Source organism: Podarcis vaucheri (genome assembly GCF_965113315.1).
Source record: "Podarcis vaucheri genome assembly, chromosome: 12".
In the NCBI taxonomy this organism is placed as follows: Eukaryota; Metazoa; Chordata; class Lepidosauria; order Squamata; family Lacertidae; genus Podarcis; species Podarcis vaucheri.
Window position 1 is genome coordinate 34,650,604 of NC_138750.1, and position 243,958 is coordinate 34,894,561.

General features: G+C 43.8%; 1 protein-coding gene and 1 long non-coding RNA gene across 5 annotated transcripts; both read right to left on the reverse strand.

Moving 5' to 3' along the window:
* Positions 1 to 10,076: 10,076 nt before the first annotated feature.
* Positions 10,077 to 188,835, reverse strand: NXPH1 (neurexophilin 1). Of its 4 annotated transcripts, none has more exons than XM_082193997.1 (3): positions 187,664 to 188,835; positions 186,716 to 186,877; positions 10,077 to 16,277 (listed from the first exon to the last, which is right to left on the reverse strand). In XM_082193997.1, exons 2-3 carry the CDS (start codon positions 186,767 to 186,769, stop codon positions 15,516 to 15,518), a joined length of 816 nt encoding a protein of 271 aa, XP_082050123.1. In that variant the 5' UTR covers positions 186,770 to 186,877; positions 187,664 to 188,835; the 3' UTR covers positions 10,077 to 15,515. The 4 variants fall into 4 exon arrangements, with proteins under 4 accessions (XP_082050123.1, XP_082050124.1, XP_082050125.1 ...); XM_082193998.1 differs by having other exon boundaries at positions 187,660 to 188,835; XM_082193999.1 differs by lacking the exon at positions 187,664 to 188,835 and adding an exon at positions 187,294 to 187,488.
* LOC309515840 lies at positions 49,740 to 88,526 on the reverse strand. The gene is made up of 3 exons (XR_014212697.1): positions 88,491 to 88,526; positions 82,875 to 82,945; positions 49,740 to 49,910 (listed from the first exon to the last, which is right to left on the reverse strand). It is a non-coding gene; the product is annotated as an uncharacterized lncRNA (long non-coding RNA).
* Positions 188,836 to 243,958: the final 55,123 nt, after the last annotated feature.

The following is a 243,958-nucleotide window of genomic DNA, read 5'->3' on the forward strand; positions in this document are numbered from 1 at the left end:
AAGTGTTGGTGCTGACCTTTAAAGCCCTAAACCAGGGGTCAGCAACCTAAGGCCCATGGGTCACAAGCGGCCCATGGGGGTCATTTAACCGGCCCATGGACCCCTGCCGTCTGCTCAGGGACCCCCACAGCCCTCTCGGTTGGCTCCCGTGTACCGCACTAAACCAGCATGGAGCAGAGCAGGGACCACCTTCTGTGACGTTGGCCGGCTTCCCATTGGCTGCAGGAAGCTCCTGCAGCCAATGGGAAGCTGTGCATGCCTCTTTTGAGCCAGAAGGTGCGCCAGAAATAGCACTCCAGCCCACCGTGGTGTCTGCAGGACCGTGAACCGGCCCAAGCCACAAAAACTTTGCTGACCCCTGTCCTAAACGGCCTCAACCCAGTATACCTGAAGGAGCATTTCCACCAACATCATTCTGCCAAGACTGAGCCTGGGACTTTCTGCATGTAAAATATGTACTGCTACTGAACTATATCCCTTCCCTCCACCGTCTCACAGTGCATGGCTGATTGGATGTCATAGTAGATTTTGCTAACAGAGGTCTCATCCTCTCTGCCTGCTGAAGGATTTGTTTAGCAGCTCAGAAATCATAGAGGTGGATTTGGGAGACCTTAGAATTACAATTCTAAAATCAATGAGCTGCTGTTGTCAAATTAAGTGCCACACAGGGGATATTGTGATGTGGGAGAACTTGGAAAAAGGTCATCCTTACATGCATGTTGTGGTGGTCCAGCCTTGGGTTGGTTGTACCATATGCTTTCCCCTGAATGTATGAATTGGATCTATGTCGACCTGCCTGGGAAACATTTCTTCAGTAAGTTGAAAATGGGCAGTTACTGTTCTGATTTATTTTATATTTCTCCTGTTCAGTTCCTTTAAAAAAAATGGCATAAGAGAAGTGTGTTTCAACCAACAGGCAACATTAGCCACATGTTCATTCCAGGATCAAACAGATCTCATCCTTGTTAAATTCATCATTTTCCATTAGACAAGCAATTGTGACTGGTAGAGGTAATAGTTACAGTGTGTTACACAATTAACACAGTGTGAAATGAACTGCAATGTGTTTTGTAAAGATGATTTTCAGTGCAAAGAGAAAAGCTGGAAGCCAAAAAAAGAAAAAAAAAGGAAAGGAAAAGGAGAGGAAGGACTACCGTCATAAGTAATCTGTAGGGAAGCTAGCAACACTTTTATCAATGGGCAGTATATTCCTTTGCTGACAGTCTGTTCTGATCCTATTAAAAACAGAGACATTGTCAAATACACAATAAGCAAGCTCCTGGCTTGATTAGGCTTACCCCCCCCCCCCAAAAAAAAAGAAATCATTTCATTTTGTTTAAAATCATTGCAGTTGTCTAGACAAACCCACGGGATGGGTGAATTTGTAGCTATTATGTTGATTTCGACTCCCCAAGCACATCTAGAAATTTAGCAGCGGTGGTTGCAGAAGGATGGAGAAGGGAATAGACGAGATGTTTAATCTCAGTCGAGTGAAGGCTGAAAATAAGAATGACAGCTTCGCAAAAATCTCAGCAAAATCATGAGCGAGCAGTTTACTGCGTTTTCTACATGATATGTGCCAAATTGCCCAAGTATAACTCAAGCACGCAGTGAACCATAACTGTCCAGCAGTTCATAGATATAGGAGTTGCTTATCCATTCATGCAGCTTCTGTCTGTCATCGTAAATAAAGATAGCATGTCTGATAGCAGGTATATGATTTTTCTCTCTCTCTCTCAAAGTATAGTATAGCATATTTGAGTACTCTTGTGCTAAAGCAGATGTGTTAGGATAGGGCAGGAAATGGCATACACTTCACTTTCTATATCCCTTCATAGCCTAGAAAATGTATTTGAAGTCACCAGATGGCGCTATTTGAGACCACACTGGTCTGTTGCACTAAATGACTAAATAAGTTGTTGAAATGAATGTGTATTGTCAGCTGCAAGGTTGCTCTTATTAATTGCTAAGCACATCACCAATATCTCTCAAATGAAAAAAAAACATACAGCTTGCATCAGCAGCTTAATTCATACCGAAGGTCTGGATTTGGGTTTCGTTCCTAAGAATGATATTGAAATCAGATGCATTTGATTAAAAATAAATGCTATTATTATTATTTATTCAATTTCTATACCACCCTTCATCCAAAGATCACAGGGCAGTTTACAATATAACAACACAAAAATGCATACCATAATAACAATCAAAATAACACCCACAGTTTAAAAGGCCATACAGTGGTACCTTGGCTTACAGATGCTTCAGGTTACAGACTCTGCTAACTCAGGAATAGTACCTTAGGTTAAGAACTTTGCTTCAGGATGAGAACAGAAATTGTACTCTGGAGGCAGCGGGAGGCCCCATTAGCTAAAGTGATGCTTCAGGTTAAGAACTGTTTCAGGTTAAGAACGGACCTCTGGAATGAATTAAGTTCTTAACCCGAGGTACCACTGTAGATTGTTTAATTAGCCAAAGGCCTGAAAGAAGAGGAATGGGGTTTTTTTTGCTGACGCCTGAATAGGGGACAAAGGCACCAGGCAAGCCTGGCTGGGGAGAGCATTCCACAAGTAGGGAGCCACCACAGAAAAGGCCCACTTTGGTGTTGCCACCCTCCAGACCTCTCACGGAGGAGGCACACTAATAAGGGTTCTGTGAACCACCTTCAGATCTTACGATGAAGGGCAGTATATAAATCAATACAATACAGTGGTACCTCGGGTTACATACGCTTCAGGTTACAGACTCCGCTAACTCAGAAATATTACATCAGGTTAAGAACTTTGCTTCAGGATGAGAACAGAAATCGTGCTCTGGCGGCGTGGCGGCAGCAGGAGGCCCCATTAGCTAAAGTGGTACCTCAGGTTAAAAACAGTTTCAGGTTAAGAGCGGACCTCCAGAACGAATTAAGTGCTTAACCCAAGGTACCACTGTACAATACAATATAATAGGCCTTAGAATATGATTGCAGGGTTGAAGTCAGTTCATATGCATATCAGGGTGTGTTTTTCAGCCGGAACTCGCCGGAACTCAGTTCAGACACCTCTCAGGTGGGCACTATTGCCATTATAAGAAAACAAGGGAGGTGTTCATAGTGAGTTCTGGCACCTCTTTTTCTAGAAAATGGCACTGGAGAGAATAAATAAATATCTAGTTCACTTAAAAGGAGCAGTGAAGTGTCTTGTAAGTTGGGCTTTTGTCAGAAAGTTGGACCCCTATCAGCTCAACAAAGACCAAGCTGTCCAATCCATACCAGAGAGCAAATGCAGTGAAAAAGTTCATAGGCACAGGTGCTTCAGACATGAGCCAAACCACAGGCTATTGAAGGAAACCAAAGTAAAACAAAAAACAAGCTAAGTGATAACTAGTGTCACCAACCAAACAACTGCACATAGGAAATGCCTCCAAACAGCAAGATGTCCGATAGGTAAGTCATGGTATTGGTTACCTTTGTGGTCTTGAAACATTGTATTGTTAAAGTTCACTTAATTATCACCTCTTGAGCAGTGCCAGATTTATGTATGTATTTATGATTTATGTATAGGTTAAGTAGGCTGAAGCCTAGGGCCTCTAAATCTAGGGGGGTTCACCAGCCCTCCCGCTCCCCAGCGGGCCGTCTCCCCTCTCCCAAAATTGCAAACCCAAGACTTCATGCGAGGGCAGGATAAACTTGGGCCTCTAAATCTAGGGGGCCTCACCAGCCCTCCCGCTCCCCAGTGGGCAGTCTCTCCTCTCCCAAAATTGCAAACCCAAGACTTCATGCAAGGGCAGGGCAACTCAGGCCTCTAAATCTAGGGGGCTTCACCAGCCTGCCCTCTCCCCAGTGCTGTTGCAAGGAATCATACAACAAAAAGCAAACTAAAGATGCTTTTGTAGTTCATCAAAACTATCCAGCAATATCAAGTTATAGGAAAACTGGTGCTATTAACAGTAATCCCTCTAGTTGGTTAACTGGTTCGGCAACTTCCATTCACATGACGTGTGATGCTAATCATTTTCCCCAAGAGTTAAATGATAACTAATCAGAGGCAGCTACAGTTGCAATGGCAACAAAATATCTGTGAAAGGAATAGGAGCAGGTTTGCTCAAATGTGTTGCAGGTAGAAATACTGTTTGTAATGAAGTGAGAGCAGTAGTTTACTTGCTCGAAATAACAAATAAGAAAGTTTTGAGAATTTAAATTCTAGATTAAAATTGATTACTAGAGTGCTGGTATTGAATAGTAGAGTGCCTGGTATCTGGTAGGCAATCTCATCCTTTAGTTCCACACTGTGACTGCAGACCAAAGCACTAGTCAGGAGAGCTACGAGATTCAGGTGAGGGTCAGATGCCTTGTCAATCCCAGCAGGTAAATAAGAGGACGACCCGGCCTGCCCAGGCCTCCAGCCTGCCCTGCCCGTGATCTACGCATTGGATTGACCTTTGCTGAGCTTTTTGGGGGGAGGGAGAGCCAAAGATAAGGATCACACGATCAACCAGGGACGCCCCACGATCAACATACCTGCTCTAGACAAAGAATAGGGAATCTGTGGCTCTCTAGCTGTTGCTCCAGCTCCCATCATACCTGACCATGGGCTATGCTGGCTGAGGCTGATGGGAGCTGGAGTCCAGCATCTTGAGGGCCACAGGTTCCCCATCTCTGGTCTAGACCCACATGTGGTGAATGGATTCAGCCTCCCAAATCTAACGCATAATCAGCCCTCTGTGAGTTGGATGAGGGTTCTCCTTAGCTGGATTCTGAAAAGTGAGACACAGAAACCTCCTTTCAACACAATAATTAATGTTGTGAAGAAACAGCATCTTGTACTGTATTGCATACCATATTGGAGGCCAAAAGAGCCTGTGGAACAAGATAGGTTAGATCAGAGATGAGGAACTCCTTTGAACACCTTCCGTGCAACTTTCTAGTGGGGGTGGTTGTCATGTCCCAGTGGTGGGTGGGGGCCAGAGTCAAGAGTGGACAGAGCAGCAGGTGTAAATATTACCTTTGCACAATAGGCTAGGTGCTACTACACACATCTCTCTCTATCTCCTGTCCAGGTAAGCGAATGAAATTATCAAAGGACACATTCTTGCCAAGAAAAAGTATTCAAGGAGGGTGTGAAGTGTAACCACTTCACAGGGGTGGGGCATAGGAGAGTCCTGAAGGTCAATGAGAGAGGAGTGGAGGGCTGCATGCCTGAGGTTCCCAACTCTTTGATTAGAGGTTTAGCTTACTTGAAAAACATCAGGATAGCAAGTAAATCACACACCTATTAGGGCCAGCCTGCCAATGAGGTGGGTTAAGCAGCTGCCTTGGACCGTAGACGCTGAAGAGGTGTTGCCCCCATGGGTGCCCTGCCTACACCACTGTTCTTATGCCTCTGCTTGCATCCTCCTGTGGCTGCTTTTCATAACAAAAAGTCGGGAGCCTCTTACACATGTCTGCTGTAAGTTTATCTACTACTTAAACAGCTTGCCTTCCTGGGGGCAGAGCAAGAAAGAGAGAGATGGGGTTGTATGCAATGCTGCATTTGTGCAAGGATCATTCCCTGCCCCGTGCACGCCCAGCCCAGAAAAAAACTTCTGGAAGGAAGTATGTGGGGTGCAGACTGCAGTGAGAAAATGGGCAGAGGCTGTGTGCGATAGCAGGAAATCTCACAGTAATAAACACTTGGGCAAAGCTTTTGAATTTATATTCAGTGGGTTCGCATTTTCCTTTTGGAAGTAAATCATTATTTCTCTTTTAATGATCATCACACGGAGAAGGATTTTGCTAAGGGACTTGGGTGACAAAACAGCTTTTCAGCCGTATATTCTATTTCTGTCTTTCTAACATAGATCTCTATCTCTCATAAATATGAACAAAAAGGTGCTATTTGGAATGCCAAGGCAAGTATGTTCATAATAAACAATCATCTATTTGAAGAAAGGTATCTAGGGGAAAGAGTTTCACAGTGCAGCAATAAATATGTATAATTTTTTTTGTTCTTAGGACCAGCTGTAAAGCGTGCATATTATTTAAAGCCTCATGACCTGATATATTAGCCACCATCTCTGTGTATGTCTCCAGCATATTCCCACAGTCCCACGTGTGAATTTCGCATATCAGGTGCACCAAAGTGCGTTCCATGAGGGACAACAAGGTACATAAACAATATTCTATAATTTGAAAGAATAATGATAGAGTAAAAAGGGTTTATTTTTAAATGGTTGCATTTATTCCCTGTTTTGGCTCATCCAAAGCTCATTGCAATGAAACAGCTCATGAGCATTTAAAGAAAGGTAGCATATTTTTACTTAATAGCAGTCACAAACCCAAGGATGTTACAGCTGTACATTCTGTATCTATTGAATGACAGTTCACTTATTTGACATTTCCCACCACTACTATGTCTATTGGATAAGAGCTATCCCACTGATCCATTAATGCATAACATTGCCAGGAGATGTTGGAAATGCAGTGTTGCCATTGATGAAAAGATGGAGCACCAGTCAATCATGGGTGTAGAGGGGATGCAGGCTTGGCAACAAACCAGCCCCTGGGCTCTCTGCATTGCTACCATCTTTCCTAAGTACCTGTCTTATTAAATCTTTCTGGGACAAGCCATTCTGCTTTATCCGGGGAGGGTGGGTACACATTTAGGCTGCAATCCCATGCACACCTAGAAATAAAGCCCATTGAATTCAGTGGGAGATAGGTCTGAGCAGACATGCATCTAGGATTATTACACTGTTGATGTATCTGACTTTTTTGCCTAGATAACTCATAGACATATCACAGGTATGTTTCTTGCCAACATGCCCACAAACAAAGACTCACAACACAGAATAGGGAGAAAATGTTATATATATATTAAATATATAACGCAGAGGATCTGAAAAATAAATTCAATCAATAAAGTCAATCAAATTATAGTCCAGGCAGGAATTTCGCTATAGCAAGAGGAAAGATTCCTCCCCCCACCCCCAGGTCATATCTAAAGGCAGCTTCATAACAAAGGATTGAGAACAACTCTCTCCTTGCTTTGCATATGTGACTTGACAAGCACAATGTGACCCTGCCAGTCTGGGATTCACACAATCATGTGTGCCAAGCCTGAGACCCACCCCCGGAACCCCTCAAGCCAAGTTGGACTGGCAAACCCAAAGAGTGCCCTTAACTCAATAATGCCTCAGGTGTATTATTATTATTATTATCATCATCATCATCATCATCATCATCATCATTAAAATTTATATACTGCCCTTCATCCAAAGATCACAGGGCAGGTTACAATATAAAAACACAAAGATACATACCATAATAGCAAACAAAAACAATACCCTCTCTCCCCAAATTTAAAAGGCCATAGATTGTTTAATTAGCCAAAGGCCTGGGAGAAGAGGAATGTTTTTGCCTAAAGATTGATAATGAGAGTGCCAGGCAAGCCTTCCTGGAGAGAGCATTCCACAAGCGAGGTACCACTACAGAAAAGGGTTGTTCTTGCGTTGCCGCCCTCCAGTCCTCTCATGGAAGAGGCACACAGAGAAGGGCCTCAGATGAGGATCATGGGGTCTGAGTTTGGTTCATATGGGGAGAGATGGTCCTTGAGGTATGGCGCCGTCCAGATGTTGTTGGTTCTAACCCCCATCAGCCTGCATAACAGCAAGGATGATGGGAGCTGGCAATGCCTTAAAGGAAAATATTATGAAAATGATCTACAGGTGGTACATGACCCCAGTCAAGCTAGCAAAAATCTATCATTTGCCTGACAATAAGTGTTGGAAGTGTAAAGAAACTGAAGGTACTTTCTACCACCTTTGGTGGACGTGCCCGAAGATTAAGGCTTTCTGGGAAATGATCTATAATGAAATAAAAAAGGTACTTAAATGTACTTTCCCTAAGAAACCAGAGGCCTTTCTTTTGGGCATCGTTGGCCAATTGGTGTCGAGGAAAGACAGAACTTTTTTTATGTATGCTACTACAGCAGCAAGAATACTCATCGCAAAGCATTGGAAGACCCAAGATTTACCCACTCTGGAAGAATGGCAGATGAAGGTGATAGACTATATGGGACTGGCTGAAATGACCGGCAGAATCCGTGATCAGGGGAAAGAGACGGCGGATGAGGATTGGAAAAAATTTAAAACTTATCTCAAGAAATACTACAAAATTGATGAATGTTAAAATGTTGAGGTTTTTGTAAGAAAAGGAGATTACAGCGACAAAAGATTAAGTAAAAGAAAAGAACAAATAAGGGATAAATTTGATAAAATTAAGTTTAGGATTTGCTGAAATAATTCCGGAAATTGGGATGTAGAAAGGGGAGGTTTGGGGGAGTCAGAGAAGTGAGGTTTATGAAAAAAGGAGAGGAAATTATACATGTTTGTTTGTTTGTTTGTTTGTATTGTTTATAAAAAATTTGTAAAACCAATAAAAAATATCATAAAAAACAAAAACTGGAGGGTGCCTTGTTGGCTACCTGTGATCTAACCATTGAGTGCAGGGATGGGGAACCTATGGCCCTCCAAATGTTCCTGAACCACAATGACCAGCTGATGTAGTGGTTGTTAAATCAGTTTTGGGGGCTGCTACTCAAGATCTGTATGTTCCAGCTGTGTGATTCATTGAAAGTTACCAGAGTCTTGCTGCCACTCATAAACAATCCAAGTGTGGGAGGGCGTGGTAATGTCTGGCTCAATGTGTGGTTTATGGCTTCCTTGTTCTTCACTTGGTTAGAGTGTGTTTTTGACAAGCTACCATGCTGAGAAGGGTTGCCTGTATATGTGTAACCTCTTCTGTTTTCTCTGCTTTCCCATTCTTCAGGAAGAAACTCTGTCTTGCAATACCTTGTAAAGTTACATGAGCACTGATACTGGTGCAGCATGGATTGATAGATCAATCTATTTTAAAAAATTCAGGTTAAATATAAATCTATGACACACACAAAACAACTATAAACTTTAAAAACAGTATCATTTTAGATTTGTTTTATGTAAGTCATAGATTTTTTTAAACCCATTGGCTACCTTGACTCTTTTCTTTCTTTCTTATTTTATTTTTATTTTTGGAATACATGAAGCACTGGCTAGTGGACATATTCTCTTGCTTGTTCTGGATTACTTCTTGGTGGCCATGTTCAAAGTCCATTGCTTGCAATGAATCTATGGAACTTGTTAGCTACCCCAGATATAGCAAACCATAGTGATTTCAACGCACTAAACAACCGTAGCAGGAAAGCAGTAACTGCCTCTGAAGGAAGCAGCAATTCAACAGGTTTACCAGTAGTTCTATACAGGTACACATGTTGCTGAAAAATGTGGTTTGAGAAGAATGACTTGATAAATGCTCAAATGAGGTCGAACACACCAGAAAATGGAATATGTTTATGTTATGTGAGGGTGACAGATTCTGTAAATCCATTGATATTTTTGTCACAAGAACTAGCATAGCTGTCAAGTGTCCCTTATTTGAAGGGACAGTCCCTTATTCCAGTGCCATGTCCCGCTGCTGTCCCTTATTGATGGATGTCCCTTAAATGATGTCCCTTAAATTTCAAAGGAAGCAGCTCCTCTCCCTCCCTCCCTCCCTGCCGGCCAGGGAGGACGGAGGCTCCAACTGTGTTGCTTGGCTGTGTTGCTCACCCAATAAGAAGTCTAAGAACGACTGGGGGGTGGAGCTTGCATGCCTTGTATGTGGCTAGTTAATGCAAGCTGAGGGGTTTTTTGAATGCTGGACGCCATTTTGTTGCACGTGCTGCTGCAAACTTTGCAGTGCAAAGCCAGGCCGGGGAGCCATCTTAAGTTGAGGCTGCATAGGCCTTGTGGTGCATGTGATTCAGATTCTATTCAGTTGAATCTCTGGTTACAAAGTTGGTTGGACAGTGTTCTCAAAGCTACCCTGCATGAGTTTGACCAGATTGCAGGAGGACAGGAAGACTGGAGTGCCTGGAACAGGTGAGGCTGCAGGTCCCTTATTTTGGCTGCTGATCCCTTATTTTCAAGGCTGCTGGTCCCTTATTTTCAAATCTGTAAGTTGATAGCTATGAACTAGATCCTTTGCATGTTGATTACTTATTTTAAAAAATGGAACAGAAGTAACAAGTCTTCTGCAAAACATTGTTTTATTTATTCCGGAAAGACAAGCAATGTTCACATATCAGTTGCCTTCATATTATACAAGGAATTGTGAGTATAACTGAGTAGATTTATGTCTATGGTGTGTTCAAGATTCAAATCCTCTATACTTCTTTCTCTTCCGCACTGTAATTCTGCTGGTATGTAAGCTATCTGGAAAAAAGCTCATAGTATTTTTCATTTGCTGTAATGAGCATTAGGCTATAGTGGTAACATGGGCCTCTGGTTATGACTATATAACACAAGTCTACATACTCAAAAAGATACAGAGGCTCATGCCATCAGTTACAATAAACACTCAAGAAAATATTTAGCACATAACACATGGCAATATTATGAACCCAACGGAGAACTTTAATTCTGTGACATGGTGAGATAATACAAATAACATCATGGGAAAGAAAGAACACACCTAAGAAATGACGGTAGCTATATGTTGTATCAGTCCTCTACTTCTATTTGCTTTTAACAAACACAATATTTGGAACAAGGAAGTCTACCCAAATCCATGGATTTCTAGTCATGGCTCTAAAGTATTACAAATCATAAACTTCTTAAGGCTATGCTGAAAAACAAGCATGCTAGATTGTGTTAGGATTTACGTGAAATATTTGGTAAGGTCTCCTGCACTTGTTCAATGATCTAAACAGAAGCTCTAGTACAAAGTAAGTCCTGTTGAACTTAGTACACAACTTACTTTCAAGGAAACGTGATTAGGACTGGGCTGCAAGAAGAATGGAAAATCAAAGCAAAGGGTTAGTGTTGATGATCATTCCAATACAGACACCCATCTTTTTTATTCTCTTTCAGAAATACAATTTGGAACAATACGAAGCAAGTCTAGAGAGATATGAAAAGGTATTCGTGTCACAAATTAGAAAATGTTAAGGTTGCATGATTGTTGACAAAGTGAAGATTGGCCAATACTTGGAGCGTCAAGATGATATTTTGGTCCATTCTAGTTCTGTTGCTGTATGAGTCTAAGACCAATATAAATGCAGGGATTTTGCTTCTGTATATTTAACTTGAAAAGCATCCAGAATCAGAGTTCACAAGAGAGAGGACTTTACAGTGGGCTCTTGAATGCAAAAAGCGTCTATCCTCAATCCATCATTTTATTCAGAACTCATAAAATCTCCTGTCCAATTTAGTCTTACTGCAGACTTCAGATTTGCGGTTCTGATGACCAAACGGCTATGCAAAAGTCTAAGCAAGGGAAACTATATTTTAAAATAACTCAAACTGCAGCAAGGAACCAGACAAGCAAAATGAAAAATAAATATACATGATTTTAAAAACTTATTAGTACACCGCTCTTGCTAATTGAATTCCAACACAGCGCAAGACAATTGCTACAAAAATAACATCAACAAGCAGATTATTATGTCCAGAAAAATATGATTTGTCTAATCATGCAAATGCATTTGGAAGGCGAAATAATGAGCACATTTGATTCACAGATAGCGTATCCCCTGCCTGAATTACTGCCCTCTGAGATACAAGCCTCTTTAGTCAGATTATTTTTTAAAAAAATCCATAGAACCAGATCCAGATATGTCTTGGGTGTGAGTGGCGTCTATTTTGCTTGGTCTGGAATCTACCAGTCTCAGAATGTAGCATAGGAATAAAACAGGGAGGAAGCTAAAATCTATTTCCATGATTGGCCTTGGTTTGGCTACTAAAATCATTTTTAAAACCTCACTTTATAATTTTTATAGTACTGATGTTGTGAAAGTATTTCAAGCTTTGTGAGGAAATGTTGGAAACAAGATTCCAATAAATATCCAAATGACCTGGAATTTCACTTTTTGATATGTGGGCACAGTTTCATATCTGGGTTAAAACTAGAGGCACACATCTCTCTTATGCACATATACATATACGGTACATATGTGTGTGTGCACACTCAAACAGCTCTTAAAACAATGGGTTTCTGTTTGCAATAGCATGATCTCTCAATTCATACTATCTCCTAGGGCTGTTGCTCTCTTCTCTGCCTAGCCAGTCAAAGTCTATGGATGACTGTGCTTCAGAGCAATAGAAGTACTTATGGGATTCCAACTCAACTTCTATCAGGGAAGCCCTCCTTCTGGATGATGTCATGGGCCATATATTGTCAGGGTGCGGGTGAATAACTGTTCCATAGCATTGTCTATGAATACATCAGTTGTTGGCATCCGTCTGTCTAGAGAGACAATGGAAAGGTGTGCCATCAGAAGTAAATTTTGAGTACTTGCAGCTCAATGCTGATGTCAACTGGCTGCTAATGCCTTGACTTTTCAAGGCACACTTTGCCACCCAAGTTTGGACTTAACGTGCATCTGTCCATAAGAGCCCTCCATCCCTCCCACTGATATTAGAAAATGAAGATCTTTTCCAAGCCCCAACATGAATGAGCAGGACCTGTTGTATTCTAGTTTCAGTTTTAATACATTTCCTCCCCAGAGTTCAAAGCTATCTGGCTGTATGTGTCAGCGCATGTGTCAGTGTGTGTGTTTGGGCTACAAATTATACTGTTGTGGAACCCTGTTGTTGTTTCTTGTTCTTCAATAAGTCAGTATAAATCTGAGAATGAATAAACTGCACAAACTATGCACGGGTGGTTCCCTCCCCCCAAAAAAACTCCATTTATTGCTATCAGCTGCAGGCCATTTTATGCACGATAAAGCTAGGCTCCTTGTCACCAGTAGAGCACAGGTTTGATCCCTGGTAGCGTCATCAGTTAAATGGATCTCAAGTTAATAGGACTGGAGGAAATGGTGGCCTTAGAAAATGGCCACCAGTTTGAGGACATTATTCCTGAACTAGATGAACCAAGAATCTTCTCAGGGTGATGCATACATGTCTAAATTCCATCTTAAGTAAGCATGAAAGTGGTGGACTTGGGCTCCTGATACCTACATTCAAATCAGCTGTGAAGCTCATGGGGAGACTTTGGGCAATCCATCACCCCTCAATCTGGTTGCTGTAAATATAAAAGTGGGCAACCATGATATCAGTGCAAGCTCCTACAAAGAAGCATGAAAAACAAATGTGATAAGTAGATGGGAATGTGTGTGCGCACATGTATTGCTCAACTACCCTCATCATAGAACCACATTTTATTTTTATTTCATGTAGTGTGTTGTTGTCTGTCCAAAGTCACATGTACTGTGTGGCTCTCCACTAACATATCAACAGTATGGAGCCACTTCCAGGGGGTTCCATGTTCAAAGGGCTTCCCTGACACTGATTGCATGTGAGAATCAGGGCAACTTGGATCTTTTAGTGTCATGGGCCATATGTCAGAAACTACCAGATGGGCCTGTTTCTGGACACCGATATAAAGAGCAGCATGGACAATGTGAGAGCATTCCCTACATGCATTCTTCACATGAAGCTTCAGGGGGTGTGTGGTTTTTTTCCTTAGTAAAGCTAAAGGTATCCCTGACCATTAGATCCAGTCGTGGATCACTCTGAGGTTGCGGCACTCATCTTGCTTTACTGGCCGAGGGAGCCAGCTTACAGCTTTCGGGTTATGTGGCCAGCATGACTAAGCCGCTTCTGGCGAACCAGAGCAGCGCATGGAAATGCCGTTTACCTTCCCACAGGAGCAGTACCTATTTATCTACTTGTACTTTGATGTGCTTTTGAACTGCTAGGTGGGCAGGAGCAGGGACCGAGCAATGGGAGCTCACCCCGTTGGGGGGATTCGAACCACCGACCTTCTGATCGGCAAGCCCTAGATATTGGAGGTGCATCAAACCTCCAGGGAGAAGCAGTGGAAGGAGGAAAGAAAAGACAGGAGACTCACAGATCTACCCATGCTGCCCTTTAAAATCCCATCTCCTCTACTTTATTGGAAACTGGTAATAACCTTACTCTCTGATGCACAGGTCTACCACCACCACATTAACCTGCCCATCAGGTTCCCATCTAACCTATTCATGGGGTTCTAGCTAACTTGTTCATGGAGTTGTTCTGTTGATAAGTAAGATAGGAATTGTACACTTCTTTCTGCATTGAAAAGTGGTCGCCATTACATATGATAAAGAATCTGGTCTGGATGGAGCAACTTTTGCGACTGAAGGTGCCACCACCATCCATGTATCTTCTGCCTGTCAGCACTATTGTCAACCACCATCTACAGAGTGCATATTGAAACTCGAATTCAAGTGTTTTATTTTTTTTATGTACATTTCAATTGTTTTCACCTGGAAACAAAAGATCTAAATACAGACAGATTGTAAATGTTGTAAGTTGTATAGCTTTCAACAATACTTTAGCTGAATAAATGCTTTGTACATAATTCTGTCATCTTAAATGGAGTTTACAGCTACATTGATAAAATGAATTCCTCATTTCCTTGTTTTTAACCAATAACAAGCAGAGAGACAATTACAAGTTAATATTAATAAGCAGCTCAAATAACACAGGTTAAACTATGTACAATACAAACCATTCATACAAATGAAGACTAGGATATTGTTTGTTTGTTTGTTTGTTTGTTTGTTTGTTACAATATTGTGTTATAAAGATAAGATGGACACTTACAACTTACATGTTACCTATCAGGCATTCTCCTTCCTATATGGCAATTGGAGAGTATCTCAGTTGAGTGATGACCACCAAACTACAAAATCGTAACTTTCTGTTCACATGTAAATTCCAAATGTTTGCTCATCTTTATTAGTTCAACAGGCTCCCTTTACCAAAAAAGGCCCACCTAACACCACCTTGAATGTGCCCACTGGGTGCTGAAGAAAAGTCAATATACTTTGTTGTGTTCATATAAAGAGGAATACTGAGCTCTAAACACACACATTTCCCACCCAACCCCTGTTTTAACAAGCATTTTACTCCTACAATATTATTTACCAGTACAGCTACTCCAAGTGATAGGATGTATGAATGGGGATTATTGATTATCATGTATTCAGGACCGTAAAAGAAGATTTCCATAACAGTCTGTGGAAAAACAAAAACAAAACATCCTCTGTCTAGTTAATCCTTTTTGCTCGATGATAGGTTATCCTGAAACATCATATATCAGACAATGAATGCCCTCTTAACAGGAATCTTGATAGATCTGCAAGCCGCAAAGAGGGAGAAAGAGAAAGACAAAGAGAGAGAGAGAAATTGTGTGTGGTATCATTTAAAATCCACAGTGATTTACAACTGGACTGATATACATGGAACTGACTGGGCAGAAATGACATTAGACTGGTTTCCGCTAAGATATTTGCAGCCAGTTGACATCAGCAGCAGTGTGTAGACACATTCCAGGCAAGAGATGTGGCCTTCTTCTTTGAGGTAACAGCCCTGTCGTGTGACCTCTTTCATATTTCCCCCCATATTTTTGTTTAAAATTAGCGTTATTTTATTTGTGTATTTATTTATTTACTCCACAGGATCCAGTCTCAGAGGTGCAGCCCACTTCAACCTGAAGGGAAGTAAGGCGTGTCACTGTGGTAGTTGTAATCGGGACACACCTTCTGTACTAGTTTATAATCTGTACTATAAAAGGAAATGTAAATACAGATTACTTTAAACGGTTTGGAGCAGAGCCAGGAGACGTGACTTTGAGTCTGCTCCTGATAACATGTTTTTGAAGGGTCGTAGTTGCAGAGGGTGTTCTTGGTGGCTTTGTCGACCTTCTCGTACTCAATGCGGCAGTTAAAGGACTTGGAATCTTTGGCATCAATCACTGTCTGTTGTGCCAAGTCAAACTCCACAATTTTAGTCGGGGGCACCAAGCTCACAGATACATTCCCTTGGCCAGTGGAATTATGCCTGAAGTAAACGCTAAACGTCCCATTGCCATGATCCACTATTTTCCCAGTTATCAACAGGTTTAACTTGACTGTCTTGATGTTGGAATGAAAATCGCCCCAGCCAAACATTTTCTTAAACTTCCCAGTCTTGACAATGGGCCGTCTCTTTGCTCTGGGGCGAGGCTCTTGAAGGTCTGTGGAGTTCCTCAGCCATTCCCAGAGATCTTGCTCGGAATATGTTTCTGGGGCATCATACCGCAGGCTCAAATCCGTATCGTTCTCTTTGCCATGGAAAGTCTGTGATAGCAGCCGGCTGATGGATAAGTCTTTGCTACTCTCTGTCCATATGTGCTTTAGCGTGGATTTGGAACCACCTGATTTTAGAAGTTCTGATTTTCCACCACTGGTTAGATTTGCGCATGTGACCTGAAAGTAAGATAAAGGAAAATATACGTTTAGGTAGGGATATGTGTTTAAGTGCTATGTAGGTCTCAAAAAAGAATGCAATGCATTTTCCCCTTTATGCATTTCTTCTACGTGGGATACATTCACACACACTACTGGTCATTCCAAATCCATCTTGAGAAAGCTTGCAGCTTTCTTTTCTTCAGGCCAATCACCCTCTTTAAAACGCTTTAGCAAAGCCTTCACCTGACTTCCCTCAATTCACCCCACAACTCATTGGCCCAGTTTAGACAGTATTGTAATCCGCTGCTTAGATCACAGGTAACTCAAAGGCGTGGCGAGAATTGTGTTCCACCTGAAGGATCACCTGTGATATAAACCATAATACAGAACCCTTAGCTTATCATCTGAATTGGGTGTTTGTCAAGTCCTTGACCTCACCTTGCCTATGAAAGGTAGATTGAAATCCTTTGGGTAGGGATTAAGGCTGTGTGTTCTCTGTTCTGTGCTGATTCTGGCACAGTATCCATGCTAAATAAAGGTTGTCATATAGTCTGTATTAGCAGAATTTATAAATAAATTTGTTATTTGTAAAGGTTTTCCTCTTTCCCCCCCCCCTTCTAACTTAGGTCCAGAAAAAAAACCATGCTTGCCACAATAACATCTGAAAGGGGAAGCAAATTGACACCTGAACCCACAAGAAGAAGAAAATTATTTTATTCAGGTCATGAAAGATGAGGTGAAGTACAGTCCTCATACCAAGACAATTCATTCACAGCATCACAGCTCAACTGTTACTTCCAAACATTTCACAGTGGCTCAGTATAATATTAATCATTGTTTCTAGGAATCAGAAACCGATGCTACAGAGTGAGCCTGTACATTCAAAGGACCTGGGGAATTGGGAAGGTGTCATCGTTGGAGTTTTGAGTTGCCATCCCCTCCTGTTATCTTAAGGACAAAAGAACATATGATTCAGGCCATCCAAGGATGAGGGAGAAATTCCATTCAGTTCACATTTAAAGATAAACCTACCTAATTTGCACTTCCCCAAAGAATATGTGAACCGAAACATAGCCAGCCTTCAAACCACAGCCCTTCTTTGAATTTTGCAGTGCAGCTCTCCAGCCAAATAAGGCACAGAAAAATGCATATCCAGGTGTAAAGTTTGCCTTAAAATGCATATATTATTTTTGTAAAATAACACACAAAAATATTATGGGAAATTGCATATAAAAAATAATTTTCATGAGGACTTTAAAAAAGACAAGTCAGAAACTTGCTGTCCCCTCTTGCACTTCCCTACAATAAGCATGCAGAGACACACTGCCTATAAAGCGTTGTTGTTGTTGTTGTTGTTTTATATCACACCCATCTGGCTGGGTTGTCCCAGTCACTCTGGATAGCTTCCAACACATATAAACATAATAAAGCATAAAACATTAAAAACTCCCCAATACATCATAGTAAAACAGTAACGGTAAAGGACCCCTGGATGGTTAAGTCCAGTCAAAGGCGACTATGGGGTTGTGGCACTCATCTCGATTCAGTCTGAGGGAGCCGGCATTTGTCCACAGACAGCTTTCCAGGTCATGTGGCCAGCATGACTAAACTGCTTCTGGCACAATGGAACACCATGATGGAAACCAGAGCGCACAGAAACCCCATTTTCCTTCCGGCCGCAGTGGTACCTATTTATCTACTTGAACTGGTATGCTTTCGAACTGCATGAGCTGATACAGAGCAACGGGAGCTCACCCTATCATGGGGATTCAAACTGCCATCCTTCCAATCAGCAAGCCCAAGAGGCTCAGTGGTTTAGACCACAGCGCCACCTGCGTCATAGTCATCATTACTAGTAGACATTGATCAGAACATAAGAAGAGCCGTGCTGAATCCAAACACAGCTCCTTCTAGTCTAGCGCGTTGATCTGGCAGTGGGCCGCCAGATGCCCTTGGGAAGCCCACAAGCAAAGCCTGAGCACAATGGCACTTACTTGCCACTCTAACCAACTTCTCTCCACTAAAAGAAAAGGGGGGGAACCTGAAGATTCCTACTCTATGCAAATGCCAAGGCATTTTGGAAGCAGACAGGGAGCTCTTTCCCTTTTCTAGCATCCCCCAGTTTTTTAGCTGGCTGCTTCACTGAGAATTGCTTTACATCAGATTCCTCTTTCCCAAAGGGATACTCTGCTGTGTGGACTCCCTCAAAATCTGTAATCCTTAAAATAAAATAAAGAAACACCTACAACCGTCCTTACTAAATCTCCTTCCCAGCTGCTGAAGAGCGCAGGAAGATGGGAAGAGACAAATTTGGGTATGTTTGCCCCTGGGATGATTTAGCCAATTTCCTCTTCTTTTGAATTGCAGGGAAGATAAATACCGCCTAGCATTTGATAGCTGGTTTGTATCTGTGTTTGAGATCAGCACAGTGAGCGAGGAGAGAGGCTGTAATGAAATGCACTGATGGTGCACCAGTTAATGAAGCAGCAATGAAGATGTCACGGAGAGAGGGGAGAAGACTTAGAATATAATTCTTAAGCGGCATATTGGGAGCAAGAGCAAATTAGGAGAAAGGTGGCTTAAAAAGGGGAGAAAATATGCCAATCATGCTTGAATTTGTCAGCAGAATATGAACCTGGGCAGTTAACTAGCCTCTGTTCCCTATCCCATTCCCAGCAATTGTAAGGAGGGGGGGACCAGGGATTTCTGCTAGCCAGTGAATTCTGGGTCTCCCCCCCCCCCGCCCCCAGAACATATTTGGTCTTTTGTCTTCAATCTCATTTCTAAGCCATCTGTTTGAATGCGTTGTGCACCGCAGGATTAAGCAACAAAGTCTCCTCTGTTCTAGGATGGAGTCCTAGCAAGCTAATTTTAACACTGGCTCATTTTACGCTTTGTGCAAACAAGCTCCCAGTTATAAGATGAAGATTTTGAAAATGCTCTGACTGCAACTACACTTTCAGGTGGTATGCAATGGATCCCGCTGCAAAAAAAGCAGACCTTTTTCTCTCGCAACGTTCAGCAATGTCAAAAGTGTGATGAGTTAGGGTTATATTGTTTTTAATTTGGATTAATTTGGATTCCCCAGAGTGGCTGGGGAAACCCAGCCAGATGGGCGGGGTACAAATAATAAATTATTATTATTATTATTATTATTATTATTATTATTATTATTATTATTATTGTGTCATCACTAGAGGAAAGGTTAGTGAGAGGGGGATTAGGGGGTCCATGTCTCTTTTGAGGCTAGCTTGACCAGTTCAGCTGCATTGGGTGCTGTGCTGCAGGGGGGGGGCTCAAAAATGCTGTAGAACAGAGGGCAAGAAGCAGGGGACATGCCAAATTCTAGCATCACACAGGGCACTGCTGAAATTGAAGAGCCCCATGTCTGTCACTAGTCTCTTTTTATTTTTCTTCTTATATTTCATAATGTGGCATTTTAAAAAAAATGACTCTGCTGGTGAGTTTGCACCATGCTGACCTCACCACCGCCTCTTTCCTCCTCCTCTGCCTTCAAGTGAGCACCAGCAGGGAAACTGGTGAGTGGCAGAGCTCCACCACATCCTCTGCTACTGCTTGGACTGTGATAATGCCTCTAACCTTTGCATAACTGCAGTGTAGCCTACTATACCAACATAAGAATCATGTCCATTACACTTGCTGTGTACACCTCTGGACTTGTCCATCACTACCTCCTCCTCCTCCTCCTCCTCCTCTTCTTCTTCTTCTTCTTCTTCTTCTTCTTCTCCAGCTTAGATCAGGCAGTACTCCTACCTGCTGGATTTCAAGTGCTCGACAAGAGACTTTTCTATTTCAGCAGACATTCACTAAGCCTGTCTACGGAATGCTGTTTTCACCTGTGCTTTTTGTTTGTTTTGAAAACGTCTTATCATTTTGATGGCTGGATCATTGTGTCGATCATTGTGTAAAGCACTTTGCAACCATCTTGTGGTGGAAAAAAAATGGCAAGGGCATTGTGATTTGCCCATGATACAGCAGGCTGTGTGTGAGTCCCCCCCGAAGGCTGCCATTATTCACCTGGTGAGCCTCTATGAATGATTCAGGATCAGGGTGGCAGCCAGTTTCAAAAGCATTTCCAAAAATAATTACTGAAACCAAGGTGATCTAGCAGCTCTTTCACTTGTTGACCTATGTTTCGTCAATAATGAAATATCGCTGCTCAATAGTCTGTTTTTCTGACCAGTGTTTCGACTGAGGCATAATTTGCCCAAGGGCATATTAAGAAGACAGAGTATATTTTCATGATTAGGGAATTGATCTGTCTGCCTCGTTTCCTTCAGCTTGAAGAGAACACCCCTGTCACCTGCTTTTAAAGGCTGGGGACATTTCTGCAGTGACACTTGACTTCATTAGATGTGTTTTTCATGAGTATTAGTCTCTTCCCAGAGACCCCTGAGGGGGAAGCTCAGTCATTCATTTATGTCAAAGCCCATGAGGTGTTTTATACTCAAAGACATCCATCATGTATACGAACTAGTGCCTACTAAAACTTCACAGGCTGAAAATTAGATTGGTTTGAAGGAAATCCAGAAAGGCCCAGAATGCGTCTTGATTTCCTGCAGCCTTTCCAGGTTACTATAGAGCTGTATCATTACCGCATTGGTTTGAGTCAGAATCCAAAAAGAAGAGAGCTGTCTCTTGCCAGCACATGCAGAGGAGCTTTTGTCTTCTTACATCAGAACAGAAGCTCCTCTGGCTAGATTGTTACATGACAAAGGTGTACTGAAGGATGGTGGGGAACTGGCAGACAAAAGCCAAATGAATGCTTCCCACTGCTCTTCACAGCAGATGATTCTGGAACAAGATCTACATCTAAAACATTGTTTCAAGGAGCACATTTTAAAAGCTCAAAACAAATAGGATCTGCAGCATAATGTTACAGCATGAAGTGCTCTTGGTCACGCCATTTCATCCCCTGCTTCAGTTTTTTTATAAAAATAATTCCCCGCTCCCAAACAGCATCCTGTTTGCACTGAACATTTCCAGATCTCATTAAGCTGTTTCTTGGAGATCCTTCTTCCCTGTCTGGTTAGAATTTTTCTCCCCAAAAGTAAAGTAAAGTAAAGTAGATTTTATTGTGCAGTTGTACCTTGGAAGTTGAATAGAGTCCGTTCAACTTCCAAAATGTTCAGAAACCAAAGTGTGGCTTCTGATTGGCTGCAAGAAGCTCCTGCAGCCAATCAGAAGCTGCAGAAGCCCTGTCAGACATTCGGCTTCCAAAAATAGTTTGCAAACCGGAGCAGTCACTTCCAGGTTTGCGGTGTTCGGGAGCCAAACGTTTGAGAACTAAGCTGTTCGAAAACCAAGGTATGACTGTACTAGCCAAAAAACATGACAAAGCCGTACAAATATGATTAAAAGAAAACACACAAACACATAGCCTCTGTATAAGCCATCAGAACCATATATTGCAAGGGAGACTAAATGGGGCACCCCCACGACTACATACAGTACAATGTATTTCTATCTGGACCTCCAAATCTCCCTTACAATTCACTGGAATTTTCTGCCCTCTTTCTGACCTTTCTTGCCACCGGCACAAAGAGGACCACATTATGGTTTGTTGCACTTCTGCAAACCTTCATTTCCCCCTCAAGGCTGCTGACTCCTCCCTCTTGTGCTGCTGTTTTAGCTGCGGAAGGAACAGTCCCAAACACTGAACATAGAGACAATGATGATAACCACAAATTTGACAAATATTAAAGCACCAGGCTACATAGAAATCACTTCCAGAGTTCCTAAAGAACTGAAATTGTTGAAGTGCTAAAATCCACCACAGAACCATACAGGAGTTCTGGAAGTCATATAGCAAATGTTAATGCATCATGTAATTGACTACGATGGGATGTACTAAAGGAGACATCCCCAAACTCGGCCTTCCAGATGTTTTGGGACTACAGCTCCCATCATCCCTAGCTAACAGGACCAGCGGTGAGGGATGATGGGAATTGTAGTCCCAAAACATCTGGAGGGCCAAGTTTGGGCGTGCAGATCAGGAGGTCTTTTAAAAGAATTTGAAAAATCCCTAGAAGATAGGTTTATCCTCAACCCTGTATACCTGACAAAGCATCTCCACCCCAGTCATCCAACCCAGACACTGAGATCCAGCTCCGAGGGCTGTCTAGCGGTTCCTTCAATGCAAGAAGTGAGGTTACAAGGAACCAGGCAGAAGGCCTTCTCAGTAGTCATACCCTCCCTGTAGAACGCCTTCCCATCAGATATCAAGGAGATAAATAACTATACAACCTTCAGAAGACATCTGAAGGTAGTTTTTAATGTTTTATTATATTTTTGTATGTGCAAGAATCCTCCCCGAGTGGTTGGGGCAACCCAGTCAGATGGGGGGGGGCGGTTTACAAATCTTCTGCAGGCCCCATTTGTCCACATCTATTAGCCATGACAAGATAAACAGGGACTCTGCATTCCTATGCTGCATATATACTTTTAATCGGATATCCTACTGGGCGAAGACTATTACCTTCATAGGAACCAACTCGTAGGAGCCAAAGTCCCTTCACCCCCCATAAAATATTTGAGGGGGCCAGCTCCCACCCCCATGTTAATGGGCATTGCTATTCAAATTGTGTGTGTGTGTGTCGCACCACATGATTGATTATGTGGGGCGGGACTTATCTGGCCCCTCCACCCAATATTTTATTCAAGTTGGCACCCCCAATTAGCTTTATGTGATGTGGCACATGATGTGGGCATGTCCAGGGATATATTCTTTTTTGGTCTAAAGCTATTATCCATGTCAGTTTTGCATTTATGAAATCATTAATATTTGCAGCTGTTCTTGTACTTTTAAATTATATTCCTGTAGTGTGATGATTAACAGCAGGACAACGAAAGTGGATTTTGCATGCATTTATGGTTGCTAAGAGACTTTGGGCCTGGAACGAACAATACCCATCATCTATTACACAATGGTCTGAGGACCTCATAGTCCTGGCTACATTTGAACATATTTCAAACACATTAAATCTGTGTGGATACCTATCTGGACATTTAGAGGGCTTGTATTTATTAATCTTTTGCTTTTTTGTAATTGTTTTTATTAAAGATTTTATTGGGTTACAAAAGGACATGCATCGTTTCTATTTTCAGGTCATAAAAGTCTTTTCTACAGATCAGTTATATTTGATGTGAGGCTTTAATGTTGTATACAGGGCTTATATTAATTTATAGGTTTAATTTAAGGAAGCGGGTGGCGCTGTGGGTAAAAGCCTCAGCGCCTAGGGCTTGCCGATCGAAAGGTCGGCGGTTCGAATCCCCGCGGCGGGGTGCGCTCCCGCTGCTCGGTCCCAGCGCCTGCCAACCTAGCAGTTCGAAAGCACCCCCGGGTGCAAGTAGATAAATAGGTACCGCTTACCAGCGGGAAGGTAAACGGCGTTCCGTGTGCTGCGCTTGCTCGCCAGATGCAGCTTTGTCACGCTGGCCACGTGACCCGGAAGTGTCTCCGGACAGCGCTGGCCCCCGGCCTCTTGAGTGAGATGGGCGCACAAACCCCAGAGTCTGTCAAGACTGGCCCATTCGGGCAGGGGTACCTTTACCTTTACCTTTTAGGTTTAATTTAAGATTTGTGTGCTAGTGCTCCTTATGTTCTTATTGTGGACTGATGTTGGATTTTCTTATTATTATTACAGTACTATTATTTATAACTATTTTTATTTTATATTATTGACTTTAATTCTTTTCTCTTCTCTCTTTTCCCCTCTTCATTAAACTATTATGCGTATACAGTGGTACCTTGGTTCCCAAACAGCTTAGTTGTCAAACATATCGGCTCCCAAATGCCGCAGACATGGAAGTAAGTGTTCCAGATTTCAAACGTTTTTCAGAAGCCGAACACCCAACATGGCTTCCACGGCTTCTGACTGAGTGCAGGAAGGTCCTGCAGGCAATCGAAAGCCGCACCTTGGTTTTCGAATGGTTTTGGGAGTCGAACAGACTCCTGGAATGGATTAAGTTTGAGAGCCAAGGTACCACAAGAGAGAGAGAGAGAGAGAGAGAGAGAGAGAGAGAGAGAGAAACAATGCAAGATTAGATGGTCTTTGGTTTCATCTAAGAAGGCAGTAAGACGCAGGTGGTGCTGTGAGTTAAACCACAGAGCCTAGGACTTGCCAATCAGAAGGTCAGGGGTCCCTTTACCTTTACCTTTAAGAAGGCAGTCCTTCTAGGGTCACCAGCATAGAACCCATGCATGTGATCATAGATGTCTTTCCTTGTGCCCACAAAGTCCCCTCTCCGACCCTTCTCTGCACTGAAATTAGTCTTGTTGTAGCCAATATGAGAGTTTGCAATCTGTGCTTATGGGGTGTGTGTGTGTGTGTGTGTATTTGTGTGCCTGTTGCTCACAACAGTTTTCCTGGTTTGCAAATGGGCCCACAAACCCAATAAGGTTGGTGTGGGAACTGCGTTGCAGTTCTTCTGAAAGCTCCTTTCTTATTTTATTTCTTCTTTTTCTGTTAGTCGAGTCTATTATAATAGCTTGTCAGATAACAGAGTTACAGCATGCCTGATATGTCAAAGCATCTCACTTTACTTTCAACTTAGCGCACATTACACCATTAGGGTACCAGATAGGATGTGATCCAAATACTAAATGAGTTACGAGACTCAGAAGAGATATCCCAGAAGTGCTTTCTTGCAATGTTTAGCCTTCGAATTCTGGCAAGTGCACAGTCAGAACATGCCATAAATGGCAGCGATGCAAGCAAATTTATAAAGATTTGGAGGAGGATTGAAATGTTAACTGTATGAAATATCCGATTAACTCTTGCCCTCTGCTTCACATTTTTAGAATGAATTTAAACTAAACTCCTGAAGCCCAGTGCCAATGTCGTCATTACACATCCCACCCACCCCCCACACACCCCGCCTTTGGTAGATGATTATGACTTTTGAAAAAATCGCAGCAGTTCCATTCTGCAGGGGATTAAAGTTTCCTGGAATAAATTAGAGTGGGTTAAAAATGTCCAACAGAGTTTTAAGGCCTCTGCATAATATAGGCATCACAGAGTTCTCTTCGCGATGAAATGAAACTCTAGCTAGGTAAATAACATTTGTCAAGGAACTGGTGTCCTGATTCTACACTCCTGTAAGCCCTCTTTTATTAATATTGCCTGTGCCATTTCCCGCGTATGTGCAGAAAAGAATATTAAATAATTCTAGAATTTGCCTGAAAGGCCACTGAGCAACATTTTAATCAAAATCTGCACTGCGTTCCACTTTACATATGCCACTGGTTTAAGATGCCCTTTTTCATATGAGCCGCAACGTATGTTATAATATAGACCTAGTCAAAAATAGTCATTCTGCTCAGAGTAAGAGACAACACACTGATGTTTTCTTTTAAAATATATGCTAAATTGTGACTACAATATTATGAGTGATGGGTTTTAGGTTTGGTTTCATTGCAACAAGAACACATAAGGCCCAAGGATGCCAAATTGAGGCAAAATGAAACCAGAAATCCGTGTGCTGTTGTGTAGCTTTTATTTGTTTTTTTGAAGATTTATACTCAGTTTTTACTTATTAAATAAACTCAGAAACAGCTTATATAGTAAGTCTACCCGACTCTCTTCCAGGCTGTAGTTAGACCCAAAGGAATGCATCACATGATGGTTCCAGAGAGGCAGAGGGCTTGCTCTTATTCACCTCTTTGGTTTTAATTAATTTTTCTATTGACATTTTTATTTCATAAAATTTATAGACTGCTTGATTGTAGAAAAATAATAATACCAAAGTGGTTTACAAAGAGCTAAAACCACATTATCGGGGGAAATTGCAATACATTGAAACATACAATAAGTTAAAATACTGAAACAGATTAAAATTTACACCAGCTTTTGTAAGCATCTGGGTAAGCTGGACTGAACAAGGATAGGAGGAGATGGATAAGGAAAAGAAGGCAACAAAATGCACACTGTTTGGCTGACTATATAAAACTCATCTGTTCACCCAAGCTTTTCATGGCATGTGATCCAGCTGTGTTGAGGCATTATGAACACAGTAACATAGGAAGCTGCCTTTTACAGAGTTAATCCATTGGTCCATGCAGCTCAGCATTGTCTACACTGATCCCCTGATTTGTGGTGTATTTTGTACTTGTTTTATGAACATAATTTCATTTGTCGATTTTATTTATTCACCGCTTTGGCAATTACACACACACACACACACACACACACACACACACACACACCGGTACAGCTACATATCACTTGAAGTAATCAAAATGTTCTGGGTTTGTTTTGCAACAATTTTGTCAGGTGATCTACCATGATCTTAGATTACTGAGGGCTCAAACAGTGATTTGCCTAAGGCTGTTCACTGGGTTCATGAAGCTAAACTGAGATGTGAAATGGAGGCTTTCAGCTTATAGCTCAAGCTCTTAACCAGGAAAGGCAAGACATGCAAATCAATCAGTACCATATTTTTTTCGTGTATAAGACGAGGTCTGGCTCGCATCCTGCAGCCCCTGCCAACTCGACCACCAGACCGAGAGCACCCGCTGCCAAGAGCTACCTTGACTATCTCTACTTGCACTTTTTCTCTCCCCCTCAAACCCCCACCCCGTCCCCGTGCTCTGCCTCAGCATCCTGCTTAGGAGCCTCCTGCCCATTGCTTACATGGAAAGGCGGTGGCAGCAGCCACTGAGGGGAAACAGCTTCTGCACCTTTCTGCCCCCACCATTTATTGTCCAGATTTTCACTTCTGTTTTAGGATTTTGTTTGCTTAGTTTTTGATTTTTAAAAAATAGGGGTTGTCCCTATACATGGGGCATCTTATACATGGAAAAATACAGTAACCAGGGCCGGATTCAGGTTTGATGAGGCCCTAAGCTACTGAAGGTAATGGGGCCCTATATGTCCAGCTGTCCTTTGTCAACAACAAATTGTTGTGTTGAATATATGCTATATGGTAATTAAGAACAGATTAACTTTGAGAACCAAGTACCACTGTATATAGAAATGAGCAAACCAGTGGTATTTTAGGGAGCAGGCTAACAGGCAGGGCCCATTACTTACATCATAGAAGCCTACACAACACAAAACACTGTTGCTGTATATAGGTTTTATTTTGTTTTTTATCTTATATTTTGGAAATGTACATCCAGTTGTTGTTTTTTCTTTAATTCTTTTTGGGGCCCTAAGCTATAGCTTGTTTAGCTTATACGTAAATCCAGCACTGACTGTAACCATGGATGAGCAAGCAGGTATAAGTGCCAGTTACTATACTTACTCCTACTAACTGAAATTTCTGAGATATGCTTTCTTTCCTATACATCCGGGATGAGGAAACTTTTTAACCTGGTGTGCTGAGGTCGTTATCGCCACAAGCACCATGAGCCAAATTTGACAGGTGGGAGGGCCCACTGATCTGTCAATCACCTGACGTCATGATGACATCATTATGATGCCAGGTGACAACAGTGCCTTTAAAGAGTGTTTCCAAGCAGTTTCTGTTGAATAGGTTCCAAGTGGTTTCTACTGAATGTGCTCTATTTCAATAGAAACATCTTGGAAATGCACTTCAAAGTGAAGGACATGCATTTACCTTCTATGAATTGATTTTAAATAATGGGTATAATTAGATGGTGGTCCATGGAACCTGAAACTCATTTGGTTCTGGTTGTTGTACAGAATCCTAGATCTCTTGTTCCTTTGCTTCCCTTTTTTTCTTTTTCTTTTCTTTTTTGGAAAATTTTTAAAAAGTGACTTTGCTTACAAGATGGCTGAGGGCATTGAAAAATGTGGCACTTGTGAGACTCCAGCCAGCCCACCATTTCAGTCTGCCCAGAGGCATCTAGTCATATCAGTGAGCATATGCAAAATGTACGCAGATCTGGGTCATGCGGCTGTGCCTTGAGTCAAGAAAGGAAGGAAGGAAGGAAGGAAGGAAGGAAGGAAGGAAGGAAGGAAGGAAGGAAGGTTTTGATAAATCCATCACACTTACACACTAAACACCTGAAGAAAACCCGTGCACCCAGATCCTGCTTACGTTCAACAAGAAGGGCATCGCAGTTATGTGCCGACTGCTTTTACACAACATGCAATATTCTTTTTACAGCAGTACCTTACCTAATTAACAGTGAGAATTAATAGTCATCAGAATTAATCAAATTCAGTATGAAAGTGCTTGGCTCAGGAGAGCTCTGGTTCAATTGCTAGTGCCATCAGTGAGATCATTAATTTAAACTAGATGAATAGAAGGGCCTTGGGGCATTGACACAGGAGTTGAGGGAGGCTGTTCAAATATTCAGATCCATTTTGGGCTGCATGCAGAGTTGTCAAGTTCTATCTGCAAAAGTCCGTAGATGCTGATTTGCAGTTTTAGGACTGGGAATCCCCACTTCCTTTGGAAATATTAAACAGCCCAGATGCACACCCATTATCTTGAGGTTAGTGGTTCTGCCCGACGCTATAACACCTAAAGGTGGGGACATCTTTCAACCAGTTCCCCACAGTTCATCCTGTGCAGTCCAGAAGACACAGTGCAACAGAGAGAGGGACAAAGGAAGAATTCAATTCAGTTCATATTTAAAGGCAAGGCTACCTAATTGGCACTTTCTGAAACAAGACACAAACTGAAACACACACATCCTTCCACATTTGCACTTCTCCAATTTTTGCAATGAGGTTCGCCAGCCAAGTAATGTGTACAAAGAAACATATACTAGGTTAACCTGTGAGGGAAAAAAATATGTTTATTAGTGAAAATAGTATGCAAGAAAAAATGAACGTACTAGGGGAAATTGCACACCAAATGTGTTTATTAGGAGAAATTCACACGAAAGTGCTGATGAACTTTCACGAGGACTTCTTAAAAATGCAAACTGATGTTGAAATGTGGAGAACTGACCTGAAGAGTGGAGAATGACAAATTTGCCATATCCCACCTGCTGCTGTTGTTGGAATCTATCTGTCTTGAGAGAAAATGGAGTGTGCCTCCGAGTGAAGTGTTAGCAACACCATACTGACCTCCCTGGGGTGCAAGCCTAGGCAGTGTGTATGGAGGTCCTGGGCCGCTCAGATGACAAGACCCCACTCTCAGCCTTGCTGATGTGGTCCAGAGGAAAGCTAAGCAATACATATGGCACCAAGATGCTGCATAGGCAGGTGATTTTCAAAAACTGGTACTTTATTGTAGTGATCTGTGCTTCACTCATCGTTCTGCTCCTACCACCCACATTCATGTTACCAGCCCTCAGTGATTTGTCTGTGTCTCCTTCAAGAACGAAAGCAAACTGTAATGCAAATAGGAAGAAGAGCTAAGATGTGAGTTCCTGGCTCAGCAACATAAATTTACATGCCTCAAATGAGCCATGGTGACCTTTTCTGGAAAGGGGAGGGAACATTGCTGCAAACAGCAAGAAACCCCCACCCCAGGTGTGCGGGCCCTTTGATCCTCAAGATGTTGCTGGACTCCAATTCCCATCATCCCTGGACAGTGTCCATGCTTGCTGGGGCTGATGGGGCTTGTAGTTTGGTCACATCGGGGGTGGGGGAAAGGTTCCCCATACCTGTCATGCAGGATTGTGGTTCAAGAAAAGGTATATTCACTCCTCGTTCTCAGAATAGCATTTAATATCACTATGTAGAATAGTCCCACCTCAGTATCAAACCACCTCTCGAGTGTTAGTTATCTGAAAAATAGTTTATTTTTTAGTTGTTCTGGATATAGACCTGTTTTGAGCTTCATTCTGGTTCAGAGTCTTCATGACACTTTTTCCAAGCCAGCATACATCTCTCTCTCTCTCTCTCTCTCTCTCTCTCTCTCTCTCTCTCTCTCTGTGTGTGTGTGTGTGTATCTCACAAGCAAGTTTATGCTCAGTGGCCATGCAACAACACGAATAGGAAAATTAACCTTCGCCAACCAACTTAATTTGTTTGGCCGTACCAAATACTGATAGAAAAGATAACTAAGAGAGGAAGTCATAAAACCACATTATAATGCAATAGAGAATAGCGCTCTGCAGTAATGTACTTGCTAATAACATCCAATATGTTCATACATTTAACAACATTAAAATGTAAATGTTAAACAATTTGTGAGAGGAAAGCTGTTTTTCATCGCTCTTGGAAATGCATTCTGCTGGCCCTGTTCTCTTTTCATCAACTAGGGTAAATCCATCCATCCATCTATTTATCTATATGTCTAAAAGACCCCCTTGGTTTTCATCTTGCCTATAAAGAAAGTAAAGAATCGTGAAAAAATGCAATTAACAATCAAACTTTACTATCCCCTTCACAGTCTTTCTGGGCTTCAGTTACACCCAATCTAACCCAATTAATCTTTCATGTTGAAAGGATAATATATAATAGATAATGACTGGAATTCATAGCATGGTTACACACAGCAAAAGCCTACCCAAATCAATGGGGCTTACGCTCATGCATGTGTGTTGGATGGAACATTCTCCCTCCCAAACCATACATCTCTATAAAACCTTCAAAACTGAATAATTAATTACCAACCACACAGTTTATCCTCTGAATTTGCAAGTATGATAAATCAGTCCAGATTCAGAGAAGAGGAGAAGACGATGCCTCACACTGGCCCAATATTATCAGCAGTGTTTGAAAAAAAAATCTAAATAACACTATGCTACTATAGTAAGAAAACTCTTGATTCTTAAAGTCTGAGGCCATTGGGGGCATCAGAAAAGAGAGGATTGTTTCAGCCCACATTCCAGTTGTCCCCTTCAATGGCACCCATTTGCTTACCATTAAAGGCTGTGGGGAAAATAAAATGTATTGACAGGGATCAGTGAATGCAAAATTTGTCCCTGGATGTTTCCTTATTGGGCTTCAGTGGGTTGGGGTTTTCAAATGCATCTCTCTTAACAGGGACAAAGAACACTAGCGGATGAAGGGTTGTGCAGAAAATATCTAAAATATATAAATAAATGTTTTATAGACTCATAGTCCTGTATAGTTGGAAGGGACCCCAAGGGTCATCTTCTTGTTGTTTAGTCATTTAGTCATGTCCGACTCTTCGTGACCCCATGAACCAGAGCACGCCAGGCCCTCCTGTCTTCCACTGCCTCCCGCAGTTTGGTCAAACTCATGCTGGTAGCTTTGAGAACACTGTCCAACCATCTCATCCTCTGCTGTCCCCTTCTCCTTGTACCCTCAATCTTTCCCAACATCAGGGTCTTTTCCAGGGAGTCTTCTCTTGAGGTGGCCAAAGTATTGGAGCCTCAGCTTCAGGATCTGCCCTTCCAGTGTCATCTTAGGTTACATTGTTTCAGATTATTTTAATGGGGGGGGGTAGTCTTCTTAGCATAAATTGTAAGCAACCAGACAATTGTAAATGAGCTTATTTTTTAAAAAAATAAGCAGCCAACATGGTGGTCCCTCCTGATGTTTTTAGACTCCAACTCACATCACCATCGTCCTTGCTAGCTGGGGCTGATAGGAACTGGAGTCCAACAACACCCAGCTGAGGAAAGCTGGGCAAGATACTTCTCCAAACATCAAGTTTTGTAATGCATCTCCAGGACAAAGTTTAAAATCAGGCATGTGCTTGTGGGTGGATGGAAATGGCTGTGCCACAACTGCGTTTTACCTGTGAATTTACTGCCTGAGATTACATTTCTGCAATGTAACCCAAAGAACCTTTATGGTGTAATTATGGCTCAGATTGCAGCACTGGTCACAAGAGGGGTGGCACTGCTATTTGGAGCACTGCCTCATTAGGAAAGATTTGTAAATGCAGCTCCTTGATTTCAGTGGAGTGACTTTAGCTACGGAGTGCTAAAACAAAAAAGCAGAAATTCAGCAAATGGGCTCAGAATCTCTAGCCAATACCCATTGATACTGAAATATATTGTTATTACCTCCCTAATTCCCACTAGCACGAGAATTGTTCGTTCTAGGATTCTCAATCTGTTATAAGGAATTTAAAAGCCAATGAAAGAAAGAGGGAGCTTCTCTTACTGTTGACAGGGAAAGACAAAAATGCCCAATAACCTGATCTTATGAGCTATTAAGCTGAAGTACAGATTCATAGGACACAGTATATGAATACACTTTCCTCTAATCAAGTTAAAGAAAATATATAATGGCCCACACTGAGACAAGGCAACATTAAACTACGGTATATACACCACAGTGGTAGTGATGCAAAAACAGACTTGTAAATTGGCATGAATAAAACAATAAAGAAAGGAATAGTCAGTGTGGTGCCATCTAGATGATGTTGGACTGTAGTGCTGGCCATGAGCCATACTGACTGGGGCTGATGGGCACATCTGGAGGGTATCATGTTGGACAAGTCTGCCCTACCTCCATTGTCAGAGGCAGTTTGCTTTTTATTGCCATTTGCTGGGAATCACAAGTGGGGAGAGTGCTGTTGCTCTCAAGTCCTGCTTTGGGCTTCCCATGGGCAACTGGTTGGTTGACCACTGTGCAAACAGGCTTCTGGACTAGCTAGGGCATTGGCCTGAGCCAGCAGGTTCTTCTTGTGTTCTTGCAGCCATTTTTAAGTGCGGCTCTGGTCTTCAGGACCAGAGATACTCCATACTGAGGCAGCCTGGAGGTTTCCATAGAAATCATAGGATTGTAGAGATGGAAGGATCATTCTAGTCCAACTCTCTGCAATGCAGGAATATGCACTTGTCCCAGATGGGGATCAAACCTGCAACCTTGACATTATCAGCACCATGCTCTAACCAGCTGAGCCACCCGGGCCATGCTGCTTCTGTACTTGTAAAAGCTATTTATTGCCTTTCCAAAAGTTCAAAACAGGCCACCCAGCTACCGGCTACCTGTGACCTGGAGTGACTGCTGTACAGAGCTTCTTGGTGCCACATGCTTTGAATACAAGACTGTAAGTCTGTAAATCTCAGGAAGAATTGCAGGTAAAAACATGACTATCCCCAGTTTTCCCTAATAACAATGTTTTTTTTTTTCCTTTTCCTAGCTGGTTTTCAGTGTATACTAACTCAAGCAATCACTGGGCACAACTGAAGGGGACAGTATCTTATAGTCATTGAAATCTGAATTAACTTACCACTATGGAGGCAATTAATGGTGAATATGCTTGAATGGGTTATATGGGCATAGTGATGTTACAAGAACATATTACAAGCCTGCTGGATCAGGCCAATGGCCTATCTAGTCCAGCATCCTGTTCTCACAGTGGCCATGTCTGTGGGAAACCAACAATGTCACATATTGGTGGGTATTATTTTATTGTAGGGATGAGGAACAAGTGACCCTTCTTCACCTGTTGTTGGACTCCAACTCCCATCCATGCTAACTAGTATTGCCAATGGTCAGGGTTGGTGGGCCTGAAAATCTAGAGGGCCATTGATGAGCTACTCCTGCGGTAGAGCAATAATATGGTACAGCCCACATATTTCCCATGAGTCATGGCAATAGGTGTGTAATAAGGGGAACAAGTGTCCAAAGGATAAAACAAACTGCCCAGGAGCCAGTTTTTGCATGGAAATCTCCAAAGCTCCCAATCATAAGAACACTTGGCATTTAGAAACTTGTATTCAATTCATCAAGTTCATGATGAAACTTAAAATAGTCATAAAAATTCTGCTTTGATCAACCGTGCAGGGAATAGTTCCAGTATTAAAAATAGAAAGTATGAATCATACAAGTTGGGCATTCAAATGGAGTGAGGCTGTTAATGCAAACCCTGCAAAGTCATCCTTCCCCCAACCAAAAAAAATAAAATAGAAAATTAGGTAAATTGAATAAGGTATAAGGAAAAATGAGACATGACAGGAGAAGGCTGTGAAGCTTCTCAGCACAAGTCTAACATTGGCAAAGTCGTGTGTTTTTAAAAAGGAAAGGGTGGTAGCTTTTTTGTAGACCTGCATGACACCTTCTGGAAAGGAAGCTTTTTTATACGTGAAAGGAACAGATGTTTTGGCAGATAGCATAGAAAGAATCCCGTCAGAGACTATAAACAATAAACTGAGCTTGAAGGGAATAAAAAAAGAAAGTGGAGAAAAATGTGAGGTATAAAACAAAAGCACTAAAATGATACAGATAAGGCCAAAATGGGGGGGGGGGGACATTGTTTTTTAGAAGTACTCAATAGAGGAAGGAAGGAAGGAAGGAAGGAAGGAAGGAAGGAAGGAAGGAAGGAAGGAAGGAAAAGTTTTATATGAAAGGAGAAATATTTTAAGATTTACCTCATCACATTTCACGGCAAGGTGAGGTAAGGTTGGAAGATTTATTTGACGACTGCAGATGCAGCTACTAATATGTAGCCAATATTAAAGAACAGCTAGTTTTTGAATATTTGTTCTTCAAAAAGAAAAGGTTGTATCTAGCATACATTTAAAAAACTATTATACAACTTTAAGCAGTCATAGAATCCTGGCACTTTCCCTCTCATGCTCTCCAGAGATTATTATTTACAGATATACTGCCTCTGATACCAGTATATAACCATCATGACTAGTAGCCATTGATAGTCTTATCCTTCATGAATTTGGGTACCCCCATCTTAAAGCCATCCATGCTGGTAGCCATCACTGTATCTTGTGGAAGTGAATTCCATAGTGGGAAATGTGTGCTGTGTGAGGAAGTATGCTGTGTGAAGGAGAACATGGGTGGGTAAGTAGGCATGCTCTTCTTCTTCTTTCTAAGCATAAATGCCAGATCAGGGAAAGGTATTGTCTAACATACCCCAAAGTGGATAATGGCTGGTCCCATAATATTGACCAGTGCCAGTGATCTGACTGCATAGCATAGCAAAATCTCTTCACCACATGGAAATTTAAGTGAGATTTGTAGAAGAAGTTGGTTCTATTTTGGAAACAAGTCCCTCCCCTCAAATTTGTGTGAAGACTTCTGTTTTGTTTGGTCGAACCCACTAGATGTCTCTTGCTAAGAGACAAAAAAAAACCAGAGCTTACATAGAAGAAGAAAAGAATTGGGAACCCAAAGCTCAAACCTTTAATAACCTCAGATTTTAATTTTAAAATAGGTCACTCATATAGGAGAAAAAAGAGGTTTTGGGAAACATATGCCTTACATACATACACACAAATGAAATAAAGCCTGTCCCCATTTATTTTGTGTGGATGTTAGATTATTTCTTCCCATGTCATTTCAAAGCTTTGTTCTGGTCTAATCTGAATACATGAAATCACGACAGTCAAGATTCCTCAGCCTTGACAGCTGGTGAGATCAATTTTGCAAATCAAGACTCATTTCCTAAATACGCAATGTAAACACGCACCCACATGAACCCTGTAATGCCTCATATGTAAAGTCACTAGAGAGGAGATGGGCAGTAACCCAAGAGAGGATGCAAAGCCACTGGAGGAGAAGGGGGCAGAGACTGGAGAAGGAAGTGCAAGTGGAGGGGTGGGGGTGGGGGTATGTATGAACAATGTCTTAGTGCAATGTTTCTATATGTTAACTGTATTTTTGTAATATTTGTTGTTCTTTACAGTGGTACCTCTACTTACTTTCACCTCTGGTTACATATCCTTTGGGATACATACGTGGCAAACCCGGAGGTATTTTTCCAGGTTTCACCGCACGTGCATGCACAGAAGCGGTCCCTCCGGTTGTGGAAACCTCAGGATCCGACCGGAGCTCTGGAACAGATGATACTACTACTACTACTAATAATAATAATAATAATAATAATAATAATAATAATAATAAACCTTTATTGTCACTACACCACCTGTGTGCAGTGAAACCAGAGTCCGCAACCGGAGGTACCCCTGTATTTCTGTACACCACTTAGAGAGGGATTTTATATATTAAGCAGTATAGAAATTATTCAGGATTGCAAATCGCATTCTCATTTGCACATGTTTGTTTTTCAGCTTGCGAGGGGCACTGTTTACAAGAAAAGTGATCTGGCAGAGGGGCAGAGCAAGTCAGTCCCATCCCCCTGCCATGAGATTTACTCACACGAGTAAACTCAGGGCTCAACCACACTTTCATTAGACATCTATTTTGATTGTTTTTTGTATCAATTAATTCCCTCCGGGTCTGGGAGCTTATCTTGTTGTTCTGCAACAGTCTCTTGCAAAAATCTGATCTTGCCCATTGACATGTGTGCCACCTTGCCCCCATGATTGAGGGGGACCTGGGACTATGCACTGTCAGCAAGCCATGTGCGCACACCCCACAGCATGCTGACCTCACTCACACACACTATGGGGCATGCTGATGAGTTGTGTGGATACTGCTTGTAAACATGACACAAGCATGCCCCATGGCACACACAGCCAGTGGGGAACTTGGGGGGGGGGGTCAGCCCTTTCATAGGAAATATTGGGGGCCTGGCCCCTCACCCCCTTACTCAGTGCCTATGCCCACCAAATCGGATCTTATCAAATGAGCGGGAAATCTGAAGAGTTTCAATTCTTGGACTGAGAAGAATTAATTGGTGCACAATATGATCAAAATACAGGTCAAGAAGAAGTGTAGATGAGCTCAACATGTCCAAATTGGGCTGTTGTGGCATGAACATCCTGTGTTAAAATAAATAAATATCAAGATCCCTAGATACGACTTCTCTCATAGCCTTACTACATTTACTTGCACAATTCAGGACTCTTTCCCCTATCTATATAAGTAATTTGGGGGCTGATTATGTAAGCTACCTCCCTCAACAGTGCTGGCCTTCTATTTCTTATTCTTGGTTTATCATTTAAATGCCAGTCAAGGCAGCACAGAATGTTATAACACAAGTACTTGTGTATTTGGAATAAAGTAAAAAATCTAATTAAGTGATCACCTAATAATAAGGATGTTGTTATGAACTGAGGCCCTCAATTACTTGGGTCCCCCCCTTCCTCACTAGACGCCCAACACACCGTAAATCTATACAAGATTAAGAAATAGAATAGAAAAGTCTCCGAAACTACTTATTGCTATCTGCAGATAAATGCTTGAGTTTCTTTGCCAATATCACATCATTGAGAAAGGGTCATTTTTCACTTGGACAGAGTAACAGGAAAGCTGAAAAACACATTTAAGAAGGAGACTAAGAGAAAAATTACATTTAGAAAAGTGTAGAGCGGAGGTTGGGGGAGCCACTTGCAAATAAACAACACCATAACACTAGACAAGGAAACAACAAGGATGTTCTGGTTAGCAAATTGCCTGTACAAAGTAGTACGCATTCTGGCATTCCATATTTCTCATCAGTGCCTTTATGTCAGCTTTTTTTTTTGTTGACAAATCTAAACAAGGCCTTCCCACCCGCTAGCTGTGCAAATTGAGATCTGCAAATTAAATGGTATTCTTTCTTCTTTGTACATCAGCCAACACCTACAATATTATTTCTGGCATGAAAACATTGCTGGTTATGCTGATGATGGAACAAGAGTCAAAGCAGAATGCATCTTGTCATGTTATGCATATTATTAACTGGCTGGTATTGAATGGTGAATACTTTTCCATTGTTGTTTTGGTTAACAGACAACAGATATTCAAGACAAAAGCCATGCAAGTTCTAGATCTAAAGCAGCCTAAGCCAACCTGGTGCCCTCTAACTGTTTTGGACTACAATCCCTATAAGTGCCACCCAGCCAAAACATCTGAAGGCAGCCAATTTGGTGATGGCTGATCTAGAATTCCAGCTGTAGCATTGCTTTTAAGCTCATAGAAGTGGTCAAATTACCCTAGCATACATACCCATGGGGCAATGTATTCTGATAAGTGGTAAAAAGAATTTGTCACGTGCTGAAGTGTGCATGATGTGCTGGTCATCTGAATAGGCTCTCTGACAACACCCAACCTGATTTCTTTTCTTTTGGAGGTGAAATTCAAAGAATATTCTTCTAGGGGCACAAAATTGCAAAAAGCACATACGGACTGCTAAAGTAGAGTAGGTACTCTGACTTTTGGAAGATCTGAAAATTATAAAACAATGGGAAACATTATTCATTAAGGAGTGAAACTCACACTGCTATGGGTGGACCAAATAGACAAGGACTATTTCCCAGCCAACTCATGTACCTCAAAATTGTCTGGTTTTGCTTTGGCAATATTTCAGAGTGGAGTAAACTTCAAGTAGGGGAGAGTGAAGGCCATCTTCTTTTACCCAGGAAACTCTGTTCTGAGGGGCTTTTCCTTGTCATCATTTCTCTGCTCCCAATCACACGCACACATATCCTTGTCGTTTTTAACTCACCCCTGATTTGCAAAGGTGGGTTTGCCCTTGAAGATATGCATTTGGAGTGCCATGGACAAAAGGAGAGGGAAGAAGGGAATTTGGAGAAGTGGCCAGTGAATTAAGGAATACCACCTCCACACACATTCACCTCTTTTCCATTGTAAACCACCCACTCCAATTCAGATTTTCCTTAAAAATCCAGTGCTGGGGCACTGTTACAAGTGCAGACAGTGCATTTGGCTACTGAGTGGGAAAAGGTTTCATGACTTCCTTATATCACTGGCTGTAGTCTAACAAATATTTGGGAGGTTGCATATTCTACACACACCCCAACCTGGATATAATAGATTCCCACCCAATCTGGAAGCTCATTTCGTAATCTAGTCCATCTCACCAGGTTCTTCTGAGGTACAAAAGGATGCATTGGAGGACCACCTTATTTGTCATGATGAGCTCCTTGGAAGAATAGTGAGCCATAAATGCAGGGCCAGCCCACCCATGAGGCAAGGTGAGAAGACCGCCTCAGGTAGAAGGATCCACAGGGGCAGCAGGATCCTGCTGTAGGTCTTTATTCCCCCTTGTAACTGAAGTAGATCTTCACTCACCCCTTCTTTCCTGTTGGAAATGGGGGTGCTATTTTGTGGTTTGCCTCAGGTGCCAAAATGTATTGGGCCAGCCCTGTATAAATTAGCAGAGCAGCCCTAAGTGGGGTTGCAAGGGGGGAGGAGCAACATGGCAGATCTACCACCACTTCCCAAATCCTGCTGGCTTGTGTCAAAAGCAGTGCAGAATGTTCTGTCATTTTTTTCACTAGGTCAACTCAAGACTGGCATAACTGAGAGACTCAGTGGCTGGGCTAGGGTCTTGTTTGGTTTCTTATTCGTATCCTGTCTTCTGCATAGTTCCTTCAACGTATTTATATAGCATGGGATCTTCCTCTTGCTTGTTGGGGTTGCTGTTGTTCTGGCACTTTCTGGTTCCAGACAGTCCTTCCAAAATCTCAGGTAAGAATAGGGGAGAACATTTGATTTAGTTCTCATTTAAAGGTGAACCTACCAATTTCACACTTTCCAAAGCATCACACAAACTGTAACCCCACCACCCTTCAAAAATTCACACTTCTCTGAAGTTTGCAATGCAGCTCTCCAGCCTAGTAATGTGTATAAAAATGCATATATTGGAATAAAGTGTCCATCAAAATGCATATCTTAGTGAAAATAACATATAAAAATGCATCTTATCTGGGAAACTTACTTTGCAAAAATGTGTCTAATAGGAAAAACTGCATACAAACATGTGTCTTTTGGTAGAAATTTGTATTAAAATGCTGGTGAATATTCACGAGCATTTTTGGGGGGAAATGGAAGCTAATGTAGAAATGTGGAGAACTGAACTTAAGATTGGCAAAATGAGAAGCCAAAATTGAGAGAGTCACCAATTCCAAATCTAAAATAACACTACAGTTGTTTAGTGACAAAAAGTTTGCTCTATCCTGGGTATCAGTATTGTTTCCAGTATATAGTGTTTGCTTTGTAAGAATTATTGAACTATGTATATTTTATAAGGATGCCCTCCTCTGCAATTAAGTTTAATATAGTGTATGTTTAAAAGTGACATAGACAAATGCCTAGTTTCTCAAGTTGAAGGGTTTGGTGTGTTTTTTACGGTATATATGCAACAGTTGAATAATGTCCTCTGACTGGTATTCAATACTTGTGCTGATGTCTTTCCCCGACTGCTTGCTCCCTTTATTGCTGTTAAGCATTCTGAGGAGAGATGAGGGTTACACAAAGCTCCAGCTTCTCCTCAAGATCCTAATTAGTGTTTTTCAGGCAGTTTAGCCAGTAAGGCATTACTCAGATTTGAAGAACTAGAAGAAGAAGAATTCATTGCTTCTACAGTAGCTGTAAATTAACTGGATAAGCAATTTGCTCGTCTGAATTTCTGAGATTGTACAAAGCATCTGTGGGTTAAAATGTTCTCTTGCTCGCTCACTCTCCCAGGCCTCACTCTATGATTTATTACCATTCGTCTGCAGATCAGAACATGTGCTCATTCATCACATGTTACTAGAGCAAATGTGCACAATACCTTGGCTGATTTTTTTTGCACAATTCCCCTAATCAGTTTCCTGGGACTAGAGCCATATGATGACACAGAATTTGCCCCCAACAAGGATTCCACTATAAAGGCAAGACGACTTCCTCCACTCTCTGCCCTAAAACTTAGCCCAAGTTTTGCAATGTATGTATTTGCCCAAATACAAGCCATCTGCCCACATCAAATCTTTTTGTGTTCAGAAAAATTCCCTACACATGGTTTTATAAGATGGCATAGATCTGGACTGAGGAAGAGGAGCGGGAAGCCATGTCTGTACAGCAAAAGAGGTCATAAGCAGCCAATAATGTGCATATTTAAAATCACTGCTGTCCAAGGATGCATGGTAGCATATGTCCATCAGGCTGACCTGCTTAAGTTGTCATATTTCTGCATGTGTATATACTGCATATATTCATCAGGAAAAGGACTAGTCCATTGATCTCATTGGTAGAGCATCTGTTTTGCATGCAGAAGGTCCCAGGTTCAATCCCTGCTACCTCCAAGTAAGCCTGGGAGAAACTCCTGCCTGGCAACCCTGGAGAGCCGCTGCCAGTCTGTGTGGACAATGCTGAGCTAGATGGGTCATTGGTTTGACTCGGTCAAAGTAGGCTTCCTGTGCATGAGAGGGGCAAGGCATCCGCCAAGGTGTCTGGTGGGAATGGGGATCACTGAGGAGGTTGGGTGTATCTGCAGAGCGGTGGGTAGGTGTTGGGGGGGCTGATTTTAAGTATGTTGGGGGGCCAGGTCGTGTCCCAATTTGCATCACTGGGATGTTGGCAGGTATGTGATTGATCGCTCTTCAAATGGTAGTAAATAATGATAAATGCCTTCCTTCAAGCACTGGTTTGAAACTCATCCTTAGTTTCTCTTTACATTCTTCTAATAAAATCTGTGGTTGTATGCTTTGCTGGGAGATTTTTGTGACTACATTGCTGCCTGTTACTGTGTAGCCTGGGTTTGAGCCATTGCGGATTCCTGAATTATCTGACCAGGGCGGGGTGGTTCTTCTTAAAATCAGATTACCACAACAGCAGCAGCACAGATTTTTGTGTTAAAAGATTTACCCTTTAAAGACTATGTGCACAGAGTTCTATGTTAATTATGCCTGTGTCTTCCACACAACCAGCTTTTAATTTGCTTTCTTCTACCAATTATAATATTAAAGAAATCTCCCTTTATGAATCCATGCTGACCTTAATTAAATCATGGCTCCTTGCAAGAGCCTGATGATTAGCACTCACGATCACTTACTTACTGCAGAAATGAGGCATATAAAACCTAATTCCCAGACCTTTTCTCATTCCCTTAAATACTTTATACAGATTTTTAAAAATACCTTCTCACCCTCTTACCCCACAATCCATCTACCACACCCCAATGGTTCTGCATATCTCTTATCTTTTCTTCCCACTTCAGAATTCCGGGATAGATTCCATCTGGCCCTGGAGCTTTGTTAATCTTCAGACAATCTAATATCCTGATCATCTGTTCTGGCATGATCCTGATTTCCCTCAGTATTTCTTCTTCCTCTCAAGGGAAATTTCTGTCTGTTTCCAGCATCTGTCCCGCATCTTCTTTTGTGAACATTGAGGTAAATCATTAGATTAATGTCTAGAGCGCCTGTCAATAAATTACTGTAGTATCCTCCTTTATGGACTACTTGTTGCTATGGTGTTTGGAGTCCCCTTTTCAGCATTGCTTAATTTCAGCCTGATCCAAAATTCAGGGAGGCTGATGCTTTTGGTTTTAAGCCTGCTTGGTCTCTTGGACATCAGTTGATCTAAATGGATTTCATTTCAAGAACTTAGTTATGAATAAGGTTGCCCGGGTCCTCCAAGAAGTGACTACAGAGAATTTCTAGTCCACCTGCAATTCATGACACCTTAAAAAGAACTCATTCATTCCCCAAGTGTGGATTCTCATGTAGCCAAAACAGCACCATTAATACATGGTGCATTATTCCAGCAAGGTTTGAGTGTCCGGCTAGGACCTGGAAGACCAGGTTTCTAGTCCTCACTTGACCATGAAGCTCACTGGGTTGCCTTGGACCGACCATCATCTCTCAGCCTAACCCAAATTAAGGGGGGAGAACTATGTTCAGCACGACACCTTGAGCTTCTTAGAGCTTTTCAAGCAAAACTTGAAAAGAGACTACAGGTATAAAGATACAACCGTTCAGGTGTTCTCCATGCATAGAACTTACCTGTGAAGAAGAGGGCCACTGGATCAAGCAGCTGTTCCTACACACACACACCCAAGTCCTGATTTAGTGCAAAAAGCACATTTGGGAACAGTGTGAATGTAAGAGGGGGCACACAGGGGGAGAGTATTTTCAACAGGAAACCAACTCAGGGCCCCAATCCAGATCAAGTGTGAATTGGGTCCCCAAACAGCTGCTTTTTCTTTAAAAGAGATTATAGGGTGAAGCATTTTTCAAAACAATGTGCTGACCCTAATGTGTTAACTTGGTCATAACAACAGCAAAATTCAAAATTTTAAAGAATTAAGAACCAAGAACATATAACGAGCCTGCTGGTTCAGGCCAATCATCCATCTAGTCCAACAAGCAGGATACGAGCAAAAGTACCGTATTGGCTCAAATATAAGCTACACCCAAATATAAGCCACACCTTTAAAAAAAAATGGGGGGGGAGAGAGAATACCCGAATAGAAGCCGCTCCCTTAAAATTCCACCCATTCCATTTTACCATATGTCTGTTTCAGCAGCGATATCGTAAAAGCCAATTTTTGTAAGGTAGTGAATTTAAGCGGCACTTTAACTTTTCACGGTAGGAATTTGGAGGGGGGAAAGTGTGGCTTATATTCAGGCCAATACGGTACTTTCATGACTGATCCCCCTTTTAAGCCCTCATAGCTTCTCTGTTTAAAATTGGGGTTCTATTCTATGCCAGTTTCCTTTATACATAGCCCAACAGTTCCTTGTAGTGCAGCTTTTTAGTTGTGAAGATTTTATGTTTGCAAGACATACAGTGGTACCTCAGGTTACATACGCTTCGGGTTACAGACTCCGCTAACCCAGAAATATTACCTCGGGTTAAGAACTTTGCTTCAGGATGAGAACAGAAATCGTGCTCCAGTAGCGCGGCGGCAGCAGGAAGCCCCATTAGCTAAAGTGGTGCTTCAGGTTAAGAACAGTTTCAGGTTAAGACCGGACCTCCGGAACGAATTAAGTACTTAACCTGAGGTACCACTGCAGTATAAATCTTGCAGATGATATTGTTTTGAGTAGGGGCACTATGTCCTGATTCTCTCTACTTTAATCACTTCTATCAGTTTCAATGTGTTTCATCTCAGTATCAATTTCAATCTCTCCCCTGACACACAGACTTGCTCTTTCACCTGCAGCAGTGTTCGGACTTGGCAGGAAATGACCTCCCGGGCTGGCATGAAGGATAATTTAAACCACCGGAGAAAATCGAGGCAACAACAGCTGATATTAAGATATTGTGAGGATGCATTCTAATACTTATTCGCTTTGAGTAGAGGTGGGAAATAAAAAAAAAATATGAAAGCATATTAAGGGGGAGGGAATGAACCTAAATAGCTGATACACATTTCTGGAGACCAAATCCAAAAGTTACGGTCCATTTACATGTGGCTTTTGAAGGATTTGCTCATGCGAGTTGAGGGATGGGGAGGGAAAGTTCAGAATGTGCTGTCCTATAAAGCGCAACCTTTCACGGTTCATCTCTGCCATGTTTCTACATGAACAAGTGGCCATATCTGTCTCCTCCAGCCACGGGTGTGTCATCACAAAACAAGGTGGACTGTGACAGAAGGGGACGCGACCCTGTTCCAGAACACAAAATGCACACATCGGTGGCCTTCATTTTCAGAGAGGGAGACGTAAAAACAGAAGCCATAAAATGTCAAGCCGCTTGAAGAGTGCTTTAACTTCCAATAAAAGCCCATAAGCTGTATGAGTTTTATTCAGGGCTTTATCATGACTTTTAAAAACGTAAGCAAGAAGGAAATTCAGCCAAGGATACTACTAGCTATAAGGCACAATAGCAGAGCAAACTTAAAACATCCAATAAATAAACGGAGACTGCTTCATAATAGAGACACCGGTCTCATGCCTCCCTACCAATCTAAATTTTATTCCCATTCTAAATGTTATATGAAGTAACCACAGTGCCTTAAACGAACATTGGAACAAGTTATGGGTCCCATTTTTAAAGATTAGGTTTTGCTCTGTTATCAATTTTTCACTAAGGCCCCGGATATCCATTTTACTGTGGTATCGTGTTTCCCTTTGCTGTAGCATCTACTGTGCTGCATTTGTCGTAGAACGTTTTTGACGCAGAAAAGGCTTATGGCTTATTTCAGAAGGGGTCCCATGGCTGGGAGAGGCACGGAATTCTCTTCAGCAGCTTGTAGCAGCTGCTGGAGAGCAGGCAAGGAGGAAGAGAGGTTCCTGCCAATGAGGCCCAGCCTTACTTGACACGCCACCTCGGATGGGCAGGCAGCGGGCAGGACCACCCTGGGTACAAAGAAAAGGGAAGCAGAGAAGACCTCAAGGGGTCTTCTTTTTTGGATGCTTTGTGCGTCCATGTCTAATCTTGCTCATTTCTAAAATTTATTTATTGGTGTGTATTTCCATTATTATTATTATTATTATTATTATTATTATTATTATTTCAACTTATACATCACCATATACCTGGAGGTCTCAGGGTGGTTCACAACAAGACCACAACATATAAAATCAAACCAAAAGTAGTAACCCAATACAGTGGTACCTCGGGTTACAGACGCTCCAGGTTACAGACACTTCAGGTTACAGACTCCGTTAACCCAGAAATAGTACCTCGGGTTAAGAACTTTGCTTCAGGATGAGAACAGAAGTGGTGCGGCGGTGTCGCGGCAGCAGTGGGAGGCCCCATTAGCTAAAGTGGTACTTCAGGTTAAGAACAGTTTCAGGTTAAGAACGGACCTCCGGAATGAATTAAGTTCTTAACCAGGGTACCACTGTAACCGTCCCTGCAAAAAGCCACATTCTAAAAGGGTGTTGGATGTCAATAAGATCAACCAAAGGCCTGGTTGAAAAGGAACATTTTTGCTTGGTGCCTAAAGGTACATAATGAAGGTGCCAGGTGAACTTTCTAGGGGAGAGCATTCCACAGATGGGGAGCCACTGCAGAGAAGGCCTGTTCTCATGTTGCCACCCTCCAGACCTCTCGAGGAGGCGGCACACGAAGAAGGGCCTCAGAAGATGATCCCAGGGTCTGGGTAGGTTCATATGGAAAGAGGTGGTCCTTGAGGTATTGCAGTCCTGAGCCGTTGAAGGTTTTATAGGTCAAAACCATCACTTTGAATTGGGCCCAGAAACTAATTAGTAGCCAGTGCAGCTGGACCAAGATCGGTTTGATATGCTCAAACCGTCTTGCTCCAGTGAGCAACCTGGCCTCTGGATTCTGCACTGCCAAAGAGCAAAATAAAATAAAATCGGGATTAAGGGGTTTTATCAGAACAGTGGAGGGCAGGTGTTTCGTGGTAGTGGCACTCACCCTTCTTTTGATATGAAATGCTCTACAGGGAGGACAAAAGTGGGGGGGTGTTGAGGAGGGCCAGTTGGGTGACGAGTGAGAAATGTCCCTATTTTCATCTGAGGAATATGCTTCATAGCTTTGGCTGCAATTAGGCAGCCTTTGGTTTCATTCCCTTCTATATGAGTCTACAGATTCAGGAACAGCCTATGCAGTCCAACAGAAAGAGGACTGGGCTTTGAACACAGGCAACTGTATTTGAAAATCCCTGAACAATAATAAATTCAATTCCTTAAGCAAGGTGCCATCTCAGATCCTAAAATGAGGTTATGAATAATGCACTTTAAGAGGGCAGTTATGGCGATTACTGATTTCAGGAGAGCAAATCATTTTTAATACTAAATACTACCAAAGTGGTAAACAGTTACTAAAATCATTGGTGGTGCCTGAGATGGATAATGCTGTGTATTGCTGTACCACTGGGGAGAGGTTTGCATTTATCTATGATGATATGCTTTGTTACAGTTGTTTATGTCACTTCCCCTGGGGCAGACCTCATTGAAGTATTTCTGTGAATTACTGTCTGACTTGATTTCCTATTGTACTTTATTACAATAGCTTTCTTGCAATCGCTGATGGGCGAAGGGGAATATTCATGTGGGCGGTGTTAATTGTCATTTGTCTGTATGCATTTCTGATTTAATTAAACTTACCTATTTGTATCAGCGTTGCATCTCCTTTCTTCCTTTCAATGGCTATTTCATGTCCCTTTCTGTATCTAATAATTATCGCCCGAGGCAGTGGTGAGATCAAGTTAGACTGAGCCCCTTTGTTATTTCCACTTGCAGTTTGCTGAATCATATCATTATTTTAAAATCAGCAGATGAGGCAGCTGATACCAACAGGATAAATGTGGTTGACTGCTTTTCCCCCTTGATGTACGTTCAGCTTTAAAGGTGAACCAAAGCTGCAAATCACTGCCCTAAATATAAATGGATTTGGTTTTCAGTTCTGAGTACTACAGTTCAAAGAAAATGCTACCTAAGATAGAGCTAGCATAATAACTCACTTACCATCTGGATTAGTTTATATTTTACATTTGTATCCCACTTTTCCTCCAAGGAGTCTAAAGTGGTTCTCCCTGTTCCCTTTTTGTCCTCACAACAACCCTGTTAGGTAGTTTAGGCTAAGAGACAACGACTGGGTCAGGATCACCTAGTGAGGTTTGTGATTGACTGTGGATTTGAATCCGGATCTCCCAGGTCCCTGTCCATCACTCTCTTTCCCTAGATCTCAACCCTGGGCTGGATACCAAGATTGCTGAGAAGGCACAATCTCAATACTCCTTTTCTACCCCTGTTGCCAATGGATGGCCCAATATGGATGCAACATTCTTACATTTGTATATCTGCTGCTCCTAGGTACAGATCAATGGATTCTGGGTTTTTATCTGAGATATTGACCACAGAGGCATCCCATTGTGCATCCCATTCAAATTGGGAAGTAATTATAGTTCATTTTTTGAAGTCCGAGCAATGATGATTTTGAAAGCTTCCCAACTAGACGGCATGTTTGTGAATGTCTTTGGAATCTCCTGTGAGGTGAAACTACCAGGTTTTATTTGGTAAATGAGTGCTGGTAAGGTTTTAAATGGATTAAAGGGATAAAGGAGACTCTTAACGCTAGCTGCTGTTTAGAAAGTCAATATCTACTACCCATAATAGTTACCACACAATGGTATCTGAGAACACAGCTGTTTCTTATTTATCCCAAAAAGAAGAGACAGCTGCAGTATCCTGGAAACTGCTGTGTGACAAGCACAAGCGCAAATCATTATCACACTCACCAGTGATAACTATGCCACAATCATACCCAATTATTTCCCATCCTCTTGTGGCTTCACATACACAACAGTTTGTGAGGGAATTGATAACACAGACAGTATAGCTCTAATGCTATTAGACTCCTGTCATGAATGCTTACCTGAGAAGGTAACAATTAATGCACACAAGGGCAGTGTTGACATGACTAAAGGTACCCACAAATCAAATATCTTTCCATAGCAAGAAAATACATTGCTGGTCTTTCTAAGCGCCAGCAATGTTATTCTACTAGTGGTACTATTGATTTGAGAAAAGCTGGATTTGTTGCATGGCATCCCATTATCCTATCAAAGAAATAAACACAATCCAGGGTTCGTCGGTTATAAATATGTAATAGTCTCATCTTCTTTTCAACACTCCATGGAAGTGTCAGAGCAGAAAGGCAGCCTATATGTGGCTCCTTCCGACTGTATTGCGCAAGATTTCAAGGGTGGTTCAATACTACATGCTGTCATGAAGATCATGTCAAGCTTTGAGGAATTACATATAATCCTCTGAAATGCTTTCATTTCTAAGGAGCAAGATTTCATTGAGCAGACTTGGATTTTACCCCTGACTAGGAATAGATGGTTAAGACTACAGGGAGGGGTGAGTGTGGAAAAATTGCTTTGTTTTGCTGTTCCACTGAACAAAGCCTCTTTCAAGACAACAAGTTCCCATTAGTGGAGGGACACCATTGGATACAACACCCCCAAATCCATATTTATTATTTAAACCATTTGTACGCTACCCTTCATCCCATAGATTCCAGGGGAATGAACAGAAAGCATCAATAATAACTTGTGCATACCATATGTAAATCCAGAGGGTTTTTTGAGCAGAAACTCAAGGGAACTGAGTTCCCTTACCTTTTTAAAATCAAATAACTGATTTTTTGGTTGGGCCTAGAACACCCAACGTTTAAGCCAAAAAATCACCTATATCAGTAATCAATAAAGTTGTGGCCATTTCTAATCCAGATCATTGTCTGCTTGAGTTTATTATTCACATCTTACATTTAGCCACTGCCTGGCAGGAAAGCAGTGTGACTGGTCATGCAACAAACAAACAAAATTTGTGGTGCGCTTCCCCATCTTATTTTGCAGAAAAAAGCACTGAATAAATTTGTGTGCTGTCATTTGGGAAGGAGATTCTAACTAAGCTAATATAACACATAATTAATATCTTGGTTTTCCCAGTCAAGCTGATGAGAAAGGCTACACTCGCCCTTAAGAAGCGTTGATCCACCAGAGATTGGAAGTTGGCAAAGTGAGATTTCCTTATCTTCATTTCTTTACCACATTTATATCCCATCTTTCCTCCAAGGAGCTCAAGGTGGCATACATGGTTCTTTTCCTACTCAAGGTGCCCAGTGAGTTTCATGGCAGAGTGTGGATTTGAACCCTGGTCTCCCAGCTCCTAGTTCTAACTACTACATCACACTGACTCTCTAAACCAAAACCGCCACCTCTTTTCTATTAGCACAAAAGCACCCAACTGCACTTTAACCCAGTAGATCAGGGGTAGCCTATGTGGTGGCCTCAATATTTTGTTGGACCCCACCTCCCATCCCTCTGACCATTGGCTATGCTGGCTGTGGTTGATGGGAGCTGGAGTCCAGCAACATTTGGTGGGCATATTGGCTACTGCTGCAGTAGATGCTGCCAACTATTGGGTTTGGTTGGTGTTGTTTTGTCTATAACTATGGATATATTCCCAGTAATATAACTCTATATTGATGTGATCTGGTATACCAAATGTTGCCCTTGGGTGCTATGGTAAGGAAAAGGGTAAGGATTTTCTGAAGAACTGAAGGTTTGTCAAAATAGCCAACAGAGGATTTCTATTTGCCCAAGATACCTGCCACACATGGTTCTTTATCAATCATTTCAATCAGGGTTTGCTTGTTTCCTTGATTTTCAGGTACCCTTGTACTCCGAGGATAAGAAAATTGCCTTGGATATTCATTCTTGGCTAGCTTCTGAATTTATTTTCCCTGGCAAGATTCATCGTCTCAATTCACAGATGCTGCATCACTGTAAATCAATTGCAAATAGGCTCCTGTCACTTTTTTGGGTGGAGAACAGCCACATTTACTGTGTGCAGCTCTTGCAGTAAACACAGGGTCACTCTCTTAATGCCGAGGAGTCATCCACTGTTTACAAAAATACAAACTATCTCAGCAGACATCTGCAAAAGCATCTCGACTGAGAGCCTAATAAAACTTGCTCTCCAGCTGCATTAGAGTTCAAACTTGAGAATGGCACAAGCTGGTGGTTAAAGGTGAACTGGAGCTGAAATGAAAAGACTGGGAATATATGCAAAACACTTTGAAAAGGCAGGCCATGATACAACTCATACAGCACAGAGCTGTCTTTCATTGAGGATGGGGGGGGGAGCAGTTTTGCTTTTCCAGTAGACATAATGCTTCTCTGAGTGACACAGCTGACATTCCCAGACCCTTAACATAATCCCCTTGTCATATCTGTTGTTTCAGTTTGCCTTTTAAAAGAAGGCATAAAAGCTATTATTGGCACTAGCATGCGTTTGATGTGTGTCTTCCTTCCTCACACTATCTTTACGCAATTTTTAAAAATTATATCCCATCCCTTCTCCAAAGAGCTCAGAGTGACAATCTAGCCTGCCTCCCTGAACCTGGTGTCTCTCCCGCTCTCCCCCAGATTACAATTCTCATCAGCCCAGTTATCATGCTCAATGGAATGGGATGGTGGAAGCTGTTGTCCAAGCACCAAGCTGGAGAAGCCTGAGCAAGCTTCAGAAAACCCTGGTGAGGTAGACTAAATGGAATGAAAACAGCTTTTCCAAAGCCACCTAACCAGATTTATGGCCTAGCAGTACCTAGAATCCTGGGTTGAGATCCAGCATTCTTAAGACTATACCCACAATGATTCTCCAATCCAAACATCAACAGTTTTCCAGCTCTCCTAACCACTGGAACAAATGTGGGAGAGAAATACTATCTAGCAAATTGCCACCATTTTAGCAATTGCCTTTGTAAATCTTCATATTAACACATCCCAACTGGAGCTTCTTTTACAACACAATCTGGGGGGGGGGCTGAATGTGGCTCCTGATCTCACTTTATATGGCCCCTGATGTCTCCTGAAGCTGCCCTGTTCTTCCATCCCATCAACATGCCTTCCTTCCTGTCCATTTCTTCTCCTTCCTTCCTTCTCAGGATTTCTATATGTACACCACATTAAAATCAGAAAGCAAAGCAATTGCTTTTATTTATTTTCCTGGACAGTAGCTGGTTTGTGGTACTCCATCAAACTCAGTGGGGTTTACTTCTAAGTAGACCTGCCTAGGACTGGGAAATCTACTCTGAGGTAGCCATTGTAAAAATGGAAGCCAGGTAGCCTATTGTATGTGGCCCTGCCTACCTACATGCTGCCCCCATTACCTTCATGGAATTCTGGCCTTCAACAGGAAAAATGGTTTGCTTTTCTTCCAATATTCTCAATACAGGACCAAAAGGAGATGTACTAAGTCAGACCATTGATCCATCTAGCTTAGTATTGTCTGCACAGACTGGCAGCAACTGTCTAGAGTTTCGGGTAAGATTTTCTCTTAGTCTTATCTGAAGTTGGCAGAAGCTGAACCTGAGACATTTACATGCTGAACTGGTACTCTATGTCAATGAGCCCTTCTCCATCGGGAAAAGGATAATATAATGCCCCACAATAAAGAATTAAGCTGTTTTGGAAAAAGTCTGGCTAATAATAGCCAAAAAAAAAAAAGCCACCCTCATGCATATATTGTCATCATCAAAACAAAGCAAAGCAGGCATTGTTCATTAATATTCACAGGGAAGCGTCTTCAATAAACCAGTGTCACACTGTGCAGTATCACCAAACAGCTGTGCTTTCTTTCAGATAACTTGACTTCTGTCCTTGCCTAGCTGTTGATGGTGTTATTCTAGGATGAGCTGGCCAATGGGAAACAGGTCATAAATGTGCCCCTGCCAGCCACCAGCAGAGTGTCGCAATGCTTACGGCCTGACACAGTGCACAGAGCACAGGGGTAAGAAAAGCACCAGGGCTACATTTATTTCATTGGTTTCAATAAGGCCATGCATGCATTTAACTACTCTAGTCAACAGTTCCTATTCCAGGAAATCTCTTTATATACATATGTTGCCTCACTTATAGAGCTCGGTTCTTTACTGCCACTCCTTATGTCTAGACATTTCCTACCCTGGTGTGTGTGTGTTTGTGCACATCCAGACTGCAAACAACTTTTTAAACATGGAAAAGAGGGTTTTTTACAACCACTTCTGACATAATGTGGGGTTCTTGAATTGCTTGCCCTCTGACTTGTTTTTCCATTGATAGGAACTCCCTAGAGTATGTGTCCAGGGTCTAAGAGCATATGATGTAGTCATAAATACCCAGGAACATAAGAAAAGCCTGTTGGATCAGGCCAATGGCCCATCTAGTCCAGAATCCTATACTCACAGTGGCCAAACAGATGTCTCTGGGAAACCTCTAAGCAGCAGCCGGGCACAAGAGTATTCTCCCTTCTTGCAATTTCCAGCAAATGGTATACAGTGCCTCTGAACCTGGAGGTAGGAAATAACCATTCATCTCGCAATGGATCTGGTTGGGCTTGTTATAGACTCACTGCAGCGCAAACACATTCAAGAACATCTATCACTATCTGGAAGACCAGTTACAGGTTGCTGTTGTTGTGAAGCAAGGGAAATCTTTCGAAAGTGTGGGAACACACAAAAGACCATTTTCGCCAAGGTCTCTCCAATGTTTCCCTGGTACGAAAACATGGGCACCAGTTGACTAGGACAGTTGGAAGGCATGGGATTATCACCTGGACACTGCCGTAACAGCAACAATCATCGTCATCATCACTCCATGCACAGATTATCCAGTGTGTGTCTCTAAATTAGGACTATTACCAGCACCATTCACAAGCCGCTCAAAACAGTATAGTGCCCTTGATAAACAAATGGTCGTTTACGGTTGAATCCTATGAGCTGTGTGTCATCAGAGCAGAGCAGGAGGGCAGTTGTCCATACAGCCCATTATCACAGATTGACATACACAGTGTCATAGCTGGCAGGATGGTGCGGCTGCCAATGTCTCCATACACCTCTCTGCCCTTCCCTGCAGAGGTGAATTTTGCTAGTCAAGCAGAGCTTTGCACAACAATTAGTTTTCTTCTTTCCTTGTAAACTCTTACATATGGTTCCATAGCTTTTGGAAATTTCCAGTGAGACTGCAAGGGGCCACTGAGAGGGAATAAAATGCCAGGTGGGGCGGGGGGAGGTGTGTGTCTTGAGGCAGGTGGGCACCATCCTCTCAAGGTCATATCTGCCCTTGGGTCTCCTGGCTTATTTGCTCACACAAGGCCCTGCTATCCAGACGCTTGTCATGTGGAAAATCTGCTTATCCAAACACCCGGAATTGGTACCCAAAGCTTGATGTGCACACATCACAGATTCAGATATCTGGTCAGCTGGATCTGCGCGTAACACTGTAAACAAATGAGATTGGACTAGGTGACTCTCAGGGTCCTTTCCAACTCTACAATTCTGTGATTCTGTGAATCGCCATACTGAAAAAAGAGTAAAGAAATTTGGGGGCTGTGGAAGGTGTGCCCCGTCACATGTTGATGGGTTATAGGTCCCATCATCTCTGTCCACATTGGCTATGGTTGATAGGAGGGGGGAGTCCAGCCTAATCTAGACAGCTGCAGGTTCACCTTCCTTGCTATATAATATCCACTTCAGGTACTAAATGCTTCAGTGCCTCTATGGAAAACAAACACCGATTCGAACAACCTGAAGCAGATCCACACTTCTGTCAGGCTCAGTTGCTGCAATTCTGGTGTTTAAAAGGAAACAAGGCCAGGGAAAGAAATCATTATTGAGAATAGTTGAGAACAAGGGGGGAATTATAGTACATTTTACAGAGGGAAGGAGACAGAGAGGTTGGGGCTGTAGCAGCCAAGCAACACTAATGAGACCTATTTGGTGAAATAAGTAGGCATTGTGCCAGCTGTGAAAGGATAGGCTTTGCCAATCCTTGCATAGCATAGCTTCATTCCAAAAGTCAGCAGAAAGGGGGTTTAAAAGTCTGAATTATTTGGGGTGACCTTATTTCACTATGGAGAATCATACACACACACACACACACACACACACACACACACACACACACGTTCCTAAATATCCTCAGAATTACAGAATTCTATTAAATGCCACAATGCTGGGTATTTAAAAACTCCTTCATCCTAGATCAGAGATGGGAATCCTGTGACCTTCCAGGCATTCTGGGACTACAACCCCCATCAGCTGTAACAAAGGTGGCTAAAGACCATGGAATGTGGGAGTTGTAGTCCAGCAACAACTGGAGGGCCACAGCTTCCCCATCCCTGTCACAAAAAGCTGAAAATAATTGATTGAATAAGAAGTTTTAGAATTCTACCAGAATTCCCTCATACAGCACATTTTCTCTTTCTTTCTTTCTTTCTTTCCTTTCTTCTCATTATTCAGCCAAAGGAGATATTGAGCTTTGGAAAACAAAAGGAAGGAAGTCTGGAAAGGAATTTAGCTCAGTCGCTATTTCTGCCTCTGACTTCACTTAAGCACAATACAGTGGTACCTTGGTTTAAGATCAGCTTTGTTTATGGACAACTTGGACTAGGAACGCTGCAAACCCGGAAGTAGGTGTTTTGGTTTGTGAACTTTGCCTTGGAAGCAGAATGTGTTCCACTTCCTGTTGGGTGTAAATTGAGTCCCCTGCTGCTATGGGAAAGCACACCTTGGTTTAAGAACGCTTTGGTTTAAGAATGGACTTCCGGAACTGATTAAGTTCGTAAACCAAGGTACCACTGTACTTCTTTTTCTTTTTCTTTTTTTGCCGAAGTTTCTACTAAGCAATGGAAGCTACTAAGCAATGGAATATCACAAAGGAAAAAAATATATACACATTTTTAATATTAAGTGGATGCGGCACCTAGCACACATTTGGGACTCACAATTTAACCTAGTGCCAGCAACACAAGACAGATCATAATCCTGATAATGGCTCAACAATCTACAAGAGATGCAGAACTACTTATATTTTGTGTTATGAAGCTTCCCCAGAAAACTGCTGACAATGTCAGAGGTTTCAAAGCCCCATTCCTCATTCTCTGCAACATTTTGAGTTTTATGCAGATGTTTTGTTGCCTCGGGGGATCTGCTTTAGAGGTTTTATAGCAGAATGCATTAACTAATCATGCTCAGATTCCTTAGAGAGGAACAGAGAATAGGTATTTCAAGCTTAAAATGATTTTGCACACTTTAAGGGGGCTCCTGAAATCATCTTTTGTCTGTGGAGGCCCAGATGGTCTCTGTGACAAATAGCGCCTACCACTAGCTTCAGCAAGCATGTCAACTGCGTCCTTTTCTCACCCAGGATAATATTGGCCACTGTGACACATGTGTTGGTAACCTCATGCCTGGACTATTCCAATACACTTTGCATTGGACTTCCATTGCAGCTGGTCCAGAGGTTGCAGCTGGTGCAGAATGTCTGGCTGACGAGTGGTGCTCCTTATCAGGCACATATTGTGCCAGTACTGAGGAATCTGCTCTGGCTACCTATTGGCCACCAAGACAGTTTTAAGGTTCTGCTAATACCAAGCCCTAAATAACTTTAGACCAGGTTATCTAAAAAACAAAACAAAAAATCTTCTTCCTCCTTGCCCAATAAGGGCATTATGATCAGCAAATGGAACCTGCTTAGTCTTGCCATGGCCCAATTATAATCTGCTTGTGGAGGCAGGCTTTTTCACTACTGTAGTTGTGGAATGCCTTCCCTGCTGAAAGACAAGGGGCTCCATCACTATCTGCTTTCCACCAGCTCCTGAAGACACACCTATTTAAAGCAAACTTTCCCCTGAATCAGAACTTCTGATTTTATCGTTTTAACTGTGCTCTTTTTTTATGTGTGTGTGTTTTAACTAGCTTGTTCTGTGTTTTAATAAAGGGTGCTTTAATGCTGAAACTGTTATGGCGCATTTTAATTATGTATGGATTTATCGTTGGAAACCACTTAGAAGCCTTTTTGGCAATATGTAAACAATAAAAAGGGGGATTGCTAAGAAGTGCCATTGCACAGCAGCCATTACTTTATGTGCATAGAATTCAGTGCTACTGCTGGAATCAGTTATATGAAGGCTGAAATTTTAATTTAAACACATTGAGTACGTTTTCCAAGATTAGTTTTGGGATGGGTGTAACACATGAATCCTATTCCTCTGCCCTGGGTATTCATCAATAACCTGACTCAGTGTCCATTTACAGCCAATGGAAGACTCCCACTATTCTTTAGAGGGCTTTAGTCCATGCCCACATTAACTACAAACTGAAATTCCTGCTTTACAGGGGGGAGGCAGAGAGGCAAAGGCAGAGAATAGGTAGAAAACCTTCCTAATTTAAATAGCCCCAGCCTTTGTATACTCGATTACATGTCAGGCAGATGGAAATGTCAGTACAATGGTTATTGAAATTAAGACAGAGAGCTACTCCTTATATCACAAAACAAAACAAAACCAAGCCCACACACTATTTATTCTGACACCTAGGAATCTGCTCTAAATAAACAGCTCCTGTGCCAATTTGTTTCAATGAGTTTTGAGTTTCTGCTCCCTCTGTACGCAGCAGCGTGGAGTTGATGAGAATTTTGACATTAAGCTGTTTGTACACCTGCTGTAGCTGAAATGAAAACATTAATTGACTTTCATAATTAAAAATTGCTTCCAGGGTTGTTGGCCAAATACTAACTTGAAGCAGAGAGTGCTACTTAAGAAGGAAAGGGGAGAGAGCATCATTTTAGTGTAATCGCTTGTGTGTTCGCAGTCCTGTTTACCGTGGTGGATGTGAGCAATGGGGGTGCTCACATTTTACATGCAAGAGGAACAGAGGTGAAATTCAGTTCAGTTCGCATTTATAAATGACCCTGCAAAATTTGTGCTTTCCAAGACAAAATTTGAACCGAGAACACAGCCGTCCTTTGAAATTCAAGCTTCTCCAAATTTTGCAATGCAATTCTCCAGCCAAGTCATTCATATAAAAATAAATATATTAAAGTATATATGCATATAAAGTTGTACCTCGGCTCTCAAACACCTTGGGAGTCGAACGTTCCGGCTCCCGAATGTTCAAAAACTGGAAGTGAGTGTCCTGGTTTTCAAATGTTCTTTGAATGTCTAATGGGGCTTCCCTTCCACGGCTTCCAATTGGCTGCAGGAATTTCCTGCAGCCGATCAGAAGCCGTGCATTGCAAGTCAAACATTTCAGAAGTCGAATGGACTTCCGGAACGGATTCTGTTTGACTTCCGAGGTACGACTGTATTAGTGAAAATAGCATGGGGAAAATGCATTATGTTAGGAACAGAAGAGCCAGCTAGACCAGGCCAACCTGATACCAGGGAAAACCTCTCCTCTGCTGTGGCTTTCTGCAAGTGGCATTCAGGGGTATTTACTTCCTCTGACGTGGAAGGGCCACATTCAGCCACAGGTCTGAGATTTCACAGATCTGGCACAGAAGTACATAAGAGGAAACATCAAAGGAAGTTTCATCATATTCTAATAGTAGGTTGCACAATGAATGTGTGAAAGCGTAAAAGGATTGTTTTGTTGTGTATATTTTTTCTTTTAAATTGAGCCATGTTAGGTCATCCCTAACTCCCCAGGCAATCAGCGGAAACTATTTTTATCCCTTCAATGCAAGAGAGTGATATGAATATTCAAATATGATCTAATTAATTTTCCAAAAAAACAAATGTCTTTCTGCCAGCACATGGATTATCACAAATATATCCTTCAGAAATACAGAACAAAACAGAAGCCAAACTTTAGAGTTCAAAAACAAAGGCTGAATAACAATTATATCAAACAGTTCACAGTCTTCTCCAGCTATAAAAGCAAAAATGTCTTTAATCTTTCACAAATTACTACTGCCTTTTTCAAAAACATTATCTTATAGCTATTTGGAGAAGCCTATAGGCTTTATCCTTTTAAAGGCATTTTCTGTAAGTTCCCATAAAGATTTTCTCCTTTTCATTCCATTTTTTTTTTGTTTACAAATATATGCATATTGGTTGGCTGAACACCTGCAAATAAATTAATCTGTGGAAAATCATACATCACTAAACTCCTAAATACATATTCTATATTTGTTGCAGCAGATGCAAGATTTTCCCCCACTGGATTCAAATTCAGATAATGATAACTACACGATATCCATTTCCAAACTGCAACCCCTTGTGCCTTTACTCACAAATAAAATTTTGATGCATAAATGGGCATGTGCTGTGAAACAGTGTTGCCCATGATGGCTCCGTCTAAAACAGGGGTTGTCAACCTGGTCCCTACTGACCACTAGTGGGCGTTTCAGGATTCTAGGTGGGTGGTAGGGGGTTCTACGGCACAAGCTGAATTCTCCTTCCATCAAGCACTGGTGGGCAGTAAGGAAATTTTACCATCAAGAAAGATTCATTAGTAGGCAGTAGGTATAAGAAGGTTGACTACCCCTGATCTAAAAGAAGAAGCAATCTACAGATCCCTGCTGAATAGTATGCCAAGGATACAATGCACATGCAACTTCTTAGCAAAGTGAAGAGTGTTGTGATGGGGGACTTAGATACAAGAGATGAGCCTGTCTTCACATGCAAGGCTAGTTCGTAACTCACTGAGGGTTTGAGACCCATCAGCTACCCTCACCAGGTTTAGTCAAAGGCATTTCCTGGGGTGTGGCTGCTGTCACGTGCTGACTGAGTGCCTGGGGGTGGGGACCAAAGCTGGACAAGCTACCCGAGAAAGTGCACAACATGTCTTCCACCAGTAGTAAGTTCCTTCCCCTAACACCCTATATACACCAGAACACAAGTAGGAGTTTGCTATTATCTTCATGTCTTGCTTGTGGGCTTCTCATAGGTTGGTCTCTGTGAAAGCAGAATACTGGACCAGATGAGTCTTTGGCCTGATCTTTAAGGGCTATTCTTGAAATCTAATGAACGCTAACAAAGAAGACTGTGTGTTCCAATGAAGCAAATACTAAGTGCAACAAAGTTTCTAAAGTCATCAATGACAAAAAAAAAAAAATCTTTAGCGATGACTTCAAGGGGCACTTTGTTGCTGCAGTGGTGCCAAATTTCTGCCCGAGGTGTATCATTCAGATTGTGTTTACTTTTGGAGGTTATTATTGGTAAAATGTTGCAACAATGCAGTTTCACTGTCATCTCTGCAAAGGCAATTTGGAAAGAGGACAATAATTCAATATACTGTCCTCATCCAAGGAAGCTACGTTCAACAAAGGAGGTGCAGCAGTGATTGAAGAATGAACACAGCCAGGTGTGAAGGAGGTTCTTATGAAATTTATAACCCCAAGAACTATTATTCCAGAAAGATCTGGTGGATCATAAATAAAAGCAGCAAGCAAAATAGTCACCTCAACATACAGTCAAAAGTAATAAAAGAGACTGTAAACACAACACTTAAAGCACCAGGAAGATAGAGAAGTGCACTCCATACACTCAGCCTCTGCAGTACTTAAAATGTATTAATCAGGGTTGTTATCATTGATTTAGAAGGAAAAATTGATAACACGGAATTCATAAATCTAGCCGTAGCGTGACAGATACACTGCTTATTTAAACTAGATTAAAATGAATACCTATTCTATTGAAGATTGCTTGATTACACTAGTAAATTAATCTTGTTTTATTTATTGACATACGTATTGGTTTCATGCATAATTTCTTCCTATTGAATCCCACTGTTTATGCATAATGTCAGCATCAATACAAATAAGCCATGTTACAACAATATTATTATACTTCTGCTGCTCCAGAAGTCACTATGACCCTAATGGAGAGAATACACATTTCTGAATTAATACATAGCATATTTGCTTTCAGCCATTGGCTTTTCACTGAATGTAAGATCTTTCATCCATGTTTACTTTTAGCCAGGACTTTATGGTCTCAGACAATGTGTAGCGTGCAAACTTCAATTAATACTTCAATACTCCAGGAGTATAAGGCATATGGGAGCAGTATTGGGGGTGATAGTTATAAGAGTCCAATGACATTCTGAGGGTCACATGCCTGTTGTATATATTGCGAATCTTGAAAATTACCGTATTTTTCGCTCTATAAGACACACCAGACCACAAGACGCACCTAGTTTTGGGAGGAGGAAAACAAGAAAAAAAAATCTGAATCTCAGAAGCCAGAACAGCAAGAGGGATCGCTGTGCAGTGAAAGCAGCAATCCCTCTTGCTGTTCTGGCTTCTGGGATAGCTGCACAGCCTGCATTCGCTCCATAAGACGGACACACATTTCCCCTTACTTCTTAGGAGGGAAAAAGTGAGTCTTATAGAGCAAAAAATACGGTAATTCTTTGAAATCTGTGGTAGCAAAGCAAAAACAAAAATGAAAAAGGCCTTATCCTTAAATTGGCTTTGACCCATCAAATATGACAGAAAGCCAACAGCACTGTCTCCAAAAGTGATATAAGGGACCCATCCAATTAAAAGACATGTCTGTCTGGACTTCACTAGAACTCCCATATAATTAGAAGTGGTTGTCAAAATTCAAAATGTTAATCCCCTTTCAGTGACATTTTGTTATATGTGGCAACAACCCATTCTTATTCTGTGTTACTCAAAAGTCTAAATGCCTTCCTAATTTCCTACTCAAAGAATATATCGACATAAAGTCAAATGCAGAGAACCTATGGGTTCTGCTCAGCTGTCCTACTCAGAGCAGATCCATTGAAATGAACGAGTCCAACTTAGTCATGTCTATGAATGTATCTGGGTCTACTCTGAGCAGGGCTAGCACTGGATAGCTATGGAGCCTCATGGCTCCTTCCAACTCTACAAATCTATGATTCTATGATTCTGCCTATATAAGCACTTAGGTGCACTTTTGGTTATGATCTGACTATTTCTCAATGGCAAATAAATCATTTATAATTCTTTATTCAATGAGTAGCATAATACCCCATTTCAGTGCATGTATGGCTGAAAGAGACAGACCCCAATGTCTGGAGAGAGAGAAAATTCAGCTCAGTAACATACAGTTCTCAAGTGATTCAGTATTCACTAGTGGTTCACTCCCGAACCATTCTTGAATGTCAGAAAAGGGCCACCAACATCAAAATGAAAGCTGGTTAGCTCAGTGGGTTTGGGCTGTGGTGCTGACAACACCAAGGTTGCAGGTTCGATCCAGCTGTATATCACTGCATTTCAGGGGGTTGGACTAGATGTCCCCCAGGGTCTCTTCCAACTCCATGATTCGATGAGGTCATCCTTATAGCCTGCCTTCCCAAAATGCTCTGAATGTCTTTTGCCTAAAGGGAGTCCTTAGCAGCAGTCACACAGATAAAACAATTCCAAGTGCAGAGCAACAATAAAGTTTAACATATTCTATTTAGAGTGCTATATTGGCCAGTAATAAATAATGAGGGGAGACATTACTGAAAACAAAATATAACAAGAAGCCTCTTGCAGGCAGAGAAACCACATTTGAAGTATATTAGACCTGGACCCCTTTGATGCAGTCAGAGGAATTGGGAGCTCACAATGCTGCCTTATATTGTGCCGGACCATTGCTCCATCCAGCTCAGTATTGTCTACACTGACTATGGGCATTTTCCAGGGTTTCAGGCATGAGACACTCCCAGCCCTACATGGAGATGCCAATGGGATTGAACATGGGAACTTTTGCATGCAAGGAAGAAGTTCTGCCACTGAATTATGGCCCTTCCTCAAATTGTTTTTTCCTAGCATTCCTCCACCTGGTTTATGAACTCCTTTCTTCCCTTTGTGCTTTAATACCATTGGTCCATCTACCTCACTATTGTCTACAATGACTCACTGCACACCTCCAACTTACGTTTATTTATTTATTTTTTAAAGTAATATTTATTAGAGTTTCAAATAATACAAAAGAACAAAAGAAAAACAAAAAAGAAAACACAAAGAAAATTCAACCTTTAAAGTCTCATTTTCAATAACTTCTTTCCACGACTTCCCCTCACCTCCCCTTCTTGTATTCCAAATCCAAATATTATTTATCCAACAAGTTCTTATCTCTAATTCTTTAACCTTAATTTGTTATTATATTTATTTATATAAAATTTTAACCCTTAATTCATTATTATATTTAGTTCAATTTATATGTCAACTTTTAATTTATATACCTTAATCATTTATAAAAAAGCTTTTTCTAAGGTTGACCCTATTTCCCTTCCACGAATTCCCCATTCTTATAGTAATAACAACATAAAAATTAACACAAAGTAAAAAACATCAGGCCCCCTTTGGATTTCCAAACCCCACCCTTCTCTCCCCAGTTTCAATCCCAAACCATAGTCCATTAATCCATCTGTTTAGCCTGGTGACCTCACGTCCGAGGCTTTTGCATCTCTCTCAGTCCCTTTCTGCCGGCTTCTTTGAGGGTCCCTTGTGTTTAACACCCAATCTCGAAGGGGCGCTCTCTCTATAATATCCATATTCCTTCCAGCCAGGCCTCCTTGTTTAAAGGTGGAGCTCAAGTTCTGTTTCTTAAGTCCAAATACCCCAAAAGCTCCAGCTTCCACCTTAATCAGATTTATAACCATCTTGGCAGGCCTCCGACTCTCGTTTACCTTCTGTGACATTTCGGCCGCCCCTCCTTTCTGCTCCTCCTGTTCAACAAATGTCTCTTCCTCCTCTTCAGTCTCTGGTTTCTTTTCTTGTCCAGCTGCCTGTTTTTTGAACATCAAGTCCTTTTCCAACTCAGTAGATATATTTGCTGTTGACTTCAGTTTTGTAGGACTTGTAGACAAAACATGGCCTTGCTCGTACATCTCTCGCAGCTTTCCCATGAGAAAGACGACCTCATCCAGATCAGCCAATATTTTCCGACCTATTTCCATTCTTGTAATGTCCGTGAATCCCCTCTAGAGGGATTCTGGTTACTTAATATTCCTTTCACTTCCAGTCCAAAAGTCAAATTAATTTGTATCAATCTTTCTTTATCTTCAATACCTTGTAACGATATAACCGGCTAAACCAAAACTTTCAGTTTTTTCCGACTTTGACAGCTAATTTGACAGCTGTCAAAATCTTCTGTAACTCCTCAGCAGGCTCCTTTCGCGGGTTGCTCCCGGTCTCGGGAAGAGTGGCACTTAATAATAAATAAATAAACTCTTATCCTCCAGCACAGTAACTTAAACTTTTAAATCCGTGGAATTAATAACTTTATCCAAACAGGAAAAAAATGACTCTTCTCTCAACTTTAGTTGACAAATCCTTGCTTTAAAATGTTTACAATGGGGGCAGACGGACTTCCTCTTTGCACCTCCCCCGCTCGTACCAAATCCACAAAAAAGGGATAATTTTAGTCCAATTTCCAGATTGATCACGGATTGTTGTTCTTGATTTTGAGTCCAAATTTAAAGGAAGAAGTCAGCGCTCTCCGACGAATGGCATACGGCTTCGCTCGGCAGGGGAAGCAGCAGACTCACAGCACCGCGCCGCTCCCCGTCCCCCGTTCCGTAGCCTTTAAAAAGGCTCCTTCGCAGGTCGGGAGGGCGCTAACGGTGCCCGCCTAGTCACCATGTCCACGGGCATCCGCGCCCGTGGTTTTTAAGGGTCCCCGCGTCGCCGGCGCGGCAAAACCCGGGCCCTGTCGAGCAGACTCCCTCCGGAGCTCGGAGGGAATCCGCCATTCGGCGATGGTGCCAACCCGGAAGTCTTCCACACCTCCAACTTACGTTTAAAGCACTTTAATATCACCTTGAAATAATAACAATAATAACAATAATAACAATAATAACAATAATAATAATAATAATAATAATAATAATAATAATAATAATATATTTATACCTCACCCATATGGCTGGGTTTCCCCAGCCGTTCTGGGCGGCTCTCAACAGAATATTAATAATAATAATAATAATAATAATAATAATAATAATAAGAAGAAGAAGAAGAAGAAGAAGAAGAAGAAGAAGAAGAAGCGATAAAACATCAAACATTAAAAACTTCCCTAAACAGGGCTGCCCAGATGTCTTCTAAAAGTCAGATAGTTGTTTATTTACTTGACATCTGATGGGAGAGCATTCCACAGGGTGGGCACCACTACCGAGAAGGCCCTCTGCCTGGTTCCCTGTAACCTTAATTCTCACAGTGAGGGAACTGCCAGAAGGCCCTCGGTGCTGGACCTCAGTGTCCGGGCTGAACAATGGGGTGGAGAAGCTACTTCAGGTATGCTGGGTCAAGGCAGTTTAGGGCTTTAAAGGTCAGCACCAACACTTTGAATTGTGCTCGGAATGGTACTGGGAGCCAATGTAGGTCTTTTCAGACCAATGTCATGTCTTCCCCCAAAGAATCCTGGGAACTATACTTTGTTAAGGATGCTGAGAGCTGTTAAGAGATACCTATTCCACACACATGGCTACAGTTCCTAGAGTAGTTTTACAATCAATCCCACTTCCCAGGGAATACTGGGAACTGTGGCTCCTTGAGGGGAGTAGGAGTGAAGATCCTTCACCCTGGGGGGGAAATAAGTCTATTTTAGGACACAAGAAATGGGAAAGATTAGCATACCGATCACAACCTAGTCATTTGTTTAGAAGCATAGGATGCTGCCTTATACTGAGTTAGACCAAATAGGTTTGACCAATTGGGTTTGACCAATTGGTACTGTCTACACCAGGGTTTCCCAAAGTTGGGTTTCTAGCTGTTTTTGGACTACAGTTCCCATCATCCCTGACCACTGGTCCTGTGAGCTAGGCTTGATGGGAGTTGTAATCCAAAAACACCTGGAAACCCAAGTTTGGGAAACCTTAGTCCACACTGACCAACAGCAGCTCTCCAGGGTTTCAGACAGAGTCTTTTCCAGCCATACCTGGTGATGCCAAGGCTTGAACCTGGGACCTTCTGCATGGAAAGAAGATGCTTTACCACTGAGGTATGGCCCTTCCCCGCTTTCTTGTGAAGGGACCACAAGAACGCATTTAAGAATCCGCTGATGCTGCCAACATTCCATGTGCTGCCTGATAATCTTCAGCACAATGGCAGCGATAAACTTAGAAGCGACCCTCCAGCATGGAGACAAAAAAACGTACACAAACAGCATGCACTTCACCACAGCTGCGCATGGAAGAGATTAAAGCTGCAATCAGGCTAAATGCTGCAAAAGGCACCTGCAATTATTGCTCTATACAAGATTAAGCCGGCATTTATTTTAGGCCCAACTTTACATACAGGCATTCAGAATTCCGATTCAAATTAGTAACACATTGGAGAGCAGTGTGCATGTGTTGTTGTTTTTTTAAAAAAACCAAGTGAAAATAACTAACAGATTTCTTAGGAAAGTCAAAATGGTAATAACAGGCAGTGCTGCCAAAATCAGAAGACACTTCATGCTGTTTTCACTTAACATCAACCTAATGGGAATTAGCACCTCCTCTGCAGACCTTCCGTGAAGCCCTGAGAGAAGGGAGCATCTAAAGGGCCTGAATATTCATGGGCCGAAATAGGGTGTATGCATGAGCATAAATAGGATATATGCATTTTATTAAAAGGTACTTCTTAACTGGGGACACGGGTGGAGCTGTGGGTTAAACCACGGACCCTAGGACTTGCCGATCAGAAGGTCGGCGGTTCGAATCCCCCCGGCGGGGTGAGCTCCCTTTGCTCGGTCCCTGCTCCTGCCAACCTAGCAGTTCAAAAGCACGTCAAAGTGCAAGTAGATAAATAGGTACCGCTCCGGCAGGAAGGTAAACGACGTTTCCGTGCGCTGCTCTGGTTTGCCAGAAGCGGCTTAGTCATGCTGGCTACATGACCCGGAAGCTGTATGCCGGCTCCCTCAGCCAGTAAAGCGAGATGAGCGCCGCAACCCCAGAGTTGGCCATGACTGGACCTAATGGTCAGGGGTCCCTTTACCTTTACCTTACTTCTTAACTGAAAGCACAGGACCTTAAATCTTGGGAGTGCTCAGATCCTGGCCCCATACACCTCCCACAGGACTGAAGCTCTGTTCACACCTTCAAAATGTATAGACTTAAACATGTTGGAAGGGGGTGGATATGACATCAGTTGTCCTAGTCTCCAATCTCCTGTATCCAGCAAAGGGTTTGAAAGGAGCCCCATGGACTAGATTTCCTGCTTTGGCAGGGGATGGGGTGGACTTAGATGACTTCTCCCATCTCTGTCATTCTATGTTTTCACAACTGTACAGGTGTATGTGCTGTACCCACCAATGGGAGATCATACACAGTATTTGCAGAGTTCTTGAATGTGCAAAAGATGAGGGGATAGGGAGGGTTATCTGGTACCTTATTCATATATTCAACCTTTAAGTCGGGGATGGGGAAACTGCTACTTTTCAGATGCTGCTGGACCATAATTCCCATCCTCCCATTCACCATACTGGATGAGGCTGGTGGAAGATGGAGTGCAACAACATCTGGAAGACCACCGGTTCTCCAACCCTGCTATAGTCTCCATGTAAGGCCAAATTCTCATTTTCATCTCAACAAAACCAATAGACACTATCTCTCTGTTGTTTCATGCTACAAAGAAATCCTGCAAGATCAGAACTGCTCCTGATGCAGTCAACACACCCTCTCACCAGGTGCTTTCCAACAAAACGCTTCCCCTATCAGCAATAGTATGATTGTAGTATGATACCAAGTGTCATCTCACAGAAATCTCCTTCCTATTTTAGCCTAAAGATGGGGGAGGAGTTTGCTTGGTCTTCTTTGGTTCTCGATGAACTGGCCTGATCAAATGTTCTCAAACTTGCTTGCAGATCAGAGCACAGCTCCAGGTCAGATTGCAGACTTCTCTGAATTTTGCAATGCATTTTTGCTGTACATTTTACATAAAAGTTGCATACAAGATCCATATTTTATTGAGGAATGCATTGAAATGTGTATATTCTATATACAATTTTGCATAAAACATGACCAATGGGACACAGCTGGATGAAACAGCTTGCAATGGCACAGGACAGACCTATGATTTCCTGCAAGCAAGACCAAACAGGGGACAGAATTTGTTATTCAGCCCATCCCCAGCTTATGGGAGAGCACAGTAGAAAATGGGAAGAGGCCAAGGGGAGGGATGGAGAGACCTGTCAATTTAGGGTCGCCAGGACAAGAGCAACCCAGACCCTGAGATTACAAAGCCCAAACCTGAGACCTAGAGGTGGCCCTTGGTGATGTGATGTCATGGGATGTACCCCTTGGTGATGTCCTTAGGCATATACTTCAAGTATTAACTACAGTTGCTGAGAGCATGTCATTCAAATAAAAATCACGTCTTACAAATTTGCAAATATGTCTCTGGTTGGGAATTAGGATAAAAACCTTAGCTAAAATGGTTGTCTCTATACTTGTGAACTGCTCTTGTCAACCAGTGTTAATTATGCTGCATTTAATTTCTAACCAGCAGTGGCGTAGCGTGGGGGGTGCAGGGGGGGCCGGCCGCACCGGGCGCAACATCTGGGGGGGCACGCTTGCACTCGCAGCTCTCTGCCCCCTGCTAAAATCCATGGGTTAGGGGGCGCAAATTACTTGCCTTGCCCCGGGTGCTGACAACCCACGCTACGCCACTGCTAACCAGTGCTTTTTTCTGGGGGGAACTTAGGGGTACGCATACCCCTAAAACATTTTGTGAATCTTTGTACTTTTGTCCATTTACTGTATTTATTTTTCCCAATTTGAACTATAAAATGGTGGTTTTCTTGAGTCAAAATGAGAGTACCCCAAACATTTTTAAAGAAAAAAAGCACTGCTTTTAACCACCTCCACCCCCGGCCCGAGAGTCTATGCAACAATTTGCAACCAGCCCCTAATGGGTTGGAGCTTGCAAGCTGTGTGTTTAGAATTTTCTTGTTTTCCAAGCCTTCTATCTGCCACGGGGGGGGGGGGGCAAACCTGGAGACTCCAGCTTAGCCCTGGAGGTCTTGCAACCCTATGCATGTTATGCATAAAATAGAGTGTCTACTTATTATTCCAACAACCTTCAGAGGTAGGTAAGGCAAAGAGACCTCAAATTGCACCCAGAGCAGGGATTTGAACCCAGCACTCTAAACACTGTACTACACCGGTTCTACATATGATGTTAAGAGGGATGGTTCTGTACTAATAGAATAATTCATTCTATGTGATGCACAGAAATGTGCAATAAAAGCAAGCTTAAAATACAAAAAAAGCCATTGGCAAGTTAGTTATTTACTTATGATCAGCTGCTCATGTCAAATTCATGAAAGAATATCCTAGATGTACATTCATCCTTCTTCTTCCCCCCCCCCTCTTTTTTCTGGCAGTAGAGAATGGGGCTGGCTTACGTCATCTCCAACAAACGGGCTAATGAAGGAAAGAAAAGCTACACAGGCACCATGTTTCTGAACACTGCAGGTGATTGTAAGTCCCAGGAATCTTGGCAAGATGAATGGTGCATCTGGGCAATCACTGGGAGCCTATGGAATATGTGATTCATTCACTGAGTGTCCTTGCATTTTGTAAAGCCAAATTAAAAGGGAAATGGTGAGGCACAGCACAGAGATCAAGTAGCTAGGAAATACACGTGCCCCGCTGTTCATAGCTCCGCGCTGTTGGATGGATTTATTTGAAATATAAAGCTTTGGATGCTTGGAGGAAAATAACTGAACAGTTGCATCTTTAGTTTATGGCTCACTTGCCTATGAACTCTGCAAAAAAAATGGGGTTTTTGATCCTGGTCATGTCAGTCAGTAGCACCGGGAAACATTGAGGATTGGATTTTATTTTAGGGCTGCAGACATCTAATTGCTTCTTTTAATCATTTTTTTAAAAATGTCAAGCAGAAAGATGCCCCAGTTAATTAAGCAGCAGATTATTGTTTTTTAAGAAATGTTCTTATAAAAAAACAAAACTGCAGGTGAAAGTTTATGACATAAGATTCATTACCTCCTGGGTGAGAAAGGAGAATCTCTTCTTTTAGATTAGCAGGATTAGGTCTGCTGCAACTCAGAGGCATGCATTTTCAGACAGACAGCTGCATCCACTTCAGCTAAGCACTTCAAAGCCTGTTCCCTTAGGTGCCTCTTTGTGATGGGATTGGGGCACAACAGTTATATCCTATATGGGTCCATTCAGAAGTAACTTCCACTGAGTTCAGTGGCACTTAAAGGTAAAGGTAAAGGGACCCCCTGACCATTAGGTCCAGTCGTGGCCGACTCTGGGGTTGCGGCGCTCATCTCGCTTTATTGGACGAGGGAGCCGGCGTACAGCTTCCGGGTCATGTGGCCAGCATGACTAAGCCACTTCTGGCGAACCAGAGCAGCGCACGGAAATGCCATTTACCTTCCTGCCAGAGTGGTACCTATTTATTTACTTGCACTTTGACGTGCTTTTGAACTGCTAGGTTGGCAGGAGCAGGGACCGAGCAACAGGAGCTCACCGTATCACGGGGATTCGAACCACCGACCTTCTGATCGGCAAGTCCTAGGCTCTGTGGTTTAACCCACAGTGCCACCTGTGTCCCTCAGTGGCACTTATAGGGAAGCAAATAGGTTGCCATCTTATACAGTGGTACCTTGGATCCCAAACTCCTTGGAACTCAGACATTTTGGCTCCCAAACGCCGTAAACCCAGAAGTGAGTGTTCCAGTTCTTTTGGAACCCGAATATCCAATGGGGCTTCCGTGGCTTCTGATTGGCTGCAGGAGCTTCCTGCAGCCAATCGGAAGCTGAAATTTGGTTTTGGAAGTCGAACGGACTTCTGGAAGGAATTCCATTAGACTTCTAAGGTACGACTATATACACTTTTCTGGGATTAACCCCAGATGAACACAATGGAGTTTGCTTCTGAGTAGATATACATATGATAAACTTTAAAGAGGTTCCTTCTTCTTTGTAATGTATGGTGCAGCCCTTAATCCTTGCTGGTGGTTCTTCCCCATATTTCAAAGACAAGAAACAGTCCTGCCATACCCCTATGTCTCCAGTATTTATCACCAGGCTGTTTCTGGTCCTTAATGATTTGAAACCTCATACATATTTAAGTTTCTGTGTTTTATTTTCAAAGCATTTCAGATTGCCTCTAATTGACTCCACAGGCCATTTTTAAATGAAAAATTTCTCAGTTATTACATTATTTCCTATGAACACACACATATCCACAGAGATTTTTTTTAAGATAAGATTTCTCCCCTCTACAAGTGATAATGTGATACTGCTTTTATATAGACAACATGAAAGAAGCATGCTGAAGAATAAATCACCTGGAGTTAACACTGTTTGGGGGATGATGCTTAATAAGAAATGGTTGTGCTTAGCCCCAGGTTGTGCATGTTTTAAGAAAATGCTTCCAAGCATTTAAAATCACATGGCTTTTTCTAAATGATTTCCCATTCCCATTCCTCTGTTTCGATTCCGCTATTGCCATAGAGCAGAAATCAGAATGCCTGTTGTTAAATGTGACTAAGAGTCTGTAGATACTGACTATACCTTCAAAGCCCATTCAAAATACATTTCCCATCCCCTCTAAGAATTCTGGGCACTGTAGTTTGTTATGGGATGCTGAGAATTGTTGCCTATGCCCTGGTAAACTCTAGGTTAGATTACTGCAATGCTAAATACACGGGACTACTTCCGAATACAGTTCCGAAACTTCAGCTGGTGCAGAATTCAGTGGCCAGGTTGCTCACCAGGGCACAATGGTTTAAACCAGAGCTTTCCAAACTGTGTCACGACACATTTGTGTGTCGGCTGCAGTGTGTAGGTGTGTCGCGCGAACACTCCCCGCCCTCCTCCTGAAAAGAGGTTAGTATAGTATAACCTCCGGTTTGCTAGGAAAACAGAATTACCGTACTGACCCGAATATAAGCTGCACCCGAATATAAACCGCACTTTAAAAATTGGGGGGGGGGAGAAAAAAATACCCGAATATAAGCCACTCCATTCTTCACTGCTCCTGGTTGCATACTGGATGGGGAGGGAGGGGAGCTGCACTGCGTTACTGTTGGCCTTTCCCCTTCCTTGCTCTCTCTCCCTTGGTGGAGAGGTTGGCAGATGACGCATGGGGCAGGCACTGCTTTCCCGTACTCCTGGCGCTGTTTGCCCCGCACTCTTGGCTGCATACCTTAAGGTCGCAGATATAAGCCGCACTTTAACTTTTCACGGTCAGAATTTGGGGGGAAAGTGAGGCTTCTATTCAGGCCAATACGGTACTATGTCACGAAATGATGCATGTCTAAAAAGTGTGTCACCAACATGAAAGCTCTGGTGTAAACATATAACACCAATCCTGGATCGACTGCACTGGCTGTCATTTGGTTTCGAGGCCCAATTCAAAGTACTGGTTTTGATCTATAAAGCCTTCAGTGGCTCACGACTGTAATACTTCAAGGCCTGTGTTCATCATCTGAGGCCCTTCTTCATGTGTCCCGTCCACAAGAGGTCTGGAGGGTTGCAACACAAGAATTGCCCTTTTTTGTGGTGGCTCATCATTGTGGAATGCTCTCCCTAGCAAGGCTCACCTGGCGCCAAGCCATGGTGACTACATTCTGCCTCCACTGTCGGATAAATGAATAAACTAGCTAGGCTTTTGGCCTGATTCAACAGGGCTCTTTTTGCATTCCTCTGTTAATTTGAGGCACAGCTACATTTTGGACATGACTGGGAGTTTGCAAACTTCTTCAAAGTTGCAATAGTAATCACAGGTCTTTTTATGGCTGTGTGCCATTGGCTAGTTCAAGGTTATCCCTTTTTATTTTTATTTATGTATTTAAAGCAAGGGCATTATGCCTTCAAAGATGATAACGCAGCATTGTGCCAAGGAATTTACATGCCCCAAAGCCAGGATATTAAAAGTTATAATGGTCTCCATTGTACTCCCAATGCGCTGCATACTTATAGACTTAAAAGTAATCACCCAAGGCATAGGAAATTTTGCGCATGTGAAAGGCGAAAGTGACTTTGCATGTTAAATCTCAGCGCGGACTTTCTCTTGGAATTCGTGCATTTTGTGGTGTCTTTTCATTTCATTTGTATGAGTGTAGCAGAATAGCAGAAACGCATTACGCACTTGGAACCTGATACCGGCATATTCTTATGGAAAAGAACACCAGAGCAGAAACTAAGCTGCTCTTCATTCACCCTTTACTGTGATAAAGAGTCGCGAAAGAAAGGAACAACCATCAACACTTTCCAGCTTTTGTGGCAACTTTTCAATACCAGTCTCGCAGGTCTCTTTAGATTTCATAGTCATGCTCAAATCTGGATCAATTTACTAAGGCTGAGAAAACAAGTCTGGGTTTTTTGTTTTTGTTTTTGTTTTTTTAAAAAATGTGATACATCCAGAACCTGGCACATTAAAAAACCTCAAAAGATTGCCAAGTCTGGCATTTTGCCTGCACTGCCGAGGGCTCTGGAGGAGTGATGTACACTAAAAATAGTTACAAACACACAAAAATTGTCTTCAGAGTGTTGTTGGTGCGTGTTTCAATCACTTATCACTATCTTTAAAAGACTATTCACCTGCCAGACAAGAAAAACTTCTTCCCATATGATTATCATAATAGATTGAAAGTTGTAGGGGCTACATGTAATTAGATGGGGGGGGAGGTATCCAAATATACCCAAAGGAATAGATTCTAAAAGCTTTTTAAAAATATATACCTATGTAAGATCTCAGCATATATCTGTATACAAGATATCAGTTGTAGGAATCATAGAAACATGGAACTGTAGAATTAGAAGGGACCCCAAAAAAGATCTAGTCCAACCCCCTGAAGTGCAGGAATCACTGCTAAAAAAAATAACCCTGGACTACATTGGCCCTTGTAATTGGCAGGCAGGGTGGTGCTGTGGGTTAAACCACGGAGCCTAGGACTTGCCGATCAGAAGGTCAGTGGTTCGAATCCCCACAATGGGGTGAGCTCCCATTGCTCGGTCCCTGCTCCTGCCAACCTAGCAGTTTGAAAGCATGTCAAAGTGCAAGTAGATAAATAGGTACTGATCCAGCGGGAAGGTAAACGGCGTTTCCGTGCGCTGCTCTGGTTCACCAGAAGCGGCTTAAATCATGATGGCCACATGACCCGAAAGCTGTACGCCAGCTCCCTCAGCCAATAAAGCGAGATGAGGCCGCAACCCTAGAGTCGGCCACGACTGGACCTAATGGTCAGGGGTCCCTTTACCTTTACCTTAGGAACCCTCTAGAATGACAAGCATAGTGGACACACTAGATCTACATCTCCTGGCTGCATCAAAGCAGAGATAGGGCCAACATTTTGTGGTCCAGGAAGCAAGTGACCACTGTCTGTGGCAAGGAGGCGAACAGGAGGGAGAGAGTAAGAGAAAAGACTTCAATCTTCTCACCACCTAAGCTTTGATCTTCCTACAGCTACCACTCCCTCCTGCTAGCTCCTCTCCCCATCAGGCAAGCCAGCCCCAGCAGCTGAGAGCACCAGTGGTCCAGTGACACAGGGCCAACGCTGGTACAATATTTTTAACTGATCAGGTCTGTATCACTGATACCTGGGTGGATGAGCAGGGTGGAGCTGGTCTTGCCCTGTTGTGCCCATCTGGGTACTTGGTGCAGCATCAGGGCAGACAAGAGTCAAGCAGGAGGAGCTGCTGTAGTCTATAGAAGTTCCACCTCTCTCCAGGTTCTCTCTCCAACAGGGTTGGATGGGATATAGAGTGTGTGTTCCTGGCAATGGGCAGTCAGGACCAATTAGGATTCTGCTGGTTTACCGCCCGCCTCACTGCCCAGCAGTCTCCCTGCCTGAGCTGACAGAGCTGGTCTCAGAGGCAGTGTTCAGTTCTCCCAGACTGCTGGTTTTGGGGGACTTGAACATCCTTGCTGAGGTGACTGGCTCTGGGGTGGCTCAAATTTTCATGATGAGTAAAGGTAAAGGTAAAGGGACCCCTGTCCATTAGGTCCAGTCGTGGCCGACTCTGGGGTCGCGGCGCTCATCTCGCTTTACTGGCCGAGGGAGCCAGCATACAGCTTCCAGGTCATGTGGCCAGCATGACTAAGTTGCTTCTGGTGAACCAGAGCAGTGCACGGAAATGCCGTTTACCTTCCCGCCGGAGCGGTACCTATTTATTTACATGTACTTTTGACATGCTTTTGAACTGCTAAGTTGGCAGGAGCAGGGACTGAGCAACGGGAGCTCACCCCATCGTGAGGATTTGAACTGCTGACCTTCTGATCAGTAAGTCCTAGGCTCTGTGGTTTAACCCACAGCGCCACCCGCATCCCATGATGAGTAGATTCCATTTAATACTTCTGTAGTACATAGGTGTTATGAATTTGTCTTCCCTTCCCACCCCCCACCCCCAAATAATAGTGGAACTGAGACTCAACTACAGAAGGGCATAACCATTGCCAAACACTGATTGTGCTGCTTCTCATGTTTCTTCCCCGAAACTTTGTGGCTAATTGCTTTAATCCATTTATGGCAAAGGCTGAGATTTGGGACTTTTTAGCCTCCCCGTTCCATTGACAGCTCCTTATACACCAGAGAAAGCTGCCTGGGAAAGCTGGGAGGTCTTCCAGAATAACATTCCATGTGATGCAATGGACTGCTGCCAAAAGGGAAGAGACACACATACAAACACATTGGCTGTGTTCGGACATCTAGATAAAGCATGATTTATCATTATGAGAATGAGCCTAGCATCACCCAGGCTCCATCCTCTTCTTCTGCCATGTCCTCAAGGAGGAGTTTGGAAGCTGCTGCTGCTGCTTTTATTAACTGCAGCTCGCCTTATCACCAGAACCTGGCCAAGAGTGGTTAATCTTCACTATGGCTTATGTGGAACAAGCCAACTTCAAGATGCAGGTTATAAAGCTGGGTTGATTCAGTCAAGCCATGGCAAAGGTTAACCACGATTGAGAGTTTGAACATAACACAAAACTGTGGATACTTAAAACTGGATGCTCTAGTAACCTGGGGTATCCCCCTCACAGGCACACTGAAGGGAGAAGGGGGAGAAAGAATTCTGCCACACAGGGGAAGACTAGGCTCGTTCCACCATGGCAAACCATAGTTTCTTGTGCTACCCAAACACAACCTTTGTTTGTGCACACAGGTGTCTCACAACCACTAAAACACTTCCATTTTTTCCCCTTTAAAACTGCCTTCAGTTAGACAACACTTCAGCCCAACAAGTTTGTGGATTTGCCCATTATCAGAGCATTCACATAATAACACTTAGCATCACACAAATCAATACATGTGATTTCAGTTTTCCTGCACTATGGATGCTGTTGGTGGCGGCTCTTGCTTCTCTTTCCTCAAGGGTTATTTTATAATATGACCAGGAAACCGGTGTGCCTCATTATAATGGAGGTTGCTGGCTGCTCTCGCTCTCTCCTCTTTCTTTCCTGGCAGTTGTAATTGTGCAGGACTATTATTGGTCTATTTCTCCTGGGATTGGCAGGGTGTGTAATCATCACAGGCTGACTTCCAGAAGCTTAGCCATTTTTTTCAATTTTTTTGTGAGCCATATGTGAAAAAAATCTTTGTAGGTACTGGAAGAAATTTTGGAAGCACAAAAATGTGACACCATTCCTACACTCAGGAATTTGAGGGCAGCAAATTGCCTATTTCTCAACTGAATGGCTAGGAAGATAAGCGAAGGGGTTAGTTTCAGTCTCTGAGATGAGGTCGTCCGCTTATCAGGTTGTGCCACTCCAGTGGCAGGGAGCTGGCTGTTTTCAAAATCACACCCCTGCCTGAGACCTAATTTTCCCATGGAGGTAAGAAGTTGTGGACTGTAGTGTCATTCTAACATGAGTTTTCCTGTTCAAGCAAATACAGTGGTACCTTGGGTTACATACTCTTCAGGTTACATATGCTTCAGGTTACAGACTCCGCTAACCCAAAAATAGTGCTTCAGGTTAAAAACTTTGCTTCAGGATGAGAACAGAAATCGTGCTCCGGCAGCGCGGCAGCAGCGGGAGGCCCCATTAGCTAAAGTGGTGCTTCAGGTTAAGAACAGTTTCAGGTTAAGAACGGACCTTGGGAACGAATTAAGTACTTAACCCGAGGTACCACTGTATCTCCTAACATGAAACCACGAGTCCTTCTCAGTGGAAACTGCTCCACAAGGGTAACTATGGCACTGTCCCACCATAGGAACATAGAAAGCTGCCTTATTGTGAGTCAGACTCTGGGTCCATCTAGCTTTGTATTGTCTACACTGACTGGCAGGAGCTCTGCAGGGTTTAAGGGAGCAGTTTTCCCCAATCCTATCTGGAGATGGCAGGGATCGAACCTGGGACCTCCTGCCTGCAAATCAGATGTTCTGCCACTGAGCTACAACCCTTCCCCGACCTCAGTCTGCCCTCAGCCATCCTCCACTTGCTTGCCTTCTTACTTACAAGCAACCAAGGAGGCAGCACTGCCTATCATCTTCCTCCTCCATAGTCCCAGTGTTGCCCTTGTAGAACTCAGCAGAGAGGAAGATAGCAGCAAAAGCAGAATTAGTTGACTCTGCCTGCCATTGGCTCTGGTGCCACTTACTGTTGACCTCACCACCTTCTGCCATACCAGTCGCAATGGGTACCATCCACCACTGGTCCTTCACATACAAAAACAAGACCATGGGGCTTCTGTACCCAGACGCTCTTGGCTTCCAGTACCAGATTTTTAGTTTAGTTTATTTTAAAAATTGTTTATGGACTTCTGGCGCAGCCGCCATGGCGAACTGCCGATCCCATGGTAGCGGATGCCAGCCGTGCGGTTAATCAAGGATAATTTGGGAGTCATTATCCTTGCAAGCTCCACCTCCCCCAGTCAGGAGGGGAGAGCTTTCTCTCACGGATTGTTCGATAGCTGCTTCTTGTTCCGATGGAATGCGGGGCAGGGACGCAGAGGGCATAGCACTGCACGTATTGGAAACTCCTCAATGCAGTAGCCATGAGCGGAGATATCTCTGTTTATTTTAAGATGTATAATAATAATAATAATAATAATAATAATAATAATAATAATAATTTATTATTTATACCCCGCCCATCTGGCTGGGTTTCCCCAGCCACTCTGGGCGCCTTCCAAAAGAATATTAAAATGCTGTGATACATCAAACATTAAAAGCTTCCCTAAAAAGGGCTGCCTTCAGATGTCTTCTAAAAGTCTGGTAGTTGTTGTTCTCTTTGACATCTGGTGGGAGGGCGTTCCACAGGGAGGGCGCCACTACCGAGAAGGCCCTCTGCCTGGTTCCCTGTAACTTGGCATCTCGCAGTGAGGGAACCGCCAGAAGGCCCTCGGTGCTGGACCTCAGTGTCCAGGTAGAACGATGGAGGTGGAGACGCTCCTTCAGGTATACTGGACCGAGGCCGTTTAGGGCTTTAAAGGTCAGCACCAACACTTTGAATTGTGCTCGGAAATGTACTGGGAGCCAATGTAGGTCTTTCAAGACCGGTGTTATATGGTCCCGGCGGCCGCCCCCAGTCACCAGTCTAGCTGCCGCATTCTGGATTAGTTGTAGTTTCCGAGTCACCTTCAAAGGTAGCCCCACGTAGAGCGCATTGCAGTAGTCCAAGCGGGAGATAACCAGAGCATGCACCACTCTGGCGAGGCAGTCCGCGGGCAGATACGGTCTCAGCCTATGTACCAGATGGAGCTGGTAAACAGCTGCCCTGGACACGGATTTAACCTGTGCCTCCATGGACAGCTGTGAGTCCAAAATGACTCCCAGGCTGCGCACCTGGTCCTTCAGGGGCACAGTTACCCCATTCAGGACCAGGGAATCCTCCACACCTGCCCGCCTCCTGTCCCCCAGAAACAGTACTTCTGTCTTGATGTATCTGAATTTGGACTTAAGAAACAGACGTGTTTGGGAAGAAGGAGAACGATAACCTGCAAAATGAATCAGCCACTGAGTGCCAAGGTTTTGATTTGAAGAGGACTCTGGTCATCATACTTGGAATGCTACGTAAGTGAAGGGAGCCTTTGTTCTCTTTATACATTATTTTTGCTGTGCTAGGAATCGGCAAACCTTCACTGAAAAGAACCAATTAATAATGGAAGGAAATTACTAATGGATTACAACTATATATGGAATACAAGAGGGATTCAACAAAAACTTATAATTTTCTTTGCGGAGTGCTTGAAAGAATAGACTGTGTGAAATACTGTAATGATTTGTTAACATTGCCAACTAAAGAGAGCTCTAGTTCTGATTTATGATGGTTTTGGTGAGACACCAGCTCATTAGAAGAAATAAGAATATAAACACTGAAAGTAAGCCAGAAGTTGCGGCCGGACTTCTTTCTGCTTTTGGTTTCAGAGAGGCAAAATGGAGCTGTGACACACCTAGAAATGAGCTTTCGAAGGAGGGGCAATGTTGAAGAAAATTGACTGATTACAACATGAAGGAAATGAAGAAGGTAAACAAATATTTCACATAGCTACAGGATATAAAGTCCCTCTGCAAATTAATGGATTTGGATTTATTAAATGCAATAGAAAGTCATCATATCAGTGGCTGCTAGAACAAAGGATTAAGATCGGAATTGTGGAACTTGGATTAATTAAGAAAATTGGCGCAAGATCAAGGAATAACATCAACTCCTGATAGCCGGAACACGGGAAGTCATCCAAAAATGTTTAATTCGGAATTGTTTAATTGGCTCTTTTGATTGTATTGTGATTTGGCATTGTATTAAGGTGGCCTCCATTGGATTGTTATTAATGAAAAAATAATTAAAAATAATTAAAAAATAAAATAAATCATTTATGAATTGCTGTCTATGAAACATCTCAAAGTGATTTAACAAATAAAAACAGAAGAATATAAGAAGAGTCCTGCTGTTTCAGGCCAATGCCCCATCTAGTCCAGGATCCTGCTCTTAAAGTGGCCAATAAATCAACACGGGGATGTGGGTAGCACTGCGGTCTAAACAACTGAACCTCTTGGGCTTCCCAATCAGAAGGTCAGCGGTTTGAATCCCCACAACAGAGTGAGCTCCCATTGCTCTGTCCCAGCTCCTGCCAACCTAGCAGTTCGAAAGCACACCAGTGCAAATAGATAAATAGGTAGCGCTGAGGCAGAAAGGTAAATGGCATTTCTGTGTGCTCTGGTTTTCGTCACGGTGTTCTGTTGTGCCAGAAGCGGTTTAGTCATGCTGGCCACATGACCCAGAAAGCTGTCTGTGGACAAATGCCGACTCCCTTGACCTGAAAGCGAGATGAGCACCACAACCCCACAGTCACCTTTGACTGGACTTAACCATCCAGGGGTCCTTTACCTTTATATTATCAAGCACAACCTCAGAAAACAGTGAATGCTACAGAACAGAAAAATCCAAGCTCAGAGCACCCTCATCAAATGCTCCAAAGGCTTTGGAGAACACCAGGTGATGGAATCCAAACCATGTTGCAGCCATCTATGCCTCCAGGGCATAGAAATTCCAGCCACAACAGAGAGGGCCATGTTCCACATCACCACACAGGGAGCTACACCCACAGTGGGGCAATACACCTCCACTAACCTCAAGGCCTGGGTCAATGATATGAGGAGAGGTATTCCACCAAGTATCTAGGTCCCAAGTTGTTGAAGGCTTTGTATGTTAGACTTAACACCTTAAACCTATAGGCAGCCTGTGCAGATCCCACAGAAGAGGTTTGGAATCCATTGGTCTAAAAGATCATCGGGAGTAGCAAGGGTGTCATAGCTTTCAGAACCCAAGACCTACATTAAGCAGCACAGCAGATTGCATGAAATGTTCTCTTTTAAAAGCGCATCTTTGTGGCAGCTACATGTCAGGTGTTTGCTTTTGTAAACCGTGAACACAGGTCCAGAGTTTGTGCCTTGCTGAATGGTTCCTTCCATTTATCTTTGATCTCTTATGAGAAAGAAGAGCACGTGAACTCGCTTCATGTTGAGCTTTAGAAGTGGGATAAAACAAGAGTACCATAACAAAGGAGCAACGGAATTGTTTAGCTTCGTGGGGAATTCATCAGAACAATGACATTCATTTACAAAAGCATTAACCTTAGCAAAGATCTGCAAGAGGGAGGTGGGGGGAAGGAAGGGCTAGTGGTGTCAGTTTGCATGCCTTATGTTATGTATTAGATAATGCATTAAGTGCCTGATCCAGCATGAAATATCCATGGCTTTCTGGTAGAGGCGAGCCCAGGGATGCTGGTTCCACAGCAGGCTGGCGGATGATTTCATAGGAAAGGTCACACTGCTTCAGAAAACAAATGGCAAAAATACTTCAAGTGAGACTTGTTTCATTTGGCTCTCTGCCTCCCATTTCCTGCTCCCCCTGGTTTTAAGACATTCTTCTCCCCTCCCTCAACACACACACACACATTAGGTCCATGTGAGTTACAACTGGCCTAAGGCATCCTATTATCTCTGTCCTTCCAATCACTGTCTATTTCCTTCTTTTCTTCATTCCCCTGGATTTTGTACTACTCTCTGACAACTCTGCACTTGCCACTATCTCAATCATTATCAGCCCAGACCCAGCTGAAATCCGATTACCCAGGTTTTTATTTTTTTACTTTTTGGAGGGCACAAAATGCTTTTGTAATGAAAGGAGTATTAAGGAGCACAAGGATGTCTAAATTAAGGAAACCTCCATCCGCCTTATGCATGGTTACGTGGGAGTAAACATCACTGAATTCAAAGGGGGACTTGCTTCCAAGTGATGGGGTCTAGCCACCTTTCCCAAGCTGGCATCTTCTAGAAGTTGAACATCTCTGGGGTCTTCTTTTTTTTTCTTTTTTCTTTTTTGCATTTCTTGGGAATGCAGGGCTTCAATATATTGTTGCATTATACTAAGCCATTAGCAAATTGAATGGCCAGTTCAAATACCAAGTGACAGAACTATTTACACTGGTAAATGTTCTGGCCACATGCAAACTGTAGAAAGTTTTGAGATACTGTGGGCATATAATGCCATGAAAATGACAATTAGGGTGTGTTTTAGAAAATCATTCTTTGTGGTTCACTTTCTGTGACTAGTTATCTGGAAAGGGACCAGTGAGAAAATGCCTCAGACATGTAGCACATCAAACAGGAACCTGTGAATGCACAGCAGCACACACTATTCCTTCTAACACCAACTGCTAATAGTGACAAGTTACAGCATTGCTATTATTATTATTATTATTATTATTATTATTATTATTATTATTATTATTTCTTTGTATTCTGCACTTTGGTCCATAAAGCAGCAAACGACATGTTAAAATACAACCAGAGAACACAAATCAAATACAATGCATCAAGTTTATAATCAAATCAGCGGGCTCAAACAGCAGGATCAGCAGAGATACACAACATTCACCCACTAAAATCAGACACAAACCACAACTATTGACTCCTACTGCTACCACACAGCATTAGGCATCATAATTTGCCTGCATCAGATATTGCATTTTCTAGATAGGATCTCTAAAGCAAAGCCAAGCCAAACAACTGCTTCTTCAAATATGCCCTGTGTAGCATTATGGTAGGGTGTAATTAGACCTCCAGTTCTGTATTTAAAATAATAAGCATATAGATATGTATTATTTGCCAAGGAGCTCTAGCACATGCTTTGCACACAGAAGGTCCCAGTTTCAATTCTCAACATCTCCAGAAAGGACTAGGAAAGACTACCAGCCAGTGTAGACAATACTGAACTAAATGTACCAATGGTCATAGCATAAGTCACCTCTATTCAAATGTACATACATACATAATATGGGCTGTGCCCCTGATCACTTTGCTCAGCAACCCCACCTACTCCCCCATCCTCACCTGCCCCTCACCAGGGACATCTTACCCATAGAGGCTAGTAGCACAGGGCGCCAAGTTCTGGAGGGCGCCAGGGAAGAGGCAGAGGCTGGAAGCAGCGCCTCCCGGCATCAGCTCACCACCCTCTCCGGCCTCCACCATGCCACGCCAAAGCAGCGCCACGCCCAGAGCCTCCATCTGCCATGGCCACCGCGGCATGAAGCAGCCAGCTAAGCCGGGAGGTACAGTGTCCAGCTTCCACCTCTTCGCCTCCAGCCACTGCCCGCCTCCTCCAGCCCTGCCAGGAGTGCTGTCCTCCCTAAAAAAAACTCTGGGAAAAGGGGGGTGCCAGAGGGAGCTTTGTACCACAGCGCCCAATATGCTTAAGACGGCCCTGCCCTCACCCCCTGCCAACCTCTGATTCCCTCCCCTTAGACCTCACCCAGCTGCCAGCTCCCTTCCCTTGGACCTCACCAACAACCCTCGACTCTCATCAACCCCCTCCCCCTTTACCTTGGACCAGCCACCACTGAGAGAAGCCCAAGAAAAGACTTTCATTCTCTCCTTTGCTCACCCATTTTGCCAGCAGCAACTGCGATATGAAGGGTAGAAAGACTTTCCCTCCATTTCCACCCAGGTGGCAGTCCCATCTGTCAGCAACCACACAAGCTGTAACGTCATGACATACTTACACAAATATAGGATAGTAAGATACATATACAGGTGAGTCACATAATACAGAGTGGCTGGGGAAACCCAGTCAGATAGGTGGGTTGTTATTATTATTATTATTATTATTATTATTATTATTATTATTATTATTACAGTGGTGCCTCGCAAGACGAAAAGAATCCGTTTTGTGATTCTCTTCGTCTAGCGGTTTTTTCGTCTTGCGAAGCAAGCCCATTGACGGATTACTGGATTACTGGATTAGCGCTATTAGCGGCTTTTAGTGGCTTTTAGCGGCTTATCTGCTGATCGGATCAGCTGATAAGCGGCTTAGCGGCTTAGAAAAGGGGGGAGGGGGGAAAACCAGCAGGAACTCGCAAGACATTGGCGTCTTGCGAAGCAAGCCCATAGGAAATTTGTTTTGCGAAGCACCTCCAAAATGGAAAACTCTTTCGTCTAGCGAGTTTTCCGTCTTGCGAGGCATTCGTCTTGCGGGGCAACACTGTATTAGGCTTTAGTTCTGAAGATTGTGGGTATATGAGCAAATTGCATTTAGCCAAAATTACCTTTTTCCTGACTGGGGAGGGGAGGGGAAAGCGTTTCCACTGGCTAACCTCAATCTTCCACATGTGAGTGACTTGAAGGAGGTGGGAGGCAGGCAGAGAGAGACACAGGCAGAAGAAAAAGGCTGAAATGGAGCTGCAGCCAAGTGCATAAAATTGAATTCACACAAGTAAAATGTGTTGATGATGTGACTTGACTGTATTTGTAGCTTCCATACATACATACTGAGAAACAACAGCAGAGCAACTAATGAGAAAACCTCCTGCATGAAAATGGGTTTCAGTACAAACTATCAATGCTCCCAGTGGGATGCAGATTAAGGAAATAAAACCCTTTGAGCCTTTGCGTATGTGAACTGATACGTAAGCTGCAAACCCACACACCAGAGATAGCCAACGTGGTGCCCTCCAAATATTGCTGAACAACTACTCTCATTGACCCCAGCCAGAATGGCCAATAACCTGGGATGGTGGGAGTTGTGGTCTAGCAACATCAGGGGTGTGTCATCCTGGCTCCCTGTGCTACTGTCCTCAGAGTAAGCTTCCTGTGCTATTGTCCTCAGAGTAGGTCCCCATGGAGCTTACTTTGGGGCAGACATGTATAAAGCACCAGCTCTATTATAAACAACCCTATACCAAGGCAATGAACAAGGAGGCAAGCTAATCATGTTCACAAGAATGAGCCATTTTTAATTATATATTTTTAACAGGCAGAATATGGGCAGTTGCATTCAGGTCCACTCTTGCAGGAGCCTCCTGCTTATTTGAAGGGCATGATAGGAACTTTATGAATCTGCAGAATAATAATGAAAATCTCATTTCCTGCACTCCGTGCAAGGTAGATGTTCTGTAAGAACCACCCACCTTCCTCACAGCCACCTCCTCCTATTTCAAAAGTTAGCAAAGATCAACATGGTGATAAGTTTAAAGATAATGAACTTTATGTTGCAGTTATTAGATTCATCCAGGAACTGGATCTCACAATAAAACCAGGAGTTGGTGGCACAATATTCGCTGGTATATAATTAATCCTTACATAGTAATTGAAGACTGGATAACACATGGCAGCTGTAAGTGTACTCATCAGTAAATATGGTGTGCAGTTATTCATGTATCGAATAGCAGGGCTATTCATTTATTAAGCTTTTCACCAATAATATAGTTAAATTTAGATAGAATTGAATATCACTGACCTCTCCATATAAATGCCCTTATGAGCTATTGAAGCAAGTGAAAGCTAACTTCTTATCTAATAAACATTATTATTTTACTCCTTGGCTCGGTTCAGACAAGGAAGCTTCACTACGGGATGTGGGGATGAGGGACTAACATTACTTCCATCTCATGCCATGGACCCAATCCAGCTCTTTTACACAAATGTGATGAACAGCTATGGCTTGTGACCCACTGGGACACTGAAAATTAAAAAGCATGATTTGAAGTAGGGATGTGCACATCTGTGCTATAAGATCCCACATTTTACCTCAAGGCTGTTCCCAACAAAAATGCATTCATTTTACACCAGCGTTCTCCTCCAAAATAAGGTATCTGATCTCATTTTGCATGTGCTGTTTGTTTGATAACTTACAGCATAATTATAGCCCACCCTTCCTCTAAATGCAGTATTCAGTTTGAAAACAAGGTGGTAAAATATATGTTTTCTAGAGTCTGAGGTTTTACAAACATTTACCACATAATTTGGATGACATCCGTGCAAAAGGGAACTTCGCTACTGAGCTTACCTCCCTTTACAAATAACTGGTGTGTGAGTTCCAATTTGGATTGGTACCACAGTGGGGATGAGGGACTAACATTACTTCCATCTCATGCCATGGACCCAATCCAGCTCTTTTACACAAATGTCCCATGCTAGCAATTTAAAGAAAACCTATGTGCTGAAGACATAAAGTATGTTGGGTTCAGAATCCTCTTCTGTTGGGTTCAGTCACTGGAACCAAAGAGCAGTGTCCTATCTGCTAGGAAAGGGTCAATCTATCAGTCCTGATTTCTCTCTGTTTCTCATTTTATTGAACTTCAGTTCTCCACATTTTACTGAACTTCAGTTCTCCACATTTCCATATCTGTTTGCAATTTTTTTTTATTTTAAAAAATCCCAATAATTCATCAACATTTAATGTGGATTTATCCAAATATACATGTTTTTGTAAAGCATTTCTGCCTACTATAATGCATTTTTGTCATTTCCCCAATAATATTCATTTTATATAATATTCATTATATGGCATGTTGGCACACATTTGCTTGGATGCAGAATCGCATTGCAAAATTCAGGGGAGCGTGAATTTCAAAGGGTGGCTGTGTATTGTTTTGGGAAGTTCAAAGCAGGTAGGTTTGCCTTTTAATGCAAATGGGGTTGAATTTCTTCTCTCTCCCTACCTAGGGCCACTTTCCCCTGCACCATTTCACCAGCTTTGTGGCCTTTATGAGAGTTACCAAAACATCAGAATAGACTGAAACCCCAAACACACACACACACAGAGAGAGAGAGAGAGAGAGAGAGAGAGAGAGAGACTGCAGAGCTCACAGAAACAAAATTTCCAAAGCTAGCAATCCTGGTCTTATGTCCTAGGGTGGGGGAAAAGTGTCAGTTTCTAAATATTGACTATAGCTAAAAAACCATTGAAGGGGAAACGATTATCAACAGAATGGATAAAAGCTATTTTTTCTGCCTTGTCTTAAGTAAGAGGTTGGGGAAGAAGGGAAATCTTTCTAACTGATTTTGTGCAGTTCAATATTTATTCATCTTCATTGATGTCTCTATCAATGCTGCTCCGTTCAAAAGTCAAAATTACAATATATGCAGATGAAGATATGAAAGCAAAGCTTTCCCACCATCCTTTCCACTTTTGGTAGTAGGAGAGATTTCTTTTTTCCATTTCCAGATAGCCGACAATTATTAAAATGATAGGTGAGAAAATACATAAGTTTAGCACACAGAACAGCCCTTGCACTGGCAGACAGAGAATGTTAAGCCAGGCCAGTGAAATAATAATTTATTATTTATACCCTGCCCATCTGGTTTCCCCAGCCACTCTGGGCAGCCTTCCTGTTCCCTAAACAGGGCTGCCCTCAGATGTCTTCTAAAAGTCAGATAGTTGTTTATTTCCTTGACATCTGATGGGAGGGCGTTCCCGGGCTGGGCGCCACTACTGAGAAAGCCCTCTGCCTGGTTCCCTGCTACTTCACTTCTCGCAGTAAGGGAACCGCCAGAAGGCCCTTGGCGCTGGATCTCAGGCTGAATGATGGAGGTGGAGACACTCCTTCAGGTATACTGAGCCAAGGACATTTAGGGCAATTTTTTTACTGTAAACAGTGACTGATTGGTTGGATGAAGGACCAAATGGTCCTTTAAATATCTCATAAGGCTCCTGCCTCTCAAAACTAGTTATCTATGTCACTATTGTCTACTGTCACAACACCTACAATGAATAACTCAGGTCAATGGGGTTTTTGATTCAATGACCGATGCTGAGTTTTGCATTTTTGTCCCCTTCCGTAATTTGGGGTGATGGGAGGTCCTGGCATGAAAGGGGGAAATCTGCCATCCCACAAAGATAACCATTGCATAGGATCTATATAACCAGCCAGCCACCTTGTCCAGGTGCTTGATTGAAATTGAACAGGGTTGGAATGTGCTTAAAGCAAATTTCTGCCACAACAATCCAAATGTCTTTTCAACCTTCTGGTTGCATCTCAGCCTTTTTCTGGGTATCATCTCTAGTCTCACAAGTCTCAGTGGCTCGTGTTGAAATCCTGTCTCCTGTCGTCTCAATACAGGCTCCTTCCCCTACATGTTTGTCTAAAGGATATCCTTCAGAAGGGAAGGCAAAAGCAATATGACAGCAACCTTCAATGAGTTTGCTGCGGTGAATCAAAACAAAACCATTCCAATCTATACAGAGCATCCTCCACCCCCACCCAGTTTACAGCAAAAAAAAAGCAGGTGTTTTCTTTATCTTTAATTCTGATATTTACTGTTCCCACCTGGTTGGTTGTATGACTTCGCTATTTATCTACAAAATCAGATAGCTTCCGGATGATAGAATGCTACACTCCATTTTTGTACACAAAGAGAAATGCCTTTGGTTCTGCATCAAGCTTTTCTGTCTTTTGGAGAACTATATATAAAGGACTCCCCACTTAGTTTTCCAACAATACAACTATGTTTCCCAGTTACTTGAACAAAGCATAATGTGCCCTCAAACTTATTCTAAGTGCCAGAAGCAGAAGAAAGAGACTGGATGCATATCTCCACCAATCCATAGTTCTTGAGGAACCCAGCAGACATTTTTAAAGTGTATTGTAACAATCGCTTCTCACAACATCCTCACCTCTCTGTTTGAAGTTCTCTTTTTGTACTTTGAGATGTTTGCATTTGAATGTTTTATTGATTTCTCACCTACCTCTGATATATATATATATATAATACATTTCAGACCTTGAAAGCATGAAAAGAAAGGGGCCATAACAGTAAGTGATCAAATAATAAGCACAAAACAAATAATGCTGTTTATCTACAGAATCAGATGGCTTCTGTATGACGGTACAGTACACCACTGGAAATAATGGTGAGTGACATGCAAACACATCCCTGGAAATGGACCAGTGAGGAGAGGAAGGTTATCTTCATGGGGTTGAAAGAAAGCTGTTGTTGTAGCATATTCTTCAGAAGGTGTAAGACAGGTTTCCCCAAGCTGCTGCACACCAGATACTGTGGACTAGGACTCCCAACATAAGGAATGTCAGAAGCTGCCTTATACAAAGTCAGACCATTGGTCCATCTAATTCAGTGTTGCTTACATTGACTGGGAACAGCTCTCTAGGATTTCAGGCGGCCCTTCCTGGAGATGCTGAGAATTGAACCACGAACAGAGAAGATGCTCTACCACTGAGATACTGCTAATACTAACAGTTGACCCAGCTGTTGTTGTTTAGTCGTTTGGTCGTGTCCGACTCTTCGTGACCCCATGGACCAGAGCACACCAGGCACTCCTGTCTTCCATTGCCTCCCGCAGTTTGGTCAAACTCATGTTCGTAGCTTCGAGAACACTGTCCAACCATCTCGTCCTCTGTCGTCCCCTTCTCCTTGTGCCCTCCATCTTTCCCAACATCAGGGTCTTTTCCAGGGAGTCTTCTCTTCTCATGAAGTGGCCAAAGTATTGGAGTCTCAGCTTCATGATCTGTCCTTCCAGTCAGCACTCAGGGCTGATTTCCTTAAGAATGGATAGGTTTGATCTTCTTGCAGTCCATGGGACTCTCAAGAGTCTCCTCCAGCACCATAATTCAAAAGCATCAATTCTTCGGCGATCAGCCTTCTTTATGGTCCAGCTTTCACTTCCATACATCACTACTGGGAAAACCATAGCTTTTACTGTACGGACCAGCTAGCTAGGGCTAAAAGGAGTTGTGGTCCAAAACATCTGAAAGGCACCAGGTTGCAGTAGGCGAGAGTAAAAGAACCGTAAAGTTTATTTATTTAGCATTATTATTTAAATTTGCATGCTGATTTCCACATGCATATGCTCAAATCGTATATACACAAATAGATCTGCTTCTGAATTAAAGTAGGGATAGGTGACAAATCCAGACTATAATTACCTGAGACATGCCTCTCAAATGACTGGTGGATTCCTCTATTGCAGGGGGTTGGACTAGATGGCAGTTGGTGTCATTTCCAACTCTACAATTCTATGATTCTATAGTTAATATCTCACCTTTCCATAGGAGCTCACATTTCTGTGGCTGCTGTGGCACAGCTCTCTTGGAAAAGCTATGGCCCTCCAGATATTCCTGGATGTCAACTCCTATCATGCTTGACCAGGCATGGCCAAACGTGGCCCTCCAGATGTTTTGGGACTACAACTCCCATCATCCCTAGCTAACAGGACCAGTGGTCAGGGATGATGGGAATTGTAGTCCCAAAACATCTGGAGGGCCAAGTTTGGCCACACCTGTGCTTGACCATTGGCCATGTGGTCAAGAGGTGATGGGAGCAACCACTAGAGGGCACTAGCTTCCCCAATGCTGGAGAAGTAAGACTGTTGTCTCTCCTTGTTGTCCTTCTGCCAGCAGGTGAAGTCTGTTTTATTCTCACACGCTTTGGAGAACTGACTGGTTTTTTGGGGGGGGGGGGTTAGGAATTGCATCTTAATACTGCTGTGCTGTTTCTACTATCTGTAGTTTAATAATTTGCTTTTATATTGTTTTAATTCCATTATAGTTTAATTAACTATTCTTTTCTATACATTTTCAGCTTTATGTTTTATCCACGTTCTTCTTCTTGTGTAAGCCACCTTGAGTCCTGGTCTGGGGAAAGGGCATGGTGGTAATAATAATAATAATAATAATAATAATAATAATAATAATAATATAAAGGTAAAGGTAAAGGACCCCTGGATGGTTAAGTCCAGTCAAAGGTGACTATGGGGTTGCGGTGCTCATCTCACTTTCAGGCCGAGGAAGCTGTCGTTTGTCCACAGACAGTTTTCTGGGTCATGTGACCAGCATGACTAAACCACTACTGGCACACGGAGGACCGTGACGAGTGCCAGAGCGCACGGAAACGCTGTTTACCTTCCCGCTACAGCAGTACCCATTTATCTTCTTGCACTGGCATGCTTTCGAACTGCTAGGTTGGCAGGAGCTGGGACAGAGCAACGGGAGCTCACTCTGTCACGGGGATTCGAACCGCCGACCTTCCGTTCAGCAAGCCCAGGATGCTCAGTGGTTTAGACCACAGCACCAGTGCAGCAATGAATAAGCAGAGTATTATCTCTAGGAAAAGGACAGGTCTTTCACACGCATGCATGCAAGTGGCTGAAGGGGGCAATTGTGGGTTTCTTGCTCAAGGTTCTGCCCAAACCTAAGGCCAATCTGACACTGAAGTTCACCCCAAAGTTTCCACCACGTGAAAGTCCAAGCCCTTCCTTTCCTGACCTAAACCGCTTCCAAATGAAACAGAACTCCTGGCTCTCCACAAACTTATTTCAGCTTCAGTGCCTAGCCTTAATGAAAAGGAAACTGTTCTCCCTTTCACAGAGCTGTACCAGAAGGATACAGCAGGGGCACTGTTTTGATGTGATCGGCCATTTTATTTGACTCTCCATAGCTTCTCTCTGTGCTGTGTATCTCTCTTCCACTCACACATCTGTGGAAGCTCCTCATTTCTCCATGACTGCCCTACACACAAGCAGCCTCTTTGCCACTGCTGCGAGTTGGATTGTTGCCTTTATTTATTCGGTTCCTTTTTCTTTCTGAAGTATTGAAAAATGACTGCATGGGGTTGTCTTTTGTCCCGCTGTGATTGCTGCCTTTTTATAATTGCAGGACCCTGTTCCTCCTGAGCTAATTCCAAGCGCAGTTTAAACATTAATAGGCCCAGATTTCCCTCTTCTTCCTAAAACAAGAGTTTGGGTTCTTTTCTCCAAAAATGTTAGATAGTTAAAACAAATCCTGAAATCGAAGCCCAGGCAAAGTTGGTTAATATATCATTATGGGATTATTACAGCAATCAGAGCTTAGCTGATGCAACAATACAATAAGCTGTTCCTTGAAAATTGTAACTCTGTTCTATAACCTGAACAGCTGCAAAGTTTCCTTAGTTCAAGAAAAGTTTCTCTAATAATAATAATAATAATAATAATAATAATACAATTTCCTGCTATATCGATGCAAAAGTGAGTTCTGTTATTATCAATGGGATCTGGTCATGTGAGTAACTATAAGACAATTTTGAGGAGAACTGGAGATGGGATTTATAGATTATATAGCAAAATGCTATTTTTTTGTATTGTGCTTGATGTTATGCACGTTTTGAGACCCATGTCTCAGAAATGTTTATCTTTCACCTCAATATCTGATTTGTTCTGCTAATGCCATTTGAAACCAGGTGGGAGAAAATTATATTCTGTACAGGGTTTCAACTGATTCCTTTCATTTGGTAACAGTCCTGCTTGGAAACCTCAGTGTGTGAACCATGTTGGGCCTCTATAATTAGATACTAACTATTGGCTTTTGCTGGGATAAATGCATAGGGACACAATTTATGAAATAGTGAGTGGTATTACAGTTGGACTTGGGATTAAGACCTCCTGTAGAGCTCCACAAATCATTATTCCTTCTCCAGTTTACTGAGGTTTCATTCTTCTGCAAATCATGGGATTTACGCAAAACAGATTTAGTGCTCATAGACAATGGCAGTTTCAAATAGTTGTATTTTCAAGAGACGAAACAGGCTAAATCTTGCAGCTTCATTCTCCTTGTGAGCAGTGTTTAAAGTACTGCATGGGACAAGTCAAAAAGTTGATATAGCCAACATACTTTTTTTTATTAGCCTTCTAAAGTGAGAGAGAGAGTGAGAGATACACACACACACACACACACACACACTTCTTGTACATCATAGGAAAATCCACTGGCATTGGCATTCAGCCCACAACCTGGAATAACTTCGCAATAATCCAGCTCCATTTTGAAATGTTCTTCATTAATACAGATATTAATTGCTTGATCCAGACATCACATCAAACTATGGTTTGTGCCATCCATAGTTTAGAACCCACTAGGGCTATACCAAATTGACTTGCATTTGGCCTCATTGGATGGCCCTGAGCACTAGAACTATGAGCATGGAAGAACAGCTCTTTCTCCACTTTCTTCACACCTTGCCTTATCTTCTACAACTCAACGCTGTCGTGTCCCCCCTTGCTCACCATTTCTCTAAACTGAAAAGCCCCAAATGTTGCAACCAGGGCTTTTTTTCAGCCAGAACTTGCTGGAACTCAGTTCTGGCACCTCTCTGGTAGGTGCCATTTCCATTCTAAGAGAACAAAGGAGGTGTTTGTGGTGAGTTCCAGCACCCTTTTTTCCTAGAAAAATAGCACTGGTTGCAACCCTTCTTTGCATACGGGAGTTGTTCCAACCCCTTGATCAGAAGTGGCTGGGGAAGAACTACTATGCTAGCTTCCCAGCAGGTGAGTCACCGTTGCTAACCAGGAGGGAGAGGGGAACTGTGAAGGTGCCAAGAAGGTTGGTGAGGGGTAAATGCACCACTGGAACCAATCCAGTGTTCCTGCCAATGCGTTAGCACCATGTCAACCCTTATTGGACTACAATTTGTATCCCACAGAATTCAGATAACACAGTAAAATACAAGAGATAAAAGTAGCAATAAAATACAATTTTAAAAACCAGGATGTCTATGGGCCACCTCAATGAAGCTCATGGACCACTGGTGGTCGAAGGACTACAGCAACCCCTGTTTTAGGTAGTCTGGCCCTCGAGTGATTAAGGCTTTGTACACCAGCTTGAATTTAGCCTAGTAGCTAAATGGCAGCCAGTCCAATTCTTCAGCAGGGGTGTAACATGATTCTGCCCTAGGCACTGAGCACTAGCTGCAGGTTCCAGGCCAACTGAAAGGGCAGCCACACAGAGATTGGGGAAGTTATCAGCACATGGATGACAGTGGTCAGGCTGTCCTGGTCCAGAGAGAGCTATCACAGTCTCATTAGCCAAAGCTAGTAAGGTACTTTGCTGATTTGGAACTCCATCTGCCTACAGAACTTGATCCACTAAGTTCTGTGAGTCTCCACCTCTGAAAGCAGTTTTGTGAACAAGCACCAGCCAGCAAAAGGAATAGCTGACCCAGCTCAACGTTGCACGCTCATTTTGTAAGCATAGAGAAAATCTTGGTCAAATCTCTCGGCTGCCACGTGAACTTAGCTGGAATTTTGAAGCAATTAGATTTCATTTCCTCTAAGTTAGTTCAACACATTTTAAATGGTAAGTCGAAAAGTGCCACTTGAACTTAATGAGACCACATTTTGATAAGAGACTCTAGCGGGATAAGGAATCATCACAGTAATGCAAGCCAAGGTTTTGATTCCTGATTCATTAGGCAACACAGATAGGCTCGTTCCCAAAACAGAGTACAAATGCCAAGACTTTTATGCTCCTCTGGAGAATTTTATCTGTGAACTACTTCTGCTCAAGAAATCTGCCTTTGAAGCGGTAGAACAATTCTGAGTTTCCCTCCTCTGCTGTCAGACACTTTCACCATCCCTGTCTTTTCCCACAGGGGCTCCATGTCCCTTTGCAAATCCGTCTCCCAGTTGGCAGCCGATGGGCTGATACAAAGCCTTAATCTCCTGCCACTTTTTTCTTCAGCATATGCTCTTCTGCCAACTGGCAGTCAAAGAACAAAAAAAGCAAATCTTCCAGATGGTTTCCAGTGCTAACTACCCAATCGTAGCCCACCAAACTTCCTCTTAAGACATTTCTTCCAAGCATTATTCTAAGTTAGACCTTTGGCCCATAAACTGAGTTCAGTATTGCCTATACCATGCATAGGCAAACGTGGCCCTCCAGATGTTTTGGGACTACAGTTCCCATCATCCCTGACCACTGGTCCTGTTAGCTAGGGATAATAGGAGTTGTAGTCCCAAAACATCTGGAGGGCAGAGTTTGCCTCTGCCTGGTCTATACTGACTGTTGGTGGTTCCTCTGGGTTCCAGACAAGCCTTTTCTAATCCTACCAGGGCAGATGCCAAGGATTGATTGTATTTGAAAATACTGTATTTGAAGCAGAAGGAAAGTCTGTCTTAAGACCTTAGCAGGCAATACGTGTGTTCTACCAGTAAGTTGTTCTTCAGACTATCCCCACAAACTGGTAGAAATTAGAACAAATTAGATTCCTTCTGTTTCTTACTCCCACTTCTTGCCCATGTTAAGTCTGTTCTCTAGATCAGCCCCCCCCAAAAAAAAAAACTGGTGTTTGCTTTGCAGATGTATCCAGCAACAGGTTATTGGCATAATAATAGCGCAATAGTGGTATGTTTCTACTGGGCCATCTGCCCTTCACTTCACTTTATTATTTGTTGTTTGACGTTTCCTCAGTGTGACCACATTATTGATGTCGGCTGGGGTGCTGTTGCAGTACAGTGCAGCAAAGGACAGACAGACAAAAACAACAACCCTGGAACATTTGCAGTATGAAAAATTACAGGATTCTAGCAGGATGTTACAGGATGTGCATTGCTTAGACATGAAGCAGGATGTCCACCCTGACATTTTAGGAGGTACAAACCATATTGAATTGAATTGAACCTAATATTTCGGTCACAGACCAGTTCTAGCTCACATACAATATCAAGGAAGTCATAAAACACGATAGGGATACATTTGAATTTGCAATTAGCTATAACAGGGACACTACAGATATAGCAACAGTTAAAAATATATAAATTAAAACTTAATCACTAACATATAACCTCAAATTATCATTGAAAAGTGGGGTCATGTATAAACAGCCATGATACCATCACGAGCACAAATAATCATGAAACCACAATGAGAATAATATATTGAGGGGCCCCACATTTTGTTTGAAAAGCCACATGGCTATCATTGTTTTGTTTTGTTTTGTTTTACCAGGATGCATTAATTCTTAAACAGAGACAATGAAACTGACACTTACTACCTCCAGGCAAATTCCAGGGCATCTCAGGGAAGTAAAACAACACAACACAAAGCCGTGCCTGCTGCCCTGGATCAGTTTTTTGCCTGAAAAAGCGCATGCCCCCCGCTTTTAACCCCAATACATTAACAAGGGCTGGGCTAAAACTAAAATAAAAGGCACGCCAATGGCAAAACTCAACATACTAGTTGAAATATTGTTGTCATCATTGTCGTCCCAGGTTCTTTTTGTGTACAAAAATACAACTGTAAATGGTAAGTGACTGAAATTTGGGGGCAGAGGCTGTGTTCAACCCATACATTTAAATCACATTTAAATCGCACAACCCCAAGAATGCTGGGAATTGTAGTTTGTTAAGGGTACAGGAAAGTATAGCTCAGTGAGGGGTAAACTACAGTTCCCAGGATTCTTGGGGGTATGTACATTAAATGCATGGTGCACATACAGCCACCATCTTGCCATATCTTGTAGGTCTACGTCTGTGCAAATGAAATGTGCACTCTGGGTTGATTTTACCCCACTTGAAAAAAGGTTTAAGTGTGTGTGTGTGTGTGTGTGTGTGTGTGTGTGTGTGTTTCTGGAGAAACTTAGCAGAGTTGCTCACTATTTATTTATTTCATGAGGGCAGCATTACATGAGAAAGAGATTTCTCCAGCCATGGGGAAAAATATAGCCGCTGACATTTCCCAATCTCATATTTCAAGATGGGCAGATTCTGATAAAAGACAAATACCACCAATTTAAGAATAGGAGCTAGTTGCAGGCATTGAGAGACACCTTTGCTTTTTCTCTGCTTCATCTCTGCAGCAAAGCCAGACGTCAGTTCCCAAGATAGGAAATGGGAGTTTGGAACTATAATCATACAATTAACATTTTAACACAGATACAATAAACTACAATCTACTTCTCTGGTTCCCCTCATTTTCTCTTTTTGTAACTATAGATTGGATTTCTTTTCATGTTTAATGAACAAACATGAACTGCAAATACAAAAGAAGTAAGAAAACACTTTTCCTGGCTGAATACGATCAGACGTAAAAACTAACAAGGAAGAGAAACCATAAAAAGCATTGCTATCTTTTATTTTACATGCCACTAGGAATACAGATAATTTCATCAATAATGCTGGTAAAAAGTACCAAACTGAAAAGTTTCAAAGTATTTCGTGATACACTGAACTTTCTGACATCTTGGTTCCACCCCTGGGGTAGAACAAAAACCACCCATGATATCATAGGGACATAAGAGCCGTGCAGGATCCGGCCAATGACCCATCTGGTGCAACATCCTGTTCTCACAGGGGCCAACCAGATGCCCATAGGAAGCAAGCAAACAGGGCCTGAACACAACAGAACTCTCCCCACTTGCAGTTCACAGAAACTGACATTCAGAAGTGCACTGCCTCTGACAATGGAGGTCAAACCTAGCCCCCTTTGGGGCACTTTTTAAAGCCTTGCCCATTCACTGAAGCATTTGCTGGTCTTGTTATCAGCCAGTTTTTAGTGATGACTTTTATTGACTTGTTTTTGCTACTTGTTATTCATGCACTTTGGTTTTTAATGGGTTGTAATTTGGGGTTATAATTTATTTTTGTTCCGATATTTCCTTGTACAACCCCCTGAGGGGTTTATTTGTTTGTTTGTTTCAGCAAGCAGCATATGAACGTGTTTAAATTAATATAACAACAATAACAACTTTCTGAATACAAATAACTTGAGAAAATAACGTTGCTTTTGTTCTTATGCCCTGTCCATTCAACACCCACATCACTTCTGGAGGCAACAGTACCCAGAATGCAGCCTTTGGTTCATAACTTAATGGACAGGTGCATTATGTTGTCATTGTTGTTGCTGCTGCTGCTGTTTATACCCCACCCCAATCTGGGCAGCTTCCAAATAATTAAGAAACCATCAGACATTTAAAAACTTCCCTATACAGTGGTACCTCGGGTTAAGAACTTAATTCATTCTGGAGGTCCATTCTTAACCTGGAATTGTTCTTAACCTGAGGTACCACTTTAGCTAATGGGGCCTCCCGCTGCCGCTGCGCCACCGCCACGTGATTTCTGTTCTCATCCTGAAGCAAAGTTCTTAACCCGAGGTACTATTTCTGGGTTAGCGGAGTCTGTAACCTGAAGCGTCTGTAACCCGGGGTACCACTGTACAGGGCTGCCTTCAGATGTCTTCTGAAAGTCAGAGTGTTGCTTATTTCCTTGACATTTGACAGGAGGGCATTGCACAAGGTGGGCGCCACTAACCAGAAGACCGTCTGCCTGGTTCCACATTGATACAGTTGCGTGAATGATACCATTACTACACCAGCATCCTCATCCTCCCTAGAAACCAAGCTAAAATACAGATGTAGCTATAGCTCCGTAACCATTTTGATCACAAATGTGCTCTTTAGGATCTGCCGTTAACTTATCCAGCCTAGTAACTGAACATGGCTTCACAACCCTGCTCCTTCCTTGGAATAGTGCAGCTGTGGGAATACAGGGCGATTTGCCTGAACCACACGCAAGATCCCCATGTGCAAGCATTCTTAGTTCTGCATGTTATTGGGCTACAGCAAAGTGGTCACCATGCCACATCAGTAACATTGGCTTTGGGCCTTACTAGACGCCGAGGGCACAAACTGCCGTAGGAACAGGAACTCAGCAAGGGACCATTTGTGGTTAAATTATACAGAAAGCCATAGAGGTACTCATGCTTAATACCTGATCACAGCATCAGCTAATGAAGCCTGTGTCATCAACATTATTGTCATTAAATTGCATCAAAGACTCCTAACCTTTCTGTGCAGTCTTTTGGGGTAAAACCAGAGAGTGTGCAAAACAGGGCTTTTATCCACAGGAAGCACAAAAGAAAGGCAACTTTTCTTCCATCAGTATAATTAGCCCTGGCGAATTGACTCTTCACATCAGCTCCCTTGGCTAGAAGTGAACCTGTGTGAGAACTTGATATAATCATGTTAAGTGCTGCCAGTTTGCTTTGCTGCCTGGGATTAGATGAGGGGGTGGGGAATAGTATCTAAAATGTTGGTATATGTTCCTGCTTGCATATGAATGAAATCATTGCATCTCTGAAATGCTTGATATGTACCATTGGTTGTGCTGTAACTGTGAAAATAATCAATAATATAGAACTGTGAGAGGGGGAGGGTGTGCCTGCACATGCATTTTACAAAATAGACCTTTAATTAACCTATTGATTGGGGGGAACTATATTTCACTTTCACAGTGCCTCATCCATAAATTCTCAGTGCATTAGTGTTTGCAAGCATGTAAGCCATTCTACAGCTTACAGTTATAATACAAAGCAACAGGTATAATAGAAGAAGAAGAGTTTGGATTTGATATCCCGCTTTATCACTGCCCGAAGGAGTCTCAAAGCGGCTAACATTCTCCTTTTCCCTTCCTCCCCCACAACAAACACTCTGTGAGGTGAGTGAGGCTGAGAGACTTCAGAGAAGTGTGACTAGCCCAAGGTCACCCAGCAGCTGCATGTGGAGGAGCGGGGACACGAACCCAGTTCACCAGATTACGAGACTAACACTCTTAACCACTACACCACACTGGCACACTGGAAAGATCTTGCACATTTGTAGTCAGTTCTAGAGGCCACTGGGAGTGAGGATATTTAATAGATATTCTTGATGTTGCCCACTCAACTCTTGTGTGCACTAAATAAACCACTTGGAGGGGTGTGTCGTTGTTGTTTTTACAATCAAGCAGTGTATAATTTTTATGAAATAAATAGAATGAAATGAAAAGCCATCCGAAACATTTCTACCTTGCCTTTTAGGCCAGGGACACCCACAACGGTGCTTACAAGAAAAATAGTACTAAAAACAGAATTTTTAATTGTCAAGAAAACGTAACTGAGTTGAACAGGACCGGTGTCTTGGTGGGTGGTTTAACTCAAGCGTCTAATCATCATGACTAATCCATGATTAGGGCTATTGTCAGCACCAATTCACTTCAGCTTCTGGAAGCCATGGATCTCTGAGAAGAAAGGGTAGGTGCCTACTGACCACCCATCTCCTTTCAAGGGTGAGAAATAATTGAGCAAACCATCAGGATCAATAAGAAAAGAGGCGGAATGTTTAAATGATTCCTGCTCCTTTGAAATTTAATGCTATGGATTTTCATTGCAAATCTTAACTTTATGCACAGTGCTTTGCATGATTCAGTTCTATCCATCAAGTTGTTATCAGGTTAAAATGTTGGTCTTCCCTACTCAATGAGTTGATTTATCTTCTCAGTGGGTGCCCTACTTCACAGAACAAACAGTTTGCATTGTAGCTTCAGAACATTTGACTTCCTCTATGAGGATTTGTCCAATCCTCTTTTAAAAAATTCCAAGTTGGTGGCCATCACTGCCTCCTGTTGATAGTGAGATCCATAGTTTAACTATGTGCTGCATGAAGAAGTTATTTTATGCAGCAAACTAAGGAATAAGAAAACAGAAACTGTGAAAAAATGCCTTCAACATTGGAAACCCTAGCTTTAGCACATGTACTCAAGATGTATGTTGGGCATAGAAGATGTGTTGAAAAAAAGCAGCTAATTGATGTGAAGTAGGGTGAGCAGGGCTGTGACTCATTATTTTTAATGTGAAAAAGCATTGCTACATCAATATATTTATTGCACATTCAATTAAATTTATGTTTACACTTCACAAACATTGTCTCTCAGCACAGATGTCCCGTGTTGAAAACATGGCACTTTGGAAATTCAATAACCTCGTGCACAAAATGTCAACATATGCTGAAGAAATATGTCTCAGGTCCAAATATAGCAGGCTTCCATCATAGCATTCCAAACAGTGTTGAAGGCAACTGGCATCTCAGGTAGTAATTATAATGATTTCCCCATCAGAGAAAATGAAGAGGGGAGATACAGCCACTTTTCCATATGAAAATCTACAGCAATCTGATAAAATACCACCAAAGGAAATTCCCTATGGCAATGTGAAAGAACCTTTCTGGAGGGGTATCATTGTATTGTTAAAAGCTGACTGATGGGGCCATCTGCCCCTTCCCCTCTCTTTTACTTTAGGGACATAGAAGGTTGTCTTATACTGAGTCAAGCCATTGATTCATCTAGTTCATTATTGCCTACACTGACCAGCAGCTGCTCCCCCAGCACTACTTGGAGATGGCAGGGGATGCTCCACCACTGAGCTACAACTCTTTCTACCATACTTTGCTTGGCCACCTACCATTTCAGTTTATCTGGCGAGATCCATGCATGCACAACAGATTGTAAAATCTATGGTGCAACCAGCCAACAGCCTTCTTATTCATTGTCTTTCATAAAGATGCTCCATGGGTGCAAAAATGTTCACCGTCAGAATAAGTGTACTGCTAAGTGGCTTTAACTTAGCCCTGCATTGGGTACAACATTACATTATGTGTTTCCTCATCACCTGGCAACACCAGCCATTGATAACACAATGGAGCAGGGAAGCACATGATCGTTAAGGGAAATTATTCAAGGTGAGGTTGCTGGTTTTGATGACAGCTGTGCATAATTAATACAGCACATAGTTTCCCCTGCCCCTCTCCTCAGACACTGGCAGACAGCAGCCTTTCCACAGAATATCAGGAAATGAATCTTTTTGCTCCCTACTGAAAGGGTATCTTTGTCAGGATAGAAACTCCTGTTTCTGCTTTGCAATAGCAAAATCCTTCCTCCTTTCAAATCAGACATTTGCATAGATTGTGGCATGCTGACACTTCTCTAAAGTGGCTATCTGGTTCTCCAGAGTCTCAGCTTTTGTTTATTTTATTTTATTTTATTTTATTTTTTCAAAGCAAATTTGTAGCTGTCACGGCTGCAGATTGAACTCAAAAAATGTGAACTGAGTGTGATTGATACAGAGATGTCTCTTGGATGCTGCGTTCATTCGTCTCCACGAGGTGTTCTCAAATGGCCAGTAATTTAGATGTCAGCCAGTTAATGATACCCTTCCTCCTTTAACAAAGAAGCGAGCCAGTCATAAATCTAGAGAACTGAGGAAAGTGACTTCTCCCTTTGGTGCTATTGGTCCGTGAGATTTGGAAGGGATCACCGTCGCTGCACCTCCTCCCCATCTCCACCTGCCAAAAAAACCGAGTAAGAGCTATCCTCAAAATACATGCTATCCAAGGTCATATTTCAACCGGGTTGTACCATGTAGAAAATAAAGAACAAGAATTTATTTAACGTTTGAACACTCTTCCCAAAGCAGGAACTTAATATTGTTACACAATTCCATTCCATCCCATGTCCCACTGCCCCAAGTGAAGAGACATCCCAGGGGCAGACTCTTCCCTGGATTTGGTCTCTTTGGGAAAGGGTGGAGAATTACAGTATTTTCTAATAATTGGATTTATTTGCAAACATGCAATGTGAGCATACATAGCTTAACACTGCTACAGAGAGCAAATCCCTTGCCCTGGAAAAGAAGCCTAGGCAACTCCAAAAATGTCCTTTGTCTTCCAGAACTAAAATTTTGTTCACTTTCTCTTTCTTTTTCTCTCTGTCTCCGACTGTCATTTCACACATAGACCAAAACTGCATTATACTTCACACTGGGTGGAAAGGGAGAGATCTCTTCGCAAAAAAATGGCTCTCGCCTTCCCAAGGTGTCACCAGATATGTTCTGGTCGTTGACCGCCATTTACTTGTAATTTCCCTAATCAAACAAATGGACTTTACAGGAACATAAGACACTGCCTTATCCCAAGTCAGACCATAGAGCCATCTAGCTCAGCACCACCTAAACTGCCTGGCAATGATTTCCAGGGTTTCAAGAAGCATTTTTTCCCATTTGGGACCTTCTACATGCAAAACAATGGGCTCTTTCACTGAGCTATATTCCTTCCTCCAACTCCAGTATTTCCAAGTTCTAACCCCTTTTCCTCTCCAGAAATACATGAATGTTAGTATACAGGACGGAGCCCTGGAAAGTCCTTCGATGGGACCACATAGCCCTTATTTATTTCATGAGTCTCTGATATCCTATATACTGGAGTAGCCAAGGTGTTCACCTCCAGATATTGCTTAACTACGATTCTCATCATCCCTGACCATTGGCTAGGTTGGCTGCGGCTGATAGTCCAAAAACATCTGGAGGGCACCAGCTTGGAGAACACTGAAGCAGACTTTTTTTAAAAAAAGATATTTTTATTAGTTTTACAAAAAAATTTAAGACAGTACTAACATATAGAAAGACATACAAACATGTATAATTTCATAAACAAATTTTCATAAACTTCGTTCCTCAGACTTCCCCATACCTCCCCTTTCTGCATCCCAATGCCCAATGTTTTTCAGCAACTTCTAATGATTCTGTCAAAAGAATGTCTTACTAGCATTTCTTGTTAAATCTGTTATTATCTCGCTGTAACCCTTTCATTCTAAAAACCTTGACATCTTAACCTTCATTAAGTTTGTAATAGTCCTTAAGATAAATTTTAAATTTCTTCCATTCTTCTTCTGCCGTCTCTTTCCCCTGATCACGGATTCTGCCAGTCATCTCCACCAGTGTCATATAGTCCATCACTTTCATCTGCCATTCTTCCAGAGTGGGTAGATCTTGTGTCTTCCAATACTTTGCGATGAGTATTCTTGCTGCTGTCGTAGCATACATAAAGAGATTCCTATCTTTCTTTGACACCAATTGGCCGGCAATGCCCAAGAGAAAGGCCTCTGGTTTCTGAAGCAGACTACCAAGATTTCTGCACAAGCCCACTCAGCTCCTTCATACCCCTATCATATCAGATGCTGTGATTTGACATTGATATGTGCAATTTCAAGATATAATATTATTATTATGCCCAGAAATTCCACATAAAATTCTAGTACATATTTTAAAAAATACTGTTATAAGCACTTTCAGTCCAAGGGGCAAAACGCACATTATACTTTTCCAGCTTATTATACGGAGTGTTTAGATTACATGTTGTCTCCTCTTGCCTAAACCCTGTTACTCAATGCCTTCAGATTTCACATCATATTTTACAGATCCCCGACACTCTCCTTTCTCTAGTCAAAGAGCAATTTCTGCCTTGTGCTTTATTGCTTACAGACTGACTATTGTAGTATTGACATCAGCAGCAGATGTCTTTGTCTGGCTTGAGTACTCTTCACCACCTGTCAATGCATCGCCGTAACACCGTCAAGTTCTGAGGTCCTGGTTTTTAAAAATCCTCTGGCACACTGACAGTTTTCCAAGCCAGAAGCTAGAGTCATAAGAGTTTAATCCTTTCTGCAGAGAGTTCTCCCTACCCAAAGATTCTTTAGTCAGTGTTTTTGCTGTTTCGAAACCTGTGTTTATGCATGTATTCCATCAAGGAGTATGAAGACGAGCAGCAAAGTCAGTCCTCAGGGAATGTGCAGGCGACCTTGGAACGGACAGCTCACGGAAGAACCCCGACCAAACCCAAGAGGAGGCGTGTAGTGGTGATAGGGGATTCCCTACTGAGGGGAACAGAAGCAGTGATCTGTGGGCCTGACAAGATGTCTCGGGAAGTGTGCTGTCTCCCCGGGGCTAAGATCCAAGATGTAACTGAACGACTGCAAGGAATCATAAAACCCACTGACGAATACCCCTTCCTCTTGGTTCATGTGGGAACCAATGACACTGCAAGCAATAGCCTCCAGAAGATCAAAAGAGACTACGAGGCTCTCGGCAGGAAATTGAAGCAACTAAATGCACAAATTGTCATCTCATCTGTCCTCCCAGTTGAACGACATGGACCAGGGAGAGAGGGGAAAATAGTGGAAGTGAACAGCTGGCTCCGCAAATGGTGTAAACAGGAACGGTTTGGATTCTTAGATCACGGACTGCAGTTTCTTGAAGATGGACTTCTGGCAAGTGATGGGCTGCACCTCACAACGGTTGGGAGAAATGTTTTTGCCAAAAATCTCGAAACCTCATCAGGAGGGCTTTAAACTGACTAATGTGGGGGAGGGAGACAGTGCTCCTGAAGGTAGGAGTCTATCAATTAATGAAGATGATCATCCAAATGTCATAGACCAAATGGAGCAAACAGCACGCGGACCTAGTGGTGGGAGGAAAAAATCCTTAAATAAGAGACACGGGGGAATGATTAATGGACTTCAATGTCTGTACACTAATGCGCAAAGCATGGGAAATAAACAAGATGAGCTTGAGCTCTTGGTACAGCAAACTAAATATGACATAATAGGCATCACTGAAACCTGGTGGGATAAGTCCCACGATTGGAATGTAATAATGGGGGGATACAATCTATTTCAGAGAAACAGACCAGACAAGAAAGGAGGAGGAGTGGCGTTATATGTCAGGGATGTGTATACCTGTGAAGAGATCCAAGATTTAGATCCTCAAAGCCAAAGTGAGAGCATTTGGGTCAAAATTAAGGGAGAGAAGAATAACAGAGACCTCATTGTGGGAGTTTACTATAGATCCCCAAGCCAAACGGAGGACATAGATGATGCCTTCCTGGAACAGATGGCCAAGCATGCAAAAGGAAGGGAGATAGTAGTAATGGGGGACTTCAATTACCCGGATATTTGTTGGACGTCAAACTCAGCCAAGAGCATAAGGTCAAACAGATTCCTCACTGGCCTTGCAGACAACTTCATTGTCCAGAAAGTGGGAGAAGCAACAAGAGGAACAGCCATTTTAGATCTGGTCCTAACCAATGTTGATGACCTGGTTAGTGGGATAGAAGTGGAAGGATCATTAGGCGCGAGTGATCATGCTCTTCTGAAGTTTACTATACAGCGGAAAGGAGCAGCCAAGCATACTAGGACTCAATTTCTTGACTTTAAGAAAGCCGACTTCATAAAACTTAGGGAAGTGCTGGGTGAGATCCCATGGACAACAATACTAAAAGGAAAGGGAGTTCATGATGGCTGGGAGTTTGTTAAGAGGGAGATACTAAAAGCACAACGTCAGGCAATACCAATGAGACGGAAACATGGAAGGTGCCTAAAGAAGCCAGGGTGGCTATCTAAAGAACTTTTAACTGAATTAAGATTAAAAAAGGATGTGTACAAAAAATGGAAAAGGGGGGAAACCACCAAAGAGCCAGCACGTGTAGACACAAAGTCAGAAAAGCTAAAGCACAGAATGAACTCAGGCTTGCTAGAGAGGTTAAAAGCAACAAAAAAGGCTTTTATGGGTATGTTCGTAGCAAAAGGAAGAACAAAGAAACAATGGGGTCACTCAGAGGAGAAGATGGTGAAATGCAAACAGGGGACACAGAAAGGGCTGAACTACTCAATGCCTTCTTTGCCTCAGTCTTCTCCGATAAAGAAAACAATGCCCGACCTGAAGAATTTGGAGCAAATGATTCAGCAAAGGAAACACAGCCCAGAATAACTAAGGAGATAGTACAAGAATATTTGGCTAGTTTAGATGTATTCAAGTCTCCAGGGCCAGATGAACTGCATCCAAGAGTATTAAAAGAACTGGCAGATGTGATCTCAGAACCACTGGCAGTCATCTTTGAGAATTCCTGGAGAACAGGCGAAGTCCCAGCAGACTGGAGGAGGGCAAATGTTGTCCCTATTTTCAAAAAGGGGAAAAGAGAGGACCCAAATAATTACCGCCCAGTCAGTCTGACATCAATAGCAGGGAAGATTCTGGAGCAGATCATTAAGCAAACAGTCTGTGAGCACCTAGAAAGGAATGCTGTGATCACCAATAGTCAGCATGGATTTCTGAAAAATAAGTCATGTCAGACTAACCTGATCTCGTTTTTTGACAGAATTACAAGCCTGGTAGATGAAGGGAACGCAGTGGATGTAGCCTACCTTGATTTCAGCAAGGCATTTGACAAGGTGCCCCATGATATTCTTGTAAAGAAGCTGGTAAAATGCGGTCTTGACTATGCTACCACTCAGTGGATTTGTAACTGGCTGACTGCCCGAACCCAAAGGGTGCTCATCAATGGTTCCTCTTCATCCTGGAGAAGAGTGACTAGTGGGGTGCCACAGGGTTCTGTCTTGGGCCCGGTCTTATTCAACATCTTTATCAACGACTTGGATGATGGACTCAAGGGCATCCTGATCAAATTTGCAGATGACACCAAACTGGGAGGGGTGGCTAACACCCCAGAGGACAGGATCACACTTCAAAACGACCTTGACAGATTAGAGAACTGGGCAAAAATAAACAAGATGAATTTTAACAGGGAGAAATGTAAAGTATTGCACTTGGGCAAAAAAAATGAGAGGCACAAATACAAGATGGGTGACACCTGGCTTGAGAGCGGTACATGTGAAAAGGATCTAGGAGTCTTGGTTGACCACAAACTTGACATGAGCCAACAGTGTGACGCGGCAGCTAAAAAAGCCAATGCAATTCTGGGCTGCATCAATAGGAGTATAGCATCTAGATCAAGGGAAGTAATAGTGCCACTGTATTCTGCTCTGGTCAGACCACACCTGGAGTACTGTGTCCAGTTCTGGGCACCACAATTCAAGAAGGACACTGACAAACTGGAACGTGTCCAGAGGAGGGCAACCAAAATGGTCAAAGGCCTGGAAACGATGCCTTATGAGGAACGGCTAAGGGAGCTGGGCATGTTTAGCCTGGAGAAGAGGAGGTTAAGGGGTGATATGATAGCCATGTTCAAATATATAAAAGGATGTCACATGGAGGAGGGAGAAAGGTTGTTTTCTGCTGCTCCGGAGAAGCGGACACGGAGCAATGGATCCAAACTACAAGAAAGAAGATTCCACCTAAACATTAGGAAGAACTTCCTGACAGTGAGAGCTGTTCGACAGTGGAATTTGCTGCCAAGGAGTGTGGTGGAGTCTCCTACTTTGGAGGTCTTTAAGCAGAGGCTTGACAACCATATGTCAGGAGTGCTCTGATGGTGTTTCCTGCTTGGCAGGGGGTTGGACTCGATGGCCCTTGTGGTCTCTTCCAACTCTATGATTCTATGATTCTATGATTCTATGATTCTAAGGGCTTGTGCCCAAGGGAAAGTTCCTGGGAACTTCAGTTTGTAAAGGCTGCTGTGATGGGCAAACTACATTCTTAGTATGCTTTGGTGACAGCCACATGTATGATTAGTACATTTTAATCTTAATATTTCAACCACCACTCTACACCAACTCTATGATGCCAATTATATCAGTCTAGGTTGGAGGAAAATGAGCTGCGAATAACACACCACATGTATTTTTCCTTCCTCCTCCTCCTTTCCTTATGTAACCCCGAACAAAATGTCTATTTAGAATTAGAGAAACTCAGTGAACACTTCCTCCCTGCTCACTGTACCAGCAGATCGGACTGGTGCTGGGCTTAAAAACGCAAATCGTGGTGGGTTTTCTTTTTTCCTATTTGCTCAGGGTTTCATTACTACTTAGAGGCTGATCCAGCCATGAGGAAACCACCTCCAGATTTCTTATTGTGGATAAAGCTCACCAGCTGCTTTCCGATAGCGCTGCCTCAAAAGGATCCAGGGAAATGAGCTTTCAAGCCAAATGTATGTTGCAATCTGCTTGCTGGGCTTTGTTAACTTAATATCAGCTTAGTCATCTCAGTACAGTACATTCAAATGTGCGAGGTGGGCAAATCTAAGACCAATATCTTCAGTAAGGAAAGCTTTGCCAGCTGCTCTGGGCAAGGTTGACCCAAAACATTTAGAGGCAAGGGCGCCAACCCCCACCCCAATTTTCAAGGAGGGGCCCGGGGCCCCTCAATATTCTACGGCAAATGCCACACGCACAATGTGCTCACCTCACTCAGTGGTAGAGTGTCTGCTTTACAGAGGGTCCCAGATTCAATTGCTAGCAGCTCTAGGTAAGTCTGGCAATGCCCCCTGGTGAGTCACTGTTGTTGTAAACCAGTGCTGCATTCACATGTCTGTTTATTCCATTTCCCTGTTAATTTCTGCATTACAGTGGTACCTCAGGTTAAGTACTTAATTCATTCCGACGGTCCGTTCTTAACCTGAAACTGTTCTTAACCTGAAGCACCACTTTAGCTAATGGAGCATCCTGCTGCTGCCGCGCCGCTGGAGCACAATTTCTGTTCTCATCCTGAAGCAAAGTTCTTAACCCGAGGTACTATTTCTGGGTTAGCGGAGTCTGTAACCTGAAGCGTATGTAACCTGAAGCGTATGTAACCTGAGGTACCACTGTATATTGAGCTTTCACATGACTTAAAACCATTGCTGGAAAACTAATGGAATATAGCACATGTTTAGTGCTCATTTCTGTGCTACTTGATTCTGAGGGGGGTGTCTGTTTGCAGCCCACTTAACCCAGAAAATCGCAGGAATAAAGTGACAAGATTTGATTTTAAGCATGACTTAGGAGGATATCATCCCATGTGTGTAATTTTATAAACACCATCATGTCCCTTTAGACATTTTTTCCCCAAACAACAACAAAAAGAAGACCCCAAAGCTTTAGCTTTTCTCCTTTGATCATGTTGATAACCCTTTCCTGTATTCATATAAGCAGACACTTCTGAAATCATATGTTGTGAGTATCTTTTTAGCTTCCCATCTCCATTCTTTGCATAACTGAAATAAATGCCCTCCTGTGTGTTAGGTTTCATCCTATCGAAAACATACTTTATTGCCACTGCAATTATAGGGCTTGTTCTTGTAATAAGTCTGAAGGCTCTTGCCTGCCATTGAGGTTAATAAAGGCCAAAGGCTATCAGCCCCTCTTGCCTCTTTCTGATGTGTGATGAACAGTTCAGGAGGCCTCGTTCATTTTGCTTGTGGATGGAACTAGTTTTTTGAGGCATGTAATAAAGCAGAATTATACAATAGTCCCTAGATCTACAGAGACATTTCCAAAATCTCCTTTTTTATCTTCTGCAGGTAGTAATTGTCACCCCCTTCATGGATCACTGCCTTGCCGTGGCGAAGGGGCTTGAAGAACTCAGGGAAGCTATGAACTACGCCGAGCAGGGCACACAAGATGAACAGGTCATAGTGGAGAGTTTTGACCAAACGTGATCCACCTGGAGTAGGAATCGGCAAGCCACTCCAGTATCCCTGCCAAGAAAACTCCATGGACAAAGACAACAGGCATATAAAAGTTATGACACTGGAAGATGAGCCCCTCAGGTCGGAAGGTGTCCAACATGCTACTGGGGAAGAGCGGAGGACAAGTACAAGTAGATCCAGAGCTGATGAAGCGGCTGGGCCAAAGCCGAAAGGACGCTCAGTTGTGGATATGCATGGAAGCGAAAGGAAAGTCCAATGCTGTAAAGAAAAATATTGCATAGGAACCTGGAATGTAAGAACCATGAACCTGGGTAAGTTGGATGTGGTCAAAAATGAGATGGCAAGAATAAATATTGACATCCTGGGCATCAGTGAGCTAAAATGGACGGGAATGGGCGAATTCAGTTCGGATGACTACCATATCTACTACTGTGGGCAAGAAACCCGTAAGAGAAATGGAGTGGCCCTCATAGTCAACAAAAGAGTGGCGAAAGCTGTACTGGGATGCAGTCTCAAAAATGATAGAATGATCTCGATACGAATCCAAGGCAGACCTTTTAACATCACAGTAATCCAAGTTTATGCACCAACTACTGGTGCTGAAGAAACTGAAATTGACCAGTTCTATGAAGACTTACAAAACCTTATCGAAGTGACACCAAAGAAGGATGTTCTGCTCATTATAGGGGATTGGAATGCTAAAGTAGGGAATCAAGAGATAAAAGGAACAACTGGCAAGTTTGGCCTTGGAGATCAAAACGAAGCAGGGCAAAGGCTAATAGAGTTCTGTCAAGAGAACAAGCTGGTCATCACAAACACGCTTTTCCAACAACACAAGAGACGACTCTACACATGGACATCCCCAGATGGGCAACATCGAAATCAGATTGATTATATTCTCTGCAGCCAAAGATGGAGAAGCTCTATACAGTCAGCAAAAACAAGACCTGGAGCTGACTGTGGCTCAGATCATCAGCTCCTTATAGCAAAATTCAAGCTTAAACTGAAGAAAGTAGGAAAAACCACTGGACAGGTAAGATACAATCTAAACCAAATCCCTTATGAATACACAGTGGAAGTGAGGAACAGGTTTAAGGATTTAGATTTGCTGGACAGAGTGCCTGAAGAACTATGGATGGAGGCTCGCAACATTATACAGGAGGCAGCAACTAAAACCATCCCAATGAAAAAGAAATGCAAGAAAGCAAAGTGGCTGTCCAACGAGGCCTTACAAATAGTGGAGGAGAGAAGGCAAGCAAAATGCGAGGGAGATAGTGAAAGATACAGGAAATTGAATGCAGATTTCCAAAGAACAGCAAGGAGAGACAAGAAGGCCTTCTTAAACGAGCAATGCAAAGAAATAGAGGAAAGCAACAGAATGGGATGAACCAGAGATCTGTTCAAGAAAATCGGAAATATGAAAGGAACATTTCGTACAAAGATTACCATAATAAAGGACAAAAGTGGTAAAGATCTAACTGAAGCAGAAGACATCAAGAAGAGGTGGCAAGAATACACAGAGGAATTATACCAGAAAGATATGGATGTCTCATACACCCCAGGTAGTGTGGTTGCTGACCTTGAGCCAGACATCCTGGAGAGTGAAGTCAAATGGGCCTTAGAAAGCACTGCAAATAACAAGGCCAGTGGAAGTGATGGTATTCCAGCTGAACTGTTTAAAATTTTAAAAGATGATGCTGTTAAGGTGCTACACTCAATATGCCAGCAAGTTTGGAAAACTCAGCAGTGGCCAGAGGATTGGAGAAGATCAGTCTACATTCCAATCCCAAAGAAAGGCAGTGCCAAAGAATGCTCCAACTACCGCACAATTTCACTCATTTCACATGCTAGCAAGGTTATGCTTAAAATTCTACAAGGAAGGCTCAAGCAGTATGTGGACCGAGAACTCCCAGAAGTGCAAGCTGGATTTAGAAGAGGCAGAGGAACCAGAGACCAAATTGCAAACATGCGCTGGATTATGGAGAAAGCCAGAGAGTTCCAGAAAGACATCTACTTCTGCTTCATTGACTATGCAAAAGCCTTTGACTGTGTTGACCACAGCAAACTATGGCAAGTTCTTAAAGAAATGGGAGTGCCTGATCACCTCATCTGTCTCCTGCGAAATCTCTATGTGGGACAAGAAGCTACAGTTAGAACTGGATATGGAACAACTGATTGGTTCCAAATTGGGAAAGGAGTACGGCAAGGCTGTATATTGTCTCCCTGCTTATTTAACTTATATGCAGAATTCATCATGCGAAAGGCTGGGCTGGATGAATCCCAAGCCGGAATTAAGATTGCCGGAAGAAATATCAACAACCTCAGATATGCAGATGACACAACCTTGATGGCAGAAAGTGAAGAGGAATTAAAGAACCTTTTAATGAGGGTGAAAGAGGAGAGCGCAAAATATGGTCTGAAGCTCAACATCAAAAAAACGAAGATCATGGCCACTGGGCCCATCACCTCCTGGCAAATAAATGGGGAAGAAATGGAGGCAGTGAGAGATTTTACTTTCTTGGGCTCCATGATCAGTGCAGATGGTGACAGCAGTCACGAAATTAAAAGACGCCTGCTCCTTGGGAGAAAGGCGATGGCAAACCTAGACAACATCTTAAAAAGCAGAGACATCACCTTGCCAACAAAGGTCCGTATAGTAAAAGCCATGGTTTTCCCAGTAGTGATGTATGGAAGTGAGAGCTGGACCATAAAGAAGGCTGATTGCCGAAGAATTGATGCTTTTGAATTATGGTGCTGGAGGAGACTCTTGAGAGTCCCATGGACTGCAAGAAGATCAAACCTCTCCATTCTGAAGGAAATCAGCCCTGAGTGCTCACTGGAAGGACAGATCGTGAAGCTGAGGCTCCAATACTTTGGCCACCTCATGAGAAGAGAGGACTCCCTGGAAAAGACCCTGATGTTGGGAAAGATGGAGGGCACAAGGAGAAGGGGACGACAGAGAATGAGATGGTTGGATGGTGTTCTTGAATCTACTAGCATGAGTTTGATCAAACTGCGGGAGGCAGTGGAGGACAGAAGTGCCTGGCGTGCTCTGGTCCATGGGGTCACGAAGAGTCGGACACGACTAAACGACTAAACAACAACAACAACAATTGTCACCTGTAAGCAGATGGAACATCTTGAGATTCTCAATGTGCCTGACAATTGGAGATCAGAATGTTTACCTGGTCCAGATCCATCCTTGACTTACAAAGTTCTTTTCCCATTCCCCCCACACAAACATTTCCTGATGTTGGTAGGATGAGAGTCTCATAAGACCATGATCTGGTGTCACTGCTGATACATTTACACCAAGTTTACCTCAATGGGAACTTTGGGTCAGTCACTGTCTGAGTCTAGCCCACCTAAGAAAATGATAATGTGCCAGCCCAATCCTGTCCTCCCCATTAATCATCAGGCTTCAACCAACCCCGGCAAAGACTGCTCCAGCAAATTATGTCACAGCTCCTACTGTGAAAAAAGCACTAGAGCTGCATTCTAATCCAGAATGTGGCAGCTAGAATGGTCACTGGGAGTGGCTGCCAAGACCATATAACACTGGTCCTGAAAGACCTTCATTGGCTCCCAGTACATTTCCGAGCACAATTCAAAGTGTTGGTGCTAACCTTGAAAGCCCTAAACAGCCTTGGCCCAGTATACCTGAAGGAGCGTCTCCACCCCCATCGTTCAGCCCGGACACTGAGGTCCAGCTCCGAGGGCCTTCTGGCAGTTCCCTCATTGCAAGAAGTGAGGTTACAGGGAACCAGGCAGAGGGGCTTTTCGGTAATGGCGCCCACCCTGTGGAACGCCCTCCCATCAGATGTCAAGGAAATAAACAACTATCCGACTTTTAGAAGACATCTGAAGGCAGCCCTGTTTGGGGAAGTTTTTAATGCCTGATTTTTTATTGTGCCTTTAATTCTCTTGGGAGTTGCCCAGAGTGACTTGAGGAAACCCTGCCAGATGGGTGGGGTATAAATAATTTATGATGATGATGATGATGATGATGATGATGATGATGATGATGATTCTCCTCTCCACCTTCACCATGTGTTCCTGCTCCACTACACGACTGCTTTTAATACCCCCCTGGAGTAGAAAAGAAAGAACATCAATTGAGCTCTTTCATCCTTGGCTGGCAGCATTGATATTACCCATATCCAGAGGGGAACCATTTCTAGAGGGGTGGCTGGGTGAGTCAGCTGCAGCAAAACCAAAAAGAGAGAGAGAGAGTGCCTTGTGGCATCTTGAAGGCCAAAACATTTATCATAGCAGAAACCTTCATGAACTGGAGGTCACTTGCATCAGATGAACTGGTCTTGACTCTCGTTTCCACCATAAAGCTTCCACCATAAGAAGTGTCTGCCGCTTTTAAGGGTGCCACAAGGCTCTTTTGCTGTCTTTGATAGGACCGACCTGTTAAACAGAAGGCTCCCTGAAATGAAAACTTGGCTAGAATGGGAGGAGATCTGTTTTAGAGATTATTCCTTCCTTCAACTGAAAGCCATAAGAGATATACAAATGCAGCTGCTGTCAGTGCATGGATTGGGAGTCCGGTGGCACTGACTCAAATACTGCCTCAGTATCAGCTTGGTTTTCCTCATACTTCTGTAATTGGAAGGCTGCCACAATGCTCCCCCTAAGGCCATGTCTCTGTCATCTCCTTCGAAAGAAGTCATCCCAACACGGTCACTTTGGGATCCAGTTTGGCAGCTGTCAAACTATGGATATGACAGGCCGGTCTCATGCAGGGTTTGATTTCCTAAGCAGTGGCATTAGTGCCTGACCTCTTGTGTAGCCTCTGCCCTGGCTCAGGACCAGACTTCCAAAACATTCCCCTGCCTGTTGCAGGGTCAAACCCTGCATGGAATATATGGACATCCCTAGAAGCTCCAAACTCCTTTAAGTTAAAGGATGGGTTTCCTAGTTTTATATATAAACCAATGGAAACAAAGAACTGCATATGCAACAAGGGTTATTTTTAAAGCAAAAGGCACTGTAGGCTTGCCTTGCCTGAGAAGTACAGAGGCCCGTTTGATTATTTATCATAATAATAGACTGTGTCTAAAACAGAGCAAGTTAAACCAGAAATACAGAGGCTCCTGATGAATAATCAGATGAGATCTGAAACAGAGAAAGGGAGGAGAAAAGGCTTCTTTCTCCCACACTCTTCTTAAATAACATCCCTGCTAGTTGCAATTTTACTAAGTCAGTGTGGTATGGTAATGGGGGGGAGAGAGACAGTAGTTTAGTGGCAAATTTCGTACTGCACGGTCCATTTATGGAAGTCACATCCACCACCACACAGCTACACCGCTTCAGAGATTATATAGCCTTCTAAGGTTATACAATAATCATATAATTTAACACAACAGAAGGAGGAGGAGGAGGAAGAAGAAGAAGAAGAAGAGATGGAAATTAAGCCTTACGAGAAGTGGTTGAAGGAGCTGGGTATGTTTAGCCTGGAAAAGAGGAGACTGAGAGGAGTTATGGTAGCCATCTTCAAATATCTTAAGGGCTGTCACATAGAAGACATGCATTGCAACAATTAATGAATATCACTATGTGATATGTGCGGCCTTTTGACTAGATCTGCTATTTTCTATGCACATACAGTAGCTTCATTTGGAGTGACCCATTTTTTTCCATTGTACATAGAAGAACTTGTACACTGTTATCTTGAAACTGAAGCACGTTGTGTTTTCAGTGCTCCCAAATGCTTCGCTTTGGCACATATGGGAGCTAAAAAGCTCCCTTGCTGCAGAAACAATAACAGATCTTTGCCAACCCCACCACCATCCATGATCACTATATCACTGGTGGTGGGACTCTGTCACTATCTTTCAGCCTGACTTCAGAGAGTTGTTATGAGGATCAAGCTGGGAAAGAGGGAGCCGTTTTTATGAGCTGAGGCTTCTTGGAGGAAGGATGGCCTAGAGTGAAATAAATAAGAAGGTTCAGCGGGGGGGGGGGGGTGCGCAATATTGTCTCTTTAAGATTATTTGCTTAACAGGATTTATATACTGCTTAATCATCTGAAACCTCTAAGCAGTTTACATAAAACCAGGCATAAGCAAGCTCCGGCCTTCCAGATGTTTGGGACTACAATTCCCATCATCCCTAGCTAACAGGACCAGTGGTCAGGGATGATGGGAATTGTAGTCCCAAACATCTGGAAGGCCAGAGTTTGCCTATGCCTGCATAAAACAATATAAATTACTCAACTCATAAAAAATATGGATAAAGGCAAACATTAGACACAAGTTGACCTAAAGTTTACCAAAATATTAGTAAAATGAGCACTCTTTTAAAAATAGAGGTAATGAAATGAAATGAAATTACACGTTAAAATTACATGTCTGGATAGGTTTGCCTAAGCAAATAAGTTTTTAGCAGGTGTGCAAAACAATATACTGAAGGTTCCTGCCTCATTTTACTGGGCAGGGAGCTCCAGAAAGTTGGTGCTGCCACACGGAAGAATCCATTCATTGCAAGGGTGGCACAGACGCTACGTGGCACTTGCAAAAGTGCAAATTCTGCAGATGGAAGCAGCTGGATGAGGATATATGGGTCAAGGAGATTATCCAGAAAAGAAGCTGAATGCAAATTAGAGAGCTTGCAGCAAGTGTCATTTTTGTCCTGATTCCTTAATACAGATTTAAGGGGCCAAACACTCTTATTCCGAGTCACCTTTGATGCAACACACACACATCACATCACATGGCATAAGCATCAGTTTGTCTGCGATCTTTCCTCCCATGCATGCACTCTCGCTCTCCAAGCTGTGAGGCCAAAGCGACTGGGCTCTGGTTCATTTTGAACATGAATTCAGAAGACAAAGGCCGGTAGAATGGCAAACGATGTCACGCAACCTCAGTGCAGTGACACTGACAAGATAACTGCAGCGGGGTGAATTGTGTGATTCGAGGGCAGTAAACATACTTGGCTGACAGAATTTTAAAATACACATGAGCTGACAGGTGCTTGTTCAAAGAAAAAGCAAATGTCAGAAATTGCCCTCAGAGTCGCCAGAACAAGTCCTCCTTGAGACTCTTTGGGGCTTCTGGGAGATTTCTAATGATTTTCGCCTTTAGCATATTTTCATCTTGAAAGGCAGTCAAGCTGTCTTTTCCTTTATCCCTGAGGTAATTTTAGACCAATTTCCAAGTTATTTAAGACAATAAGTATAGGTATCACAGACGGCTTTATTGCTTATGCAAATCTACCCCTAATTTATACATACCAGCAAATTTTCATCTGACCCTAACAAGCTGCTATTTCTGAGGGCTGAAGAGTTTATAATACTCATTTCTGTAGCTTTGTTCCCAATTTTTATTATGCTGAATCTCCTCACCACACACATGCTGGGGGGAAATGTATACCACAGAAAGGTATCCTGTAGTAAGAATGGGAAAGGAGCAGATTGCATCGAATTTGCTTCACTTCTGGCTTCATAATGATGGAATTCACACACAGATTCCTTTGGACTCAGAGGTGTGTGTTTTTTTTTCATTTTTCCATGTGAACTGTTCTCAAAGATGCTACTGCATGGAAAAACCTACCACAGAGCTAGGGGACATTTTTTATTTCTTTATTATTACATTTATATCCCACCGTTCCCCCTCAGCTTTGGGAAGGCAGTGCAAGGGCTGGGTGTGTGTGTGTCAAATTATGGGCTTGCATAACAGGCCCTCCAAGTGTCCCTATTTTCCAGGGACAGTCCTGATTTACAAAAGCCATCCCAGTTTCTGATTTGATCCTGGAATGTCTGGCTTTTCCTTAGGACATCCCTATTTTCATCCACAAAATGTTGGCAGGTGTGAAGTTATGCAACCCCTTAGCCAAGGTGGTAAGTACCGTATTTTTTGCACCATAACACTCACTTTTTTCCTCCTAAAAAGTAAGGGGAAATGTCTGTGCGTGTTATGGAGGGAATGCCTACGGGTGGCATGCCTACGGATTTTCCTCCTCTAAAAACTACGTGCGTGTTATGGTCCGGTGCGTGTTATAGAGCGAAAAATACGGTAACTATACAACCTTTAGAAGACATCTGAAGGCAGCCCTATATAGTTTTATTATGTTTTATGTATGTCGGAAGCCGCCCAGTGTGGCTGGGACAACACAGTCAGATGGGCGATGTATAAATAATAAAATTATTATTATTATGGAATAGAACATCCCTATTTTTATGGAGAAATATTGGACTACGCCAAAATGGCAAAACTGACCGGAAAGCTCAGGGACCGAGAAGAAAAAAACTTCAAGAAATAATGGGGGGAAATTATAATTTATTTAGGAGACCACTGTAAGCAGTTGAAAACATCAGCAGAATTTTAATCTCACTTGTAACATAACAAATACTATGGACAATATGGATAGATATAAAATATAGATTATGAAATCATATGCAGTTGAAAACGTTGACAATAGGACCCATGGAGGGGATGGGGGAAAGTCTCAAGATTCAGAGAAATCTCTTTATATGGATATGTATGTGGTTTGGCTATACATTTATATTATAAATCAAATAAAAATGATTTTTTTAAAAAAATTAAATAAAAAGGAGAAATGTTGGAGGGTATGGCATAAGGCACCATATTACCCAAGTCTGTCCCTGTTTAGATTGACAGCAGGAAGCTTGGCCTAGCTCAGTGGACACAGTGGGCCAGAATACTAACTTACAACCTTCATTTGAAACTTTCCTCAAAAGCAATCTTCCATGTGATATGAAAGAGATCAGGTCCTCCCTTAAAGAGGGCACGTGTTGCGGTGGGACCTGGCAACCTAACCCTGTGTTGTGGGTGGGTACGTTTGGATAGCCACAACACCCGATTGGTAGGTCTCTTGATGCAGGGTTCAGTCAGACCAATGGGACGCAGGCTAAACGGATCAAGGGACCTATACATACCTATGCACATGACCCAGCGCTTCCTCTTTCGGTGCTTGCATCGGAACACCCGCCCAACTCTCCCTATATTTAGGGCTTGTGCGCTTGACCTTGCTATGCCCTCGTGTGTCGTCTGTCATCGGTACAGGGGCACGGCAGGAATTTACCCCACTCGGATGATTCGCTGGTGCTGTTTGGGTTTCACCTGCCGCATAGCAAATCATCACAACTTGTAAGGTTGTGGGTAGGCTCTGGTTCAGGTGATAGGGATGGGAGAACGCTCTCACCATCCCTATGTGTAGGGTATTCCATTAAAGGAATCCAGGGACTCGATGGTTTGGTCAGCCCTGTGAGGGGGTTGTGCCCGTGCCTGAGTCCAGGGGGGGGGGCATTTGGGTGGTGGAGATAGCATGCTCCCGGCTTTCCGCTTATCCAAGGCTGACCTATGCTGGTGCCCTGGGTCAGGGAGCTAGTCGAACCAGAGCCTATGCAACCAGTCACTTGCTGTTATCAATAAAGATGTGGCCTAAATTCTGCCAAAAACCAAACCCAAATTTGAGTCTTGTCTGAATTTATTCCAGGGGGGAGGCTTAAAGGTCTCAACACACCACACAACTGCTTTTCAATGAAAATAAGCCTCTGTCTCACCATGCTCTGTGTCAGTGTGTCTCTGCCCCAAGTTTCACATGGTTTTGGATTCAGGCCCATGAGCTGGACCATTCATTATCCAATTAAAACTCTAAAATCACACTCCATCTTTATTCCCATCCCTTGATTTGCACTGCCTGCCAATACAGCCCATTCTTACAAGCTAGCACTGCTACTGGGCAAAACCCTTAAACAAAATATCTGACATTTCTGTAGTAATAAAGAAGAGGTAGAGGAAGAAGAAAATATCCGTGCTATTTCTTTCAGAAAAAAATGTCTAAATTATATCACCAATGACTTTTCTCCTAAAATGAATAGTTTATTTTAAAAATAAAAAGGAAGCCTAACCTTTTTCATTTCCAAATTGTATTGTTTTTATTGCACTCTTGACCATGCTGTAATGTTTGTCAGCTGTAATGTGTTCACAATAGGCAATTAATTTCAAATCCCAATAGGAGCATTACATTCACAACAAGACTGAAGCGCAAGGCATAATTGTATAAGGGCGAGGTTTAACCAACTCCGTGAGACCATGACCAAAGTGAATTGGCCTCCCCTGGACCCTCACTCTTTTTTAATACACAGTATTTTCCCACACAATACAGCAAATTACCACCAGTTGTCCAGAAATCCCAGGGAACATGGACTTTGAAATGGAAACTGTCAGCTTAGTGACTTTGCCCCGCAGTCTTTTATTTGAAGAATTTACCTAAGACTAGGTACTGAGAGATCAAGTAATAGAGGTTTGTTCTTTGCAAATAAAATGTTTCATTGCTCAGCGATTCCTCCATGACTAGAATTTCAAAAAGGTATCTAACTAAAACATCCTCTCTCTTTGTCACTTTTGGACAATAGAACCTCAACACTGCAATCATCCTTGCCATGGAGGCTGCAGGTGAATTTGCGTTCAATAACTGTAGATTTCTCCTGAAATCTTATCTCAGAATATTCCTGCCTGTCATGTAAGTCAATTGTCTAACAATGAAACACCGGGGGTGGTAAATCTATTGCACATTTGCTATCCTTTTCATGTGAACGTTCACACTTTAATGTCCTCCCCGCCACCTCAATCCTCCCTTTCTCCATCCCAGTAAGCAACAGTGACCCACCTGCTGAGAAGGCAGTGTAGCAGCTCCAACTCACTTCTGTCTAAAATAACCTTCCCCCAACTTGGTACCCTCCTGATATTGCTGTACTCCAACTCCCATAAGCCTCAGCCACCATGACCATGGGTCAGGGAAGATGAGAGTTGGAGTTCAGCATTGTAATTGAACATATTGAATACAAAATGCATGAATGTATTCAATAGCTCTGCCCCTCATTTCAAACTGAGGGGGTGAACCCGTGGGCCTGATCCTGCCTATAAAATATTCCCTGGTGGTCCATTGGTATCCAAAATTTGGAGAGTACCAGGTTGAGAAAGGTGACTCAGTATTCTTCCCCTAGAAGAGTTTAGATTTGATATCCCGCTTTATCACTACCCGAAGGAATCTCAAAGCAGTTAACATTCTCCTTTCCCTTCCTCCCCCACAACAAACACTCTGTGAGTGTTGGTGAGTGAGGCTGAGAGACTTCAAAGAAATATGACTAGCCCAAGGTCACCCAGCAGCTGCATGTGGAGGAGCGGAGACGAGAACCCGGTTCACCAGATTATGAGTCTACCGCTCTTAACCACTACACCACACTGGCTCTCCTAACACATTCCTACCACCTAAGCTTGACGTACCAGGTAATACATTTGGAACGGGAAACTAGAGTATCCCACTGCTGCTAAAAAGTATAAAAATAAATTAAATAACAGGTATTTTGCTGCCCTTGAATGGCATGTAAAAAAAATGTTGCTTTAGCTGGCAAACTACATCAGTTTAGCTCATTACTCATAGGATCATCAAGCACAATGCTACAATGACAGAAGAAGCTGGGGTTACTGGTAGGATTTCCCAGTTAGAGTCTAGATGCAGCAACCTAGCATCTTAGCTTCTTCTGTTACCTATCATGAGGGGGGTTCCTCTACCAATAGCCATAGACCCTCATTGTCTCAAAACTTGGCACCTCCTTCCTTCACTTCCCTTTTCCCACCACCCATTGTTTTCTCCGGTTCCTGCTTTTGAGACCACTGCCCACTTTGACCCTCTTCCTTAAGCACCCCCTCACCCCTGTAGGACTCCTCTCTCTATCTCCCACCTTCCCTCCCAATTCTTCCCCATCTTTAAGTGCTGTGAAATTGCTCTAGAACTCCCTGAGCAGCTCTTCCTGTCTTGCCTCAGTTTCCTAAGTCTTTGACCTTTTATCTCAAGCCTTGCTCTTTAGCCTTTGGGTTCCTCTTTCACAGTCCATTGCCTACTCTGCATCCTTCCTTTGTTTCTTCTTGCCTCTACTCAGTGCTTTAAAAAAATAAAATATGTTTAGGGTCCTCTCATTTGCCTACTCCTATTGAAATACTGCCCCTCAATGAGGCCAAACTTAGATTCACAAACTGTTTAGGGGTATGCGTACCCCTGTGTCCACCCCAGAAAAAAGGGACTGTCTCTACTTGCTCCTTAAGTTTCCCTAACTCCCAGTGTCACTTCATGTTCCTGGGTGTGATGTTTTAATTCTAGTCAAACTGACAGCTTTTCCTTCCCTCATAGAAGCTGGACTGGGCACTACTTTGTTTCCAGAGCAACTGAAACATTCTAAGCTATCACACCAGCTCAACCAGTCACTGTCAGAGCACATGGATAATCCAGTACACTTAGGTTCTGCCTTTTGTTTTGAGCTATGTGAAACTAGGAGCACCTTAAAGTCCTGTGCTTTTGTTAAAGGACATGCAAACCGTCCCACCCAAGACTGCTTAGCTGCCAACTGTGGTGAGAAAAGGGGTCTTGACATGTCCCTTCCATTTCCATCCATCAAGCATTCCACCGACTTCCATCTGTGAGGATGCAACAATGGCAGAACAGTGACAGCAGTCATCCCACCATATGGCATCCATGTAGAAAAACAAAATCAAAGGCATATGGTCAGGTGTCACACACACACACACACACACACACAATGTTGAAGAGAGCAGAGTTCAGGCAATAGCTCATTATTAATCAAATTTGAGATCAATCCCAATAACCACATATTTCCTTGAGCTTACACTCAAGGGCCCTTTTGTAAGACATTCGGCCAGGAAGATCAATACCACTCTGGAGGTAAGTGGCATAAATTATGTCTCAACATATACACCACAGGAGTTTTACTGTGTGTTGTATACAGTAATTGCATTTTATAGATGGCTGTTGAAAGCTTCAGTCCTCATTGATTTTGATCATAAACTAAAAGGCGACGAGAAGAAAAGAACAGCACTTTTATATGAAGAAGTCAGTCAGCTGAAGCTGCAAAAGAAAAATGGGGGGGGGGAATGGCATGGTGAATGTGATCAATTCATGTTCCTCGGAAAATGAATGCAGATATCGGAGTGCTTTCATTATATGAGCTGGTAGCAAAAAGGAAAAGGGGGGGAAACTTGAAAGCCTCCACAAAAATCTCTGTTCATCTGAGAACCAGCGGTGGAGCTGAACAGCAGGATTTTAAGACTATAGGAAGCCTTCCCAAATTACAGCAATTTTTAACATTTTTTTCCTGGTATTATGAATGCCATCCAAGTGGCTTATGAACCAAGGTACGGAGGGGTGTTTGTGTTTTCATTACTGCCCTTAATGTGGCAGCATTCAAATGTAAATGGAAAATTGTGATATAATCTACAATCCTCAATGTGTTGAACATTTGTAACTTTCAAAGGCACACTTTAAAAAGCATTCCTCTTTTGATTTCCTTGGTTTTTTCTCGTGCCCTTCACAGCGAGCAATTCAGGAGGGATGTTAATGCAGCATAACAACTCTTTACCCTTTTTCAAGGCCAATTTTGCAATATGGGCAAAATGATTGGAAATGGAGTCCTGGAAAGGGGGGGAGCGAAGCTTAAACCATCTGTCAGGGACTCAGTTAAGAGATCTGCACTGTTTTTGCCGCCAAAGATAGGGATAAATTATGCCTGGATGGAAATGTCCAAGGCATGCGGGTTACCATTCATGCTTATTAGGATGAATTACAAAAAATTTATTGTCCATTACCCTAGTAAGATAATCTTTTCATATTATAATAAGCAGTAAAGCATGCAGTCTGGGGGAGAAAAGCCAGTAACAAACAATGGCAATAATGCTTCTCTTCGTTTCTTTTCCTTTTGAAAGCCCCTTTGCCTCGTGTTCACACATCTACATGCATGTTTTCCTGCATTTCCTGTGTAACGTATAGGGTGGAGAGTCGTTCTTAGGTGTTTTGCAAATAATCAGCTCATAAATGTTTAATCGCAAGCCTGCTGATATTTATTCATGAGCTCGGTCCATTTAAATATTAAAGAGTTAGACGGCGGGGCACATGTGACAAAATTGCACAGCTTCAGTTGTCAAGCGCTAGAATGAGCTAAACGCTTCCTCTCCTTAAGACTGATAATCTCTTGCCACCATGATTTTAAAAAAAAAATTAAAAAATTAAAGCACTGTAGCAATGTATCATAAGAAAAACCGAAGACTTTCAAAGGAGCAGGTATGGACTGAAGCTGATTGGCGATTCCTCTCTAATATATGCATTATTGTAAACACTCATTGGAGAACGGCATCACAAAATTCAGGTAACTTTGATTTTGAAGGATTGACCTAGTCTACTACCCAGGTCTTAGTTTTACACACTAACGCAGCCTTTCTCAAACATGGGTCCCCATCATCCCTAGCTGGCGGAGCCAGTGATCAGGGTTGATGGGAGTTGTAGTCCAACAACAGCTGGGGACCCAAGGTTGAGAAAGACTGGCTCTAACTACTATAGTACACTGGCTCTCTAGAGATGAGAGTGCTAGTCCCAAACCAGAGCAAGAGGCATGATAGCTCATCCTCGTGTAAGGCAGGGCAGTGGCCTTGCTGCAGGAGTGGAAGAAGGGAAGATACCATTTCCATCCACTACCTTTTTTCTTTCTAATTGGAAAATGTGTCATTCCACATTGACTCCAGAGACCTAAATAGAAAATAGAGGGAAAATAAGAAAAGGACATTAAAAACTACCACTACTAATACTGTATAGTGGGATAAGGAGAAATAAGCAAGGAGACATTAGCCCCGTTCAACCATTAACTGCAGTGATGTGGTTGTTCTCATCCATGATAGCTCTTAGGTCATGCTTCTCTGGGAAATGTTTACAACTTTTGCCCCGCCTGTTTAGAGTAGATTAGGTGGTTTTGTTCCACTCTGACAACACATACCACTAATGGGCCATGTGCTTCCAGGATAGAAGACATCCACGTGGTTTTCCCTAGCCACATGAGAAGATGTAAGCTCTTGGGATCCATGACAGTGGTGCTGGTTGCATGTGCTGCCACATCATTCCCAATAATGTACAAATCAGAATTCACTTTCAGGTAGAACTTTGAATGATTTCTAGTTCATCTTCAAATTCATGCTCCTTCAGGTGTGTGTTTTATTCTATAGACTTTTTGGGTCTTCAAGCTTAAAGGTCATCATTGTTGGGGGAAATACATTAAACAATTCACATTCCACACACACTGTGTGTGTGTGTGTGTGTGTGTGTGTGTGTGTGTGTGTGTGTGTGTGTTTTGATGGGGGTTTTGTAGTCTTCAGCACAGCAGATTGTAAAAAAATTGCTGAGGATCATTTGGATGAGCATGAATAGAACCGTGAATTCAATATAAACCAAACTAGCTTGTTTTGTAAAGCGAAAATGGAACTTGTTCCTTTATGGACATGTTGAACTTGAGCTGGAACTAGCTCCTTTCATAAATCAACTTTCCAAACTCTGGGTCTGCCTAGGATGCAGTGGTGACCAGCGTCCATGAGGTAAGGTGTAAGAATATAAGAAGAGCCTGATGGGTCAGGTCAATGGCACATCTAATCCATCATTTTGTTCTAACAGTGGCCACCTAGAAGCCTATGGGAAACCATCAAGTAGGATCTGAGCACAAGAGCATTCTGTCCCTTTATGGTTTCCAGCAGCTGTTATTCAAAAGCATTACTGACTACGGAGGCAGAGTCATCATGGCTGGTAGCGGAAGGCAGGAAGTCCAACATCATGTGGAATCAGAGCCGATGACAGGCACAGCCAGTTCTAACCTTGCCCCAGTCCTCCTCCCTGCCGAGTTCTGCAAGGACAATGCTGAGACTGAAGGAGGAGCAAGCTCACAGGCAGTGCTGCCCCCCAGACTGTTTGTAAGTGAGATGGCAGGCAGGTTGAGGGTCCCATACTCACTCATGAAACAGCCTCTACTGCTTGAATGTGAAAAAGACTGGGGCGCATGCTGTCAACTTGAATAAAATATTGGGGAATCAATATGAATAAAATATTGGAGAGATAATCAAGCACATGACATGGCGCATGCACACCATTTGAATGGCAGTGCCCATTAACTTTGAGGGGGCAGCCCCCTCAAATATTTTATTGGGGGGGCACAGGGACCTCGGTCCCTAGGAGTTGGCTCCCATGCTAGGGCATCTAGCATTCTTTGTGATGGAGGTCTTTGTGAAGGCAGAATTTAAACAGCGCCTGCACACATAAACAAACTATAGTGGACATCCCTCCCTGGGCATGCATACAGGCAAGAGTACATATTCTTTTTAAAACAAAAATACACCTCCTGAACACAGACATCCAAGCTCCTTATCTTCTGCTCTCCCTACCATGCCACACCATTTCCCCATCCGCACATCCAGAGCGTTCTTTTTTTGTCCTTTCACTAAGTAATGAGAGTGATGTGTAATCCATTAATACAGCAAGAAGAAATAAACAAAGAAGCAGCTGGCACATTAGGTGCTGTGCAAGTGCCAGCACTGAGGTATGCACCAAACGAGATTATGCTTTGTTTATTTGGCTGGTTAAATTGAATGCGAAATGGAAGGCGCACAGGAATAAAACAATCACTCAAGGGAGCGTTCGTCAGGTCCCATTGGATTCACGGTAAAACCCAAACTCATCTCTTCCCTCATTTGCATTGGATCAGATGGTTGGACTTTGCCCCCAGTTTTGTATCTGAAAAGTGCAAATGCCATTGACGAACCGTCCTTCCTTGTGGTACATTAAATCCTGAGCATTTGCTGCAGCTGCAGATCAGGCAACAGCTATGGGGACAAAGCTCTTGCGGATTGCTAAGAGTTTCAGCCAAAAGGTGTGGGGAAATAACAGAAGGTGGCAAACTGCTCACTTGCCTCTTTCCAAATCCAGGGGCATAGGAAAGGGGGGACAGGGGGGCGGACTGACCCAGGTGCCATCATGGAGGGGGGTGACAAATTATCAAGGAACAATTACTGCCCTACTAGGGCGGTTCATGGGACGCGGGTGGCGCTGTGGGTTAAACCACAGAGCCTAGGACTTGCCGATCAGAAGGTCGGCGGTTCGAATCCCCGCGATGGGGTGAGCTTCCGTTGCTCGGTCCCTGATCCTGCCAACCTAGCAGTTCGAAAGCACATCAAAGTGCAAGTCGATAAATTACCTTCCCTCTGGCGGGAAGGTAAATGGCATTTGAGTGTGCTGCTCTGGTTCGCCAGAAGCAGCTTAGTCATGCTGGCCACATGACCCGGAAGTTATCTGTGGACAAACACCGGCTCCCTCGGCCAATAAAGCGAGATGAGCGCCGCAACCCCAGAGTCGGCCACGACTGGACCTAATGGTCAGGGGTCCCTTTACCTTTACCTAGGGCAGTTCATAAAAACTTTATTTTGAAAATGCCTGCTCCGAAGGTCTTATCTTACTACACTAGGGATTATATAGCTATATATGAAATTTTATGCATATCAGTTAATATCTTGACCCTCCTCCACCAAAATAGCTGTTTACTTGGCTGTTTTCCTATGTCGTGAAGGCTGAAATTTCTGTTCAGTGGAGCAGGGTCAAGATATTAACTGATATGCATGAAATTTCAGCTATAGCTATATAATCCCTAGTTTGGTAAGATACAAATGCCTGGAACAGGCATTTTCAAAATGATAAAAGTTTTTTATGAACCATCCTACTGCCCTACCCTCCACTGGGCTTCCTGAGTCCTGGAAAGTTGGCCTATGTGAAGAAAATGAGACTAGGCCAAGTAGATTAGGCCTTGCCTTGCCTTCACCCTGCCCCCTGCACACAGCTGATTTTTCTTGATTTTACTGCTGTGGGGTTGTTGTTGTTTTGTTTTTTGTTTTGGTAAACTACGTTGCAGATTTTTAAAAATAAATTTTATTAAATAAATAAACAATAAATACAAATAAAATAAAACAAGCCAAAACACAATCCATCCTGTAGATTTAAGTATCTGTCCGTAGTCGCCTACTTGTTATCAGAGGCCCAGAATCCACATTCCTTTGTAAGAAAATATGAAATAACGTAAAACCATTTTTGCAGGCCCAAAAAAAAAAATCAATGGGGGAGGTGACAATAACTTTTCCGCACCGGATACCACCTGACTTTCCTACGCCTCTGTCCAAATCTTCCCCTCCATCGCTTACATACAGTCCCACATTCATGTGGCAGAAACATGCTGTCACAAGGTGATCCCCCTACCTTACATTTTCACTTAGTTAAATGATCTTGCAAAAGTACCCCCAAATGTAAACAATTGCCTATTATTGATCTTGAAAATGCTATCTCCAAGACATGGGAACTTGCAATTGATATGACAGAAATAATGCTCTGCTCCTTTAACTCAAACCTAAAACAGGACTCGCTCTTTCATGGCACATCATTACACTGCTGACTCATAATGCCTTTGTGATTTTACAGCTCCTAAGGCCGCAATCCTATAAAGACTTATCTGACAGTAAGCCTCATTGAATTCAATGGAGCATACTTACGCATAGGCATGCAGAGGCTTCTGCTGTAAATCTGTGTAGGAGATACTTGTGGGAGATTTTGTATCTACCAAGCAGCAACTGTTGAGCAGTTACCATTAATTTCAGGAAGACTTGTAGAAGAGAACTTTCCAACACTTAGCGTCATTCGACAGACACTAGAAATAACATGCTATTCTTTGGCTATATGTTTGCCAGATTCCAGTCAAAATGAAATGCTGATTCCTGGGCAAGATGGTTCTACACAGTTAACTACCTGCAATGCACTCTATGTGGGGCTACCTTTGAAGGTGACCCAGAAACTACAACTAATCCAGAATGCGGCAGCTAGACTGGTGACTGGGAGTAGCTGCCAAGACCATATAACACCAGTCCTGAAAGACCTTCATTGGCTCCCAGTACGTTTCTGAGCACAATTCAAAGTGTTGGTGCTGACCTTTAAAGCCCTAAACAGTCTCGGCCCAGTATACATGAAGGAGCATCTCCAACCCCATCATTCAGCCGGGACACTGAGGTCCAGCGCTGAGGGCTTTCTGGCACTTTCATCAATGCAAGAAGTGAGGTTGCAGGGAACCAGGCAGAGGGCCTTCTCAGTAGTGGCGCCTACCCTGTGGAACGCCATTCCATCAGATGTCAAGGAAATAAACAACTATCCTACTTTTAGAAGACATCTGAAGGCAGCCCTGTTTAGGAAAGTTTTTAATGTTTGATGTTTTATCATTTTTTTAATTTTCTATTGGGAGCTGCCCACAGTGGCTGGGGAAACCCAGCCAGATGGGTGGGGTATAAATATATTATTATTATTATTATTATTATTACTACTACTACTACTACTACTACTACTACTACTAAGATGTCTAACTGAGGTCCATCTGTGCAAAACGTTGGAGTGTAAATATGTCCATGACAGGGAGAACATCCAGTCCAAGCTTCAACCCATCCATCTACCTAGTGCTTTTTCCCTAGAAAAATAGGTGCCGGTATTTGCGATGAACTTGTTACAGTAAATGTAATACTTTTAAATAAAAGAGAGAGGGGTGCCGGTACTGCATATCCTTGAGTACCCCGGGGGGAGCACAATATCTACCTATTCTTTTCCTCCTCCTGCATTCTGTGTAACCTCTCTCTCGTGGAATTTGGGAAGCAGAGGCAATAATAACATTTAAATGCCTCTTCAAAACTTACAGAAACATTAGAATTCTGGGTCATCAAACCATTGGTCTATGTTGCTCAGGGCTGTCCACATTGCCTCGTAGTTCTTTGGGGCTTCAAGCAAGGTGAATTTCCATCCCTACCTGAAGATGCTGGGAATTATCCAAGCTTCCATGGATTCCATCTCCCCATTTTTAATTTTTGTTTGTTTTGTACACTGCATCCCATATGAGGATTTGCCATTGACATTACCGAGAAATGAAAGGGCTGCAGAGTAATTAACCGTGAGCCACGCAGCACAAGGACTCGCCCAGCTACTCTTGTTTCTGTCCCTCCTGTTGTAGAAGACAAACTTTGTTTACACAGCGATGTGATTCGTGCTGTGCCAGCGGAAAGAAAAATAGCTTTTTGAGCAGGCTCAACTGGTTGGCAAGCCAACCATCAATACTTCCGCTTTAGGTCTACAACCCCTTCCCAGTTTCATCAAGATCTCGTAAAAGTACCATTTACTCAGACTCATTCAAGCTGCTAAGAATAAAAACATCTGGGTAGCTGAACAGTGACCCGGCATGACCATCTCCGAACTTCACTTCTAGCAGATGCAAAGTAAAAAATAAATAAAAATGCTGACTGCAGGAACGTTGCAGAGTTATCTAGAGATTAATTGTGAGTTGATGAAAAAGGGGTTGCCTTTTGATTTAAAGTCATTAATTCAGATTGCTCCATTTAAATGGGGAATCCACTCCTAGTTAATGTTGCAAAGTTTTAAACAAATCCTGCCTCTCATGCAAATGAGCTCATTATCTCACCTCTGATCTTTATGTGCTTAATTTACTGATGACCTATTTTATAGGGGGGGATTGCTTTTTTTTCCCATCCACTTTAAGGGCAAAAATTGTGTCATGTGGAAGATAAGCATTTTCATATTTGTTTTTCATGGTCTACCTGAGAATGGATATACTACTCAGATTGAATAAATGATACATAAATGAATCTTCAGCTCATATTACACATAGGTGTGTGCACACACGGACAACATACATATATCTTCTTTTGGGTGGCAAATCACAGTTGAAACGACAACATCCACAAAAATTCCACATTCTGTCTCCAGTGAAAGTAAAATTCTCTTTGATCCGGTACATGTATTTGCTAATAACACTGCAGTCTTTTTAGACACTGCAAAACTACTTAAGCCAGAAGTTCAGAAATCTCCATCAATGTCAATGGACCACCCTACCATATCTCATTAAGCTCTGGTCACAGTAGCTGTGTTCGCTTCATCATTGTATGGTGATTTACAAATGGAACATTTCTGCTCAGAGCACTCATGTGCAGTTTCTGTCAGTAATTGAAGGGCACAGCAGATAAAAGACGCTGACCATGGAGCATATAAAAAAAACAAAAAACTGGAGAGTGACAACCACGCTGGCAGCATCATAATGCGAATATCTGACCGTGTGTGTGTGTGTGTGTGTGTGTGTGTGTGTGTAAATCCAGCAAATCACCAGAAAAATATGGCCTTAATTTCCCAGGACTGATTGGAAAAAAAGCTTGTTCTCTATAACGTACACAGCCTGGTGAATCGTGTGTGGTTTTTTTTTCCCCCAGTCACACAATACATGAGCTGCAAGTTCACACAATAGATGAGCAAAGTAGATTAAATAAAGATTGACAATAGTTGTCAAGAAGCTGCCGTTTGCAGCCAATTGTCAGAGTTTGCTTTTCGCTTCCCAGAGTACATAGAAGCCGCTGCCCGTCAGTAATTTAGTCGGCACAGATTTACTGCCTGTGACTCCTTGAGTTCAAGTATCACAGAGATTCACCAGCTTCGGGCAGCAAGGCCACCTTAGTATTCCTGGTATATAAGTGGGGCCTGCAATGAAGTGCTGCAGTATAGCCTCACCTCTGGCAGCTCTGCTCCTACTCAGGGTTCCACCCATCAAACCATGCCTTTTCTGGGATGCTATGTGAGGCTCAAGGACGCCAATTCACTTTACCGTCTCAGTTTTCCATTTGCTGACATTCTGTGGCCCATGGTGGTCACAGAACATGCTCAGTCCTTTTGTTGTTGTTGTTGTTGTTGTTGTTGTTGTTGTTGTTCTTGTTCTTGTTCTTGTTCTTGTTCTTGTTCTTGTTCTTGTTCTTGTTCTTGTTTTCTTCAAGGGGTTGGTGATTTGCTACTTGTGTTTTTATTTCTTTTTCTACTTCTGCAAAGCTTGGAGTTCACTGGTAGGACATGCAGGAGACCCCAGCATCTCTAAGAAGGGCTGGGAGAGACCCCTCTCTGAAATCAAGGAGACAGTGGCAACAATAAAGAAATAGATGAGCCAATACAAGGCAGCTCCCTGTGTTCCTTATGTTTGTTGTATGTAAGCCAGCCAACAAAGGCGGATTTTGTGGGGAACGACCAGTTTGGTCACACTAAGTGCTGAGCCTCAGGGGCACTGCAACTATGACATCCAACAGGATACGAGAGGTGGGGGCACCAGATTTTGATGCCACACAGGACGCCGCTGAAATTTGAGGCACCAAGGACCACCTCTGTCATCAACAAAGGAAGAGCGTATTTTGCCCAAGGGACCTACACCCCTCATTGGTCAGCTCGGACACTGAGGTCCACCTCTGAGGGCCTTCTGGTGGTTCCCTCAATGCGATAAGTGAAGTTACAGAGAACCAGTCAGAGGGTCTTCTTGGTAGTGGTGCCCGCCCTGTGGAATGCCCTCCCAACAGATGTCAAGGAGATAAACAACTACACGACTTTTAGAAGACATCTGAAGACAGCCCTGTACAAGGAAGTTTTTAATGGTTGGTGTTTTATTGTGTTTTTAATATTTTGTTAGGAGTCGTTCAGTGTGGCTGGGGCATATAACCAATAAAAATTTATTATTGTTATTATTATTACTACTACTACAACTACTACTACAAAGGTGGAGCCACCCCTGGCCACTATGTCCTGTAAAATACCGTATTTTTCCATGTATAAGGCTAGGTTTTCCCCCCTTAAAAAATGTCCAAATATTGGGGGTGTCTTATACATGTGGGCCATCTCCCCCCCCCATTTTCTTAAATCGGAGTCCCCGGAAATAGGGGGTGTCTTATACATGGGGGCATCTTATAGACCGGAAAATACGGTACTGTCTTCCCAGATGTGATTATAACAACCAGAGCTAAAGGCCCTCTATTTTTGTGGTATCCATTCTGCATTAATCTATCTTGCAGCTACTTACATTTCACACTAACATAGAACAGGAGGTGCCATGAAAGCTGCCACCCTAATTATGATACAGTGACCTCTGCAGAGAGGTGCGCATAAACCAAGCTTACTCTTTTTTATTTTCTGAAGCAATCATGTGGATAAATGACCTGCAGAAGTATCATGTAACTCAGCCAGATGGCAAAATGGCCTATGGGAGCTTCCTCTAACCCAGCTATAAGGGCAGGTGACTTATTGTAGTTTCATGTGGATAACCTTTATGCCATGAGAGAAACGTGGCTGGGTAAGGGATATAAAAAGGGAAGCATTGGCTGTGAATCCTGTCTTGAGCCAGGGAGAGCTTTCAACCCAGGCTGATGAACCCAGGCAGATGTACCTGGAAAGTGTTGTTCATGCTCTAGTAATAATAATTTAATAATAATAATTTATACTCTGCCTATCTGGCTGGGTTTCCCTGGCTACTCTGGGCAGATCCCAACAGAATATTAAAAACACCATAAAACATCAAACATTAAAAACTTCCCTAAACAGGGCTGCCTTCAGGTGTCTTCTAAAATTTGGATATTTGTTTATTTCCTTGACATCTGATGGGAGGGCATTCCACAGGGTATGTGCCTCTACCCAGAAGGCCCTCTGCCTGGTTTCCTGCAACCTCACTTCTCGCAGGGAGGGAACCACCAAAAGGCCTTCGGAACTGAACCTCAGTGTCTGGCCTGAACGATGGGAATGGAGACGCTCCTTCAGGTATAGTAATGTTTAGGTTTGTCTACTGCACTTTGACTACTGCACTATGCTGCAGGTGAGTTTGCCTTTGAAGACTGCTCAAATCTTCAGCTGCGCTGGTTATTTCAGAAAGCACAGTGAAAAGGAATGCTGCTAAGTATTTTAGAAAGGGTGGCTAACATGTGGCCCTCCAGATGTTATTGGACTCCAACTCCCAGGCATCCCTTATCATTTTATTGGCTCTGCTAACTGGGGCTGATGGGAGTCCAACAACATCTGAAAGGCCACATTTCCTGAACCTTGTGTTGTAGTAAAACCCTACATTGCTTGGGATACCACGCTTTCCTGCATGAACCTACCCATATGTTAAGATCACCCTCTGAAGACCACCTCTGGGTTCTCCCACCTTCAGATTCCCATCAGCCCCTGCCAGCATAGCCGTGCCAGCTGGTCTGATGGGAGTTGTAGTCCAAAACATCTGTAAGGCACCACTTTGGGGGAGACTGCCTTTATGGCAATGAGATTTCCGAAGCAAGCCTCAAATGTATGCATTGAGGCTACAAAGGGCAGGCATTAGCTGCAATTAACAAAGCAAGGAACAAAATGAGTTTAATAAATATATTTGTGTTAATCATTTGTAACTCTAGTTTTCCAGGACTGATTTAGCCAACATTTGTGCTCATTCACTAATCACGTTGGCAGCAGTGTAATAAATGCATATAACAGATACATTGTAAGTTGAAAGATTCCAGCACAGTTTTCATATGGATATTTTCTCTTTCTTTCTTTCCTTAATTCTTTCTTCTTTTCTGTCCCCAGAGACCAGCACAATGCTCCGTTTTGACAATGAGGACCAGTCAAAAGCAGTTAGCATGCTGAGAGATCAGAGTTATTCATTCAGCTGGAGCTGAAATCTAACCAAGAGCTTTCCAAAAGCGGTCATAGCCTCTAATCCTGCAGCATTTGCTCAGACAAATGTTCCGCTAAAATCAACAGGACTTACTTCCAAATAAATGTATAGGGGAGGAGGCTTTTCATATTCGTAAGTACTTAATTAAAGCCAGAAATGGAGGGTGGGGTGGAGAGAGAAAAACCAAACGGCGGAAGAATAAAACTCCAAACCATGTAGCAACAATTTATGAGAATTCATTTACTTTTTAATTGGATCTCGACTGTGAGCTGGAACTGTGATATGCGATCCAAAATAGTCACAGCATGCCTGTGTGAAGTGCTTAATGAGATGTCCACTAACTATTGACTTCTCTAATGCTGTGATGGAGACTGGTGTCTGCTAAAATGTAAAAATCTGGATTGATCAGGCATTTCCACTGCAGACTAAATTCAGAGACTATGTTGATGCAGCCTTCAAAGTACTCAAGACCAAAAACAGCTTCTGCTGGCAGTCCAAATATTAACCCCTTGAAACAACAACAAAAAATTGCTGTTAAAACTCTGAAGTGCCCCATTAAATTGGAAATTAAATGAAAGCAGAGTAATTAATCTGAATTCACATTCTAGGCTAATGAGATTGTGAGTGCCCTAGACACATCCCGGGGTGGGTGACAGCCCCAATACCCACTCCCAAACCATAATTGCCACTGCTATTCCACAACCTATAATACAGATGTTTTAAAAGGTACACCACACACTCCAGCTCTTCCTATTTATCCATCCCCAATTATTACTATTATTATTATTAAAGTTTAGATTCCGCTTTTCACCATTTGTCTCAAAGCAGCTCACACCTTTCCCTAGTAAATCACACACCCCCATTTTTTGCCCCCCATTTCTAGTCTTTTCTGTGTGCCTTATTAAAATTTGGTTTGTATGAGTGACTGGCATCAGTATTCAGAGTTCCTCTCCCCTCCCCCCTGTATCCTTAGAATGCTCCCTAGCAGGTAAACAATTAAACAGAAAATGAGGCATTAGCACAACAGGAGCCATCTTGAAACCATTTCTCCTGTATTCCATTTTCCCTCTTGGCCATTAACTGAAACATTGGTGCTAATGTACCTAGAAAAAGACTCCACTAAAGCTCTTTTTTAGACAAATTCTTCATGTGCTCAGTGAATGCATGCTGTGGAGGAGGAGCAGGACTAGGGCAGCTAGACACAGCAAACTGTGCTTTTTGGGTTAAAAAAAATATAAGGGATGACCATGATAAAAGTGTTGTGGCTGCCAGCACAAAATGGCTGCCATGCAAGGGATTAAGATCAAGACTGAATGTAATTGGATTGATTAAGATTTCAGAATCAGGATGAAATAAAACCATTTCACCTTGAAATCTAACACACAGGAGGCCCCACATAGTGTATAATTGGCTTTATAATTGCTATATTTTTGAATTTGAATTGTAATTTGAGATTGATAAAATGTGGTTTGTGTTGGATTTTAGTACAGACGTACCTCAGCTCCCGAATGCCTTGGGAGTCGAATGTTCCGGCTCCCGAACGATCAAAAAACAGAAGTGAGTGTTCCAGTTTTCGAACGTTCTTTTGGAAACTGAACGTCCAATGTGGCTTCCACAGCTTCCTGCAACCAATCAGAAACTGCTTTGGAAGTCAGATATTTCGGAAGTCGAACAGACTTCTGGAACAGATCCTGTTCAACTTCCAAGGTACAACTGTAATTGAAAATTAATAAAAATTATTTACAAAAAAAAAAAAAGGCTGCCATGCACAGCAAAAGAAAGAAGTGAGTACCAGTGAAGGCGGTGAAGGTCCTGTGTGACTGTCTGGAGGCGGTTGGAGGATGGATGGTGGCTAACAGATTGAGGTTGAATCCTAAAGTACTGTTTTGGGGGGACAAGAGGTAGGCAGGTATGGAACACTCCCTGGTCCTGAATGGGGTAACTGTGCCCCTGAAGGACCAGGTGCGCAGCCTGTGAGTCATTCTGGACTCACAGCTGTCCATGGAGGCACAGTTCAGTTCTGTATCCAGGGCAGCTGTTCATCAGCTCCACCTGGTACGCAGGCTGAGACCCTACTTGCCCGCGGACTGTCTCGCCAGAGTGGTGCATGCTCTGGTTATCTCTCGCTTGGACTACTGTAATGAGCTCAATGTGGGGCTACCTTTGAAGGTGATCCTGAAACTACAATTAATCCAGAATGCGGCAGCTAGACTGGTGACTGGGAGTGGCCGCTGAGACCATATAACACCGGCGGGAAGGTAAACAGCGTTTCCGTGCGCTCTGGTTTCCATCACGGTCCTCTGTGTGCCAGTAGCGGTTTAGTCATGCTGGCCACATGACCCAGAAAGCTGTCTGCGGACAAACGTCGGCTCCCTTGGCCTGAAGCGAGATGAGCGCTGCACCCCATAGTTACATTTGACTGGACTTAACTATCCAGGAGTCTTTTACCCTTTTTTTGTCTCAGCTTGGCACACAAACACACCCAGCTTGGTACAGACACTTGCTTTTTGCCACCCTAGGTCTGTACATAGGGGTGGGGGGAAATGAGCTCAGGTCAATGCCCAAGGCCAGTTCACCCACCCCTAAAGACAGCCCTGAGTGGGAGAAACTTCATCCCCTCTTCTCTGAGAACTGAGACCAGGTTTTGATGGGTCCACCATTCCTACCTGAGACATCTGCCTCACTCTGGGCTCAACCATACCTGCCTTTGTCCCACAGTTTATTCCATTTGCCCTCTGATTTCTAACCATGGGTCCAGTTTTGGGTCCACTGTTTTGACCCACAGCTTTCTCCAGAAAAACCCACTGTATGCTGCTGAATCAGAACAAATGTCAATACACAGAAAACCCAACTAATTCAGAGGTAAACTGTGGGTTTTGCAAGGGAAAGTGGTGCGACAAAAAAACACAAACCTCTCAGACCTGTGACTAGAAATCCTGAGACAGATGGAAGTGTGGAGGATCCCTCTGTCTTAAGGCAGGGCCGGCCCTTGGTGGGACCTTAATGAATCACTGCTTAGCTCATCTTTCAGCTCAGCTAGCTCTAGACTCCTTGAGATGATGAAGCAGCAAGTTCACCTGAGTGAAAGCAGTGAGCACAGGAATGACACCTAAGTACTGCAAAACTGCTGTGCAGCTGCTTCAACTTAGCAGAGGCGTTCTCAGACAAAGCATCGCCGCTGAAAATGCAGAACGCCATAACAATGCATTGCACTGAATGAGGGCATTTTCTGTTTCACTGATTCATTGCCACTTAAGAGACTATGCTCCTAAGCATCCATTCAAACTGGTGAACATACAATAATACATCAAGCTAGCAGAGGCTGTCCAGTTCCCCTCCCTGTTGAGAAATATTTTGTAGATACGATTTCACTGTGCATTTCACGATGCTGACATAACCAGAAGAGACTCCACTTGTACGGATTTTCTGCACGTGAACTGAAGCCACTTGATCAGAATGAGAGCCTCTAAAGCCACAGCATTCAATGAAAAGGTAACATCAGAGGGTAACATTAGATTTTAACAGGACACAGCAGCAGAACAACAACAAAAGCACTCAGACCCGGGAGAATTAATTGGTACATAATACAATCAAAATACAGTGGTACCTTGGTTTAGAAACACCTCAGGTTACAAACACTTCGGGTTACAGACTCCACTAACCCAGAAGTAGCACCTCGGGTTAAGAACTTTACTTCAGGATGAGAACAGAAATCGTGCAGTGGCAGCAGGAGACCCCATTAGCTAAAGTGGTACCTCAGGTTATGAACAGTTTCTGCTTAAGAACGGACCTCTGGAACGAATTAAGTTAATAACCAGAGATACTACTGTATGACTCAAGAAACAGCATGGATGAGCCCTAAGGGCACATCCAGACTGTCACTATTTTCAGGTGGGATTCATAGAATTGTAGAATCATTTGCCCAACGTGGGGCTCAAACTTATGACCCTGAGATTAAGAGTCTCATGCTCTACCAACTAGCAAATGCAGGTTGCACAATTGTAGTTGATAGGGAGCTCTTGCACAACAGAGACACTTCCCCAAAAGACTGGACTTGTTGCAGTAAGGAAAGTGATGAGGAAATGCCATTGGCTTTGATGATCCAACATCCCCTCAAGAACATCAGAACGAATGTTCACTATATAGCCAGTGTCATCATATCTCCCTGCAACCAAACCAGGAAAAATGTTCAATGAACAAGTCAACTGGGAGTACCCTAAATCAATGCTCAGGCTCATTAGCCTCGCTCCCTTCACCACGTACAGGAGGGTCTGTAGTTCAGTGACAGAGCCTCTGCCTCGCCTAACTGCTTCCTCCTCCCGGTATTTTATTCTGTATATGCTTTCAAGTCTTAAAATATACACAACTTTGCTATTTTATATGCTGAGTAGTAAAGAGATATCTAGAAATGTCCCAGTTCACCATTGCCTTAGGTAGTCACTGCACTGGGATACAATGGCGGTGGCAGGGCCTGGATAGCTCAGTTGGTTAGAGTGTGGTACTGATAATGCCAAGGTTGCAGGTTTGATCCCCATATGGGACAGCTGCATTTTCCTGCACTGCAGAAGGGTGGACTAGACAGTCCTCAGGGTCCCTTCCAACTCTACAAGTCTATGATGCTATGAACTGCCTTCCCACAAGCATGAGATGAACATTTGGTGCACATGAATGTCATCTGCAACCCTGTGGTGTAGATTAGGTTGAGGGATACAGATTCACCCAAAGCTACTAAGTGAGCTTGCTGGTCCCAGTCCACCACAATAAACACTACACTGCAGCAGCTTTTCAGATATGTGTACAGATATATTTACATTTATAACACAGAGGAGAACTCTTCCATTAGGAATTTGTAGCTCTTTGGGAGAAGAGCTTTCAGGACAGAGAGGGTGTGGCTCTCAAACAGGCTAAAACAGAGGGCATCAGGCTGCCACCCCCTCAGAAATAGGATGCTGGGTTAGCTGAGTCATTTGTTTCTCCATGTGAGACTGTCATGTAAAACATTTTCAAACAATGGCTTATCTGAGCAGCTTCTTGGTTCCTCATACCTTGAGGACTCTGCAACAGCTGCTTTCAAGGGTCCAAAGTGCTTCACATTCTCTCTCCTCATATGTGCGATGGTAGCCTCTTAGGAACAACTTGCGTTTTAATTGTGGGTGCACCACAGATGTGGCCCCCTCACCACTCTCTTCCAGCCAGTGTACAATAAAAGTAAATAATAATAGCTACCACCACCCCTGATGCTGCCTGTCACTCTGAAGCCCCTTAGAACTACAGAGGGAAATATATGAACTGAGGAAGAGTAGAGTTTGACTGCCTCAAGGCAGCAATATCTGCTGCTTGTTTTATGGGCAGTCTTTGCTTTCCTCAGTTAGGGTTGCCAAGTTTTTGCTCCAGACAGTTGCCTGATTCATTCAGCATCTCTCTTTAATTCCATGCCTTCCTTAGATGAATGTGATTCTGTTGTGACTAATGACCCTTGTTCTTACAGAATCCTGCCTTTATTGTCTCTTCCTCTCTCTCTCTCTCTCTCTCTCTCTCTCTCTCTCTCTTTCATCAGTAGACAAGCAAGAATTAGTCATGACGTGGACAATCGCGGTCTGGAAGGAGCTCAAGAAGAGGAGATGTCACAGGAGACAGCGGTTGTTCATTTTGCACCATCTTAAGGAGAGGTTGATGTGAGCAATGTCACTCTTCCTGAAGGTCTGATGTGCTCGATTAATGCTGCAAAAATGTTCTTTCTCCTTCAGAATCAGAGAGAAAGTTGCCATTGAAGCCAGGGCTGGATTAACTCTCATGCTAATCACATTCCGGCACAGGATCCTAGCCAAATCGGAGGCCCTTGCTGTGATTTTGGTAGGGGAACATGCCAAGGTTGGCCTCCCAGCTAGGCTGGGCCAGCTAGGCCCTAACTCTAAAGATGGCTGCTGGAACAAGAAAATATTTAGTAGGTGCTAGAAGTCCAGTAGGGAGGGGGCCTATCTGACCACAACTGGAAGGGAGTTCCATAAAATTGGGCCTGTGATACTGAATGAATGGCTAGTAGATGGGAGCTGTGCATCTGAGCCATGGGAGACCATGGACAGCGACTCCCCTGAAGACCTCCGTGATTAGGCTGGGATCACACTTGTGCAGTTTCAGCTGGAGTCTAAATCCTGCTGACCTGAGAATCCCACAACAGCCGGTTTATATGGATATAATCAATATATGCACATGACAGTTCACCAGGACTAACTTATGTCTCATTGATGTCAATAGGTGTGCTCTAAACATGACCAAGTCTGGAGCCAACCAAGTGGAAATTGGGTGACATAGGTAGGATCTAAGCTATACAGTGTGGGTGTGGGTGTGGGTGAGTGTTTCATACACACACACACTATATATATATATATTAATAAAAAACTGTAATTAAGGTAGAAAAAATGGGAAACTGAGGGGAACCAAAACTAACAGATTCAGTCATCCCAATTCCTAGGTATGTAAGTGTGTGAAGCACTGCAGCCTGGATGACTATGCAGTGTTTATGCATGACTTGGAGGGGGGCATGATTCCTTGTTCTGTATACCAATATAGGCAGTCTAGTGCTAGCAATGCCATATCCTGCCCCTATGGAATGCATTATGTGAGAGGCGCCAGAAACCCTCAGGAGCCCCCAAAAAGATCTGTGACAATTACAGCCTGCAGCTTGTGAAATGTTAGGTGTTAAGAACAGCCTGATCTAATCATATCTTTTTCCCATTCACCATTGACAAATCCTCTGAGACGGCAGTAATTTTGATTGATAAATGGCACCTCGTGTTTAATGGCCCTAATATTTTGTACCACTGTTTAGAGATATTGCCATGTAGTAGTCTTGATCTCAGGGTTTAATTCTATGATGCCTTGAAGACTAATCGCTCTGACTCTCACTGGTACCCCGCTTTCACTGCATTCAAAAGGATAACCCCACTGTAAGTCTGTTACCCTCAGTTCTCACTGTTCTAGGTCAATGGAAAAAAAAACAGTTAAGCTCCTCAGTCACTGCCCTGCCTTCTTGATTACCCTCGAGAGCTGAAATATCCCGAGAAGCCTACTAACATTCTCACAGATGTCCTATTTCTGGTACAGCTTTCTCATTAATTGGTTTAGTTTCTTTGTTACCTCCCACCACCCAAGGGGTCGGTTTCTGAGGACAGTTACACAGGATACATGTTTGGATGCCACAAAATGTCCCCTGGTGTTCGCACGATGCATCAAATCCCATACATCAGCTATGAATTATTTTGTGAGCCTGGCATAGTTGCAACCATTCCTGTGCATTCCCAAAGGGAGAACTTCCACTCCCAAGTCCCACCTGAGAATCCCAGCACAGCCAAAGATGCACGTGACTCAAGAAAACGATGACACAGTTACCAGGAGTGCTCAGATTTACATATATAATAACCAGCAAGGTTATTTCTCAGATCTGTGAGTTACAGTTGTTGGGGAGTGGGGGTGGGCAGTGTGGTTCTTTCAGTTAACTTAAAAGAGACCAGGCATGGGGGAAGGGGGCTTTGATTTATTTTCTTTTTATCAGCGCAGTAACATTGAATTAAGCAGAGGTATTTCTGCTTTTGGCATAGGCCCACTCAGCTGCTTTCAAGAGAAAAAAACATTCATTGTGTCTAGGAAATTAACTATGGAAACAGGTATCGTCAGAGCAGGTGTACTCTGAAGATAAAAAAGGCATATGCTGTGCCTTAAAAGCCCAGGTTCAAAGCTGACAAAGAAAAGCTTAATTCTGCAACCCAAATAAAATATGAAAATCAAGTACATGTGCATATTTTGACTTACGCTGCATAAGTTTTACTGCCTCTGCTGGGCAGTAGTGTGGGGGTGGTGTCACTCTATAGTCTGGCCACTAGTTGGCACTGGACTTAATTTTGTCTGCAAGGAGTCAGGAGCTTCCTGTTTTTGTTTCTACATGGAAGGAAACAATAAAGTTCTTGTCTAGGTTCCTGACCAGCTTTAAGCCTTCCATGGACAATTGGGAGGGTAAGGTACAATCCTGGGCACTAAAGTCCTAGCTGCCTCTGACCACATGAAAACCTACTCAGACCCTCTTGCACTTTGGAGATTTTACTAGGCAATGGATATGTACTTTCAAGGATAGCTTATCAGCCCTTAAAATCTAGAAGCGCCCCTTTTATTAGGATGCCAAATTCTGTTCCCAGTACCAAATTTGTGTTTTGGGGGGTTCACTTATTAATACGAAAGAGCAGCAAACAACTGTTGGCAATCCCACCCATCCTACAGAAGAAGTGCCAAGTGTCACTCTAATTCAACCTTTCTCAACCTTGTGTCCCCAGATGGGACAACTCCCATCATCCCTGACCACTAGTCCTGCTAGCTAGGGATGATGGGAGTTGTAGTCCAGCAACATCTGGGGACCCAAGGTTGAGAAAGGCTGCTCTAAATTACGTTAAACAAAAGTATCATTTCAGAAGTTGCCCTGTGTCATCAGATGCCTCTAACCACGTTCTATCAACATTGCATATGCAATAAAACTATGCTGGGTTGATTGAAAAGCAATGCTTCAACTCAGAAATGGGCTGTCCATCAATATTAAATCCCAGAGTTGTGAGCAATACCCAATTTGGAAGAAGTACAATCACAGAATCATGGATTGAACACCACATCCCTAGCCATAGTGTTGCAAGTCTAAGAACTATTATATTTATCATTCCTTCAGTTTCCAGTTTTCAGACTCTGAGCACTGTTGCTTATGAAGCCAAAATGGCAGCATGCATGCACTAGCAGAAGGTATCACTAGTCTTCAAGGAACTCTGAGGTTTGCAGGTAATGGACCCATGGGTGGGTGTGGAAACAAAACAGACTATTCTAGACTGATCATGTTCAGAGCTCATGGAGTGCTGACTTGTTGTTGGGGGTGGGGATGCAATGGAAATGCTAGAGCTCTGAATAGCAGCACTCCATGCTACAACATTTTCTTGCAGCTTACACCAAGTTTTTTATATCCTCTTTGTATCCCACCTGCCTTCCATGGAGCACAATTACACTAGTGGCTAAAATTATGGAAAACTTTTGGGGAAAGTGTATCTCCGAGGTTTGATGGCTAATAACACCTGATTGGCTCTCTAAACACTCGTGCTCATTGGCTACATTCAAATGAGGGATGCTTCCTGTTTCTTGTTATTTGGCTATAACATTTGATAGAATACAGATACTTGAACAAACTTTGTTGCGTTACATTCATCATTAAATTATCTTTCCATTGATATATAATTTTATGGTATCACTCCCAAAGAAAAGTGGTGTTATGAGCCATCAAGCCACAGAAATACACTTTTCCCAAAAGGTTTCCACAATTGTGGCCACTAGTGTAGACTAGTGCATTGGCTTCTCCCCAGGGGTCTCCCAGACGCAGACCTGCTTAGCTTCAGCACGGTGATTGCATCACACACCTTCAAGCTATATCCTATACTAAACATGGTCTGGTGATGTGCTGTGGTTTCTGCTCTGGTGAGGAAGCCGGCCCAAAGGCACCGATGTTCCTCTTGCCAGAATTCCCATCCCACCTTTTCTCCTCTCATTTTAAGCTTAGCACATTGGCATCCAGCGCTATAGGCTTGGTCATCTTTGAAGATGGATCTGTCGCTTGTCCTAGCTGCTTGCAAGAGTCCCAGGCCACTCTGTCTCTTTCCTGTATTGTTCCATTTACCAGAGATTAGTACAGCTTTCCCTTTGGATGTGCTGGCAGAGTGCTGATTCGCAAGTCCCGGTTACTGAGCTATTTTCTTTCTTTTTAACTTTTATAATAAAATAAAATAAAATAAAATAAAATAATAATTATAGACTATGTAATTCACACCAAGTTAAGACAGCATAAAGAAAGACACAAGGGGAACTGTAAATCAGAATGTGGGCATATCATACCTTATTAAATGCCTTTCAACAATCATTCCTCCTTAAGCCCTAACTAAAATGTCTGCCTCTTCTGTTCTTTGATGTGCTGTATAAACCTAAACAATCGACTTCAATTAATCCCGTTTGTTAAACAGTTTCAAACCACCACAATTATCACCCTCTCCTAAAGGGATATAAATTAGGGAGGAGGGCTGTTTTTGTTTTATGATTGCGAAATGTGAAATTGGATTGCTCTTCCTATAAAGGTTGAATGAAATCTACTGTTTTAAATTAACTTGTTTGGTCAGGCTCAGGGGGACAGTTATGTGCTACATTTCCTCCCTAAAAGAACACAAGTAAAATTAAGGTGTGTTGTCAGGTAGTCAAGTGGTACCCTATGATTACTGCATGTATTGTGAAGATTGGAACTAATCCTACAAGAGGGTTCAAACCTTCAGAGCATTTGCAGGATCCTGGGATTGTATTATGACTGCTTTGCCAGGTCCTGCAAGATTTTCCTCAGTGGCAGCACGTGATAAAGAGAACAGTTAAATGCACTCTCTGCACTTTCATTTTCTTTTGGAGATGCTCAAGAGACTTCATCTGGTTGGATTTCTGATCAGTCTGTATTTCCCTTCAGTAGGGACCAGTTGAAACATCTACTCCCTTTATCAGCCAGGCAGGCTCCTGTTGCAGATAGGAGCATAGGAAGCTGAGTCAAACCATTGGTCCATGTAGCACAGTATGGTTTACAATAAAGGGAACATTTCCAGCCATACCTGGAGATGCTGGGGAAACTGGGACCTTCCCCAGCACTGAGATGAGGAACGTGACAAAGAAGCTGCCCTAATCCAAGTCAGACCATTGGTCCATCTTGCTTAGTACATTTTCCACTGACAGTGGTTTCAGAGAGGAGTCTTTCAAAGCCCTAGCTGGAGATGCAAAACCCTGGAACTGGAACATTTTGCATGCAAAACATGTGCTCTCCCACTGAACTTTGACCCTTCCTTTAGGACAGGGGTGGGGAACCTGTGGCCCTCTAGATGTTGTTGGACTAGCACTCCCATCATCATAAGAACTTAAGACCATAACAAGGGCCAGTGGCCTATCTGTCCCAGCATCCTGTTCTTAAGTGGCCAACCAAACCTATACGAGAAGCTCAAAAGCAGGACCAGAGTGATCTCCATAGCTAGTAGTTTTACTGTGTGTCCATTGGCCTGGCCATTGGACATGCTGGCTGGAGCTGATGGGATCTGGGGTCCCAAAACATCTGGAAGTTTCACAAGTTCCTTTGCTTTCCTAGATTTGTTTGTTTGTTTTAAGTCTGAGTTCTACACTAGAACTTTGAAAAATACAGCAAATTTTTCCAGAATTTTCAGAAATTATAGATATGTAACTCAAGTAGAATAAGTAGCATCCATTTTTATAGGATGTAAAAAATATATATCATCTAATGTGTCACCAAATTTGCTGTGTGATTCAGTAATAAATCCTGATTACCAAGAATGACAGGCTGTAATTCATGTCTTCCACAAAATATCCTGTGATTAGTCAATTCTAGACGCAAGTGTTTAAGCTCAGAACACTCGTAGGGACTTTTTTAATAAAAAAAGAAAAGCTGAATTTGACAGTTTTAGGGTTTTATTATTCACATGCTTTGAAAATCAGAAGGTATTACTATTATGAATAGATATCTCACTACCCTTGGAGCTCAGTTTTCAGAGCTACAATTTCTTCCCACACTTCTTGGCCTGCAACTTTAGGTTACCAGTTTATGTGAAGGGATCAGAGAGATGGCTTGAATTGATTGTTCTTTCTCTATTCTCCATTTCTCCATGGGAATGAGGAACCCATGGCCTCTGGAAGTTGTTGGACTACAATTCTCATCAGCTCCAACCACTCACCATGCTAAGGAGGGCTGATGGGAGTTGGAGTCCAACAACCATCTGCAACCTTGACATCATCAGCACCATGCTCTAACCATATGAGTTATCTGGTTGCTGACTGGTTAAAAAGAAAAATATTCCAGTTTTGTCCACTCATAGACATTGAAGGTACCCTATTTGCTGCATTAGACATGCTTTTCAAAAAGCACACTTAAGCTGTCAACTTTTATTTCAGAGGAAAGGGAGCCGCACAGATGTGCTCTCAATATGGATCAGGGTTCTGCACCAGTTTCCTACCCAATGCCCTCACACAAGTTTGACCACAAAGGTGCAATACTGCCATAAAACTGTACCTTTTTGGGGGGAGAATAGCAGCTGGGTTGTGGGGGTGGGGGAGGGAAATGGTTTGTGGGTCCGCAGTTGCTTTTCCTTCCAAATAAAATTGGACACTATTTTGAAGAACTGTGCATAGTATAATTATTTTTTTGGTCCTTATTCTAAGCCCACTGGTCCATACAGCCAGCAGAGTCTACTCTGCCTGGCAACAGCTTTCCAACCCAACCAGGCAAGAAGTCTCTCCCAGTCTTTTTATCAAAGATCTTTTCATTGAACCTGGAGCTGTTCGCATGCACAAAGGCTATGGTCCCAAATGACAAAGTGGGAAGAAGAATTACAGTACTTGGAGCAGGGGGTGGGGATGGGATATTGAGTCTGACATAAGCATCCTTTCACAATACATGTAGGAATCTCTTAATGCCCATCTCAAAAGCTACTTTGCCCCAGTCCCTTTCTCACTCTAGAATCATGCAGGCAGTAGATAAGGCACAAGTGAATGCAGTTCAAAAATATGTAGTATCATTCTGGCTTTTCATCCTAATAGACTTGCTTGCCATTCACTGCAAATCCCCTCTAGAGGGTGATTCTTTACACAGAGCTCTTCATGTCCACCTAACAAAATGAAATTTCAACAGCTACAAAACCATTCTCCTTCAGAGTTACGGATTTTAATACTGAATGGTCTCCTTGGAGCCATGTATACAGGCAGACAGAGAGGTGGGTGTGGAAAGGGTTCTGCAAAATCTTTGACCAGCACCTAAAATGTAACAAAGAATCTCACTAAAGTTAATTCAGCTCCCTCATTTGGAATCTATGCCCTGTAGAATCGCCACATATGCGAAAGGCCGTTGTTAGAAACTGAGCGTTGCAGTTCATTTCCTGGCCACTAGTAGGTGCGTGCCACTTTATTTTCCCACACTGAAGCAAATGGGGAGTACATAATATGAGCTCTGTTGCATCAAATCAGTTGTTTCACATAGAACAGTATACTGAGCCTTACATGCACCTTAGACAGAGGTGGATTTAGGGGAACACAATCCGCTTGGTTGCACTGGCTGTGGAGCCTTGGGAACACCACAAGAGGGCACCGCAACTATAATGGAATGGAAGAATGGAACTATAACGGGATGCAGAATGGAAGTCAAGAGGCGGGGGCGCCGAAATTTGCCATCTCACTGGGTGCCACTGAAATTTGAGACCGCAAAGTCCACCACTGCCCATAAGCAGGTCCCAGTACGTTTCTGGGCACAGTTCAAAGTGTTGGTGCTGACCTTTAAAGCCCTAAACAGCCTCGTCCCAGTATACCTGAAGGAGCGTCTCCACCTCCATCGTTCTGCCCGGACACAGAGGTCCAGCTCCGAGGGCTTTCTGGAGGTTCCCTCACTGTGAGAAGTGAGGTTACAGGGAACCAGCCAGAGGGCCTTCTCGGTAGTGGCGCCCGCCCTGTGGAACGCTTTCCCAGCAGATGTCAAGGAAACAACTATCTGACTTTTAGAAGACATCTGAAAGCAGCCCTGTTTAGGGAGGTTTTTTATGTTTGGTGTTTTATTGTGTTTTTAATATTCTGTTGGGAATCCCCAGAGTGGCTAGGGAAACCCAGTCAGATGAATGGGGTATAAATAAGTTGTTGTTGTTGTTGTTACTGAAGGCAACAGTTATTCTCCAGCAAGTGATACTGGGGTTTTACCCCTGCCTGGGCAGCTTCCAGCAAAATATTAAAATACCATAATACATCAAACATTAAAAGCTTCCCTAAACAGGGCTGCCTTCAGATGTCTTCTAAAAGTCTGGTAGTTGTTGTTTTCTTTGACATCTGGTGGGAGGCCGTTCCACAGGGAGGGCGCCACTACCGAGAAGGCCCTCTGCCTGGTTCCCTGTAATTTGGCTTCTCGCAGGGAGGGAACCGCCAGAAGGCCCTCAGTGCTGGACCTCAGTGTCCAAGTAGAACGATGGGGGTGGAGACTCTCCTTCAGGTATACTGGGCTGAGGCCATTTAGGGCTTTAAAGGTCAGCATAAACACTTTGAATTCTGCTCGGTAACATACTGGGAGCCAATGTAGGTCTTTCAAGACCAGTGTTATGTGGTCTCGGTGGCCGCTCCTGAGGAACAACTTAGGAACAAAGGAAGCAGACTACTGGTCCATCTCCCTCCACAGTGTCTACACTGACTGGAAGCAGCATGTCAGGACTTCGGACTGGGGACACCCCCAGGCCTACATGGAGGTGCAGGGAATTGAACCTGAAACCTTCTGTGCCTGCACAGCAGATGCTCTGCCATTGAGCTACATCCCTTCCCCATTGAATTTCCCTCCCTAGAAAGAAAAGGTAAGAAAATCTGCCATGCACTTCAGCACACTGAGAGCCTGTCCAGCAGTGAAACGTGCAGATCTCTTTTCCACTCAAAGGCATCCATCTCACCACTGCAAACAGAGGGCTGTTAAAAAACAACAACACACTGACAAGCAATTTGATAAGATGACCAAGCAACCAGACCCCCGCGTCAAAAAATATTATTTAAAACCCACATTTTGATAAGGAAATGCTGTGATGTGTTCATAGCATCTGTCATCGGGAGATGCGCAATGTGGAGAAACAAACCAAGGCTGTCACGATGGAAATCATGCAGCGTAGCCTGCCATGGCAAACTTTACCTATGCCCTCTGCTAAAGTGGAAAATTCGGAGGCTTAGGGGAGATTGTAGCACGAGGCTGGAAATTAGACCCCATCTATCTATGTGTCAACAGACCTGCAGGCTGCCGAGGTGCAAGCATTTCCACCCTGCTTTGCCGAAGAGCCGAACCGTGACCTGAGAGGAGGCCTTCGGGGCTGAGAGACCTTCTTTATTGTAATTAATTCTCCAGGAGAGCTCGGTCCCAGGCAGGGAGAGCAGAGGGAGGAAGCTGTAGTTGAGGGGCCAACCTGTCTTTGCTATCGGCTCAGGGCAGAGCTACCTAGGGCAGGTTGGAAAGGTTCTGTGTTTTTAAGAGAAAAAGAAAAAGAGATTGGTGTTTCCCGGCGCACACTGAGCCGTTTAATGCTTCATTATTTATTTATTAGGGCTTTCGACATGGTAGGGGAGCCACGCGGCTTTAGGAAATAAATGAAAAAATCAGCATGACATTAATACGGCCGGGGAGAACGGCTCGCTCACGCCGGAATGTTGCGATCAATGCCGATTTTTCTCATTTGGTTTGTTTCAGGAAGGTGATGTTAAGAGTGGGCATCTGACCCTCCAAGTTCCGGCTTGTTTCTTCTGATGCAAAGTATCCTGGGCTCTTCTGACCCTGTCTCCGGGGTTTTCGAGAGAAACTACTGTGCATAAGACCACTGCTACTTTTCTAGAAAAAGAGGTGCCTGAACTCATCATGAACACCTCCCTCGTTCTCTTCTAACAGCAATGGCACCCACCTGAGAGGTAACGGAACTAAGTTCTGGTGCGTTCCAGCTGGAAAAAAAAGCCCTGCGTGAGACCATGTTTAAATTCTGTAATAAAGCTTTTCCCCAACCTGGTGTCTGGATTCCCAACTCCCATCAGTCCCAGAAAGCACAGTCAGTGGCCAAGGATAATGAGAGTTGTGGTCCAAAACATGGGGGAAGGGGCTTAGGTTCTGAAAGGTTGCTAGAACAAAATGCACATTTCTGTATCGCTTCTTTGGCTAGGATCCAAAGAGCAGTGAAACTATTATTCGGGTTTCCGCACCCAATGAGCTGAGGTGGCTGCCAGCAGAAGGGCCTTTTTCATGGTGGCACCCCAGTTATGGAATGCCCTGCCCAGAGAAGTTCACAGGGCATCTATGTTGTTGGTGTTGGGTTGCACCCAATGCCAGGCCGAGATCCCATCTGCACTATACATTTTAAACAGCATCATACAGTAGTGGCTTTCCTCAAGGAATCATGGGAACTGTAGTTTCTTATGAGTAATGGGAGTTGTTAGGAGACCCCTATTTCCCACAGAGAGATACAATTCTGAGAGTTCTTTGGAAAGAGGGATTTATTGAGGTCCCTGTGGTGCACTAGGTCAGTGTGTCTGGCTGTTAACCAGAAAGTTGGTGGTTTGAGTTTCCTCAGGGACAGCTGTGGGCAGGATTCCTGCATTGCAGGGAATTGGACTAGATGAACCTTGGGGTACCTTCCAGCCATGAATGTAGCCAGGGCAGAAGCAATGTGATTGGTTAGTTAGTTAAGTATTTAGGGACACAGGTGGCGCTGTGGTCTAAACTACTGAGCTTCTTGGGCTTGCTGGCTGGAAGGTCAGTGGTTCGAATCCCACAACGGAGGATTCCTGTGAGCTCCCATTGCTCTGCCTCAGCTCCTGCCAACCTAGCAGTTCGAAAGCACACCAGTGCAAGTAGCTAAATAGGTACCACTGTGGTGGGAAGTTAAACAGGGTTTCCATGCACTCTGGCTTCGGTCACGGTGTTCCATTGTGCCAGAAGCGGTTTAGTCATGCTGGCCACATGACCCAGAAAGCTGTCTGTGGATGTGTATATGTATGTGTTATACGAGATATGCTATATGAAATGTGTCATATGATATAAGAGATTGGAAAGAAAGAAAGGGAGGGAGGGAGGGAGGGAAAACGAGATGAGTGCCGCACCCCATAGTCGCCTTTGACTGGACTTAATCATCCAGGAGTCCTTTACCTTTTGCCTTTACTTTAACTAGTTACCGTATTTTTCACTCTATAAGACACACCAGACCATAAGATGCACCTAGTTTTGGGAGGAGGAAAACAAGAAAAAAAATATTCTGAATCTCAGAAGCCAGAACAGCAAGAGGGATCACTGCGCAGTGAAAGCAGCAATCCCTCTTGCTGTTCTGGCTTCTGGGATAGCTGCGCAGCCTGCATTCGCTCCATAAGACGCACATACATTTCCCCTGACTTTTTAGGAGGGGAAAAGTGAGTCTTATAGAGCAAAAAATACGGCAAGTATTTCTATTGTTTTACTTGATCTAGGGGGGGCAGCGCCCCCCCCCCCTTGGCTATGCCTATGCTTCCAGCTCTACAATTCTCTGGTGACAATTGTAGCTCTGTGTGTGGAATAGGGGTCTCTTAACAACTTTCAGCACCCTTAACAAACCACAGTTCCCAGGATTCTTTGCAAGGAAGGCATCACTGCTTAAATTGGCATGGTGCTGCTTTAAAGGAATAGTGTGGATGAGGTCCTACTCAGAGCAAAGGCATTGAAAATGGACAGGGATCCATTCATTTAAGTAGGTCTGTTCTGAGAAAAACCTAGTTGTAACCCATTATTATTCATTATTGTTCTTTATTTCATTCATGAATTGCTTTCCGTGAGGCACCCCAATGTGATTTAGAATATTTGGGGTACTAGCTGAAGACCTCTTTATTCTCCCAGCTCTTCTATATAATCAACAAATGGTGCTTTGAGACGTATGCTGTTTTTATTGTTTTATTATCTTCTGCTGCCTCGTGACAGTTTTTAAAGGGTTTTATGAGATCTTTGTGCCAGTACAGTTTGTTCTATATCAATTGTTTTCAGCTTTGATTGTATTTGTGTTTTATTGATGTTTAGATTTTGTGAACTGCCCAGAGGACACAGTTAATTGGGTGGCTTATGAATAATTCCAATAAATAATGAAATAACAGAGCTTGTGTTTCAGACCTCTAAGTCACAACATGATAAAGATGATAAACATAGGAAGTTGCCTTAAACTTAGTCAGACGGTAAATAACAAATAACAAACAAAATACCGATGTACGTAATTTTTATTTCTCAATTATATTTTGTGGTAGTATGGTTGTAATGTTTTTTGTAACATAAAATCATTCAATAAAAATTATTTTTTTAAAAAAACTTAGACCATTGACCATTGATCCATCTAAGGCCATATTCCATAGAATTGTAGAATTGGAAGGGACCTTGAGGATCATCTAGTCCAACTGTGATGGCCTGGGATTCGGACTCAGAGGCTGAACCTGAGGAATCCCAGCCTGCACAGGAGTCCCCGCCTTCAGAACCAGCTGAGCCAGGGCTGGGGCTTGAGCCTGAAGGGTCCTCACCTGTGCTGGATCCTCAGGTGCAGGCACCAGCTGAGTCTGCTCTGGCTCCTGATTTGATGGAGGACCTATTGCCTGCAGGTGCTACACTCTCAGGCCCGTCAGGGGAAGCTGAGGTTGCCTCAGGGTCCAGTAACCCTCCAGCCTCTCCTGAACTGCAGAGGCTCAGGGCAGAGAGGCAGAGGGAACTAAGTTCCCACAGGAGGAGTGCTCGCCTTAAGGCCAGGAGAGGCGAGTCACCTGTGGACCGGGGCCGCCCTATGCCTCAGGGCAGATAAAAGCCAGCCAGCCCAGTCCCAGGTTGCGGGAGCAACATTGTTGGTAGCCTGTTCCTGCCTGCACCCTGTCCTGCTCTCCTGCCAGAGTTCCTGACCTCACCCGACTCCCTGCCTTGGACCCCACTTCAGCTTTGACGGACAGCCTCCATACCGCACCCTTGACCTTGGACTGGACTCGGACCTCGCCACATGGTTAACCCTCGAGACCAGCACACCAACTCTCTGCAATGCAGGAATACGCAGCTGTCCCATACAGGAATCAAACCTGCGACCTTGGCATTATCAGCACCATGCTCTAATCAACTGAGCTATCCCATTCAAATACATTAAATACACTGAAAGCACTATGATATGTGTATCCAAGCACTATGGTGTGTTTCCACAGCAATGACCAGAAGAGAAATGACCACTGGGAGGAGCACAGAGAGAAGAAATGCCATGGTGCATCTGCAGCAGCACAGCTGGACGCCTTCATCTGCCCCAGCTGCAACAAAACATGTCTCTCCCATATCAGTCTCTACAACCACAGCAGGTGAGGCAACCTTCCAACAGCTTGACCTCAACCCCAAAGGCATACTCCTCCATTGTCTCCTGAGACAGACAGATGCCAACAACTATGATACCACTTTAAACAATCACGGCTTCCCCATAAAGAATTCTGAAAGGTGTCTTTTGTTAAGGGTGTTGAGAATTGTGAGGAGATTCCCAGAGCTATAGTTCTCAATGTGGTTTAGGAATCAATTCCTCTTCACAGGGAACTCTGGGAATTATAGCTCTGTGAAGGGAACAGGGGTCTCCTAGCAACTCTCAGCACCCTTACCTACACATCCCAGGATGCTCCAGGAAAAGCCATGACTGTTCAAAGTGGCATCATAGTGCTTTAAATGTATGTTATGAAGATGACCTTACTCAGTATTGTCCACACCAGGGTACACCTGGTCACAGTCTTCCTGCTATACAATCAGAAAGTCTATTCTAGGAAGTTCAACAGTCTAGGAAGACCCATTGGCAATATAAGACTAGCACAAGTCCTAAGGTCCAGACGCATTTTCTAACCCCAAAGAACTCAAGGATTTCTATTTATTTATTTATTTAGTCATTCTTGATGAAACGGCAATTACATTATTGAATAATCCAATTATTTTTTGTGTTTTATTACTGTGATTCATCCCTAGGAATGTTAGATGATTGGAATATAAACAGTCTTGCCACATCTTCAATAGTCTCCACAAAAAGGTATTTTGTTTCCATTTGTGGAATCACTAAAATTGTACACAAGATAAATATCGCTAATTCTCTTTCCCTCGTTGTTTCATTAAGAAGAAAAATGCATTGAAGACATTTTTACTGCATTAATCCTAGCCCCAACAATCAGAAACCTCATTTAAAATATTAAGGCTATGTTTCCACAATGCGTTAAGAATCCATATATCATATTTCTCTCCGTCATTTTATTTTTTTATTAAAAGAATGAATGGATTTGTTACCCTGCCTTCATTACAAGATCCTATGTTTTTAGTTATTGGAAAGCATGATTAAGAAGTTGCTGCTTAGGTAGTGACTTGACCAAGAGCACTGAACAATCTTCATCAGCTGGCAGAGGTTTGAAACCAGGTTTCCTATGTTCACTCAACATTAAATTCCCTGCACTAGAACCAAGGGAGTCTTCTTTGTTACTGCATCAGCATGGGAGTCCTTTCCTCTTGACTTTGCCCCTCTCCTGGAAATGCAACATGATCCATCACATGGGCTCTTCCCACCCAATCAGCACATGATGGAGTGTAGTGATCAAAGCAGTGGTTCTTCAACATCAACTTCATTGGCCTGGTCATGTTGTACAGATACCTGATTATTGTCTTCCAAAGCAACTACTCTATTCCAAACTTTAAAATGGAAAGCGTAGTGCTGGTGGTCAACAAAAGAGGTTTAAAGACTCTCTCAAGGCAAATCTTTAAAAAATGTATAAACACCGACAACTGGGAAACACAGGCCTGTGAGCGCTCCAATTCGAGAACAGCCTTTCCCAAACGTGTTGTGGGCTTTGAAGACACTCAAACTCAGGACTAAAGGGAGAAACATGCTAAGAGGAAGGCACACTTGGCAAACCCACACCGTGATCAACTCCTGTCCGGAAAACTATGTCCCCACTGTGGAAGGACATGTGGATCCAGAATTGGCCTCCACAGTTACTTACAGACTCACTGCTAAAACCCTGTTTTGGAAGACAATCTTACTCAGCTACGAGAGATCGCCAAAGAAGAAAGAAGAAGAAGGCTCAAATGGGAAGGAACCATACCAAAAGGACCCACCCTACCCACAATCTTTCAGGCGTCTAAATTACCACTACCAAGTGCAAAGAGGCCACTAGGAACCAGCTGCCACACCACAACTACAGCAAAAGAAAAATCTTAACTGAACCTGGGAGTAGCAAGCAAGTGTTTGATCCCATGAGAGGAGACCCAACAAAATTACAGCGGCACCTGACTCATATAAACACATCCATTCACATGCTACAGAAATAGTGCCAACTTTATCTTCCTAGGAGGATAAAGTCATGAGAGTTCAGATGGATCTTCACCTAATCCTTCACCATTATGGCACACCCACCATCTGGGCTTAACATGGAACCAATGTTTTCTGAAACGCCAAGACTCCCATTGTGCATGCTCTACTCACCATACTCTTTTTTCATTTATACATGGTATACATACACATGCGATGTAAGGGCATATCGTGTATATTTCAAAGGTACATCTGCCAGAGCACTGGGATCTGCCACAGCTCCTTATCATGTGCACACACATAGACACATAGCAGAGAAGAATGTGCGATAATGCAGCCTGCAGTGCCACTTCTCACAAAATGCCATTTTGCCAGGATCTGGATATCCAAGTACAAAATGCACATTCATTCTACTGTACAGCATGCTGTAAATGATAAAAGGCACACTCATATTTTACAGGAGACTTTTCATTTAAAAAATCAGTGGTTCAGATCTGCATTTGCATTTCTGCATGATTTATAGAAGGTACTCTCTCTCCCCCCCCCCATGCATAATTAGCTGATGGAATACACTAGCACAAGATGTGATGCACACTAGCTTAGACAGATTTTTTTATTTTAAAAAATGTGATGAATCTATGGAAAATAACTAAAATCCATTGATACTAGACCAATGACAAGTAAGGTCCTGGAACAAAATTGTGCAGTTCATACCTGGTGTCTATGTGTTTCCTGAGCCCATTACCAAGGAGGTCAAACAACCAAAAGTTAGTATCAAAGATGGGAGTCATTTTCTTCGTGTGTAAGGTTATGAGTCTTTAGGTAGCCTGGTCCCAAACCATTTAGTGCTTTAAAGGATATCACTAGCACTCTAGACTGGTCCCAGAAACACACTGTGCAGCCAGTACAACTGAAATAATAAAGGTGTGATATGTTCTGGCTTCCTGACTTCAGCAGGGCAGCAGCATTTCCTACCAGTTGTAGTTATTGGACCATTTTTAAAGGCAGCCCCACGATACCTAAGAATGTAATAAGAGCCTGCTGGATCAGGCCAATGGTCCATCTGTGGCGTTCATACGGAGCCCCTGATCGTCTCGCGGACTATTGACCCGTACACCACTAATCCGCTGCCACCAACCAGGTCCTCGCTGGTAAAATCACTTCAGCCTCAGTCAGCTTCCCAATTAATAAAGAAGAGTGTATTTTATTTCAGACACAAACAAAACTTTTACAGCATTCCAAACGTAACTTTCTTAGTCTTATTTTCCTCTCTCTACCTCTTCTACCTCCCCACACTCAAGAACCCACTGCCCTGTCTCTCTATTACCAACTGCCTTTCCCAACCAGCCAACCCACTAAATCCAACCAACTACCCACCAGCGAACTCTTCCCAGAACTCCTCCTAGAACTGGTTTTATAGTCCCACTGACTCCACACACACACACACACACACACACACACACACACCGGGTCCTGACTGGGCAACCTGTTTAACTATTTCCCTCCAGCACTCTCTCTTATGTTACCATCACACCATCTAGTCCAACGTCCTGTTCCCACAGTGGCCAACCAGATACCTATGGGAATCCTGCAAGCAGGACCTCAACACAAGAGCACCCTCCTCTCCAGTTTACAGTAGCTGGTATTCAGAAGCATATTACCTCCAACAATGGAGGGCAGAACATTGTCTCCATCATGGCTAGTAGACATCGACAGACTTCTCCTCCAGGAATTTGTCTAATCCTCTTTGAAAGCCATCCACATTGGTGGTGATCATTAGACAGTATTCCAGTCTGGATGTCACTAATGCATGGATAACTAAGGTGAGGTCCATTCTTTCCAGGCAGGATCACAGCTGGTGAGCCCATAAAAATTGGCCAAAATCACCTCTGGCCACCTGAACCTCCCCAGTCCCTACTGAGTACAGAAGCACTCCCAAGCTGTGAGCAATGACTTTCAAGGTGAGTGCAAGACCAGTTGCAAACCTACACCCACAGCATCCCATTGCCAACCAACAGCACCTCCACCTTGTCTGGATTAAGTTTGAGCTTGTTTACTCCCATCCATCCCAGGGCTGCCTCCAGGCACCAGTTAAGAAATTCAACAGCCTCCATGGGATGAGTAGATGGGAAAGAGAGGTAAAGCTGAGTGTCATATTGGTAGAATTCGGCCCAAAGCTCCAGATGGCTACTCCCAATGGTTTCATGTAAATCTTAAGCAGCATGAGGGACAAAACAGAACCTTGGGGAACCCCCACAGCCCAAACCCCAAGGACTGAAACAGAAGGCCCCAGTAGCTCCTAGATCCACATGCCCAGTCCCCCTCTTAATAGAATTCAAAAGCCAGGAATGGCAAGGATCAAAGAGATTCTTATACTACTTTAACAGTCATGGGTAATTATGGGAGCTAGAATTTGTTGAGGGTACTGGGAATTGTAGTTCTGTGTGGTCAGCACCCTGAACAAACTACAGTTCGTGTAATTTCATTTTCATTTATTAGACTTATTAGTCGCTTGTCACCTAAAGGTCTCCAAGCTACTTACAGCATATGTATATGTACACACACACACACACACACACACACACACACACACTATAGAGGGGAAAGGGAGAATTATATACAGTGGTACCTCGGGTTAAGAACTTAATTCATTCTGGAGGTCTGTTCTTAACCTGGAGCACCACTTTAGTAATGGGGCCTCCCACTGCCCCACCGCGCGATTTCTGTTCTCATCCTGAAGCAAAGTTCTTAACTTGAAGCACTATTTCTGGGTTAGCGGAGTCTGTAACCTGAAGCGTATGTAACCTGAGGTACCACTGTACTGCATTAATATTTCATATAACATAGCATCCATAGGGGGAAAAGATTGGGGGTAGGCATGACTGTTAAAGATATGAGCGTTGTTAATGTATGCTGTGGATGTGATCTTACAGTGAACTCTTACTTGAGATGAGTAAGCCACACTGAACTCAACAGGACTTCTGAATAAACATGGATAAGAAGATGATGCAAACAGACTTTGGTTCAGTCCAGTAATCTTTCTTAATTTATATTTGCACTTGTCTATTTAATGACATTTCTCATTGAAAGGGAAATGCTGTAAAAATAAAACAAGGGTGTATTTTTTTCCCCTTCTGAAAATTTGTTGTAGCAAAAGGTCACATCTTTAAGAAGCTGTATAGGCTTGAAAAATAAGCAAAGCTTTTTTTGAAAATGGAATTGCATGGCTTCCAGAATTCCCACAGCACTCTCAGAAAATGGCAGTGAATATAAATACTAAGCTGAGAGGCATGGTGTTTGAGGCTGGTAATTTGCCACAGAGCTTTTAACCTGTAGGTCAGTGAATAAACACAGACTCTCTCTGTTGCTGTCAGAGAGTGGCATTAAATTTACATTAAAGATTTTGTAAAGTTTAAACAGAAAGTGAAAAGTAAAGAAATTAGTTAAATGAAGATAGATGCTCTAGTAAATTGCCACTTTCAAGAGCTGGTGAATGTCTCTTACACTAAGACAAATCACTGGTCCATCTAGCCCGGTATCAGCAGCTCTGATTGGAGGTGGCACTTCTCCATGATCTCTGGTAGAGACTCTAGAGATCTTCCCCAGCCCTATTTCCTGAGATCATAGGAGACATCCTTGCCTGAAACCCTGGAGAGCCATTGTGTAGATGGACCAGATGTCCAGCAAGGCAACTTCCAGGTTCTTAGCTCTACCAGTGAAAGTAGTTACTGCTACTATGAAAGCAGTACCAGAACTGTGCTCTACATGTTAAGTTGTGGGTGAACATATCAGACAGACATTCAAACAGCTCTTGTTTATTCACAGGCCAGAACAGAACTGAACAGAAGGGTTCAGTCAGCCTGCTTATATAGAGCTCCAGTACAACGTAACTGTAACAATTTTCTAAAACTATCCAATCACTGAACGTCACTTTCAATCCCTTATTTGCATAACTATCTACAGTATCCCCCTGCTGGCCCAGGGAGAGAACTTCAGTACATAACACTACACACATTCCAGCTCCACTACACTCCTGCTAATATAGATACAGCATCCATAACGTACGAAATGTTCTGCTTGCATTCAGATTCCAAAACTAAGGGTGCTTCCAATCCAGATGCTGTTAAGACACCAATTTCCTCCCACTTTCCTTTTCACAGGCATTGTGACTGTTAACCATCTTTACAGTTTTGTGAGCCAATGGGGGTGGGGGGGAGTGAGGCTCTTGCCTTGTGACACCTTCCTTGCTGCACAGAGAGGCTTACAAAGGCTTACAAAACTGTTCAAACTGTTTGCCTGAGAAGAGAAGCTTTGCTCTCCGCTGTGAACAGGCAGCCTGGTAGTCAGATTAAGCATTCCCCTGAGCCAGTGTGTTTGGTAATTCTTTCTGTAGCTTTGCCAGCCATGTCTACTTTCAAAAATCGAGGCGGGAGGAAAGGGACACAAATCCTTACACAAGTTATGAGCAGGCATTGTTGATGGCACTAAAATGGGAACTGTCCGTGACTTATGTCACGCGCCTTAAACCTTTTTTGAAGGCCTAACTAAGCCACGCTTTCAATGGCATATTGAGAATCTGACAACCATTACATCACTGCAGAGCAGCTGAAGTGAGTTTGATTTGCCTGAGAGAAGTACCAAGCAGGAGGCTGCTTAACCCTTCCTGTATCCACTGATGTTAGTGTGAAAGCATTTGCACCATATTAAAATCAAACAGAGGAAGCTGCCCATGAAACAGATGGGGCACTCTGGCCCAATCCAATGTGGTTTTGTGATTATGATGTTCCAACTTCACACCAAACCACCATGAAGAAAATGTAACCATGGTTTGTTATTCTATCTAAACTGAGGTTTGCTGTCAGTTGATTAACTAGAATCAGAAACTATAGTTTGAAGTAGATTTGCAAATCATAGTGGTTTATGCTAACTATGGTCTATTGTGATGTCTGAGTTTTTAAATCATAGCTGTGGCCATCGCTCTGTCTCCAGATATTGCTGTAAAATGGATACATGAATGAGCTTGTAAATTTATGGAGCTGAATGCTATGAAGACATAAAACGGAAGCAGTCAAATAACCCTAAACCATGGTTTGCTTGTTATATATTTGGAAAGTCAAACAATGGTGTGGGTTTTAAACCCCAAACCATCGCTTGATGTGACACCTGAATTGAGCCAATCCACTGTATGCAAACTTTAGAAATTTAGGTTCAAATCCTGTCGAAGTCATAAAGCTCATCAGTTCTTCGGCCTGTTACAATTTCTCAGCCTAAGCTATTTCACAGGCTGTTGTGACAAGGGAAGCGGTTTAAAAAAGCAAAATATGTATGCTGCACTGAGGATGTGAATGTGATTAGCAACCATCATAAACATTAATCTTGCACAGTTTTGTGTTCACTGAATAGCTGATTTGCACTGCAAAAGCCCGGAATCCTTCCATGTAGGACCTGAAGCCATATGACTACTCTGACCCATGTAGGTGAATGTAGAAAAATATCCCCAAAGGTGCTTGCTTCCTTGAGGTTCCTCACTTTTAAATAGGAATGAATCCTGTGTTCTTCTGACCCTTTTGCAGAGTTCATTAATTAAGAGCAACTCCCAGCCAGGATTCCTTTGCATCAGCAGAATGCACCCTCCTAATTGCTGTGCTTCAGAATCCTAGATGAAAGAAGAGTCAAAGGGGTCTGGGTCAAGTTTAAGGATTTCTGAAGACCAGTCTGGAACAGCTACGCAGAGAGATAAAGCACAGTATAGCGACAATCTGCAGTCTTGACCAATTATGGCTAAGGGGAATAGTCTACTATTAAAGTCTGATGGCAGAATGAACATTTCTAACCTGAGGCTACTGTTATGGATTTGTGGGTTGCAAGGCTCCCCTAAATTCCTGGAAACAGAAAAGAGTTAGAATTTAAGCCAACCCCTAAATTTCTGGATCTAGCAAGGTTTGGAAATAACAACAGCCAGCCTGATAATGCCCACTAAGATGGGCCATTAAAGGTAAAGGTAAAGGTAAAGGTACCCCTGACCATTAGGTCCAGTCGCAGATGACTCTGAGGTTGCAGTGCTCATCTCGCTCTATAGGCTGAGGGAGCCAGCATTTGTCCGCAGACAGCTTCCGGGTCATGTGGCCAGCATGACTAAGCTGCTTCTGCGAACCAGAGCAGCGCACAGAAATGCCGTTTACCTTCCCGCCGGAGCGGTACCTATTTATCTATTTGCACTTGACATGCTTTTGAACTGCTAGGTGGGCAGGAGCTGGGACCAAACAATGGGAGCTCACCCCATCGCAGGGATTCGAACCACCGGCCTTCTGATTGGCAAGCCCTAGGCTCTGTGCTTTAGACCACAGCGCCACCCGCGTCCCCAAGATAGGCCATTAGCAGGGAGCAAAGGCAGGGAGATAAGCCAACAGCAAGGCTAATACTAAGTGCCCTATACTTCGGAGAATGAGCAAAATACAATGCGAGAGTTGGGAGGGGAGTCAGAATTGCAGTGGGCAATGATGCAAGGTGGAAAGGACAGACGTGTTTTGCAAGCAGTTTGAAAACTGGAGAAAGGCAGGGGTCAGGGCACCATGGGTTCCCACAGTTTGGGATCCCACATGGCCGCTATGAGAGAGACAGGGCCTGCTGGCGATGTAAGGATGTCACCCCTCCATCTAGGCTCAGGTTCTCATGATTCTATATAGAATCATAGAATCAGAGGCATAGCATGGAAGGTGCTGGGTGGGGCATGACCCCGGGCACAATTTTGAGAGGGGGCCCAAACAGGTGTCCCCCACAGCAGGCTTCTTCATCAAAGCCTGGCTCAGTGCCAGAATGAGCTGTGCCTTGACTGCAGCACTTGTGCCTGGTGCAGCTCCGCCCCCCCCCCGGGTCAGGCCTGAGTGGCCCCGGATCAGGCACTGCCACCCACCCTCCTTGGCCACAGCACACCTCACGCCTGGAGGCAGAACTCTACCACTTCTGACCCGGTGGAGAGCAACCTTCCTCAGCCGTGGTGAGGTGTGCCTCGCCGCAGCGGCTCCTTCGCCTGGTCAGGTTTGCAGAGAGCAAGAGAGTCGGTGGCAATGCTGACACCCACCCTCCTTAGCTGTGAGGCACCTCACACCTGGTGGAGAGCATCCCACCTCATCTGCGGCTGCGCACGCCCAGCTGCAGGCAGCAGCTCTGCCTCAGCCGCCAGGTCAGGCCTGACCCAGTGGTGGAGAGCAGCGGGAGGGTGGGCAGCAGCTTCCCTGCCCTTCTCCTACCCTAAACTGTGGCATCCAGGAGGGCACCCTCCAAGCCCTGTTCCCCACAGAGGGGCGCCCCGTGCACCTGCCCCAGGCATCACAGGCATATGCTCCATCGCTGCATAGGATAAATGTGTGTAAATAAACCATATATCATAAAGACACCACAGTCTCTGCTGTGCCTCATTTCCAAAGGAAACACAGACCCTGGGTATGCACCGAGCACCTGTGGAATGTCACACCACTCGGAGATTGTGGGGAGAGGGGCATAAAACCCTATTTTCCTTTGCATCGTCTACCTAACCTTACTAGTCTACTTGTCTCCACTCTGGAAGGACTTGTGGATCCAGAATTGACCTCCACAGTCACTTACAGACTCACTGTTCAAACCGTGTTCCTAGAAGACAATCTTATTCGGCTACGAGTGGTCGCCAAAGAAGAAGAAGACTTCCCTGGTTGAAAATACAACGTGCTTGATTCTGGAGAAGTCAGCTGCAAAATCACGTAATAGTATGTAAAAACATCAATGTGAAATGAAAAAAAGAGAAGAGAGAAAAATCCATTTAAAAAGAAATCATTAGTGGAAAGAATCAATGCCCCTTTTCATGGCATTTCTGCCCCATGCTGCTTCAGTCTCTAGTAGATGCTTCCAACTCCATTTAAATTTCCCTTTTTGAACTTGCCTATTGTTAATTGTGGGTGAAATGTTCCTAGTTGTATACGTTACAGATCTCCTTTTATATTGACTGATATTCACGCTGATAGATTGTCTCTTCATTTGCCAGAATGGAACATCGCTCAACTCTAAACAAGTGGCTGATGCATATTTCCTAACTGAGGTAGAACAGTCTTCATGCAAGGATTTTACTGTTACAGGCTCTGCATGGGGAGATCTTTGAAGGTGTGGCCCATGTCAAAACTGGAAGACCTTTTCTCTGATATGCACACTTCCACACAAAAAACCATTCCTATTAGAATAGGTTTCCCCATTCTCTCCAGCACTGTGATGAGCTCTGTGCAGGCGGTAGAGATTTGTGGGCACTTTGTACACATTATAATCGCATGCCGTTTTGGATCATGGCATGCATTGCAGGGGGCTAGACTAGCTGGCCCTCATGGTACCTTCCAATTCTACAATTCTATTATTAATCTTCTTCTCCTTTTTGATTGCTCAAGAAACTAAGCCCAAGCTTCCTTCTCTATTTGCTCCACATTTCTCTTTTCCACCTTATGAGCCTTAAAGCTGGTAAGTTGATACAAGTTTTTTTAAAAAAGAATTACCGCAAACATATTGATCCTCTATGAAATGTTGATTCTCGTCATTCCTTCTGATAGAGAACTTAGGGGGTATGTGCTGGTAGTTACATAACCAAAACAGAACCAGCCAGGCAGAAGAGGAACCCCGAGTTTTGCAGATAACAATGAGAGAATACACACACCCCAAGAAAACCAGCAAGACTACAAACTGTGTAATCATGCAGAGAAAAGAAGGGGGAGCAGAAATCGAATCTGTAAAAGTAAGGCCACTTACTAAAACTGCCTGCTGAGAGAACAAGAGCAATTCAAACAGTAGAGGAGAAAAATTGTACTGGCTGGTAGAGAAGGAAAAAGACAGAGAAAAGAAAGAAGCAGAAAACAGAAAGGAGTTGAGTAAGGAGAGAGAACACAAAGAAAGTGAGAGTTTTGGGGGGGGCACAAAAATCTTTTTAAAAACCAAAAAACTAAGGGGCAACCCCCTAAAAGCCCACAGTCAAATGCAGAGTGGTGAAGCTCAGGTTCAACAGAATGTTGGAAAAGAGAAATGAAAAACACACCACACTGTAGCCTTTTGTTACAGATCATGTGTATGTGTGTGTGTGTGTGTGTGTGTTTAATCATCAAGGGACTCTGGTCATTTAAACCCGAATGAAATAAATAAATGGGATCTTGCCCACAACAAGTTTGTGCAATCCACCCTGGAGTATCCTCTCGGTCTAACAGCTGATCATGTAAGAGACGAAAAGCAACACTATATCCCCTAAAGTCCTAAAACATCCATGGAATCATTTCCTCAGCTACCATGTGATCCAGTTAAGGAACATGTTATAGATGCTACCCGTGGAAATATTTTGCATTTGCCAGGTAACAGAAGAGAATGGCACAGCCAGAGTGTCTAACCTGCTGCAGAGAGAATAAAGAATTATAGGCACACTGAAGCTTTTCTTCCTTTTCAAGTCTACTAGAGAATGCTCAAAATTTTTCAAAGGCTGCTGCTCCTCCTATCTCTGCAAATATTCTGTACTGCCATTTTTGCAACTAAGAAAATGTAATCCGAAAAGGCCTGGCATTTTAAAAAGTTCACTGCTTGACACGCTGGCAAGCCGGGCTATAAATACATCCACAATGAAGTTCTTAAAGGTTTATTTTGGATTTCTTATTTCCCAAACTGGGAAGCAGGCACATAAATATTGGCCCATAAAGCGCTTAAAAATAGATTACTAGAAACCAAGAGAATGGCCTTATTGTCTGCTGAACCACTGATGGATCAAATGGTTATGTTTGAATCTTTTTACGGCGGATGTAAGTGTGACCTTCATGTATACCATTTACCACGAGCAATTTTATTTACATTTTTAAATCCACATAAAGCTGAAAGATGAGACTGCTTCAGCAAGGAATACTTAGATTTTTACCCCCTAAGGCACAGCTAAGCTTTTTCAAGGTCATACACAGTACAAGACTACAATGAAGCAAGGCTATCTCCATCCCTCTGCCAATGCATTTGGAGTTTATCTAGTGACAGTGAGTATCTAATTTTCTTCTCTAGCTGGAGAGGAATCCCTACATGTCCATTCATCACATGCTAGACCTATCTCTGCTTCAAATGTGGGGAACATTTGGTCCACCAGGTGTGTCTGAACTTCATCTCCCCTCACCCCTGACTGTTGCCCATGCTCATGGGGCTAATGCGGACTGTAGTTCAGCAACATCTGGGGCCAAAGGTTCCAGACACCTGCTCTATTTGGATTTTGACTGGGCCTCTGAATGTTTTTGGAATACAGTGGTACCTCGGGTTAAGAACTTAATTCGTTCCAGAGGTCCGTTCTTAACCTGAAACTGTTCCTAACCTAAGGTACCACTTTAGCTAATGGGGCCTCCCACTGCCGTCAAACCACACCACCGCCACCGCACGATTTCTGTTCTCATCCTGAAGCAAAGTTCTTAAGCCGAGGTACTATTTCTGGGTTAGCAGAGTCTGTAACCTGAAGCGTCTGTAACCCGAGGTACCACTGTACTGATTAAGTTGGAAAGATCTACATGACTGAGTCCACCAACACTACTACTTCATTTGCACTGCCCACCCATGAAGTGGCTTTTGTGTCATTCTATGTGCATGTATGTAGGAGGTCATAGGTACATCAAACGATGATCTCTGAAACCATCTGCTTTAATTTGAATGGATGCAGTGTCCCTATTTTCCAGGGACAGTCCCAGATTTCCAGAAGTCATCCGAGTTTCTGATTTGATCCTAGAATGTCCAACTTTTCCTTAGCTTTATTTCAGCCAGAGCTCACTGGAGCTCAGTTTTGACGCCCATCAAGTGGACACGAGTTCCATTCTCAGAGAACAAGGGAGAAGTTTGTTGTGAGTTTCAGCACCTCTTTTCTTTCTAGAAAAATAGCAGTGGACGTCCCTATTTTCAGAGAAATGTTGGGGGTATGGAGTTATGCGACCCCAAGCCAAGGAGATAAGTTACTATCAGTGGCATAGCTAACCACTTGGGTGCCCAGGACAATGTGTGTGCCCTGCATGTGTGCAGCGCACAGGGGCAGGGCGAGCTGCCATGGGCGGGGCTAGCACCCAGTGGGCAAGACAAGCTGGGCCAGAGCACGCAGTACAGAGTCTGCAGGAAGTCCGCCCGCTGCCTCCCCCTCAGCTGGAGGGCGACCAGGAAGGAGGCAGAGGCTGGGGTGCCCTGCAACTCCAGGGCTGCCCCTGGTGCCCCCCCCAGTTGCTCCACTACTGGTAACTATACAACCTTTAGAAGACATCTGAAGGCAGCCCTGTATTGGGAAGTCTTTTAATGTTTTATTATGTTTTTATATATGTTGGAAGCCACCCGGAGTGGCTGGGACAACCCAGTCAGATGGGCGGGGTATAAATAATAAAATTACTATTACAGTGGTACCTCGGGTTACAGACGCTTCAGGTTACATACATACAAATGGCTGCGTCAGTTGCATTAAACTAAAAAGGCACACACAAACTTTGAGCGGAAAAAAGCACCTGTGCAGGGAGAAAGTAAGAGAATGCAGGGAGGAGGAGAGGACTTAACAGAGCCAACATGGGCTAGATTTCACACGCATGCACAAAGGGTTCAATAGGATGCCCCTGTTCTTTTGGTCATGGCTGCAGCAGCAAATGATGGGCTGTGCAAGTGAAAACACCACCTATAGAGCTTTCACACCAAATGCACCGCAAAACATCAAAGAAGTTTAACAATGGGAACAATCAACTACTGAGAAATCAATCGGGCCTCAGCCTGAGATTACAACACCCGAGCCTTTTAGCATGTTGGTGGAAGCATTTCAACTTTTTAGGCCCACTTTGTACACTTTCCTCTAAATAAGCCTGTATTGTGGGTAAAACCTCAGCGCCTAGGACTTGCCGATCGTATGGTCAGCGGTTCGAATCCCCGCGGCGGGGTGAGCTCCCGTTGCTCGGTCCCAGCTCCTGCCCACCTAGCAGTTCGAAAGCACCCCCAGGTGCAAGTAGATAAATAGGGACCGCTTCCCAGAGGGAAGGTAAACGGCGTTCCGTGTGCTGCGCTGGCTCGCCAGAGCAGCTTCATTACGCTGGCCATGTGACCCGGAAGTGTCTGCGGACAGCGCTGGCTCCCGGCCTCTAGAGTGAGATGAGCGCACAACCCTAGAGTCTGTCAAGACTGGCCCATACGGGCAGGGGTACCTTTACCTTTACTATGTAAATCCAAAATGGAAGACTGGTATATCAGAGATGGACTTAAAAATGGTGACACTCAAAAACAAGGGAATGATGCCTGCACATTGATATTTTGGCCAACGGGTTTATTTGTGAAAGTGTGAAATGTATTATCTAGCTTTCTCTTGTGGATTATGCATTGTATGTTAGCAGCCATGGTTGCCTGCCTACCTATTTTCTACTACACACACAGTCTAGCATGGCTTATTGGAGGACGAGGATGATTTGGAAGTCATAATTCCATTTCCTATGCCAATCACAACGAACAACACACGAGGTAGGAATGGGCCAGGGAGGAGCTGATGCCAGTGGCGTAGCGTGGGTTCTCAGCACCCGGGGCAAGGCAAGTAATTTGCGCCCCCTAACCCGTGGATTTTAGCACTTGAGTCTCTTCCGCACCCCCCCAGATGTTGCGCCAGGTGCAGCAGGCCCCCCTCCACCCCCCACGCTACGCCACTGCTCCCACCACAAGTCTTCAGGACAGCCATCCGAAGGCTGGCGCGGGGAGAAGGTCTCTCCGCCCCACCTCCAGGCTTCGGAGGAGGTCCGAGGACAGTGGGGTTCCTGCTTCCTCGAGGAGGGCCAGCCAAACGCGCGCCCCCAAATGTTGCGCCCGGCACCCCTGGCACCCCCCACGCTACGCCACTGGCTGATGCCTCCATAGAAGACCCACATCATGCTTTATGACGCATGGCAAAATAAACAGTGGTGCCATCAGCTCAGAAGTCCAGGCCCCCACTAGTAGAAGGAGCAATAGGACCCTAAAATACAGCAGGGCTGGCTTTTCACATTTTGAAGTGAAGTAATGCACATTAACATCTAAAGGAGGTGGGTACATAAGGTCATTAAGTCCAGAGTCTAAAATTACCTAATTGCAGCACTGAAAATCTGCACACTAATCAAAGACATACAGCAGAAACCCCTGTATCTAAAGCTCAGCTATCTGAGTGACCTAATTATTTAAACTCATTGCAAATCTCCCAGGTAAACTTCACTATACGTGCCAGCATAAATACTATATAAATAGCATTTGAGGGGGTTTTTTTTTAGCTTGAAGTGAGCACATCCTCCAAGCCATGCTATAAAGTGAAGTTCTATGGTGCATCTTTCTGGATTACATTTTAATATATTATGTTGCGTAAGCTGCAAAGTAATTAACTTCACAGATCGCTCCTTGAAATTCAAAGCAGAAAATGAAAGAACAACCTTTGGGTGTATATAAAAAAATCTAAGACACAGACCTAAATTCTAACACTTACTAACCTCCAAAACCAAAGTCATATGTTATCATTGTAGTGGAGCAGTCACTTCTATTTCTGTACGAAAGAATCATGTGGGTCACATGGTGTGTTAAAGTCACTCTGGGACTGCTTGCATGCAGAGAAAACATGTGGTTTTCCCCAATGTAGTCCCACTACCCCCCATTTTTACAGACATTACTGGTGCAGTAATGAACTGACCAGGCCTTATGTTATAAATTCTGTATCCACATTAGTGAACAACTGTTTCCTTTTAGGCTCAGTGATGCCATAAAACTATGACTATTTAATCATCATCATCATCCTATTCGCCCCTTCCTCCCTTAAGAGTCTAGGGTAGCTAAAAACAACTGCAAAAATACGCCCGACAATAAATGTTGGAAATGTAAAGAAACTGAAGGTACATTCTTTCACCTTTGGTGGACGTGCCCAAGGATTAAGGCTTTCTGGGAGATGATTTATAATGAAATGAAAAAGGTATTTAAATATACCTTCCTGAAGAAACCAGAGGCCTTTCTCCTGGGCATAGTCAGCCAATTGGTGTTAAAGAAGGATAGAACTTTTTTTATGTACGCCACAACAGCAGCAAGAATACTTATTGCAAAGTACTGGAAGACACAAGATTTACCCACTCTGGAAGAATGGCAGATGAAGGTGATGGACTATATGGAATTGGCGGAAATGACTGGCAGAATCCGAGACCAGGGAGAAGAGTCGGTGGAAGAAGATTGGAAAAAGTTTAAAGACTATTTACAGAAATATTGTAAAATTAATGAATGTTAGAATGATGCTGGATAGAAATTAAGTGGTTTTTAGCTGTAACACTATAAGGGAATATGAAAAATGGAGTACTAATAGGTAAAAATTTAATGTTATAATGCTTTAAGATTAAAGATTAGGATAAATAAAGAGGGGAAGGATTTGCTGAACTAACAAATTGAACTGGAATACAAAAAAGGGAGGCGTGAGGAGGTCCGGGAAACAAGCTAATGAAAAATAAGTAACGGAAAGATCGAGTTGTTTTTAACTGTTGGGGTTTTTTTGTATTTTTCTTTTTTCTTTTTTCATTTTGTAATATTTTGAAAACTTTAATAAATATCTTTTTAAAAAAACAACTGCAAAAATACAATCATGATAAAATCATAATTGAATCAGTAGCTAGGAACCTATATCAAAAACTCAGGGGCATGAAACAGCAAATTACAAACAAAGACATAAAATAGCAGACACAACAAATAACAAAAACACCTGAGCAGATAAAATCCACTATGTGCCAAAGGCTCACATAAATAAACACATCTTCAATTGATATTTTTTTTAAAAAAACTCTCAAAGCAGGAGACAACTGGCATTCCCCAGGAGGGGCTTCCACAATTGAGATGCACCACAGAGAAGCTCTTGCCTTGTGTCACCACTCTACAGACCATGCCCATTGATGGGACCATAAGGAGGGCTTCTCCAGCTGATCGCAAACCATGGGCCAGCAAGTATTGAGAGAGGTGATGCTTTAAGTATTCTGGCCTTGAGTTGTTTGGGGATTTGAAGACTAGTACCAACACCTTGAATTGAGCCCGATAACATACAAGCATCCAGTACTATATGATCCCATCTGCCCCAAATAACCAGGGAGCAGCATTCTGATGGTGCAGCTTCCACACCATCCCCTAGGATAGCCCATGTCAAGTACACTGCAATAGTCCAACTGTGAAGCTATGAGAGTGTGGGCTACTGAAGTCATGTTATCCCTGTCCAGGAATGATTGTAGCTAGTGACCCAACCAGAGATGAACATGGGTGCTCCTTGTCACTTATGCCATCTAGGTCTCTACCGTCAGTTTCAGATTAAGGAGAACCCCCAGGCTATGCGCCTGTTCCTTCAGGGGGTGTGCTATCCCATCCAGAACACCTCCCTAGTTACCAGAAACCACTTACCCACAGTACTTCCCTCTTATCATAAATCAGTCTTGGTTGGTTGACCCTCATTCAGACCATCACTTTTTCCAGTCATTGGTCCAGCACTTGTATAGCTTCTCCTGATTCACATGGAATGGGGAGACAAAGCTCAATGTAGAGATGGGTCTCCTCTTCATACATGCAGCACCACACTTCAAATACCCAGATTACACCTCCCAGTGGTTTCTATATATATTAAATAGCATAGGGGACAAGATGGAACGGTGAGGAACCTCACATCATACCTGCCATTAGGTTTAGCAGAAGTCCCAACCAGCTACTTTCTGATAGCAGACCTGCTAGAAGAAGTGGGGACCAGTGCAATGCAGCGCTCCCAACTGGCAGAGGCTTAGTGAGCAAAGGGTTCAAAACTCATACTGCAGCAGATCTCTGTTATCACTCCACCTATTTTTGCTTTCAGAAAGGTCAGTGGAGTTTCCTCAGTGGGTTCAACCCTCATTGATATAAAGATCCTAGTTTTTGATGGTGCAAGGGAAGTAGCATCCTCCAGCCCAGCTCTGCATTTTGTAACATCAGTGTTATGGCAATGATGGGGTTGGTAACTTGCACACAATGGGCTTCCGGAGCACAAAAGACTGCCAGCAGGCTTGCAACCCACCTGAAGTCTAAGGCATCATACAATTGGTTCTTCCATTTGAACTCAGCCAGGTCATGAGTCCACTATTGGTTCTACACACTCCTGAAAACTGTTGTATAGGAGGAGCAACTAGCTGTATGAACTGGCCCATGGACATGGTGCAGTGTATTAGTAGCAGTAGCAATGTCACTCACTTTCTAAGCCACAACTCTTTGCACCAGCATTTAATTACGGACAAAAATTTAGAATGTGACACTTGCCTGTCCAGCTACTTCCTTAATCCTAACCTTTCCCATCCCACATTCTTACCCACACCAACGTATGCAGTGGGACTTTCTGATGTTGGAGAGTTGAAACAAAAGATCTTGGAAAATCAAATAACCCAGTGTGTTTTGTAGGTACAAGCCAGTTCTGTGAACTGAGCTGACGTTTATATTATGGTGCTCATCATGTGGCCTGGTTTGCAAAACTGAACCCATATATGAAAATGGTGTCTTGATCAGCCTTGTATTCTTTCCCTCCCCACTTTTTACTCTAACAATGTATTTGCGTTGCTTCATGCCAAACAAAGTACATCCATAAGATTCATTAAGTCAACAGTTGTACTCCTCATTTAAAAAAAAACAACCACCAAACTGCAGTAGGTTATAATTATCACTATAAGATACATATTAATATGCTCATGATTTCCTGCATAAATGTATTTTTAAAATAATTTTGACAAGTTACAGAACAGCAATACGCTATGAACAACTTGGGTAAATGATTGTGAAATTACACACAGTCTGATATTTAACACTTGACAACGTTGTTTTTATGGCTGTTGATTGAGTGGCAAACCTGAATATGCAACTTTTATATTGCACCTATTTTAAATACATATATTGCTCTGAAAAGAGTTCTGGCACTATGGTTGAGATTGTAAATATATAAGGCAGTCCATTAACTTTACGCCAGCTTTTTTATATACCTGGAGGCCTGTGGCAGCATTTCTTGACAAGATAGCTTAACAGAAGAGTTGATGGGCAAACAGTTCAATCAAGAGTGGCTTTTAAAACTACATATGATGATAAACAGATTGACAATAGCAGCCTGCTTCCTAGATAATAAAAACAAGTTCCACATTTTTTAAAAAGGATAGAAATGAACTATACTGTTATTTCATTTTAGCAAGGAGTGGTAAAAGAGATTCCATTTCAGAGCACAGCTTTGGTTTTTCTGATGTTTTTAAACTCCAAAGGCCATCAAAGGCAATATACACTGACTTCCTTAATGGTCTCCCATCCAAGCTCAGATCTTCTGGACTTCAGCAAAGTGGCTGCATCATCTTGTCTTATTTATTATTTCTTAGGTTTTCAGGCAATACGCCTCCCCAACAAGTTTTTGCCGCAGTTTTTGCAACAATCAAAACATTCTGAAGTTGGAGCATAGTGCTGATGACGCCAAGGTTGCAGGTTCGACCTCTGTTTGGGAGAGCTGCATATTTCTACATCGCAGGGGGTTGGACTAGATGATCCTCAGGGCGCCTTCCAACTCTACAATTCTATGTTTCTAAAATTCTATGAAATGAATATCATACTACATGGTTAAAACCTGCATCAAACAATCCCCAGCGTCAAGTACAAATAAAAATGTCAAGTGCAGAGGAGATAAATGTTCAACCAAAAGCCCTGGCGAAAACTCCAAATCTTATTTGGAGAGGAAGGTGTTCCACAGGGTTGTATCCAACTAAGCTGTAAGCTGAGTAAACCTCTAGAAATTAATTTGTTAGTTGTCCACTAGTTTCAATGGGTCTGCTCTGACTATGACCAGCACTGAATACAAGCAGGGCCGGATTTAGGTTTTATGAGGTCCTAAGCTACTGAAGGTAATGGGGCCCTTTATATGTCCAGCTGTCCTTTGTCAACAACAAATTGCCACTGTTTTTTGTGTTGAATATATGCTATATGGTAATGTATGGACCTAATAGGTATCTAAAGCCATTTGCCCATGTTGCCATGCAACCAGTCCATGCAGAATGTAGGCACCCTATATATAAAGATGAGCAAACCAGTGATATTTTAGGGAGCAGGCTAGCAGGCGGGGCCCATGACTTACATCACAGGAGCCTACACAACACAAAACACTGTTGCTGTATGTAGGTTTTATTTTATTTGTTTTTTATCTTATATTTTAGAAATGTACATCCAGGTGTTTTTTTCTTTAATTTGGGGGGGGGCAAGAGAGTGGGGCCCTAAGCTATAGCTTGTTTAGCTTATACGTAAATCCAGTACTGAATACAAGCCTATTAGGGAGGACCATTATCACAGCTGCCATCTCTCACCTTGCTGCATACAAGAATCCAGGCAAATTGCCACCCACTCCAGAACTAAGCATCTGGTCAGGTACATGACCATGCCCTGGGATAGATTAATATGTGGTTGTAAGAAGAGCCTGTGCTGGATCAGACCAATAACCCGTCTAATCCAGCATCCTGTTCTCACAGTGGCCAGCCAGATTCCTTTGAGAAGCCTGAGAGAAAACCTGGGTGCAACAGCACTCACCACTCGACCCTTGTGCCTAAAGGAAAAGGCCTAGGATCTTTGGGAAGGGGGAGAGGTTTCTCAGGCGCTTGGCCCAGATTCCCCCTTGGAAATAAAGATCCAATGGTGCTTCCATAGAAAGAGATGGTCAATATAAAATCAACAGAAGCGTAACAGCAGAATCCAAAACACAGCAGCTGATTGAAAAGGAGATACACCTGCTGTCCTCTTGCCAAAAGTAATCCAGAACCCCTGACCTCATTTCCATTTACCTTTGGACACGGATTCAGCACAATGAAGAGTTTCTTTTCAAGCCCATGCACTTTCTCCGCTAGAAAGTTTGAGTTCCTATCTTAAATTGCAGAGCCACCAAACAACTCCCACTGCCGCCGCCACCTCCCCAAGAAATGTGCTTCCTGTGCCAGTGAGGTCTGGCTATCTATTTCACAGCGGATGTGCTGCTCAAATGAAGAACGGAGTCCAAGATTCCTCCCCTCCCCAAGCGAGCTTTTAGGGAAACAGGCAGGCGGAATAATGCAGAAATATTTGCATTAGAATGACTTTTAAAGTTCAGCAGGGAAAGAAGCGGGGAAGGCGAGTCGCCCGAGCTTTTGTTCTTCAATAATCGTTGCAATTCATTGAGCCTGGAATATGGAGGAGCCAAACGGCTTTGCCATTTGATGCAGAGGACTCCGACGCGAGCGATGCAGCAGCCTCTCATTGTTTTCTGCCCTTTTACACATATGCAAACGACGGACTGGCGGCGGCGGGGGTCGCCTTTGTGCGTTGGTGGGCTTAGCCAACCATCTAGCGCACGCTGCTAATAAGAAGTGGGCAACCAGCCTGCAATGGAGCAATTGAGGAAAGCTCATCCCGCCCCCCGCCCCCCTCCCACCCTCGGTTAAGTGACAGGCCTCATCAACGAGAAAGACAATCTACGAGTGGATCCAGAACCTGCCAGCTAACTGCCTTCCGGGGGGAGATAGGACCGGAGGAGAGGATGGAGACTTAACTAGCGACGCCAAGTCTCTCCGCGTATAATAGCAGCGGGGGGAACTGGCGCTTTGAGTACTAAGGCAAACAGAAGATTGATGGCGAGGCCAGAGGAGTTTGGTTCGCTAGATAAAGCGCGCAGAAGAGCCCGGTTCAAATCTTACCCCCCCCCCAATCCATTGTGCTGCAAACCTATAAGGACAGGTCGGGACCAATGTCTTCGTATAGGCTATGTATGCATTAAAACTAGTGGTCATGATTAAATCTAATGGAATCACAGTCAGCTGGGGGTCAGGAGGTCGAGCCAGACCCAAGGAGACCCACCGCAGTTTAAAGCCCTCTCAGCCCTGTAGCTGGCTGAGTTAGCTAGTTGTTGTGAAGACAACATAGGAGCCGATTTCCAGGGCCCGTGGTCCCTTTGGCCCCCTCCATAAAATATTTGAGGGGGCCTCCCCCCCCAAAAAAAAGTTGATGGGCATTGACATTCAAATGGTATGGGTGAGCCCTTTCTTGTGATCCATTATGCAAGTTGACACTTACTCCCCTCCCCCCCAATATTTTATTCAAGTTCGCAGGCCTGACTTATAGATCCTGTAAAGTAAACCACCCTGGGTTTGGGGGAGGAGGGATAGGAGGGCAAAACATTTTTAATATATAAAAAGGAATAATAAGTACATAAAAATCTTACTGAATCAGTAAACCGCGTGGCGACTTTCGAGGCGTTGAGCCTCACGACAGCCATCTCGGCTACGGAAGCCGCTGTTCTCCCCGTTTCAAAGATAGAGATGTATCCAGAGTCGACGGCGGAGACACAGGCCTTGAGCATCCAGGCTGCGTCCCCAGCTGTTCCTTCACCTCCCGGATCCATGAACCAGCAAGGTGCTATAGTGTTTAAGCAGACACTCGGCGCCAGCTTCGCCTGCCTCCGCGCTACCCCCCCCCCCAAAAAAAAAACCCCTCTCCTACGTATTCTTCGTGGGTCTTTGAATAAGCCTGATTTAAAACGCGGCCCAATCTATTCCCACCACCGCTCTTTCTTGTAAGGCTTCCCATCACTCATCCAGTTACACCTTCCTTGTCAACTTTCCTGTGTTTTATCGACAACCGCTTCTCCGCGAGCAAAACCCTGGGGGACAGCTCTGTCAATATTAAGTGGGGATTTATGCCATCGAGGGGCAAAGTCAATGATTATCTCTTACTTAACCGAGGAAGGCGAAGCTCGTAGGAACGCCAAAAAAACTATCGCTTATGTTTAAGTTAATTGGGCAAACACATAAATGGGCTCGGGGTTTGTTTGTTTGTTTGTTTGTTTGCGCCGATCAGTATGGCTAGCCCATTACAAATAGTATCCTTATGGCACAATCCCAAGGACTTGGCTAAGAATCAAATGAGAGTTCTTGCATTCCTGTTTGTTTGTGTTTTTAAATGCTGGGGTGGGATAATTAATTTATTAACAGCTGTTATTAAGGACTGGGTCAAGGTTGGCTTAGGAAGAGGTCACCAGGAGGGTCACTCATTGACTTTCGTTGGTGCAAGTGATTGAATACTCTGTGTGTGTGTGTGTGTGTGTGTGTGTAGACTTCGGTGAATATTTCACTGTCAATAAACTTCCAGGTGAATTTTTTCAACGTATTAAAGTTTTTTGTTAAAAATAAAAAACTGTCAAAACATAAAAAAGATAAAAGGAACCTACACTTCTCACCATTCCTAACAGTGTAACGCTGTCCTCCAGTCCATAATAAATATTAAGTCCCCCCCCTTTCTATTCGCGCCGGATCCTTTCAACGGAGATGCTTTTCATAGCAAGTAGTCAACCTTGTTTCTGACCCATCTGCTTTTAAGAGGAGCCGGTTAGTCAGGAAAGAGCAAATGCACAAATCCTGTTCCCCAAAGGGTTTTCTCTTCTATTATGTGTGAATTACAGTCTCCCTTTTGGTTCTGGAAAGCAACGTAACTTAAACTGAGAAGTGCCATTATCAAATGGTGGGTGGAAGCTGCAGGCACCCAGCTATCGCCCTTATTTAGAGAGAAAATCCTGCTCTGTTGCCCAAAAGACGTTCAAAAATGGAAGGGTTTCTGTTAGAGTGGGGGGGGTGGGGGAAAGCTTCCTTAAGGCTTTATTATTATTATTATTATTATTATTATTATTATTATTATTATTCCATTCGCTTCACATAAAATAGCATCGATCGTTAATGAGACATCAATCTCAGTTATTCGCCTTCTTTGTTTGCGAAGCGAGAGGTCGGGCGCTGGAGGGCTGCTTTGTTAACTCGCCTGGAGTTACTACGCGGTGAGCTAGAAAGCGCCATCAACATGGAAGGTTACTGCAAAGGTCTCTACCGCAAATGTCGCTGAGGGAGAGCTTGAATGGGTAGGTCACTACTGTGGCCGTTCAAGAACTGTTAGGTGCTGTCCAGGGTCCTAAAGATGAAACGAACTCCTGTCGGGACGTGTGGAGCTGTGTTGCGCATGGAGCTCTCCAAGGTCCTGAAAATAGCCATTCTGTGAGTATTGTTGCTTACAGTAGTTCCATCAGAAAAGCAAAAAGGAGGCGAGGTACACCAGAGTGGCTAGGAGCAGGAGAACGGACTTTCTGAACAATGGAAACCATTGCTCCACCACCTTAAGATAATTTTTTTAAAGCTCTGCCCCAACTGCTTTAACATAATCCGAATACAAGGAAAGATAAGAAGTTGCCAATGTAGCAAAACTAAGGAAAATATACTATATTTCAAACCTATAGGGTGACTTCTCTTGTCCCTCCCAGGTGCTAAGAGAAATATCCATTTCCATCTCTGCCTGAAAACTCAGCATGCTAATACAGCATAAATGACTGGAACTGACTGGCTAAAGATATGCATAGCAAAGTCTACCTTTGATATAGTGTTGGTGACTAAAACCTGGAATAGGTTTTTTAAAAAACCAATAAAACACAAAACCCACATAATTTTAGTACAAGAGCCGTCAACCTGCCAGGTTACTCCGAGCTAGGTGTTTGTAAGAAATGACGAAGAGATCTGCACAACTCAAAAGCTTGCGTACACATGAGACACCTGTTTTGTAACTCTGAAGCGACGCTGGGTAAAGGAAATCGCCTTTTGTGGAAACCTATCCAAGACTACAAAAAATGGAACATTTAAAAAAGAGGCGTTCCTCTGCGGATAAGGTGTTCGCTCTTTATAGATGAGAAGGCAACATACATTTGTCTTCGAACAGTCAAAAGAGTTCAGAGTTTCAGTGGAAAGTCTTCTCGAGACAAGTCTTTAGGCACACGCGCAGCAATAAACCTGAAGAACATATATTTAAGCCCACTACCTGAACAAATAGTTTGTACAGGTCTGGAAAAAAGAGTTGGTTCTGAATATTAGGTTCTATGAGAAAGAAAGAAAGAAAGAAAGAAAGAAAGAAAGAAAGAAAGAAAGAAAGAAAGAAAGAGATATAAAGATTGGAGAAAGCTATTCCTCCCGCTCAATAAAGGGCAGAAAATAAAGAGTAAGAAGAGTAAAGAAAGACTTGGAATGAACAGCAGTGGTTGCTTAGCTGATCTCTTTAATACTATGAGTAAAGAATGATACGTTCCGTTTAAGAATCATCCATTGGTTCCTGGGTTCTGTCGTCAGGTGTTCCTAACAAAGAACTGTGATTTACACGGCACCATTGACTACCCTTGCGTTCGACACTCCCCCATCTGGTAAAAAACAGAGTAGCTTATTTGGCTTGGAAGTTTTGTGTGCCGCTCTTAAGAGGGTTGTGGTTTGAGCCAGCCCCTTTGGGAAAGAGAAGGAGAGGTGGGGAGAGGGCAGACTTCAGTACCAGTAACTCTCAGCATGTTAAGTCTAAGCGGGTGTGGATACCTTTTTCTGCCTCACTTAAGATCTCGGGAAACCCCGAAAGGTTGGGACAGAAAAAGGAACAGCCTCTCTCTAAGCTTTGACACTGAGGATACTGGAAATCCCAGTTCGAGCAGCTAGCTGAACTGTAATACTAGTATGGATCCCTGCTAGGACTTCTTTCTTCCTTCCTTCCTTCCTTCCTTCCTTCCTTCCTTCCTTCCTTCGTTTTCTTCCCTTTTGTGGTGATGGAATCTAACGCAACAATCGTTTGAACACATAACTTGCATGGAGCTTTAGTGAAAAAGTTCCAGTGGAACTTGATTTTCAGAAGCACGCAGTTATCCGAAGCCTAACTTCTTCAAATGGAAGTAAATTCCCTTAGTTACAATAGGACTTACTTCCAAGTAAATTGATTTAGGCTTGGGGTGTTCATGTGTTGCGAGGAAGCAAAACCTTTGGGCATTATTCATCAGAGCTCCGAATAAGGGTACTCAAGATTTCACCCTAAAGTATTGCTGCATTGCATCACATCGGCAACAATATCCCGGTGGGAAGGCTCTCTCTCTCTCTCTCTCTCTCTCTCTCTCTCTCTCTCTCTTTCTTTCTGTTTTACAGTAGGTTCTGTTTTGCAACCAGAGCAACAAACCTGTTAAGCAGCAATGCCCGGTTTAAACTCATTACCCAGATTATGCATAGTTGAAAGCAATTGCCATGGATTTCAGTAGAACTTACTTTCAAGTAAAGCAGCAAACCTAAGCATTTTACTTAAGTAGGACTGGGGTGTTTCTATGTCTAAGAAGGCTACAGTGCTGAACACACTTCCATGAAAGAAAAGTATTGACACTCTCAGTGCCCGCATACATCAGACAAAATGGAAATAGGCCCAGGAAAACTAGCATGTTTTAAGACCTGTGCCGCCCAATTCTGTGCAGGTTTACTCAGAAGTAAATCCAACCGTCCACAATGGGACTCACTCCTAAGTGTGGGTAGGATCGCAGATTTAATTTCAATTGGAAGTGTTTTGGATGGAGGAGCGCTTTAGTACCCCAAGACTAAGAACCAATCTACAAAGTGTAATTCTGAACTTTTGCGACCGAACCCGGAACTTCCTGCATCAACAGCCCTACCTAACAGGACTGCGACCCTGCTGCCTTTAGAATGGCAGGATAGATCCTCTTCGATTAAGATCAGACTGCGGCCAGCGATTGAACTAATGCAAACGCTAACGCAGCTCATAAAACGTGCGCGGGAGCACAGAACGTCTTGGGAACCAGCCTGAAATCCCAAAGGAATATTTGGTCTTATTCACAACTCGGATAAGCAGACGCAATTTGGGCTTCAAACCTTGTTGAAGTGGTAGGGCTACATTCAAGTAAAAGGAGTGAAGGGACCTCATATCACGGGAGGGAATGTTTGAGAGAGAAAAGTCCATAGAAGCCAATAGGACAATCATCTCCATCTCCATACATTGGCTTGGAGCTCTATTCCCAATAACTACAAGCCAGAACGATCAGGACCAATGCAGTCTAGCTGCCAACCATTGTGAAGTCAATGGGATGTGCAAGCTCGATTTTCTCCGCATTTACACGGGAGCAAGTCCCATGGTTTGTGAAAGGCCCACTATGGGAGCTCGTTCCGATTAAATCAATGTATTCGGGCGATTTATATGTGGATGGGCCTTTTGCAGTACTTAGTGAGATAAGACGCCAACGCTCGAGAACTTCTGGGGAAACCAGCCACACATTCAAACCCTCCAGTTCTTCCCCTTTAAGGTAGAGACAGGCTGTGTTTACTCCGCGTACTTGAGCCAGGCATCGCTGCATACAGGCTAAGTTTATCGGGAAGCGAGTGCCACTGTGTACTCTGAACCTGCCAGATGTCTTCGGTAGAACTTCTCAAAAAAAAAAAAAATTGGAGAGGGGAGGTGCCAAATCCCGGTTTATAGATTGGGTTGGCTGGCTGGCTGGAAGTGTCAGCAAGCATAGAATTTCCACAACCTCATATATTCACCCAGAAGCAAAACAGTCCCACGGAAGTTGGTGCAACGACTGACGATGGGCAGGATCGAAGCTCTAATGGAGGCGAAATGGAACGTCGCCTTGTTAACTTGCGCATCGTATTGGGAATCCTCCGCCCTCTCGATCCTATGCGTAATAGCAGCAGCAGCAGCAACAGCCCTCGATTAGCTCGCGTCCGTCATTGAGGCTGGAGATCTTGGTGGTAGTGGAGGCAGGGAGGCCGCCTGGCATTTCCTCCCATCAATCTGACAGAGCCAACTCAGGAAATGGCTGGTAATATTCATCGGGGGAGCACTTTCATTAAACGTAATTCATTCGACTTTCACAATAAATTGAGTGACATCCTTACGGCAGAACCTTTTTATCCTTGATGAAGTGCTTGCCAAGCTTTTGCAAAAAAAAAGAGGGGGGGAGCGAGGAGGAAGAAGCTTCCTCCAAGCAGAGTCGTCAACATGTCAATCTGCCGCATAAAAAATGGCTCAAGTCCTATTTACCAAGCACCCAGGGGGGTGCTTTAAATGCTGACTTACAAGAGCCGGTTGTGAGTTAAACTGGCTGGCAAATCACACGGCGAGATTTCACCCAAACTACCATTAGGAGGAAGGAAGGACGGAACAAGAGATCCTAAACGGGATGGGGGACAGAGCTTGCGAAATTGGCGATTCCCAGCAAGGGGTTGACTAACCTGCTTAGCCTCTGACTGCCATCGCTAATAAGGAAACTGGCTTTTCTAATAATAATAATAATAATAATAATAATAATAATAATAATAATAATAATAATAATAAGTCTAGAGGCAAGGCGGGCTACACAAGGGCTGAAATAAGCTTCTCATTACTCCTAGCTCGGAAGATTTAGCTAATCACTTAGATGGAGCTGCTGTCTCTGTAGAAGTAGGGACCCCTCTCTGAACATTCAAAATGGTTGGGGGGCGGGATGGAGAGGGGGGCTAGCCCAGTTCGCCTCAGTGCTCCTTCAGGTACCCGAGTCTGTGCTGATTTAGAAGAGAAAGAGGCGATGTTAACACAGCTGGAAAACTAACCTTCCGTCCCCAGGCCCCATTTTTAAAAGGTGGGTGTGAACAGAGATAACATCGGCTGGTCTTCGGCTGCAGTATCCCGGGAACTAATTCGGGAGTAAGCCCCACACCGAACACCGTAGGGCTTGCTTCCACCAAGTAACCCTATCAAGGCTCGAGCCGCTTGGAGTTTTACTTAGGAGTAGGCTCCGTTGGAATCAATGGGCCTATGCGATGGTGGAAGTTGGTCCACCCTGATATTATATATATATATATATATATATATATATATATATATATATATATATATATATATATATATATATATATATATCTCCCACAGTCTCACTGCATATTTACGATAAACCGCTTGATTCAGAAGAGGGGGTGAAATAAGGTGAATAAGAAGACGTAAATAAGACCCCAAATAAATAATACTCAAAGAAAATGCTCCAATTTATCCTCAAAAAGAGACGGCGAGAGAGTGCTGGGGTGGTTCTGTTGATTGTGAAAATTTACATGGATTTCCTGGTATAAAAACAAGACATTGAGAGGATACAGAAAGAGTATATTGATCAGTTTAGATATAAGACAACCTGTATCCTACAGCATGTGTTGAGTTTAAATAGCTCGTGTGCACGTGTTGTATATGTAGGAATACACAATCACCATGTACCCTTAGTCCTAGACAGATCATTTTCTACATACGCATGCCTGTCTCCTGTTGCTACATTGTTCAAACTCAGAGTCTTCCTAGGAGATTTCTGCTCCTAGAGAATTTAAGCTGCGTCTTTCTTTCTTTCTTTCTTTCTTTCTTTCTTTCTTTCTTTCTTTCGCCCCAAACTTCCCAACACAAATAAATGAAAACAAATTGTTGCCACCGTGTTGTGTGAGATGCCCAATATACAAGCAGCGCCACGAGTTGTTTTGATCTTTCTTTTTCCACCTGCAAAGTACAGCAAATCGCTTCAATAAGAAGGAAGAGCGGGGGAAACAAGCCAGTAATAGCCAAATGCTTTCAGCGCCAAGAAAGAACAGAAAAACCCTTTGAAAACCCGTGTAAAGAATGGTTAGTGGAGGACAATGCTTGCCTGGTTGGGGATGGTCTCCCTGCAGTCTGAGGGAGATGCTTACCTAGCTTGGAAGAAGGAGGAAGGATGGGCACATTTCGCCCTTAGGTTGACGTTTACCAGGAAGAATAAAATGACCACTATCGAGGCCGGACTGAACAGAGCGACACCAACACTAGAATCTGAAGCTGGGGAGCAGGTAATAGAGGCAGTCGTGAGTCTTAAGGCATTCTGAGTGACACCACCACCAGCCCTCGGCTTGTCTCTCACAGCACAACATGCACCTTGGCTTTAGCAACAGGCCACCCCAAAACGGCATGAATCAGGAATACGTATGTACACTTCATTCAAACCCTGAGGTTAAACAGGTAAGCTGGGTAATCTTCGCGATTCATATAGAAGAAGGTACACGATGCTGCCTGGTGTTACACACACACACACACACACAGAGAGAGAGAGAGAGAGAGAGAGAGAGAGAGAGAGAGAGAGAGAGACTCATACAGATATGTGGAATGGTCAATAACCTAATACAGTCGAGTGTTTTCAAGAATGCACATTTCCTCCCGTTTCTTACACCAGTTTATGATTCTGGATCAGAAACCTCTTCCTCCCTCCCCCTCCTTTCCATTCCTCCCTCCCTCTGCCTCTCTCCTATGCAAACCCATCCGTCACCCAGGAAAGAACAGGTTCTGGGATGGACGTCCCGTTGGGTGGCCTTGAGGTCTTCGAATCCAACCATGAGAGCTAAACGGAGTTTTGGTGTTCCTAAATATGTATGATAGGTGCGGTGCTAATCGCACTTACTCAGAAGTTTCACTTGAAGTCCATAGGTTTTAATTCCAAGCAAAGGTGTGGGATACACAGCGAAACTGTCTACCGCCAAATCATGTTGGGGATGACAGCTCAGAATTTGAGCATGGAGCTGAAACACGGGTGTCGCTGGCTTCATTGGGCTTTGAATCAAGCTGTGGAGTAATTCAGCCTTGGACGCACAGGCGCGCACTCCTAAGTACAGTAATAAATGCAATTTACCCCGACAGGGTACGTTGCTTCAAGGTTCGAGAGTGGTAGATACACGGCCTAAACTAAATGTAGGAGAGAGGAAATGAAGGACAGATCAAATGGTCTTCCTCCACTCACCCACCCAACTTCTACCTGTCCTTTCGCGCCTTCCTGTGAACAGTTAGCTCTGGAGAGAAATTTTTGCGAGATCAGGTGTTTATCGAGCGAAGAGGTCGGTTTGGGTGGCTTGGCACGACCAGCGTTTTTTAAAAATCCGCGGTTCATTCACACGACCGCACTGGACATCTAGAACAAAACAAGTGTTGTGTCAACCGACTCCTAAGGCCACCCCGCGCCAAATGTGCGATGGAAAAGCACGCCCCGGTGCTTTAAATATTTGCATGCAATTCTCCGAAAATATGGGCCTTCCCGTCCCAAATATGTAGTACAGAAAGCAAGTTATTCTTGTGCCATTGGCAAGAGAAGCGATCTCGCTGTTTTGACCCGCTCTTAACAAGATGATTTCTGGAGTGACCGGCAAGTGTCAAAATAGGAGGGATAGCGCCGCACCTTTGGCCAGACTTGGAGCCCATCCCGGAGAGAAATGTTCTCAGCTACGGTCTCCGCTTTCCTTTGCCTCCTCCCTCACCCCTTCAAGGAAGAAAAAAAAGAGGGGAATAGCTGCCACAGACACACACAATGCTTCTGAAGCATATTGATCGCTCTAAACCAAAACATCGCCAACAGCCCAGTTCACACAAGCCAGCGCGCCGGTTTAAATCCCACTCAGATCAGCGATGTGAACGCATAGATTTAAAGCAATAATATTAATGAAAAAGTCCAACCGGTTTCACAGAAATTTGCTTCTTGTGTTTGGGATACATATGAAAGAGTTTAAAATCTGCTTGGAAGCAATCCTGAGTTTAGCCAGCGGTCCTATGTAGATTGACTTAACGGCAAATCCCATTGAAGTCAGAGGGATTTCTCTTCCAGTAAAAACGTGCCACATACTAGGATGCTTAAACGTATAATTTCGAGTAGTGTGTCTGGGACAGATAAAATAGCATTGTAGATGTACAGGCACATTTTATACAGCCACACATTGCAAATAGATACATGTGTGTGCGTTTCATATATGAAACAGATAGTATATGATGTGTTGTCATGCTCTCTCTGAATGTCTCTCTATAAACCGTTCTATACCTTAACCTGTGAGCTGTATATATAACCTACATTATATTATCACATATCAGGCTATGGAGCGCATAGATCTATTTATAGCTACTATATACATCACACACAAGTTCCATTCTAGGACTCTACTGGAAAATGTCCAGAAATGACATCAGACTCCAGTTGCCGTTTAGGAATTATTCCAGCGCTCCAATAATCCATCTCATTCTCTTCCACCACTGGAAGCGTCAAGGTCAACCACAATATATATGACCGTCTGTGTTCATATACAGGCATGTTTGCTGCATAATTTCTTTGGCATTTTTAAAACTGGGGGGAGGGGGTAGACTCCAAAAACCCATAGGAAGAAAATCGGTTTAAGGGGTGGGGGAGGCCCTAAGATAAACAGCTCAGCTACTCAGCATACTCTTGGGGTTCCTATCGCCCAATTGTGTAAAGAAATCAGAAACATGTTTTAAGCCCCAAATAGGTCCAAGCAGATATAGAGAGAATCGCGAGTAGGCCAAAGAAACCTTAAAGCTTGTGAACGGGGACCGTTTCGTGAATTCCCTTTAAAAAAATCTAAGGAGGACAGCAGCGATCCGGAGAGTCACTGACAAAAGCATTCTTGGGTTTAACTGAATGCATATCATCCACCAGGCCTGTCCACATATTTCTAGTCATTTTGAGTTCCGTCTGTTTCAGCGGTGACCTCTTGCCATTTTCCTGTTAGCAGCCGGAGTGGCCCGGATTCCTGTCCACACTAAATACAAAAGCACGGGCGTTGCACTGGCTGACTGCAGTGTGGTTGCAATGCAGTTGACAGAGGTGAGGAACGGTGAGATCCAGACTAGCTTCTCCCACGTCCTGCTACTGAGAGGTCAACGTATTCTTTAAAAAAAAGAAAGAGAAAGTATTCCTATCGCCCGAATCCCCCAGAAACACAGATTTGGGATCCTGTTCCATCTACGCTGTGTTTATACGTCCCAAGCGGAAACCGATTCTCCATGAAAACGGATCTCTCCGTTTTCGCCTCCCTCACTCCATTTGGCTTCAATTCTACAAGGCAGTCCTATCCTGCCACCCTATAGATCCATCTAGGAAGAAGCAAAACCTAACACCTGGCTTAGCACAGGATAGTTAGTCCCTAGGAAAACTCAAGGAATATGCAGAGCAAGTATCAACGGGCTACTATATCGACTTGCAAACAAAGTCGTAGATCAGCCTGCGGAATCCTATACGAAGCCCTCTCTCAGCTGACAACCGCCCTAAACTGTTGCTGATTTTCAATTTGCATTCAGTCACATTTCGCATTGTTTTGAAAACTCTTTCTTTCCCTTCCTCTTCTTTTCCCCGCTTGCCAAATCCTGGTTGGTGGGGGGGGGGAGAAGGGGGGAGAGAAGGCATTCAGGTAATGAAGTCTGTAACTAAACGGTAATTGAATCAGCATAATTTGCACACTGAATGGTTTTCAAATGCTCCCAGTTTACAATTAAAGGAGAATTAATGCGCTTGTTTTCAGCCTGCCGCGCATTAGAATAAATCCCGCGCCGTTGTTGCCATGAGTGGGAAAGAGTTTAAGTGCCAACAAACCCAGGGCGGGAGGAGGGGGGGGGGAACCACGCAGCTTATTGATCTTGCGCCTGGATGGGAGAGATTACGTGTGTTGGAGTTCTCTGGCCCCCACCTATTTAAAAATAAATAAATCAGAGAGCGGTGCAATAGCGCCAGGCGCGCACACAACACCCCCCCCCTGACCAAACGACCCTTTCAAGGATGCATAGCCAGTCAAGGCTTCCTGGGTCGCTGGCCCCCAAACAACATGGAGGGGGGGTTAGTTCTTGACATCGTTCTGCGGATCCTAGAGGGACCTGCATCCTCACCTCTGTTTTGGAGTTTGGGGGGGGGGGTCGGAATCAGAATGAATAGAAACTAGAATATTTTTCTTCTTACAAATAAACAAATCCCCAAGACTTCTTGACTTCTAAACTTGGCTCCGGTCCATTTGTAGGGGGGAGGCAGTGTTACAGCAGGTGATGGCACGCCAGAGCGCTTGTTCCCGTCTGCAAGGGCTGTCCCTGCGTTCACCTGCTTCCCCCCCCCCCCAAGGTGTCCTGAGCGGGGCTGAGACTGGCGCGCAGCGCCCTCCAGCGGCCAAGAGCTGCAACCGCAGGCCAACAGCGCAAGGAAGAGGCTTCTTACAGAGAGGGTAAAAAAAAAAACCGAGTTGCCCCGGTTGGTTTTCAAGGTTTATATGCCTGTCGAACCACACCAGGCGCTTCTTTTTCATTATTCCCCGTCCGGCCTGATCCTAGACCGTTTTTCCAACCTGAAAGCCGATCACTCTCGATCCCCTTGCTCAGAAAGCAGATGGCGGTCTCTGTGCTTATCTGTGGATCGTTGTGAGCTGGATCCCAGGAGGAAAAGATCCCAGGTTGTGTGGTTTCGCGTCCCCTCTGCTCATCTGTTTGTGCCACGGGACTGATTCAGCGGCATTTAGGTGGTTTGGTTTTACGCGGCGGCGGGGGGGGGGGAGTGCGGTAAGTGCTAGGTGGTGTCTATACCTGGATGTTGACACCTGTGCATGACGGAAAAGCCCCCTAAAGGGTGTGCGTGTGCTGCCACAACAGTGACCGTGAGAGCGATCCCCTCCTCTCATCACCTGGGTCGCCGGCGCCACCGAAAACTTCCCCTCCTGTCCCGAGGAGAGCTGAAGACACCTTGGGGACGAACCAACTGACCCCCCCACCCACCCACCCAGGGGTCACAAGGAGGTAGACAGATAGAGGAGGTGAGATACCCACGACATAGCCCAAGTTGTCACTTTACAGAGTTTATGATCGGGCAGGAGGGGTCCCTCGCGGATTTGAACTAGCTCTAGCGGGTGTCAAAGAGAGACCCCGGGTATTACACCTTGCTGTCTACACTGGACTTTTTTTTTTTTTTTAGACCGCCGGCTTGGTCTCCCGTATGAACGGATGGAGCTCCAATTGGTAGATCGTGGAAGAAAAAAGTTTTGCCGGAGTTCTCTCTCCTAACCACCCCTGCCAAGGCCCGCTCATCAAGCTTTCTAAGAGACGCTGTGGCAACGTCCTTGAATTGATCTTCTCACCTTCTCGCACGCCTACAGTAAGGTTGCCAAACTTCCGTCGAACCCACAGTCACCCAAAACGCGCACCCCGTCCACCAACAAATGAATAAAAAAATGGGAAAACACACCCCACGGGAGACGGAGACGAGGGGAGAAAGCTGGAAGGAGTCTCTCAAGACAGTCTCTCACCCTTTGGCTCGGTAGGGCTGGAGCCAGTGGGTCTACTCGTGAATAAGTGAGGCGAGCCGCAAGGCCTTTGCTGGGGGTTCTCCTGCCCTCCACCCAAAGCAGCCCAAGCTAGTGTGCGGGGCGGGGGGAGAGAGAAAGCGGGAGGGAGGGAGGCTCCTTGCAAAACTTACCAGGTAGAGTGCTGGTTGCAACAGAAGCACCGCGTACCAGTACACAGGCTGCATCCTCCCAGCTCAAACTTCCACAGCGTTGCCTTCGCTTGCTCTTTGTTCCTCCAGGAACATAGATCCACCTGACATCCACTTTATAGAACCAGGAGAGCTCGCGCCAGCCTAGACCAAAAAGGAAATTATAGACTCCATGACCGCAAAACACGAGGTGAGGGCTTCGAGGTGTGGGGGGGGGGGAGCGAGAGAGCAGAGGGAGGGGCGCGACACAGACACACACACCCGGACCCGGAGAGGGCAGGGAAGTGGGGGGGGGGCGCTGAGCGATGAAGGACTCAGATCAGAGTTAATCCATTTACAGGGCAGAGGGCGGGGTGAGAAGGGCTTCGCGCCGCGCGGGCCAAGCTAATACCCCTAAGCTGCGGAGTGACTCCGGAGCAAGGCAGGTGCGGAATGACAGGACTGGGCAGGGGTGGGGTGGGGGTCCAGAGCTGACTGCTTATTCTTGTAAGGAAGATGGGGGCGGCTGGTGCATCATCGCCAGATATCAGAGAGAGAGAGAGAGAGAGAGAGAGACTCACACGCAGCCAAGCGCGTGGAAAGTAAAGGCGGAGGGGTCGAGGAATGGAGCTTAGTTTAGGTCCCGGATCAAGCCCCAGATCCAGGCTCCAGGCTAAAGGTGCCCCAGAGGTGCCAAGGGGTGCTCGGGCGCGCACATACGCCTCCTTCCCGCGCCCCGTCTCCGCGCAAACGCGCGCGCGCGCACACACTTCCCTCGTCCGTCTCCCAACTCCCGTCTCTGCCTCCGCCAGCTCGCCCTCAACCCACGGCGGAGCTCCCAGCACCCCGCCCCTCGTTTCCTTCCCAACAAAAAAAAAAAGGAAGGAAAATCGGATCCGAGTTCCTTCCTCCCCACCACCCACAAAAATAAGAGTAGACGGGGCTACCTACTGCATGGAGGGTCCGAAAGCAGGCGCCGATCTCTGGCAATAGTCCATGGGAAGAGGAGAGGCGAGGCGAGGCGAGAGGGAAGCAAGGAAGCTACAGGGTCTCGGCAGCAGCGCCCAGGGCTGCGCGAGGATCCCCGCCTCGGCGCGGCTGCTGCTGCTGCTGCTCCATGCTGTGGCCAGCGGGGTCCCGCGGAAACAGGCGCCCCCGCGGAGCCAGCCTGCGCAAGGGAGGCGCCCCGCGGACGGGCACGGCGGCAGGAAACTTCGCCAAGGAGGGAGGAGAAGAAGGCGGCCCGGAGCGCACGACCGCTTCCTAGCGTCTCTGTCTTGGCACAGAGGCAGTCCGGGCGTGCCGAGCGATTTGTCTCTTGCAAAAAAATAAGAAGAAGAAGAAGGACTTCTTGGCTAAGCGGGAGCTGCTCCTTGTTGCCTCCTTCTTCTTTTTAACTTTGGACAAGGGATCAAGCAGCTCAGCTGCAAAGCCCTCGGCCGATCATCCCTTCCAGGGCAAAGCGAGGCTGCAGAAGGAGGCCGGCGCTGGAGGAGGAGAAGCGCCGAAAAGCCGCCTCGAGCGCTGTCCGAGAGTCATTCCAGCTGCGAGGAGGAGCGACAGAGAAAAGAAGAAGAATCGGCGAGACTTGCGAGAGAGGCAGCCGCGTCCCAGCCTCTCCAAGTCCGACCGGCTGGCTGGCTGGCGGGCGACGAATCAGAGCCGTGCCAAGGCGCGCTGCGGCGCGCTGCCCTGCCGCTAGGGGGCTCCCTCCGCACGCGGAGCTCCGCGGCTGCGGAGGGAGGAGGAAAAGGACGCCCTGGCAGGAAGGAGGGAGAGGGAGAAAGAAAGACAGCAGGAGAGTTTGCGTCGCTTTCCACTCTTCAACGCGCACATAAACACACACACACACCCCGTCCAGGCTTTCCTTCCTTCCTCTTCTTCTTCAATAGCAATTAATATCCCATGAATATGAATAATGACGTCGCCCTTGGCTCCCGCACAAATAATAAAGCACTTGAAAGAGGAGCTTGATGCCTTCCGATGGTTTCCTGGAGATGACTGCAGGGGCTGCGAGATGGCTGGAGAAATGGGGCGTGAAGTCTGGCACCCGAGATAAGAGAAGTTGGGTTACAGGGCCAGGAGAGAGAGAGAGAGAGAGAGAGAGAGAGAGAGAGAGAGAGAGAGAGAGAGATGCCGTCTCTTCCGAGACGGAGGGACTGCCTTTTTTCCAGGGCGGGGCGGGAATTGAGAGACGGGGGGACGGACGGAGTGAGCACTCGGGCATTTGGATTTCTGAGAGCACGGATGTGTCGCTGCCCTCCCTGTAGCACACCCCTCCGGCGGGCTCAAAGGCCTCCCCTAACTCGCTTTAACTCCGCGTTAGTTACTTCGGAATCATTACCTCGCCTGCTTCTGTGCTCCGCTTAAGCCAGGGAGATGATAACCCTGGCTTCAGTCACAGAAGAGCGTTGAAGCCATGGAAGAGCACTGAAAGAATGGAATGAAAAATAAACCCTCTCTCCTTGCCCAGTATATGCACACCTCTCCCCGTGTGCTGGATCAGGCCCACGGCCCCTCCGGTCCTGCGTCCTGTTCTCATAGTGGCCACCCATATGCCCCTACGGAACCGTCAAACAGGACTGGAACACAAGACTCTCCCCCTGTGGCTTCCAGCAACTGGTATTCAGAAGCGTTGACTGCCTCCGACATCATGACTAGTAGCCTCTGAGAAACTTCTCCGTGAATTTGTTCAATCCTCTTTCAAAGCCGACGGAACTGGTGGCCATCCTGTGGGAGGGAGTTCCGTAGTTTATGGAATCACCAGTCAATGCATTTAGGGGGGGGGAGGCTGTTTAAAGAAGTCTCAAACTTAAGATGGCGTACCACAGATCAGTTGTCCCATAGCACCATTCTGGAGTACTGTACTAAAGAGTAATCCCTCACATATATTTACTGTTAGTGTATATCGGGTGGGGACTTTAAAAAATGATTAGTGATAATGATTAGTTGTAATTCATAGTAAAAAGTGGTTGTGAGAGAGGGAAAGCTGGTAAGAACCCATCAATCTATGAGTGTGGATGTCACATCTTGATTTTGGAGGGATGTTTATCTCTCTTTTCCACTCCCGAAGACATGGACGTAGCCAAGGGGGGCAGGGGGGCAGCTGCTCTCCCCTAAATCAATAAAAATACATAGCAAACCGAGGTTCTGCCCCCCTAACAAAAAGCCTGCCGCCCCTAACATGCCCATGCCCCAGGCTTGTCAAGGGAGACACAGATTGTTACCTATAGTTACTCAAGAGTTAGTACCACTGAACTCAGGTGGGACTTCCGAGCCGACATGTATAAGATTGCACTGGGTGTTTGTTGTAGCAGGGTGCATATTGGATATCAGCTAAGTGGCCAGAAAGACCTAATAAATCACACACTTGCTGTTCGGCTACACAAAATCCCATTGCTCTTTCTAAAACAAACAGAAAACCTTGCCTAGAAAGCACTGTAAAACCTAATATTTAGAGTGTTGTTTTTTTTCAGGCAGCTCTCATTTTTGGCTCTTTCCCATCATTATTATTATTATTAAAATTCCCACCATCTAGATTTGCGAGGTACAGGGTGCGAGGGGCTGGCTTGGTTTGTATTCATTCATATCTGCCCGCTTGCAAATATGTATGACTTGTGTACATCTGCTCACTTGGTTTTTCCTACTCACCATGGGACTATCCCAGAATAAAAGCGATCTAGAATATCCCTGGGGTGTGCATATAAAAGCCTAGGTCCAATTCTGGGCAACTCTGCCTAACACTGGGTTGCAGGTGATCTCTACCTCAGACCTGGAAGAGCTGCATCATCCTGGAGTTGGGCTGAGGAACCTGTGGTCCTTCCAGAGTTGATAGACTACAGTTCCCACCCCCCTGGATGTTGACCATGCTTGTTTGGGTTGGTGGTTGACCGAAGCTGGAGGTTCATGGACTGGCCACCTTTGCCTTAGCAAAATAGGTCCTACATACAAATGTAGTCAAGCACATGACTTCCCCAGAGGAACTTGGGAACTGTAGTTTGTTAAGAGTCTGGGAACTGTTGCTCTCTGAGGCGTAAACTGCAGTTCCCAAGATCCTTGGGGGAAGCCATGTGCTGTAAATGCATGGTTTGTAGGCAGCCATGAATTTAAAGCACATGACTCCCCCCCCCAAGAATCCTGGGAACTGCAATTTCCCTCTCACCAAGCTACAAATCCCAGCATACTTGACAGACTACAATTCACCTTCTCACCCCTTGCCTTTTCCTGTAAGACCTATTGCAGTCATTAAGAGTCGTCAACAGGCTCATCTCAGCTATCTGCCAATCTCCCATTCCCACCACCCTTCTGAGTAATACCCCTCCCCACCTTCTCACTATATAGAAGGATCTGGCAACTTCTGTTTCAGTGTATCTGAAGAAGTGTGCATGCACACGAAAGCTCATACCAAGAACTAACTTAGTTGGTCTTTAAGGTGCTACTGGAAGGAATTTTTTTATTACAATTCCCAGGAATCCTTTTGAGGAAAAGTCATGTGCATTCGGTGTAATTTGGATGGGCTTTAAGTATATGTTGTGGATTTACAGATGATAGATAGATGATAGATAGATAGATAGTAGATAGATAGATAGATAGATAGATAGATAGATAGATAGATAGATGATAGATAGATAGATAGATGATAGATAGATGATAGATAGATGATAGAGATTTAGATTATCTTTACCTGGGACATACATCATCACCCTGCAGTGCATCCGACTTTCTTCATCCTTGATGCCCGGAATGAGAGGTACCTGCTTTCTTATTATCATGATCTTTCATACCTGCTGGTGGGACAAAACGGCTTCAGAGTGAGGGGGAGTGGGGAAGGGAAAAGGGCAATCCTTGGCCTTTGAAATAATCACAATAATTTTGTTAAAAACCAGAGTCCCAGCCTTTGAAGCTGTGGGAGTCTGGCATTTGCTTGGGTAAAGTCTAACAAGCCGAGGCTCAGCCTCCTCTCATTACTTGTTGATGAAGGCTGTGATTTATCATCTTCCAAAGGAGGAAACCAGGAGACAGTCATCCCATGAATGCTCTAGCAGAAAAGAAAAGGACTTCATTTGTCCTGCCAAGTACCTGCTCCCTTGGAACACGTCGGGGTGATTAATACCTCCGCTTGACATTTTGATACTAATCTCTAAAATATTGTTTCAACTCAGAGGCCTTGCTTCAGAACATTGTAATAAAAAAACGCTGATTGGTGATTTAAAGGCCTTTAAGATAAACTGTGCTGGAATCTGGATGTGACCAGGATGAAGGCCATGATGGAGACTTTTCTCAGCCTTGAGTGTGGAACCCCCTATTCTGGCGCCCTGAACCCACCAGAAAACAACTTAATAGACAAGCTCCAGCCTTGTCTATTTCATGTTCCTAAGAGCCCTGGGTAATGGCCAAGCTAATATCCCTCACCACTAAAGGGTAGATGAACTTCCCTCTCCTTGGGAAAAAGTAAGAGTCACTGATTAATGACAGGAAGTCAAGTTGATAAAATAAGCCATCATTCCTACTATTTCCAAAGTTCAGGTCATGATGTCACTGCTCATGTGGCCAGAACGGTCACACACAAGAATGAGGTATCAGCAGCTTTGAGGGAACCCAAGGCTTTTGCAGAAGTACAAAAAAAAATTATTAGATTATAGAATTGTAGAGTTGGAAGGGATCACGAGGGTCATCCACTCCCTTGGAGGTGGTGGTTGTTTTGTCCAGTCTAGGGCTCAAACCCACAACCCTGAGGTTAAGAGTCTCATGCTCTACTGACTGAGCTATAGGAGGGGAAGAAAAACAAAAAAAAGGGAGAGGGAACTCTCCCAAAGCAGCCACACGCGGACTGAGCATGCTCAGTGGTCACTAAATGCTGGCTGGCTGATGGCTGGGGAGGGGCCATGGAATGGAGTGGCTGGAACCCAGAACAGAAGCATTCCACACAGCAACATTTTAAAGGTCCTACTTAGATTCCTAAAATTAAAAGAGATCTTGTCTAGTCCACCCCCTCGATTCTGGAACTCCCTGCCACAGGTTTCCACCCCTGCGGTAAAATATCGTAGTGATTAATATTATATTTATAAATAAATTTCCCTGGGTACTTAGAGTGATTTGTATACATTATCCTAGGACCATTTTCAGTAGCTCTGTATTGTGTCTATGTTTTTTTTTTAGCAAATACTGTATTTCCTGGCACTTTTTAATCTTATTGAACAAATCACGAGGACTAGAAAATTGATTCGAATGAAAGCTGAAATTCTTAATCATCCAATGGGACAACAGGAGTCAAATGGCTCTTGGCACAATTTCAAACTGGCTGTTGACCTGAATTGTTGCCAGACATTGCCTCATGGTGAGAAAAGCGCAGGCTGCTTGTCATTGATTTATAAGTAAAATACAATCCTTTTAATTGTGTCAGCCAGTGTCAGACAGGTTGTGTACATGCTATACCCAGGCACTGAATTCAGCTTTTGACATGCCACCAGAAACATAGTGTTTTGAACATTTGTGGTAGCACACCAAAATTTTCCTTCCTTCCTTCTATATTCACAACAACCTGATGAGATGGGTTAGGCATGGAACTGGTGCCTCGCCCATGGTAACCCCAGAGATCACCATGGCGTAGTCATTTGAACCTGGGTCTCTTCAGTCCTCGTCCCCCACTGTAAATCTCATATCTTCCTGGCCCTCTTAACATCACATGCATGGGATTGTTAAGGCAAGCACAGAATTCTATGTGAATCAGGAGTGGCCAACATTCCCCCCCCCCTGCAAGGACCACATTTGCTCTTGGCCAACCCTTTGACAACCACAAGCCAACCTGGGCACGGCCAGAGCAAATTTCCTCTCCATCTCCCTCTTCTCCACTCTGCTGCTGCAGCACTCTAGCAGGGAGAATGACAAGTGCCCCTTGCCCCACTCCATCAGATAATGTGATGTCATGGTGGAGTGGGACGGATTATCTGCATCCCCATCCTAGCGCTAGACTGAGCAGAAACATCTCTGCCCAGCCCAGTGCTATGGTGAAAAGGGCAATAAATCTACTCATCCCCGCCAAAAGACTGGTTTGGGGGCCCAGTGGGCCACCAGGGAAAGCTTGGCAGGCTGGATGAGGTCTCCTGGTCCACTTGAATGCCTTATGCATTGAAGATGTTCAGTTGCAATGCTGGACTACAACTCCCATCATCCCTAGCCATTGGTCATTGGGCTGGGGCTGATGGGAGCTGGAGTCCAACAATCAGAAGGCTGCAGGTTCCACACCTCGGATTTAAATGAAGAGATGTGTGCCATATCACCCATGCCATTTCCCCCTCCAATGGAGAAAACGGAGATGCCTTTTGGAAACCCCTTTTAAAAAATGTTTGCCTAGCTTTGGAATTGGAGAGCAGGGGTGTTTACTTGGAAGTAAGCTTCAGTGATTGCAATGCAACTTACTGCTGAAGTGTGCCTATATCGTTCCAGGCATTCTGATTTAAATTGGTCTCTGAAGTGAGCTCAAAAAGAAGGGGGAATGAGACAATCTGTATAATTCAGAACTACAGACCAGATTTAAATCAGTTTAGCTTCATTGACTTCAAGGGAGAATCACAACAACGAAGCAGCTGGGAAGTTAAGTTGTGTGAAAATCTAGAGTAACTTTTCATTCCTATCCTTTTGTGGTGGGGGGGAGAACCAATCTTGGGAAGTGAGCAAAAAAAACCCTGGAGTCTGCCTCTATTACTGAAGAAATGCAAGTTTAAATGGAAAGTGTCTTATATCTTAACACAGAAGGACAGGAGGGTCAGAGGAGATTTGGAAGTTGCCTTGGAATCAGACAGTGGGTCCATTTACAGCAGTGTCTACAGCAATGTCTCTCTAGGGTTTTAGGCAAAGGTCTGTCCCAACCATTCCTGGAGATATGAGGGACCTTCAGCATGCAAAGTGGATGCTTGACCACCAGTGGAGACTGCTGCCCATTGGGTGAAGGCAGGGAGGACAAGAGTAGATGAAGCCAATGTCAGGCAGAGGTGGTGTCAATGATAGGTAAATCCAACTAATGCTGTTTTTGTCCCCACCCTTCTCCATGTTGTGTTTTATCAAGGCAGTGGTGAAATTTAGGAGGATGAGACTGACCTTGACTGTGCTTATGTTTGAATGGTTGTAAGCAAGGAGATGTTATGGGCTGGTTGGACGCAGAAGAGTGGCGAGAAGAACCCGCTGGGGAACCATCAAGGGGGAAAGGCTCAGAGTGATGGTGGTGGGACTACTATGAGTGGTCAGAGGCAGAAGACTGGGAAGAAGAGGCATCAGAAGCTGAAAAGGTAATAGGGCTTGCTGTAGTCCCACCCAAGTGCCCTGTTCTAATGGGCAAAAAAAAGTGCTCATGGGGTCTGAGCTGGTTGTGACTCATGACTGACCAGAAGTGGGACTCTGGCATTGTAGCAGATAGCCCAATGGAGATGCTGATCCCAGAGTGTAGCAGCTGTGAGAAAGGCAAATTCCATGCTGGGGATCATTGGGAAAGGAATTGTAAACAAGACGGATGGCATCATAATGCTGTTATGCTAGTCTATGGTGCAAGTGTATTTGGAATACTGTCTACAGTTCTGGTTGCTTCACCTCAAAAAGGATATTGTGGGGTTGGAAAAGGTTCAGAAAAGAACAGCCAAAATGATAAAGGGGATGGAGTGACAATGTTCTGAAGAAAGGTTTCAGAATCTGGGACTTTTTAGTTAAGAAAGAGGTGGCATGTTAGAAGTTTATGGAATTATGCATGGCATGGAGAAAGTAGATAGAGAAAAGTTCTTTGCCCTCTCTCATAATTCTGGAACACATGGACATCTAACAAATCTGAACAAGATTCCAAACAGATAAAAGGAAGTACTTCTTCACTCAGCATTTAGGTAAACTATGGAACTCACTCCCACAGGATTTTGGTTTGATTTTGATTTAATATTTGTATTCCACTTTTCCAACAACAAATGTTGAGTTCAAAGCAGCTCACAATAATATATACATAAAGCAAACAGCAAAGCTGCTGTTTGCTTTATGTATATAATAAAATTGTATACATTGTGTACAATTCAGGAAAACCACAATACTACCAGTAGATGGGTAGCCAGTACAAATGTTTTAACAATGGTGCCACATTCTCTGTTGGCCATGCGCCCCCAATGGCAGTCTGGTTGCGTCATTCTGCACCAGCTGGAGCTCCCAAACCAGGCCTATCCTATCATCAAAGATGACTACCAGGTGTATCGCCTGTTGAACAAGCAACTTTTATCTAGAGCAAATGGGATGGCTCAGTTGGTAGATCATGAGACATTCAATCTCAGGGTCAGGGGTTCAAGACCCACGTTGGCCAAAAGATTCCTGCATTGCAGGGGGTTGGACTTGATGACCCTCATGGTCCCTTCCAACTCTGCAATTCTATGGTTCTGTGCAGGGAAATCTGCATACCTAAGATAAGGTTGTAAGTGTGATATCATTATACAAGCTGTGCCCTCTTGCCGCCTCTTTAATCTACACAATTAGCATTTACCACCTAAGAAGACCAAGAATATACCGTTTTATTTTGTAATAAGAGGCAGCCCGATCCACAACCCAATGAAGTAAAACGGTACAACCGACAGCTCAATCCCACCATGTTTACCGAGAGAAGTAAACCCAGCCTGAGTTCAATGGGGCTTACTCCCTACTGCGTCTCCTTGGAATTGCAACTTTATGCCGATTTCGCTTCATTGAGTTAAATGACAATGGAAGCCACAACGACCCAATGTATCACCCTAAGCGGCTGCAGTGGCTTGCTCATCTGCAACCAGAGCACAGTGCCACGCCAAGGAAGCTTCTCTATCCTCTCCCTTGCTTTATGTTATGGCTCGGTTTTGTGGCTGTTATGAAACAGGCAAAAAAGCTTCATAAAATCCTTCATAATAGCAGATGGTGGGCAACTGGTCCTTCCTTGCCAGAAGAGGAGGCTTGCTGGATCAGGCCAATGGCCCATCTACTCCAGCATCCTGTTCCCAGAGTGGCCAACCAGATGACTATGGGAAACCTGAAAGCAGGACTTGGGTGCAAGCATTCCTCTGCCTACCTGTGGCTTCCAGCAACTGATATTCAGAAGCATCCTTGCCTCTGATTGTGGCGCAGTGAATTTTACATGGCCCCAGGGTGAGAGGGATGGCAATGCAGCTGAACTGAAGGCAGCTGTTGTACCAGGCTAGGATGCGGGAGGGGGAGCTGCCGCTAACTTGCAAGGACAAAGTGCCTTAGCAGAATGTCATGGACTGGTTGGACACAGAGGAATGGTGGGAGGAACCAGCTGGAGAACCACCAAGGGAAGAAGATTCAGAGCCTGGGGAGTAGTGGTGGGACAGTGATGGAGGGAGGGGATACAGGAAGAAGATTGGGAGAAGGAGGTGTTGGAAGCCAAAGAGCTAACAGGGCTTAGTGAGCTGGAAGAGTTGGTGGCAGAAAGAAGACCAAAATCAGAGGCAGAAGCTGAAGCCAGAGAGTGGGATGAAGGAGGCCAAGAGGCAGAGATGAGTCAGGCTGGTGAAGAGTCACACGTGTCTTCCCCCCCTTCTGCTATGACAAGCTCCCATCCCTGCTTGTCTCCAGAACCAGAAGAGACATGAAGAGGGTGGGGGAGAGGTTGGCTGCATATAGGTTCAGTCTCCAATTGCTTGGAAAAAGCCCTGGTGAGGAGGTAGGAACTTTCAGTCTTGGCAAATGATTTTCATGGAGGAAGACCACTGGGCATGAGCTGCTGTGCTCATTAGGCCTGACAATCCAACCAAGTCTGTGGAGGTCATGTTTTTGCTAATACAGTGGTACCTCAGGTTAAGTACTTAATTCGTTCCCAAGGTCCGTTCTTAACCTGAAACTGTTCTTAACCTGAAGCACCACTTTAGCTAATGGGGCCTCCTGCTGCTGCCGCGCTGCTGGAGCACGATTTCTGTTCTTATCCTGAAGCAAAGTTCTTAACCTGAAGCACTATTTCTGGGTTAGGGGAGTGTGTAACCTGAAGCGTATGTAACCTGAAGTGTATGTGACTCGAGGTACCACTGTAAAGAGTTAACTCCACCTTTGAACTTTGTGAATACTGACTGATGGGCTCCTGTGACACAGAACAACCTGCAAAGCCTATGGCTGCAAATGAAGGAGTGCAAAACATACAGAGATGACCAGTTTGACTGCACCTGGCTGAGAGAATCAGACTGTTAATTGCTTTGGGTTAAAATCAGTGATAGGGAACAATTTTCAACCCAAGGTCAAGGGTGGAGGGGCTGGGGCAGACCGGTGAATGTAAATTTTACCTTTGTACAACAAGCTGTTTTCTACCCACATACTACCCCTCTCTAGGCAGAGAAGCAAAAGTTCTTGCTGGACAAAAACACTGGCTGAGCCAGCAAGGTGTGTGGCCTACAGCGAGGGGGTGTGGCCTCGCTTAGACCCAAGGCACTTGATTCAATGCAGCCCTACAAAACCTGTAACAACACCAGCCTGTTGTCATGCGCTTGACAGCCTGAGCCTATGTGGTGCAGTGGTTAGAGTGCCTGACTAGGACCTAGGAGATCAGGGTTCAAATCCCCACTTGGCCCTCAAGCTCACTGGGTGTGATTTTGGACCAGTCACTGCCTCTCAGCCTAATCTACCTCACAGGGTGGTTGTGGGGGATTAAGTGAGATGGGGAAGAACCATGTATGCCAACTTGAGACCCTTGGAGGAAAAGTTGGGGGTAGAAATGTAGTAACAACAACAACAACAATAATAACCTCTCTGTTGTTGCAGCCTTGGGTGGTCAGTGAAAAAACCTCAGAGGGATAAATGAAGCCTTGGTAGGGCACAGTCCTTAGTGGGTCACACATTGCAGAAGCCTGATTTGGGTATTATAACTTTCCTTTTCCTTTTCTTACCATTTCTGCAACTTTTCTCATTCCATTGATAAATGAGCTCAGAAACACGCGCTACAGGAATAACATGCTCATTTTTCCTGTTAAAGTCAAAACCTTCCACAGATAAAAGACAGCGTGCATGCAGCCAAATGTGTTAAAATTGTTCTCCCTGATCAAGGCTCAATTCACCTCTTGCTAGAGTCAAATAAGACCCAGCTTCACTCCCTCAATGACAGCCCAGCATTGTAGCACTTAGTCCCTCGAGCGCCAGATTCTGATTATCCCAGCAATACTTTTCCTAGATCTTCCACAGCAGGCAGCTCTCGCCCCAGAAGGAGGAATGGCTGGAGAAGGTGGAGGGACAACGGGTGACTTTTATTGCCTGCAAGCGAAGAAGTCAGAGGGATACCAGAGCAAGCAAGAAGACCAATCCCCATCTGTGAAATGTGGAAGTCATAAAAGGCAGACTCTCTGCCATTTCAGAAACGAAAATAAGGAGGATACTTCTGCACGTTTGCAACTAACGTGTTTTGACTCATTACAGGACGGAGGGCAAATGTTGCCCACCCACTCATTTCCCTTGTTTATTTTAAGGCGCTGGCTGCTTCATGACAACACCCGGCCAACACTTCTGTTCTCCAGGAACCCCTTGGAGCAAGGGCAGGAAGCATTTAGTTTCAAGCAGCCGTGTTCTGAAGCCAGTTAAGAGTGAGGGCATATTGCAGATCTTAAGACTGCGTGGCTAGAGGCGACTGGATGCATAAAAGCCGACTCCTTTTGGAAGCAAACAATGTCCAGGCCCACCCACAAGCTTGATTCAAAGCTTTACTTACAGAACTTTCCTCAGAACAGAACAAAATACAGTAAACAATGTATCCAAACAGTTCCATAAGATCTTGTGCATCCCCAGCACAGGTTCAGCATCTTAGAAATAACTTTACTTTTTCCAGAAATCAAAACTGTGTCTCCACCCCCCCCCCCAATTCCAGCCTTCATGAGTCTTTATTCCAGCTCCAAGGGGCTAGGCAGCTCCACAAGAGCACCCGTATTCCACCTTACTTCCACTCTGGCTGGGAACAAAAGACCAAACATAACTCCCTTCAAAATGGCGATTTGCAATTCAATACCTTAATCACCTGATCTAAGGTTAAAGACCACATCAGAACTAGCAGAGAACAACAACAGTTACCGCATTTTTCCATGCATAAGACGCCCTCATGCATAAGATGGCCCGTATTTTTTGAGCCCCAAATTAAGAAATAAATATTTTAAACACCAAACAGAACAACTTTGATATTTTATTAAATTTTCAAAATACCAGTATATTTAGTACCGCATATGTAAACATCAAACAGTGAGGCAAACTGTGTAATGCTGGCTGCTCCTGTCAGCTCAGTGTAACTCCACTGCAGCTGCAGCTCCAGCTCTCTCGCCTGTGTGTTGCACTTTTTTCTCATTATTTACGGTATGTACCATATTTACTCCACGAGCGCAGGCAGATGCAATGCTGATTGAGGAGCTGCGACTGCCAGAGCTGCCTGAGTGAGTGCGCTTGGGGAATGGGGGGTCTGGGTAGCCAGGGGGCGGCTGAGGGTGGAAGGGACAATGTCCGGAGTGCGGGCTGCTGGGGGGGGGAGTACCAGACCAGGGTTGTCATGAGGCCAATAGTGAGGGGAGGCTTAAGGGGGGAGAATATGGATGGCGGCAGAACTGCAACATTCTGTGTATAAGACGACCCCCAATTTTAAACTTTAAAAAACTGGGGGGAAATGTCACCTTATACACAGAAAAATACAGTAATTATCAACCCATATAGGAGCTCAGAGAGTTTAATATAGCCCTATGGGAAATCCCAATGTTAAATCCTTCAGTAAAATCAAGGCATTCTCCATTTCAGTGTGAATTCAACCACCATACTCAGCAGGGCAATGCTCTCTTTTTTAAAAGCATTGTTAAAAGGCAGCACCATAATTCCACTTCCGAAACACAAATAAAGTCAAGATTCCAATGGTGCCTGTGGAGCAGCAATGGCAAAAATTTCTGGGCAGTGAAGAAGAAGAGGAGGAGGAGGAGGAGTTTGGATTTGATATCCTGCTTTATCACTACTCAAAGGAGTCTCAAAGCAGCTAACAATCTCCTTTCCCTTCCTCCCCCACAACAAAATAAAAAAATTCCTTCCAGTAGCACCTTAAAGACCAACTAAGTTAGTTCTTGGTATGAGCTTTTGTGTGCATGCACACTTCTTCAGATACTTCTTATTTTGACTATGGCAGACCAACACGGCTACCTATCTGTAACTAACTCCTCCACAACAAACACTCTATGAGGTGAGTGGGGCTGAGAGACGTCAGAGAAGTGTGACTAGCCCAAGGTCACCCAGCAGCTGCATGTGGAGGAGCGGGGAAATGAACCCGGTTCACCAGATTACGAGTCTACCGCCTTTAACCACTACACCACACTGGCTCTCCAAAAAGACAAAAAGAGTAATGAAACCAGAGCCACATGTGAGCAACATCATCAGGGGAACTTGGTGACCAGCTCCACCTTCTCAGGCATGATGTACATGGTAGATGTGCTTGATGGTCAGTGTAAATCAGGGTGGTCATGCCCACTTTTGATCACACCCACCATTGGGCTTGCAGCTTCCAGAGGAGTTGAAGTGGGGCAAAACAGCCATCAAGCCAAGAAAAGCAAGCCACTTCTGGTTTTGCATGACATGAAAACTAGACCACTGTATGATGAAGTGTCTTCAGTTGAGTGCATTAATTTAGATACACACACACACTTATAGTTTGGAAAAGCAAAGTCTGCATTCCAAAGCTACCTAGAAACAAACAACTCAGCAGTAGCTGTTGAGGTCATGTATAAAAAGGCTGCACCCCAAAAGCCATTTACATGGAAGGAAGTCCCATTGAATTGAATGGGACTTACTTCTGAGTGGAGATGTATAACATTGCACTGTAATTTTACCTCAGGCTCCAGCTTTGTGGGCTTCCTTCACCGGAAAGCAGGTGTGAAAAAGACTGAAGTGCAAAATATACAATGCATTTTTGTTTGGGGTTTTTGGTTTTTTTTAACATCTCACATAGTTAATTTATCAGATACGAGAGGTCTTCTCTAGCAGTACTCTGTGGAATGCCACACTTTTAATTACTCATGCACACTTGTACAAGAAAATACCTTACAGCAAAATTACAAGGAGAGGCTTGTGAGGAGCGAGCAAATAATACGTTGCAGAAAAGCAATGAATTGGGTGGTCCTCCTGAAGAGATAATTAGATTTCAAAAATTGCTGTGTGACTAAAGTGAAGTTTGTCATTAAAATCCAATTAGTGGGATTCTTTATGTTGGTCACCCTAGGGACGATTAATTGACAGGTTCCCCAAGGCAAAGAGAAGTTGACAACAAACATTATTATCATAGCATTGGATCTACACTGAGTTGGTCATGCTGTAATCCTATTGATGTCAACGGCACTTAAGCTGGTCAGCTAAATTGTCCCACTGATCTGGACAGGACTAAAGCATGACTGGTTTAGTCTGAGTCAATCCATAGTTCATTCGACTTGATCCCTGGCCTGGTAAGCCACAGCTTTTGGATAGAGGTTAATTGAGTGTCATACACCAGTAGGTTGCCAACTTTTTCCTGGCAGAACTCCTGTGCCTTTAATGGTCCCTGCTATTAAAAAAAAACAAAAAAACAGGCAGGAATTCAGCTGGCAAATCTTTCTCCTGCAAAGCAACTGCATGCCAGGAGAAAGATTCACATGCTGAACTTTCCCCTTTCATGTAACTGTTAAGGGCCAAGGGCATTGCTGGGATGGGGAGGGATATCAGTTTAGGTCAGTGTTCTCCTGGGCAGATTTAGAGTCCCCACAGAAAAATTAGTCTTTACAGGAATAAACCAATAAGGGTAAGCAGGAATGATTTTAAGCTTCTTCTGAAAGTCAATAATGAAGGAGACAGGTGCACCTTACCAAGGAGGGTATTCTACAATTGGGGAACCACCACCAAAAAGACCCTGTCATGGGTCAACATCAACCAGCAACTGACCACAATTTATTCCTGAGGAGATAGGAGTGGAAGCTCTGGAGAAGAAACAACACTGAAGCAGCCACACCAGGAGAGGAAGCCAGATGAAAAACTTTGCTTATCAGTTAAAGTTCCCTGGGTGATAGGCAGAAGCAGGAACGTGAAGAAGCAACATCGGCCTACCTTGCAGCAACCTAGGTGTGACTTTCTTTAACGCTATAGTCAGGCGCAGTCAATGGGACTTCTGCTATGTACCTCCTTTGATGTGTCAGTTCATGTGGGGCCTCCTTCTTCTTCTTTGGTGATCACTCGTAGCCAAGTAAGATTGTCTTCCATGAACACAGTTTTAACAGTGAACCCGTAAGTGACTGTAGAGGCCAATTCTGGATCCACATGTCCTTCCACAGTGGGGACATAGGCTTCCAGACAGGAGTTGATCATGGTGAGGGCTTGCCAAGCATGCCTTCCTCTTAGCACATTTCTCCCTTTCATCCTGAGTTCAAGTGTCTTCAAAACCCATGACAGCTTTGGCAAAGGCTGTTTTCCAATTGGAGCACTCGCAGGCCAGTGTTTCCCAGTTGTCAGTGTTTATGCTACTTTTTTTTTAGATTTGCCTTGAGAGAGTCTTTAAACTTCTTTTGTTGACCACCAGCATTATGCTTACCATTTTCAAGTTCAGAATAGAGTAGCTGCTTTGGAATACGATAAACAGGCATCTGCACAACATGACCAGTCCAACTAAGTTGATGTTGAAGAATCACTGCTTCAACACTGGTGATCTTTGCATCTTCCAGTACACTGGCATTAATTTGCCTGTCTTCCCAAGTGATGTGTAAAAATTTTCAGAGACAGCGTTGATGGAATCTTTTGAGGAGTTGGAGATGGTGTTTATAAGTTTATAAGTTCTCAAGCATACAGTAGGGTTGGTAGTACAGTAAGGTTGTGGGGTACAGCACCGTGTACATATAGAAACAGATATAGACATATTCTCCTGTTTAATGAGACATGCTATTGCGTTGGTGAGAGTTTGAGCATGTTTTCTCAAAGAAAATTTAGGAATGGCAAGAGATTAGAAGAGGCTTGCTAGTCGTACACATACCCTTGGGGGAAAATATTAGTATATATTATTAGCCCTTCCTTATTAAATGCTTAGATTTGGCAAAGATTGTCCCCCCAAATTGCTGCCTCAGTCTTGTGTTATGACTGTATAAGATGGGGAATGACCCTTGTAGGACCTGGAATCGAAGTCTATGAGACTAACAGCTTTCTCAAAACACTCTTAGGAAAAACTGAGATTTTAACTCTCCATAAGAACATAAGGCAAGCCTGCTGGATGAGGCCAATGGCACACATAGTCCAGCATCTTGTTCTCTCAGTGGCCAACCAGATGCCCCCCATGGGAAACCTGCAAGTCAGACCTGAGCACAACAGCACGCTGCCCACCTGTGATTCCCAGAAACTGGGATTCAGAGGCATAATACCTCTGACAATAGCCTGGAACGTTGGCACACCTGGAGGCGTTTCCTGCTAGCCCTTCCTGTTGGTCTCCCTTTTCCCAGGTGAACTTCACCTTCTTGTGAACTTTATAAGCCATTACAAGTCAGGGCAGGGAGAAATTCAGTTCACTTGGTATGGAACTTACCTTATTCTCATTCCCTGAAACAAAACACAGCGCTCCATTGAAATGTGCGCTTACCTAATTTTTACGTTGTGGCTCTCCAACCTCACAATGTGTCTATTAGACAAAAGAGTGCAGAAAAACCACATTTCAGTGATAATAACATACAAAACCACATTAAATCAGGTGAAAATGCTTGCTGAAATGTACACTTTGGGAGAAACACTGATTTTCATTCGGATCTTTAAAATAGATACATTATGGAAGTGAGAGCTGGACCATAAAGAAGGCTGATCACTGAAGAATTGATGCTTTTGAATTATGGTGCTGGAGGAGACTCTTGAGAGTCCCATGGATTGCAAGAAGATCAAGCCCATCCATTCTTAAGGAAATCAAGCCCTGAGTGCTCACTGGAAGGACAGATCGTGAAGCTGAGGCTCCAATACTTTGGCCACCTCATGAGAAGAGAAGACTCCCTGGAAAAGACCCTGATGTTGGGAAAGATGGAGGGCACAAGGAGAAGGGGACGACAGAGGACGAGATGGTTGGGCAGTGTTCTCAAAGCTACCAGCATGAGTTTGACCAAACTGCGGGAGGCAGTGGAAGACAGGAGTGCCTGGCGTGCTCTGGTCCATGGGGTCATGAAGAGTCAGACACGACTAAACGACTAAACAACAACAACAACATAAATTGAAAAATGATGTTGAAATGTGGCAAACTGCAAATTGGGGGCGGGACTTAGAAACTGCAAACAATGGATTTCTCCATCCCTAGTATGCAGTGCTGCTGCCATGACATGGTGTGAAGGGTGAGGCTTGATAGCAATATCCTGTTGCCTTTTTTAATTTATCAAAAACAATCAATTAGACTGCACTCCTAAACCAATTTACCTGAGAGTAAGGGCTCAGCCACACCTTCATTTGCCCCATATAGTAATCAGATTGTATACCAATTAATTCCCCCCAGGGTCCAAGAACTTTTCTCATTTTCTGTGGCTGTGGCTTAAGAAAATCTGATTTTGCCCACTGTATCAAGAGATTGGTAAGCAAAACCTCCCTTCAGATTTTCCATGCATCTGATAAGACCCATTTCAGCAGGCAATTTTTCACGAGGCAACGAGGAAAGCTCTTGGACCCGGGGGAATTAATCAGTACATGATATGATCAAAATACAGGTCAAGAAAAAGGGTGTATGACCCCTCAGTTTCTCTGAACTCAATGGGGCTTCCTTTTAAGTAGCCATGGGTACGGCTGGGCTGCTAAGTAACTAATTGAGCTATTAGCTGTATGTCATAAAGCATTAAATTAGCCCTGGGGTTGATTTGGTCTAAAGGGTGCATTTTAGCTTTCATTGTGAAAACACCCTTAGCTATTTTAGATACTAGCTCTTCAGATTATTGTGACTGTGGCTCAAGGAAGAGTATTGGACATCTATCCACCAGTCCTGTCCCTCCTGATGTTATTGATGGAGCCAATTCCATGGCTAGCCGTAAATTGAAACCACCATGTGCACATTCTGTGTGATATCTTTTTGAAACAATATGCATCCTTACCCTTTTGCTGTTATTCAGCAAGTGAACGATTGCCAAGCCCACCTCAGTCCCCTGTCTGGGTCAATAGATGCAGTTCCCATCAATCCATTGCTTGGAGTTTCTTCCCGAACTGCGGCACATCTGGCTAAGTCGGAATAAATAAATAAAAGCCGGCGACATGTTTTTCTACTTCCTGCTCACTTTTAATTTAATTTATGAAAATGATTTGAATTACGGAGCAAGGAAACCATTCTCACCCTTAGTACCATCCCCGTCTCTTCTGACTTTGAAATTACATTACTTTTTCTTTCTTTTTAAATCCTGTCTAGTGTCCCTTTTCACGGTTGAATGCCACACATTAAAAACATAAATTTTTTTCTGGACATTTTAATAGAAATGATAGTTGCGTGCATTCATAGAGGCAATGAACCGAGACCTTTTCTGATCATCGGCTTGTTTCAGCTGCCCTACCCAGGATGGGAGGAATGCAACAGGCCTGGCTGCTAGAGAACCGCAAGTTGCATCAATAGAATCCATGACTTCTTTCACCTGGCTTTCCAACATGGAGTTCACCCGCAGTTCTGTGCCACAGTTTAAGAAGGATATTGACAAGCTGGAATGCGGGCAGAGGAGGGCAAACAAGATGATCAAGGGTCCTTATGAGGAACGGTTGAAGGAGCTGGATATGTTTAGCCTGGAAAAGAGGAGACCGAGAGGAGATATGATACTCATCTCAAGGGCTGTGACGTGGAAGAGGGAACAAGCTTCTTTTCTCCTGCTCTGGAGGGTAGGACTCGAACCAAGAGCTTTAAGTTACATGAAAGGAGAGTCCGACTAAACATCAGGAAGAACTTTCTGTTCGACAGGCTGCCCTTCCCCACGCTTCCCAGCTGGCTGCTGCTGAAGAGAATAGAGATTGAAGCAGGAGCCCTACTCAAGCCACCTTGATAGGGGCACAGACTATGCAGCAGGCATGGGGAACCTTAGGCCCCCAACCCAGCCCTCCAGGCCTCTCTGTTTGACCCTTGGGGTTCTCTCCATGCCACCCCATGCTGGTGATTTTGCCTGGCTGGAATGGGCGATTCAACTGGGCTGATGCTTTTTTGCTTGCCTGGCTGGAGGGACGAGTGTGCTTGTGTGTGTGTGTAGAAAGCTTTGCCTTTTGCATAGCTGGAATGGAGCCTTCCTGGACAAAGGTACGTTGCTCTGTCCATTTTTGCCTCTAGTCAGCCTCACCCCTGGAAGGTTGTCCATGAGACCTTGTGTCCCTCTGGCTTGGAAAGGCAGTACAGCAGAGCTGGGCTGAATGGCCCCTTTTCCCCAAGGAGCCTGCCCAACGTGTACACACTGGAGATCTGAAATCAACATTTCGAGTACATTAACCTCGGGGTTCCTTCCAACTCTACAATTCTACGGTTTCATTATTCTGACTCCAGTATTTGGCATCTTCTAGACACAAGTTGGCGCTGCAACAAAAAGCTGCAGTGTAACTTTTCCTCCCAGCAGGAGTGCTGCTGTTTGAGAATCCCACCAGCCAGACCATAAAGAGCTCAAGCAGGGTATTCAACTCACCTCCCTCTTCCCCTAAACCAGTTCCCCATTTTACTTTTATTATTTGTTTGTTTGTTTGTTTCAAATTTGTGACCAACCCTTCCTCCTCACCAAAGGGAGTGAAAGGCAGCTCTTGACAGCAGATAAGTAGCAAAAAAATAATAATACATCACATTAAAAAAATGTTTTGAAATGTTCTGTACGGTGTTTTGTTCCTTCTTTGTGTCACTCTTTACAGAATTGTAAAAAAAACAACAACAGTTGAGGCAGTGAAGGCACGTCTGAATAAAGAGCAACGACTGATTTTCAAGACTTGCATCATTTAATGTAAAAGTCCTTTCTTATTTTGACTTGGACAAGGATGAGATTTACAAAGCCCTCTTAATTGCACAGCATTGCTATAATCCTCTACCGCCATCTTGTGGCAATGTTTAATATCATGTAGTAATATCCGTCCGCCAGACAACAGGATAACATGAAGACATGCAGATCTAGATGTAGCTGGTGTGGCACGGGATAACTTTGATTTTAATACACACACAATTGTTTTGAACTATTTACGTTTTAAACTATTATCAACAGCCCACAAGCCTGGCAGTCAAAGACAGACACTGAAACTGTCTATCAGAGTTCAAGCCCAATTACTCAGAGCCTGAAAAGGAAACTCTCAAGCATTCTCTAGTACAGTATTTTTAAAAATGATAAATGCTGTTATGCCTGTGCTCTGAACAAAGAAACCTCAGCCAGTCTTTACTTCTGAACAATACAGCCCCTCCCCATCCCAAAAAGTTTACAGAAGTTAAGGTTGGCATCCGTCTTTCTCAGGAACAATGAAAAAATGTACCTTTGGGGGTGAGGTCAAGCTGTTGGAAGGTTGAAGCGCCTGCTGTGGCTGTAGAGACTGATGCAGGAGAGACATGTTTTATTGCAGCTGGGGCAGATGAAGGCGTTTGGTTGGGCTGCTGCAGATGCACCACGGCATTCCTTCTCTCTGCACTCCTCCCAGCCGTCATTTCTCCTCTGGCCACTGCTATGGATACAAGACTTGACTGCCTGACTCCAGGCACTGCAGTCATTTGCAAGGGTTGCCCCCATATGGCAGGGTTAATGTTGCCAGCTTTCATGTCACGTTTGCAGGCATCTTTATAATCAGTGCTATTTTTCTGGAAAAAGAGGCTCCGGAACCCACCCTTCTTCTCTTATAATGGCAATGGCACCCACCTGAGAGGTGCTGGAATTGAGTTCCAGTGAGTTCCGGCTGAAAAAGCCCTGTTTATAATGCTGAATTGGTTTGCCAATTGGTCCGCTGCCTGAAACCAGCTCCCTGTAGAGCACATCTTGGTGGATCCTGTGGACATGACCATGTCGCTGAGACAGGAGTGCAAATGTGCTGGGAATGTGTACTTGGGAGAAGATGAAGAGGAGGAGGAGGAGGAGGAGGAGGAGTTTGGACTTGGTATCCCGCTTTATCACTACATGAAGGAGTCTCAAAGTGGCTAACAATTTCCTTTTCCCTTCCTCTCCCACAACAAACACACTGTGAGGTGAGTGGGGCTGAGAGACTTCAGAGAAGTGTGACTAGCTCAAGGTCACCCAGCAGCTACATGTAAAGGAGCGGGGAAGCGAACCCGGTTCACCAGATTATGAGTCCACCGCTCTTAACCACTACACCACACTGGCTCTCTCACATCTTTGGAATTCTGTTCTGCCATGTTATACCCCAAATCCTCCTGATGCAGCGGATGGGGACAGCATTGAGGCATCTCTCCTGACACTTAAGATCATTTTGTTTTGTTGTTATCAGGGGGGAAAGGCAAGGCCAAGAATGGCCCCGTTATGACAGAGCAAATAGGTCTTTGGCTCCCAGTCGACTATTCTGACCAATCTCAGATAATGATCAAAGAAAGGGTTAAGATGGCCTAGCAAGCATCAGTTGGCTTGATGTTGCTCACCAGCAGCCTGCTATCAGATCTAACCACCATTGGTGCAAGCCAGTGTTTTGTGTTGTAATGGCCAGAGATGGAAGTGTGTCCCCTAATCAGGGCCGGATTTAGATGAAGAGAGGCCCTAGGCTACTCCACTTCTGAGGCCCCTCCCCAACCCCTACCCTCACAACTAAAAGTAAATGGAAGAATGTTATAAACAAAATTGAGTGACAGTTATTAACAAAATTGCCGGCAGGCCAGAGGCAATTGGAGCAATTGGGCCAAATTGGGCCCCGCGGGCTGCTCCTAGGGGGCCCCTGCACCAGGGCAATCTAGATGGATTTTATTTACCGTATTTCTATAAGATTTTGCAGACTTTGGCTGTGAAACTGGGGCCCTACCCCCCCCCAAAAAAAAAAATCAAGTTGGGCCCCACTGGCTAGCCCTGAGTCTCATAGTTGCTGGGCCTGAGTTGCACTGCCCTTGCATGAAGTCTTGGGTTTGCAATTTTGGGAGAGGGGAGACTGCCCACTGGGGAGTTGAGAGGGCTGGCGAGGCCCCCTAGATTTAGAGGCCCTACTTCAGCCTACTTAGCCTATACATAAATCCAGCACTGTCCCTAATCCAGTATTGCATCTTTTTTGTGGCAGCACTTTCTAGGCAGTACATTTGGTTGATGTTAAGACAAGGGCTTTTCAGGGTGATGCACAGGATAATAATAATAATAATAATAATTTTTTATTTATACCCCGCCTTCCCCAGCCAAGGCTGGGCTCAGAGCGGCTTACAAGCAATAATAAAAACAAGATGAGTGATTACAACTTAAAAACAAAAATAAAATACAACATTAAAATAATGGAACATTAAAATATTAAAATGAAGCCTCATTGCAGGAGAAGGAAAAGAAAAAAGGATGCTAACAGGATCTAGAGAAGGAAGTGTGACAGATGCCCCGAGTTTCTCTACCTCCATCTGAGCAAATGACACATGAAATGGAACAGGTCCCAAACCTCATTGCTGGGATAGCAAACTTTCCTCAGCCAGATTCAAATCCAGCTCTCTCTGTTACACACAAGCAACCCAAGAAACGCTTAGCTTTCTTAAAACTAAGCCTTAAAAGCTTCTACAGTATCTGTGGTAAGCAATAAATCTTTAGAACGAACAACACTTACCTCACCATCCAACGTAAAGAATAATTGGCAATTAAAATTGGCAATTAAAACTAGCCAATAAAGAACACCATGACCTAGCAGAAACCCATCTTTTTAGGGACATCGTGACCTAATGAAATTCCTGTCCTGTGAGCAGTCTGGCCACTGCATTCTACACTAGAGACAGCTTTTGAACCAGATCCAAGGGCAGCTGCATGTAAAATTTGTTGTAGTAATCAAGGCATGAGGTTGCTGGTGCATGGACCACTGTGGTAAGGCTATCCCAGTCCAGGAATGGTCACAGCTTTTTGATATTATAATTATTTGCGACCATTTCCAGTATTTTTTACTTGTTACATTTATTGTTCAGTTGATGCATTGTGTGCCACTTTGAACACCACACTTCCTCTTTTCTCCCATTCTGACACCACCCTGGGGGGAAAACGATGTAAATAAGTCAGAAATCAAATCGTTATAACAGAAGAAGAAAAACACTATGCAAAACTGCATAGAAAAGTTTTCTGCTCTACAGCACCATCTGGTGTTGCATGTTTATAACACATTCAAAATGCTGTTTATTGACTAACGTAAGCTGAGTCCCCACTTACATGAAGAAGAAAGAAAAGCTGCTTTCTTTTGTTTTAAAATAAAATAAAGGCATTTCTACCCCACTTTTCCTGCATAATTCAAATAATCTTAGAGCAGAGCGAAAAACAAAGCCTAAAATGGTATTAAACACAAAAGCCTATTTTTAAAAAAAACACAAAAAACAAAACAAAACAGATTGTCAGAAAAATTATTCCATGGAGAAATCCTGATGAAAGACGGTTTTACAGCCCTTCCTGGATGTTAGCAAGATAATTAATTCCTTATAGAGAACATTGTAGAAGACCAGCAGGTTCACACATTCAGTTTTTGAGATTTGAAGACAAGATTTTTAGCTGGACTTGGCTTCACCTCAGGCGTTAACGGAATCTTACAGTTTTGCTCACAGTTCTGAGCGGCTTAGGCAGAAGTTTCCCGCGCTGAAGATGTTATTATATCATCACACCATATATGGGCAGAAGCCTCCTAAACCACCCTGATACATTGACATCATTGTGTCACACTATCACAGAAAGCCTTTAGACAGGCCTACTCTGTCAGGGGAGCCTCTGGAGCCCTTGGAAAGTTCTTGTGTTTAGCCAAATCAGCCAATGGAAGTGGGGTACCCAAAATTCAAACAGTCCCTGGGCACCATAGCAGAATTTGTGGAGCAGGAGAGGGCTGTGGCCTTGGTGTCCTGCTCGTGGGCCTGTCATAGGCATCGGGTTGGCCACTGTAGGAAACAAAACACTGGGTCTTTTAGCCTTGGGTCTCATCCAGCAGAGCTTTTCTTATATTCTTAGGACATCCAAAAGAGATAGAGAAATCCAGGTTCCCTAAATTCTCACTAGACCAGCCTAGGAATTTCCCCTGGTGTCTGGCTCCAGCTGCCTTCAGAAGCATAAGGCAAGGCTTCAGCTGGGGCACAAACCTTCATGTACACAAAATGGAGCCTTTTCTAAACGACTGCATTAAGCCAATATTTGCATGCTTACTATATATAGCTCATCGGCACTGAAAATACATCTCTTTTCATAGCGCAGGTGCTTAGGCAATTAGAAGCACGTTACACAGAATCAAGCCATGGTGTGGAGGAGATGGGAATGAACAAAGCCTTTTAAAAATGGCTGACGCCGCTCTTCCTCCCTCCCCGCCAGATTTCCTGGCTGTTCTGCTCTCAACGCTTCTGAAGTCTGAACTTACAGAGGCCGAGGGCTTCTGCGAGGCGAGAGAGAGGTGCAGATTTTTGTCAGAAAAGGAAATGGAAGAGCTGTTACTCAACCTGTGCTGCGAGATCGCTAAATCTCCCAGCTTGTTTTATAGTGGAGGAGCAGCCAAGCAGGAAATTGCTAATGCAAAGTATGGAGGGGAGACTCGCGTGACAAGGGGATGCTGGAGAAGGAGAGAGGAAGCAGGAGACTTTGAACAAGGAACTTCATCATCTCCATACGCAATGAAGAAGGGAACTGGAAGAAGACAGCGCACACAAGGGATGGGAAGGGACCATGGGGGGGGCAGTGAATAGCATCCCTTCCAAAATAATGCCTCTTGACCCTGTTCTTGTATATCCCACTTTGGAGAAGTTTAATCATCTAATGAGACCGAGTGGTATTGTATCTCTGTAACTATCTGCTGCATTGTATTAAGGAAAGAGGAGAAATTTGTTGAGTCTGTAATTTAAAGCTCAATACACTGGCCAGGACTACATAGTAATCAGAATGCATCTATCAATCAGATCACACGTTTTTCTGAATGTTGCAATGCAGTTTTGATTCTGTGCCCCCACTCCCCAAAAGCACAGGAAAATGCATACTTTAAGAGGAAAGGTGTAGAATTTAAATGCAAACTTTTCATGTTTAAAAAACAAATCTGTGGGGGGGGGGATGGGACACGATGGAGCTGCGAGTGAACACATCTGAACAAACTGATCCAGATGAGAAAAGACCAATCTGTTTGCACTGTGCATATTAGACTTACCACACTGCTTCTTAGTCTGAAATCTGAAAGTGATGGCAAATTCTTAGAATTTTATTTTATACTAAACCAAATTTGTAGATAGTTCACCATTCAACCCTAAATACTGTATTTTTCGCTCTATAAGACGCACTTTTTCCCTCCTAAAAAGTAAGGGGAAATGTGTGTGCATCTTATGGAGCGAATGCAGACTGCGCAGCTATCTCAGAAGCTAGAACAGCAAGAGGGATCACTGCGCAGCGATCCCTCTTGCTGTTCTGGCTTCTGGGATTCAGAATAATTTTTTTCTTGTTTTCCTCCTCCAAAAACTAGGTGCGTCTTGTGGTCTGGTGCATCTTATAGAGTGAAAAATACAGTAATCTAAATGGCATTTATGTACGTAAAGGAGAAGACAGGGCTTAGAAATGATTTCAAGAGGCAGTGAGTGATAGCGGGTGCTCTCCTAAGATATTTCCTTCTACACCAGTCTCTCTCCCTCTGCTTTCAGGTCAAGAGTATACAGTATTTGTATTCAGTGTGCAATGCAAAATCCTTGCTCCCTTTAACAATGGTCTCTGTAAGGTGACCTGTCAAAAATGGAAAAAACCCCATGCTACCTTCTCTTGCTTCCTGATTGGTTAAAGTTTGGGAAATGGATGGGTGACTTTATTAGATTTAGAGGAGGCCGACAAAAAGGCAATCAGGTAATTGAAAAATAGAGTTTATTTGTATTTTATTGGAACAATAAAGCACAAGATCAAATTAATCTAAGTTCTTTACACAGAAGACACCACTATAGTATAACATAGTATGATAGAATATAATCCAGCTTGTTCTTGCAAAATCTTTCCATAAACTTAGAGTAATTGAAATATAAACATAACAATTTTTCCTAGTCTCTTGTACTTATTAAAAAAGGACAATCACACCATTCCATATAAATGAAGATGAGCTATTAGATTGTTCTCGTAAATCTGTAAGTGGTTCTGTAAGTTTATATGATTATTTTATCTGTGGATCTGCCGTATATCTTTCTGCTTATAACAATATTTTGTATATTTTGCACAAACAGTTTTTGTTTTTTTAATGGACTTTGCCACCCCTTTTTTCCAACCAACTAATTTTCCTGGAGCTGCTCTTTCCACAAATGGGTTATTGTTGCATTGCCCGTGTTTCAACATGTTGCTTTATATAGCTATATCTTTGGCTTACCACTAGGCAGAGGGAGGAAAATGCCTTGGGCAGTGAATTTTGTTGAACAGAGAGCACTAGCAAGAATACAGCTATGTGGGATGCTGTCCTGTGCTCCTTTTACCTTGCTGTACTCAGATGCAACAGACGATGCTGTCCAATCTTCAATATTTATGGCTTCCCATTGGCATCTGGTAGGCCATTGTGAGAATAGGATCAGGGCCATCTTAAGTATATCCGGTGCCATGGTGCACAGAACCATGGTGCAAAGAGGGGCATAGTCCAGCAGGGGAAAGCTGGGAAATACTGGATGAGGAACAGCTAGAAGAGGGAACACCAGGAAAGAGACGGCTAGGAGATTCAGTGTCCTTGGATTCCCCTTCGCCTAGGACCAGACGGGCTCTGAGAGTGATAGAACAGAAAGCTCAGAGGCAACAAACTCAGATTACATGACGTAGGAGTGACGTAGATTAATGGGGATGGAGGGGCTGAACCTTAACTGCGAGCAATGCCATTTTACAGAGATATTCATTCCTTTGTCTCTCACTGTGATTATTAAGAACTATCTAGTAAGAGCGCTCCTTTCGTTTGATCTGCTTAATTACTGCCACTGGGGGAGGGATCCATTTCCCAAAGCCTGACAGCTTCCCATAGACACTTGGCTGGTCATTGTGAGAACAAGAAGTTGGGCCACTGGATTGATGCAACAGGCTCTTCTTACGCTCTTAAAGAAGATTCAGTTGTCCATCTATTTGGATTCTGTATGTGGAATGGGGAAGTCGTCCTTTGCCTCAAGCAGCAAAAAAATGTCTTGGGAGCCATTGAGAACCAATGTGGTACAGTGGTTAATGTCGGAACAGGACATGGGTTCAAATCCCCACTCAGCCCCAAAGCTGACCTTGGGCCAGCCTGTTTCTGGGCCTAACCTACCTCACAGAGTTGTTGTGAGCAGTGCTATGCCTGGGCATACATAACACTAGTTGTTTGTCTTATTCTGTGCAGCCACTCTGGATGCTACCACTCTTCCAGGAAATGCTAAACAGTGTCAACTGAGTTGCCAACCAGAGGGGTTCTTATCAAGTGTAAAGGGGGATGCAGGCAGTGTTTCAAATAAGGCAGGGAAAATGTCTGATGTGGCAAGGAAAATGTCTGATGTGGCAAGTGTGGGAATGTTCTGGGGTGCAGGAGAGGATATATTGACTAATTATATCCTTATCCAACTTGTGCTAACAAGTTCCCAAAATATCAGCAGAGTTTATAAACATTCCCCTTTTAGTTCACAACGGTAACGTGTGTACAGGTTCGCTAGAACCTCTATAATAATTACTCTGGTAATTTCCCCTTTGTTCCCTCTTAAAATACAAGACACAACACAGTCTTTATAAAAGTATAAAAGAGTTTACTCACGTTCTGTTCACAACATGATCCCAGAAGGCAGACAGGCTTAAAAAGTTACATACACTTAGAATCTATCTTGTTGCAAGATAGACCTTATCTCTTCTCTTGGCTAGGAGCCAATAGGGCATCTTTTGATGCTTCCTCATCGAAGGAAAATGGCAGAGAGAGAGAGATGGCTGCCTGCCCTGTACTTTTGTCATTACCTGCACAGGTGAGGCCACACCCACCTCTGGTCACATGCGGAGGAAGTCCGTCCCCAGGAAGTTTACCTGCTTGCTGGACAGACATCCCTCCCCATGTTCTAACATGTACACTCTAGGAATGTTGTCATTGACTGCTCCTGTGTTTACATCCCACAGCAAGAGCAAATTCCTCCTGGCAAAGGTGCGCAAATAGAAAATGCATGCAAGTTGATGGTAAGGTGTGGCGTGGAACCAGGGAAAGGCCACTGTAAAAGAATGGGGAGGAAGGAAGGCCCAGAAGCAGGGACTGGCAGAGAAGAAAGAAAACATGAGGAAAGGCATCTTTTGATGTCCAATGGCAGAAGACTCAAAATGGAAATACCTGTTGCACCACCGTATATCGGCTGCTAGGAGATGAGATGGCAAGCAAAGGCGGAGAGGAAAGTGACATCACGCAAGGAAAATGAGGTGGGAGAAATAATAATAATAATAATAAATTTTATTTATAGCCCACCCGCCCCGGCCAGACCCAGGCTCAGGGAGGCTAACACCAGTAAAATTACAATAGAAACATAATGGGGGGGGAGAGAGAGAAAAGGGAAAAAACCACAATTTAAAATACACGTTAAAATGCAATTTAAAATGCAGCCTCATTTTAAAAGTAGCCCATAGATCAAAACCGTAAGGGGAGGGAAGACATAAGGGTCAGACTGAGTCCAACCCAAAGGCCAGGCGGAACAGCTCTGTCTTGCAGGCCCTGTGGAAAGATCGAAAAAGAAAGATGCCTGGGAAATATGGAACCACTTAAAGAGATTACCAGTGCCTTGGGTGGGCTATCCAGTGTTTCAGATGCCGTCATCAATTTGGGAAGGAGAAACACACCTCCATCCTATTGAGATGAAATAAAAGCTGTAGTGGGTGGAAGGGGAAATGGCCAAGAAGTTTACAGCTGGGCTGTGTGTGGGCCATGACTTCTGCCTGGGCGCAGAAGCTCACCTTTCACTAGAAATTCAAGTTTCTAGAACTCATGGCTCTGTATATATGGGCGGGAGCATCAGTGCCCTGTATGCACCCTTGGCCCGCTTAACAATTAGCCAGGCAAAAATTATGCAGAAAGATATGCTTATTTTTTCAAAATGGAGCTACTAACCAAGATGACTATACTCTGCCTCGACGGTTGGAGGCTGTAACACTTCTGAATGCTAGTTGTTAGAAACCCCAGGAGAAGAGAGGCTTCTTGTGATCGAGTCCTGCTTGCTGGTTCCGACAGGCATCTGCTTGGCCACTTGTGAGGACAGAAGGTTGTCATTTGTCATTGACCTGATCCAGCCGGCTTTTTATGTGCTTTAGTTTAAACAAGGCTAGAGGACTGGGAAGAGAAGCTGCTGAATTGCAACTCATTACCAAACTTAAAACCATGGAGAGACCTGGTCTGAACAGAGACATTGGATTCTTATCTCATTATACATGACTAAGCTATTTCTCACCTTCTCACCCCTTGCCTTTTCCTGTAAGACCTATTACAGTCGTTAAGAGTCGTCAACAGACTCATCTCAGCTATCTGCCAATCTCCCATTCCCACCACCCTTCTGAGTAATACCCCTCCCCACCTTCTCACTATATAGAAGGATCTGTCAACTTCTGTTTCAGTGTATCTGAAGAAGTGTGCATGCACACGAAAGCTCATACCAAGAACTAACTTAGTTGGTCTTTAAGGTGCTACTGGAAGGAATTTTTTTATTAAGGGTAGAGGAGTCTCACTTGAGACTTCTCATACTATATCCTGTGCACAACATGGACAGCTGGAGTTAGACACCAGCTAGCACCTTCCTGTAAATAACAACCTGGATATCCATCTACAGTGGTACCTCTGATTACGTACTTAATTCGTTCCGGAGGTCCGTTCTCAACCTGAAACTGTTCTTAACCTGAAGCACCACTTTAGCTAATGGGGCCTCCTGCTGCCGCCGCACTACCAGAGCACGATTTCTGTTCTCATCCTGCAGCAAAGTTCTTAACCCAAGGTACTACTTCCGGGTTAGCGGAGTCTGTAACCTGAAGTGTCTGTAACCTGAAGTGTCTGTAACCCGAGGTACCACTGTACAAGAACAGTCATGAGCAAGGGCACAATTTAAAAAAATAGGTTATATAAAGGAGGCAATGAAAGTCTTTAAAATGCTTATTGTATTTTGGTAAACCTAAGCATTGGCGGGCTAGATTTTGCTCTTTCAGCTTAATTCTCTTAACGGAGAAAGGATCAGCATTCTTCATAACTTCTGTCTAGCATCCTTTATGTGTTAAAAGCCTTTCCTGAAATGCATATTAAAGGATTATGTGAGTCAAAGGTATATTTGCTGGAACCACAGCATGAACCCTCAGCATAAGAAAATTATATGCTATGCCGAAGTGTTGGACTCCAGCCTTCCTAAAGAAGAGACGCCCTCTTTGTACAGCCTGACAAATATTCTTTGGTTTGCAATCACAATTTGCTTCTCTGCCTAGCAGCACTGAGCGATTGCCTCCCAGCACCCTCACCTTCAGACTGCATGGACATTATCCCCGAGTCATGCAAAACAAAACAAAACAAAAACACCAGCCACATTTAAAAGAAGCCTGGCCCAAATGCAAGCAATTATATAAATCTTCTCCAGAAACAAAGGGAGGTAGGGATGAAAAAGAGTTTGCTTTGGCAGCAGCTATTCAAGCTTCCTTCCAGAGAAAAAAGACAAACCTAACTAGGAGGCAGCAAGTAGTTAGTCTTTGCTCTCAGCCACCCTCTCATAGGTCTGGTCTCTTCAGTCAAACATGACCCAGCCATATTTCTCAGCTTTGTTACCAAACCTCTTGGGCACCGACAGAGAGTCACTGCTGGCATTGGTTCAAGACTTCTTCAAACCTGAGGGTAGTGTGCTGTTGTGAACTGTAAAAGCAGCAGAAGGATAAAACTCTACATGCTTTCTTGAGAGGACATAAATCAAGATAGCAACAATAATAGTAAGTTTTCCCCAAGATCTCTTTATCACTCTTGGGCAACTCTCTCCCAGAACTTCTATGCATTTGTAATCATTTCTCTGGAATTTATATGGCCAGAAATGCAAGAGAATCCATCTCTCTCCATCTATCATTTCTAGGACTGAGTATATAATCTACAGTGGGCAAATGTTGTTCAGCAAAGAACTCGGTTTATAAGAAGCTGCGGCCGATCCTACACACTTGCTGATATATATATAGACAGGGCAATCCCGGTATGGAATGTTTTATTTGTTAGGACTCTCAGCTCCACCTCGCCCAGAAATCAATTACGGAGAAAATGCTTCTGGACTGCGTATGTATTTTCGTAATCAATAGAGCACCATGTCTGCCGCTTCTATTGAATTGGGTTTACAAAGCTCTTTTGTTCTCACCTGCCTCTAAGAGAAATCACTCATGGCATCCTGGATCTCTGCTCGCATAGACCACATGAATCAAAAAGGTAAAGCATTCAGTCTCCGGGGAGGGTGCCAGCTGCCTCATTGATTCAACACAGCTCTCGGCCAATTCTGAAGGAGCACTGGCATGATTTCCAGAGAGAGCTATATAATAAGGGTCCATTAGGCTTGCTGTTACCAAGCAGAAATAGACTGTCTGGTCCGGAACAAAGAAGAAGTCCCTAGCAGGAGCTTGGCTGTCAGCACCCGTGTGTGTGTTTGTGTGTGTGTTTGTGTGTGTATATATAGTGAAGGGCACTATCTTGTGCCAAAAGCATTTGGTCCAAAAAGAAAAGATCTGGAGGGAAAGCGATTCCACCACCCCTCCAATCTAGGAAGAAGTTCAGAAAAATAATGTTTTTCCCTCACCATGGTTCACTGTTATCTGTTAAGAGTTACTTACACACTTTTGTTTGTTTGTTTGTTATTTCATTTCTTAATTGGTTCCTATGAAGCATCTCAAAGCAATTTCACAATACAATATAAACCATATACAAAGTAATTGCAAATGTAAAATCAATTAAAACAATTGCATGTATAAAACCAGGTGTGGGGGTATGGGTGTAACAATTTCAAATAAATTCAGATGTTGACCAGGATAGAGGATACACTGCTAATGCCATATTAAAAACCTAATCAGACAAAATGAAGAATCAAAGAGATATTACTTGAGATACCAGCATTGTTGATCTGCATGTGCTTTTCTCTAGTTTATCAACTTTATCGTAAGAGCCCTGCTTGCTCAGGCCATTGGCCCATCCAGTTTAGCATCCTGTTCTCACAGTAGCCAACCAGATGCCTGTTAGAATTCCTGCTCCTTGATTGCAGTCATGGGATTGTTGTCTTTCACATGACGTGGTATGTTTTGACTCCACAAAGTGGGAAGTGACGGAGACAGGATGTTTGTGTTACTGTGTTCCATGAAGTGGAATTATTGTCCTTTGTTCTTTCTCTTTGCTGCCTGATGCTAGAGAGAGAGGGAACCATGCTGCAGTGCTCCATGTGTGTTTATATGTAAATAAAGTAGATTAGCCAATATGTTGAGTTGCTGAGGTCTGTTACGCGAACTGCGAAGACTACGGATCCCTAAGGTTGCCGGTGTTGGTTGGCATCGGTCGCTGTGATGTTCGGACTGAAGAAAGCTTCTGAAGCTCCCAAACGATTGACCAGGAGGGAGAGAACATGCCCATTGGGCATGTGTCTCTGCAAGGGTCCTACTCGAGTGTAGGCTGAGCTCCTGACAACAATGCCTGTTAGCAGGACCTGACCACAAGAGTACTCTGCCTTCCTGTGGCTTCCAGACACTGGCATTCAGACACATACCACCTCCAACAGTTTATCTGCTGTTGCTTGTAACAATTAAAAGACAAATGACCACTGGCCACAAGAACCTTACAAGAGGTTACCTCCTTTGTTCTTCTGCCCATTGGTTTCTGAACATTGCTAGCCTGAGATGTTTGCTGCAGGAGAGCGGCGCTAAATATGGATCCCTGGAATCTGCCAGGGTTTTGTTTTTTTCAAAATCAATGCTTGGGCTGACTTTTAGCCTCTCCCATCTGGCTGTGTGTCACAAGAGCTTGATGTGATATGCTTGAACTGCAACATCAAAGAGAGCTGTCTAGGAAGGAATGAGATAGGGAATAAGATAGCCATGACCCTTCTCAACCAAAATGCAGATTTTCCCACCGCCCTCCTTATCCTAATAAAAAAAAGAGTATCAAATGCACACAACTGTTCTTTTTCTTTTTCCTTTAAACACTTCCTACGAGCACACGCACATCGTATCCTGATGCTCTTGTTGCAAAGGCAAGGCCAAAACATGGAAGAAAGTGGTCAGGAATGAATAAACCCCTGAAGTTCCGTTCTGGTTTTATGAATGAATAACGTGTGTACAGATGAGTAGCTAATATGGTGGTGTTACTACCTCCTTCTGCCCACAATGCCCCGTGTGCCTCTGTGAAGGTATGAAGAGGGCTTCTAAGCTATGTGCTTTTTCTCTTCCTCCTCCTCCTTGACACAGTAATGCTTCGAAATACCAGTTGCTCGAAATCCTAGGAGACGAGAGAGCTCTTGTGCTGTTTGAGGGTTCCTCATGGGCATCTGGTTGGTCACTGTGAAGATGCTGGACTATGCGGCCTAGGACCCACATACCTACGGGACCGCCTCTCCTGGTATGCCCCACAGAGGACCTTTAGGTCCACAAGTGACAACATTTTGGAGGTCCCAGGTTGCAAGGTGGTTAGATTGGTCTCAACTAGGACCGGGGCCTTTTCAGTACTGGCCCCGACTTGGTGGAACGCTCTGTCAAAAGAAACTAGGGCCCTGCGGGACTTAACATCTTTCCGCAGGGCCTGCAAGACAGAGCTGTTCTGCCTGGCCTTTAGTTTGGACTCAGTCCAAACTATGTTTCCCTCCCTTATGGTCTTGATTTATCGGCTACTTTTAAAATGAGGCTGCATTTTAAATTGCATTTTAACCTGTATTTTAAATTGGTTCTCCCCCCCCCCCCCATTATGTTTTTACTGTGATTTTATTGGTGTTAGCCGCTCTGAACCCGGCTCTGGCTGGGGAGGGCGGAGTATAAATAAAATTTATTATTATTAAATTTATTATTGTCCTGACCCAGCAGACTGTTCTTATGTTCTAACTGTTATTGCAAACTTGAGCTCACTAACGTGTGAGGGGAATGTACTTTAGAACACTTTGCCCAAGCCCTCTTCGAAACCTGCAGTGGCCCTGTCTAGGGTAAAATAATTATAATGCATTTACCCAGTCCAATACCTTGGGGCAGGGCAAAGAACTTGAGGCCCTCCAGATGATGTTGGAATCCATCTCCCATTAGTCCCAGACAGCATAGCCAATGGGCAGGGGATGATGGGATATGTAGTCCAACAACATTTAGAGTACCACAGGTGCCTCATCCCTTCCCTGGGAGATGGACAGGCTACAACTGCATTTTTTAAAAAATGTGTTTCTCTTATTCTGGCTGTTATCCAATGTACAAACCCATTCAGAACCAGACTGAAGCAAAGTAAATCACAGAGAACGAGGGAGAGGGAAATCATCTTAAAATGGAAAGTGTCGGAGTCTGTTTTTCAGGCCCAGCTGTGTGAGCCTGACTCATTAATAATCTCATCACTCTTCCGATATTGTTCCTGAAATCACTTCTTGAACATTTCCATGAAAACAGTTTTTTCTTCTTCTTCCTATTTCGGCACATGGGACACTTTTATTAAAGGAGGCACTTATTTAAGCTTAGCCTTCTGCTTCTATTTATAACCCATTGAAAACGAGTTGGAAGAAGCACGTGCTTTCTTTCCCTCACAGTCCATGGCTGGTCCCCAAGGAGCGGAAGGAGAGGAACGGCATGGAAAGATGTGGGGATCAGCTGATGGGCCGGGGCTGGGGGGCAGGGAATAGACCATGTCTCAGTCACAGAGCAAAGGTTTGGCAGGCACAGCACAGCATCTCTGTTTAAAATAAGGGGGCTGGTGGACTCCAACTCCCATCAGTGCCAGCTGGAATGGAAAAATGGAAGGGAATGATGGGCGTTTGGGGTCTGACAGCAATTGAAGGGCCATGGGATCTCCACCTCTGATTTAAAGGGGTCTTAGGTACCAGGCAGGGAATAACCACTGTCTGAGCCCTTGGAAAAACCCCATCAAGGTAGACTGTCCTGGACTAGATCCTAAAGTACATGTTGCATTATAAAGGACTGTAGAAATCAGATCTGAGTAGATTATTTCTGTAACCACTGGATCTATTTGACTTTCAGAAAATATCTGAAGGCAGCCCTGTTCAGGGAAGTTTTTAATGGTTGATGTTTTACTGTGTTTTTAATATTTTGTTGGGAGCCACACAGAGTGACTGGGGAAGCCCAGCCAGATGGGCAGCATATAAATAATAAAGTTGTTGTTCTTATCTTGGGGAGCGACTGGCTGGTCAGCAGCAGCAAGCGGTCAATAATAATATAATATAATGATAATAACTTATTATTTATGCCCTGCCCATCTGGCTGGGTTTCCCCAGCCACTCTGGGCAGCTCCCAACAGATTAAAAACAGAAAACATCAAACATTAAAAACTTCCCTAAACAGGGCTGCCTTCAGATGTCTTCCAAAGTCAGATACTGTAGTTGTTTATTTCCTTGACATCTGATGGGAGGGCGTTCCACAGGGTGGGCGCCACCACCGAAAAGGCACTGCAGCTCTGCATGGGATGGAGGGTGAAAACAGTGGGTAATGGACAGAGGCACCGGCTCCTAGGGGCTTAAGCATCAGTGCCCCCAAAATGTGAGGGGGTTGAGGGAGCTGGGCCCCCTCAATGTTCAGAAGGCATTTGGCTCCGCCCCCTGGCTCCTCACATGTTGCACACACCATGTCAGGACATCGTGTCAGCTTCATCATCCTGAGAAGCTGGCGCCTCTGGTGATGGGCTAGAGCAGAGGTCAGCAAACGTTTTCAGCAGGGGGCTGGTCTACTGTCCCTCAGACCTTGGGGGGGCAGACTATATTTTGGAAAAAAAAGTGATGCAAGAGCACCACGAGCCCCGGTGTGTCTTGTAAGTGGCAGGGGCCACTTGCCTGTGTCTTGTAAGTGGCAGGGGCTGGCAGTGGCAGCGGAGGGATGATGAGCAGCGCTCGAAAGGGTTCTGGAGAGGGGCTGCTTTAAATGGCGGCCACTCGAGTGCTGCTGCTGCTGCTGCTGGCACCAACAAAGCCCAGCCCCCTTCCTCCTCTAGGCAGGGCGGGGAGAAGTCAGGAGGAGGGAGGGAGGAAGCACCACCGCCGCCACATGAGAGAGAGGGAGGGAGAGGGAAACAACCCCCACATGCTGGTGATCCATGCAGCAATTCCTGGACCATCCACGGGCCGGATCCCTGGGCCTTAGTTTGCCGACCCATAGGCTAGAGGCATTGATCTGCCACCCTGGTAACCCACCACTTGAGGCAAGCAGCTCACTTTTGCTTATAAGTGAGCTGACCTTGTTCACACAGCAACATTTTATTGCAGCTTGTCCTTATCATTACTATTTATGTAACAATAGTAGATGAAATAAGGAACGCTTCCAACTTAATACATGAATCTCTGACCCAGAAATGAATGTTTTCATAGCCTGTCGTTGTGATATTGCACTCCGATGACAGATAAAGAGAGACAGTGATTTAATTTATTGCATCAGTAAAGATATTAATTTAATTTATCTCTGTTGATTATTATTGCCATCAAGAAAAGTGCATGTTCTAAAAAGGGAGTTAAACAGATAACTGAATTATGATTTCGTTTCAGGGGAAATAAAGGGTTGGAAACGACAAATGGAACTTCTTTAGGACAATTTGGAGGGCTCAGAAAATGAGTAATTCTTTTCATAAAAGACGCTGATTTCTGTCTCATTTTCTAACCCTTTTAATAAGTATTTCAGAAACTCGGGCTTAGCAATAGAGAGAAATGGCATACGCAGTTTTGGCTCATCAGGCTTCAAGCAGCCTCACTTGATACTAAGAACTTTTTATTAAGTTGGTGTTTCTGCTGAAGATCAGGAGAATGTTTCAAAGATAACATGAAGAAACAGTGACTGCAAAGCAGACTGTGAAGGGTTGTTTCCTCTAAGAAATAATATGCTCTAATTAATTTCAGAAGTTACATTAAAGTTACTCTGGGGATGGCTGGAACTTAGAAAAATTATGATGCTAATTAAATTCCCCACACATACATTTGGATTATAAAGGTAGGGCTTTAAAAATGTCACTTTTAATTTCTCCATTCTTCTTTTTACAGATCTGCAATGAGACACTGTAGTCCTGGTGGGCTATCGTGGCTGTTCGGGTGACTCACCCTTTGAGAGTCATCTCCCCTAATACACAGGCAGCCCAAGGGCTGTTTTGAGTTTTACACTGCGGGAGACATGGTGAATGCACACAAATTACTTGTGCTTTCCTGCATACCCACTAATAATGTTAACACCAAATTGCTGACTCACGCATCTCAACATGATTCTCTCAAAGTGACCTGAAGTGATCTCTGGAGCACCTGGATGGGTGAGATCCATGTGCCAGCAATCTGGATTTTACTATTTGATGAGCATTTACAGAGAGAGAGAGAGAGAGAGAGAGAGAGAGAGAGAGAGAAGAGAGAGCGCACTAGTGAATCTCAGCTCTGCAATATTGTGCCTGGTACCATATAACATTTGAACTGCCTATGATGCCCAAGCAAGAGAAGCACAAGTCGGACATGGGACAAAATGCTACAGCAGGGGTAGCCAACGAGGTGCCCTGATGTTAGGGATTGGACTCAAGAGGGTGAGATGGAGGAGAAGGAATGGTGGAGATCACACACACCCCTTTTCCTGACGCTGCAGGAGAAGAGGGAGACAGCCTTGAATTACAGAAGGTTTGAGGGGTTTGAGGAAAGTCACAGCTCAGAGGGAGACAAACAGAAAAGTTGGGAAGTGTTATAAGAAGTGGGGGGGACTGCAGCAGGGCAGCCAGATGACACGTTGTCACTGGAAAGTATTTCTGATTCCCCTTCTCCCAGAATGTGGTATTCGTTAAGAGTACAGGAACAAAGGACTCGAAGACATTTGGCTACGAGTGGCCACTATAAGGGAAAATGCTGTTTGCTAGGAAGGTGTCAGGAATGAGCCAGCTCCTAGTGGAACTTTACAGCCAGCTGCAGAATACGGGCAGGAACAGAGAGGTTTAGATTTGACGCAGGCTGAGCTGCCAGCGTCGACTCCCTGTGACCTTGGATGGCCAGTTGCCAAGGGAACAACTGAGAGCGGGCTGGAACACAGCCAAAGCTCTCGGGAAGCTCAAACAGGCACGAACAAGCACAGAGACAGTCTTTTGGAACAGGAAGAGGTTGGAGCTGATCCGATAAGTTCGAAGAGTCGACAAATGGGAGGTCTGCTAGACAGGAAGCAAAACAAGAGATGTAAGGAGCGAAGGTTCAATATCTTCTGTAGGAACTGGAAGGAGTCTTCAGAAGGGTCATCTTGAGTGATAATGTCAGCGGCTTTGTCAGAGCCGCCTGGAGCTCTCTGTTTGTTTTTGCAATAAATCCTCCTTTTTAATTACCTACACTTACTGTGTTATCGAGCCGGGAACCTGGACTCCTGACAGAAGGAGGGAGGAGGAGCCCAGTTTGGAGCAATGCCATTGTTGAGGCTTGTTGCGTTCTTTTGTCTCTCACTATTAGGATTGAATAAAACTCATTTTAAAAAACTCTACCTTGTTTTCTCTGCTCTTGCTGCAGCCAGGGGAGGAATAGCTTTCCCAAAGCTTTAGCAGAGCCTCGACACCTACAGATGTCATGGGACTCCCTTGTTTTATAATGTGGAAGGCTCCTTGTTCAGTATTCTAGTCTCCCTCTCCTCCCACCAACCGTTTTCCATCCCTCTCCCCCTCCAAACCATCAGGCAGTATTCTCTGGGCACTGAGAACATTCTGACTTCATTAAGGTTTTTGGTGTGTTTTTTTCTGAAGGGGAGGTCTTACATATTTTCTAAAACTCTAATTTCATTGTACTTCTGCAAACTTTGAGGCTCCTCCAAGCACACTAATACTTTTATCTTGCATGTTGGTGGTGCCATTTTGGCTCCATCAGAAATCAGAGAAGCATAGTATGGGGATGAACCCCAAAGTCATGAAGTCTACCCTCCAGGGATCTACAAGGCAAAGCAAGACATTCATCCCTCCGCAATCAACACACACAACCTGCTGGGATTTTTGACTACGTGCCATTCTGTGCAACTTCACACAGAGTCAATTAAGCGTTGGCCGAAAGCCAAGATGACTGAGCAGAGAGGAGTTATTCTGCCTAGAGATATGAAGCCTTGGAGGTCTCACAGAGGCATGATGACTTATGACCTTACTCACTGGAGTGTTTGTTGGTCAGTGTGGTGTTCTGAGTTCTGAGAGTCGTTTGGAGTTTGTTAAGAGAGAGCTAGGTAAGATCCATTTCTGTTCTTGTATATAGTAACTTGTAGAGACTGCTGTAAATAATAAACACCTCTAAGTAACCAAGTTACTAGTAGCAGCATCTTGTTGCTGCTTCGTCCATCCTGCCTGCAACTGATTGCTTTCTAGAACTCTGCATATGCTCTGCTAAGGTCTGGCTAAGGTCGTGCAACAGGTCAAAGTTGTGAAAGATCAATACAACCTGGACCACAGTATAATTTTATTCAGTCACAAGGAAACCAGTCACAAGGAAATCCTGTTACACACACGCACGCACACACAACATTTAAATGTGTATTTTCAAAATGGGATTTAGCTAAAAGATATATAGGGAGGCGGATGTTTGATGCCATTCTCTTTCAAGGCTGTCTTCCTGCTTAGCCCTCTGCCTCTAGTGAGCTCTGCTTTCAAAGGAAGCCAAACTGCCCCTGGAACTTCCACACCATTCGCAGAAGTAGGGAGCTAACACAACAACGTTAACACAGCACCTCATCATCAGGGTGAGTAACTTTGGGACCTTGGAAGTCTTTCCCTTCACTTCCACGGACTTCAGATCCAGCTCTTTATCATATTTGTTAATGTCAGTTGCCTTGGGGAGACACGTGCTGAATTCATCCTGGCCCTCTTTCTCGCTCTTGTTATAATCTTTGTTGCGGAGATAATAGCAATCCTGATACTATGGCCTTTTCATTGTTCAGCAATTTGATGGCAATTCCCATTCTCGGCATTAATAACCTGTGGGGAAGAAGTGAAACAGAGAGGTTGTTCAAAATATAAAGAATACAGAAATGGCTTAAATAACTGAGTCATTAAGATTCTGATAGCCTCTTTTCCATGACAAAGATGGTAATGAGAAAAGGAAATAGCATACTATGCATGTATTCATTGGTAAAATGACTATAATGAGACCTGAGGACAGGAAATAATAGGAATGCAGGCCATTTTCATTATAGTCCAGAGACTGACATTTAGTGTTCATCTCTGCATTCTATCCATCTTGATATTTTCCTTGCATGACGATCAAATTCTCTCCCTCTCTCGATCTCTCTCACTCTTTCTTATTTCCTTGAAGAGCTTGTTTCAGTGAGTATGCTATGCTTCTCCCAATCTTCAAAGAGATAATTGTAGATCAAAACTGTGTGGCAAAAAAAAAGTTGATGCATTTTTTCTGTCACCTGCAGATATTAACATTAAAAAGTCTCAGTGGGTCAAAGTCACATAAAATATTTTCCAACGGATCAGTCACAGGCATTTTTTTAAAAAAATAAAAAAGCCTTCTTATGTCCATGACAGATCTCTCTTGACGCTCATTGCGGTGGGGAGGCCATGTTCTTTTGGAAGGAAAAAAGAAGAAATGGATCCAGTTTTTGTGGGTGGGGGGCTTGGCAAAGCATGCTCTGGTGGGGCCCTTCCTTCATCAGTAAGTTCCCATGGGCTTATCTGGCAGCAGTAAACAACAGCAATACTCTGATCAGCATTCAGAATGTTACAAGCTGCTGTGTCGGGGTATTAAAACATACTTAAGGCAAAAGAAACCCACAGTGTGAATGTGAACTGTCCAATTTATTTTACCTAACCATTATGCTCTTTAAGCCTTAAGACTGTCAGCCTGGGTAGCTCAGCGGGTTAAGAGTGTGGTGCTAAGAATGCCAAGGTTGCAAGTTTGTTCCCTGTATGGGACAGCTGCATATCCCTGCAATGCAAGCGGTTGGACTAGATGATCCACAGAATCCCTTCCAACTCTACAGTTCTATGACTCTATGACCCAAAGAGCTTAAAGGTTTTAAAAAACAAAAAAAAGCCATGAAAGTTCTATCTAGTTCACTTTCTAAAGGGATGCTTGTGAACTGGTTTGAGTTCCTTCGTGGACATGTTGAACCTGAACTTTAGAACCAGCTCTATGTGGGGCTACCTTTGAAGGTGACCCGGAAACTACAATTAATCCAGAATGAGGCAGCTAGACTGGTGACTGGAAGTGGCCACCGAGACCACATAACACCAGTCCTGAAAGACCTACATTGGCTCCCAGTATGTTTCTGTCAGGGGTTCAGAGACAGAGGCAGAGATGAGGGGGGAGACGGAGAGCGAAGGGAAAGGATCACAGGACAGTGAGGAAGAGAATGACAATGACTTGAGGGCTTCCATGAGTCTGTCAAGTGAATCAGAGGATTCCCAAAAGGGGGCGCCACTACTCAGGCAAAGGGGGGTCACAGGGGGAACCTGCCAAGAGCAGGGAAGCAGCGGGGAAACCCCAAGTGGGAGTGGGAGATCGGGATCGGCTGCCCAGCATGAACAAAGTGGAGAGAGAGGAATTCCCAGTGTGACACACGGAGCGGAGCAGGATGGAGACGGGGGAAGGAATTCAGGGCAGGACGTCCTGCCGGAAAAGGAGGAGAGTAGTACAGGGAGTTGTGTAAGTGTCAAGAGGAAGGTCAGGGGTAGCGAACGCGCGCCAAGTTCAAATGTGGAGGCGCGCGGAAATGGAGAGAGCCCGGAGGAGGAGCCTGGCCCCAAAGCACGAAGGAGGGGGGGGACAGGCATCTGAGGGATCCGCTTCAGGAGAGAGCAGGAGGGAAGCAACCCAGGGGGGCAGGAAGACCCTGCGGAAAAGAAAGGACAGGAAGAGGTGGTCCAGCACAAGCCCCTTACACTGGTGTAGGGGCGGGACCGACTCAGAGGGGACTTCAAATGTCTAGCCTAACAGACGTGGGGGCTGCGCGCTCCGGCTGTGGAACTGATAATGAACTGCAATAAACATCCTTGTATATAAGAAGAGCCTGGCGTTGGTCTTTTGTGAGCTGAGACCTGAGGCAGCCCTGACAGTTTCCGAGCACAATTCAAAGTGTTGGTGCTGACCTTTAAAGCCCTAAATGACCTTGGCTCAGTATACCTGAATGAGTGTCTCCACCTTCATCGTTCAGCCCAGACACTGAGGTCCAACGCCGAGGGCCTTCTGGCAGTTCCCTCACTGCGAGAAGTGAAGTTACAGGGAACCAGGCAGAGGGCCTTCTCAGTGGTGGCCCCCCCACCCCATGGAACGCCCTCCCATCAGATGTCAAGGAAATAAACAACTATCTGACTTTTAGAAGACATCTGAAGGCAGCCATGTTTAGGGAAGTTTTTAATGTTTGATGTTTTATTCTCTTCTGCTGGAGCCACCCAGAGTGGCTGAGGAAACCTAGCCAGATGGGTGGGATAAAAATAAATTATTATTATTATTATTGTTATTGTTATTACTGAACTTCCCAAGCTCTGCAAGGATGACTAATGTCAAGAAGTACGGGGTAGTGTAGAGAAGGTTGGTTAAAGGTCAGGCTGAGTCAGCAGCAGTGCCAGGTGTTCAGAAGCAGAAGAGGCACAATGTGACCATGACTTTGTGTCCTCTTCCATTGAGCAATCACTTCATACATAGGGACCAAGGCTCAGTGGTAGAGCATTTGCTTTGCATGCAGAAGTTCAGAGGTTCAATCTCCGGTATCTCCAATTCAGGTTCGGAAAGACTCAGTGCCTGAAATCTCACAGAGCCATTTGCCAGTCAGGGTAGACAAGACTGGGCTAGTTGGACAAAGGGTCTGACAGGATAAGGCAGCTTTCCGGGCTCATGGTGGTCTGCATCTTTCCCTGCCCACTCTTCCTCAGAACCCCATGACATCCATGGTCTTCTGCCCTCACAAGCAAATAGAGATGTAGGTGTCTGTTTATCACCTACTTAAATCCGAAATGGTGCCTCTGCAACCCCTGGATTCCAAGGAATAAAAACACAGGAAAGCTACAAAGATCTGAATAGAACCAGTCCCAGTGGAACCATTTGGGATGCATTGAAAACGTCTGCCATTATCTGAAGATACGCATGATATCCTCAGATGAAGCTTTTGACGTCTAGAGAGAGCTTGTGTCCTTTTTTCACTGACAGCTGCTGAGAAGCAGCATTGCCACCCAGCTGCACAACTTCACGCTTTTCTCAGCTATGGATTGAACAAGCCTGGACTTTGTGTTTAAAGTGACACTTCTCTTTGCTCACTGAATGTTGCAATTGCCTCTTGACAAAGGGAAATCAAACGCACTCCCTTCCCCCTCCCCGGCCCCTCCCCACTGCCAGACTCAGAGGGGGAAGAAAAGAGACTCATCCTGATGGAGTAGCAGACAGGATGCACTCATCATCTTTCTTCTTTCATTTTATTTAATTACCTGCTCGAGGTTAACTATCAGGCAGTGGGCAATCTGGTCGATGCAGAAACATAATAGCCTGACTACAAAAAGCCAGTGGAAGCCTTTTCCCAGGAAAAAAAAAGTGTTCTAAATTTCTAATCACATTAATCTTTTCATGCAGGAACTTGCATGAAAGGCTTATAAGACTTGCCTGTAAACAAGTCCACAATTTCTCTGTAATCTAAAGCAAGGGTAGCCATCTTGGTGCCTTCCAAATGGTGTTGAATTTTGATCAGCCCCAGCCAGTGTCGCATGGGGTTAGGGAGGACAGGAGTTGTTGCCTGAGGGCACACTGATAACCTCAGATTTCACCTCTGAAAGTTGAGGTAGAATGTAGTCATCACGGCAGGTAACCATTGATAGCAGTAACTGGCCTTCGGCTGTGACTTTCTCTCAGCCCACCCTACCTCAGATGACTGTTGTGATGATACATAGGGGAAATGGTTAATGGGGCCATAATGAAATGAATGACACAATCATACATCGTCCTCTTGACACAAACTGTCACTCGCCCCTTAACGAACTGCTCTCGGCCTAGGCAGGAATTTTGCTTAAAAAATGTTTCTGGGGTTCTTCGTTTTTGCAACATTTTTCATGTCTCATTTATATTTTGATACAGAGCCCAGTTCAGTTCAGTTTCATTACAGGCCTTTTACATCCCCGAGTTAATTTTGTCTTCATTTTCCAAAATGGGCATTCACGTCATTTGAAAGTAACTTTTAATTAAATGTACCAGTAGCGCTGTCATTATTACACCTGAAAGATCCAAACGTAGATGAGAGCCAAACAGCCACAATAGAATCCACTGAATTCCGCTCATATTCCTTTTTGGAGGCTGATCACCTTTAAAAACTAATGAGAATGAACAGTGGGACAATATAGGACAGATCTAATTAAGATAATGAACTGGAGATTATGAGCATTGCTACTGTGTGTCTGAAGAATTTTAATAGAGCAGGTTAACAGAAGGTTAAGCAGCCATCAAATATATTATTTAGAGACAGACAGATAGACAAGCATAAAACTGGGTTTAGAGAGTGTTTGATTCACCAATGAGAAATAGATACTTTGGAACAATAAAACCTCTGTGCTTAATTTACTCCGTGCTCTTGTTGTGAAAAATAATTCTGACAACACACACCAAACTCTGCAGATTGAGAAATGTAAGGAATCCATTCAGGAAAACACTGCAAGAAGCAGATAGACATGTATATGGTTGCAACTCTGAGATAACATTTCTTGTTCTGGCAGACGAGACCCCAGTCTCCCTCTCAGTGCATGAAAGGTGTTTCATTTGAACACCCCTAAAAAGGGTATTCAGGATGGAGAAGAGCCATAAATCAGAAGGTCCCAGGTTCAATCTCTGGCATCTCCAGGTTGGACCAGAAGAGACTCCTTGCTGAGAACATTGTGTGGGCAATACTGAGCTTGATGGACCAATGGTCTCACTGAAGCCTTATCATAACACCCGTACCATTCCTCCACTCTTTCCAGGCATGCTCTGTGTTTTGAAGCTCCATGTCAGGGTGCCCTATTTTTCCTACGGAGCTTTCCCCATGAAAACCTGTTCTTTAAAGCTTAATCAGAGCAAATAGCAATCTGCAGAAAACCTGAATTTATGTTTGTTCCAAATGGGTGATAAAGAGTGGGTTTTCACGGGGAAAACTCCAGGATAAAATCAAACCAAAAGCCATGCTCAGGCACGGATTTTTTTAGCACTGACCTGTGCCTGGAAACTGCGGGGCAAAAGATAAGTAAGGATAAGCCCTCAGTAGGAGGCAGCTTCCTATGCTCCTAAGATTGTTCCAGAAATGCAATCCTGAATCAGTGCAAATAAAACATGGAAAACAGCTGGAATAAAAGGATGTGTAAATATGCCCAATTTTGATTTAGTTTCAGATGGACCAAAAGCTGTTTCTTCAATCCTAGCCAGAAAAAAATGTAAGAGTAAGATTTATTCTTCTTCTTGCTGTTGTTTTATTAATCCATGAATCTCCCTTCATGCAAGTCCCAAGGCGATTTGCAATCATACAACAAAAACAGTACAAATAAACACTCAAGGTAGGAGAGGCCCCTGTACAAACTGATGTGGTATATGTACAGATGATGTAGTTCTCTCCACAATTTAAGATTGGAGAAAAGAGAAACTGAAATGGTTGGATTAGCCCAGATTGTGTGGAAAGGCCTTTGCAGCACTGCTCAAAAGCACGCTGCTGTATTTGTTGCATAGACTGTGGATTCTTTGTATGAACACATGTGAAATGTGTTTAAGATGTGGGAAATGAAAGTAAAATTAACAGATTCACCCACCTCTATGGGGGTTGCAGTCCAACAATATCTGGAAGGTCACAGGTCCCCCAGCCCTGCTGGGGAAACTGGGAATGTGGCAGATAGACTGGATCTCGGGAGGCGTTTCCAACATGAGAAGAGAAAAAATAGGCAGCTCGGGGATGCTTGAAGTGGCTTGAGAACTATTTATCATAAATGACTAATGAAGAATGCAGCGGTGAACTAGTTTCATCAAAGCTTGTAATTCTAATTGCTTCAGCATGAGTCTCTGGAGCCCTTCTAACTGGAATGAGTTTTGATGAGCTCTGGGCAACAGCGGACATCTCCCCTTCCCATTCGAGCCTTCATCTCCATGGCAGAAAATAAGACAAAGTCAACTAGTGGTCTTTCAGTTCCTATAGCTAGTGAAAGGGATAGTTTCCTTTCGAGAATATATCAAGAGGGGGCACGTTTCTAAGTCCCCACTCAGCCATTTGGAGGGTTAGATGCTATTAGTCATAAACAGGGGCAGGGAGACACTTGGCTTTGTTTACATTTTAATGAGGAACTACTTACCGTATTTTTTGCACCATAACACTCACTTTTCCCCCCCTAGAAAGTAAGGGGAAATGTCTGTGCGTGTTATGGAGGGAATGCCTACGGGTGGCATGCCTACGGATTTTCCTCCTCTAAAAACTACGTGCGTGTTATGGTCGGGTGCGTGTTATAGAGCGAAAAATACGGTAATTTGCTCTTCCTAAACCAGTGGGCAAGCCAAAAGATGACTGTCCTTCTAAATTCACCCACCTCTGAATTTTGTGAGGCCATTCGCTGATGAAACAGTGTGTACAACATTGTACATGTTAGAGCGGAGTTTGCAGAAAACCCAAACCACAGTAAACATGCAGCTGAGAATGTGGGGAGAAGATGTTGGCTGGCAACCTGTTCACGCTTCCTTCTCAGCCACTTCACTGCCAACTGTTCCATCCTTTTGACAGCCCTGGATTGCCCTGGATGCACCCAGAGTAATCCAGGGCTGACTCAATCCATTCTGGGGGAAACCCAGGTTGGCTTGAATCACCCTGGTTCATTTCAGGATCCAGAATTTATCAGTCCCAATGCACAACCCTATTAAAAATGCCTATATTAGTGGGAATACTCACGTGTATTACAATAGGGAAAATTACTTCCCAATATGTGTGCATTAGTCAAAGCTGCATACAAAAAAAAATGTGTTTACTAAAAGAAATGCTCATTAAAAGGGCGGCGTATTTTTGTTAGGATTTTATAATAGTAATAGTAATCATCATCATCTGATGTGGAAATTTAGTGATCTGAAAAATGAGAATCTGAGAGAAACTGGAAATTGACAGATTCACACATCCCTAGCTGTAAACTGCTCCGGAAGAGTAGCCACGTAATTCTTTCAGTGGTTGGGAAAATTCATAAAGCATATGCTTATCACCTATTTTGCAACATATTTAAGGCTTTAAACACATTTGCTCAGTTTCAGACTATTAGGTCCGTGATGCAATTCTCACGAAAGATACCAGAATGACCTCTGAATAGACGGGAATTCTCTTTAGTTTGGTATATCAGAATTAAATCCATCAGATATGCATTTAACTCAACTTGCATTTGAAACCATGACTTCAACTCAGCACCTCTTGTCCAGGGCCCCCTCAGACAGTGGCGTAGCGTGGGTTGTCAGCACCCGGGGCAAGGCAAGTAATTTGCGCCCCCTAACCCGTGGATTTGCGCCCCCTAACCCTAACCCCCAGATGTTGAGCCCGGTGCGGCCGGGCCCCCCTGCACCCCCCACGCTACGCCACTGCCCTCAGACACTACTGGTCAGAAGTGTTGGGTCCAGTGATGGTGGCAGAGAGCCCTCTGGGAATGCTGGGACCTTGACAGTTGCCTGAGGATGACAATCCCCAAATATGATGCTAAGCAAAGAGGTGGGGTGATAATGACTAAGCACTAATGCAACCTTTAGACAACAAAAACCATGATGCATTGTGAGCGCTGGCTGGATGTGCCTGTTCCCAGCAAGGGAGAACACACACAGTCAAACTGAGTAGGATTAAACCTACTGGTGAGTGGAGGGTGAAATCCTGCTGGCTGCAGGGGTCTGCTTCCACACCATGTTTGCCACAAAGAATGCTCTGCAGAAGCAGACGCAAGCAGGATTGGATCCTCCACTCATCAGGAATTAGGTAGGTATGTCTTTAAATATGAACTGAATCAAAATAAAAAATAAATCCACATCCCTAGACAGGAGGGAGTAATCTTGCTGTTGAGAGAGGAGTGTGCTCTCTTTAAAAAACAACAACAACAACATGAAAATGTGCTGTGCTCTGTACAAGAACCGTAATCTGGTTAAGTCTTTTCTACAATCCTATTACAGAGGTTGTGTATTGCAAAACAATTGTGGTGAATGCAAACAGCCGCCAGGTGTCACTATTGCTGCATACAAACAGAATTTTGCTGGCTTTGAGGTTAAACCCTTGGACAATGAAACACAGTGAAAAGGAGCCGAATTTATGGTGTAACTTTAACCACAGTTACTAGTCAGACCTATCAAACTCAAAGTCTCTTACATTCGATGCTCTTGAGCTTCAGCTCCCATAATCCCTGGCCATGATGGCTGGAGCTAATGGGAACTGGGATCTGAGAACATCAGGAGGGCCACAAATGGTTCTCCATCCTTGGTCTTAATCTTTAAGACTGAAAGAGGCATTGGGACAACAGTGCTGTTGGGTACAATGTATAATCAGGAAAGCACCATCTTTCTGCGGGCAAAGTGTCCATTCGCTTGCCCGAACTGGATCAATCAATCTGTTGAAAAACTTCGATAGGTTTTTCTGAGCATTCAAACCTGAAAAGCTGGGTGAAAGCAGAAATGTGGCAGCTGTGTGCTTCCAGATCCTCTGGGACTACAACTCCCCTCATCCTTGACCATTGCCCCTTGCTGCCTGGGACTGATGGGAGTTGGAATCTAAGAATGTCCTATGGGCCATAGGTTCCCTGCTCATGACATATTGCCTTCACACACTCACCAGACATTATCAGTGCTGCTGTAGGATGTTCAGTTAATACCTGCTTGTGAGAATATGGGCCCGAGATCTTACAGCTCAGCAACCCTGGTTGCAACCAAGTTCTCTGGAAAAACTGTGATAGCAATAACACAACTGGCATCTTCTTTCAGGAAGCAAAATTGAAAGACCACTTAACTGCTGCAGAACGGTCCCCCAGCAGCTCTTTCCCTTCAAGGTGCCTTCAGTGGAAGTTTCAGGCACTAAAAATAAAAGCCTTAGATCATCAACCCACTTCTGGTCACTGAGCTGGTTAATGCAGACCTTATGGGGGGAAATATATATATTTGCAGTACTTTCCGATGAGCTGTGTAATACAATCCACTGAGCATCCCTATATTGATCTAATGTAATTATTTTCAGCGGAGTGGAGTTTGGAAAATATAAGGTCCTCTAATGAATACCATGAAGGGAAGGGGAAATATAGCTTCAATGCATTAAGTCTTAATTGAAAACACCAAAGATGGAAAGATGAGGATTATTTAGAAGCAGGAGGGAGAGGCTGTAATGTAAGTCCTCTGTAATCACAAACAGGGTAGCAGTTATAATTACAGAGAGGCATTATATAACAAGATCTAATAATTTAACCGAGTCAGCCTATCCTCAAGTTAATTCTGCTGTGCTGGATAGGATAGCTCTTCTTGAACCCCCTTTTGCCTGCAGAGAGCAATGTTATGCTGGCAGACAAGATTATGCAAGAGGGGAAACTGAGGCAAGTTGAGGGCATGAATGGCAGAAATCTGCTGTGTGCTAAAACATACCATTGGCTCATTTCGCTCAATTGTGCCTATGCTGACAGGCAGCTGCTCTCCATGTTTTCCAGTAAGGATTTTTTTCCAGCCCTACCTGGGGATTTTGCCTCAAACCCTCTGCATACAAGGTATGTGCTGCTCAATTGAGCTATAGTGGTGCTGTGGTCTAAACCACTGAGCATCTTGGGCTTGCTGATCAGAAGGTCAGCGGTTCGAATCCCCACGACGGGGTGAGCTCCTGTTGCTCTGTCCCAGCTCCTGCTAACCTAGCAGTTTGAAAGCACGCCCGTGCAAGTAGATAAATAGGTACCACTGCGGCAGGAAGGTAAATTGTGTTTCCATGCGCTCTAGCATTCGTCACAGTCCTCTGTGCGCCGGTAGCAGTTTAGTCAAGCTGGCCCATGACCCGGAAAACTGTCTGTGGACAAACGCCGGCTCCCTTGGCCTGAAAGCGAGATGAGAGCCACAACCCCACGGTCACCTTTGACTGGACTTAACAATCCAGGGGTCCTTTACCTTAGACAGACTTCCAGAGGAGGAGAGTGCAAATGACACAGAAATGAGCACTGAACTTGCCCTGTGTTCTGCTATATTTCCAATAATGGCTTTTACATCATATAAAATGCAGTATAAAGGTAAAGGGTAAGGGAACCCTGACCATTAGGTCCAGTCATGACCGACTCTGGGGTTGCGGCGCTCATCTCGCTTTATTGGCCGAGGGAGCCAGCGTACAGCTTCCAGGTCATATGACCAGCATGACTAAGCTGCTTCTGGCGAACTAGAGCAGCGCACGGAAATGCCGTTTACCTTCCCATCGGAGCAGTACCTATTTATCTATTTGCACTTTGACATGCTTTCGAACTGTTAGGTTGGCAGGAGCAGGGACCAAGCAATGGAAACTCATCCCATCACAGGGATTTAAACCGCTGACCTTCTGATCGGCAAGTCCTAGGCTCTGTGGCTTAACCCACAGCGCCACCCGCGTCCCAAATAGCAGTATACATCAAGTATAAATGCAGAAATCAACAGTTAGGGAAATCTCAGGAAAACAGAATAAACTGTCTTATGAACACAGCCACAGTGTTGCAACCCAGGAAGCAAGAGTCACAGTTCAAAACACATTCCAGTCAGGCAAAAGCACTCAAGGAGGGTGTGGAGCAGGGCAGGTGAGTGGCATGGTCTTGAGAGAGGATAGGCGTGGCCTGGATGGAGTCTCGAAGGCCTGATAGAGAAATCCAGAGAGCTGCATTTGGTCCCTGGGCTTGCAGTTCCCACCTCTCCTTTAATGGTTTCCTATAAAGTTTAACACTGGCAGAAATACTCTGTATGATGTGGTGTTCTGCAGAGTATATCATATCAACGGCTCTTCTGAAACCCAGATAGACTAGGTCAACTGCCTATTGAGAGAGAACCAGAAAATCTAAGCCATAAGTCTTCAGAGCAGAAAATAATAACTATTTTACATGGTCCAGGAAACAGCCCTTATTACACATTAGAGTGCAGGTTATCTTCTGAGCCAGATGATCTCTGCCCTGAAAAAGAGAGAAATTGTCCTTAGTGTTGTACAGTATAAGCGATTGATCCGCACTTTGAAAAATAGCAGTTTTGTTGGACTCACATTGCAGCCACTTTTCCCAAATCAGAATTGCAGCCACTTTTTCTCAATTCAGCAAAGGTGCATGAGATAATGAGTGACACTTGTACCTAGAGATGGAGTTGGAAAGACTATTTTCCACAGCAATTGGTAGCTCTCAGCAGACAAAATACAGTTTTTCTTCTTTAAACAAGTGCTGTTTCACAACAGGACAATGGGTACAGCTGTCAGGAGAAGTGACCTGGCAACCCAAGTAAGTTACTACAGAGAGACAGAAGTAAAAGAGAATCTTCTGCAGATGACACAAAAAGACCTTAATATCCTATTTTACAGTGACAACTTACCAGAGTATTTTGAGTGGCTTAACCACAAGCCTTCTGACCAATTCAAAAAATTAATGTGCATATTACCAAAAATGGATCAATATTGCAGCTATTGAAAGGAAAAGCAAATTACAATTTAATAAACAAACATTTCCCCTCATAGTCAGAGAGAAAGGCCATTTTAATGTTTTATTTTTCACTTTCTCCTACTGTGTACCAGAAACAAAACAGTCTCAAAAACAGGGAGTGTGTATCTTTAACTTGCAGCCCTACCAGTTAAAACTTCACCTCACTAACAAAACTTTTCAGCACAATATCCAGTGCAAAATAGGAAAGAAAATTAGAACACCACAATTTTCAGGTAGATTGTGCTCTTAGCTGGCTGATCTACTGCCAAACCAAGGGCTGAACTTTAACCATTGAAGTTGCAGCCGCTCACTTTCTCTCTGTGTGATTTAGGACTAATTTTCAGAATCATTTTCATGGTGGTGGGGGTTAGGAAAAAGATCAGCACATCCCTGTAAACCAAGGGTGTGGAACCTCCAACCCATGGTCCTGATGAGGCCTGCCAGGATTCTCCATTTGGCCAGCCAGGTTGTTTTGGCCAAGCCATGCCCACCTGACATCAGGCCTGGTCCTTAGCTATGGCAGGAACAGCAAGAGATACACACCCTCTTTGTAGCCCATGCATTCCCTCAGACTTTCGTTAAAGAGACCTCGCTATGCTACTACCATAACCTCCAGAAGGTTGCTGAAAGCAGGGAGCGGGAGAGAGAGAATGGAGTCCTTCTAAGTTCCTGTCTGCTGTGCACATAGTGGTCTCAGAAGGAGATACAGTAGAAGGAAATATATAGGAGGAAAGACAGAAGTGGCATGAGTGGTATAAGAGACAGATGGACTGGGAACAAGCAACATGATGAGTATGGGAGCCAGCTGATAATATTCAGTGGCTGTGTGTGTGTGTGTGTGTGTGTGTGTGTAAGACAGTGGCGTAGCGTGGGGGTGCAGGGGGGCCGGCCGCACCGGGCGCAACATCTGGGGGGGCGCGCTCGCACTCGCAGCTCTCTGCCCCTACCTGGCTCACTCACTCTAGGGGGCGCAAATTACTTGCCTTGCCCCGGGTGCTGACAACCCACGCTACACCACTGGTGTAAGAAGGTGTTTAAAAGAAGTGTGTAACTCTATAAAGGTTTAAAAGCATTATACAGTGGTACCTTGGGTTAAATACTTAATTCATTCTGGAGGTCTGTTCTTAACCTGAAGCTGTTCTTAACCTGAACCACCACTTTAGCTAATGGGGCCTCCTGCTGTCGCTGTGCTGCCAGAGCATGATTTCTGTTCTCATCCTGAAGAAAAGTTCTTAACCCGAGGTACTATTTCTGGGTTAGCAGAGTCTGTAACCTGAAGCATATGTAACCTGAAGTGTATGTAACCCGAGGTACCACTGTACTAGAAAACATTTATATTGCATGGCTTCCTTGTCCGGAATTTCTGGCATAGGTTCCCCAAGAACCAAAGGGACCACCTTCTTACTATGGAACATGTGAAAGAGAGCAGAGCATCTTCCTGCATGAGTTAGCCTCGGGGTGAGGAACCTCAGGCCCAGGGCTTGGATTCGGTCCTATCTGGACCCTCCCCAGGCCATGTCCCCTCTTTAGCTGATAAAGGTACCCGATTCCTGGATTTGACACTGCATTCGCACCTGTCTGGGACCAAGGAACCTGCGGCCCTCCAGATGTTGCCGGACTCCCATCAGCCTCAGCAAACATGGCTAATGGTGGGGGATCATGGGAGTCCAACAACATCTTCAGAAACAATGGCTCCCCAGTCATAGTCTACACTGTAATTCTAAGTTCCTTCTTCTATCACCCCCTACAAGCTCTCCAAAATCATGAAGCATCTCTACAGATGTGACCATAGGTGCAAAGTAACTTCTGACTCTGTGTGACTATGCTGTGATGGGCCCCACTGGTTGGTAGTGATTTGTTTGAGCCTGTTGGTAAAGAATGGACCACCATGCTATCACAGACCAATACCTGGGAGCATACTGCAAGAGTGATTGTCAGACATTACTTCCTTTCTCCATCTGCATCTACAGGGACAACCTATGTGGAATATTTTTCTTTTTCTTTAGAATGTTTAAACCAAACTTCTAATGCATCTTTTGTCGGGGGGAAACTTCTGCTTCGTCCTTTTTTTACCACTAAGCACATCCAGTAGACTATCTGGAAGCTTACTGGTTTACTATACTCCAGTGATCAGTATCTTCTTCGATCTCCTGTCCTACTTCTTGTTTATCTTTGTAACATTATAAGGTACTGTAGGCAATTAGTTTAAATAAAAGGCAGTGAGAAGTTGGGAAGGGAAAGAGTTACTGAGTCTGAACTTTATTTCCCAGACATGCAAAACCAAAAAAAAAGTAGTATGGCATTTTAAAAACCAAACGGGGAAGGTGCTGAAGGATTCAAAGTACATTTATTATATACTTTCAAACACACCTTGTAATTTCCCCACAGAACTAGGTCATTTTACCTAGAAGCCTTGATGGTGAACGAAAATTGTTGGCAAATCTCTTCAAAAGGGGAAAAACCTCTTAGGACGGCTCTACTGAGAAATGGCAGGAGGTGCAGTTGATGTCAATTATAGAGATGATAGGTGAAATATATTTTACGGGAAAAGACCTTGGAGTCATTGAACACCATCCAGAAAATATTATATATGCCTGGGTGAGAATGGTTGACTTGTGCACCATTAAGCACTCACACCCCATTTATTTCAATGATCCTTAAGTGCACCTAACTTTAACTGGCTTGCGCTCATTCACTAGCCAAGTTACCAGCTCAGAAATTCTATAGTTTATTCTTAGTTTTACATCAGTACTGTACACCTGTTTACACCAGCAAAGGACCCTAAAGTTAATAGGACTCAGCATCATCAATGTCCATTTGTGATTCAGTGAATTCCAAAAGAATATCCTTATTAGTTTGTTGCCATGTTTTCTTCAATCCAACTGCAGCCCTAATACCTACACAGATGTTTTTCTTGCCATCTTGTTTCCTAATCAGGGCTTCTTTTAAATTCTCTGCATTTCAGAACCTGAGCAAGCCAGTTAGATAGATAATTCTGGGATATTTACAAAAACCAGACAGCATTGAAGAAACTGAGTTGACATTCCGTCTGTTGATAGCAGAAAGGGGCCTGATAATTCAGTGTAGCAGTGGAGAGCAACTCTAAATAAATTGTGGGAAAATAAAGTCTGTCATTAGCTGTTTGAAATTAATGTAACTTATTCATTTTAGGGACAGTAGAAAAAACACTTTAAAGAAATTTAAAATGCTTAATCAATTGGTTCAATACTGGGGAATTAGAAAAATTACATGGCTGTACTGAATGGTAATGTACTGAGATTATATATATACAGTGGTACCTTGGTTCTCAAACGCCTTGGTACTCAGACAATTCGGAACCCAAACACTGCAAACCCAGAAGTAAGTGTTCTAGTTTGCGAACTTTTTTCAGAAGCCAAACGTGCTCCGTTTTGAGTACCACACTTCCAATTTGACTGCCACACTTCTGTTTTGAGTGTTACGCTTCCATTTTGAGTGTTATGCTAAGGTCTGCCTGTTTTTGCTATTTATTTTGCGTTTTTGTTTTTGCAGCTCTTTTTTGTTTTGTTTTTGTGGCTGTGTAGAACCCAGTCCAGCTACTGACTGATTGATTGTGTGACTGAAGTACATTGTTTACTGTGTTCATTGTATGGATCAATGGTCTCGTTACATACTAAAATTCACGTTAAATTGCTGTTTCAGGGGTTGTTTTTAAATGCCTGAAACAGGTAAATCCATTTTGCATTACTTTCTATGGGAAAGCGCGCCTTGTTTTGGAACGCTTTGGTTTTGGAACGGACTTCCAGAACGGATTAAGTTTGGGAATCAAGGTACCACTATGTACGGTATATGTATATGTATATGTATATGTATATGTATATGTATATGTATATGTATATGTATATGTATATGTAAAGGGACCCCTGACCATTAGGTCCAGTCGCGGACGACTCTGGGGTTGCAGCGCTCATCTCGCTTTATTGGCCGAGGGAGCCGGCGTACAGCTTCTGGGTCATGTGGCCAGCATGACTAAGCTGCTTTTGGCGAACCAGAGCAGCGCACGGAAAAGCCATTTACCTTCCTGCCGCAGCGGTACCTATTTATCCACTTGCACTTTGACGTGCTTTCAAACTGCTAGGTTGGCAGGAGCAGGGACCGAGCAACGGGAGCTCACCCCGTCACGGGGATTCGAACCGCTGACCTTCCGATCGGAAAGTCCTAGGCTCTGTGGTTTAACCCACAGTGCCACCCACGTCCCTTATGTGTATGTACATGTGTGTATATAAACTATGGTTCAGATTTTGTGGAAAGCTATAATTTCCCACTATGTGGAAGGACTTCACTTTTAAGCTAACTGCTCTTCCCTGTGACTCCAAGCCCAGTGAATTGTGGTTTGTATCCACTATCAGTTTTGGAAGAAGCCAAGATCTGAAAGCATGCTTTTGATCCTGGCTTGCTATCATTAGACATAATTCAAACAAACCACATTTCCTTGAATTT

Bases quoted from the DNA above. Each gene is read 5' to 3' on its own strand.
- NXPH1 (XM_082193996.1), bottom strand. From the start codon at position 174,016: ATGGATCCGGGAGGTGAAGGAACAGCTGGGGACGCAGCCTGGATGCTC. The intron at 16,278-173,836 runs GTAAGATTTTTA...TCTTACTTTCAG, and splicing joins CCACGCGGTTTACTGATTCA to GTCACATGCGCAAATCTAAC.